The following is a 288,358-nucleotide window of genomic DNA, read 5'->3' as shown; positions in this document are numbered from 1 at the left end:
ATATTTATTCAACACTTACTCTGGGCTATCTAGACAGGGTTGCTTTTATTATTTTTGGTGACATTTGCAATTTGTGAGAATGCACAGTGATGTTTTCCTCTCACATTTGTATTTCTTCAGGATGAATTATGGAGAGAAAAATACTTATTTAAAATTATACTTCTCTGTACAATAACTAAGTAGTTTGGCTGCTGATTTGTCTTGCACTTTAATCATATCTGATTACTTTCCTTACAAATATGTTCTTACGATTGTTGGCTGCAGATTCTAGGACAGATGTGGCCAACTCACTTGTCAACACAATTTTAGACTAAGCTTATATTTCAAATGTTTAATTGCTTATGAGGTTAGAAGGTGCCAAGAGAACACTATTGATTTCCAGATTGCAAATTGGAGGTGATAAATTTGGTGTCTGAAAAAAAAATCTGAGTCTAAATTATGTAAATGGAACAGAGAAGCTGTAACATAAAATCAAGTTTTTAGAAATATCATTATACTCTTCACTATATTTTCAGACCAAATCTAAAGTAAAGCCTTATGAATATATTGTGGTAATATGACCAAATCTTTATTAACTTCAAGGCTTGGGTGCTCATTATGTGTCCTACATTCTTATATTATAAATCAATTTGACAATTACACAACAGACATTAGATGTGATATTATGGCAACAGAAGTCTCTATCTCAACGGCTCCAAGTTTCACTGCACCTGAAAAGTCACTTAGCTTGAGTATTTTTACAAATGTGAATTTTAAAAATAATTTAATTGTCAAATTACATCTGTAGGTATTTCATGTGTAATTTGTAAGTCATACTGCAATAAGATAAATCTATTAGGTTTTGGAGAAATAAAAAGACTTATCTGCAATGTATAAGACTTTTCTTCATTTGCAAATTATATAATACAGTTCACAACTGGTAATTACATATTGACCACTAAATATAACCATAAGGAATGAAATCTCTGAGCAAAAAATTAAACTGATATTTAATGAGCTACTGATCTTTTCTTTATGCTTCAGTGTGGTTTAATCTTCACAACACCTCTATGTGGTTCATATTATCTATGTTACTGATTAAGAAACAGTGGTTCAGAATATAAAGTAAATTTCCCAAGATCACACCCACACAAACACTCACAATTTCTCTTTCTGTCAAAATGACTGGCAAAATAACTTGAAAACTCTCCTACTAAAGATACCTAAGGACGCACCATAAAATATAACAAACAGCTTCTTACAAACATAGATAACCTTGCAGCAGGCTATGAGGAAACCTCAGGAGGCCATGGAGAAACCACCAGGATGTTGTAATCCTTTAAACAAATGCCACAGTGTTCCTAGGAGGGTAATTGGCCATGGAATATCTTCAGTTATCCAGGACCTAAAATTTTCAGGGCTAAGTTGATACAGTGATCCAGGTTTCACTGTGACATACATGATGAGTTAAAATGAGACCTATTTCTCAATCTAGCATCTTACAAGTGTTACCATGTCCCCAAAGAGTGAATTTGAAAAAATCTGCCCACCATCACTGGGAAGTAACAAGGAAGCCAAAGTTAGTTTACGGCAAACTTAGGAATATACATAAACCAAAGACACATATGAGTTTTTACTATCAGCAGTACTAAAAAACAAAACAAAACAAAAAACAACATAATAAATTAATGTAAAATTTTCCTTCAGACATTAAGATATACTAACTAAAATGTTGATTGCATTTTCTTAGTGTATTCTCACCTTCAAAAACAAAGACAAAAACATTTCATCTGCAATATCATTTCTTCAGTCTTCCAGATGCTCACCAGCCTGACTCTCTATTAATGACCTTACTTATTTCATAAGGCAAATAAAACTCCAGGGGAAGAAGCTGACAGATTCTGCACCCCAAACTTCTGACAGTCACACCTTCCCACTCACTTGAACTCACATCCATATATTCTGATTCCCTACGCCAGCCACTAAGGAAGTATTCACTCATAACCAAGGGCAAATTCTCCAGTTACAAACTAAATTCCAGGTGATCATCTATTTTTTTTCTCCCAAAGTTATCACTTTAATAATTCGTTCTCTCTCCTGCATTATCAAGTTCCTCCTTTTTATTGTAACATTTCTAATAGCATACAATATCCTGTAATAGTTTTATATAATCTCAGAAAAAATGTCTCATTCCATTTCATATTCCAGCTATTGCCCACTTTCTCCATTTGTCTTTTCAGGACAATTCCTCTAGAGAATTGTTATTGATGTCTACAATTCATTTCTTATAATTCTTTGTCATTCTGCCAATGTTTTTTTAAGAAACTAATGAGTGCTGAATTACTAAATCAATTAGACAAATCTCAAAATCAACCTTTTTGACTGAAGAAGAAAGGTTGACACATTTGACTTATTTCTGTTTGAAGCATCATCTTCATTAGTGATTCTGTTATTTATTTCTGTTGGGGGAGCTCAAAATGCAGTGACTTAAAGCAAGAAAAAATTATTATTCTTCAAGATTTTATGGTTTAATTCAGTGGTTCTTCTGGTGATCTCACCTGGAATCTCCACGGAACTGAATTAAGCTCATATATTATCTGTGGGATGAACATGGCCAGGACTATGGCTAGGGTGCTTCAAGTCTCTTCCACATGTCCTCTTTAGATAACTTGGATATCCTTACACATTAGTGGTTTCAAAGCAATGGTACAAAATTCAGCATTTAAAGATCATGAAAGTACACTTAAAAATCTTTTAAAACCAAACTTCAAAAGCCAGGCATGATAAATTCAACCAAATTCTATTAGTCAAATCAAGAAACAGATCCAACACAGATATAAGCAGAGGAAAAATAGTATCAACTTTTTGATGAGAAAAGTAGCAAGATTTCATTTAAAAATCACAACTAAGCTTCTAGCACATCACACTCTTCTGGTTTCCCTTATATGTCACTGGCCATGCATTCTGAGACTTTTTTGTTGGTTCCTTCTGAACTCCTTGACTTTTGATGTTGAAATTTCCCAGGAGTGAATCTTTGGAATTTCACTGGATTTTTAATAGGCACATAAAAGTTAGTTCACAGTATGACAAATCAAAATTTATAGGATATGGCTTAGAAAGTATTTAGCAGAAAATTCATAGCATTAAATGCATATATTAAAAAGAATAAACACTGAAAATCAACTATTTAAACATATATAAAAGTTTAAAAAAGAACAATAAATCAAAGCCTAAGAATATAGAAAGAATTACCAAGATGAGAGTAGAAGCTAATAAAATAGAAAAGCAATGTTCAACTGAGAAAATAACAATCAAAAAGTTAATTCACTGAGGTGTGCCTGGGTGGCTCAGTCGGTTAAGCAGCTGCCTTCGGCTCAGGTCATGGTCCCAGGGTCCTGAGATGGGGCCCTGCATCGGGCTCCCAGCTCAGTGGGGAGCCTGCTTCTCCCTCTGCCCCTCCTCCTCACTCATGCTTTCTGTTTCTCACCCTTGCTCACTTTCAAATAAGCAAATAAAATCTTTTAAACAGGTAATTCACTGAAAAGATTAATAAAATGATAAACCCTAAGAAGCCTGAGTGATGAAAAAAAGGAACAAATTATGCTGAAGGAATAAGAAAAGTGATATCACTACAGATCATATAGACATCAAGCAATTAAGAGGATATTGTGAAAATATGTTAGAGCTAATATGTTTAACAATTTAGGTGTGTTTAGGAAGATTACAGAAAATAAATGCAATATAAAAAGTCAGCTGTATTCTTATATACTAAAAATAAACAATAAGGATTTGACTACAATACCATTTATAATAGCACTAGAAAATATTAAGTACGTATACATAAAGCTAACAAAATATGTATGGAAATTTTATGCCGAAAACTACAAAACACTGATGAAAGAAATCAACAAAAATCTAAATAAATGGAGATACATATCATGCTCATGGATTGGAAATCTCAATATTGTTAGGATTTAGATTTTTTTCTAATTTGTTCCATAGATTAAATCCCCATCAAAATCACAGAAAAGTAGATTTAGAGCATTTGATTCTAAAAGGTATATGGAAAAGCAAAGGTAGAATAGCCAAAATATTTTGAAAAGAAAAAACTAAATTAAGAGGAAATTACATTACCTGATTTTATTACTTACTTTAAAGCTAAAAGAATCCAGAATTGGCCACAGATATACACATAGAGCAATGCAATATGATAGAAAGCCCCAAAATAGAAAAGAGACTTATAAGCAACCGAATTTTGATGAAGGTACAAAAGCAATTAAATGATCATCTGGATCTAATAAGAATAACATAAAACAAACCAAGTAAAAAGGCTACTTTGTGGAAACAGGGGCCACTTAAGAGAAAAAAAATGCAGTTTCCATGAAATGGGGACAGTTTGTTTTGAGTAAAGATACAGAGATAACAGGAAAGAAGAATTGGAAATTAAGACTATTTAACAAACATGGAAAATTTAAGAATAACCAGCCTTGACTGAAGCCCATTGAGAAGTTTCCAGTCAGAAGATAAAATTTATAGGACACATCATGGGTTTGAATGAATAGAGAAAGAATTTAAACAATAGGAGGAGAATTTAGAGTAACTATGTCAAAAACTCTGAAACTAAGCCAGTAACAACAATATCAGCAAAAGCCATTACAACTGATAATCATCATAAAATAATGATTAAATGCAAAACTGAATATTGGTGCTAGAGTCCTTCAGTACAAATACCACTCTACCATTTTTTAGCCATGTGACTTTGACCAAATTACTTAGCCTTAGTTTCCTCACCTATAAAGTGGACATAATACTACTTTTTGGTGTTCTTTTGAAAATTAAATATATATATATATATATATTTATCTTGAAAATTAAATATACATATATTTATATATATGATACATATATCTTTATATATATATATATATATATATGTATATATATGAGCTACTAAAAGCTCTTAGGGGAAAACTAATAACTTTTGGAGGGAAAATAGTGAGCAAAATATAGTGTGTTTAATAGACTAATGTGAATACAATATTTTTCTAACAAAAATTGTAACTATTTTAGAAAGACAAAGTGTGTGAGTGTGTGTGTGTGTGTGTGTGAGAGAGAGAGAGAGAGAGATTGAGGATGAGAGTTTGGAGGTGTTAATGGAAAGTTAAATTCTCATCTTCTATACTAGAAAGATAATAGATAAAAGCTGATACTGAAAAATCAATAAGTGGTTATATATACATGTTATTTATCAATATGGAAGTGAACACTAATGGAATCAGCTAAAAGAGTCTTAAGCATTTGCTTCTGTACAGAGTTAAGTGGTTAGGATCTTCTGTTGTTTTCATAATCAGCCTTGTAGAACTAATTGACTCTTTAAACTTCCTGCATTACTTTGATGGAAAGTTAAACCATTTTTAAAAATCAATACTGGTATGAATAAATGCCTGAATTTACATACTTTTTGATATCTCTATGTCTTTGCACATTGTTTTCCTCTACCTGTAATGTCTAGTTTCTTGAACCTTTTTTCTGGCCTTTTTTCATCAGTAAACCTGAGTAAACTCACCTTCTGGCCTAGGAAATCATTACTGAACTACCCATGCAGCTTTGATAGCTCTTTTATTTGCTTCTTGACTGCACTTTGAGCATTCCTCCCTAGTGCACTGCATTGAAATATCAATTATGTGCTTGCTTCCATTTCTAGGCTGGATGCTCATGATAAGGACTGTATCTTAATTGTCTTTGTATTTTAGGCCTCAACACAATATAGCATACCTAATAATTGTTCTTTAAGTGAACTCAAGTAAATAAATCCTATGGATTAAAGTTCTCAGGGATGTATAGTGCCAAATGAATGGAATGTCCGTAATATTTTCTGGTTGGTTTCTCATAAGAAAAGAGGTTAAATCTGAGTTAAGAGTCTGTATGTAATGGCTGAGTTATAGGTATTATTTTGCCTTGCCAGTATGCCAGTATCAGTACTACTAATCATAGAATTTCTGAACACTGCTTCATATTTTCCTGGGAAATAAAACTTTTCTCCTCACCCCTACCTGCCTTTACAGGCACGCACACACAAACACACACTCACAAAATTTACATGGTTACTGTGAATATTAACACATTACCAAGTCATGAGTTAGAATTGAATGATTTATGGTCAAGGCACAATATTGCTGATCAACAGGTTCACAGATGGGAATGTAACTAATTCTGGGACAATCAGTATTGATCCTCTGGAATTTTGGAACTAAAACTGAGGAAGGAAATGAGTCTCTCTAGAAGTGTCTGAAGCTATGTCCTGTAAAATTCAAGAGTTTCTATCAGCTCTGTGTTCCACTACCTGAGCTAAAGAAGTAGAGAAAGTCGATCTTCAGATAGAAAGTAAAGAACAAAGCATATGCATAAAGCAGAAATCCAGAGACCAGAGGGTATAGGGTTTCTGGTTTCCATTTATCCCTAAGGCTTTATTCTTATCACTGGACTTCTTCAAACACCTTGGAAAGATTCCTTTTTAGATATAAATTTGATTTATGTTACTTCTAGCCAAAATACTACAAACTTAAATACATTTTAATTAACTGCCATTTTAATTAATTTTTTAATTAATTAAGTTAATTTTAAAAAGAATTACACGTGGAAGTTGGGGAAGACAACAGCATATAAATTAAACTAGTGATTTAGAGATTTAGGAGCTGGCCTATTAAAATAATTAATTATATGTTGAGTCTGGACATTATTTGTATGCTATTTCTTGGTCTTTTCCATGTTCTGAAATTTTAGTAGAATATTTTTAACATATATAACTTTTTCTAAGTTGTAACAGAAGTAGTTATGGATGGATCAGCTTTAAAATTTGGATTGAGTAGCAAAATTTGGATTGGACTTTCTTTCCCCAAGTCCATATGGGCATTGGCAGTGGTGGTAACTAGTAGAAGAAAACATGATCCATTGTGGAAACACAACCAAGAATATTTCACCAGCATCAGAGGCACAATGTGGTGACCTGATGGGGAACCTGGAGCAGTTAATGCTGAGGGACCTGAGTACTCTGAGGGCCGTTCAAAAATGTCTGAAGGAAAATTTGAGATGAGAAAATTTTTGACCATCTGGTAAATAAATATTGATGAGAAATAATTAGAAATGAAAGGAAAGGAAGGAAGGAAGGAAGGAAGGAAGGAAGGAAGGAAGGAAGGAAGGAAGAAAGAAAGAAAGAAAGAAAGAAAGACAGACAGACAAACCCAGCAGACTTGTTTAGTTTTCTCTTGTTGTGTAGCAGGCTACCACAAAGTTATTGGCATAATAAAATACTAGTTTTTTATCCCACAATTTCTGTGGGTCAAGAGTCCAGGAGCGGTTTAGTTGGGTCCGCTGCTCGGGTCTCTCAAAGGTGGAAACAAAATGTCAGCTGGTTCCCATTTTGAGCTGGGGGTCCTCTTCCAATATCATCCATGTTGTTGGCTGAATGCAATTCCTTCTGGTTGCAAGACTGAGTTTACAGTTGTTGTTTGTTGCTGTTGTTATAATACTAGCTTTCAGCTCCTAGCAGCTTCATACGCAGTTCACAAAATGGTAATATGCTTCTTCCTAAAGAAAGAGCACAAAAGAAGGAGAGAAAGGGAGGGAGAGGGAGAGAGAAAAAAACTATTTAATTCACCAATCATAAAATTCATTCTCCTTCTACCGGGAGAAGTGAGCAAGAGATGGAATGATTATTAGAAATTATTTAGCAGAAGAACACGTATGAAAACTTGAAGAATAAAGAAAAATAGGTTTGTGTTTGGGGAAGGGCAAAAAAGAACTCTGTTTTTGTTATGTTAAGACTGAGATGGCTATGACACATCCAAAAAGAAATGTCAAGTAGATGAGTTTGGAGGGTAGATACAGCATGTGTACAGATAGGAATAGAAATGTCAATGGTGTAGGCATCGTGCTGCAAACATTACGAACTATCCAGGGAGAGAGTTTAGAAAGAAAAATTAATATGCTGCCACAGACAGAATCTTAGGGCCATATAACTTTCAAAGTTGCTGAGAAGATAAGTCTAGAAAAAAAGGGGATTGAGAAGGAGAGGTAAAACTAAAGCCAACACATTATGGTATTATAGAATCCAAAAGAAGATGCCATTAAAGAAAAGAGTTGTAAATGCACAGAATGTTTCTGAGAGCTGACTACTACATTTACAACATACAGGCCCTGGTATCTTTAATGAAGGGATCTCAATAGAGCAATAGAGAAGGAGCATGCTTGTAGGTGGTTGCAGATAACGTTAGAATGAAGATATATAGACAGTCTCTCTGTCTGTCTGTCTCTCTCTCTTTCTTTGTGTGTAGAACTGCAGGATGGGACACCTGGGTGGCTTGGTTGGTTGAGGATAGGGCTCCTGGTTTCAGCTTGGGTTATGATCTCAGGGTTGTGGGATCATGCTCAGCAGGAAATGAGCTTGACGATGCTCTCTTTCTGCCCTCCCCCAACTCATGCTCTTTCTCTTTCTCTCTCTAAAAAAACAAACAAACAAACAAACAAATGAAGGAACGAACAAATAAATCTGTAAAAAAAAGATGTGCAGGGCAATTGGGCTTTAGTTACAGAAGGATATAGATAATAGAGACTCATTTTATTACTAGTTTTTCCTGTGAAAGCTTATTGAATGTAGGGACAATATTGTATTACATCACTCATTAACTGGGTCAATATAAGCAAGTTTTCCTAATGTGCCATGGCCAGTTTATTCAAACATAAGATAGAAGTATTGAACACACCCATCTTGGGTTGTTGTGAGAAATTAACACATATAAAGCATTTAGCATGGTGCCTGAGACAGAGAAAGAACCCATTAATTGTTAACTACTGTTATTTTTTATTACTACATCTTTGCATCCCCATGCTCATCTTAGTACCTTCATGTATAAATATGTCCTATATAAATTATTATGAATTCATAACTCTATGACTTACTGAATACATTTTGCCGCTGGAGTCAGTTTACAAAAGATTAGAGGAACCCACCTAATTAGTATTCAAGGCTGTGGTAATTGTTGTAGAACTCTAAAAACTGACTTAAAAAAATCATTGGACTTAAGATATAAAATGGGGGGACTTATGACGTGTAAAATATACCTCTGTTCAAAATCAGCTTAAATGAACAAGACCTATTTCCTATGCAGATGTACCTTGAATGAGGTACCTACTAAAGTAGGGTGAAGAGTTGTACTCTTGTCCCTATTCCAGGCAACCAATTCTGATGGAAGATGAGTGATAATCTCAATGCACTTACTTTCCTTGCATAGTATTCAGTATCTGTTTATTTGGGGGAGGGGCGCCTGGGTGGCTCAGTCGTTAAGGGTCTGCCTTCAGCTCAGGTCATGATCCCAGGGTCCTGGGATCGAGCCCCGCATCGGGCTCCCTGCTCCGCGGGAAGCCTGCTTCTCCCTCTCCCACTCCCCCTGCTTGTGTTCCCCCTCTGGCTGTATCTCTCTGTCAGATAAATAAAATCTTAAAAAAAAATATTTTGGGGATATTTAAGTAGAATATTTAATGACCAGTAATTTTTACAGATTATAAATTTTTACATTTTAATAAATGGGTTCTATACATTTATGCATTACAAAATATTATTTTAAGATACAACATGATCATCTTCCCTAGATGACTTATTCATAATTTTAAAATAAAATCTAATGGAAAATATTAAAGTTACTTGTAGGAGTTGTAATTGTAGTAATGTGTTTTATAGCCTCCTGTCCTCTTAAGGCAAAATCCTTCATGGCAAACTAGGGAGCTTGGACATACTGAGTTTTCTTTGCATATCAATTTTACTTTACTTATTTTTGGTGGTATTCTTGGGGCTACATATCAAATAATGACTTATTTAGAGCTCATTTGACTCCAAGAAGACTTAAAGTGGTTGTAACTAAACTATTGGATCATAAATTCTGTTTTTGAATGACATACTATTGCACCATTCTCTATGCCATTCTCTGAAGCCATATCAAAATCTTGAAATAATTTCTAAAGCAATGTACTTATTTGACACACTAAATTGTTTTGGCTGTAGTAGACATCCCTAAAGTATTATTTTATTTTTCCGGAAAAAAGGCAAATTTTGATAACCACTTATTCCTCAAGCATTACATCACACATAATATTTCTTCTGCAAAACTAAAAGATGTAGTATTGTATAATAGCAGTATAAACTACAGTTTAGAAACCCGGTTTTGAGATAAGCACAAACTTGTGTTCCCAAGCTCAAGTTCACCATGAATTAGCTCTGTGAGCCTGGACAAGTTATAAAAACTTTTGAGTCTCTTTGTAATATACTGCTTGCAGGAACTATAAACCTTAACTTACAGGATTATCACAATGATTAGTATAAAATATAGAACATAATATACAGTACTTCACATTGTGTAAGGTACAGAATAAGTGCTCAGTTAAGGTTAGCTTTAATAGTGATGACAACAATCAAGAAACAAGCCTAGTCCTCATTTCCAACTTAGTGATATGGGGAAAACTGTATTTAAATGATTAAAGATCCTCCCTCTCTGTATCAGCTTGTAAACAATCTCAATTTCCAAAAAATAATAATCTGAGCATTTGATAACACTCCAAATATTGAAGAAATATGGAAAATCAATTTTATACTCATTAAAGAGATTATTCTGGGGATTCTTCACCAGATGATATTTTTCAACTTTTCAGTTGAAGTTTCTTGTAAGAAGATAAAAAAAGACCAGCAGGGGGCACCTGGCTGGCTTGGTTGGATGGGCGTCAGACTTTTGTTTTTTGCTCAGGCCATGATCTCAGGGTTGTGAGATGGAGCCCCATACAGAGCAGCACATCAGGCTCCATGCTCAGCAGGGAGTCTGCTTGAGTTTCTCTCCCTCTGTCCCTCCTCCCCCTCTTATGCATGCACACTCTTTCTCTCTCCCCCAAATAAATAAATAAGTAAATCTTTAAAAAATAACAAAACAAAAAACAAAAAAGACCAGCAAGGTCACAGCAGTGGTCCAGAACAACATGTGTTCTAAATAAGTTTTTGCCACACTCCGGCAAAAAGAAGGAGGAAATGGAGGCTAATAATGGTGGTAAGGTGGTGCATTACCGTCATAATCTTTCATTCATTCGAATTCATTTAATGTTAATGTATTGCTCACACACTAAGGGAAGGCCAATTTACTCACTGGTGTTATCACAACAACTCAAAATAATCAGATTAATTTTTGCTTTGATTTGAAAATTAATTTTTTCTTAGCATGATTCTCATGACAGTTATAAATAAGTAATTCGTAAGACAAAATTATATTTTCCACGTCATAGCTGAAAACTCACACAAACAGATACACCTATGTCATGCTAATTAGGTAAATTTAGCCAAATGAGGAGAAATTTTAATTTTTTTAGTTTGGATAAGAATGAACTACTCTAACTCTGTTAGGCAATCAAATAAAAACAGAACTGAACTCACACTCCTCTTTAAAGTCATTTTAGGTTTCATTATTTTCCTTCTTCCCTGATTTTGTTACTCAGAGGTGCTATTTTTATTCTAATAACTGACAGAGTAAGATCCCTGATAATATGAGAAGGTGCTAAATTCAAAGAACAAGTGGAGTAGTGTCCATTGAGAGAGGAGAATGCATTGCCCCCACTGATTGATGAGGGAAGAAAATTTAAGTTAAATACAGAAACATTAGTATATTCACTGGTTAAGGATTTCCTATCTGATGATCTCTCTTTACCACTGAAATTGTATTTCATTATCATGAAACCACATAATCACGTATCTAAAGAAAATTGACTTATGTTTTGTTTCAGCTACTCATTCTGCAAATAATTACTGAGTGTGTATAGTGCGTGTCAGGTACCACGCTAATTGCGAGAGAGAAATATAAACTAGGAACTTGCAGCCAGTAGGGCAGACTGACACTAAAGAAATCATCACCTAAATAAATGTGCAATTAAAATTTTGTTTAAGATAGAATGCCAGCAAAAATTCTTTGAGTAAGAGAAACCTCATGTAAAGCATGAAAATTGGGTAGTAATCACCAGTCAAAAAATAGAGAAAAGGGTACTCTGGCCAAAGGAATCATATGTGAAGACTGCAAAGCACGAAAAATCCTGACAAATTCAATGGAAGGAAAAGATGCCAACAGGGAGCATGATAAGTGGAGAAAGGACCTGATTGAGTTCTTGGTGCTTTCAGATCATGCTCGACTCTGAAAGGAATGTCAAAGGCTGGAATTTATCATGCTCGACTCTGAAGGGAATGTCAAAGGCTGGAATTTTTTCTTAAATTTATCCTAATGGGAAATAACTTAGGGATTTATTTGTCTCTATGTAAGTGGAAGTCTTGGACATGGCAACAGCTCAGTAAGGACGTTACAAATCCAGGCTTGTTTGCTCTACATTCAACCACATTGATTATGTAGGCTTTACGTCGTACTTTATGGTTGAGAATGGGTGTTCCACTACAATATTCACATGCTCCACGTGGCGTGCCAGAGGAGGGACAAAATGGTCAACATGATCATGAGGTTTTTCTCTTTTACTTGGGGGAAACTGTCCCCCAGTGATTCTGTTTTCAATTCATTAACCAGAAATAGGGAAGGCTTGGAAATGGGATATTTTATGTCTCCAGCCTTTATGGCAGAAGAAAGAAAGAAGGAGGAGATATAAGAGGCTTTGGGTAGCCAAATCTGCTGCTATCATTCCTTTTATTAATCAATTTCCGTCTTCTTATAATGACACTTTATGTGGAATGCCATCACCTCCACCCTAAGGGGGGCAGCTCTAAAGTTTCCTTTAAAAAAAAAAAATTATTTATTTATTTATTTATTTGAGAGAGAGTATGTGTGAGAGAGAGAGGCAGAGGGAGAAGCAGACTCCCTACTGAGCATGGAACCCGATATAGGGCTCATTCCCAGGACTCTGAGATCATGACCTGAGCCTAAGGCAGACACAACGAACTGAGCCACCCAGGTACACCAGCTCCAAATTTTCATCACAGGTTTGCATTCAGCTAGAAATCCAGAGTCTTTATATTATGGACAGTTCTGAGTCAGGTCATGATCCCACTCCAGAAGGATCCCTTGGTCTTTTGAGACAAACAGGTGAATCAGGTTGTAGGGGCTACGTTGGTTGAGTTGTCCTCAGAATGGTCACCTGTAGAGGGATGGCAAGCGATGCTCTCTTGCAGAGCAACTCTTCTTACATAATGCGGCATCCACCTGTAGCACTGTCCTATCAGTTTGCCTTCTGAAACCAGAAATGATTTTAGAAACATATTTCCATGTCTTTCTTTTCATACCTCCTCCTCCCTATGTAGACAGCTCAAATGACATTCAGTTACTAGCCTTCCATATGTCTGTGATTTAATTATAATTCATACTGTCCGGGAGGGATGCTAAATCACAGAGGTCTGTCAGAGCATGCTGGCCCAGCATGAGAATTTTCAATGTTCATCTTTTCTCTGACTTCAGATTTATATTAATGACCATGATTTCTCAGGAATCTTCCCTAAGTAGTATCGGCCACCAAGAATAAAAGAGAAACAAACTATACATTGCCTCAAACAGGGAATGGCCGCTGTTAAACTGCATGAACACAACCTTAAGATGCTCCATTCAAGCCTTATATGACGAAGACTTTTCTGTCTCATGAACTCATCACATATGTCTCGTCCAACTTATCCTGCGTGTACAGGACAGTTAGCTGTCCTGCCACAAAGATAGAAATTCACAAATAGAACAACTTTGGATGAAACAAACCAGCTAAAAATACATTAATAGGAATGTCACTGAGAACAGACATTTTAAGAGCCTGAATATTTCTTTGAACTGAATTATATGTAACAGAACACGAGAAAAGGCATTTTTAAAGCTAAAATAGAATGAGTAGCACATTTGGAGAGCATACTAAGAGGTTCCACTTACCCGGTTTCTCTTACTTGCCCAGTTCTTGGCTCTGATGGGGCAGATCTGGTCCATAGTCAGGTTTAACATACCTGTTCAGGATTTTATAGAGAATAAGGATTTTCATTAGAAATAAACAAATTCATAGCACATAATGGAGATGATATAGAGATGTCAATCCATCCTCCCATGTACACATGCACAAATGCATTGAATCGTGGCAGTCTCCACAAACTCCAAGGTCACCTGAACAGCCGTGAGGATCTTTGGTCAGTGTGGACACAGCAAAATGCCCAAATGATTCTTTTCTCTCCATGTCCTACTGGCCCTATTGCGTGTCCCACACGATTTCTTCCCTAGAAAATCAACTCCGGGATGTTGTTTTTGTGCTGCCTCCCCTTAAATGTCAGTTTCTACTTGAGAATTTTCTCAAATTTTACCCGACACTACTCTGTTACGAAGGTGTAGTTGCCAGTCACTCTTCATAATCTGGCAGTTGCTGAACAATGTGGCCCTCAGCCTCTGACTGTCTCTCTGTCTCTCTCTGTCTGTCTCTGTCTCTCCTTCCCATCACTGAACATGCTCTCTGCTTCCATGCACTGAGTTTTCTGCTGTGCTGTGATGAAGGAGGGAGAATTTTCATGATTTTAGTGGGAGGAGATAGTCACTTCTAATTGGGATCAGATTTGGCAAGGATTTTTCCATTAAACAGACATGTGGATGTTAGGATTCTGTGAAAACCCATTAAACATCCACATCTATGGTTTTAGAACATTTTCAGGAATGTTTCTTTTTATTTTTAATCATTAAATGTTTCTCAATTTATTCCCATATATCAGGACAAAGATGCATTACACATTGCTCATGAGAAGACACACTAAAAGACTTAACCATATCCCACTCCTAGGGTCTGATGTGGGCCTTGTAAGCATTAAGGTGTTCATTAAAGCCTATTAAGTTGCATTAAGCTAACAAATTTTTTTTAAGATTTTATTTATTCATGTGACAGAGAGAGACACAGCGGGAGAGGGAACACAAGCAGGGGGAGTGGGAGAGGGAGAAGCAGGCTTCCCGCAGAGCAGGGAGCCCGATGCGGGGCTCGATCCCAGGACCCCGGGATCATGACCTGAGCCGAAGGCAGATGCGCAATGACTGAGCCACCCAGGTGTCCCTAAGCTAACAAATTTGATGGACATAAATATGATGTGCATTCAATTTTTCTCTTCTCATGAGAGTTAAATTTTGCGAAGAGAAGGCTGATATTCCAAATATTTGATACATGTCTTAGGTTATATTAGGTTTCTCAATTTAACAACAACAACAACAAACAACAGAGTTTTAAAATATATGTTCCTTCTTTTTTGTTTGTTTTTAAATTCTTGGAGCCTACATTTTTTAAACAACTTTATTGAGATATATTAAACATATAAAATACTATATATTTAAGGTGTACAACATGATGTTTTGATATACATGTACACGGTGAAAAGATAACCACAAACTAACTTATCCATCACCTCTGCTTATTTACCATGATGTGGTGTGTGTGTGTGTGAAAATTTAATTTGAGAACTATCCCCTTAGCAAATTTCAAATATACAATACAATATTGTTAACTATCATCATCAGCCTGTACATTAGATGTTCAGAACTCATTTATCTTGCATAACTAAAACTTTGAATCCTTTGACCAACATCCCCTCATTTCTTCCTACATTCTGCCCCTGGCATCCACCACTCTATTCTCTGCTTACATGAGTTGACTATTTGACATTCCACATGTAAATGAGATCATGCACTATTTCTTTCCCTGTTTCTGGCTTATTTCACTTTTCATAATGCCTTCCAGGTTCATCCATGTTCATTCATAAAATACAGTTTTTATAACTAAAGCTCTTTAATCATTTATTTTTCAAATAGAGAAACAATTAATAATCCCGATTAAAAAGTAAATGTTGAAGATTTTTAAGACTTAATTGATATAGTTCTGAAGTCTTTGGACTTTGTCCTTTAGATAGCACAGAGCCTTTGAAAAACTTCAAGAAGGGACTTCCATGACACTGTTACCCTTTAGACTCATCTCTCAGTAGCAGTATGGAAGATGTACTGAGTATGAGATGGAAAGATAGGTACAGAAACTATTATCATGTTTTAGATGAGGAATTAATAGCATGGTGACAAGGAATAGAATTCAAGACTTTTCAGAATATGGGCACGAAAATCATGTAGGTTTTCTTGAATTATAAGCATGTGCGAGAGAATGAAGTCTATAATGACTGCTAGATTTTGGCTTGGCATATGGTGTAACTATTAAGGAAAATAAGACGCTTTGGGATTGAGGTAGAAAACAAATTCAACCATGCTGTATATACCAGTTTCTATTAAACTCCTAACTGAGTTGTAGACACTCTTGAGTTTACAACAGAGGACTGAGAGTGTGAAAAATATCACTATGTTGATGAACATATCTTTTCTCTTATACTTTTGTTGTAATCATGAGACAACAAAAGATGATAATGACTTAAAGATTAAAAAAAAGATCTTGAGGCTAATCTACTGAAATAAAGCTTAGTCTTCATATCAGACAACTCATACTTCAATCGCGGATCTATTATCTACTATACGACTCTGCAAAAGTTGTTTAACTTAATCAGAATTCAGTTCTCTTGTATGTAAAATCAATACAATTATGGTAACCTCATGACATTGATGTAAGGATGAAATAGGAAAACATAAGTGAAATCATCCAGCCCAGGATTATACACATGTAAGGGAACTTAATAAATGCTAATTTGCCAAAAATAAACATAATAATGGATATATGCTAAGAGATATTCATCTTAGTGTTGCATGAGTGGAAATAAACAGAACAGGTTCTATTTATTGAGCAACTAGTGTAGGCTAATAATTCTAAGAGATTATTGTTCTAAATTAATTTAAATAAGCCTCACAATGGCCCTGTTGAGATAAATATTATTACTCCCATTTTACTAATTCTTCAGATTATGAGTATTCCAGTGCCAAGAAAAAAACCCAGATTTGTCTAACTCTAGACCAAATCTGATAATGATTTCTTGCCTCCAAAATAAGGTTCTACCATGTATATCCTGAATATCAGTGCAGAAAAGGGAAGAAGTAGCAGCATTGTGCAAAACACCCTGGAAATTACAAAAAATTTTAACACCAATGGCCCTATGTTAACTAATATTATTCTGTTTCTGAAATCACTGGCTTATAAATGACATCTAAACACAACCAAACTAAAACCAACCAACCAACAAATCTCTTGGTTTTTTTCCATCGTTATGGAAACGTCTTAAAACTGATGTTATAGCTGGATATCTTTCAGAGTTTTATGAAATGTTGTTCTTTTCCCCATCACCACTATTTCCTATCATTTTCAAAGAAATTTATTGTATGTGCCGATTATGCTTCATCCTTCCCTGTGTTCCCCATTCCACCATGTAATCACTATCAATACCATACAGAAGCCATCAAAAGGAGGCAGAAGAGAAATAATCTCAACTCTACGATGTTTCCAGTGGTGCCATTCTAGGTAGATAACACCAAAGGAATGAACAGACTTCACAGAAACGCACACAGCCTAGGACAGATAAGAAATGTGTGCTTTTAGGTCAAAATGTTTACAGATAACAGCTGTCTCAGTATCAGCAATGTAGGACTGTTAAAAAGATACTGACTTTGGTGCTCAATTTATACTACTGACTAGTTGTGTTACTTTGGATCAGTTGCCATGGCTTTTGAGTGCTAGCTTCCTCATCTGTAAAAATCAAAACAAAACAAAAAACAAACAGTGAAATGAAAAGAGATTTTAGTAACTATCTTATGATTATTGTGACTACTATGTAACATAAATATATATCAGACCTCTGATATGCATAGATGAAGGTTTTTGGGTTTGTTTGTTTTTTTTTTGGCATTGAAAATCAATCCCTTAAAGAAAAAAAAATTACTTCAATGAGTAACATGTTTGTTTCCATAAGGAGATTAAAATATTTAGCGATGGTGGGGTGCCTGGGTGGCTCAGTGGGTCAAGCATCTGCCTTTGGCTCAGGTCATGATCCCAGGACCCTGGGATGGAACCCCACCTTGGGCTCCCTGCTCTGTGGAGAGTGTGCTTCTCCCTTTCGCTCCCCACCCCACCCCTCTCATTCTCTCTCTCTGTCTGTCTCTCTCTCTCACTCTCTCACACTCTCTCTCAAATAAATAAATAAAATCTTTAAAATATTGGACAATGGTGACAAAACTTAAACTCTACTATAGTCTCTTTCTCAGGCTGTGTCCCAAGAAGGCAAAATAAGTGGTTGAAAAGTGATAGATTTCATTCCTCTGATCTATGCAAAAAAGTTTGCCTATTTTGTTTAATTCAACTTGGTGTGGGTTTAGAATCTGTTTCTAGATCAGTATTGATAAACTGTCAATCAGTAGAGTTAATCTTTCCCTCCTCTTGGAAATAAATTGTCCAAGTATATGTACCCAGTTCACCCAGGCTACATTTTTCCAGGTACAAAAGGTGGAAGCCTTCAATGGATACACTAAGGCCAGGTGCTAATGCCTTATAAGGACCAAAGCCCTCTGTAGCCTGGCACCAGTCCGCCTATTCAGCATGATAACCTGAGACCTCCCCTCCAACCACTGTCCTCATATACCCAGTGTTGTTGGCACACTAAAGTACACGGGTTTTTCAAAATGATTCCTTCCTTTCTCCTTCCTCTCCTTGAGGAATCCAGCCCTTGGCCCAAATCCAGTCTGTGATCTTTCAGGACTAATCATAGGCAATTGCAAGGCATTGCCCAGGAGAACTCATGGGGAAAACCTGCCCTCCCTCACCAGACTTGATGCACAGCCAGCCCACAGCAGTCTTTGCATTGAGAATCAGTCAAGGACTCACACTCCCTCTGCAGGCTGGCTCATACACACTCACATGCATAGCTGTATTCCTACCTCCCCTACTGCCACTGGGAGCCATCTGAGGGGTGGGGAGCTCAGCTGAGGCACTTTTTAGGGACCTGTGCTTAAATTTCATTGAGGGGGCCTTGACTAAAACACTCTTCTCAACTCTGACTCAGTACTTCTCCATCCTTAGTCCTTCCCACATCCCCTGGCCCCTCTCCCCAGCCCTGCAGGTCCATGAAAAAGCATTCCTTTTCTTACTTCCAATCGGACTCCTTGTCCTAATTGACACCTAGAGGCTAGCTCCTCACATGCCTAGGAAAGTCTTTTATATGTGACAAGACACAATGAAGTATTCTTTTACTTAAGAGTCTTCTCTCCTCTGACTCAGAGGAAATTCAACCAACCCCTACATTATAAATTTATTTTTGTCCTACATCTACCTCTACATTTATATTGTTATCATTTCTCATATGCCTTTAAAATTACATGCTCTTTGGGTTTTTTTGCCTAAGAGACCATGAGGCTTTGGAGAAAACAAACTGTCATATTTATCTCCCCATATAAACTGTGACAATGTGTGACATGTTAGGCGGATAATACAAATGTTCAATGAGCCAGCCTTATCAAAATCTAGTGAATGTTTTAATGTCTGGTTCTTATAAAAATGTGCATGTCTTGCTTTGCTTTGTATAGTTTTAAAAAAATATGTTTAGGATATGAAAATAACATTATGGAACACCTAACAGTTAACATTAGCACAAAATAAAATGCTTAGAGGAAAATAATTCTCTAAATAACAAAGGCTTGCATCATTAAATGCTATTTCCTTTTAGTTTTAAGCATTTATTCAGGGGATGGCATTCAAATTCTATTGCCTAATTCCTTTTTTTAAATAACTCACTGATATGTATTTAGATAATCATCAGTTTATATTCACATTTACCTCCTCCCATAAATATGACAAAAATGTTCTTTGCAGTTTGAAATATCTCCAGTTTTGAACTGTTCATAAATACTCCAGTTGCTACTTTTGTTACAATGGACCGGTTATAAAAAGTAAAATACAAATTTATGTTATGTAGCTCTGAAATGAAATGGAAATAATTTACTCATAAGAGTTGTATATGCCTGCTATTCAAAAAAACACTCTCTCAAGTATGATGTCATTCCACTTAAATTTTTACAAAATTATCGTTCCTAAAATAAACTGATCAACTGATAAAGAAAGCTAGTCAGTTTAAAAATCTATTAAGAGATACAAAAAAAAAAAATATGGCCCAAAACGTTTTATGTGATTGGATATTCAGTAACATTCTCATCTACTTTGAAATTACTTCTAAAGACTCTTTTCTTCTACTTCTGAGGTGTGGCCAGGTGGGTCATAATCCAGACCCAGAGGAATCATAGCAGGAAAAAAACCGAGGTAAAGGGAAATTCTCATATTAGTGGAAAAGTGGATGGCTGAGAAAGCCCATGATGAGTTATCTTAAGAAAGTGTGTCCGGTCAGCTTTTGGGATGGAGTTCCTCTTCTTACAAGCAATCCCCTTAGCTCTTCTACTAATGAAACCCTCAGATTGGAGGGCAGAAAAAAAGGGCAGGAGAAAGAACCCCTTTGGCACTCTGTACAGTATTAGTCCAGAGGAAAGAAGAGCTCTCCATTCAGATGTAGAGAACACACAGAGAGAGAATATGGCCAACTATACTACTTAAAAAAAACCATCGTGTAATTTGAATGATTTCTTTATTCTTTTTTTTCAAAGATTTTATTTATTTATTTGACAGAGAGAGAGAAAGAGAGATCACAAGTAGGTAGACAGGCAGGCAGAGGGGGAAGGAGAAACAGGCTTCCTGCTGAGCACAGAGCCGGATGTGGGGCTTGATCCCAGGATTCTGGGATCATGATCTGAGCCGAAGGCAGACGCTTAACCTACTGAGCCACCCAGGCACCCCTCTTTATTCTTCTAATGACTGCATCATTCATACATTGTTACCCATCAGTTCATCTTGTTCTGGGCATTTAAGTCTTTCCTAGTTCATTTGCAATCACCTTGCCTCTTTAAAATAGTGTTTACAGATTCTTTTTTTTTTTTTGGAGACTTAATGATTATAATAATTATTAACAATATTCTAATGTAATATAAAAATACCTGGACAAGCAGTTGTTTCTGAGTGAGATATATGAAATACTAGGAAGCCATCGCATCCAATAAATACAGACAGATGAGCAAAAAAGTTAAAAAGAAAAGGATGAATTACATTATCCCGTTGGTTAAAAACATTGAATGGCCATGGTTGCAAAGAAAGCTAAATGAAGTAAAATTCTAGATAGGGAAGAGTACTGCCTCACTGAGCTGAGGTGGTTGGCCATTTTCATCCCATGGGGAACTTTCCTCTGGTTCTGGTGAAGGCCAAGGATCTGGTTCCCTGCCAATAACAGAAGGGTTTTGATAGGGAAAACAGACAACAATGGACCTTGCCTCCAAGCTGCAGGGGCTTGTAATGTTAAGAACAGAAAACTCACGCTTTCTTCTCCCCTGCTATGCTTTGCCAAATGCTAAGGCCATATATGAATGTGGCAGTCTGGAAAAGCAAAATGAAATGCTCTAGTTTTTTGATGCGCAAGAGACAAAATGCCACAAACAACTTGCCCCCACGCAGAATCTGCCAGATTTTTAACCCGAATAGGAAAGCAGGCTTAAAAGAGCTAAACTCAAAATATCTGAAGGGAAAAACTTTCAGGCCAGATGAGAGAAGGACATTACATGTCAGGAAAAAGCCAAATGAAAATTAACAAAAACAAAAACAAAAACAAAAACAGAACGGAGAAAAATCCCAGTGTCTCATAGTATGAGAAACACTATCTTTTTAGTTCTCTGTGTTTCCATTAACTTTGAAACTTTTTCAGTCATTCTTTATTCAAATGTCTTTCTCTGTACCCACCCCCACCAGCTGTAGGATTCCAATTGCAGATGGTGGACATATTCTGTGCCGCATGTCACTGTATCTATTTTATTTTCAGTCTTTTAATGTCTATGTTCAAGTTTGCATAGTTTATATCGTCAGGAAATCAAGCTCATTCTATGTTGTTTTCTGCCGTGTCCAATCAGTTCTTAAGCCGATCCAGGAGATTTTTTTTCATTTCAGTGACTGTACTTTTCAACTCCAGGTGTTCCATTTGATTGGCTACGTATCTTCCATGATGTTGCCTATATATACTTATATGAGTATATTTATGATGCTAATGTTATTGAAACATAGATCTATATCTACGTATAGATTTTTAAGAGAGGGAGAGAAAGGGAGAGCTCATGCACATGGTGTGAGGGGAGAGAGAGAGAGAGAGAGTCTTATGCAGACTCCACGCCCAGTGAGGAGCCCAACACGGGGCTTGATATCACAACCCTGAGCTAATGACCTGAGCTGAAATCAACAGTCAGATGCTTAGGCAACTGAGCCACCCAGGTGCCCCTTAGTGAATATATTTTTGATAGTTATTTTTAAAGCCTTATCTGTTAATTCTGTCATCACTTTTAATTGTAAGCCTACTTCTCTTATCTGATTTTCCCCCACTTGCTTTTGTGTCATAACTTCTTGCTTCTCTATATTTCTAACTTTCGACTGAATGTTTATCATTGTGAATTTTAATCGTTCAGGAGTAGATTTTGTTTTCTTTCTTTGAGTCCTGTCATACTTTGTTCTGGTTAGCAGTTCATTATTTGTACATAGTTTTTTGTTTGTTTGTTTGTTTGTTTTTGCTTTTTTTATTTTATTATGTTATGCTAATCACCATACAGTACATCATTAGTTTTTGATGTAGTGTTCCATGATTCATTGTTTGCGTATAACACCCAGTGCTCCATGCAGAACGTGCCCTCTTTAATACCCATCACCAGGCTAACCCATCCCCCACCCCCCTCCCCTCTAGAACCCTCAGTTTGTTCCTCAGAGTCCATAGTCTCTCATGGTTCGTCTCCTCCTCCAATTTCCCCACCTTCATTTTTCCTTTCCTACTATCTTCTTCTTTTTTTAACATATAATGTATTATTTGTTTCAGAGGTACAGGTCTATGATTCAACAGTCTTGGCAGTTTGATTAGTGCTGCTTTGAAGCGTTTATAGGTCTCTGTTCCTGGGCTCAGTTAGCCCTATTGCTGAAGCACAGTCCTCATAAGAAATCTCCTGAATACCCTGGATGTTTAAGGAGATCTCTTTATTCTTGTTACTCGAAACTCAAATATTTTTCAGCAGGATGCAAGGTCTAAAAACTGTGCCATTTACAGCTCACCAGTACCTCTTCGCTTGGCATTGTGGAATTCCAGCCCTGGTATAAACAGGTTAATATTCTACAGCAGCATCAAGGAACCTGAGTCATATTTCTGGGGTTCTTTCCTATATAGTTCCATCATCTCATGTTTTCTATTCCACAAAATCAAGTCACCTCATCCTCTGCAAAATCCAATCTCTTTTTCCTTAACTCTGGGAGTTGGCTTTGTTCAGCCTGTGACCTATTCTTGTGCTGCATTCCAGAAGTGCACCAAGGCTGGAGGCTGGGTTGGTGACAGAGCTCACCTCTTTATCTGATCCCCAGCATTCTCCGTACTGCCTGCTAACAAAGTCTTGAAACTGTCTTATATGCTACGTCCATTTTATATTTGCGCATAGTATAAGCGCAAACTCAATCCAAGATGAGGCCAGAATTGAAATTCTGATTCCTTTTTAATGTTCCACATCAGCTTCATTAGTAACTCTGTAAAGAACAAGACTAATTTTTTCCTAATCTTGACCATCAGAATTTTAATTTAAGTTGTTAGGATGTGTCAGTTTTTTGTACTCACCGGAATTAACTCTAAGTCTATTTGTGCTCCATGTTTTTATTTCTTAAGTTTTTATTTAAATTCCAGTTAGTTAATAAACAGTGTAATATTAGTTTCAGATGTACAATATAGTGATTCAACACTTGCATACATCACACGGTGCTCATCACAACAAGTGCACTCCTTCATCCCCATCATCTATTTAACCCAACCCCTACCAACTGCCCCTCTGGTAACCATTAACTTGCTCTCTATAGTTAAGAGTCTGTTTTGGGGTGCCTCGGTGGCTCATTTGATTAGCCAACTCTGGCTTTGGCTCGATCATGATCTCAGGGTCTTGAGATTGAGCCCCACATAGTGCCTGCTCTCAGCAGGGAGTCTGCTTGAAGATTCTCTCTCTCCTTCTGCCCTCCCCCTGCTCACATGCTCTCTCTCACTCTCTAAAGTAAATAAGTAGATCTTAAAAAAAAAAAGTCTGTTTTTAGATGTTGGTGAGGATGTGGAGAAAGGGGAACCCTCTCACACTGTTGGTGGAAATGCAAACTGGTGTAGCTACTATGGAAAACAGCATAAAGTTTCCTCAAAAAGTTAAAAAAAGAACTATCCTATGATCTAGCAATTGTACTACTAGGTATTTACCCAAAGAATACAAAAATACTAACTCAGTGTTTATAGCAGCATTATCTACGATAGCCAAACTATGGAAGCAGTCCAAGTGTCCCTTGACTGACGAATGGATAAAGAAGATGTGGTGTGTACACACACACACACACACACACACACACACACACACACACACACACACACACGCATATACAGTGGAATATTACTCAGCCACAGTAAAGAATGAAATCTTGCCATTTGCAATGACATAGATGGAGCCAAAGAGTATTATACTAAGTGAAATAAGCAGTCAGAAAACGGCAAATACCATAGGTTTCTTAATTTAAAGAAGGCATGTTTTTAACCCAACACTGTGCTCTACTAAAATTTGTTTTCATAATACCAAAATAAGTATGTATGCTTTTTAACTGAGTTTACAGCATTTACAATAAAGTCAACTATTTAATCTTTCCAAGGCTAAAATTCTAAAAGTGTTACTTGGATTTCATGAGCCGTTTGAAAAAACAAATTAAACCGTTATTAGATTTAATTATTTATTTTATTTGAAGCATCTAATGACACTAGTATCATTTAACTGTTTATGAAGTCTCTCCTTTGCTAATAGACCCAAAAATAACACTTTTTATTTCTCCTAGGACACTCCAGAATCCAAAATGAACAAAATTAGTTCAGAAATCCTTTCCATTTAAATGCAAAGGCATGCTTCATAGAATAAAATGTAAATGCATCTTCTGCAATTCTACATGTTAAAAAACTCTACATGTACATCTTTTAGAACATCTTGTTAAAGGGTCTACTAATTTGAAGGAGATGCTGATGTTTTTCAGCAGGATTATGTCTGATGGTTTTCGTGTCACCAGTAATAAACACTGTAACTCCACTGTGGAAAGGAAATTCAACTTGTATTTTCTGCAAGCTATAGATTCATTATCTGCTTTCTTGAAGAATGAAAATTCAATTCTTATTTTTTATTAAATATTTACTTTTTTGAACGCTGCTGCTGAAAGCTATATTGCTCTTATTTAAAGCTTTGATTGCAAAACACATAGGCAATTAATAAATAAATAAAACCCACGGCCAAACAAGATCAATCAATCAATATGTCCTTTGACTGCACATTATATGAACTAGGCTACTCTCTCTAGGTCTCTGGATATACTACTCAGCCCCTGCTTGCTGCACATGCTTTCTGTGTTCTTAATCTTGAATTTTCCACATTTCCCGCTGCCTACATTGACATGAAAGCTTAGCTTTGCTGAAAGGATAAGGCATCAGCTATGGCAAAGCTGGCTGGTACATGTGATGTCTGGCAGGCCATAGTATTGAATGCTTCTTCTATTACTGCCCAAAACTGAAAGAATTCTCTGTCCATAATTGTTAAGTGTCCGAGTACTCTACATTTTCTTTTTTACATGGAAGACATCAAGCTGTCTAGAAAGGAAGGTATAAGTTATACTGACTGTGAAAGTTTCATGAAAACAGAGTTGAGTTACTATTGGTAATTTTTCAGATTAAACTGTGTTCCAAAGAGTAAGACATTTTACTGAACATAGATCTGATGAATGAATAGATGGAAAGGAAGTTCTCCAAATCCACCTTAGCTTGCTTTAATGCAACTTTTAATGATAATATTTTATGTTAAAATTAAAAATCTGGAATAAATTATAACAAAGGTGGAATGCCAGTAGGATAGGACTATCAGAACTTTCCTTGGCAAGGGAGGCATATAGTCACCCTGTCTTAGAGAAGCTCCCGCATTCCCACTGAGCAGCTTACTCAATTGTTTGAGTTATTTTCCTGGATTTCTGTTAATTTTTCTATTATGCTTAGGCCACCTTAAATTCTTAGTAAATAGTTACTGAATCAGGGGAAAATACTTACAACAAAACTTACATAGCCTCAAAATGTATGAGAACCATATGAAGTTTTAGAGAGTCATTTGCTTAACAGCATTGATGTGCACTCCAATTTGCATTTCAAATGAATCCCCAAAAAACACATATGCAAATTAAGTAATTCAATAAAGTAGTTTTGATGTACACAGAATTGATTTAGGTGAAATAGAAGAAAATAATAACAAAATAAATAGTCCTGCATAACGGGTTGTATGTGTGAAATGGAATTTGACCAATATACCAGGTGCATAATTAGTGCCATGTATTTGGTAAAGACAAGATTCAGTGTGCACAAAGGACATTGGAGGAGTGTTTATAGAAGGGGCTTGGTCTGGGATTTGAGAAAGAAAAGCCTTTTAAGAGACATTCTATGTGCTAGAGAAAGTGCACAATGTTAGGATGGGACTGTGCCTGACACATGCTGGAGATGTTGGTAGAACAGTTCGGCTGAGGCACAGAAGATGCTTATACAAGAGCAGAACGTGGAAAGTAACCAGAGTCAGGTTGTTAATGACCTTGAAAAACAAGTTTACAAGTGGAGACCTCAAGTTGTTGAAAACCATAGAAATACTATGAAAAAAGAATAAAAGTTCTAAAAGTAGTTTCAAAATAAATTAAAGAAAAGTTTATTAACTTTGAGCTGGGTGAAGGATTCTTTCAATTACAAGTGTCAGAAAACCAGGCTCAAACTGGCTTAAAGAGTAAGTGAATTTATCAGGTTATTGCAAATGGAAAGTCCAGAAGCAGAGCTGTCTTCAGGCATGTTTGGTAAAGGAATTAACTCCAATTTTCTAACATTCTGTGTCCTGTTATGTTGGCTTGACTTTTTATTTGTGTGACTTTGTTCATGGTTACGATACCACTGCCAGTAGTAATTAGAGCTATCAGGTTTCTTGTCTTTATCCAACTATTGAACTTTACATTAACTGGTCTAACCTGAACCGTATCTATGGGCATGAAAATCCCATGTGTTGATTAGCGTAGGACTGGGTTATCATCTATATCTAAAACAATATTTGACAAAAGAAGATTCCACTTATTGGCTTCCAAAATTCAGGGTCCCTTTGCTTTTTTTTAAATTTTATTTATTCATTTGAGAGAGAGAGCATGAGCAGGGGAAGGGGCAGAGGGAGAAGTAGAGGGACAAGCAGACTCCCCACAGAGCATGGACCCCAACTGGCGGCTCAATCCCAGGACCCTGAGATCACGACCTGAAGTCAGACTGAGGTTAAGGCACCCTGTCAAGGTCCCGTTCCAAATAACAAAGCTATACCCTAAAAGTAAACCCAGATACTATTATTAGAAAGGGGCTACAAATAGTGAATATCCACCTCTTCTTTAAGTGGTGGGAACAGAATAAATTCTGATTTTTTTTCTGTACAGTCTTATTGTGATAGTGATTACTGTTTAGCAGTTACATATTTATATTAAATTGTTAAAATTCATAAATATACTGATATCAACCTCTCAGTCTTGAAACTATATGGTTTTATGATAAAGATGACTAAAAATAAACAAAATTATTCTTAAAAGGTTCAGAGCTTTTATGGGTATGAAAAAAATTAGGTATTTTCTGATCCATGACACAAATTGTAATTAAATTCCAATAACATAAAACAGGCTAATGAAATCTTTGGCATATTCGCTAAAACACTAAATTATGACTTCTCCACATGACCAAGGGTACACTATCAGGGCATTGCTTCTTAGTATTAGAAGAATAGGCCTTGTAAAGTTTCTTTCTTCATCTACTTCATGTTTAAATATAAACCCAATTAAAACAGGGAATGAGAAGAAAATGTGTAAATTTGTAAACAGTATATGACAGGCATGCTTCTGTGTGATCACATGTAATTCACCTAACAACCTTACAAGGCAGTGCAAGAGAGAGAGCTATTGCACATAGGGTCTAAATAATTTGCCATATTTCTCATGAATTTGCAAGTGGAGGAGCCAGGGTCTTAAGCCAAATACGATACCTGAGAAGGCAAGTCCTACCCTACTTGTTGTTTTGATTTACCTTCCAGGTTTTCAATGGATACATTCAACATCAGCCCAGTTAATTTCTTAATGAAGAATGTCTAGGTGATTTCCTTTTGGGTCTACTCCTTGGTACATGTCTTCCAATAAGTAGAGCTGACATTTCTTGCTTGCATTCTCTTCACAGCAGCATGACCACATTTCTGCTGTTGATGAAGGAATCTGCTTAGACCTGCTTTTCCCATGGACAGAGCTGGTCTTGTGTGTAATTAACAAAACAGTGTTAGAATTGTTGTATCTATGTGTCAGTATTCCCTTACCTTTTCCTAGCAATCTTTTCATGGATCCCAGAATTCAACTGACTTCTTTATTCTACAACCAGACTAAAGATTAAAAGGCCAACATTTGTTGCTAGGAGTAATAAGAGTCTGGTTTATATTCACAAGAAGGATTAAATGATTGATACATACTATCCTGAATGCATATTTAAACAGGCTAAACCAGGGAGTGATAGTAATTTGGGAAGAAAAAGGAAAGGATAAAGTTTGCTACAGAGGAAGGAAATTCTCAGAGGAGAAAGTCTGAGAATAGTAAGATCTCTCTGGCCTCCAATTGGTCTCTTATGCTGGGGACATAAGTGGGAAAAAATGCCAGAGTTATCTGTCTCTTAAATTTAACTGTCAAAGTCAGACTATAAGAATTATTTTCTTAATTTAGGGTTTGTCTTCCTTTCTGTTATGCATATATTTTCTAGACCTACAAAATCTACCTTTTATACCTCTTTAAAAAAACAAACATTTGTAGAGTGTTGTTTCATAATAATTTCTGTACTGAAATTATTGGGTGTGGCATTTTTAAAGAAATGATGAGAGGTTTAACAAATTAATTTTTTTTTCACTTAAATGCCTCTTCCGAGGAGTGTGGAGCTGTGTGTGTGTCCTTTGTGTTTCTCTATAGAGAATGTAAAGCCCATGGCTGTTTTTGCTTCCAGTTGCTAAGAGGAAACAAGAAGAGTTTCTCTGGCTAACAAGGTCACCTAATCATCTCCAGCAATCAAAGGATTTGTAAATGTCAGTGCACTTGTTCACATACTTCCAGCTGCTAAGACAACTGTGATTACTTTGCTTGAGTGCTAAGTTTTTTTTCTTTTCTCTGACCTCTAAACTCTTAAGTGTTTGAAGACCATTGGAGAACTGAAAGCTGGAATTTCCCCCAAGGAAGTTGCTCAGTCAAACCCATTCACTGTGTTTATATCCATGTTAGTTGAACCACTTGTTGTGTTACCTTTAAAACACATCTTCTCTTAAAGTGCTTTCTTTTCTCTTTAAAGTTGGTTGAGTTCTTGACAATTTGAGTAGAAAATTACAGCTTCTACTTTCTAATTAAATAACAAACCCAGTTTAATGTTCTTCAGCAGATATATATTAAATTCACTCCCTATGTATATCACATTGCCTAACATAATGTGCTCATTCAGGTGTACTGAGTGATCTTTTCGATGTTAATCAGGTTTCTATTGTTTTAAGGACCTTATGAGCCTTCTGGAAGAAACAAGACTGACCAGATCAGCCTGGTATCCTGTGTTCAAGCTGACAATCACGTAGTTTGTATGTAATAGTTACAACCTTCCAAACCAGGGTATTATATGTGCAAATACATCATATCAAGTGGAAAGAGAATTAAAGACATAACTTTGTTTTGTTTCGTGAAAAGGGGTAATTTGCGTGTCTCATTATGTGGTGTCATTAAAATTGACCTTTATCTTTGCTTCTAGAGAACTCATGTTAGTGTCACCCAGTGAACTGGAAAAAAATTTATTAGTTAGAACAATATGCCTAGAGTCACATTGATATGATAATCATAGTATAATAACCATGTAAAGTATCGACCAATTGACAGCATATTTGATATGGAGAGAAGGCAGTGTAAATAATTGCTTTTTGGCAAATAGGCAGAGAACAAGACTTCTCAGATCAAACTAAGAATTTTATCTACCCTAAAATAGGTGAGATTAACAGACAGGAGAAAAAAAAAGTCCCTTCCACGCTAACCATCATCCCCACAGCAGAGGACCCTCAGCAGACCTTCATACTTGAAGGCGACAACTTCAGAACAGACACCTTCATGCAGTAAATAGCGGAAAAGCAACCAGAAAGTCACAGATTGAATGACAGCACCAGCAGAAGAAGGAAGAGGGTACCACACTGTAGGAGAGAAGACTCAGGGTTATTTCCAAGCCATTCTTTTTTTAAAAAAGTTTAAATTCTAATTAGTTAACATACAGCATGATTGTTAGTTTCAAGTGTACAATATAGTGATTCAATGCTTCCATACAACACTCCGTGCCCATCACAACAGGTGCATCTTTAGACATGTTCTATTATTTATATTTGAATTAATGCAGTACCTGGTGTGAAGTCATATTGGGTTCAAAGTGTAGGTTTATCTTACCAGAATATATTGCCTAAATATCCAGAATAACTATTGGAGGGGGGTATGATGAAAGGACTTGTTAGCATGTAGCAGGTGGCTACACTGATTATGGAAAGTAAATGAAGAGTTTTACGAGTTGGTTGACTATTTGAGGGTTAAAATGACCTTTAACCCCCTGCTATTCTACAGGGAGGAGAAGGCTGAGAAAGTTGCTTGGACACCAACAAAGGAATATCCTCCAGCAGCCACTTCAAATGTAACAAGGGGAAATATTGGAGAAGGAGAAGCCTCACAAAGATACAGGACTCTGCTTGACACGGTGACAGGCTAGGGCAATTGACTTCTCTCTCTTTGGAGTAACTAGGAAGTCTGCTTTTATTCAGGGAAGAAAGTGAACAAAGTGTGTTGCAACCAATATTTGGTTTGCCAAATATTTCCAGCTGTCTGTTCTCTGGAGATACAATAGAATTTCACCTCCTGGAACCTATTGTATAGGATGGTGCCATATTAGTAAATGATTAGTAGGCAAATTAATGACATATCACTTATGGGGCATTTTAATTGCATATCCCCATTATAACAGAGCATTTAAGTGCAATGTGAGATTATTCATCCACATGTTTACTTTTTTCTCTCTAGCATATAGCCAGTGTTAACATTCAAAATGGTGGTTGCTGCTCTATTAGGTTCCTAAATGATTGCAACAAGCAGATATCTTCTCCCAACCCCTATGGTTAAGAATTTATAGTGAGAAATGAATCTTTGTTATTTAAAAATATAAGTTGTTTATCTAATATCAGGTATTGGATTGACTGGATTAAGTTTTTGAGGTTGCTGGTTATTTTAGTGAAACATAGCATAGGCTGTGCACTAAGTAAAGATATCCAATTAGTTTTGTTTTCCACATCGGCTATGATGAGTCATCCAGGGGGTTTCTGTTGCTTGTGATATCCTCGATCTCCCATAGTCTTTGCTGAAACTTTGAAAATCTTGCTGGTTTCTGTTCTCCCTCATATGCTGCTGATAACTCTATCATGACCAGCCCCTGGAAATTTCTTCACAATGAGTCTTTCTTATCCTAAAAACAAAGATTCTACTGTTTCAGAGGCTTTTCTTAGCACCTCTATGACAAAATTTCTTCATCTGTAAATAAGGACAATAAAAATTCATATTCTACAGAACAGTTAGAGGGATTACAAAATAGATACTAAGAATTTAGACATTTCTGTTGATGTTCTATCATCACCACTTAACTATCAGCATCTTCATTATCTTCACTTTCCTGTACCATGTTCAGAACTATTGGATCACCTAGGCCTTCTTTGCTTAAGAATTTCCCTCAGATACTGTGATTATTCCATCCTAATTTAACCAATTTTGCATTCTCTCTAGGTTTTATCTTGTAAAGGAAGCAGAAACTTCATATGTTCCAGGATACTTCCAAAGTTATCTATGAATTTCCATTCATACTCTTGCCCATCTCTTTGGATTTGACTAAATGAATTCAAAGCCAGAGGTTATAATTGTCATACTCACTATGTCTAAATTCTACCCAAGATCACCCTGACTCTCACTCTTCCAACACATGCCTGGCAGTTAAACTATTTTTTCCTTGAGGTGGGAAAATGATAGTGTTATCAGGAATTCTTCTCAATTTTATGGTTTGAGAGCCATATAGTCTGAGGCCTTCCGAGTTTCATCTCAATATACCATGTTCTTCTTTTTGAATTAAAAATAAACACACCAAATAAAAAATAACATATCAAAAGCACTACCATTTCTGCCAAGGGCTTAAAAAATACGCATTGAAATTCAAAACTGAGAAGTAATTTCTTTATCAGATTGGATCATCACTTTTCCTGGGGCAATACATGTACTGGCTTAATATGTGAGAGACCATGGAAAAGAGAAAAAAGTGAAAAAGTAACACTTCAGTTTACAATCTTCAGATTATATCTTGCAAAACTAATAATACCTAAAAGGCTGTGGTTTGGGGGGGGTTAGGTTTTCCTGGCTAGGGGAAATATTTAATAATCTATACCAACCCTCTAAATTTGGTGTTACTAATTAGGAAAACTACCTGCTGACAAAAGTGTCTACTACACTCTGTTTCTAATGTATGTATCTAACTTCACTACCTTATATGCTGGTTCCAGGTACAAGCACTTCCAGCCACTCACGGACAACCTTTCTTATGTTTCTTTTCCCTTCCCTGAAAGGGAATGGAAATGGGAGTCCCAAAGCTTCACTGGTTCTTGGCCTTATTGCTCCCTATTTGTTTAATGACTGATTACGTATTTCTTGCCAGAACGGATGCTATATCTCACCCGTTTTGTCTTTTTGCAAAGATGCATGACCATTCCCTTATCTAATTGTTACCTCTATTTTCCAAGTCATCAAGTTATGTATTTTAAATCTCAAAATGGACACAGTAAATAGTTACTTATGGAGCTCTTTGGTTTTGCATCCTTAAATGCAGAGATGATGCCTTGTGTGCTGGCAGCCCAGAAAGTGCCCCAATCCCTACATTAACATTAAAAATGCTCAAATATATTTGCCATCAGAATTTCCCAAGCAACACTAGCAAAAACATTTAGAACATATTATATACTAATAGAAAGCTACCACCAAGAAGAATTTTTCCTTTTATGTTTTTATTTTTTTGCCTAGCAGTATAATATGAATATATTTCAAAAATATATCCAAAACTTTAAAACTTTCATGATCATCCTTTTCATAATTTATGATCCTCCTATTGTGGGTTTTCAAATTTCTGGATTCTTTTCAGCCAGGCTTCCTAGATTAATGGAAGATTTCCATAGATAGGTCCTGTTGCAACTAATGACAGCTATAAAAATTAATCCCAAAACGCCTTCTGTTAGCACATCTATTAAAAGCCTGCATTTTTGATGATAACTCAACTAAGTTTTTCTCCCATAATTGGGAATGTGATGACAAAATGGCTTAGACAACATAACTGCAAATTTTTCCCCTCCAATAACTCTGTATCGTTTTAAGATTATAGGCAAAGGGAAAGGGAAAAGTGAGGATGCCAATGTTTCAGTGGCTTTTTGTTTCATAAAAATGAATTGTGTGTGCTTCAATGTACATTAAAATAATAGCCCAGCTGTTATTTGCACACATTTCATAAAGGTTGGCAGAAAGTTTTAAAAACATGTAATTACCTGAGAGTTAAAAACAATCCTGTGAATTGATGATAACTAGAAAAAGTTTCTGGCAGCACATCTCTGGTTTGCAGCATCTCTTCAGCCAAGATCTGAAGTGCAGAACTATTACAGAAAGAAATACTAGTTGATGAAAGGGGCCTTTTTTTTCCGATATACCAAGCATTGTTTATAGGAAGGGATGATCTAGTTCTTTCTCTTGAGGTAGATATTCCAGAAAAGGAGACTTTCTGTATCCATGAACCATCCCCTTTAATTAGCCTGGTAACAAGAGCTCTTACTCAACAGGTCATGGTGTGGTCTAGAATCCCTCCCTGCTTCTGGAATATATTTTGGTGTCTCCCTGTCTGAACAGGAAGACACCCTTATATAGAATATGAGTAATTTATTTAGAGATCACCATGAACTTTTCAGTTTCACAAACACTGAATTAATTTTTCCTAATCCCTGCCTCTCTTCATCACGGTCTCACAACTCCTAATTTGGGCAAGTGAGTCTGAATAAAGAGTAGGGGTCATATGCCTGTTCTCTATGGAAGGGGATACTGCAAAAACAAGCACAAGGCATTTCATTTCCTATTGACGGAGAGATGTGCTGCCACCGAGTTCCATAACACAGAAAATTTTCTCTACATTGGAAGAAGTTCAGATACTCAGCAACCTCCATCCCCCAAATGACAAGCGTCAGGTAAAGAGGTTTAGAAAATAAGCTCTGAAATTACTCAAACTTGGGTTCAAATTTCAGCTCTTAAGTTCATTACTCTGGGAAAACTATATGCCCTCTCTGACCATCAGTTCTTCAACTAGTAAAATGGGAAACACTCTTCCCTCACCTGTGAAATTACTGGTGCATTTAAAAGAATGTAAATAAAGTGTAAAATGGCATCTGAAAGTTGAGTTGATAAACATTAGAGACAACTGCTTAAAATGATAAAAAGGGCTCTCCTTTTCTCTTGAGATTTGAGGGGGGATGTTGGGGATTGTGACATATGGCAACAGAATCCTTAATGCCTAAGGTGCTGGAAGAAATGGTAATCATTTTGGGAAGTTCCTCCTTAAGCTAGCTCCCTTCCACAAGAATGATATGCAAAATGAAACAAAAAGGCCACTTGGGCAAGGATGCTGGAAAATGGCTTTTAAGCCATCAAGAATAATTTTTTCACTTGCTCAGAGTATCAGTAGCAGCCTTAGAACTGAGAGCGAAACCAACTCCTCTGGCCTTGGGACGGTTTGTATTATACTTCACACAACCTGTTAGTTGCTTGTGTCTAAAAGACTTAGAAGGTAAACAGGTCACACCATGGGTATAAAGGTACGTTTTCAAAATCTAGAATGAGTCTTGACCTTTCATTGATGATCTGACATTTGCTAATTTTTACATTCATTGGCAAATTATTAGAAATTCTTAAAGTTTAAGTCATCCACAGCTTGAGATTTATGAAATGCATTTTGTTACAAAGTGATGTTTCCTTAAATTGTCACTGTTTTAAAGAACTGGGTCTGAAGTTTAAATCAGTTATAGCTAAACTGTGAAACTGGTATGCACAATGCTCAGCCTTTGGCTGCTGTGGTCTCATTAAGAACCACCATCTAAGGGCGCCTGGGTGGCTCAGTCGTTAAGCGTCCGCCTTCAGCTCAGGTCATGATCCCAGAGTCCTGGGATCGAGCCCTGCATCGGGCTCCCCGCTTGGCGAGAAGCCTGCTTCTCCCTCTCCCACTCTCCCTGCTTGTGTTCCCTCTCTTGCTGTGTCTCTCTCTGTCAAATAAATAAATAAAATCTTAAAAAAAAAAAACAATGGTATAAACACAGACAATCATCATTAATATCATCACCATCATTGTCATTAAATGGGGCTTGCACATTGCTCTCCATCTAGGGCTTTGCTACCTTAAATGAAACACATTCTCTCGAATATATTTGTTAAAATTCTTAGTCTGTACTACATACAATACACCAACTTTGTGTGAATCCAGACAAGTTTCTTACCTCTTCATGGCCTTATGTGATCTTTCGTAAAAATTCAGTAATTAAGATTTATGCCTCACATGCTTGTGCAAATAAGATAATTATATCCTACATACACTATTTAGTCCCTTGCTAACTCTTTGCTTGGCAAATAGTTATGTGTTCAATAAATAGAAACAGCAATTTCTAAATTTCATGAATTTGATTTAAGCAGATTCTTCATTCTATCTCTGATCTCTGTATCAAACCTTAATTATATTATCCGCATGGAAACTAGCCTTATAAGAACAGTCTCCTGCCACTGCTTCTACTCAGGCAATACTCAGTCATATTTTGGAGTTCACAAACAATTAAAAACTAGGAACCGTTGGGGTGCCTGGGTGGATCATTTGGTTAAGGGACTGACTCTGGATTTCAGCTCAGGTCATGATCTCAGGATTGTGAGACTGAACCCTGTGTCAGGCTCCCCACTCAGTGTGAAGTCTGCTTAAGATTCTCTCTCTCCCTCTTCCTCTGCTCCTCCTCCCTATGTGTGTTCTCTCTCTCTCTCTCTCTCTCTCTCTCCCTCTCAAAATAAACAAATCTTAAAAAAAAACCTAGGAACTGTTAATATTGTCCATATTTATATTTTTTCAACTAATGTATTTTCCACTTGTGCATATTCAAACTCCCACCTTCATCTCTGATGTTCAAAAAAGAACCAAGGAATAAATGATAGCCAATTTAGTTTATGTCTATAAGAGCAGAAGATCTAGTAGGCACATACAAAATTTTTCATGTGTACAAGTCTCTGCAATAAAACTATCACCTGTATAAATACAATGATGGGTTCAATGCAAAACAAATAATGGATATTCTATCATGGCTACAGTGTGCTCAAACTGCATTGGAAAGAATAACAAATTAGTAGTAGATTTGATGCTGCTGAGATGTCTGCCATAGTCAAATTTCATCTAGGAAAATGACATTGTAACTCACATGATAGCAGTCTTGAGGAGGGAAAAAGCACATATATCTAGCATATTTGCTTTTCATTTTTTTAAACAAATTTAAAAGTTCTAATTAGGAAACCACATAATGGACAGTGGGGAAAGAAGAGAACAGCTAAAATTCTAGTAAGTGAATTATTTTTTTTTTCCTCAATGTGGGTATACTGGGCACTTGAAAAGAAATCAATATAGCTTTCTCAGTAAAGTAACTGAAAATTATCTAAAAACACCCTGACAATCCATTGAGAGCTTTTATTGTTTAAAAAAAGTCAGTTAATGTTGTTAAGATAATATTTTTTTAAAGATTTTATTTATTTATTTGAGAGAGAGAATGAGAGATAGAGAACACGGGAGGGAAGAGGGTCAGAGGGAGAAGCAGATTCCCTGCTGAGCGGCAGGGAGCCCGATGCGGGACTCGATCCCGGACTCCAGGATCATGACCTGAGCCGAAGGCAGTCGCTTAACCAACTGAGCCACCCAGGCACCCTTGTTAAGATAATATTAAAAACACCCATAAAAGATCGAATTCTGGCCTGTCAGCATGAGGTGCTCCGCACATCCACTTTCCAGTGAAACTGGTGAAAATTATTTAAAAAAAGAAAAAAACATTGAAAGCCTCTGGAAATAGCCCTAATGTAATACAGCAAATGAAGCAACAACTACTCAAGGAAATCTACAAAAATACTATAAGAAAAGGAGGAGTCTGATATTTGAGCCAAGACTGCACCTACCCTCCTCCCCACTGGAGCTTCTTTGTCTCTTTATGTTTGTTTACATTTTCCAGGATTTTATACAAATAAAATAATACACAATACACACTTTTGTGACTGGCTTCTTTAACTCAGTAAATTAATTCTGAGGTATATCCATGAAAGAAGTATCATTATCTCACCTGTTTTCATTGTTGCAAAGTATTCTATTGTTTAGATACCTCACATTCTGTTTGTTCTTTCATGGGGACATTTAGCTTGTTTCTAGCTTTCCACTACTGTGAATAAAGCTCCTATTGACACTTGTGTACGAATCTTTATGTGTTTTTGTGTTTTTTTTTTTTCATTTTGCTTAGGTACATTCCTGGGAGTGAAATGACTGAACCGTAAAGTAGATGCAGGTATACGTGCAACCTTAAAAAAAATTTCCTAAAGTTTTCCAAATGGTTTTATTATTTTACATTTGAACAATTAATGATGAGACTTCCAGATCCTTACCAAAACTTTTGTATTATTTTTCAATCTTTTAAAATATTAGTCATTCCAGAGGGTGTATATTTCATTGTGGTATTAATTGGCTTCCCTGATGACTAATTACATGGATTTTGAAGTGCTCATTGACCATTAATATCTCTTTACAAAGAGTCTGCTAAAATACTTTACCCATTTTATAAGTTGGGTTGTTTGTCATCTTATTTTTGAGTTGCAAGAATGCTTCACCTATTTATGATACAAATCCTTTTCAGTATACGTTGTAATATTTTCTTCAAGTGTCCAGCTTGCCTTTTCATTTTTTAATGGTGAATTTCAAAGAACAAATCTTTTTGTTTGTTTGTTTCTTTTATTTTTTATTTATTTGACAGAGAGAGACACAGCGAGAGAGGGAACACAAGCAGGGGGGAGTGGGAGAGGGAGAAGCAGGCTCCCCATGGAGCAGGGAGCCCCATGCGGGGCTCGATCCCAGGACCCTGGGATCATGACCTGAGCCAAAAGCAGACGCTTAATGACTGGGCCACCCAGCACCCCTCAAAGAGCAAATCTTTAAAATATTTTTGATGTTCAATTTTTTCTTTTCTAATTTCAGTTCATACATATTTTTCCTACAAAGATTTTTCAGTGCAGTTGTGATGATTTTCACTCACTTTCTTCTAGAAGACTTTAGTTTTTTTATTTTATATTTGTTAACATGATCATAGGGCTAGTCATTGAATATAAAATAATAATAGTCATTACTATCTCCTAACTGTGTACCAGTTAGCAGGTACTGTACTAAAGTACATAGGTGCTAAAGAGATATTAAGAAAGTTAGAAAAGACACTTGAGTAATCAGATAATCCTTTCCTAGGAGATAATATCTAAGCTGAGCAATTAGGAAATAATGGAATTTAAACAAAGAACAGGCGAAGATTAAGCATTAGACATAGTGAACACCAGTTGCAAATGCCAAGAGATGAGAGTGCCTGACAGTGTTGGAAAGGCAATTTTGGCTTGATTGAATCTTAGCATGTAAGAGAGTGTCAGCTGAGAGACAACTGTAGAATGATTAGGAATGGTTGGTTCATAAAACATCTTACATCCTGTGCCGTGGAATGGAGACTTTACTCTGAGCACAACGAGAAACCATGTTTTTGGGGTTTTGTTGTTGTGGTGGGGTTTTTTGGTTTTTTTTTTGGCTTTCTTAAGTTTTTATTTTAATTCCAGTTAGTTAACATACAGTGTTATACCATTAACATGATTTGAACAGGAAAAGAATCTATTACATTTTAATTTGGGGAAAAACACACTGGCTGGCATGTGCAAATTCATTTGAGACAGAACAATAGTTAAGCGGTTGTTCTAATAAACAAGAGAGGAAAGATAGGAGACTCCAAATGGAGTATTGAGATAATTTTGAGAGATAGTAATGAGACCAAAGTGGCTGAATTTAGTCATTGATTCAATGTGTTCATTAGGCAAAGGGATGAATAAAGGTTGGTGTGCAGGTATCTGGCTTGAGCAAATGTGTGAATATTTCCAATGTCTACCAATATAGAAAACAAAGAACAAGACAAAAACGTGAGAGGGTAACTTCATTGCTTTATCATGTTTGAGATAACAATAACATATCTTAATGGTGTTGATTAAATACTTGATAGCATAAGTCAGGAACATAGAACAATACACATAACTTACATGTAAGTTTAGGAAGTCTTAAACTTATCAGTGGTGTTTCATTCAATAAGAGAACATATGATTATATGGGGGAAGATTATTAGTATCCCTTTTCTTGAGTGTTAGAACACCCTGAGCTTACATATATTATACTAATCTGGTGATAAGTGTTACCGGTCTGTTCACACCTACTCTATTAGACTGTGGCTGAGAGTCAGAACTATGGTTCCTCATCATTATATTCCAAGTCACGAAACATAACAGGTATTTATTATTGTTTATGACACAAATAAACAAATAGTGAGTGAATGAATGAATATGTTAATGAATCCATGAATAAATAAGATGTGAAGATTTCAAAATGCCCTTCTTATGTTCTGGCCTCCAAAGTCCCAGAGCATTCTATCAGTCAAGTCACCAATTATCATACCTACTCATTGTGAGTCCAACAAAATATAGTCCTTATATATTTCGAAAAAGGAAGTGTCACTATCTCGGTGATAAGCATTACCAGGATTGCTGGAAAGTGGTTTTCTGGCCTCCTTGGCAGCTTTTTCTTGGAAGACAAGTATGTTTGGCCATTATTCAGTGGTGCACCTTTCAGTAAGCGATTACTTCAACTAAAATAAATACTACAAGTCACTTTTTAAAATTCACTGTACCTTTTCTCATTGATTTTATGGTGTAAGATAAATACACAATGTGGAAAGGCTTGGGTTAATTATCTTAGAATGAAATGTATATGCTAAAGAAACAGATCGGCAAACATGGAAAGATTGCAGTGTTTTGATCACATGCCCAAGAAAAGAACCTATTACACTGAATATATTATATTAAGAGATGAATAAATACCTATCAATTGATAAATGAAGAATAATTGCAGAATGAAGTAATTTTATATACGAGCGGGGGTATGCCAGACCAGATAGTAGCAATCAAAAGTCCGTACTCCTCCTTTTAATATGTTACACACAAGAAATAAACGGATGCTAATCCTACATGATTTTATCAACTCTTTTCCGTGTGCCCTCCCACTCACTACTAATTATAATAAAATGCCTTTCAGTAAGTAGTTTGTGGTGATTCTTTATCCAGTGTTATTTGCAATAGTCTATAAACTATACCAGCTCTTAAAAGGTTGATTTCCAATCTGTAATGAAATGAATATACAAGTCAGTGTGTTAAGAATTTTTTACAGGAATTTTCATTTTTGGTGATAAACAATGAAGTAATCAGTTCTTTATTTTCATTATAGTTTACAAAATGGTTGGAAAACAAAATTTTGAAATTGGAAATAAAATCTGTTTCTTCACCACAGACGATGTGAAAAGTGATATATCTAGTCAGCAATTTATACATTAAATGCACTCTTGTCTTTTTCTTAGTGGAACTTGTACTTCTTGTTCTGAAACAACTTGTATACTCAACAATTTGCTTTTATGATATTTCAATGTTAGTACAATGTAATTATATTTCTATTCTTATAATTGCTGTGATATATTCCATTGTATAAATATAATATATATACATATATATATACTGCAATTCCTTTACTGAATAAAAATTTAGATTCTTTTTTTTGAATAATGCAATAAAAACCCTTCCACATATATCTTTATATGTGCATGTGGCTGTACTTAGGACAGATTTGTAAAAGCATAATTACCAACTCAATATATGTGCATAATTAAAGTTCAACTGTATAATGACCAGGTTTCTTCCAAAAAGGCTTAGTAAAATGTCTTTCTCTTCTACTTCGGACTATGGCAAATTAGTTTCCAGGAAAGAAAACTTTCCACCAGAAAGAATTAGAAACTAAATAGAATTTAAAAAATCTGACTGAAGGCATTGAAGAGAAATCAAGGCAGCCAGAAAAGTCATGAAATCATTTCATCTCTCTGAGAACACCCAGGATAAACAACTCATTGATGGGATTCCTCACATTCTACGGGCATTTTTCCTCTTGCAATTCTATCTAATTTATCAATGGGAAAAAAAGTATAATATGTATTTTATTTTTTTCCTAGTGGTCATAATTTTGAGTCAAAATGAGAACCAGTGTTCACCCATAACTCATTAGAGAAGAGAATATGGTATGAATCCAGAGTCTGCCACTCATTAGCTCTTGAAGAGTTGGCCAATTTCCTTTCACTCTTGAAATCTCATCTTTCTTTCTTAAAAGAAAAGGTGGATAGTGACATCTAACTCACAAAAGTCTTAGGAACAAATATGAGATTAAAAGTTTTAAAAGTTCTTAGCCCTAAGAATAGTGATCACTCAGAAATTAATGTACTTTCTCATCAATTTTCTAGTCTCCTTTGACTTTGTTCAAAATGGTTTTAGGTCTTTCTCTCTGCAAGGCAGTGAGCTGGACATTATTGCTTTATTATATCGACTGCTAAGGAAGGAATAATAAGATAAAATGCCTGCCAGGCTTAGATGCTTTCTCTACAAGAAGCCTGCTTACTTATTCTTAGTGGGATGTCTGTTCCTTGGGTCAATAATAGATTCAACGGACCCCGGCTTTAGTCACTTGCCACAGGTCTGAGGCAGCTTGGGCCTTGATGCTAGTAGTTCAATGTACTGCCTTCATGCTCTGATTCCAGGTAGAATTCTTATTTTTCACTTTGTAATCTGAGATTGTGGAGTCAGGGAATATATATACATCTGGAGGGTTACACACCATACTTATACTTACCTGTGTGCAGTTGGTAATACATAATTGACTTTTCTCCAGCTCCCACAACCGTGAGGACAGTAGGAAGCTTCAGGGGTCTTTGCAAACCCTCTTAACTATTCCCTACCCAGAAAAGCCTGTTGCCCTTGTCTTGCGAGTCCCCATGTTCTGCTAAAACCTTTAGTTAGACAGTGGTTTCCTACAATCCTGAGGCAGCATGTATTCGTTCTCAGGGAATTAGAGAGCTCACAACCAAGGCCACTAGTCCATCCCTAGGCTAGTTATTGCCTTCTGACTTCCTAGTTCCATTTTGAAGCAACACACACGGCCCTTTGTGTGGACCATATTGCAAGGCACTGGGATGGCTCACTCATGGGTGGAGGCAATGAAATTGGCTCAAGCAGTAAAATCATTTGGTCTGTTTTTAGTTCGTGCACTTCCAATGACTGTCACCTTCTTTAATATACCCCTCACGATATCATTTCTCCCACTCCCAATTCTGCAAGGATAATCGAGTTTCTTCCATTCCTTTGAACGCCAACTTTCAGCCCTATCTTATTCCAGAGAATCACAGTACTTACCATTTTGACCTAAAAAAGCCTCAGTCAACGTTTATATGTGCTATCAGCAAGTTGGAAATAAAAAATTGTTTTCAAGTTGAAATTGGGCACCACACAGTATGTATAATAACAATATTTTGACCTTTGCTGAATTATAGTTGCTGATCTGCTCTAGAGAAAAGAAGGTTATCAAGTGAAGAAGTTGTTCTCTTTTCGGGTCTTTCCCTTTCGACTCTGCAATACTTTATTTTATTTTATTTTATTATGTTATACATACATTACGTCATTAGTTTTTGATGTAGTGTTCCATGATCCATTGTTTGCGCATAACACCCAGTGCTCCATGCGGAACGTGCCCTCTTTAATACCCATCAGCAGGCTAACCCCTCCCCCCACCCCCCTCCCCTCTAGAACCCTCAGTTTGTTTCTCAGAGTCCATCGTCTCTCATGGTTCATCTCCCCCTCAGATTCCACCCCCCTTCATTTTCCCCCTGAAACAAATAATACATTATATGCTAAAAAAAAAAAAAAAATAGAAGAAGAAGAAGATAGTAGGAAGGGAAAAATCGACTCTGTAATACTTTATGTGTTCACTGCCCATTGTTTCCGGCAAGCTGCCATTAAGGATTTCTGTTTGTTTTGAAGTGAGGAGAGCCCTGTAGATGAATGGCTTTATGAAGTCTTATCACAGAGGATGGGAATTTAGACAAAGGAGAAAAATAATCCCCAATATACCCTCTTCTGGACTCTGAGAAATATTTCCCCAAATGAAGATTGGAAATAAAGTACAGAAATCACTTGAAAATATTCTGAGTCTAAATGTAAACAACAGTGTAGTCTGTCGGTTGCAGCATCTAAATGAGTTTAGGTTTTATTGTCATCTGAGACCAGTCAGTTTAATTGTGGGAGGCAGCAGGGACCCGGGATAGGAAGAGACTCTGGAACTGACTGCTTCCCTTGAATTCCAGCACTTCTACTCAGCAGCTGTTTGACAAACACCATCTCCAGCCCTCTAGGACTTGACGTCTGCATTTTTAAAATAAGATTATATGAGTAGCTATACAATATATGGCTATGTTTTATATATAAAATGAGCTAATGCATGTAAGGTACATAAAACAGTACCTGGCACATAGTAAGGGCTCCGTCAATGTTAGATACAACTTAGCAAAAAAAAAAAGGTATTACAGAATTCATTTATGATATAAATATTGTCCAGTTCACTAATATTGGTCATTTAAGTATGATTCACATTGTAAAATATTTGAGTTTTTTTCAAATTGATATAATGTGTGAGAAAGGAAAATGGATATAAGAAGATGCATTAGAGATAATATGCTGTGTTGTTATTTTGTGTGTCTAAAATTCACAACATAGTAGTAGGACTGTTACTGTGACTTGGATGGGCTGCACATTTCTCTCATTTGCCTACATGGCCCTTGTGCATTTGAAAATGTGCACCACACAGGTATGTATATGTATATGGATACAGGTAAACAAGTCTCAGGGCAAAGTGATTTATTTCTGTGGCCCTTTTTTCCTTTAAAAATACCTATGGAAGTTTGCTGGAGTGGAGGGGGGTAGGAAGGATGGGGTGGCTGGGTGACAGACATGGGGGAGGGTATGTGCTATGGTGAGTGCTGTGAATTGTGCAAGATTTTGAATCACAGATCTGTGCCTCTGAAACAAATAATGCAATATATGTTAAGAAAAAAAAAAGAAGATAGCAGGAGGGGAAGAATGAAGGGGGGGAAATCGGAGGGGGAGACGAACCATGAGAGACGATGGACTCTGAAAAACAAACTGAGGGTTCTAGAGGGGAAGGGGTGGGGGGATGGGTTAGCCTGGTGATGGGTATTAAAGAGGGCACGGTCTGCGTGGAGCACTGGGTGTTATGCACAAACAATGAATCATGGAACACTACATCACAAACTAATGATGTAATGTATGGTGATTAACATAATAATAAAAAAATTAAAGAAAAAAATACCTATGGAACTCTACCCTGTCTAGAGATATTCTGCAGGGCTTCAGATTCAAGGACTGTCCTCATATAACCTTTCCACAATATCTGTGCTTCTATAATTTCTTGCAAAATTCACATTTCAGTTGACAATGCCAAAGAAGCTTCACTTACAACCGACAGGCTTGTTATTACACATTTTATTTTATTGTAATCTTCTGATCCTTATTCATTTTTATGATATATTGCTCAGTGACAAATTTTGAATATATGGACTTATGTGTGACTCTCAGCTGTTGATGGCAGTGACTTTTATTAACATCTAGACAATTTGTATTAAGTCAAGGTATAGGGTGGATAATCTTCCCCATATTTCTTAGATTCTAAAAGTCTAAAATATTCTATACTATTTAAATAATTTTAGGCAGTAAGGAGAAGTAATAGTTTTACTCACACAAAAGAATAATAGTAGAAATAGATGTTATATATATGCATGTACACACAAACACACACATATATGTGCATACAAATATGTACCTAAAACATTTATGTACAGATATGTATGTCTATGTGAGTCTATGTATTTATATACAAAACATACTTGATGCATGTGTGTGTCTATGTGTATATATGTATATAATGGTTCAGAAATCATAAGCACAGATAATAAAAAGCTTTTTAAATTTTCACCAAGTGAATATATTTTGTAAAAATCACCCAAGTCAAGCAACAGAACCTTACTATAAGCTGCATGCAAGCCCCTCAAGCTCTCTTCAATTCTCTAACCTCCAAGGATAACTGCAATTCTAGTTTCAAAATCATAGATTAATTTCGTTTTTTCTCAGTAGGTTTATTTTTTTTCTTTCCACTCTGTGAAGCTTCAGAATTTATACCCAACATGCTGGGGCAGGGGACCGTATGCTCAAGACCCGTCAACTCCCCATTTGTGTCGCTCTAGTTCTTGAAGATCACAATAGCTTGGCTGGTTTCTTGATTCCCCAGCAGTACTTCTCTGCTGGGGCTGAAGCTCTGATCTGTAGCTTCCAGCCCTGCACTCAGAATCAGCAAATACCCTCTGAGAAATGCCCCTGCACAATGCCAGGTGACCTCCCCCCGACCCTCCCCTCACATGCATCTTCTCCCTCTCCACTTATTTTTTCCTCACAGTTCTCCAATGTCACCAAAACTTGATAAATTGTGTTTTATTCAGCTTTTTTAGTTGTTCTTGATGGGAGCATTGTTCCCTTATAAGATATTTTATCTTACTCAGAAACAGAAAACTGGAATAAAATATATGTAATATAATTTTGAGACCTACATTATATTTCACAGTATGAACATTTATTTATGGTGGTGGTCAGAACAGCAATAATATGGAAGACAAAACTAACTTAAAGAGGAGGTGATTAATTCAGCCTGGTTTGAAATAATTAACAAATATTAAGCTAGGAAAGGAAAGGTGGCAATAAAATATCGATTGTGCTTGATTCTTAATTAAAGAAAGAGTAAAATTCCCATTCTCTTTATTCCAAGGCAAGGAAACTATAGATCTACCGGATTTTGCTAATGAATGTTTCTGTTCAGGTGTTTTTCTCTACGGTTAAGGCAGATCCTCCCTGAGGATCAGGTGCAGCTATCAGCCATAATTTTAGTCCACACACCTATATCAGAGCTTGAGAGGAATTATATTTAGTTTTAGCATTCAAAATTTTAAATGTGAGATGTCATCTGATACCTGTTAGACTATTACCAAAAAGACAAGAAATAGCGTGTGTTGATGAGGATGCAGAGAAAAGAACACCATTGCATTGTGCACTGTTAGTGGGGATGTAAATGCACCCACTTTGGAAAACAGTACAGAGGTTCCTCCAAAAATTTAAAATAGAACTACCATATGATTCAGCAATTCCACTTCTGGGTATTCATCTGAAGAAAATGAAAACACTAACTCAAAAAGATATCTGCACTCCTATGTTCCTTGCAGCATTATTTATAACAGTCAGGATATGAAAACAACCTCTGTTCGTGGGTGAATGAATGGATAGGGAAAATGTGGTGTGTATACAATGGAATAGTATTTAACCATAAAAAAGATGAAATCATGCCATTTGAGACAACACAGATGGACCTCGCTAAGTGGCGTAAGTCAGACAGCAAAGACGGATACCATATGATCTCACTTAAATACGGAATCTTAAAATAAAATAAAATAAAATAAAAAACCAAGCTCATCAGTACAGACAACAGACTGATGGTTGCCAGATGGGGCAAATGGGTGAAAAAAGTAAAAAGGTACAAAATTCCAACTATAAAATAAATAAGTCATGGAGACATAAAGTACATATGGGGACTATAGTTAATAATACTGTATTGCATATGTGAAAATTGCTAAGCTTAAAAGTTCTCATCACAAGTAAAACAATTCTGTAACTGTGTTTGGTGATGAATGTTCATTAGACTTATTTTGGTGATCATTTCCCAATATATACAAATACCGAATCGCTATGTTGTACACCTGAAACTAATATAATGTTTATGTCAATTATACTTCAATAAAAAATAAAAACAATAATTTTAAAAAGGAAAAGAAAAAGAAAACAAACTAGTAAACTCACATTCCAGGATGCTATTATCAGAACCTGTTAACTCTCAGAGCCATAGACTGGTCTGTGTTGCAGATGAGAAAAGAACATGTGTTATAAGCTGGTTCTGGACTTTCTGACTCTCATGTCCAGTCATACCCCTTTTACTCACTATGTAACAATTGTCTCTTTCACTTGCTATGCTAACAATTTAAGGATTTTTTTTAAAGATTTTTATATAAGAGAGCAAGCATGTTGGGGACAGAGGGAGAGGGAGAAGCTGACTCCCCGTGGAGAAGGAAGCCCGACGTGGGGCTCGATCTCAGGACCCTGGGATCATGACCTGAGCTTAGGCAGAGGCTTAACTGACTGAGCTACCCAGGCGCCCCAAGAATTTCAGGATTTTTTCTTTGCCAGCTGGCTGGGTCTTGAGTTTTGTCCATGGGCAGCGCTGTATTGTCATTGCAGGAGGGTCCGGTTTTGCTTACTGGTTCTGGTTGGTCATTAAGCAGGTTCCGGATGTGCGCATGTGACTCCTTCAGAGCCTGTCTCCTGCAGATGATCAGGGTCTCCAGGCTTCCTTTCCTGCAGCACGTGGTTTCCTCAGGGCCCCAGCGCCTGCAGCATGGGTGACTTCTCCAGCACCAGGTGCTGGCAGTGTGGGTGTTTTCTCCAGCACTTGGCTCCTTCGGTCAGTAGGTGTCAACAGCACCTGGTGGCCATAGCTTTTCCCAGAAACTCAGAGGCTGACCATTCTGGTTTCCTCACGACAGAGGAGATCCATGGGACATGGGACTTTCTCTTTTAAAATTGGGACATTCTCAGACAAACCATGACAAGCTGGTCATCCTCTGGACAAGTCACCTTCCCCAGATGGTTTAGTAGCCTCTGGTGAGACAGCTTCCCATACTCAATGTATACTCAAGCTCTGCCAACCTGGCACTTCACCGACTTCTCTGCCATCCAGAAGACCACAGTCGTGATCTCCAGTAAGGCTTGGATCTCAGACTCGGGGCTTGCAAGTGGAGGTTCTTCCTCAGGGACACCACCTCAGCCCAAGGCACAGTGGTTGTTACTTACATCCACTATTCCTATATTATTTAGCATTCTCTTTACTTCTTATAAACCAATGCTTCATTACTCCAATTTCCTGTGATAGTTAATAATGCTATAAATGAAATCTTCCCCATTCAAATTTCTGTGCTGTGTCTGTTTCATATTTATACCGTGACCGATACATATGGCACATTCAGTTTCTAAACAGCAGTTAAAACATCACCTGGCACATAAAAGGTGCTAAATACATATTTATTTATATATTAACATATATGATATATTGGTATAAAAATTATGCCAGTACCTCTCTCACAGAACTGGATGATAGAAATCCATTAGGAAAAAGTTTTCATGAAAAAAGTAGAACTTTTTCTAATGAGATGATATTAAACTGGACAGAAGAATATAAAAGATTTCTATCCTGTTACATTCTAGAAACACCAGGGTGATGAAATTTGGGTCAAAGTGAAATAATAAAAACTTCCTGCCTGAATATATTGGGGAGTAAAGGCTTTCAATAATCTGCAGTTGTTGATAGTATTCTGGGGGATAAGATGAAGAATAATTTTCCTAATTAATAAAATTTATGACCTTCCTGGAGTAACCCAGGTTCACAAAGCCTAAAATAAGATTTACATTTTCAAAACTGGAGGGGTAAGCTTAGGATTTGGAACATTACCACTCCTATCAGTGGGAGTTAATTACAACATCGCAACATAGAAACCATCACCTTAACAAGTAGTTTTAAGATTAGGATGTTATAAGAGAAACAGGTCATACTGATCAGAGAAATTTAATATTTCCTTTGAATTATTTGCCCCCTCTAGGGTGCACTTAACTCCTTCAACACTCATCATTGAGCTTGCAATTCTTAACAAGAACTACATTGATTTTTTTCTAGCACTACTGAGAGATTGTTCCCTATTGTTACAAATAATACAAAGATCTGCTCTTTGGGAACATCTTGACTTACTACTGTATTCATACTCTCTCTTCTTATGTTTGAGACTATGACTCGACATCATTTACTTCCCATATATCAGAGGTTATTGTCTTTGTGGCCCGATGTTTTGAAAACAATTGTTTTGTAATTTGTTCCATTTTTTTCACTGTATCAGGTTACAGTGTAAATCTGGTTTCTGTTCTCTAATCTTTGGAAGGTACTCAAGATTTTTGACTATTATTATATAACTGGGGGATTGAAAATATGGCTTTAATTTTAAATTACTTTTCAATTCGTACAAACCTAATACCCTTAGATTAAGCCACACACTCAAGTAAATGGAGGAAAGCAACCTAATGCCCCTGACTAGTGATCCAGAGTACAAATCATTTGGAAGGTTTGGTTAGTAAACCTATTTCTCAAGCAAGTTTTTATAAAATGACTGTATGCGAAGCTGAAGCTAGGCATATGTCTAGGTAAATTTTCACTGAAGTTTCTGATACTTACCTCAAGAGGGATCTCCCTGCATTCTCCATTAGAGAGAAGAAAAAATGGGTTCAAGATCCAACCTCAGCTCAGCCATGAGATTTGTGAAGTTCAACATCATATATTTTCAGAACTTACTTGTTTCCTGTGATTCAGACTGTCTTGTCATATCTTACAAATCAAAGAAGGGGGGAAATCTGTTTTTTTTTCCTGTGCTCTTTATTTGTCAAGGTTTGTATGGCCAATTCAATGTTGGTATCAGAAGATAAGTTGTGGTGACAGACAAACTGAAGAGGCAGAAAGCAGCCAGATCCTCAGTGACTTGAAAGACCCAGGAAGGGAGTTTTACTTTAATACTTCCATTGTGAGAACTCACTGATACCATCCGAGGAGAGGAACTGGAATGTCTGGCCTGTTTTGAAAGATGAATTTGCCAACAATCTTTTTAAGTTTATTACTTTCCAAAGACCAAGTGAGATATTTTAAAGTTACTTTTCTTCTGAGAAAGAGATAACTTAAATTATAAGTCTCAGCAAGTCATGCCTGGAAAAAATTAGCTCTCTGATAAATAATTCTGCCAATGTGTGTAGCAAAAAAAAAAAATGTTTTCCACATTAAAGGCATGCATAGTCAAAATACCACAAATGGCATAGGCTATATATTTCAAGTGAGTTTGCTCTTTTAGGCACTGACCATTTCCCAAGTTCACAGCAGTAGTAGGTATTTGATTTACAAGATTTTCAGGTGTACTCTTACAATTGTGGCAAAGTTTCAAGTCACAGCAAGTGTAAGTGAAACAAACAACCATAACAACAACAAATTTTTGAGAATTCAAGTGGTTTTTTTATTTGGTGTCAAAAAATTGAATGGATGGATGGTTATTATTTGTAAATGAGTACTAAGAAATGCATTATGGACTTCTGGGTTAATTCAATTAAAAATATTTAGAAATTACTATTATGAAAATATATCTGCACCCTATGTTTGTTGAAACATTGTTTACAATAGTCAAGATATGGAAATAACCTAAGTGTCCATTAATGGATTAATGGATAAAGAAAATGTGGTATACAAATGAGAGAGTAGAAATAACAACCAACACTACAGAAATACAATTATAAGAGAATATTATGAAACACTATATGCCAACAAATTGGACAACCTAGAGAAACTGGATAAATTCCTAGAAACATATAAGTTACCAAGATAGAAACAGGAAGAAATAGAAAATTTGAACAGACTGATAACCAGCAAAGAAATTGAGTCAGTAAGCAAAAAATTCCCAACAAATAAAAGTCCAGGACCTGATGGCCTCACAGGTAAATGCTACCAAACATTTAAAGAAGAGTTAATATCTATTCTTCTCAAACTATTCCAAAAAATAGAAAAGGAAGGAAAGCTTTCAATTATGAGGCCAGCATTACCCTGATAACAAAACCAGAGAAAGACACCATAAAAAAAAGAGAGAACTACAGGCCAATATCTCTGATGAATAAGATGCAAAAATCCTCAACAAAATATTAGCAAACTTAATCCATTGATACATTAAAAAAAAAACTCACCACAATCAAATGGGATTTATTCCTGAGTTGCAAGTGTGGTTCAATATCTGCAAATCAATCAACATGATACATCAAATTAACCCAAGAAAGAATAAGGACCATATGATCATTTCAATAGATGCAGAAAAAGCATTTGACAAAGTACAATATCCATTCATGATAAAAACCCTCAACAAAGTAGGTTTGGAGGGAACATACCTCAACATAATAAAGGCCATACATGAAAAACCCATAGCTAATATAAAACTAAATAGGGACAAACTGAGAGCTTTTCCTGTATAGTCAGGAACAAAACAAGAATGTCCAAGCTCACCACTTTTATGCAACATAGTACTGGAAGTCGTAGCTGCAGCAATCAGAAAACACAAAGAAAACGCATCCAAATTGCAAGGAAGAAGTAAAACTTTCACTATTTGTAGATGACATGATACTGTATGTAGAAAACCCAAAAGACTCCATCCGAAAATTGCTAGAACTGATGCACAAATTCAGTAAAGTCACAGGATACAAAATCAATGTACAGAAATCTGTTGTATTTCTATACACCAACAATGAAGCAGCAGAAAGAGAAATTAAGGAGTCAATCTCATTTACAGCTGCATCAAAAATAATAAGATACCTAGGAATAAATCTAACCAAAGAGATGAAAGACCTCACTCTTAAAACTATAAAACACTGATGAAAGAAATTGAAGATGACACAAAGAAATGGAAAAGCAGGGGCTCCTGGGTGGCTCAGTTGTTAAGCGTCTGCCTTCGGCTCAGGTCATGATCCCAGTATCCTGGGATCGAGCCCCATGTCGGCCTCCCTGCTCCACGGGAAGCCTACTTCTCCCTCTCCCACTCCCCATTGCTTATGTTCCTGCTCTTGCTATCTCTCTCTCTGTCAAATAAATAAATAAAATCTTAAAAAAAAAAAAAAGAAATGGAAAAGCATTCCATGTTCATGGATTAGAAGAACAAATATTGTTAAAATGTATATACTACCCAAAGCAATCTACACATTTAATGCATTCCCTATCAAAATACCACCAGCATTTTTCAGAGCTAGAACAAACAACCTTAAAACGTGTATGGAACCACAAAAGACTCCCAATAGCCAAAGCAATCTTGAAAAAGAAAAGCATAATAAAAAAAATTGTAAAAAAAATAAATAAATAAAAATAAACTCAACCCTTTAAAAAGAAAGAAAGATAAAGCTGGAGGCATCACATTACTGGACTTCAAGTTACATTACAAACCTGTAGTCATCAAAACAGTAAGGCACTGGTACAAAAAATAGACGCATAGATCAATAGAACAGAATAGAAAACCCAGAATTGAAACCACAATTATATGGTCAATTAATCTTCAACAAATCAGGAAAGAATGTCCAAAGGGGAAAAGACAGTCTCTTCAACAAATGGTGTTGAGAAAACTGGACAGCAACAAGTAAAGGAATGAAACTGGACCACTTTCTTACACCAAACACAAAAATACATTCAAAATGTATTAAAAACCTAAATGTGTGACCTGAAGCCATAAAAATCCTAGAAGAGAATACAGGCAGTAACTTCTTTGACATTGGCTGTAATAGCTTCTTTCTAGATATGTCTCCTGAGGCAAGGGAAACAATAGCAAAAACAAACTATTGGGACTATATCAAAATAAAAAGTTTCTGTACAGTGAAGAAAGCAATCAACAAAACTAAAAGACAACCTATGAAAAGGGAGAAGATATTTGCAAATTACATATCTGATAAAGGGCTAATATCCAAAATATATAAAGAACTTATAAAACTCAACACCAAAAAAATGAATAATCCAATTAAAAAATGGGCAGAAGACATGAACAGACATTTTTCCAAAGAACACATACAGATGATCAACAGACACATGAAAAGATGCTCACCATCACTTATCATCAGGGAAATGCAGATCAAAACTGCAATGAGATATCACCTCACACCTGTCAGAACAGCTAAAATCAACAACACAAGAAACAACAGATGTTGGTGAAGATGTGGAGAAAGGGGAACTCTCTCATACTGTTGGTGGGAATGTAAGCTGGTGCAGCCACTGTGGAAAACAGTATGGAGGTTCCTCAAAAAGTTAAAAATAGAACTACCCTATGATCCAGCAATTGCACTACTAGGTATTTACCCAAAGAATACAAAAATATTAACTCAAAGGAATACATACACCCCAATGTTTATAACAGCATTATCTACAATAGTCAAATTTTGGAAACAGCCTATGTGTGCATTGATTAATGAATGGATAAAGAAGAGGTGATAACATACATATATATAATAGAATATTACTCAGCCATAAAAAAGAATGAAATCTTGCCATTTGCAATAGCATGGATGGAGCTAGAGAGTTAATACTAAGCGAAATATGTCAGAGAAAGACAAATACCATATGATTTCATACATATGTGGAATTTAAGAAACAAAACAAAGGAGCAAATCGACAAAAAGAGAGAGAGGCAAACCAAGAAACAGACTCTTCTTTTTTATTAGTTTTATTTTATTGTTATGTTAGTCACCATACATTACATCATTTGTTTTTGATGTAGTGTTCCATGATTCATTGTTTGCATATAACACCCAGTGCTCCATTCAATACGTGCCCTCTTTAATACCCATCACCAGGCTAACCCATCCCCCCACACCCCCTCCCCTCTAGAACCCTCAGCTTGTTTCTCAGAGTCCATAGTCTCTCATGGTTCATTTCCTCCTCCGATTTCCATCCCTTCATTTTTCCCTACCTCTGAAACAAATAATGCATTATATGTTAAAAAAAAAAAAAAAGGAGAAGAAGAAGAAGATAGTAGGAAGGGAAACAGACTCTTAACTATAGAGAACAAACTGATGGTTACCAGAAGGGAGAGGTGCAGGGGGATGGGTGAAATAGGTGAGAGGGACTAAGGAATGCACATCGTGATGTGCACTGGGTGGTATATGGATGTGTTGAATCACTGTATTGTACAGCTGAAAAGTAATAGTACACTGTATGTTAACTAACTGGAATTTAAATAAAATCTAAACAGAAGAACAAAAGAAACAACAAAAAAGAAAATGTGGTACATACACAATGGCATATTATTTAACCATAAAATCAGAGGAAATCCTGCCATTCACAACAACACAGATGGACCTTGAGGGCATTATGCTAAGTGAAATAAGTTAAATAAGTCACACAAAGGAAGACAAATACTGTATGTTCTCACTGCAGTATGGAATCTAAACAAACAAACCAACCTCAAAGACAAAGAGAACAGATTGGTGGTGGGGGTTGTGGGTGGAAAAAAAACGGTGCAGGGGGTAAGAAGGACAAGCTTCCAGGTATAAGACAAATACGTTCTGGGGATATAATGTACAGCATGGTGACTGTAATTAAGACGATTATTTATTTGAAAGTTGCTAAGATAGTAGATTTTAAATGTTTTCATTACAAGGGAAAAAAGTTGTAACTACCTGAGGTGATGGATGTTAACTAAACTTATTGTGGTAATCATTTCACGACATATAAATATATCAGATCATTATTTTGTACACCTTGGAATAATACAATGTTATATGTCAATATTGTATCAATGAAACTGGAAAATTATATTAAGAGAAAGGACATTTTAAAGAAACTATTCCTATACAAAGAGTGTTGCACCTATCACAAATAATCTGGCTGTCTTTTTGGTTAATAAGCAATCACTAAATGCTTAGTCTACTTGGCACTTGGATGTGTTTACTATTTTCTCATGTTTGGGGAACATTTTGTATTCATTTCATCATATAATACTACATGTGGAATCCCACCTTGGAAGATGGCACTATGACTTTCAGACTTCTATTGTTTATAATTAACTTTGATGTGGAAAGTTTTATTTTTTTGTTTTTGCCTCTTTTTTTATCCCTTTTAGAAAAGATAAAAGGGTACTTACAGGACAGCTTCAAAGCTTTGGCATTGGATTTCTACTCAATGACCTTGGTGAGTCATTTCATATGATTATTGATCTACAAATGAAAATCATAATCCCTATTCATAGTCGTTTTGTGGAGTAAATCCACATTGTAGCGTAACAATTGCCAAGCATAGTGACAGTCTTATAGTAATAGGTTTTAAAATACACTAGCTGGATCAGATGCAATTTGAGCCCTAGGTATAACTAGGTTCAAGAATTGAGTTTTGCAAACTTATATTAACAAACTGATATTCTTGTTCGGTTGTGATGACAAAATATTGGGATTTCAGGGTATTTCTGTCTAGGGTGACAATAGGAGAGAAAACCATACATGTTGCACATAATACCTACCACCTTGCTCTAGGTATACTAAAACTTCACATGTATGATTGTTAAAGAATATAAGAATAATTATAATAACATAATAATAATGATATTGATAACTCATGAATTCAGAGAAGAAGAGCATAATAACATTTTCAATGTCAGTTTTCCAAGGGGAACATATGGGTTGAGTTGTTGGCAAATAATGGCAATAAGGCTTTACATTCTTATAACTTATAACTCCCCGTATCTCCAGAGCTACAAGCACGATGCCATAGAAAGCTCAAGGGATGACATTTGAGGCGAGATTTTTGAAGGAAGAGTGGTTTTTCAATTAGAAAACAGAAGAGCTGTCAAAGGTCAGGGAACACAATAAGGAAAGATAGACATAAAACTTTGAAAACGAATGGCATTTTGGGAAAATGGTAACCCAATTTATTTTTTTTTTTTTTTTTTTTTTTTTTTTTTTTTTTTTAAAGATTTTATTTATTTATTCATGAAAGACAGAGAGAGAGAGCAAGAGAGAGAGAGAGAGGGAGAAGCAGGCTCCCAAGGAGCAGGGAGCCCGATGCGGGACCCGATCCCAGGACCCCGGGATCATGACCTGAGCTGAAGGCAGACGCTTAACCATCTGAGCCACCCAGGCGCCCCAATGGTAACCCAATTTAAAGTGGGTTTATATTCATCCGACAAGCGCTCACTGAATTTCTTCTGTAAGCTAGGCGCTCTAGCAAGAAGAAGCATCAGATGATTTCATAGTCAACATCTGGTTAGGAAAGGCACAGTAAATAAGGTTTCCTCTGAAACAAACTGAAGTGTCTCTATCTATCTACATATTTTAACAATAGTGATGGTTATTATTTCGTTCTCTAGTCATTGCATCCAACGTAAAAATTGCTACTTTGTGGCGCGATGGGTGGCTCAGTCAGTTAAGCATCTGCCTTCAGCTCAGGCATGATCCCAGGGTCCTGGGATCAAGCAGGAGCTGGGCTCCCTGCTCAGCAGGGAGTCTGCTTGTTTCTTCCCCTCTGCCCTTCCCCCTCCCCTTGTGTTTGCTCTCTCTCTTACTCACGCTCTCTGTCTCTTTCTCTCAAATAAATAAATACATAATTTTTTTAAAAAATTGCTACTTTGCTAAAGGATGTTACAATTTTTTTCTTATTAATGAGACTGAGTTAGTTCTCAAAAATGGAAGTAGGATGAACGTTTATTCCACAAGTTCAGTATCATTCAGTTCAAGACACTTTCTGATTCACGTTTCCATTTCTTTGACCAATGGATTGGTTATTCAGAAGTTTGTTGCTTTATTGCTAAGCAATTAGATATTTTCTAGTATCTTTGGACTATTGACTTCTAGTTCATTTTCACTGAAGTTAAGTTAGAAAATATATTTGGTATGATTTCTATCCTTTAAAATATGTTAAGCCTTTTTTGGGGACACCTGGGTGGCTCAGTCGTTAAGCGTCTGCCTTCGGCTCAGGTCACGATCCCAGGGTCCTGGGATCGAGCCCCGCATCGGGCTCCCTGCTAGGCTGGAAGCCTGCTTCTCCCTCTCCCACTCCCCCTGCTTGTGTTCCCTCTCTCGCTGTGTGTCTCTGTCAAATAAATAAAATCTTTAAAAAAAAATAAAATAAAATATGTTAAGCCTTTTTTTGTAACCCAACATATGGTCAATTTTGGCAAATGTTCCATGAACATCTTAAGATAGAGTTATTCTATATTTATTGGGTACAGCATTACAATGTTTAATATGTGCCAGTTAAGATAAGTATGTTAATTTTTATTGTCCAGATATTCTATGACTTAAAAAAATGTAATATATCCAGAAATTTTTTGCATCTATCTTTTGTTCTGGAAGCCTTGGAAGCAACATTGTAACTAATTACCTATATTCCAATGTAAAAAAAAAATACCTAGATTATTTCAATTTTCAGATTAGCCCCTGACTGTTATGACAATAAACTGATAATAGTGAAACATTCTTGTCTGTGTTCAGGAGCAGAGGTAAACTGAATGGATATAGTCAGGACGGAGAGCTCTTCACGCTGAATATTCTTTTTATAATTTTAAGTATATTATTACCTCAAAGATAAAGAAATTAAAATTTTGAATATAGTAAATAAAAATCACAATAGAACACAACTACTACAGCTTATAATTAAAGTAAAATTCCAGTGTAATTAGGTATTATTCGAAACAAAGTACTTTATAAGTTCCTTAATCAGGTATGATTAAAGAAAATATTTCTATTACAGTTAGTGTTGTTTCTCGGATCTAATACTTAATGATACATTGGCAACTGGGTTTCAACCAAAGTATTATTTGGAAAACCCTTCATTTAGGTATACAATAGGTATACTTTTTAAAAAAATACTGTTTTTTATGTTTTCTGTTTTAAGATTTTATTGATTTATTTGACAGAGGGAAACAGCAAGAGAGGGGACACAAGCAGGGGGAGTGGGAGAGGGAGAAACAGACTCCCCACTGAGCAGGGAGCCTGATGTGGGACTCGATCCCAGGACCCTGGGATCATGACCTGAACCGAAGGCAGACCCTTAACCGTCTGAGCCACCCAGGCGCCCCAAAAAACACTGTGTTAAAATGAAGGAAAAAAAGGAAGTAAGGAGAAAGAAGGTTTGGCAATATGAAATATTATTATGGTTTATTATAATTTCTAATAAAATGGCTAACTTTGTTTTAATGAATAAGGTAAGATGGGAGACAAATATCAATAGAAATATTTATGTGTAATAGCATTATGTATAATAACTACACAGACTACTGAAATTGCATAAATGTAACCACCCTTTAAGTCTGTAGTTGAATATTGCACTGTCAGCTGCTACGTTGGAGTTTCCATGTGTTGGTGCACAAACTGGCTGTTTACCTTGTGCCTGGCTGGAGCTTATGCAATGTGGTAGAATCAAAATTCAATATTTAGTTTTCTAATTATTTAATATATTTTTAGGGATCAAATTGTATGATATCTCTATTTTAAGATATTTCAGGGGCACCTGGGTGGCTCAGTTGGTTAAACATCTGACTCTTGATTTCAGCTCAGGTCACGATCTCAGAGTCAGGAGACTGAGCCCCACATCAGGCTCCAAGCAGAGCATGGAGTCTGCTTAAGATTCTCTCTCTCCTTCACCCTCTGCTCCTCCACTCCCCCCTCACACTTTATCTCTATCTCTCAAAGAAAAAAAAAATACATTTTAGCAAACTAAGAATAGCTAAAGCAAATATGAAAATGCTAATTTTACTAATCAGTAAATATAAGTTACAAGTACCTGGGTGTTTGTAAGACTACTCTAGTTGTTTTTTATATGTTTAAAATTTTTCATCAAATAAAGTAAAAAAACACAAAATATAATGTGTTGTGTTCTAAAATACACCCACCACAATTATCACGGATGTTCTCATGCAATTTTACATTTTGTTATAAAGAAAAATTGAAAGTGATTCTGATAACAAATTTTTAAGTGATACAAGAAACTACAATCATTTGTCTTGATATTTTGAAAAAGTAATATAAACAGAATTCTATTGGGATTTGAAGCATCCATACTTTTCTTTGACTATCCTTATTTATCTATCATTGCAAATATTTCCTCCTCATTATTTGGTTTATGTTATCAGAAATGAGAACACGGTTTTCATCAAAAATTTCACTACTTATATAGAATATTGCAAATAATCATATGAGCTAACATTTATTAGTGATTTTTATGTACCAACCACTACTCTTATGTAGACCGCAGGTACTAATTGTTTAATATTTAGATCTAGGTCTTAAGAAAAGAATGTCATTATCTCCACCTTAGATGACAAAACTGAAGACCAGTGAGTTTGAGTAATTTCTTGGACATCATATGCATGGTATCAGCAGAGAACACGTACCTGCTATGCTGTCACTCACAATTAATGAAATATTATTCCAATATGCACATCCTTGCTAATATGTGACAGAAGTGAGAAAAGTCACAATTTCTAAAGCAAATAAAAAATCTTAGTCTAATTTTTATTGTGCTTTGCTATAAGTTTTTGTATTCCAGGACTAAAATATTCATTTATGGCATATTTAAATGAATCGTATTAACTTTTGCTACCAAAATGGTAGTATAATTGTAAATGAAGGGTTTTCCAAATAATACTTTAGTTGAAACCCAGTTGCCAATGTATCATTAAATATTAGATCTGAGAAACAGCACTAACTGTAATAGAAACATTTTCTTTAAACATACTTGATTAAGGAACTTAAAAAGTACATTGTTTTGAATAATAACTAATTACACTGGAATTTTACTTTAATTATAGCTGTGGTAGTAAGTAGATGCCATCTCTATAAAATTTGTTGCAATTGACTATTTAGTAAAATTTTGCGGTCTATTTTGCAATTAGTTTCAATTCTCCACAATGGAAATTTTATTACCTCAAAAGCCTTAAGAGCGAGATGGCGGAGGAGTAAGAGACCTGGATTTCGTCTGGTCTTAGGAACTCAGCTGAATAGGGATCAAACCATTCTGAACACCTACGAACTCAACAGGAGATCGAAGAGGAGAGTAGCAACAACTCTCTGAACAGAGAAGCGACCACTTACTGGAAGGTAGGACATGCGGAGAAGTGAATCCCAGGCGATATTCGGGAGGATAGACGGCGGGGGAGGGGGGCCTCCGTCGGCCGCTTCTGGCAAGTGCTAGAGCCGCGGAGCACAAAATCGGAACTTTTAGAAGTCGGCTCCGCGGAGGGACATCGCTGCAGTGGCTAAGCGGGAGGTGGAACCCTTGCGGGACAATGTGGTCTCAGGATCCTCGGGGTCACAGAAAGACCGGGGGTGCCTGAGTGCGGCAGAGCTCCCAGGTATTGGAGCGGGGAAGCCGGCTGCAGAGACGGAGCCGAGGCGCGGGCTCTCAGCTCGGGGTGGCCATAAAGTGTGATCCGCGGCCCAGTTGGGCCACTGCTCCTCCAGCAGGGACCCAACAAGCGGCAGAGCTGGGGAGACTCCCCTTCCTCCCCCGGGAGGAGCGGCGTGGGAGCGCACCGCAGGGATCTGCTGGGTTTGCAGACTCCACACGGGGTCAGGTGCCAGACATAGAAACGCTCGGTCACAGGCCGGGTGAGCACAGAGTGCGGCCGGAGACCAGGGACACGGGAGTGACTGCTTTTCTCTGGGGGCGCACTGAGGAGCAGGGTCCCGAGTTCTCAGCTCCTCCGGGCGGAGATTGGGAGGCCACCATTTTCACCCTGATCCTCCAAAGTTATACCAAGGGCTTGCAGGGAACAAAAGCTCCTGAGAGCAAACCCAAGCAGCTTGCTTAGCCCGGACCAACAAGGATGGGGCAATTCCGCCTCTGGCGGAGACATTTGGGAACCGCGGCAACAGGCCCCTCCCCCAGAAGGTCAGCACAAACAGCCAGCAAGCCAAGACCAAGTTTACCAGTCAAGGAGAACGGGAGAACTCCAGCACTGGAGGAATACTGCACATAGAATTCATGGCTTTTTTACCATGATTCATTAGTTTTTCAAAGTTAATTTTTTTAACTGTTTTTTTTTTAATTTTTCTTTTTCCCTTTTTCAACCATCTTATCAATCCCTTTTTAAAAAAACATTTTTTATTTTTCATTTTTAGAGTCATATTTTATCCCTTCATAGTAGTTACCCTTATTTTTGGCATATATATAAGTTGTTCTCTCTTTAAAATTTTGAGATACAGTTTCTTCTAACAGATCAAAATATACCCTAAATCACTAGTGTATGGCTTTGTTCTAGTCTCCTGCCTGATCACATTCTCTCCCTTTTTTTTCTTTTCTTTTCTTTTTTTTTTAAATCTTCTTTCTTCTTTCAAACAACTTATCTTATCAATTCCGTTTTTAAAACCTTTTATAATTTTCATCTTTACAATCATCTTCCATCCCTTCATTGTATCAACCCTTATTTTGTACATATATAAGTCTTTCTTCCTTTAAAATTTTAGGAGGTACTTTCTTCTAACAGACCAAAATACGCCCAAAATCTAGTGTGTGACACTGATCTATGCATTAGCCTGATCATATTTGATCATATGCTGTTTTTTTTTTTTTTGCTTTGTTCTGTTTTTGTTTGCTTTTATCTTTTTTTTTTATTTTTCTCTTTCTTTTTCTCTTTTTTCTTTCTTTCCCTTTTCCCCTGGTTTCAGGTCTTTTCTGATTTGTATAGAGTATATTTCCTGGGGATGTTGTTAACCTGTTAGCAATTTGTTCTCTCATTCATCTATTCTCCTCTGGACAAAATGACAAGACAAAAGAAATCACCTCAGCAAAAAGAACAAGAGGTAGTACCGTCTGCCAGGGACCTACTCAATATGGACATTAGTACGATGTCAGACCTCGAGTTCAGAATCATGACTTCAAAGATACTAGCTGGCTTGAAAAAAGTGTGGACGTTAGTAGAGAAACCCTTTCTGGAGAAATAAAAGAACTAAAATCTAAGCAAACTGAAATCAAAAAGGCTATTAATGAGGTGCAATCAAAAATGGGGGCAGTAACTACTAGGATAAATGAGGCAGAAGAGAGAATCAGCGATATAGAAGACCAAATGATGGAAAATAAAGAGGCTGAGAAAAAAAGAGAGAAACAACTACAGGATCACGAGGGCAGAATTCGAGAGATAAGCGATACAATAAGATGAAACAACATTAGAATAATTGGGATCCCAAAGAAGAAAAAGAGAGAGGGGCAGAAGGTATATTGGAGCAAATTATAGCAGAGAACTTCCCTAATGTGGGGAAGGAAACAGGCATCAAAATCCAGGAGGCCAGAGAACCCCCCTCAAAATCAATTAAAAAAGGTCAACACCCCGACATCTAATAGTAAAACTTATGAGTCTCAGAGACAAAGAGAAAATCCTGAAAGCAGTTCGGGAGAAGAGATATGTAACCTACAATGGTAGAAACATTAGATTGGCAACAGACCTATCCACAGAGACCTGGCAGGCCAGAAAGGACTGGCATGATATCTTCAGAGCACTAAAGGAGAAAAATATGCAGCCAAGAATACTATATCCAGCTAGGCTGTCATTGAAAATAGAAGGAGAGATAAAAAGCCTCCAGGACAAACAAAAACCAAATGAATTTACAAACACAAAACCAGCCCTCCAAGAAATATTGAAAGGGGTCCTCTAAGCAAAGAGAGAGCCTAAAAGCAGCATAGATCAGAAAGGAACACAGACAATATACAGTCACAGTCACTTTACAGGCCATATGATGGCACTAAATTCATACCTTTCAATAGTTACCCTGAATGTAAATGGGCTAATGCCCCAATCAAAAGACACAGGCTATCAGATTGGATTAAAAAACAAGACCCATCAATATGCTGTCTGCAAGAGACTCATTTTAGACCCAAAGACACCCGCAGATTGAAAGTGAGGGGGTGGAAAACCATTTACCATGCTAATGGGCACCAAAAGAAAGCTGGGGTGGCAATGCTTATATCAGACAAATTAGATTTTAAAACAAAGACTGTAGTAAGAGATGAAGAAAGACACTATATCTTACTTAAAGGGTCTATTCAACAAGAGGATCTAACAATTGTAAATATCTATGCCCCTAACATGGGAGCAGCCAATTATATAAGGTAATTAATAACAAAAGCGAAGAAACACATTGACAGCAATACAATAATAGTGGGGGACTTTAACACCCCCCTCACTGAAATGGACAGATCATCTAAGCAAAAGATCAACAAGGAAATAAAGACTTTAAACGACACACTGGACCAAATGGACTTCACAGACATATTCAGAACATTTATCCCAAAGCAATGGAATACACATTCTTCCCTAGTGCCCATGGAACATTCTCCAGAATAGATCACATCCTAGGTCACAAATCAGGTCTCAACCAATACCAAAGGATTGGGATGATTCCCTGCATATTTTCAGACCACAGAGCTTTGAAACTAGAACTCAGTCACAAGAGGAAAGTCGGAAAGAACTCAAATACATGGAGGCTAAAGAGCATCCTACTAAAGAATGAATGGGTCAACCAGGAAATTAAAGAAGAATTAAAAAAATTCATGGAAACCAATGAAAATGAAAACACAACCGTTCAAAATCTTTGGGATACAGCAAAGGCAGTCCTGAGAGGAAAGTATATAGCAATACAAGCCTTTCTCAAGAAACAAGAAAGGTCTCAAATACACAACCTAACCCTATACCTAAAGAAGCTGGAGAAAGAACAGCAAAGAAAGCCTAAACCCAGCAGGAGAAGAGAAATAATAAAGATCAGAGCAGAAATCAAATGAACTAGAAACCAAAAGAACAGTAGAACAGATCAATGAAACTAGGAGCTGGTTCTTTGAAAGAATTAACAAGATGGATAAACCCCTGGCCAGACTTATCAAAAAGAAAAGAGGGGTGGCTGGGTGATAGACACTGGGGAGGGTATGTGCTATGGTGAGCGCTGTGAATTGTGCAAGACTATTGAATCACAGATCTGTACCTCTGAAACAATAATGCAATATATGTTAAGAAAAAAAAAAAGAAGAAGATAGCAGGAGGGGAAGAATGAAGGGGAGTAAGTCGGAGGGGAGACGAACCATGAGAGACGATGGACTCTGAAAAACAAACTGAGGGTTCTAGAGGGGAGGGGGGTGGGGGGATGGGTTAGCCTGGTGATGGGTATTAAAGAGGGCATGTTCTGCGTGGAGCACCAGGTGTTATGCACAATGAATCATGGAACACTACATCAAAAACTAATGATGTAATATATGGTAATTAACATAACAATAAAAAATTTTTTAAAAAACCTTGTTAAAGAAACTCATAGATCAGCGATTGCAAATTCATAGCCTAAGGGCAGAATCTGGCCGGCAAGTATGTTTGGCCTGCACAGTTTTAAATTCTGGTTTTGTGTTTTCTTAATGTTTTCATTTAGAAAGATCTATCATAAAAATCCAAATATCTTTACCTCAATAAGGAAAATAAAATCTAAAGATATAATATTTAAATAACATTTAATGGTTAAATAATATTTGATTTGTAAGGACTAGAAGCAAATAGATCACAGATTCCAGTTAAGAATGGGTAAGTGAAAAATACTTTAGTTTCTTGAATTTCAAGGCAGGATATTGATAATGTTGACTAATTTAGGTCTTCTTATTTATATTTTTTTAAATGTAGGTATTATGTAAATATGTGGATATGTTAGAATTTTGGAGTAACCACTAAGATTTTATCAATTTTTAATTTTTTACATAATAGAAAAATATAATAAAACCCTAGAAGATTGAATGTAAAAGGATGATAAAGATATAAAGGCAAGAGCTAAGAAAACACCAAGTTACTCTTGAGTTGAACATGATTATTTTGGGGGAAGTGTAGTAATATTTACTTCATTAAACCCATTTGCTGAGTTTATCAAGTTTGGGAAATTATTGAGGATAGTCCTAGTAGTGCAGAAAATTATTTGTCTTTGAAATTTCATGTCTTAGTTAAATTTTCTCTCTAGCTTGGTAATTATGCATGCACACAATTATTGTTTCAAGTTTGCTCAGGGCAATCTGTCTCTTTTTGTATATTCTAAGCATTTATTACATAATGGAAAATAGATATTCTCTCAGATTTCCTTTTCCATAAAATCTTTACTAAAATATACATGTATTTCATAGAGTTATTTGGCTCTGATTTTCAAATCAGTTTTTCTTCTCTTTTAAATCTCTCTATTTGGGAGAACAGGCACCTTGATACTGTTTACTTTCAGTCTGTATTAACACAAGGTCAAATAAAATGCATAAGACAGCATTTAGCACCTCGAATCCATAGTCACATCTAATAGGAATCCATCACCTAAAGCATAGGAGAATGACAGAATTTATTATCACTCTTTCTCTAACTCCAGCTTTATTTATTTTGTGAGCAGTCTAAAGAAAATAGCACAGTTAATGGGTAATTCAGTGAAGAATCACTTTTCAATTATGTAGGAAACAATTTGTTAGTGTCAGGATGTGGAAGTAGAGGAAGTACAGCCTGTTTTAAACAATCATTTTTAAAAATTAGAGGACATGAGGAATTATTGTGGTTGCTGGTTTAAAAATTTTAGCTTACCATAGCCACAGTGAGGCTGCACTGCTTTAAGGAGTTAGGGTTCTAGTGCCTTGACACATAGTCCTGAGGAAACACGGCGTAGCAGCCGCTTTATTTATCACACTGAGGTAGGTACTAGCCACACATTAGATCACTTTATCTTCATTTCGAAGTGTAGATATACACAAATATGCCCATGTTTATGTACACAGAAACGGGAACCCAGGTCAACTGCCTTTCAGAGTCTGGAATAATTCAAGACTGATGGATCCAGACCTGAGAAGAATTTCACTTGACTTAAACCTCATACCATCGATAGTAAACCAATCTAGGATCATCTTATTTAAAATAGTCCGTAACCTCAGGTACATCTGCAAAGTCCCTTTTGGCATGTAAGAGCATCCATTTGTGTGTTCCAGTGATTAAGGCTGGGCAACACTGTGGCAGGGATGTGAAGTGTTGTTCAGCTATATTTGGCCAAGAGAAAAGAAAGTCAACATTCTGAAGTAACTGAGCACTGAAAGGTATAAGTTCATCTTTGATCAACCTTGGAGAAAATGGTCATGGGATGAATGATGATTTTGGAATCTGGCCAATGGACCCATCACCCTCTTTGTTGTTCACCAACCTTCCTTGAGTTGTAGAAATAATTCATGAGATGGTGGGTGAAAAATACACAGGGGTTCATCTGCTTTATTTTTTTAAAGAATTTTATTTATTTATTTGAGAGAGAGAGCACATGAGAGGGGGAAGGGTCACAGGGAGAAGCAGACTCCCTGCTGAGCAGGGAGCCCGATGCGGGACTCGATTCTGGGACTCCAGGATCATGACCTGAGCCGAAGGCAGTCGCTTAACCAACTGAGCCACCCAGGTGCCTGGGGTTCTTCTGCTTCAATCCCCTTGTTTTAAAAAGAGAAGAGTAGTGAGTTGTCTAAGTTTACACAAACACTAGTTGTCAGGGCAACCACTTAAATGGTTCAGGACATAAGAATAAGTGGAAATAAAATGCAAACACACAGGAAGCCCTGTGAACCTCTGTTTGCTCTCGTGTGTTCTAGGGAGAGGGAGATTGCCATATTCTCCCTCTTTCCCCATTTTCCTGCAGGAGAGCAGGAGCCTCAGGCTCACAGGGGAAAATTACAAGTTCTGTCAAATCTCTTCTCGATCTCCATTTCTCAGAGATTTGAACTTTCTGTGCCTGAGTCCTAATTGCCAACGATCTAATCCAGTACTGCATTACCTTTTACTTGGTCATTTTGTGGGGGCCCTTATGTTTGCCTTTTAAAAATTGTGCACTTCTTCCAAAATGTAATGGCAAACAGTTTCACTGTATAGGGAAGGGTCACTCTATATTTTGTAATCTTTTTCCTTTTCAGAGAAGTAAGTATCTACCAAGCCTTACAAACCGAATTATCTTATTTTCATCAATGGGATTTCTAGCTTATCAAAAGATTTTTATTTTTGAATTTATCATTCAGAATTTTATATTCTACCACTTTTATTTTTCTTATGTCAAGTAGAAATTTATATTTTAATATTGAATATGATTTCCTTAGATTACTCACAAAGTCCCCCTTTGTACTTCTTGCTGCTACTGATATATATTTGGGAATGCTAAGCTACGGACTAGGGGCAGGGATTTGGTTCTTCCTTTGCTCATTTACTAGATTATTGTACCTGGCTTGTTACTTAACATCACCGATCCTCAATTTTCTCATCTGTGAAATGAGAATAATATACTCACCCAACTATATTGCCATGTAGATTAAATAAAATTATGTATGTAATAGCATCTGGCATGAAACACTCATAGTGTTGATTCTCTCTCAATGTTTCCGTTTTAATTGTGTTTTCTAGGAAACTCTGATGCTACATTAAAAAGATAAGGGACAGACCTAGATTCTAAATTCACAGAGAATGTGTTAATAAACATTCACTAATGAAGCTTTGAAGACAATTGTGTAAAGAAAATATTAGGGTAAATTTCAAAACCTTCTTGCAATTCCCCATGTTGTCTTTATAATTAGATCTTTTCTCAGAATGCAGTTATACATTTTGTAAATGACTTGTGAATGTCAGCTAATCTTGTTTTAATTAGAGCAAATAAGACTGATGTGAGGGAAAGTTTCAAACTTTATGTTGAATTCCTTTCAAGTGTAAAGTGCAGTGAAAAAAATTCCTTTTTTAAGCGAGAAAGGAGACAATTATAATGAATCATCAATCTCATGAGAGAAGATGCATTTCTTTTTTGAAGCACAAGAAAAGATAAATATTTTAAAACAGTAAACAAGTTCCCTTTGAGCAAGTGTGTAAAGCCAAATTCTAAACTTAAAAGCTCAGAGCACAAAAAATGATCCTTGTATTCATCACAATGGCTAAAGTGTATTGAGGTTGTTCTATGTTCTAGTTATTGATCAAGATGGCCTCTGTGTACCCCTCAGCTTCAGGAAACTTTAGACTGGATTCTAGGCCCTAACCTCTCTTTTCTTAGAGCACTGAGTTCAGAAAAATTGGGATTGCAAATTCTTTTTCTGTCTCTTTGGGATGTAAATCTTTTTAAAAGCCTCTTGCCGGTTTTACAAACCAAGCCCGGTCTTTCTCAAGCACCTGGGAGCCAACCCTTTGAAATGTAATCATCAAGGAAGACAGCGTTTCTATCTCCTAGTTTTTATGGGAGGTTAGGAGCAGAACTTCAGTGGGCATCTTGCTTCAAGTTGCAAAACCACCACCTGCCACAAAGATATGAGAAAGTCTCCTTTCCTTGGAGTAAGGCCGATTAGCAAACACAGATGGCCTGTCATTGCTTCACTCCAGCTCTCAAGACTCGCCCACACTTTGTTTCAGTAGATTTGCATTCAGACTGGGTTCCGGCACCTCTCCTATTGCGAAGGCCTTGAATAAAGTCTTCCTTACCTGTTTAACTTTGTCCAGTGCAATTTTTACCTAGAAAATATGTGTACTTGGTCATTTGTTCATGGGGCATGTAATACTTCCACCCCTCAGAAATCCAATTCTACTACTAATCAACATACCTGGTTTAGGCGGCATTATATATGGAAGGCAGTTTGTGCAATGATCACCAGAATTGTGGCTTATACAATTAGGTGGTGCTACATATCAATCAGGTTAGTCTTAATAATCTCAGGGGCCCTTAAACTCAGGTTTTCTGATTAAAAAAAAAATGTGCTGACAATGACTGAAACCTCATCTTGTAAAAAATATAAAGACACACATGCATATAAAAGAAAGTTCAAGAACTTGTAGTAATGAAGTTTCACAGTCCATTCCATGGTTCTCTTGAAGTGTCTGGTCAGTTGCTCCCAACCAGGCCAAAGATTTTCTGTGGGTGCCCAGCTGTTCATTTTGTTCAAGCTGTATCCCTATCAGAGGAAGTTCTTAGCCTTGGATTAGGTGACCTCCCAGAGAACAGTCCTGATGTACAATGTTCTATCAGTGTTTTCTGGGTTTCATTTGTCAATGTCCAGATCAGTGTTCAGCATGCACACCAGGCCATGTAGAGCAGCATCCCCACCTCTATGTCCCACCTGGGTGTCATGTGTGTATCTGCACACTTGGTATACGTACATTCTCTGTGAGGATCCTTCACTCTAGAGATCAGGTGAGGAATATTTTTAAAATCCTTTGGTAGGATCATTTCCTGCTTAGTGTAGACTCAGGGAACCACTTATCCCTGTTTGCACAGAGTTATCATGACCTCTCTGGGCAGCAACATGAAACACTCCCTCTGGACTCAAGAGCGGTTCAGGTGTGTTTAAGCCTGAGCTGTCTGCAGCACCACACTCAAGTCACATAACCAATCAGGCAAATGCAATGGCCTCCATTTATAAATGAGGAAACTAATAGAAAGGTGAAGAACATTTTTCAGAGATACATGACTAGTAATTTAACAAACCTGAATTCAAACCCTACATCTCTGAGTCTAAATCAAGCTTTCCTTCCACTTATATTTGCTCTCTTTCATAAAAAACATCAAGTCATCTCATGGCGCATAAATTACAGATGAGGAAATGGAAGATTAAAAAGGTCCAGCGATTTTTGCCTAAGGTCTTTCAGCTCCTGAGTGGTAGAGCTTATAGGGGACACCAGATCTTCCAATTCAAAGTCAATGGTCATATCATAATAAAAGAGGGATTGAAATAGATGAAATTATGTCTCCCTAGTGTTGATGGTGTTGACATTTGGAAGCTAATTGCTTATTTTTCTTAAAATATTTATTTACTTATTTGGGGGGGCAGGAGGAGAGGGAAAGAGAGTCTCAGGCTGATTCGGCGGAGTGCAGAACCAACTTGGGGCTCGATCTCACAACCCTGAGATCACAACCTGAGCCAAAACTAAGAGTTGGACGCCCCACCGACGCGCCACACAGGCGCCCTGCTCATAGCTTCTTTTATAGAGGTAGTTGCTAATAAAAAAAAATTCCCCCATAGTAACCATCAGAACTTCTATTAGTATAAGTTCTGAAGGTCATTTAGTGGTACACATTATTCTTTATATATGGACAAAAGAAAGGCAGCCTAGGAAAAAGAACACTCTATCAATTGAATTTTTTTTTTTTTTAACAAACCAATTCAGTGTTCTACTGGTCCACGTTCTTCAAAGAAAGACAACCAATAGAAAGAGGGGAGGGTAAAAGGGGGAGAGAGACGGAGAAAGTTGATTGATCTTAAGAAATTGACTCAAGCAATCATGAAGGATGGCAAATTGAAAATCTGCAGGATAGGAGAGCAGCCTGGAGATTCAGGACAGTGTTGATATTATAATTTGAGTCTTAAGGTTGTCCACTGTCAGATTTCCCCCTGTAGGAGAATTAGTCTTTGTTCTATTAAGGCCTTCAGCTGATTGGATGATCAACACCACCAATATTATGGAAGGTAATATGCTTTACTTAAAGTCAACTGAATTAAATGTTAGCCTCAAAAAAAAAAAAAAACCATCACAGAAATATCTAGAATAATGTTTAAATATCTGAGTACTGTGGTTTAGCCCAGTTGACACATAAAATTAAGCATCACAAGCATATACCCTGAGTCACTCACTGTGTTAATGTTAAATATTCAAAGATAAAAGAAACAAAACAAAATAGGTTTACATGGTCTAATGGGGAAGGAAACAACCATTCAAATGGTTGCAAAGTCATGAGATACTTATGCTAAAGAAGAGGTCTGCAAGCTGGAACACAGCAAAGAAATGCACTTGATTGTTGCTGAGGGGATAATCAAGGAAGGCTTCAGAAAAGGGTAGGTGGATACTTTCTGCCCAGTATACCACTGGACTATATGGATTTATTATTATTCAAGTTTCAACACTTTAGAACCTTGAGCAGGTCACTTCTCTGGGCTTCAGTTTCCTTACATTTAAAATGGGGATAGATCTCTACCTGGCAGGTTATTGTGGGGGATTAAAAATAATGTATGGGAAGTATTTAGCACAGGGTTTGTGGCATAATACCGATCCTAAAATATCATCTGACTGGGTCAGATCTTTGACAGCCTATGTTTATACCCTCTCCTACTTGACACAATGTCTGCTCTTGAATATTGAATATTTTGCTACTCAGAGTCCAGCCTGACATTATATCTTTCCATACTGATCCTCCTGGTAAGAATATCTATTATCTTTAGTGTGTGGTTGGTTAACTCTTCTTATAATTAAACTCTCAGATGAAATGCTACTTGTTCCGGGAAGACTTACCTGTTACCAGCCCTCCAGGCTTTCTGGAACTGCTTCTTCTCTTTATGAAAGCTATTACCCCTGCATCACTGGAGGTAGTGAGCTTTAGAGCTACATATATTTTATTTCCCTTGAAATTTATGAAGAACATGATGTGTAGTGGATGATAAATGTTTACAATGGAATAAAGAGAACAGTGAGATGAAAAGAGCAAATTCAAAGGTACCAGCACAGGCACCTGTGTGGCTCAGTTGGTTAAGCATCTGATTCTTGGTTTTGGCTCAGGTCAAGATCTCAGGGTCATGAGATCAAACCCTGCATCAGGCTCCATGCTCAGTGTGGAGTGTGCTTGAGATACTCTCCCTCTTCCTCCCCTCTGTCCCTCTTCCTACTTGTGTGCACACGCATTCGCACTCTCTCTCAAATAAATAAATAAATAAATAAATAAATAAATAAATAAATAAATAAAATCTTTAAAGAAATGAACAAAACTACTTCAAATGTACAGGCAATACACCAAGGAACTATTTCCCACAGGAATAGTTTCCATATTGATTTAAATATTCTGTCTTCTTACAAACTTGTTCAGTGAATTCGGGCACGGTATTTCTTGTTTTTGGTACACACTTCCTTGTCTATAGTAAAGACTGAATTAGATTACTGTAGAATAATGCCTGTAGTTCTGAATCTGTGTTTCTTTGAAACAATCTTGAAGTAAAAAGGTAAATATTTTCTTAAGGAAAAAAATGCCTGGTATCTTAATAGAAAACAATTGCATGTTTACTGAAACTAAGTCCAGTGTAGATCACACCCACGTGTGGATGTGCCTCTGGCTGACAATTTTCCAGAACATTTCTTCCTTCAAACTCATCAGCCTGCTGTCTCCACCTCCCATGCACCTGTGTGGGTCACTGCCCGTGTCCCATTCATGCACTCAAAGGCAGCGACAATTTCGCTATCTTCCCTTCACTCTTCTCCTACTCAAAGAAGTGCTTTATATTCTTAGAGGTCAGCAAAGCACTTTACTTTCCAGAGAAAAGAGTGAATTAAAATTCAGGATGTTATTTTCTTTCAAAGTAGGCAAAATCTCTGACTTTTAAGTATACACTTAGATACCATATAAATGCTGAATCTTATGTATTATATTAACCATTCATAGCAGCATATTTAATAATTCCTTATAACAATATCACCTCATATCCCCACCGACCAACCATAATCCCACCATGGCAAGAGCCATCAAGTTTTCTGTTCTGTTTATACTTTATGTACATTAGGCATCATCAATTCATCTGATTGTGATCATTAGCAAAATACCTTTGCATTGGGGCACCTGGGTGGCTCAGTCAGTTAAGCATCTGCGTTCAGCTCAGGTCATGATCCCGGGGTCCTGGGATCAAGCCCCGCATCTGGCTCCCTGCTCAGGGGGGAGTGTGCTTCTCCCTCTTCCCCTCACTCTGCTCATACTCTCTCACTCTTTGTCTCTCTTTCGCAAATAAATGGATAAAATCTTTAAAAAAATACCTTTGAATTGCTTGTTTTCTTAAACTCAAAAATTCATTTTCTCATAGTTTTTCTGAACCATTATTTTAACCTATCACATTAGCATTGTTTCTTAAATTCATTTCTTTTGTACAAAAGCAGAATAGTTGAAATCAGTCAATCTGAATTAGAATTCACGCTGACACAAGTGTGCTGGGTTTCCTTGGACACATTGGTAACAATGCTAAGCTATGGTTTTCTTATAGAATGGAGAAAATTATTCAGAAATCATAGAGCATTTATGGAAACTAATGTGTTACTATATGTGACAAAATCTGGTGTGTTGCCAACACACAGTAAATGCTTGATATATATATTGTTTTCTTCCTTTCTTTTAGAAAGTTAAGATTATTTCTTTCTTTTTGGAAGTACAGAGATAATGTTGCAGATAATGCCTTAGATATAAGGTTACAAACTATTCTTATAGATATGTGCATGGAAAATTGTGCATATGATTTTTTCTGATTTCTCCAGGTACATATATTCCATGTAATTACATGTATTTCTAGATAAATCGATACATACATTTAGGGCAGGAGTTGTCTGATTAATCCCTATACACTTTAGGTCACTGGTCCCCCACTGTAGGCAGGTTTGCCCCCAGAGCACATGCAGCAATGTCAGCAGACTTTTTTGACTGCCATAACTAGAGTGTGGGGTGAAAGGGGCCTCTAGTGGGTGGAACCCATGGATAATGCTAATATCCCACAATGCATAGGACAGCCATGCATAACAGAGAAATCCTTGCTCAAACTCTGTAATGTGGAGGATGAGAAACTCTGCCCTAAATCGATCACAGTGCTTGTTATATCATACATGGTCAACAAATATTTGCTGACTCTATGGGAAAGTCACACCTCCCCACTGAAAGTAAAAAGTTGGGTGCATGAATTCACAATGCTCATTTCCTGTAGTATGCTCATTTTCATATTAAAAGGAAAGAGCAAAGGATGCCAAAACTTATTACTACGTTGAGGGGGTATTCTGAAAACACGTTTATTTTTTTTTAAATAAAGTACAGTTTCTCCAAATAGCACTTTGTTCTCATGAAGGTATTTTTTTTTTTCAGATACAAAATAGATTACCATCCACTCTTGCCTACTTTATCAAAGGCCATAATGCAATTAAAATTAATAGAAAAGAATGATCTCCATTAGAAATGTTGCCAGCTACCTGTCAGATCAATGAGTATTTAGATGGCCTGAGCAAAAGGACACTCTCAGATCAAAAGCCCACTAATGCTGAAGTATACTTCAGATTAAGTTAATTGCAACACAGGGGGAATGATGTTAACCAATGTTATTCCATGAAATCATTATAATTAAAGAAAGCCAGGAAGAATTGAGTCTTTAGGGAGCTCTATCAGGTTACAAACTCATGAGCTCAACACACTTGATGAAGAATAGCTGCACTATCCAAAGAATCATGAGGAATAAAATGAAGGAAGCATCCGTCTTGGTGGAAAGCATGACCTTAAGATCTAAAATTTAAGTCCTGGATTTAAATGTGTTTTTGCTTCATTGAAACTATCAGTTTCTTTATTATCATCATCATTATTGCTATATTATTATGATTTCTTTAAAAATTGTAATAAAAACAGATGAATACAAGAGAAAAGAGTGAAAATAAAGTGAAGACGTCTAAGAAAAACTCTAAAAAAAGAAAATGTATAGGTAAAACTTCCTTACACCAAGTATAGATTGTGTTAAAAATGTTTACATCACCTCACCCTATTCTTGGAACCTGTAACGAGGCATGCATTTTTAGTAGAATTTTAAAAATAAATGAGACTAAGGAACATATAAGTTAAATGGATCAGCCAAGATTATGCAGGTCATCAGTGATGGAGGCAGGATTCAACAGTCCCAACTTTCATGATATTCCTCAGAGCTAGTAAGGAGAATGAGGGGGTTTAATGATAAGTCTCCTGATGCCAAGCCCTTTTATTTATACCCCTATTCATGGAAGACTGGCGTGTACACAATGATAACAAATTCAGAAGCTGCCTAAAAAACTTTAGTGGGAGTCTGATATTAGCACCTGTGATTTTAGCCAAATTTCCTCAAACTAGGAGATAATTCATCATGTGTAGAAAGAGTTCATACGTACCTTTACATAATGGGGATAGTCAGAATTTTGGTGCTTGTGGAAAGAGAGTAAGGAAGATGTAGGGTATCATGCTTTTGGGTAAGAAGCTTTGCTTTTCAGGCTCTGAGAAGCTGTGTAGGCTGCTCCCTGCTCCTTGGTACCAATGGCAGATAGATCTTTAAGATAATGTCTTCACTTTATTAGCTGAAGCAGTCATATAGAAAGAAGAATATTTTCTTTTTATTTACTTAACAGATATTGGTCTGCTAATAACTCTAGGCCAGCTGGTAGCAATAAAGATTACACAATTCAGATTAAGATCCTTGCTCTCATTAAGCTTCCATTCAAGGCAGAGTGACACAAAACAGAGTAGCAATAAGTACCATAACTTATGATAGTGAGAAGTACAATTTGGAGAAGAAAATATGGTGAGAGAGGGAGCAAGCATGTGCGCAAGAGTGGGGGGAGGGGCAAAGGGAGAGCGGAAGAAATTCTCAAGCAGATCCCCTCCCCCACCAGCCAAGGAGGGGCTCCAACTCAGGACCCTGAGATCATGACCTCAGCTGAAATCAAGAGTCAGAGGCTCAACTGACTGAGCCACGCAGGAACCCCACGGGAAATACATTATTAACATTTGCTTTGATATCATGTGTTCAGGAAACTTACCTTCACCTTTGCAAGACAGAACTAACCATCTGACATAATTAAGAACACAAAATTCAGAGGTGGTGGTCACCTGTACCATCACCCAACTTACTAATTGTAATTTGCTGGACAGGAATGGGAAAAGAGTTAATATTTGAGAACATGGAGAACACTTAAGTTTGAATGTAGCAGGCTACTTGGGGGCTGGAGGGCCATGGGTCACTTACACAAATTCTGAGTTTCTACTTCCCTCTTTGTTGAAATGATTGATAATATATTTCAAAGAGTTGTATACAAGAATCTTAGAACAAAGTAGGTGCTAAATAGCCACCATTTCCTTTCCTTTCTACCCCTTTCACATAAGGCAGGATTGACGCCTAAAGAGGACATACAAAGATCCTGAACTCACCTCCTGCCATGAACACATGGAATCTACAGCTGCCTGTGAAACAACTTCCGAAGAAACCGTAAAAAGTAGCTGCGGGACTCCATCTCATGTAAGTAGGAAACACACACACACACACACACACACACACACACACACACACACGGAAGTGGGTAGGAAAGGCTAAGACACAACGTTGCCATAATCCTCACCCCTGCAGGACAATCTGAAGGGACTCCATCTCATGTAAGTAGGAAACACACACACACACACACACACACACACACACACACACACACACACACACACACGGCGGGACTCCATCTCATGTAAGTAGGAAACACACACACACACACACACACACACACACACACACACACACACGGAAGTGGGTAGGAAAGGCTAAGACACAACGTTGCCATAATCCTCACCCCTGCAGGACAATCTGAAGGGAACCCCAAACAACTCTGCGGGAGCTTCTCCCGCGAGCAGGGAAGGGTTGGCTATCCCACAGCGAGCACCCCAACTTTTAGGACCCGCACCTGAGATGAGCCCCAAAACGTCTAGCTTTGAAAAACCCTCAGAGCTGGCGGCCAAGGCAGCCACAGGGCTGGGTGGAACGGAGAAACGCTCTTACAAGGCTGGTGCCTGACTCAGGCTCCCGGTGAGCAAAGCTCCCCTGCTGATCCTAAGGCATCGCCCTGCGAGGCAGGGCCTCTGGGAGGCCCTCCCGCGACGGAGGCTGGCCCGCCCCACCTTCCAGCCCCCGCTCCGCCCTGCTACAACCACACCCCACCGTGCGCAGACGCACTTTTTCTTCCCGCGCGGGGCGTCTTGTTGATGCGCCCCTGGCCTCCCTCCAGCAGGGGGCGACATGTTGGGCTCGGCCTCCACAGTGGGGGCCCCAGCGTCGCAGGAAGGGAGTTTATCGCGCACCCAGTCGACCGTGCAACTCTGATAGGCACCGCAAGCCCTCAACTCGTGGGGGCTGTCTGAAATAAAATAGGCTGCTTGGCCAATCCCAGAGGCAGGCAAGCAGGAGGGGAGGCCGGCTCGAAGGTCAGGTTCCCCTCCTCCCCACTCGCTGCCTCGGTCTGGGAGAGGGCCTGTTGGCTCTGATGCCCCGAAACCAGAGGCTGGAGCACGGGAATATGTGCCAAACGACGGAGTGAGGTGACGCCTTATGAGAAAGGAAGGGACTTGCCCACGACGACACAGCTACTTATTGGGTAAGCTCGAGCGAATATTTATTCCTCATTTTATGCTCTTTCCAGGACTCTCTTTAGCCACTTCTGTGATGCGATGAATTTAATTGGTAATGGGCAAAAGGACATCAAAAGAGGAACTTTTTAAGCGGGTCATGAGTGATCCCAAGATTCTTTGTGAGAGGAGTGGGTTTGAGCCTCAGTGAGGCCTTTGCTGGTTCTCAAAGTATGTTCCTAGGAGCGGCAGCCTGATTACCGCTTGGGCACTAGTTAGAAATGCAAATTCTTGGGTCACGCACGCCTCAGAGCTACTGAATGAGAAACTCTGGGGCAGGCCTGAGCAATCTGTGCTTTAACAAACGCCCTGTCATCCTGGGACACATCAAAGTTTGCAAACCACTGTTTCAGACAAATGGTTAGGAAAAGAAAGGGTATCCGCTAAGGACGTGAAGAGTCATATGCAGGGCGATGTTGTAAGAATGAAATTCTCACCCTAAAGGAGGTTTTGTGAATGGAAAGTTGAATATTGGTAGATGATAGATGATAGATATTCATGGTATCTAGGTCACAAATCACGTTTGCTTTCTACATATATTGCAACTCATTTTACTTTTACTTCCTTTGCTTCTCCTTGCCCTAAAAAGCAGCTTGGCAATATTCTACCTGGTAATTGTAGTTACTAATAATCATACTGTTTTCATTCACTTTCACTTTAACTGCAGAAAAAAAATTTTTTTCCCTGTAGAATAATTTAATGAATGTTGATGGAATGCCCTCAGATTTTGACCACAGCTGTTGTATGTATGATGTCGAGTGAGGTTATCCAAGGTCTGAAGCATCCTTTCTGGGTGGAGCCTTAATCCAGGCTCCCCTATTGTCAATTACCACTTTGTAAACTCTAAAATGCCATTTAAATATTAATCATTGCCTGTAAGAGCATCTGACATGTGCTCAGATAATTTCAGGTGGATTCTTGCATTACACTGATTTTATATTTTACTTGTTCATAACATATACGCCAAATTGGATAGATTTGGTGGAGGGTGTACCCTGGAGATTTAGCATCACCTATCAATGAGAAAAAGAACAAAATCTGTCTCAGGTGGTGGGCATGTCAATGATACAAATCTCTCATTTACTGAGTTCCATGTGTGGATATTGTTGCTGTGGATTTACAGACATTCTATGGATTCCTCATAGCTCGACTTTTAGTCTGGTATTATTCCATATTAAGTTGAAGAAGTTGAAGCTTGACTTTAGATAAAGTGGAAATCTTCAAAACTAGGAAAACTGATTGAAACCCAATTCTGGTTGCTTAAAACTTCTCGCTTTTCTACTCTCTGAAGTCATAACCATGAAAATAGTTTGGTCTCCATTTGTCAAACCCTTGTGCACTTATCATGCTGGGGAGATGCTCTGTAGAGGATGGGGCCGTTTCTTGTTTCCTGTTTCTAGTCTCCCCCTGCCCCCAGCCAGTTTCAGCTCCAGTGTTCTGTTAGAAGCCTTAGGTTAACCATTCTGCACCTCAGTTTTCTCATTTATCAAATAAAGCAAATAATACTATATAATATATAGAGTTGGGGTAAAGATAAAAATGTGTTTAAAGGTATCATTAGTAGAATAATAGGTGATTTTTCAAGGTTCTGTTGTTTCCCAGTGTTCTGTAATGAACATATATTACATAAATATTGGTAAGTACATTTATTTTCTAAGGAGAAGCATTTTCTGCCAGTATTCTGTAAAATGTATTCAATATTTCTTCTTAAAAAAAAAATCCCATTTGCCTCTCTCCTCAACTCGTGTATTGCTGCTCTGTATCAGATTAAATGGAGGTATGAAGCAGCAGAGGAAGTAAAGGGACCATTTCTGGAGTCTTAAAATAATTAAAATTTTAAAGGGAAAAATGAAAGTCATGTAGGAAAAAGGACCTTCCCTACCAACTTTGGAATCCAAATCCTTGGGCAGATTTCCTTGGCAAGTTTTTACAGTACTCTGATCTGAGATCTTATTGATAGCTGCATTGTCAATCCCTATAGAAATATATGGATACATCTATCTGTATGCAAATCCCACCCTTCCTTCAAACTCCAGCCATAAACTCCATTAAGTCTGTCCTGGTTCTTTCCAGCCAGGAACTCTATATACCTTCTCTGTATTCAGTGGGTTCTTTACCTTTATGTCTCCCAGGACACATCCCTAAGGATGTGTTGGCGAGGAGCGGGTTATTATAATGCTAAAAAGAAGTGTGGAGAAGAAAGACAAAAATACCTATTTCTCTTCTAAAGACATTAGCTCTTAGTATTTTGATTTTATTATGTTCGCTATTTTTTCAGCGTTTATTTGGTGTGTATTTTTGTTTACCTAATTAATGTCAACTTGTAAAAATATAACAATATGTAGAAACACTAGATTTTACATTGTGAAGTGATATTATAATATAATTTGTCAGGTCACTAAATTCGTCAGGATACATCAATTTCTAACATGTAGTGTAGGTTGTCATTGATTGTTACCCACCATACAGAGAATCCAAACTGGATGAAACCATAAATTGTATCTGAATTGTGTATTTCCCCCAGGGTCTCCTGATAGTAGATATTTAACAAATAATTGTGTACTGAATGGCTTTCACTTTTATTGCATTTTGGAATCTATGAAATACATTGTGTCATTTAACAATGACAACCCCTTAGGAAAGAGTAGACCTTTTTACTTATTTCATGGGTAATTTAACTTCTGGGAGGGAGTGGTCAAAAACACTTGGCCATCCATCCTGAGCTTTTGTCTCAGGGCTGGTGTTCTTTCTTACAAGACAGGTTGCATTAAATTCAAATGAAGGATTCCAAAGGGCCTTTAACTTGGATTCATACTCTTTATAGAATGGCCAACCAACTCTTCCTGGTGATATTCAGGATATGAATATGCCGAGAAGTCTGAGGTATTTCTAATGAATTGGTCTTAAAATCTTCCAAGCACATAGTGTGCCAAAGTCATTATTTTGATGAATAGGCCCTAAACTCTTAAAAAATGAAGCTGTGATGATAAATACCAAATCTTTTAAACAAAATAAAATTCAGGAGTTCAGTTTAAATCTTGACAAAGTTTCAGGCACATTAAAAGAAAACTAAATGAGTTTTAGGAAGCAGAGCATTCATATTTTACCTTTAAACAACTCTTAAAAACCTCTGCCTTTTCGTTTCCCCACCCCAGAGAAGAAAGGTCCCTTTAACAGCAACCTGTCTGACCTCAGACATATTAATTAAAATAAGTGGAAGAACAAGAAGTTTTTATTTTAAAAGCTTTTTCAGTAGTGAAGAAAGTATATCACCAAGAGTAAGGAATTAGAAATTTATGGTTGCGTTGTTTTGATTTTCATTTTTGTAAATATATAGAATCTTATTTTCAAGGGGAAGTTAAAAGAGTCATAGTATCTGCTATTTTTAAATACCTACTATGTGAGAGATAAAGTTCTAGGCTTTTTAATACATTAAGCTGGCGGCATCACAATTCCAGACTTCAAGCTCTATTACAAAGCTGTCATCGTCAAGACAGTATGGTACTGGCACAAAAACAGACACATAGAGCAATGGAACAGGATAGAGAGCCCAGAAATGGACCCTCAACTCTCTGGTCAACTCATCTTTGACAAAGCAGGAAAGAATGTCCAACGGAAAAAAGACAGTCTCTTCAACAAATGGTGTTGGGAAAATTGGACAGCCACATGCAGAAGAATGAAACTGGACCATTTCCTTACACCACACACAAAAATAGACTCCAAATGATTGACAGACCTAAATGTGAGACAGGAGTCCATCCAAATCCTAAAGGAGAACACAGGCAGCAACCTCTTTGACCTCAGCCACAGCAGCTTCTTCCTAGAAACATCGCCAAAGGCAAGGGAAGCAAGGGCAAAAATGAACTATTGGGACTTCATCAAGATAAAAAGCTTTTGCACAGCAAAAGAAACAGTCTACAAAACCAAAAGACAACTGACAGAATGGGAGAAAATATTTGCAAATGACATATCAGATAAAGGGCTTGTATCCAAAATCTATAAAGAACTTATGCAACTCAACACCCAAAGAACAAATGATCCAATCAAGAAATGGGCAGAAGACATGAACAGACATTTTTCCAAAGAAGACATCCAAATGGCCAAAAGACACATGAAAAAGTGCTCAGCATTGCTCAGCATCAGGGAAATCCAAATCAAAACCTCAGTGAGACACCACCTCACACCCGTCAGAATGGCTAAAATTAACAAGTCAGGAAACGACAGATGTTGGCGGGGATGTGGAGAATCCCACCTACACTGTTGGTGGGAATGCAAGCTGGTGCAGCCACTCTGGAAAACAGTATGGAGGTTCCTCAAAAAGTTGAAAATAGAGCTTCCCTACGACCCAGCAATTGCACTACTGGTTATTTACCTCAAAGATACAGATGTAGTGGTCGAAGGGGTACGTGCACCCCGATGATTATAGCAGCATTGTCCACAATAGCCAAACTATGGAAAGAGCCAAGATGTCCATCGACAGATGAATGGATAAAGAAGATGTGGTGTGTGTGTGTGTGTGTGTGTGTGTGTGTGTGTGTGTGTGTGTGTGTGTGTGTGTGTATGTGTATGTATATATATATACATATATATACAATGGAATATTATGCAGCCATCAAGAGGAATGAGATCTTGCCATTTGCAACGACATGGATGGAACTGGAGGGTATTGTGCTGAGTGAAATAAGTCAGTCAGAGAAAGACATGTATCATATGATCTCACTGATATGAGGAATTCTTAATCTCAGGAAACAAACTGAGGGTTGCTGGAGTGGTGGGGGGTGGGAGGGATGGGCTGGCTGGGTGATAGACATTGGGGAGGGTATGTGCTATTGTGAGCGCTGTGAATTGTGTAAGACTGTCGAATCACAGACCTGTACCTCTGAAACAAATAATACATTATATGTTAAAAAAAGAAAAGAAGATAGTAGGAAGGGAGAAATGAAGGGGGGGAAACCGGAGTGGGAGACGAACCATGAGAGACTATAGACTCTGAGAACAAACTGAGGGTTCTAGAGGGGAGGGGGTGGGGGATGGGTTAGCCTGATGACGGGTATTAAAGAGGGCACGTGCTGCATGGAACACTGGGTGTTGTATGCAAACAATCATGGAACACTACATCAAAAACTAATGATGTATGGTGATTAACATAACAATAAAATATAAAAAAGGTTAATTACAAAATAAGTCACTTTATTGAAACAGAGTTAACAGGGAATTCTAGGCCTTTCTGAAGAGGTGACATTTGAGGTGACATCTGCCTGAGCCCGAGAGTGAAAAAATGGCATGTGGGATCAGAATGGGCAGTCTAGATAAATGGCTTGAGGTGAAAATGGCCTTAAATAAAGCCAGTGTAGCTGGAACAGGGAGAGAAGGAGAGCAGTACAAGATTTGGTTTGAAAAGGAAAGTGAGGGTGCCTGGGTGGCTCAGTTGGTTGAGCGACTGCCTTCGGCTCAGGTCATGATCCTGGAGTCCCGGGATCGAGTCCTACATTGGGCTCCCTGCTCGGCAGGGAATCTGCTTCTCCCTCTGACCGTCTTCCCTCTCGTGCTCTCTATCTCTCATTCTCTCTCTCTCAAATAAATAAATAAATAAAATCTTTAAAAAAAAATGAAAAGGAAGGTGAAATCTGTAAATTATGAAGAATATTAAGCCATCAAGTTAGATTCCTAGGGCTGCTGTAACCAAGTATTAGACTGAGTCACTTAAAACGACAGAAGTTTATTCTTCTTGGAGGCTGGATGTCTGAAATCTGGGTGTCTGTTGGGTTGATTCCGTCTAAGTGTACTGGGGGAATGCCATGCCATGCCATCGTTTTCCCCTAGTTTTTGGTAGTGACCCACAGTACTCAGTCTTCCTTAGCTTGTAGATGCATTTCTACAATCCATTGTCTCTGCACGACTTTTTCTTGTGTGCTTCTGTGTCTTCACATGGCCAACTTTTCACCAGGACACCCGTCATACAGGGTTAGGGGCTCACCCTACTCCAGTTTGATCTCAGTTTAATTATATCTGCAACGACCCTATTTCCAAATGTGGTCATATTCCAAGGTACTGGGAATTAGGACTTTGATATTATCTTTCTTGGGGTGACATATTTCGATATCACAAGATTTTTATTTATTTAAGAACAAGAAGAAATCACTGAAAAAACTCATGCATCCCTCTGATAATTTTTGGAAGAATTTAAAAAGGCAACAGAAGAAAAGAAAGCAAATTAATAAGCTTCTGCAAATACCTTGGGATGGTTAGAGATAATAGTGTCTTAGGCTAAGACTTGCAATCCTAAAGATAGAAATAGACACATTTGATAAGAGCATCATAAGAGGAGAAATAGATTTGAGCATAGCAGCAAATCAATAAATCATAATGGACTTGTTAAGCTTGGCATGCTATGAGACACTAAGGAGAAATGAAAGTAAGATGTTGGCTCTGGAGGAGCATAATTCAAAAGGGAGGCTGACAATACAGCTTTAGGACTCCTAGGCACACACATGGTGCTTCAAGAGATGATATGGTTGTCTCATTAGGAGAGTAGAGGAAGGAGGGTAGGGTTCTGGGCTGAGGCCAGTCCAGGTAGAGGAAGAGGGCATAGTGGCCTCAAAGGCAAAGGGAAAAACAGACAGACAATAACAAGCAAACAAGAGAATAAGGTTGTATAAATTAAGAGACAAAAATGTTTCCAGAAAGGAAAGTTGAGAAGTGCTTACTGCTGCTGAGAATGACCTAGATGAGTGCTGCATTGGCAGAACGGGATCAGAGGGGTGCCATTTTTTTTGCATCTCACAAGGGAATGCCGCCCTTACTGGCATAAATTCACATGTAAGTAGTAACGTAGCACTATATGTATAAGGAAAGCTTGACAATGTAAACCAACAGCTTAGACTGATTTTATTCCTGGTACAAATGTCAGAGGCATAAATCGACAGGGTTAAATTAATAAGGGCCTGAATAAATCCCAATCTCTTTTTTAAAGACTTGGTTGAGTCCTGCAAGTCTCCAAACATATTTGGCAGGAATAATTGAGGGCAGTTACTTGGTGTAGAAATGACTGATAGGTGTTTCTCAATTTTCAGGAATCATCAAGTAATCTTTGAAATAGTCGCAGCTTTAATTTTGTTTATTTAAATATGGCACTATTTCATGGCATCACGGGGACTTTTTGTTACTTTTCCTACCCTTACATTTACCTCTCCTCTTGATCTTAAATAAAAATCTCATGGCTGTTAGGCATCGATTTGTGTCACCCCAAAAAAGATGATATCAAAGTCCTAATCTTACCGAGGGTTTATAGAGTAGTCAAGAAGGCTCAGTGTGAAGGAGTCAGTGGTATGAACTGTGGCCAAGAGTAGAAGATATGCCATGCCTGAAGTCACTTATATTAATTTTCTAAAACAGTTTGGAGGCCTCCCAAACAAAACTAAACAAACAAACAAAAAATAGAACAAACAAAAAACCTTACCGTAGCATCTTGAAGTTTTATGGACTATCTCTATATGCTAAAAGTACATTTTCATAACACTGGGAACATGAAAGTCTTAAGAAGACAAGAAACTTGAATGAGCTTTTGAGCATACCCACAGAGTCCTAATTCTTTCCATGCTTCAATTTATTGGATTCACCCAACAGTACAGTATTTTTCTCTCCTTCCAAAGACTTGTCTACCTGCTGTTAAGAATTGGACAAGATTTACTGATTTGGCTGCCTACTGGTGTGGTGTCTTTAAGTGGTGAATATAAATCTTTAATCATACTGCTTAGGGTGACTTCACTTCCTCCTAGGATTTCATCCATAAATAGGAAGAAAGGCTCCTGAGACCACATTATTGATGTTTGCAATACCGTTTTTTTTTTCCTGTTTAGATTCATTTTCAACAATTTTGGAGAACCAGTTTTGTTTTTGTTTTTTTTTTTCCTATTAGAGTGTAACCAGTGCTTTCTAGAAAAACAAGCTTAGAAGAAAGAAATGATCTACTCTGTAAAATAAAGGCAAATGTGCTGAAAGATGACAAGTTTGAGACGGGGCATCTGACCAGCACATCTCTTTTAATCTCTGATGAATGGACATACTTGAAATAACTGTTACTTGTTTGTTTACTTAACTGTTCAGTTCATGATTATGTCAAATGAGTCCTCATTTGCTATGGCTAAGAATTCTGGGACATTACTGGAAGAACAGAACTGGGCATCCTAAACACTGGCTTGTGGAAATACACCGAACTTTTCACTGCCCCACATTTCTCTCTTCACTCTTCCTACAAACCCACCTACTCCTTTTTCTTATATTGCCTTTCTTTCTTTTTGGATTCACATGATTTATTATAACCACTTAATTTGTGGTTGAACACATACCATCTTTGGCCCTGTTTGAAGTACATATTGTGGAGTTTTCATGTTAATTTTTCAGACTCCCAAGATTTCAGATATACTAAGGAAAAACAACTTCAGTGTCCCTTTTATTAGTGAAGTAATATTAGATCCTACAAGTGGAGTGGAGTGCAAGAGATACATGCGCTTTGGAATAAGAGTTTGGAAATCAAATTCTGTTTGCCCCATTGGCTAGCTTTGTGTTTATGGAGTCAGTAATCAGTTTTCCCAGAATGTCAGTTTACCCATCTATATAAACAAAACAAAACAAACAAAACCCCAAAACAGATTCTGAAAGCTTTAAGAACTCTGTCAAGAATGGTTATAAGAGGGGTGCCTGGGTGGCTCAGTCACTAAGCGTCTGCCTTCGGCTCAGGTCATGATCCCAGGGTCCTGGGATCGAGCCCCGCATCGGGCTCCCTGCTCAGCGGGAAGCCTGCTTCTCCCTCTCCCACTCCCCCTGCTTGTGTTCCCTCTCTTGCTGTGTCTCTCTCTGTCAGATAAATAAAATCTTAAAAAAAAAAAATGGTTATAAGAGGGGCGCCTGGGTGGCTCATTCCTTAAGCATCTGCCTTTGGCTCAGGTCATGATCCCAGGGTCATGGGATCGAGCCCCGCATCGGGCTCCCTGCTCCGCGGGAAGCCTGCTTCTCCCTCTCCCACAACCACTGCTTGTGTTGCCTCTCTCGCTGTGTCTCTCTCTGTCAAATAAATAAGTGAAATCTTAAAAAAACAAAAAAGAATAGTTATAAGAATAATAAGAAAGAATATAGGTGAAAGAGCCTAAAAATTAGAAAGTACTTAATTAAGGTTAACTCTTCCCCTTTTTTTCTAAAGAAAATCTTCAGGAAGACCAGCTGCTATTGTATTTTTAAGCAATAAAAGGCCTTTTAGAGAAGAAATCTTGCTGTTTTTAAAAATATTATGATTATTATATTTTTATTGTGCCCATTGCTAGAGTAACTATTATTCTTGGGACATTTGGAAACTTGCTTTCTAGAAGAATTGTATTAGTTTGAAATGTCATCAGTAAGTAGATTACCAAATAATTTTTACTAAAGTGCTTGCTATTATTCATTGTTATTTTACTATTTTAAGTGTAAGACTTATAACTTTTTTTTAAAACAAAAACAAAACCTTTTTATTCTATAATTGTTTCAGACTTGCTGAAAAATTGCAAAAATATTACAAACAATCTACAATAAAGTTTCACCCACATTTTCCAAAAGTTAACATTTAACCATATTGGCTTAATCACTCATTCTTCCTATAAATTTTTTTTTCTAAAACATTTGAGAGTCAAAGACATGATTTATCTCTTTACCCCCTTACCACTTTGTCTCCCCTAACTTCCATATTTCCCCCAAACTGGGATGTATTTTTTTTTTATTTTTTTATTGTTAGGTTAATCACCATATATTACATCATTAGTTTTTGATGTAGAGTCCATGATTCATTGTTTCTGCATAACAGCCAGTGCTCCACTCAGAATGTGCCCTCTTAAAACCCATCACCAGGCTAACCCATCCCCCTACCCTCCTCCCCTCTAGAACCCTCAGTTTGTTTCTCAGAGTCCATCGTTTCTCATGGTTTGTCTCCCCCTCCAACTTACTCCCCTTCATTCTTCCCCTCCTGCTATCTTCTTCTTTTTCTTTTTTCTTAACATATGTTGCATTATTTGTTTCAGAAGTACAAATCTGTGATTCAACAGTCTTGCACAATTCACAGCGCTCACCATAGCACATACCCTACCCAATGTCTGTCACCCAGCCACCCCATCCCTCCCACCCCCCACCACTCCAGCAACCCTCAGTTTGTTTCCTGAGATTAACAATTCCTCATATCAGTGAGGTCACATGATACACGTCTTTCCCTGATTGACTTATTTCACTGAGCATAACACTCTCCAGTTCCACCCACGTCGTTGCAAATGGCAAGATCTCATTCCTTTTGATGGCTGCATAATATTCCATTGTATATATATACCACATCTTCTTTATCCATTCATCTGTCGATGGACATCTTGGCTCTTGCCACAGTTTGGCTATTGTGGACAATGCTGCTATAAACATTGGGGTGGACGTACCCTTCGGATCCCTACATTTGTATCTTTGGGGTAAATACCCAGTAGTGCAATTGCTGGATCGTATGGTAGCTCTATTTTCAAATGTTTGAGGAACCTCCATACTGTTTTCCAGAGGGGTTGCACCAGCTTGCATTCCCACCAACAGCGTAGGAGGGTTCCCCTTTCTCCACATCCCTGCCAACATCTGTCGTTTCCTGACTTCTTCATTTTAGCCATTCTGACGGGTGTGAGGTGGTGTCTCATTGAGGTTTTGATTTGGATTTCCCTGATGCCGAGCGATGTGGAGCACTTTTTCATGTGTCTGTTGACCATTTGGATGTCTTCTTTGGAAAAATGTTCATGTCTTCTGCCCTTTTCTTGATTGGATTATTTGTTCTTTGGGTGTTCAGTTTGATAAGTTCTTTATAGATTTTGGATACTAGCCCTTTATCTGATATGTCATTTGCAAATATTTTCTCCCATTCTGTCGGTTGTCTTTTGGTTTTGTGGACTGTTTCTTTTGCTGTGCAAAAGCTTTTTATCTTGATGAAATTGCTGTGGCTGAGGTTGAAGAGGTTGCTACCTGTGTTCTCCTTTAGGATTTGGATGGACTCCTGTCTCACGTTTAGGTCTTTCAACCATTTGGAGTCTATTTTTGTGTGTGGTGTAAGGAGATGGTCCAGTTTCATTCTTCTGCATGTGGCTGTCCAATTTTCCCAACACCATTTGTTGAAGAGACTGTCTTTTTTCCATTGGACATTCTTTCCTGCTTTGTCCAAGATGAGTTGACCAGAGAGTTGAGGGTCCATTTCTGGGCTCTCGATTCTGTTCCACTGATCTATGTATCTGTTTTTGTGCCAGTACCATACTGTCCTGATGATGACAGCTTTGTAATAGAGCTGGAAGTCCGGAATTGTGATGCCGCCAGCTTTGCTTTTCTTTTTCAATATTCCTCTGGCAATTCGGGGTCTCTTCGGGTTCCATACAAATTTTAGGATTATTTGTTCCATTTCTTTGAAAAAAGCGGATGGTATTTTGATGGGGATTGCATTGAATGTGTCGATTGCTCTAGGTAGCATTGAAATCTACACAATGTTTGTTCTTCCAATCCATGAGCATGGAACGTTTTTCCATTTCTTTGTGTCTTCCTTTCTTTCATGAGTATTGTATAGTTTTCTGAGTACAGATGCTTTGCCTCTTTGGTTAAATGTATTCCTAGGTATCTTATGGTTTTGGGTGCAATTGTAAATGGGGTCGACTCCGTGATTTGTCTCTCTTCTGTCTTGTTGTTGGTCTATAGGAATGCCACTGATTTCTGTGCATTGATTTTATATCCTGCTACTTTACTGAATTCCTGAATGAGCTCTAGCAGTTTTGGGGTGGAGTCTTTTGGGTTTTCCACATACAGTATCATATCATCTGCAAAGAGTGAGAGTTTGACTTCCTCTTTGCCAATTTGGATGCCTTTGATTTCTTTTTGTTGTCTGATTGCCTTGGCTAGGACTTCTAATACTATGTTGAATAGCAGTGGTGATAGTGGACATCCCTGCCACGTTCCTGACCTTAGGGGAAAAGCTCTCGGCTTTTCCCCATTGAGAATGATATTCGCTGTGGGTTTTCATAGATGGTTTATGATATTGAGGTATGTACCCTCTATCCCTGTACTCTGAAGAGTTTTGATCAAAAAACGATGCTGTACTTTGTCAAATGCTTTTTCTGCATCTATTGAGAGGATCCTATGATTCTTGTTCTTTCTTTTCTTAATGTATTGTATCACGTTGATTGATTTGTGGATGTTGAACCAACCTTGCAACCCAGGGATAAATCCCACTTGGTCGTGGTGAATAATCCTTTCAATGTACTGTTGGATCCTATTAGCTAGTATTTTGGTGAGAATTTTTGCATCCATGTTCATCAAGGATATTGGTCTGTACTTCTCCTTTTTGATGGGGTCTTTGTCTGGTTTTGGGATCAAGGTAATGCTGGCCTCATAAAATGAGTTTGGAAGTTTTCCTTCCATTTCTATTTTTTGGAACCATTTCAGGAGAATAGGTATTAATTCTTCTTTAAATGTCTGATAGAATTCCCCTGGGAAGCCATCTGGCCCTGGGCTTTTGTTTGTCGGGCGATTTTTGATGACTGCTTCCATTTCCTTAGTGCTTATAGGTCTGTTCAGGTTTTCTATTTCTTCCTGGTTCTATTTTGGTAGTTGATACTTCTCTAGGAATGCACCCATTTCTTCCAGGTCATCTAATTTGCTGGCATAGAGTTGCTCATAATATGTTCTTATAATTGTTTGTATTTCTTTGGTGTTGTTTGTGATCTCTCCTCTTTCATTCATGATTTTGTTGATTTGGGTCGTTTCTCTTTTCTTTTTGATCAGTCTGGCCAGGGGCTTATCAATCTTGTTAATTCTTTCAAAGAACCAGCTCCTAGTTTCGTGGATCTGTTCTACTGTTCTTTTGGTTTCTAGTTAATTGACTTCTGCTCTGATCTTTATTATTTCTCTTCTCCTGTTGGGTTTAGGCTTTCTTTGCTGTTCTTTCTCCAGCTCCTTTAGGTGTAGGGTTAGGTTGTGTATTTGGGACCTTTCTTGTTTCTTGAGAAAGGCCTGTATTGCTATATACTTTCCTCTCAGGACTGCCTTTGCTGTATCCCAAAGATTTTGAACGGTTGTGTTTTCATTTTCATTGGTTTCCATGAATTTTTTTAATTCTTCTTTAATTTCCTGGTTGACCCATTCATTCTTTAGTAGGATGCTCTTTAGCCTCCATGTATTTGAGTTCTTTCCGACTTTCCTCTAGTGACTGAGTTCTAGTTTCAAAGCATTGTGGCCTGAAAATATGCAGGGATTAATCCAGTCTTTTGGTACCGGTTGAGTCCTGATTCGTGACCTAGGATGTGATCAATTCTGGAGAATGTTCCATGGGCACTAGAGAAGAATGTGTATTCCGTTGCTTTGGGATAAATGTTCTGAATATGCTTGTGAAGTCCATTTGGTCCAGTGTGTTATTTAAAGTCTTTATTTCCTTGTTGATCTTTTGCTTAGATGATCTGCCATTTCAGTCAGAGGGGTGTTAAATTTCCCCACTATTATTGTATTGTTGTCAATGTGTTTCTTTGCTTTTGTTATTAATTGCCCTATATAATTGGCAATTAATGTTAGGGGCATAGATATTTACAATTGCTAGATCTTGTTGGATAGACCCTTTAAGTAGGATATAGTGTCCTTCTTCATCTCTTTTTACAGTCTTTGTTTAAAATCTAATTTGTCTGATATAGGAATTGCCACCCCAGCTTTTTTTTGGTGTCCATTAGCATGGTAAATGGTTTTCCACCCCCTCACTTTCAATCTGCGGGTGTCTTTGGGTCTAAAATGAGTCTCTTGCAGACAGCATATTGATGGGTCTTGTTTTTTAATCCAATCTGATAGCCTGTGTCTTTTGATTGGGGCATAGCCCATTTACATTCAGGGTAACTATCGAAAGATATGAATTTAGTGCCATCGTATGTCCTGTAAGGTGACTGTGACTGTATATTGTCTGTGTTCCTTTCTGATCTATGCTGCTTTTAGGCTCTCTCTTTGCTTAGAGGACCCCTTTCAATATTTCTTGGAGGGCTGGTTTTGTGTTTGCAAATTCATTTAGTTTTTGTTTGTCCTGGAGGCTTTTTATCTGTTCTTCTATTTTCAATGACAGCCTAGCTGGATATAGTATTCTTGGCTGCATATTTTTCTCGTTTAGTGCTCTGAAGATACCATGCCAGTCCTTTCTGGCCTGCCAGGTCTCTGTGGATAGGTCTGTTGCCAATCTAATGTTTCTACCATTGTAGGTTACGTATCTCTTCTCCCGAGCTGCTTTCAGGATTTTCTCTTTGTCTCTGAGTCTCGTAAGTTTTACTATTAGATTTCGGGGTGTTGGCCTATTATTATTGATTTTGAGAGGGGTTCTCTGTGCCTCCTGGATTTTGATGCCTGTTTCCTTCCTCACATTAAGGAAGTTCTCTGCTATCATTTGCTCCAATATACCTTCTGCCCCTCTCTCTCTTTCTTCTTCTTGGATCCCAATTATTCTGATGTTGTCTCGTCTTATTGTATCGCTTATCTGTCGAATTCTGCCCTCGTGATCCTGTAGTTGTTTATCTCTCTTTTTCTCAGCTTCTTTATTTTCCATCATTTGGTCTTCTATATCGCTGATTCTCTCTTCTGCCTCATTTATTCTAGCAGTTAATGCCCCCATTTTTGATTGCACCTCATTAATAGCCTTTTTGATTTTGACTTGGTTAGATTTTAGTTCTTTTATTTCTCAGAAGGGGTTTCTCTAATAACTTCCAAACTTTTTTCAAGCCCAGCTAGTATCTTTAAAGTCATGATTCTGAACTCTAGGTCCAAGATCGTACTAATGTCCATATTGAGTAGGTCCCTGGCTGACGGTACTGCCTCTTGTTCTTTTTGCTGAGGTGTTTTTTTTCATCTTGTCATTTTGTCCAGAGGAGAATAGATGAATGAGAGAACAAAATGCTAACACGTTAACAACGTCCCCAGCAAATATACTCTATACAAATCAGAAAAGACCTGAAACCAGGGAAAAGAAAGGGAAAGAAACAAAAAAGAAAGAGAAAAAAAAAAAGAAAAAAAAGATAAACACAAAAACAGAACAATACAAAAAAAGCAGAATATGATCAACTATGATCAGGCTAGTGCATAGATCAGTGCCACACACTAGATTTTGGGCGTATTTTGGTCTGTTAGAAAAAAGTGCCTCCCAAAATTTTAAAGGAAGAAAGACATATATGTACAAAATAAGGGTTGATACAATGAAGGGATGGAAGATGACTGTAAAGATGAAAATTATAAAAGATTTTATAAAAGGAATTGATAAGAAGTTGTTTGAAAAAAGAAAGAAGATTAAAAGAAAAAAAAAGGGAGAGAATGTGATCAGGCAGGAGACTCGAACAAAGCCATACACTAGTGATTTAGTGTATATTTTGATCTGTTAGAAGAAGCTGTATCTCAAAATTTTAAAGAGAGAAAAACATATATATATGCCAAAAATAAGGGTAACTACTATGAAGGGATAAAATATGACTCTAAAAATGAAAAGTAAAAAATGTGTTTTTTAAAAAAGGGATTGATAAGATGTTGGTTGAAAAAGGGAATAAGAAAAATTAGAAAAAAAACATTTAAAAAAATTAACTTCGTTGAATTAATGAATCATGGTAAAAAAAAAAGCCATGAATTCTATGTGCAGTATTCCCCTAGCGCTGGAGTTTTGTTCTCGTTTATCGGTAAACTTGGTCTTGGCTTGGTGGCTGTTCGTGCTGATCTTCTGGGGGAGGGGCCTGTTGTCGTGGTTCCCAAATGTCTTTGCCGGAGGTTGAATTGCCCCACCCTTTTAGGTCCTGGCTAAGCAAGCTGCTTGGGTTTGCTCTCAGGAGCTTTTGTCCCCTGCAAGCTCTGGCACAGCTTTGGAGGACCAGGGTGATAATGGTGGCCTCCCAATCTTCGCCCGGAGGAGCTGAGAACTTGGGCCCCCGCTCCCCAGTGCGCCCCTAGAGAAAAGCAGTCACTCCCGACTCCCCGGTTTCCGGCCGCACTCCGTGCTCACCTGGCCTGTGACCAAGCGTTTTTATGTCTGGCACCTGACCCCGTGTGGAGTCTCCAAACCCAGCAGATCCCTGCGGTGCGCTCCTGCGCCACTCCTCCCCGGGGAGGAAGGGGAGTCTCCCCGGCTCTGCTGCTTGTTGGGTCCCTGCTGGAGGAGCAGTGGCCTGACTGGGCCACGGATCACAGTTTATGGCCACCCCGAGCTGAGAGCCCGCGCCTCGGCTCCGTCTCTGCAGCCGGCTTCCCCGCTCCGATCCCTGGGAGCTCTGCCACACTCAGGCACCCCCCTTTCTGTGACCCTAAGGGTCCCGAGACCACACTGTCCCGGGAGGATTCCACCCCCTGCTTAGCCACTGCAGCGACGTCCCTCCGCGGAGCCGACTTCTAAAAGATCCGATTTTGTGCTCCCTGGCTCTAGCACTTGCCAGAAGCGGCCCATGGAGGCCCCCTCCCCCGCCCTCTATCCTCCCGAATATCGCCTGGGATTCACTTCTCTGCACGTCCTACCTTCCAGTAAGTGGTCGCTTTTCTGTTCAGAGAGTTGTTGCTACTCTCTTCTTCGATCTCCTGTTGAGTTCGTAGGTGTTCAGAATGGTTTGATCCCTATTCAGCTGAATTCCTGAGACTGGAGGAAATCCAGGTTTCCTACTCCTCCGCCATTTTGCTCCAAGAGTTATAACTCTTAAGAGAGAAGGACACATGGTGTTATCGGAACACACACTATATTCGGTTACTCCAGTTTTTTCTGCATACATATTCAAAAGGTTATTTTTCCCCATGATCCTCACCTGAAACCTAAGGGAAACTAGGGGGCTTTTTTGGCTATTTTCAAGCAATGAATATCCTGGGTAACTCCTAGTCTTGTTGAATAACTTGAATAGTGTAGTAAAATAGTTGCCTCTTTTCTGTCTTTGGTCTCTAATCAGTTCATCAACTACACTATGAATAGGGTTATGGTTGGCCTGTCCCATCTTTCCTGATCTAGTGTGTTCTATCCCATCTTAATAACTGTTGTTTTTAATATCTCCAGAGTTAGTAGATATAAGAAATGATTTGAGGCAGACAAATCCCAGTGCAGCTACTTCTCATCTGCTCTAACATCAGAGCATCCTGGTTGCCACAAACCCCTGTTCATTTGCTCTCTGAATCTGGAAATAGACATCACTGTTTATTGTCTTCCAAGTGTCAGGGGTGATATATTAAACTCCCTAGGTGGTCCATCTGAGCCTCCTCACTTTCCCTAGGTTGCATCCGTTTTGTAGGAGTTGAGAGTGGGACTCACCACTCAATAATAGCTTTTTCTAAAATACTTCCCTAATCTTGAACTGTTTTTACAACCTCCCTCTTTAATAGGATGGAAGTGAATGATCAAGAAGATGTTAAACTTTTTAAAATATATACTTTAATTTTTAGGTAAGGTTTATATTCACGGTAAAATTGAATGGATAGGACAAAGAATTCCCATATACCCTCTGCCCCCACACATGCACAGCCTGCCCCACTATCAATATTTGAACCAGAGTGGCACATTTCTTACAGTAGTTAAAACATACCATATTCATGAATTGGAAGACTCAACATGGTAGAAAGGTGGCCAAATTAAGTTGAACATAGTTCGTATAAAAAATATTAACAAGGATCTTTGTAGATACTTTGTAGATATAGACATGCATATTCTAAAATATGAGTGGAAAGAAATGACATCTGCAAGAAAAGACCTTAAAAAGCTAAATGAATTTTGAAAAAGATTAATTTTTTTCAATACTAAGGTTTACTAAATATCTCCTGTAATAACACAGTGAGTACTAGACGAGGAGTAGACATGGGTAAATGGAACGGAAATAGATCCACACAAATATGTCCAATTGACTTTCATAATAGTGCAGAAACAATTAAATGGAGGAAAAATGGTCTTTTCAGTTGGACATCTAATGACTAGAAAAAGAAATTGTAGTCTTACACCTCAAAACTTCTACAAAATTTAACCCCAAATGTATCACAAACAAATATAAGTCATAAGGTATAAAACTTTTAGGAAAAAATAAAAGCATTGGAAAAAAATCTTTGGGACCTAGGACTAGGCCACTTAGACTTGACACCAAGAGCACAATCCAGAAAGAAAAATAACTGATAAAGTATGCATATCAGAATTAAATATGTTTGTTCTGTGAACAACTCTGTTAAGAGGGTAAAAAGGTGAGTTACACACTGGGAGGAAATATTCACAAACCATATACCTGACTGAGAACTTGTGTCTAGAATGTATAACAAACTCTCACAATTCAACAGTCTGAAATCCCCAAATGATCCAGTTAGTAAATGGGAAAAAGACAGGAGCAGTCAGTTTACTGTAGAGGATAATTGAAAAGATTTTTGACATCATTAATCATTAAAAAAGTACAAATTAAAACTTTAGTGAGGTATCACCTCACAGCTGTCAGACTGGCAGAAATAAAAATAATAACACCAAATGCTGGCAAACATGTGGAGAAACTGGCTCACTCATATTTTGTTGGCGGTAATTTAAAATGGTAGAAACAATCTGGAAAATAGTTTGTCATTTCCCTTTAAAAGTAAACATATGTTTACCATATGATCCAACAGTCACCCTTTAGGCATTTATCCCAGAGAAATACAAGTTTATATTCCCTCAAAAACCTATAAACAAATGTTTATACAGCCCTATTTGTAATAGACAAAAACTGGAAACCTTAAAATGTCTTTGAACAGGAAAATGATTAAGCAAATTGTGGCACATTTACATTATGGAATATAGGTCCGTAAAAAAAAAAGATCAAACTATTGGTTCACACAAAAACTTGGGTGGGTATCAAGGGAATTATGTTGAGTGAAAGAAGCTAATCTCAAAAGAGTACATACTTTTTGATTCTATTCATAAGCAAACTAAGAGAGGGAGTGTATTAATAGTTGCCAATGGTTAGGAATTTAGGAATTGGTTGGGAGGGGATATGCATGTGGCTATAGATAGGTAGCAACAGAGAACCTTTGGATTGATTGTCATTGCAATTACATGAACCTCCACATATGATAGAATTCTATAGAATTATACACTCACATAAATAAGTGTGCATGAAGATGGTGAAATTCAAATAAATTCTGAGTTGTACCAATGTCAATATCCTGGTTTTAATATTGTATAATTGTTATAAAAGATGTTACTGAGAAGGCTGCTTAAAGGGCACATAGGATCTCCCTGAACATTTTTTTTTTGCATTTTCTGCAAATCTCTTATTATTTCAAAATAATAAACTTAAGAATGTGATTATTACTATCTTATGCATACAGTAACAAAAATAATTTTGATATCATATATAAAAATGATCCTTAGCTGCTTTCCTAATATATTCTTCCCACTTATCTACCTCATTTTATTTGTAAGTATTACATGGCATTATAAGATTAGCTATCATCCCAGAGGTCTAATAGTTTCTCCCAACACACAAAGAGAGTTAGTAGTGGACTCTGATAATACAGTTTTTACAGGTGGAAGTGTTGTGGTACACCTTGATATAGCAAAATTACTAAAGTATTATTTAACGTAGGTTCTTCTGATTTCTATTCTGGTGTTCTATTATGCCTTAAATGGTGGCCTTGATCTTAAGTCTCACAAAGACAATTATGGTCTCTCTCCTAATTTAACTTACGTACTTAATCTTGAGAAACTTTCACCCAAGGAATTTTCTTTTTTCCACCTGGGGGCTTTACTATTGCTTAGCATAACTTCACTGAAGGAAGATTTCTCCCTTCAATTTGCTCTTCAAATGTTCTCAAATTTTCTTTAGAATCCTCTCAGGTTTTTTTTTTTTTTTTCTGTAAGTTTAGAAATTTCTCTTCACTTGATTCCAGAAAATAAATGTGCTTTCAACCTTATTTTTAAATAAACTCTCATCTCTCAACTCAAATTATTCTAACATATGTGAAAAAAATGTTTCTATCTTGCAAGAATAGTGTAGTTGTTGAAAGTACCATGTTATAATATAACGCATTCACTCTGCTTTACTGAACTTGAAAATATTGTATTGTTAAATGACAGAAATGATGAAGGAACATGTAAGGGATCCATGCAGAAAATCATCTTTCCTGATCAAATAAATCTAAAACAAATCTAGCATTCTAAGCAAATGCCCAGCCCAGCTCCAGAAGTGGGCATGACACAGCAGGTTAATTTCAATAACTAGGTGGACAAATGTGGGCCTCGGCTGAATACAAGTCATTCTGTGAAAATCTGTGATTGTATCCCAGGCAGAACCTCCAGAGGACATTTTTGTTTTTTCTTTTTACTCCAGGAAAAAGCTTTTCAAAATCAAGTCTCATAAAGTATTTGATAGGTAGACAAAAATGAGTTTAATGTGAAAAAAAAATGAGAGAAAGTTGATAATTTTACAGTTAAGTTATGGAAGTCAAATACTCAGTTTTAGAGGCAATTTGAACCTGTGTGTCTTAAATATATATAAATAGAATGATAACATGGGTCATTAAAAAAAATATAGATCTTTTTTATCTCAGTGAATCGCCCCATGGTTTATGTAGAGGTTATGTTTAAAATTTCACCTCTTCTGTCTAGTTTTTACTTCTTAGGATTTTGGATTTTCTAAATTGGATTGTATCCAAATAAATAACTTTACTGTACTTTCCAATTTACATAATGCACATTGCATCTATTTTGTCATGTTGCCTTAATCTGGTATAGGTGGTATATGAGTTTGTTGATCTCATCACCATTTCAGAGATGGTCAAAGTTAAGACCCAGCAAAAGAGATGTGTCCTATGTCACTTAGCTAATATAAGGCAGAACTGAAATTCTAATTCCTGGCTATCTAAAACCATAGCCTATGTTTTTTTCTGGGATATTCCACTGTATTAATGAACTCTGTACTCCCTACAATTGAAATACCTTTCAGCACACAGGGGAGAATGTGTTCTCTATCTGGAGTCCTCAAGAGCCATTGAACAATCTTCTCCTTTTCCGATTAATCCAAGTGGTCTAGGAAGAAAGTCAAGTATAAATAGAAGAATTGGAATTTAACTAAATCTTTCAAAATCAAGGCATGAAGCTTGTTGTTCTCCTCTGCCATGGGTCCCTATCTTCATGGTTGTTGCGGTGACATTCTAAGTAGGAGTGGGAATTTCTGTCATGGGTTTTACGTGGCACAGAGTATCATAGCGTTTGGAGGAAGATGGAAGCTTAAGACTCATCTGGTTTGACTTAATTCACAGTCCATAATTTGCTTTGGTAATATTGACTTCCTATGAAGTTCATAGTGTAGAGCTTTTAATTTATTTTATTCTCAAAAATTTTTTTTTTCTTGGAGATATTATTACTTTAAGGTATCCATACTTTAAGATAAGGACCTTAGAACTCACAGAGGTTGAACAACTTAACCAGTGACATTGGCAAGTAGTTAGCAACACTAAGACTTGTGTTCAGATCTGTACGTTCTAAACAATCCAACAAACCAACAAAATAGGCTAAAATGCCCAGTTTCCTTCTTGTTTGGGCCATGAACTTTTTAATTCAAGAAGTTAAGACACAGAGGGCACAGACCCCGTGGGAGGGGCCATCTCCCACTTGGTTCCGGAAAGCAAGGCACAGGGCCAAGGAGTGAGGGTGCTCTAGGTTGAGGAAGTAGGTCTGTCACCCTGGTTTGCCTGGGAGGTAGGGCTCCCACCCTGGTGGGCACAGTCAATAAACCATCCAGCCAAAGTGGATCATTCTCAAGCTTTTTTTTTTTAAAGATTTTATTTATTTATTTGAGAGAGAGAGAATGAGAGATGGAGAGCACGAGAGGGAAGAGGGTCAGAGGGAGAAACAGACTCCCTGCCGAGGAGGGAGCCCAATGTGGGACTCGATCCCGGGACTCCAGGATCATGACCTGAGCCGAAGGCAGTCGCTTAACCAACTGAGCCACCCAGGCACCCCATTCTCAAGCTTTAAAATGCAATAGAATTTGCCCTGCCAGGTTTTGGACTTGCTTGGGAACAGTGACCCCAGGGTATTACAATATTTGAAGGTAGAGTCTTACGAGATATAATTAAAATAAGATCACATAGGTAGACCTTAATCCAATAATATTGGTGATCCTTGTAAGATAAAGAGGGAATTTGGACACAGATACAGAGAGAAAATGTGAAGACAGAGAGGATAGCTGTCTATAAGCCAAGGAGAGAGGCCTGGAACGGAGTTTTCCTTCACAGCCCTCAGAAGGAACCAGCCATGCTGACACCTTGATCTGGACTTCGAGACTCCAGGACTGCGAGAAAATACGTTTCTGCTGTTTAAATCATCCAGTCTGTGAAATTTTGTTATGGCAGCCCTAGCACACAAATACACCACCCAAAATGATGTCTTTTTTTTCCTGCACCTGATTTCAAACAAGGCTTGGGAAGTTAAAAGTAGTCCTAGCACACACATGACCACCCATTTATGAGAGCCTGCATTTATGTAACTGTTCCTTAGTTATGTATTTTTTTTCCTTACAGTGTCTATGCAAGTTTAGCACAGCAATTATAAATGCATGCATGATATGGAATGAGAAAAATAGTATCTGCCATTCAGTCTGCTGAATCAGAGTAATAGGATTTTAGAGCTAGTAAAACATTTGAGAATTTTATTCTAACCTGAGGTTACATAATGCTCTTGGCCCAAGCTTTTATTTAGGTAGCAAGTGGATGCTAATTTTCGCTATTATAAAAATAAAATACTTTTCACCCAAACATGACTGAATCATGAAGTAGCTTTTTTACGTAGAGGCGTAGCCACAAAGAGGTCTTAATTTCAGACTTCATCAAATTTCTTTTCAACTTTAGGAATGTACCAAAACATTTTTAAGGACAGAGCCACTTTATAGGAAAAAGAAATCTCGAAATATTATATTATTTAGTTAGCTTGCATATTATTTATGATAAGCTCAACTGATATATAAGGGGCTTAGGCAAAAAATACAACTTTTCTCCATGAAGAAAGTGTGATAAACATGTTTAGGATAGAAAGGATAAGAGAGGGGCGCCTGGGTGGCTCAGTCGTCAAGAGTCTGCCTTCGGCTCGGGTCATGGTCCTGGGGTCCTGGGATCGAGCCCCGCATCGGGCTCCCTGCTCAGCGGGGAGCCTGCTTCTCCCTCTCCCGCTCCCCCTGCTTGTGTTCCCTCTCTCGCTGTGTCTCTCCCTGTAAAATAAATAAATAAAATCTTTAAAAAAAAAAGAATCATTTCTGAACGGAACAGACTGTGTTTGAAAGCTGTACCTTTGTGCAGCATGTCCTCCAAGCTCACTTCTTCAGGGTGGAGCTTCGTGGGATCCGAAGAATAATTCACTCCACAGCCAGAGTCTCTGGTGAAGTAAACAACCTTCCAGCTGGGGATAGTGGTCCCCTTGCTGTATTGTTTATTTCCAGATTCTTCTGCGTTTTGAGATTTTCCAGATCTGTTTTCCCCAAATCGTACCTCTTGTGTGGGTCTTTTTCCACGCCTGTCTACTTTTACGTTTGCAGTGGTTATCACAGACCTGCTCTCTTTATGATTCTAGTATAGATTTCTCCTTTGGTCTCCATACACATATAATCTGCAACCTATTGGATATTTCTATTCGAGTGTTTAATATATAGGTACCCTAATGCAACTGTGTCAGAACTCAAACTGTGGTCATCTCTCTATACTCCCCACTTCCTTACAGGAAAAAAAATCTGCTTCTTCGGGAATTTGTACACTGGGAACTATGACTGTGGTTTACAAAGTGGTCCATGCTATAAAAATGTACATCTTACCCTCTTCTTTTCCCTTGATCCCAGCGTTCATTAAAAGCACATTTTTTTTCCCAAATTGTTAGAAGAAATATGCTTGTTTTGGTTGGCTTGTTTTTTAAATTTAAAATTTCCCCTCCAAAAAAATAAAAAAATAATAAAATTTCACCTCAGTAGTTCTGGTCATTATCCTCGATTTCTGGAATTACTGTTGTGTTTTTGAAAGTGTGTTCCCAGCTTTCCATCTGGCTTCCTTCAATCTGTTTTCCATATTGGGTCCAGATTGATCTTTCCAAAGAGAAAACCTGCTTTTTAAAGATTTCTTTGCTTTGAGTCCTCAACGCGCCTGTTGTCTTCAGGATGCCTTCCAGGGTTTTCAGTGAACCCGACACAGTCCCTTATGCTTTGTCTCCACCCTTTCTTTCATTTATGCTCCTTCCTGTCTAGTCTAATAAACTCAAGAAATTAGACTCACGATCCACTTGTAGATTTCTGAAGACGTGTTTCTTCCCTCTTTTATCTGAATCATATCTGAACAACCTCTTCACATCCTTTAGGGCTCAGATTTGAAGTGTCATTACAAGGGAAAATTACCCTGATTTTCCAAGACGGAATTTGCTATTCTTGCAAGATGCTTCCCTAAGTACTCTGTCGTGGCTTAAACCACATTTGTGGGATGTGTGCTCTTTTCTGTTTGCCTCTCTAAACTCCTTGTTGGAAAGGAACATTATTTTGCTTAACTTTTAGATCCAGAACCTAACATAGTTCTTAGTGCATAGCAGACCCGCAAAAACTATTTGTTGAAAGTTTGGAAAATAAATGCCTTCCCTCTAGCTTCAGCCCCTTCCAGTTCACTTGGCCTTAATCTAGTCCTCAGACTTAGGTTAATTTTCAATGCTGCTCGTGCTCAAAATTATGGAAACTTTTATTACAGATTTTGACATTATTTAAAAATAATTAGAACCAAGCCTCAATGCCTGAAAAGCTATGGCCTAGGAACTCATATATTTTAATATATGTAGTATATATATATGTTTATTCATTCAAACATGAAATATGGCTGAGAATTTACATGTACAGAACTTAAATTGGGAGTGTATGTACATGGTAACAGATAAATTAGGCTCTGTTCTCAGGGTATATGTAGTAATATCCATCTAGATAGTTAATGTTGATGGCTTCACTAATAAATATTTTTAAGTATTTAGGATATTTGGCTGATTTATATAATATTGCTGATATTTCATAATTTTTTGGCCTAAAACACAACAATTTCGATTGCTACAACCCAATGTTTGCCAATAAATTTGGGACATGTTATAAGATTTGCTTGTTTGGATTATGTTCTATCAATAAATTTCAGCATATATATCCCTAGTGTAGGAGAAGTCAGAAGTCACCATTTTCCCTGAGTTATGATCATGTAATCACATGAATTCAAGTAAATAAACACCACACCGAAATGTACTTGCAGCATGGATAAAATACATGAATATTGCCTGTAGTCTCTAGTGCTTATGTTTATTTCAGTTTGTAGTGGAAAAGATACAAACCCAAACAATGTACTTGGATTCGTATTTTGTTTCATTCACTCATGAACTATACTACTTTGGATAGTAACCTTGAAATCTTATTTCAGTTCCTCAACACAGACATTCTTGGTATTTGTCATTATGTACTCCTTGAATTACATATTCACCCCACTCTTTGCCCCAATATAAGCTAAACTTTGTAACTAGGGAATTGAATATCTTCCTTAGTCTAAATGAATATCAGGAAGATACCTGAGAAAATGATTTTAAAAATGAATTATTCCCCTAAAAATTACATTCTTTCATAAACTCAGTTCTCAGATGCTCATTTGGTGGCAGCACATCTCAGGTGCTTCCTGCCGTCTGACTGTGAAATCCTAGCTGATTCCATCCTGCCCTTCTTTCTTACTAGTTACTGGAAGAACAGTTTTTACATAGGTTTAGATAAGCCAATAATCAATCAGCAGTCTTTCTATCCCGAGGGAACCATAAAATTGGCTCAAACGAAGCCATTGGGGTTGTCACGACTGTAGCTCTGGGTTTTGTCTCCCTATTAGAATACACAGAATCAGCAGGCAGGGCCTCTGATGCCCAGGCCTCAGTCCAAGTGGAAGAAGAGTTTGGTGTGACCCAGCGCTCCACCATGGCTCCACCATGCCTTGGTGATGTAGGAACCTGTCATCTGGTGCATGCAATTGTAAACTTCCTGTTTTCACAGTTGTCATTTAATTAAAAGTACTATTTCTTTTTTTTTAATTTAATTTTTAACTTTTTAAGTAGGTTTCACGCCCCATGTGGGGCTTGAACTCACAACCCGAGATTGAGAGTTGCATGATCTACTCACTGAACTAGCTAGGTGCCCCAAAAGTACTACAGTTTCTTTTGTGGAAGAGGAAGATGGTTTGAATTTTCACTATTGCTTGAACCAAGCTGTTAATGTATAAGGTATAAATTAGTCTGAGGACAAAGAAGGACAGAGATATACCAAGTAGTGAGAATTAGATATAATATCGAAAAAGTGTTGAGCACAATGTCCAGTTAATGGTAGATTGTTTTCCTATGACTATTGGATATAATTTCTTATAAATTAAAAATATGAAAAGGGAGTGGATGAAGAAAGTGATATTCCCCTCCTCTGTCTTGCAAAGCCCATTTTAAGTGGCATTTTTCTCTCAAAAGTCTGTAATCCCTGAGAATTCTGACTCCCATCCCAGATTTCTGTTTTTTTTTTTCACATGTATAAATGTGAGACTGTATTTGCATTAATATTTACATTTAAAGAATTCTAAAGAAACTGCGTGGGCAAGCATATGGTTTGTGAAGATTTGGTATGTTTTGAAAAGGGCCTACAGCTGAGCACATATTGCATGAAACTAGGAGAAAGAGGTGGAACTTGCAAATGGAAATTCAGGGAGAAAGGGAGATTAAATCACGTAATTGAAGGTGGAGGCATTTTGGTGACTTTGGTCCTAGTTAACAGGTTTAAGTTGTCTGCAGTTTTCCCTTGGAGATCTCTACCCTCATCTAAGCATCTGCCCTCTTTCTATAAGGAAATGTCTAACCAGGACTATGGTGTAGTCTGAAACTGGAGAAAGGAAAGTGAAGGCAAGAACTAAAAATTGCCGCTGTGGTCTGACAGGATAAACGGACAGAAGTATGGCTCAGTGAAATACGAGGTACATAAAATGAATCATGTAAAGGACACACGGAAGACTTTTCAGAGCTCAGGGAGGGAACAAGAAGAAAAGATTATTGGATTCTAGTCATTAATCTGCCAGGTTATTTGTCATAGTGTCAGGAACATTATGGTTCCTAGGATAACACCTGATTTCAACCAAATGAGCCTATTTTGCAGGATCTCCTCCCACCCCCGCTGTCCCTGGGTTGAGTAAAAATTAAGGTATTTTGAAAGTATCAGATGTAAAAGGAATTGTATGAATCCAGTATTAACCTACATGGGTGATTTGAGGCACATTTTCCCCTTAAATGTAAACTTTTAAATTTTCTCAGTTGATAAATACGTACTAAACCCAAGAGTTAACAATAGTAGTAAGAGAACCCATTTAAAAGGTGTCGGGACATTGTAGCTTCAAAGCACACACAAATGCTGCAATATTATTGTCTATTATGTACTGGAAAATTGAAAGCTTTTAAAACTATTCAAGTACTTCTGCTAATAGCTGGAGAAAAACATTAGTTTTCCCACATCAGGGAATAAAGGGACCTATATAAGGGTTTTATAATTTGAATTGCAGTAATGACCCTCTAGTTTCACCCTGCAATTTACAATTCAGTTTTGGTTCTAATCACTCCCCAGTAATTTTTTTATTTATTTAATATTTCTCATTTTTATTTAATTTTATATTTTTCACAGATTTTATTGATTTAATTGACACAGAGAGAGAGAGAGAGAGCAAGTGAGCACAAGCAGGGGGAGTAGCGGAGGGAGAGGGAGAAGCAGGCTCCCCGCTGAGCAGGGAGTCTGATGCGGGGCTCCATCCCAGGACCCTGAGATCATGATCTCAGCTGAAGGCAGACGCTTAACCAACTGCACCACCCAGGTGCCCCTTTTAGTTCATTTTTTAAATAAAAGAGAACTGCTGAAATTTGAATACTTGATTTAGCTTTATTTACTTAAGTGAGTGGCCTTGAGTGGCTACTACCAACAGGAAGAAGTAAGGAAGTTTGCAAATCCTCTCCCCCCAAAAAGAAAACTAGACGACACTATCCAAAAAAAGCCATTTCAGTGCTCTGAAAATTGATAGAGGTGTGCAGCAAAATGAGAAGTGTGTTCATGAGAAACTACTGAACTTTTTGTAGGAGGAATGGGAAACGTGTTTTTGCTTGGAGCTAACACCATCCCTTCCACCCTGGTTCTTTCTAGACCTATAGATTATGAAAATGAACATCTCCACGGCTGGAAGGGGCTGAGTGCATTTGGAGCTGGTGGTGGTGGTTGGGGGCATTTTTGAAATCTGTGTGTGTTTTATACTTACAGTCATATCAATTCAGAAGGACCACATTTTAAGTGATAAGTAGCCACACATGGGTAGTGGCTTCCTTCACTCTTTGTTAATTGGCTACCAGTTCCTGTTAATTTGCCAAATTAAATGTTGATATCCTCTGACAGTTCCTCTCCATTCAGATCCAGAGCCCTGCTTGAAGGGAGGACTACCCCAGTCATCAAAGTGCTTTCCTACTGGTTGTTGCTCCCAATCATTCTTCTCAGAGCCATTGAAACACCGTTTTAAAAAAAAGAGAAAATAGAAGAACCCATGGTGTTTACCATGTGCATAATCATTGTGCTGTACATTGCTCTTTATACACACTAAACTGTAATAAAAATTTACATAAACTGTAATAAAAAAAAGGACCATGTCCTTCAATACTTGAGACTCTGCTGTGGCACCTTACAGTGGCATACTATCCCTTTCTCATCCAACACATTTTTACAAACCTTTGACCCAAATAATAATGCCACCACAATTATTGAAATTCAGACTTTGCTCTCACCGCTCAATTCAAGTATACTGTTTTTGTTTTCATATTACCATATATATTACTTTTGCCATTGATATCCTCATTGAACTTAAAGGCTCAGCTTGAACTCTTTTAAGAGTTTAATGGACAGTAATCATTCAGACTGAGGAAGTAATTTTTCCCCCTGAATTTTCCTAGAAATACATATATGCATACATAAAATATTATAATACATACTTTTATTTTTACAGTTTCTCATCACTTTTTTTTGTGGCATACATGTTATTGTGTGTGTGACATTTTTTAGACTGACTCTCACATGGTTTATTAAGTACCCTGAATTAAAGAGACTTTCATACACTGCACTTACTTTAGTATCTTCAAAATATAGGATAGAGGTGAATTATTAGCTCAATACATTTTCCTTAATTTAAAACTATAAGACTGTAATTCAATATCCCAGCTAATTGCTCAACCTGGAGACTAAATTGTTTTAATAAGAATACAGAGGTAAATAAAAATGCAGGTAAGAATTTTTTTGCATTGTAGATTAGGCCACATTCCTGCATTTTCTCTAATTTCACAATGGTCACCTCCAAGCATACCCAGATCAGGGTAAGCCATGGGAGTGTCTTCCACATGAAATACAAATCCTTCTGTAAAGGGATGATGAAAAAGTCGATAAACATTTTATGCCAGAGGGTTACTGACTTCATGAAGTGTAGTTACTTGTGATGTGATTTTTAAAATTGAGGTAAAAGTCATACAATTAACTATTTTAAATTACATACTTGAGTGACATTTAACATATTCACAATATTGTGCAGCCACACTTTGCTCTGGTTTCAGAATGTTTTCGTTACCCCAGAAAAGCAATTTGTATCTAATAAGTAGTTGCTCCCCATTTCCCCATCCCTGATGCCCTGGTAACCAATAATCTATTTTCTGTCTCTGTGTATTTGTTGAAGCTGGATATAGCCTATAAAAGGAAACATAAAATATGTGACCTTTTGGGTCTGGCTTCTTAGACTCAGGATAAGGTTTTTATGGTTCCTCTATACTGTAGTATACATCAGTATTTAATTTATTGCTGAATAGTATTCTATTTCATGTAAATACCACAGTTTGTAATTTCCTTATCAGTCATTTGCCTAGACTTTCTATCCATTATTGAAAATGAAATATTGAAGTCTCCAAATATTATTTTAGAACTATTACTTCCTTTCATTTTGTCAATATTTTATTTATATATTTTGGGACTCTGTTTGATATTTATGGTTATAATTGTTATATCTTTTTTATGAATGGGCCCCTTTATCAGTTTAAAATGTCTTATCTTTCTCTTCTAATAACTTAAAGTCTATTTTTGTTCAATATTAGTGTAAACTCTTCAGCTCTTTTACGGTTACTATTTGTATGTAATATCTTCCACCCTTTCACTTTCATCCCTATTAGTGTCTTAGGTCCAAAATGAGTCTCTTGTAGGTGACACATAACTGGGTTGTGTTGTTTTCATCAATTCTGCCAGTCTGTAATTTATTTGGTGAACTTAAGCCATTTACGTTTAAAATGAACTGATGCTCAAGGACTTTTGACATTGTGGATTGCTTTCCTTTTTTCTTTTTTTTTAAAGATTTATTTATTTGAGAGAGAGAGAGAGAGAGCTCATGTGAGTTGGAGAAGGGGCAGAGGGTGAGGGAGAGAGAAAATCCTAAAGTAGACTCCCTGCAGAGCATGGAGCCTGACTCAGGGCTGGATTGCAGGACCCTGAGATCATGGGCTGAGCTGAAATCAAGAGTTGGCTGCTTAATTGACTGAGCCACCCAGGCCCCCTATGGATTACTTTTCTTTGTCACGAATATTGTCTTCCTCACTTCCTCTAATATTACATCATTTTGTGTTTTCTTAATTTTTTTAATACTGCACCATTTTGATTTCCTCTTCATTACCTTTTCTGTATATTTTTTCAGTTATCTTTGTTGTGGTTACCATGAAGATTATAGTTAATAAATTTATAGCAATCAAGTATATATTGGTAACAAGTTAGCTTCCATAGCATACATGAACTCTGCTCTTATACAGTGTTCCCCACCCTTTATATTGTTATTATGACAAATAGCATATTTATACATTGTGTGCTTATCAACATAGGTTTATAATGATCATTTTATGCATTTATCTTTTAAATCACACAGGAAACTAAATGAAAAAACTTAAAAAATAAGTGTAGTTTAATAGACCAAAACTACAATAATAGTAACATTTATAGTTATCTATATAGTTTCCCTTACCAGTGATCTTTCTTTCTTTGTAGGGCTTTGAGTCACTCTACATTGTCTTTTTTCCATCCCCAAAGACTCCCTTCAATATTTCTTATAGGGCAGGTCTACTCACATATACCCTTTGCATTTGTTTATCTGGGAATTTCTTAGTATCTCCTTTTCTTAAAAGATAACTTTCCAGATAGAGAATTCTTGGTTAACAGGGTTTTTGTTTTCATTGTTGTTTTTTTCTTGGCACTTAAAAATACCTTATCACTGCCTGCTAGTATACATGGCTTCAGATGAGAAATTGGCTGTTAATCTTATTGAGGATTACTTAATGGGGCAAATCTCTTTTCTCTTGCTGCTTTCAAGATTTTCTCTTTGTTTTTGGCTTTTGACAATTTGATTATAATGTATCTTAGTGTGGATATTTTTAGTATATCCTGCTTGGGATTCATTGAGCTTCTAGGATGTGTAGATTCATGTTTTGCATCAAATAATGTTTTGATCATTTTTTATTCAAATATTTTTTCTGCTGTTTCCACTCTCTTCTGAGATTCCACTGATGTTAGTATGCTTGATGATGTCTCTTAGATCGTTTATACTCTCCTCATCCATCTTTCTTTCTTTCTCTTTCTTTCTTTCTCTTTCTTTCTCTTTCTTTCTTTTTCTTTCTTTCTTTCTTTCTTTCTTTCTTTCTTTCTTTCTTTCTTTCTTTCTTTCTTTCTTTCTTTCTTTCTTTCTTTCTTTCTTCCTTCCTTCCTTCCTTCCTTCCTTCCTTCCTTCCTTCCTTTTCCTTTCCTGTCCTTTCCTTTCCTTTCCTTTCCTTTCCTTTCCTTTCCTTTCCTTTCCTTTCCTTTCCTTCCTTCTTTCCTTCTTTCCTTCTTTCCTTCTTTCCTTCCTTCCCACTGTCTGGAAAACTTTTATTTCTCTAATTTCAAACTTGCTGATTTATTTATTTATTTATTTATTTAATTTTGCTTGCTCAAATACTCTGTTGAATCCCTCTATTGATTTTTTTTTTCAGCTACTGTACTTTCAACTTCTGAATTTCTACTTCGTTCATTTTTATAATTTCTGCATTTTTATTGATATTTCCTACTTGCTCAAATACTGTTCCCCTGATTTGCTTTAGTTTTTTATTCATGACTTCCTTTATCTATTTGAACATTTAATTTTTTTAATTTTTAAAAATTTTAATTCCAATACAAATAACATGCAGTATTATATTCGTTTTAAATGTACAATATAGTGGTTCAGCAATTCCACACATTACCCTGTGCTCATCAAGTTCTAATCCTCATCACCTATTTCACCCATCCCCCTCCCCTCTGGTAACTATCCGTTTGTTCTCTATAGTTAAGAGTCTGTTTCTTGGCTTGTGTCTCTGTCTTTGAGCATTTTTATGACAGATAATTTAAGGTCTTTGCCTAGTAGGTCCAATGACTAGGCTTTCTTGGAAATGGCTTCTGTTGTATTGTGTTTGTTTTCCTCTGAATTAACCGTAACTTCCTATTTTTGTATGCTTTGTCATTTTTTGTTGAGAACTATACATTTCAAATACTGTGATGTGGTAACTGGAAATCAGATTTTCTTCTTTCCCTAGGGATTGCTGTTCTTTCTTGAGGAAAGCTGTAATTTTCTATTTAGTGACTTGTCTTAACTGTTTTTTGCAAGGACTGTATTTCTTATCACATATCGTTAATGAAGTTTCTGTTTTATTTTCTCCATAGTCAGCCGGTGACCTGAAAGAGATTTACTTAAATGCCTGATCTAAATAAGGGGGACAAAAAAAGGCACTCTATTTCTTTAAATCCTCTTGATCAACACTGCTAAGGAAGCCAGTTGCACAGGTGAGAGTTGAAACAATGGTCAGCTTCTGTGTCATCCCCTAGTCAACTGTCAGGTACACCAAAACCCACAGCCCCAGTTTTTATAGGATAATGTCCCTATTGTCTAATTTGCCATAAGCCGCTCTGAGAATCTGGGCCACCATCTGTACAGCTACTATTGCCAGGCTGGGGGTTGGGAAATTGTACCCTAAAGTTTACAAGATTTTTCCTGCATGAGGCACTTTTTTGGATGCTGCACGTGTTCAGCTAGACTTCAGAGTTTCAGTAGTTTCAGTAGTTGATTCAGACAATTCTTTAGGTAAATAGTGTGTTTGGTAGAGTCTTGGATTCCTGAAGGTTCTTCCTCCTCTCCATCTTCTGTGAGATCAAAGATGTGAATTTTTTTCTTAGAGATTTTATTTATTTATTTGAGAGAGAGCAAGAGGGAGAGAGAGCAGGAGTCGAGGGGGAGGGCTGGAGGGAGAGGGCACAGCAGACTCCCTGCTGAGCATGGAGCCTGATGTGGGGCTCGATCCCAGGACCCCGAGATCATGATCTGAGCTGAAGGCAGATGCTTTTAAGTGACTGAGCCGACCAGGTGCCCCCAAAGATGTGAATATTTTATGCTGCCTATTTTCATTAGTTCTCTGCTTTATTTGTTTATTTAATTTTTAGTAGACTTTTTTATTTAGAGTAGTTTTAACATCACAGCAAAAGTGAATGGCAAGCAGAAAGAGTTCCCATATATGCTTTCCCCTATATAAGCACAATCACAAGCTATCAGTATCCCATACCACAGTGGTACATGTGTTGCAACCATGATACCTATGTTAGAACATGGTTATCACCCAGAGTTCATAGTATACACTAGGGTTCTCTCAGTATTGTACATTATGTAGTTTGGGACAATGTATAATATGTTTTTACCACTATGTTGTCATACAGAATAATCACACTAACCTAAAAATCCTCTGGGCTCTGCTTGTTCATTCCTTCATTGCCCCTAAACCCTGGCAACCACTGATCTTTTGAGTCTCTCCATATTTTTGCCTTTTCCAGAGTGTTACATAGTCGGAATCTTATAGTATGAAGCCTTTTCAGATTGGCTTCTTTCCCTTAGAAAAATGCATTAAACTGTCCTTCATGTCTTTTCATGGCTTGACAGCTTATTTCTTTTTGACACTGAGTAATATTCCATTGTCTGGTATACCATGGTTTATTTATCCATTCACCTACTGAAGAATATCTTGGTTACTTCCATGTTTTGCAATAACAAAACAAAAATAAAGCTGCTATGAACATAGGAATATTTTTTATGAAAAAATGAATATGATGAAAACTGTGGTAAACATCTGGGTGTATGTTTTAAGGGGCACATAGATTTTTAATTCTATTGGTTAAATACCAAAGAGTGTGATTGCTGGATTGTATGTAAGAGTCTATTTTAGTTTTGTCAGAAGCTACTGAACTGTTTTCCGGAGTGGCTGTCCAGTGTGGCTTTCTTGCCAGCGGTGAATGAGAATCCCTGTTGCTTTAAATCCTCACCAACATTCGGTCTTGTCCATGTTTTGGATTTTGGTCATTCTCATGGGTTGATAGTGGTGTCTCATTGTTTTAATTTGCCTCTCCCTAATGACATATGATGTTGAATATCTTTTCATGGTTCTTTGTCATCTGGATATCTTCTTTGGTCTGGTGTCTGTTAGGTCTTTTGTTTACCTTTCAATTGGATTTTTAATTTTCCTGACATTTGGTTTTAATCATTCATTGTATATTTTAGATAATCGTCCTTTATCATATATTTCTTTTGTAAATATCTTCTTCCGGTTAGTGGCTTGTCTTATTCTCTTGATAGTGTCTTTCACAGAGCACAAGTTTTACATGTTAATGAAGTCCAGCGTATCAACTATTTTATGGCTCACGCCTTTGGTGTATCTGAAAAGTTCTCACCATACATGATGTCAACTAGATACTCTCCTATGTTACCATTTAGGAGCTTTATAGTTTTGTGTTTTACATTAAGGTCTGTGCTTGATTTTGAATTAATTTTTTAAGGGAAATAAGGTCTGTAGCTATATTCATTTTTTTTTTTTTTTGCATGTAGATGTCCAATTTTAGCAACACTTGTTGAAACAACGATCTTTACTCCATTGTATTGCCCTTGCTGCTTCATCAGTGATTAATTTACTGTGTTTATGTGGATCCATTTCTGGGCTTTATTCCATTTATCTCTTTGTCTGTTCTTTTACCCAGACTACAGTCTCTTGTTTATGGTAGCTTTACAGTAAGTCTTGAAGTCAGATGTTGCCAGTCCACCCACTTTGTCCTTTTCCTTCAATATTATGTTAACAACTCTGGGTCTTTTGCCTCTCCATATGAAGTTTGGAGTTAGTTTGTTGATAACCATGAAATAATTTGCTGGAATTTTGATTGATAATATATTGAATTTGTCAATGGAGTTGGGAAGAGTTGACATCTTGACAAAACCAACAGTGGTATTCATTCCATTGCTTAATATGGAATATCCTTTCATTTATTTAGTTCTTCTTTGATTACTTTCTTAAAATGCCATACCCCTCTTTTTGCATTTAAAAAATTATTCTTCTTTGTCCGTGGTTTTACCATCTGAATGAATCTCCGTCTGTGCATCCTGAACCATTTTCTGCAACTGTCCATTAGTAGTATTTAAGGACTGCATTTGATTTGTTTAAAATATATATCATACATTTAGGGGCACCTGGGTGGCTCAGTTGGTTAAGCATCTGCCTTAGACTCAGGTCATGATCCTGGAGTGTTGGGATTGAGCCCTGCATTGGTCTCTCTGCTCAGCAGGGAGTCTGCTTCTCCCTCTGCCCCTCACCCCGCTTGTGCTCTCTCTCTCTCTCTCAAATAAATAGATAAAATCTTTTTAAAAATAAAATATATATCATATGTTTAATTTCACTTTTATATATGACACCTTATATCTTAGAGATTATGACACTATTTTGTGCTGTCTTTTACTTCATCAATCTAGCTATCCCTTTTTTGTATGAAATGACAGATACTTAGTTTTCCTAACTTGTGATGATATTGTTTAAATTATTAAAATAGTATACATTTGTAACGCAATATGGGAGAATTTCAAAAATAAACAAAGGAGAATTAAAAAATATATATTCTCCGTAAATATATATGTATATTTTACTTTTGTATTAATAAACTTCCTAAAGTGTTTTTCTTTCTCGTGTGCTTTCTTATCATATGTACATAAACATTTATGATTTTGTTCCCTATAGAATATAAATCTTTGCTTATTGAATTTTCTCTCATTATATCACGACCATTTAATTGTGTCTTTACACATTATTTCAGAATATATTCTCTTCCTCAGTGATCTCATTCACAATAATGGCTTTTTTGTTTTGTTTTTGTTTCTTTGTTTTTTTATAATTATGGTTTTAAGAATAACCTATGCAGATCATCCAAAAATGCACACCTCCATCCCATAACTCTTTCAGCTTCCATATCTATATATCAAACTGCCTATTCAAAATATCTTGGATTCTCAAAGGTTTACCAAAATCAATAAGTAAACATTCTAATTTACAATCTTCTAAACTTCTATTTTATAATCTTCTACTCCAAATTAAGTTATATTCAAGCTTTCCATGTTTCTATAGTTGATGTGATCATTTGCTCAGTTATAGGAGCCATAAATTTTGAAATAATCTTTACAAATTTTCCCTTATACTAAAATTTATAACATCTAATTACTCTATTTGAACTTAAAACAACACAACAAACATGTAATTGGAATAGGCAAATTCAATGCTTAGCTATTTATATTAGCATAGAGTTTCATATGAAAGTAGATAGAATACCAGCATTTACCCAAACATCCTGACAATAAATAATGACACCATCCCAGGATTATTCAAACTTGTGGTCATACTTTCAGATGTTTGATTTATATTTGGAACTTGTACATTACTATTCTTTTAACTGATGTGATTTTGCTTTATGATCCAAAACAAATTGATACATAGCCATCATTTTTGAGAATATATTTTATTATTTGAAAAGACAGATTAATACCATACTGTTATGTAAATCCTAGTGGGCTTTGATGAGGACCCAATACAAAATGCAGATATATGTGCACAAATATTCGTGAAGGTAAAAAAATGTAACTACCAAATACCCAGTAATAGGAAAATATTTAAGTAATATTTAGGTTAATAAGGTAATTAGGTTAATTAGGTAATAGGTTAGATTTATTGCAACCTTTGTGTGGACAAGAAATAATGGACTGAATTCAAATGGTATAAATTAGAATGGAAAATAATGGTGAAAAGATTATTATAGTGACAATCTGTAACTTTTTAGTAATAAGTTGAATATGTGGATATTTGAATGGGGTAAAGTGGTATTTAAGAAGTGATGACCCCCCCCACACACACACATACACATTTTTAAGTTGGGTAACTCATGTCGAGGGTAATAATCAGTATATAAGTACACACAAACACACATGCACACACGCACACGCATACAAGTTAATAAATATTTAAGGCAAAGTTATAAAGTAAGCTTTGGAAATTCTGAATCTTACAGATTTGTCAGATATCCAGGAAGAAGTATACAATAGGTCATTGTCACTACAGTTTAGTTCTCAAATGAGAGACCATAGTATCTAAAAAATTATAAAGGTGCTCATAAGCATAATGCTTATGAAAATGGTTAATACCTCAAAGACAAAAATCTAAGAGATATGAATGAAGATTAATGAGACAGTGGCAATTTTAATGGGGAGATAACATTATGCCTAAAGTCTTTTGTTTCCCTGATTGTTTCCAGACTTTTCTTAGTATTCAGAGCCTGGGAAGTATGAAAACATTTATGTATATAGAAAAGTCTCACAAATGTGCTTCTGTTGGTTAATGGTAGGACTAAAGTGATCTGATACCTTAGTTTTCTAAATTGTGCTCCTTGGAATCCCAAGACCCACCACAGGGGCAAGCAAGAGCCAGTTTGTCTGATTGAAGTCCCTTTTCTTCACTCCAATCACAATTTTGTCTCAATTTATTCTGCCTACTGGGATCTTGCATACATTCTCTTTTTCTGTATGAATAAAGAGTTGAACTACTCATCATTTCCTGCTCTACCACTGTAACATGATGGATTTTGACCAGCCTATATTCCAGAACTAATGAGTATAAGAATTGCTTATTCAAAGAAAGTACAGAGAATATCAACAAATCATTCTGTTGAGGAATTATATTGCTTAATTGATTGAGAACTTACTGTGTGAACTTACTGGGTGAACTTACTTCCCAATTCAACACATTATGCAATTTTTGCAATAACAACAACAACAAAAAAGAAAACAAGAAAATAGCCACAGCATAAACAAGAGAGTGTTCATTCAGTGAACTCATAATTTGGTGGTAGGGCTAGGATTACTCAGGGAACTCCCACAGACAAAATATTAGTAATAGTAATCACTGTTTTAAAGGGTGTGGTTTATCCTAGATACATTTGGGTAAGGTTAAAGTATTAAGAGGTACCTGCAGCATTTTTTTTAGAAGATTTCAGTTATTTATTTGAGAGAGAGAACGAAAGAGAGAGAGCACAAGAGCGAGGAGGGTCAGAGGGAGAAGCAGACTCCCCGCTGAGCAGGGAGCCCGATGCGGGACTCGATCCCGGGACTCCAGGATCATGACCTGAGCCAAAGGCAGTCGCCCAACCAACTGAGCCACCCAGGCGCCCTACCTGCAGCATTTTAACCTCATACCCTCCCAGACAGATAAGCACCCACACACTTCTGTTTGCCCACCCAGATTGGCCCCATTAGCAATATTTTCAGTAGAAGATTTAGAACCAGGTTTAAATGATGAATTGGAATAGTCCAGGGAATGAAAATAGATTGTGCAGCCAAATATAAAGATAAATTTCTCATTATATGCTGCCCAATGTATATGTGCATGCATTCTTTTAAGTATCTGAGTGGCTTAATAATTTAACATCTATGAACATTTATAAATGCTGTTAGACTATAATGACACATTTCACTCTGAATTATAGCCAATTTATGTATCTGAAATTAAAGAAGCTCCGTTTAAAAAGAAATAATCTCTTGAGCGTTGCAGACTATATAATAGCTTTTCTAAAGAAGTGAAATAAAATAAAGCAGGCACATTCACTACAGAAAAATAAATCAAGACTCTTACATGGAATCCAGAATAAACATTCTATTGCTGTTGATAATTGGAAGGCCTAGAATGTAACCTTTTACAGGACAACATAAATTAACCAATTTGTTTTCCAGAAAAAAATCACTGGCTGTAATCCTCATCTTAAACACTTAATGGTATTGTTTGTTTGTTTGTTTTGTTTTTTGGCTCAGAAAAGATAGCCCTCAGGCCACCAGATGGTATTCCATTAAAATAAATTATTTCTTAGCACTTATCTACATTAATTTCGATTAATATCATTGAGCACATTTCTGAATACTCACCACACCCAAGAGATTCAAAGATGAATTTGAGTGTACTTTTCCCTTGATGATATGCAAGTCTAATGAGGGAGACAAAGATGTAATTAGAAAATTTCAATATAATGTGTCAACTGTCATGATAAATATATGCCTGATGAGTAAACTACAAGGAGGGGTTCCTTCACCAAATTAGGCACTTAGGGAGGAATTGCTGAAGAAGATACTTGGTTAGATCTTGAGAAATGACTAGGGTTTTTCCAAAAAGAGACTGGGAAAGTAGAGCATTTCAGACAAAGGGAACTGAACAAACGAAGGTACTGAAGCATGAATTCCCATAGCATTCAGAGGAACTGCAGAACGTTTTGATTTACTGGAGTATAAAGTTTAAGATGCAGACTCTTGAGGAATGAAACTGGATAGAAAGGAGTAAGCCAGGCCATAGGAGCTTTGCATGCCTTATTATAGCTTGGACTTTATCTGAAGGGCAAAGAGAAGATGTGGAAGAAATCAAGCCCAGAGTATATTAGAAAGATCATGACCCTTGCAACAAGATAGATCTGGGAGGAAGCAGCTTGGGGACAAAGATTAAAAGGAAAATGAGTCTCATTCAGGTACTGTGGTTATAAAATATATTAATTCTATAAATTGACCTATGCCCAAATGAAAAATTATTAAGAACAACTATGGTGGCCATATGGTCTCCTTTGATCTGCTACTTAATGATGAATGTCCCTTGTGTGGCTCCCATTCATAGGGAATGGCATTGTGACTCTACTGGACCCATTTGTTCATCAATAATAGCTAAGATTAAGCATGGATATACCCTATACAAAAAGGTCTGTCATTATATACTCTGCAGGCCAGGATGAGGGGCCTTTATGCTAAAATTTATGGCTGGCTCATATATTTTAAGGAGTTAGTGTGTCTTTCTCAGCCTCATGACAGTCAGATTGTATCTAAGCATCACAGATCCTGGGCAGAAATACAGTTTTCTGAAAAGTTCAGGTTATTCGTGGGCTAGCTGTCTTCTTGCATGGAAAGAAATCATCAGGAAGGTTTTCCTAAATGACAGAGTGTCACAGGTGTTTGAGTATTTTTGTACTTCCTGTTGAAATCTAGAGGCTTAAAATGATCATATTAATTGAGTCATTGTTTCCTCATTTAATCATTCATTCATTAATCCATTTATTCATTTGGCTAACAAAGTCAGAAATTCCTCTGAATTAGACACTTTTATAGGCCTTTAGAGTGCAGATTAGAAAACTCTAAACTTCTTACAAATACCCAATGAACTAATAATAAAATACTGGTATTTCTTTGCCATGTGGATACTAAAGACAGAAAACATTCTTGAAAAATTTCCAAATAAATACCAGGCTTACTCTGATTAAGCAGATCATTAACTCCATAATACCTCACTTATTTTGAGTGATCCTCCCCCCTTTTTTTCTATTCTCTCGACTCTTGTCTTCCAATCTTTCCAGACCTCTACAAATGAGTCACTGTCCTAGGGTCTAGATTTTCACTACTGGATAATTTAAAACATGCATTTCAGTATGTGGGATCTTGTTCTTCATTCATACTGCTGAGATAAGGAGATTGAAAAATAATCTCAAGTGAAAGATAAAAAAATACCTGCTGTATACTCAGTATATTACAAATTATTTTCAACTACAGTATCATAGTTTATACAGCAGTCTTGTGAGTTAGGGATTGATTACCACCCAGTTTGATAGATAAAGGAAATGAAAATTGTTTTAAGATTTATCTAAGACCACTTATGGAAATCCAGAGCTGGGCGTTAAATATGGTTCTCTCTGCTCTGAAAATCTGCCTCCGATATCAGTGACCCTGGTGTTCAGTCAGGTTCTTTCTATTTTATGACTTTGCCGTATACACAAATTCCTGAAGCCTGCCTTCTCATTTTATTAATATTAACCCTGTAAGTGCTGATAATGGACAGTGACCTGAAGATTATGTTCAGCAGTTAACTGGAACCATACAAACATAAGTGGTTTGGACTTGATAGAACCTCTTGTCTAAACAGTCATGACAGAAAATATGAATTTTTAGGCAGCCAGTGGCAGAATTAAGAATGCAAACTCCTTCTTTCATTATATGCACATTTAGGAACGATTGCTATGCAATGAAATCTATACATCTGAGAATACGAACATAGAATTGTATTCTGTGGAAGGTGCTGAACAAATGTATTGGCAATTATATATTTGTTTGGTGTTCCCATCCCTCTCCAATTGTGTTCTCTGTTTAGGATGCCACTGCAATATACATATAATTGTCCATTTTTTATGTTTGCAAAAACTAAGAATTTAGAGAATTTGCCACATGTTACACACCAAAAATATGTAATTGAAGGAAGTCAGATTAGTTTGAGACTAAGTTTCCACACATCCCAGGGAAATATATGGAGTAGAAGGAAGGGCCACTATTGATGATAATGGATTTGGTATGAGAAAGAAACATAAACAAGTGCAGAAGAATATTGTTTTAAAATAGACTAAAGGGCAGAAAGTTACTATCATGTATTTATAACTTTAAATATGGCGTAAATATGAGTCTTTCTCTCCAAAAGCAAGTTTTGAATGTGAATCAAATTCTAAATGCAACAGAAAATCTAGAGTCTACTGTTTTTTATTTTTTTCTTCATTATTTTTTAATTGGCTGTATTTATTTTTTATACTCTCTGTAAGTTTTGGGATAATTCTACATGTAAATGTAGTAGCAATAAATAATACAATGATCCCTTTTACCCTTTACCCAGTTTCCCAAAGATAACAGCTTGCAAAACTAGAGTACAATAGCACGAATAGAATATTGACATTGATATAGTTAAGGTCCTTAACCTTTCCATCACCGAAAGGAACCCTTTTTTTTATCCACACCCATTTCCCTTCAAACCTCCACCAATCCTTCACCCCTGGTAACCACTCATCTCCTTTCCACTTCTATAACTTTGGCATTTCAACAATGTAATGTAAATGCAATTATAGGTATGTAACTGTTTGATTTTTTTTCACAAATTATAATTATCTCAAGATTTATCCAGGCTGTTGTATCAATAGTTTTCCCTTTTTAGTTAGACTCGTATTTCATGGTGTGTATGTACCACAGTTTGTTTTAACTATTCACCTATTGGAGGATACCGAGATTGTTTCCAGATTGGGGCTATTATAAAGCTGCTGTGAACATTAGTGTGTAGATTCTTGTGTTTTCATTTTTATGGGATAATTGCATATGTAGTTATATAGGAAAATCCCAAAGTGGTTTCCAGAAAGTCTGTACAATTTTATATCCCCACCATCAGTGTATGAATGATACAATTTCTCCACATCCTTGCCAGGATTTGGTGGTGTCATCTTTGTTCTATTCTAGCCATTTTTTTCATCTCTTTTTAAAATTTAAATTCAATTAGGCAACATATAGTACATAATTAGTTTTAGATACAGTGTGCAGTGATTCATCAGTTGCGTATAACACCCGGTGCTCATCACGTGCCCTCCTTAATGCCCATCACCCAGTTACCCCATCCCCTCACCCACCTCCCCTTCCAAACCCTCAATTTGTTTTCCAGAGTCAAGGGTCTCTCATGGTTTATCTCCCTCTCTGATTTTTTTCCCAGTAGTTTTCCCTCCCTTCCCTCTGTGCTATTTTTTATATTCCAGTATGAGTGAAACCATGTGATAAATGTTTTTCTCTGATTGCCTTATTTCCCTTAGCATAATACCCTCCAGTTCCATCTGTGTCGATGTAAATGATACATCCTTTCTGATGGTTAGGTAATATTCCATTGTATATATGGACCACATCTTCTTTATCCATTCATCTGTTGAAGGACAGACATCTCAGTTCCTTCCACATTCTGGCTATAGTGGACATTGCTGCTATAAACATTGGGGTGCAGGTGCCCCTTCTTTTCACTACCTTTGTATCTTTGGGGTAAATTCAACTGGTGTTGAATTTTTCTGTACCCATTCTGATTTTCATTCTAGTTGCTCCATCAGTTGTTTGTAGAATTGTTTATTTCTTTTTCAGTTCTGTCAGTTTCTGCCTCAGATATTTTGCAGTTATGTTGTGTTCATGTGTACATATTCACTATTATTGTGTCTCCTTGCTGGATTGACCCTTTCTCATGTAATGTCCATCTCTAGGGTATTTTTCTTTGCTCTAATGTGTACTTTAACTGACATTAATATGCCACTTATGTTTTCCTTTGGTTAAAGTTTGCATAATATACCTTTTGCATTCTTTTACATTTCTATCACCTATATCACTAAATTTAAAGTGAATTTATCGTAGGCAATCTATAGTTTGGTCACACTTTTTCATCCACTTTGCCAATCTCTCTTTTCATTGATGTCTATTGACAAGTTACATTTCATGTCATTATTGATACGTTAGTGTTTCAGTCTACTATTTGATTTTACTATTGTTTTCTGTTCACTTTCTTTTTCTGTTTTTCTCTCATATTTTCTTTTTCCTACCTTCCTGTCGTTTACTTGAACAATTTTTAGAATTCTGTTTTGATTTATGTACAAAGTTTTGGGGTATATCTCCTTTTTATAGCTTTGTCAGTGGTTGTTCTAGGTATGACACTATATACACATAACTTGTCAGAGTCTACCTATGTGATCATTTTACCAGTGTGAGTGGTGTAGAAACTGTGCCTCCTTGTACATTCTCTTCTGTTTATAATTGTTTTTAATCACTTTAATAATTTTTAAGTTATTAATATTAATAATTAAAATTTTTTCTATGTACACTTAGAACCACATCTGACAGTTTTATAATTTTGCTTCAGTTATATATCATAATTTGAAAAACTCGAGAGGAGAAGAAAAGTCTGTTATATTTACTCATACATTTCCTTCCTGTGCTCTTTTTTCCTAATCTTCCAAGGTTCTTCCTTCTATTGTCTTCTTTCTTCTTTGGTAACTTGATTTAGTCATTCTTTTAGGGTAAGTCTCTTGGAGCACCCTGTGTACCTGACCTTAGCTGTTAAGCGTCCAGCCACCTCCTAGAGGTTAAACTGATACAACATGGCCCAGAGACCCAGGTGAATAAAAATAGATATTTGGCATAAAAAAACATTGTTAGCACAAACTATACAGTGTGGCCAAAGTTCCCCCATACATGAAAGCACTTTTATCCAGTAGGGTTCCCTAATCCAAGGGCTCAGAGTTTATCTCCCAGAAACTAGTCAAGGACAAGTCCTTTCTTTGGAATGCATCGGGTTTGGACACTCCACATTTGCTGCATTAAAACTTGACTGCATAAATGACTGCATATTTTGCAGGACCCAGGGCAAAATTAAAATGTGGCATTCCTTAATCAAAAAACAGGAATATAGCGCCATTAAAGGAACTAAATAGAAAGAGTTTTCCTGTCTTCTGTTAACTCTTAGTGAGTCATGGTATTTCTTATTTGCTGTGTAATATCATTCTAATTAAAGAAGAATTAAAATTCTAAACTATTAGGGATAATAATACCAGTTTTAAATGCAAATAGGAGACTTTAACTCATATATTGAATAAGTGGAACTGCAAAATGTGTATTTCTTTGCTCCTAAGAGCATGTGTATGTAGCTTTTAACCAGAACAGTGGAAACCACACGGTAAACTAACTCAGCTATTTATTTCACAGCCTGTTAATGCACACCCTCTACGAACATACTCTGCCTTTGGTTTACAGATGAATACAAAGGGCTGAAAGAGAGAAGCACTGTTTTTGTCTGATTTTTGTTGTCCCATGTTCCTCTTTCCCTTGATGTCCTTTTCAGTGTAAGTTGTTGGCTAACACAATCACGTAGCACAAGGAAAGAAGACCACGGCAGGCTTTCTTGGTTCTCTGTCTTTCTCAGAATGCCAGAGCCTTAATTTGGGGAAGTGTCGCATCTCCACGCTGTCAGTGTCCCTCCTTCTGTGCTTGGGGACTTGCTCTCATGCATCATGGGCCCACTGGGATTCTGTGCCCATGGGGCATTCTAGGCTGAGTGCAAACAAGCTAGCCAGGAGCCATGCAGACACGCCCGCTCTGCAGATTTCCTCTGCTCACTCACATGCTCCATCGTCCCACTGACTTCACGCATAAAATACAAGTTCAAAGATAAAATTATTAACGATTTTGTGAACAGACCGCAGAGCCGGAAACCAAGGCTGAAGCTCTGTTAACCACAAGGCCGTGTTCAGCTGCGAACCTCATGAAATGGGAATGAGCTCTATACTAGTATGTAATATAGTGCATTAACTGGGAGTAGAATAGTAAATATTTTATATTGTTTTTAGTGATCTTGAAATTTATATGAGGGTCTAAGCAGTGAAGCTAACATTAGATTAGAGGATGAAACAGCGATACTGGAAAAGTTTCAGGGTGCTGTGAGTACCCTGAGACAACTAATTTAACTCAGGTTTCAGGAAAGGCTTTTTGAAAGAAGTAGTATTTAAATGATAGCCAATGGTTGAGTAGAAGCTAGCTTTAAAAATGTGGGTGAGAGAAAGAGAATATTTTAGGGAGAAGAAATATCATGGACCATCTCTCTGTATGACTTTTCTCTCATATACAGTGACTGGATGCTTTTTTGAAAAAACAAAAACAAACCCCCCCCAAACCCAAAAATGACTAAAAAAGGGAGACTCTTTTCAGGAGTTTTGAAGATTTTGTATGTTTGTTCATCTAGTAAGAAGGGTCTCATAAGCCCAAGGGAAAGGCAATCACAGTTTGAATTTCAGAGTAAGGGCTGATAGACAAAAGGGTAGCTGCAGTTTCAAAAGAAAACACAGTTTTGAATGGCCCTGCTTAAAACTTCTCAGCTTCATCTGGAAATTTCCCTCCTCATATGTCAGGCAAAAACCTAAGCTGATCTCTGCTATATAAAGTTTTCAAAAGAAAATGGACCATAGAATTACCCAACTTATTTATTTTAGATCTAACACCCACCCACTGCGCTTTCGGGTCTTAGAATAATTGTCAACTTATGCATTACTGTAACTCTCTTCCTCCCATTTTCCAATTATCAATATTAATTCAAGAGATAGCAAACTTTTAAAAGAAATAACACATAAAAAGGAATTTTTATTTCTCTTTACATATTTATGCCTTAGCCTCTAAGAAATAGGTAACAAGGTGGCACAGCTTTCTTAAATGAGCCCTTAATTCACAAATAAAATATTTCCCCTGCCACTTGTTTTCAGCGTAATTGTAGCTGAAAGTAGGAAGTGAAAAATTCCAGGTGTTGGCGTGGAACTAATTAAGTTGAAAGCCTGATGCTTCAATCCTGTCATCTTGGGCCTTTCCACACCCTGAAAGATGTGCTTCATGCAAATACAAGCCTGCTACAGTTTACCTAAGAGCCTGAGATAATAAGATGATCCATTTTGCAGCCTGAGTGAGTTCAAAAGCTTGAGAAGGGAACCTAATAGGTGTCATAACTAGTACACCACGGTGTTTGAAATGCAAAATTGTATAAAGTAGTGGGGCAGTGATGAAATGACAAGAGAAACAGAATCCAGGTGCTGGGGTCTGGGGTGATTAATTAAGTGCCATCACTAGAGGAAAATCAATGGCAGCTGGGTCTTTTGTCTACGCAGGGAATTGTGGAAAGTTGAGGTATGGTAGAAAGAGAGATTATGAGACAATGCATACTTTTAAGTAGTAGATATATAGGCACATAAACACACAGCAAGCATAATGGTGGGGAGGTCCAAAATTAGAATTGTTAATTGTAAGATTCAAAAGAGACACAAGGAATGTGACCAGAGAGAGCATTATATATTTTTACAATGTATTTACCAGCTGACTTACCAGGTTTCCTTACTCTCCATCATCTATGGTTCCCTTCTACTTTTCTTTGTACACTATATTCTCCATTTGAGTTCCTTTCTCTGGATGCTCAGGGACCAGCATTTTGGCAGTTCTAGAGCAATATCACGTTTACCTGACCCATGTACCATCCTCTGGAGGTATCTTTAGAAACTTGAATAGACACAATCTAATGGTGACATTCATTCCTTCAACCAGTCATCCATTTTCAAAATATTTACTAAACATCTTCTATATGCAAGATCTATTTTATTTTATTATTTGTTTATTTTAGAGAGAGAGTAAGAGCGAGAGCGAGGGTGGGTAGGGGGAGGGGCAGAGGGAGGGAGAGTCTTAAGCAGACTCTGCGCAGAGCACGGAGCCCGAAAGGGGTCTCAATTTCATGACCCTGAGATCACCACCTGAGCTGAAACCGAGGGTCAGATGCATAACCAACTATGCTACCCAGGCGCCCCAAGCATTTTAAATAATAGAAGACATGAAGAGATGAAGCAGATTTGGATCCTTGTTTTAATGACTTGACACACATATAAGCAAGTGTCTACAACCCAAAATAAAAGTAATAAATGTCCTAAGCATGGTATGAAAATGTTACAAGAGGAATGTGGAGATATTTTTCAGAAAAGATCATATTTAAATTGGTTCCTGAGGATGTACGTACAAGTTTAATACACAGAGATACGGGCTGCTTTATTTAGGTTGCTGGAAAATGGGAACAAAGATAGAACATTAAGTGTGGATGTTTGGAGAAATAAAGAATAATTTACATGGGGGAAATGTGACATATTAGGTATTTTTATGTAAAGGTTCCTTCTTTTTGGAAAGATTTGGTTCTTAAAACACTGGGAAATTAGAATGTGGAACCAGAATGTCTTGCACTAGAAAGTGAATGGAAGAATTTAGGGAGCTAATACAAATTTGGGAGGGAGTTTGGAGACTCAATTTTTCATCTACATATTTTCTTAAATGAAGGCAATGTTTACATACAATAAAACTTAGCCATGTTAAGTGTGCAGTTTGCTGAATTTAGTAACTGTATACGATCATTTAGAAATCACAGCAATGTCTAGTGCTCCTGTGGGCAGTTTGCAACCAGATTCACGTCTCTTAAAGGGTTCAAACTTGATTTCTATAGTGCAGCCCTTTCTCACTGTACCCACTAAGAAATTAAGGCACACAGCTTTGTAAGGTTGAAAATAAAGCTTGCCTACAAAGAAAAGTAAATGACTTTAGCTTACAGTCACTCATTTGCCTGGATATGACTTAACTATTCTAGGGAATTCTTTCTCGGGAAGATGAGACTGGGAGTAACTTTATTGTTTTTTTCAGAGGCTTCCTTCCCAGAAAAATCAGTTACTGAACTCGGTTTATCAAACAATTGTTCACTTCACAATATTCATTAAAAAAAAAATGCCTCATATGCGCTAATTCTAAACTATTATATTACAAGCATTGCTCAGCCCAGTCCAGCCTCCATATTGAAAGTCCTGTCTTATTCTGGACTCCCAGACCTTTATAAATACTCCACCTTAGACCTCCCTCTTATAAGATAGTGCTTACACTCTGTCAAGGTAGCTGTTTCTATCACTGTAGCCAGTAAGAACCCTGATTTACTTGATCAACAGCTTATTTTCATTTCCTTTCATGGAGTCAACAATAAACATCTCACTCTGCTACTAGATGTCATCCTATGAGGAAGACAGGACAGGCATGTTTTACAGGATGAGAAAACTAAGACCAGTAGGGTGACAGGACTTTTGGTCTTTTGACTTTAATCCAGGGGCATTGCCAATATGAGGAATCTACTTCCTAAACAATAACATCTCAAGTTAAGTGTGAAGAATTTTAGTCATTGAAGACCTGAATTAATTAATATACATCCTAAAGCACTAAGCACATGCCTTACAAATGAATACTCTAAACTTTTTGTCTTTCTAAAATCACTTGCATGATGTTACAGTCATGCTCAAACGTTTATGATCCTGAGTTTCCTGCAGAGTAAATTACACATTCTTATCTTGACATTCAGGACTTCCTACTCTGACCCCAAACTTTGACCTTTTGGAGTATTCTCCATTTCTCTCTCCCATGAGCCAGCCAACCTACCTACCTACCTTCCTTCCTAAAGATGTATTTATTTATTTGAGAGAGAGCAAGCTTGAGTGTGGGGAGGGGAAAAGGGAGAGGGGGAGGGAGAGCGAGAGACCCTGAAGCAGACTCCCCTCTGAGCACGGAGCCTGATGCGGGATTCAATCTCAGGACCCTGAGATCATGACCTGAGCTGAAATCAAGAGTTGGATACTTAATTAACTGAGCCATCCAGGGACCCCTCCCATGAACCTTTCTTCATCAGAGTAATGTTTGCTCATTCCCACCCTTGGTGCCAGGTAATTTTAGTTTCTATGCTTTTGTTCTCTCCTGTTAAACATGACTCTGGAGATTATTTTTGCTTATGCCTCTTCTCCAGCATGTCTATTTCATCTCTAGAACTAAAAAATATCTGGTAATACATAATTGTTCACTTAATGGATTATCAACTGTGTGTTGCTGTTCACTTAGTAGATTATCAACTGTGTGTTGCTTCAGGAGAACAGATCGCCCACCCTAATCCCAGTTGAGGGTAGGGAGAGAGAAAGAAGTGTAATGGTGTAACTGTCTGCCTTAGTGTGTTATTTCAGGGAATTCACACAAGTTAACTCTCACATTCTTCTTGTGAGGAGCACAGTGCTCAAGTCAGGCTTCTGCAACAGTGTAGCAGGAAATTCTGAGGGAGAGAATCTGTGGGAGAATCTAAACAATGGTGTTAGAGAAGACCAAATGGTTTGTACAGAAGGGAAACCAACTCTACTATTACTTTAATTATTCATCCCATTAACTGTGACAGTGTGGTTTTAAAATCTCTTCATTACTCACTGTAATTAAGTGGTGCAGCAAACACCAGGATGTTAGAAATCACATTCCTGAAAACAGGCTGTGAGTGATGGTGTCCTTACCATATATAGACAAAACATTTTAAACAATAATTGCTTTCACATCACTTCCTGGGATGCCTCACCTGCCTTGTTTTATGTTTTTTTTTATTTTAAAGATTTTATTTATTTATTTGAGAGAGAGAATGAGAGAGAGAGAGAGAGCATGAGAGGGAGGAGGGTCAGAGGGAGAAGCAGACTCCCTGCCGAGCAGGGAGCCCGATGCGGGACTCGATCCCGGGATTCCAGGATCATGACCTGAGCCGAAGGCAGTCACTTAACCATCTGAGCCACCCAGGCGCCCCGTTTTATGTTGTTTTAATTTTTTCAGGTGGAATGTATGCAAATGTGCTGCATCAGTTTAGCACTTTCTCCTTTGCAACTCTGTAAGCATCGGCTTTTTGCAAGTTGAGCAGCTAAGAGTGAAGAGGAAGTTCAGAATTCTTTGTGTATAATTGTTGACGGATAACAATTGAAAGTAAAACAAGAGCCATGGAAAGAAAAGGGAAAGAGAAAGGGGGACCATATTCCACAGAAACAAGCTGAGCACTTTTCTAATGGTTCGATCATGGCTTTGAGTCTTTTAATTGTGAAAACGAAGAATGGAATTGGGAAAATGAAAGAGGTAAAGGTGAGCAGATGGAGAAGCAGTAGGTTTTTGTTTGTTTTGTTTTAGTTTTGTAATGTAATCTTGTGAACCATATTGCTTTCGGCTTGGGAGAAGAGGTTGGAGAGATGAGATAAAGCAGATCCTTAAGTAAGATTGTTTTTCTTCTTTATTGAGCGTGATATGATGACGTTATACAGTAGCAGAATACACATTATCCAAACATCTACAGATACGTACCAGGAGAGGTGATACCCTAAGTCATAAAATCTCAACAGATTTTAAAAAATTGAAATTAGACAAAGGGTGTTCCTTTTGTCCCTTTTAAAAAATTGAAATTACACAAAGGGTAAGCTGAGCACAATGGAATCCATTCAGAAATCCATACGTAAAAGATAGCAGGAAGTCTCCAAACACTTAGAACTAAACAACCACTTCTAAAAAACTTATGTGTCTCCGTAAAAGACTTAAGGAAAATTTAAAAAAATGCATTAAATTTACTGAAAATTAAAATACAACATATCAAAAAGTGTGGGACACAGCCAAAGCAGTGCTGCTAGGGGCCCTGTATGGAGGTACATCTAGCAGATGGGGTTCTTCATGTGATGGAATATTTCTGTATCTTGATTGATATGGTGATATTATGAATCTACACACCTTATTAAAAAAGATATAAACACACACACATACATGGTTCTAGTGTTAAATTCCTGGTTTTGACAGTGTGTTGTAATTATGCAAAATGCAAACATTGGAAGAAACTGGGTGAAGGATATGTGAGAACTCATATTATTCTTCTTTTCAAGAATTATCTTAGCAGGTCTTGTCATTTTTCTTCTATATAGTTTAGGTACATGAAATACTCTGTGTTGTCCCCCTTTGGACTTTTGTTACATAGTTATTCCATATGTCATATGTAACTGACATATTTATGAAATGTTAATATTTAACTGAGTAGGTCAAAATAGAATATTTGAAGATAATCTGATTTATTTAGGTCTTCTCCATGCATGCTTCCAAAATGCCTCCCTAAAAACTCGTGTATAACAACTCAACTAATTTTTATATTCAAAGTCTGTTCATATCCCATTTTTTTCTCTCCCCTTCTTCAACCCTCAACCCTCCAAAAGCTTCCCATTGACACAGAATAGTACTTAAAATCTTTATACTGGCTTTATTGTTACTAAGATTTCAGCTTGAATGTCACCTTCCCAGACAAGCCTGTTCTCATAACTCAGCCAAAGGCATATGACTATTCCCTCCCTACCACATGGCTATGTTTGAATTCTTAGCCTAGTTTTGTTACCATTGGTGATTTTCTGTAGTATTTGTTTACTTATTTGCTATTTCTTCTCCATAGTGTGTATGTTCCGTGAAAACAAGTGTCTTTCTTTTTTGTTCACTACTGAACCATTATTAATAATAACAGAAAACACTTTTAAAGTTCTTTATGTTTTTTAGTCACTGTTCTAAATGATATATATGTATATATGTGCCTATTTATACATGTATACATTAACATTGTTATATATTTATATATAACTAAAATCACTTCATATATTTGAGTATATGAATATAGATTCACATAAACACATTCGGAGTGATATTAGTTATGTATAAGCACTAATATGTTGACTAATTGTCATAACAGCAATGTAAGTACATATCATTATTGCTTTCATTACTATTTTATGGTTGAGAAACTGCACAGAGAGATTCAATTCGTCAAGATCACAAAAGGTGGTAAATTGCTGAGAAAGAATTCAAACTCAGTCTGGCTCAAGTCTTTCCTCTTAATTATTAAGTTAGAGCATCTAGAATGGTGTTGAGGCTGATGTGGGTTTTTAATTAGTATTTCTTGATTTGTGAAAGTGTTGAATTGGAAATTCAACTGGAATCTTCCCTGGAAGAGGTGATTATGTTTTGATTTAGCATATTATAGAGTTGGCTATATAAGGCTAAACATTTTATATCTAGAAATAATTTTACTTGTGCACATTTTGGGGGGCAATAGTCTACAAATTAAATCTTTATTATTTACTAATGAATGCTAACTTATTCATTTAAATGAGTCTTATTGGAAATGTATGAAATTATATCCTGAGCATATGAAAAAGAAATTTTTCTAATCAGAGGACAAATTAACTGTTACATCCGTGAGATTTAACAATGCACATCAGTATTCTTTTTTTTAGTATTATAGAACCCAATATAGGGGCGCCTGGGTGGCTCAGTTGGTTAAATGTCTGCCTTCAGCTCAGGTCATGATCTCAGGGTCCTGGGACCAAGCCCAGCATCAGGCTCCTTGCTCAGTGGGAGCCTGTTTCTCCCTCTGCCTCTCCCTCCCTTTTCCCCCACTTGTGCTCTCTGTCTCAAATAAATAAAAAAATAAAATCTTTAAAAAATATATTATAGAACCCAGTATACATGTGATTTGCAAATATATATCTAATATTATAACATAGCTAAAAATGTCTATGGCAATCCACAGCTTTATTAGTTAGAATATTCTTAATAATTTTTATCGTATTTAATGTTGTGTCCAGCTCTCAGGGAAATCCACAGACCTGGCACAACCTTGGCTCTCAGAAGCCTAGAGTGTAGGCTTGCTTTATAGGGCCAGGAGCTCTTAAGGACATATTGCTTTCATTTTTTCTCATATCTTAGATGTTATTAATTTAGATAGAATTCAAAAAATACAGTTGCCTTTTAAGAATAACAACTATTCTTAATGAAAGTGATGTGAGCAAATGAAAAATAGAGTTACTCTTTTATTCAACTGAGTCCTCTGTGTATTTGTATCTGCAAAGTGGGTCTGGACCCTCAATCAGAAATATGAGCTTGAGAAAGATACATTATTCTTTGTTGGTAAGTAGAAAAATTTTGCTATTCCTAGAGTAGAAATGCAAGGAATCAGGATGAATGAGGGGAGTGGGAAAGAATGGAGGACAAATGGAGAGAGCCCCAGAGGATGAGCACTCAGTGGTGGGGTATGCAGTGAAAAGTTAAAACAGCACTTGGAAACAGGTGCTTCATCATCCTATAAGCCCTTAGTATATATTGTTAATGTTGATATGTATTTTTAAAAAGATTATTGATTTGAGAGAGAGAGAAAGCAAGCAGGGGGAGGGGCAGAGGGAGAGAGAGAATCCAAGCAGACTCAATGCTGGGTGTGGAGCCTGGCACAGGGTTTGATCCCAGGATCTTGAGATTATGACCTCAGCTGAAATCAAGAGTCCGCTGCTTAACTGAATGAGCCACCCAGTGCCCCAATGTTGATACATATTAAAAAGGATATCAAGGAGGATATTTTGTTAGCTATTTAGTTAGTTTTGTTTGTATTGTTATCTGTACATCACAAAAAAAGATGCTCTTGAAACAGTATTAATAGTGGTGAAGAAGGCATCAGGCCATATATGAAACTTACGTAGGGTATCTCTAAATCTGAAGAACAATGCTGTTACATCATCCCCATTACTAGTACATAATTGGAGTGAGAATAAGTAATTTGTGCAAGTTTACCCACCTAGTCATTGGCAAAAATGGGAGCCAACATGCAAATTCTTGTACATGGCAAATGTGAATTGAAGTCACCATTGCTTCTAATTCTTCTAATGCTGCACTAGACCCTAATGGATGTGAGCTGCTGTTTCACCTGTATGAGATTTTGTATATACCATTATTGCTGTTGTGAAGACACCTTCCCCATTTCTTTGGCTCAGAAGTTTTTATGTGTGACTTAAAAACAGATTTAAGAAAAAAGAACAGCTTAAGCCTATTTTTTTTTTTTTTTGGTAACTTTGGCTACAAAAAAGTAATCTCTATCTTCTTTATTCCTTGTACAGTATTTCATTATTGTGAATATTTTTGTTGTTGAACATAACACTGATTTTCATCCTGACTTGTCTGTAAGACTTTGCCTACCTCTGGACCATGAGAGCAAGAGGGCCAAAGACTGAGTCATGTGGTATAGCATTGATTAAGTAACTGTCAAGTTAAAATGCAGTTGGAATGAGAAGATGATCCTGCGATTCTATTTTTATTTGCTAATTATGACCAGAACACAGTCTGTCAACAAATGAAATGATACTCTATCTCTAACTCCTTCCTACAAATTCAAGGAAGAGGAAGGACTTTGTGACCAATGAAGGGCTTTGAAGCAGAGAGGGTATAACTTCTTTATGTTTTAATATCATTTTTTTTCAATTTTGGAGATGTTGATTACATACATGCTTCTGTAAGATATCAGTTATTAAGAGTGATAGTTTATTGTTAAGGTCATTGTAAAACTCATTATTGGGAGAAATATTATTGTAAAACTCATTATTGGGAGAAATACTTGTGAGCTTAGTGCCCATGAACATTGTAAGGCAACTTTTTTCGGGCAAAAACAAGTTTTTATGGTATTAAACCATAAAATGATAAGTAAATATAAATACATACATATTTTTATATACATTGAGAGATGCCGAAAATTTGGGAGGTCAGGCGTGTATCAGCTGACTAGTTCAGTTATCAAGAACAGTTTTTCAAATTATTTAATTATAATTTGTTTTTTATTTCAATGTTCTTTTTTTTAAGATTTTTTAAAATTTATTTATTTGACAGAGACCAGACACAGAGCAGGAACACAAGCAGGGGGAGTGGGAGAGGGAGAAGCAGGCTTCCCGCCCAGCAGGGAGCCCGATGTGGGGCTCGATCCCAGGACCCTGGGACCATGACCTGAGCCGAAGGCAGACGCCTAACGACTAAGCCACCCAGGTGCCCCTATTTCAATGTTCTATATAAAATATAATTTTAGCATAAAGGAAGCGTTTGAATTCCCTTGAGTGTTGAAGGTTTTTTTTTTTTTAAGATTTTATTTATTTATTTGAGAGAGAGAGAGAAAGTGAACAGGGAGAGAAGCAGAGGGAAAGGCTCAAGCAGACTCCACTCTGAGCATGGAGCCCCCTGTGGGGCTTGATCTCACAATCCTGAGATCATGACCTGACCTAAAACCAAGAGTTGGATGCTTAACCGACTGAGCCACCCAGGCACCTGGAGTGTTGAAGGTGTGGATGAGTCCAAAGTACTTAGTATCCATGGAAAGGGTTAGAATTGAGATAGTCAAAATACAAATGGACAATGGCTGGATTATATATGACAGTAGAATTCTGACCCAGAACTTCTGCTGCAACCAGTTCAGGAATCCAAGCTACAACCATAGCAATCAGCCCAGAAACATCAAGACTGGTCAGTGACTGCCACATCCCTATATTTTCCACTGGGTTTTTTTTTTTTTTTAATTTTTTTATTGTTATGTTAATCACCATATATTACATCATTAGTTTTTGGTGCAGTGTTCCATGATTCATTGTTTGTTCATAACACACAGTGCTCCGTGCAGAACGTGCCCTCCTCAATGCCCATCACCAGGCTAACCCATCCCCCTACCCCCCTCCCCTCTAGAACCCTTAGTTTGTTTTTCAGAGTCCATCATCTCTCCTGGTTCATCTCCCCCTCTGACATACTCCCCTTTTCTTCCTCTCCTGTTATCTTCTTTTTCTTTTTTCTTAAAATATGTTGCGTTATTTGTTTCAGAAGTACAGAACTGTGATTCAACAGTCTTGCACAATTCACAGCGCTCACCGTAGCACATACCCTCCCCAATGTCTATCACCCAGCCACCCCATCCCTCCCACCCCCAACCACTCCAGCAGCACTCAGTTTCTTTCCTGAGATTAAGAATTCCTCATATCAGTGAGGTCATCTGATACATGTCTTTCTCTGATTGACTTATTTCACTCAGCATAACACCCTCCAGTTCCATCCACGTCGTTGCAAATGGCAAGATCTCATTCCTTTTGATGGCTGCATAATACTCCATTGTGTATATATACCACATCTTCTTTATCCATTCATCTGTCGATGGGCATCTTGGCTCTTTCCACAGTTTGGCTATTGTGGACATGGCTGCTATAAACATTGGGGTACACGTACCCCTTCGGGTCCCTACATTTGTATCTTTGTGGTAAATACCCAGTAGTGCAATTGCTTATTTTCCACTGGTTTTTAAGATGGGGCTAATCATAGAGAGTCAAATATGTTTCTCAGACCAATCACCTAAGATGTCCTGCTCCCCACCTCCAGCCTCTCTATGCCGAGAATGTCTAATCAAAGCACAGCTAAAACCTTCCCCTTTTCTCACTAGAAGGTTGTCCCACTCTCCTGCCTGCCTTTGAGCCTCTGTCAAATGCAAGTGGTGGCTGACTTGCTATTGAAAGCTCTGAATAAATAGCTTCTGTTTGTTTTCATTTGGGTGGTCTTTGTTTATTTTCACAAAGCCAATATGAGTAGAGACTTTGAAATCAAATAAATTAGATCCAAAAAACAGAAGCTAAGTTTAAAATATAATTCAGTGATTTTTATTGCAAGTTATGTGACTGTCCCCACTATATTTAAAAGAGAATTAGATTATTTCTTTATTACAAGAGGAGTTCATATGCACCAAATGAAATTAGTAAAAGAATAAGTTATGCATCTTTTAGGTTTTCTCAAGATGTGGATATCATGAAATGGTGTTTTTCATTAAAAATAAAAGGCTGATTATGTTGGTACTCAACTCACAATCTTCCCATAGCTTTCTAGAAACTTTCTTCGAATTATTTATTTTGGCCAGTCTTTAGTTGGGGATAGATATTTAGTCTTTCAGGGGACTAAAAGGAATTCTGGTAGCACTGGCCTGTTGTATAAAGTAAGAATCAAATTCTTTTAAAATCTTTCTCTAGTCTCATCTCCTCCCACTTCCTACTTCTTGAGGATGAAATTCTCTGTTGAAATGTTCACCATTTTTGAGCACACCCAATTATTTTAAACTCTTGAAAGTCAGTTCAATTCAATTCAGTAAATAAAGCCTGGATGTCTAACAAGCTCATAGGTACTATCTCTGTTCTGGAGTTTACATTCTGCTGGAATGGACATTTTCCATTGGGCTGCTCTAACTAACTGATGAGTCCCTGTCTCTTCTTCATGATCCAGTTCCTCTACTCAGTAAAGCTTTTTCTAAATCACCCAGGCAAGACTAATTGTTTCTGGTTCCAAGGTTCCAGAGCAGTATCTTTACATCTCTTTTATATCCATCACTTTTCTTTACATTGCCTTATGACTGTTTATGATAATTTTTGCAGATACCTTTAAACCATTTCAGTGGACAATACATCATGTTGCACTTTATACTCATGGTCTTTTCTCTGCCTAATCTCTGGAGTAGGCATTCTTAGTATGACCATTCACAGAATAGTAAATTGAGGATTACAGAGATTTATTAATTTTTGCAAAATATGTAGCGAGTGGGTACAGATAGAGAATTCCAACTCCTGGCTATTTGGACTGTTAAAGACTTCAGTGACATGCCTCCAACTCTGACTCTGTTAGACAGTAAATCTTCCAAGGAACAATGTGCACCTTCATTTTGTATTCTTTCCTTCCTTTGCAAAGTAAGGATAATAAGCTATGTAGAGTGTCTACCATACTGACTGGCATGTTGTGTATATAGGTATTGTTTGTGGACTGACCAAGAAGTCATGCTTCTGTCTGCAAATCCCTAACTTTCTTTTGCTTAGAGCATTTAACTTTAGAAAATTTGTGATTGCAAATTCTTTCTCTTCCTTTTTGGTGTGTAAAATCCTGTTAGAAGCTTCTTGCCAGTTTTTATAACCTGGGATTGTCTTTCTCAAGGACCCAGGGGCCATTTCTTTGAAATGTAATCATGGAAGATCTTGCCCTCATCTTCTACTTTCTGTAGGGAGGGGGGAGAGGCTAACTTTGGTGGACACCTTGTTCCCTGCATAAAATTTCCTCCTGTCAAAGTTTACTTTTTCTTCCGGTGAGCCCAATTAGCAAACACAGATGACCTAAGATTCCCCCATCCCAGCTCTTAAAAGCTTACCAGCCATTATTTTTAGTAGAGTTGAGCTTAGACTGAGTTCTGGCCACTCTTCCCTATTGCGTGGCCTCAAAGTCTTTCCTTGCCTGTATCTTCGTGAGGTGCAATTTTTGCTTTGACACACTTTGAGCTTTGGTTTATCTTTCAGTCTCCTTTCTCAGGAGTGACGCTTCTTCTTTTGTTCCTATGAAGTTATTTCCCAATTTCCAATCCCCATATTAATTTTCAGGCTTTGGAAATGACATCAAAATTTCCGGGAATTCTAGCAGATTCTCTAAATCTTATTTAATTCTGAGTTTTTTTTTTTTAACACTTTATTTATGTATTTTAAATGAGTGACCATGAAAATAAACTCTGAATTGGTTATCTATAATAGGGCATTTTTCAGTGGTTTTTCTTCTCTTCTATTCTATTCTTTCTGTTCTACCATACACACACACACACACACACACACACACACACACACATAAACATATATATGTATATATTATACCTATGACTAGTTTGTTAATATTATGAAATGATATCTTGGAAAAAGGTCATATATTCCAGTAACATGTAAAAATAATTTCTACTTGTAATAGAAAACATTAAAGAACGTATTAAAATAGATTCTAAATGAAACCATTAAAAACTGAAAGATAATACAAATATTTAATGTCCAAAAGATATTCCTAAAATGAAATTGTAAATTGTAAAGTTGGATCTTACTGTACCTGTGAAAATTCTTGTAAAGTTCTCAGAGATGAGCTTCTGGGGAAGAAAATTACGGTAAACTTTTTAAAGACAAAGTTCTGCAAATGAATATCTCCCATGTCAGTGGCAATTCAGTGAATAAAGGAGTTTTTTCAGCAAATGTTATTACAATAATTAGATATCTAAATTCAGGAAAAAAATGAACTTTGATCTATACCTTAGATTAACAAATATGTACAAAAATTAACTTGAAACAGATCATAGATACAAATGTAAAACCTAAAATTAAAACTCTTAGAATAAAATATAGGAGAAAATTTTTGTGACCATGAGTTAGGCAAATATTTCTTAAGTATAGCACCAAAAACACAGTTCATAATATATGTTTGGAGTTAGCCTTTGCGACTTCCATTATCCTTCCTAACTTTGTAGTTTCCTAAAAGAAAAGTATGATGAGAAGTTGCTTGAAGAAAAAAACGATAGCCCTCCAGAGCTCTGCATTTATAGTAACATGTTTCTATCTTTATCTGCAGATCAGCGTTTGGCAAATTTGTTGTCTAATGATTTCTTTGCTTTAAAATAGCCAACAGATTCTTGGCACCTGGGTGGCTTAGTTGGTTAAGGGTCCAACTCTTGATTTCCACTCCATGATCTCAGGGTCATGAAATCAAGCCCTGCATCAGGCTCTACACTAGGCTAAAGATTCTCTCTCTCCCTTTTCCTTTGCCCCCGTCCCCTGCTTGTGTACACATGAACACACTCTCATTCCTTTCTCTCTCTCAAAAAAAAAAAAAAGCCAACAGATTCTGCAAGAATATCATAAAATAGCCTAAATAATATGAGCCTACCTAATCAACTGGTAACATGTATTAGCCTTCAGGTCTGCATCTTATAATTTTAGGATAAAAGGGTTAACCTAATACCAGACTTTGAGAAATCTGTATGCAAAATGACCCATTGTGTTTTCCCCCTTACTTTTTGAAATCTCTTGGGCATTATTGAAAAATGATATGTGTTATTTGTGATGGCCATTTTGTGTTCTCATTTTCACATCCAGAACTGAGTAGTTGCCCATTCCGTATCCCATTCAGACCCCGTTACCCATATGATTTCTGAACAGTTAAATTGTGCCAATACAAGATATCATTAGAAGGGATTCATGAATCGCACACATGGCAGAGTCAGTTCAGCGGGGACCAGAAAACTCTCAGATGCCTGTGAATAATAACTGGAATTACATGGTACTGGTTTCTTGTGGAGGTCGTAAGTATGAAATTGGAAGTGCCCATACACCCCACATTTTATACATTGCATGCTATTAAAAATTCAAAGGCTAACTCCAAACATATATTTTGATTATAACAAAACTATCAGAAATGAAAACAATGATCTCAAGGTATTTGAGTTAAACCAGCAAAAGAACACCAGAAAAAAAATAATTATGAAGAAAAAAGAATTAAGAAAATCGTCTAGTGTGTCTTATTCCGTAGTATTGGGCAGAAGCTGTCATTTCTGTAGTTATCTTTTTGGGAACACTATTTGAATCTTAGAGTCATAGGTTTCTAGAGGCTTTTAAATTAATCTTAGTTTGAGGCCACTTGTGTGTGGAATTCCGCTGGTATATAGATTGGTGGCGTGCTATACTATATCTTTAATCTTGACTCTTGTAGCTATGATCAAAAGAATTTGAAATCTTGCCTTCAGGCAAGGATAAAGCATTTGTGCATTACTGTCTCGTCTCGTAGATCCAGTTACCACGTTGGAGATCATGCAGACTTTGGAAGGTATTTCCTTTGGAAAGATCGCTTGTGCTTGCTAGACCTAATTATGTGTATAGATCAAGTAAGTCCTTGATAATATTTAGCTAGATCTATGTGTAACATTGTGAAAAAAACAAGTCAGTTTTTGTCGGGGTTCTCCTAATATTCCGTATTCCATAGGTTGTTTGGTTATGATCTCATAGGGAGAAAGTCAGTTTGCACTCTGAGACTCTTTCATGACCCTTAATGCTAGTGGCAAAATTTTGGGTAGGTAGAGCAAGGATTTCTTCTATTTTTGACACTTTTGACTTGAGCACAATGTTTACTGTTTCTCAATTGCCTAACTCTGGTGATATGAACATGAAATAAAATTTCTGGGTTAAGAGAATAAGCTTGGTAGCTGTTTCTGTGTAGAGAACACAGAGTGTACTTTGCCAGCTCTACTCCTCTATCAGTGAAAATCTATCCAGCCAGAAACTTTGCAAACAGGAACTAGTAGATATTCATAGTTTAAAAGTGGGCAGTTGTATGAGATTAAGTTGCTTCAGAAAACTTTGAGGAGGAAGCTCTGAACCATTTTTTTTACCGTTATATATCCTCAGGATTTTGTGGTTACATGTGAGACTTGTAGAAACTATCTCTTTCATTAAATTGTTAAGGGCGATAAAAGAGTAATTTGACCAGGATCCATTGGATTAATTGTGGCTCTTCTGAGAAGCCATGACAAAATCATTAAAATTCATGAATATGGAGAAAGCATTCCTTTGATAGCCAATATGTTTTTATTTATCAGAGGACTGAGCTGATTGCTTTGAGTTGATCAAAATCTTTCTAAATTTATTAGCACTTAATATACCTGGGCGGTAAAAGCCACTTGTTGACCAAGGAAGTTAGGCAAAGCATTGCCCTTAGCTTCTGGAGTGGTCTCTTATATGGGATCATAGTTAAATTACAGATAGCTCTTTGGGACATTGACAAGTTTCTGAGAAGTCACTGATATTTTTATCATTCTTAATTGTCTTCCCTATTGAGGTCATAATACCATCAAGTCATGCACAACTCCAAAAGCGCATCTATTGTTTGTATAAACTCCTTTAACTTTTTGTTAAAAGTGTTTGTATAACACTCCTTTAACTTTTTCCAGGGTTCCGGCTCAAATCATAGGTGCTCAGTTTAGTTACCTGAGCAGAATAAGCATTAGGAAAGAAACTTCTTCAGTGACCATAAGTTCAGTGATTACACCATATCCCAGGCAGGGAATGCTTTTGCCATTTTTAAGATAAGAGCCAAATCAAAAAACATTAATTCAGGATTAAACAAGAGGGGTCTGTAAAATCAGACCTGAGTATATTTGATTCCTGGATTATAGCCAAATAGTCCTGTATTCTCCTTCATCTAGAAGGAGTAAAATTGCAGGATTAAGATTTGAGTAAAGTTTAATATTGGCAAACAAAGTAGACAATAAAAGGTTTTCATAAGCTTTCACATGATCATATAAGAATTAACCAGAGTTCTTGGCATTGGAGCCCATGGAGTTAGTGGAAAAAACAAGCATCATACCTGCAGAAGCTTCAAGCAGTTTGGCTGCTGCTGGTAACTTCACACAAGCAGGAAAGGCCTGCCTGTGCTCCTGAATGGAGGGTTATGCTAATGGCAGTGGACTCTTGTATGAACCATCTTACTGTGTCCTAACGCCGTCAGCCTTCTCTCTCATAAACAGGAAGATGGATGGTTTTTGTAGTTAGGGATACCCAAAGTTTCAGGTTGCTGCAGACAGGCCTTTAATGAGGAGGCTTGTCAGCGTTTGGATCCATGGGAGATGTAAGGGCTGAGCTATATTAGAACAAATAATAATTATTGTCTACAGGAAACAGTCAATCCTAAAAGCATGCAATCGAGCAAACAAACAAAAAGCCCCAAACCAACCGAACAAAAACCTTGAGTTGTCTTTTAGTTTGGAGACAGATATAATTGGAGAGCTTTTATTTTCACAGAGTACAGAAAACATCCATCTTCTGAGATTGTGACCCAAATATTGCATAGATTCTTTATAGATTTAAAAGTTTTCTCTTGATGCTCTGTGCAACTCTTCAGCTAATTTAAATTATATGGAGTCCTGTGGACTGTTTCAGGAGAGCACGGTGCTAAATATTCTCCATGCCATTTCAGAGTGAATACTCAAGCAAAAATCAAATCTTTAAGTTTATCATTTAGACATTGAGGGAAATATGAGAGAGTTCTTATCCATACCTGAAGCATAACTAACTAGGTATATTGCTGATAGTCCCACCAAAAGAACAAAGGAATACTAACTACCTTTACCTACTGGTATTGAAAGAAGATAGCAAATGAATCTGCCATTGTAAAGTGTTTGTTTAGCAGATAGAACCTCCCTGGAATCTGGGGAGCAGGGCTCTATTGATTGCCCTCAGGGCTTGTAGAGATAAGTAGCCTTTTCCGTTAAGCTTCTTAACTGGCCATGTGGAAGTACTGCAGGGACTGGTACATGGCACAGTGTGTCCCCACTCTAGTGGAAATTCAAAGAGGTATTCCTCCTGAGCTTGCTTTATGTGCCAGACAACGCTGCAGTATAATTCAGGCAGGGGTTTATATAGAATAATTTGAATTTTTATAAAGTCAACTCCATATATTCTGTTCAGGTTAATTGAATCTTTGGCACAAAGAGTAGAGTGTAACTCATCTACTATTTGGTTTGTAGAGGCTAGTAGGTGCACAAAGTTGCACACTCATTTTTTATATCACACATGGAGAACTAACTGATCACTTACATGTTCTACATAAATAAATATGATTTCTGAAAAGTGGATCTCTAGCATGTTCAAGTTAGGTCAAGGGGAGAATTGTGGATTGGTGCTGTTGCCATCTTTTTGGATCCACTGTATGCAGTTGTAAGATGACTAGGTAGAATTTAAGTAAACTCTATGCAAATTAAAGTCATTCTAGTTGTCATATATTTGCATATTGTGGGGTCAGCAAATTATAGCCCTTGAGCTAATCCAGCCTGCTACCCGTTTTCATACAGCCTATAGGCTAGGAATGATTTTTGTATTTTTAAATGGTTGGAAAAAATCAAAAGGAGAATAATATTTTATGACATGAAAATTCTATGACATTCAAATTTCAGTGTCCATAAAGTTTTACTGAAATACAGCTATGTTAATTTGTTTACATATTATCTATGGCTGCTTTCACACTATGACCACAGAGTTGAATAGTTGTAATAGAGATCATATGCACCATAAAGCCTGAAATATTTACACTCTGGCTCTTTAGAGAAAAGTTTGCTAAACCCTGTATTAAAGTGACCCAGGATGCTAATTTTTATATGTGATACTTTTTTCTTAGTTTGACATAACTGATATTTGGGATATAATCTGTATATTAGACAAAGAATAATAAGTATATTGCAACAGAAATGGAGACTCTAAGGTGTAGATTTTCCAGCAATTAGACGCATTGAATAGGGCATGTTATTTGGGATCAGGTTAGTGTCTGCCACCATCCAACTGCGTCTTTGTGCAAATACATTAATGATTTTACACTGCAGCAATCAGTAAATAAATGTTGGCTTGAACCAAATGAGCAGTTCTTAAAGAATTATATTCAGCCAAATTAGGAAAAAGTATAGATTATTATTTTAAAATACATTTTTGTTTGATTTGGCATAACCTTCCTTTTTTATCTGAGAATCTGTTATTCCTAACTGTGGAGATGAATATACTTTTTCTTTGTACGAAGGTACCGTAGTCGTAGGAGGTTTTTTTATTAATTTTTAATTTTCCAAAAGGCAAATTAAAACCATGGCAACCCAATTACATACGTATACACACACATACACAGAAGTATATGCGTATGTAAATAAATATACATACAATACATGTATACATACATTTGTATTTAGGTGTCAAATGTTTGTGTATTTATTTATCTATTTTTAAATGTTTAGGTGTCAAATAATTTTAAATTCTCTAAACCATTTGGCTCGATGAGTTTACTGCCACCTCCGTTCTGAAATACTCCTATACTTGATACATATGAGTCTTTAAGTAAGGATTATAGTATACATAATTTTTGAGAAAATATTCTAATTCTGATAGAATATTAAGTAACATTTAAGTGACTAGTGCCATACTGGCTATTTATTGCTGTGGTGATTACTTAAATGGCATGTCTTTTAAGATGTTGACTTATGTCCTATGAGTAGAATCATTTCTCCTATTTTTTTCCTAAGAAAAAAATTCTACCAAGATTTTAGAATTCATTGTGATTCATAGTTTCTGTGTCTACGGAAGTATTTTGAGCGCATTCTCTTCTCTAACACAAACACCTCATGAATTGATCTGCCATATTACGGGTCAGAGCAAATGGCCTGCTGCTCTCAGAAAATAGGGCAATTCCCATTACAGCCTCTACTCTAAACTTTTTTATCTTCATGGGCATTTGAAAGAATGTGACTTAGGAATTGCATCTATTCTTTTCTGACAGTATAACTCCAGTTACTTAAATATCTAACTTGTATCTATTGATCTCTATTGAAATCCCTTTGTCCTCAAAAACCTTTGAGGAATTCTCTAGAACTGTACAGGTGTTTGTTCTGCAAGTAAAAAAATGGAAACCCTGGGGAGCTTATGTGTACAAGGATGGTTCTGACACAGTCCATTTGCACTGATAAAATCCCATAAATTGGTTTATTTCATGTTCACGATTTTATGTCTTTTACAAGCCTTTTAGTGAAGTTGTTTTTATTTCTGGTGTTGACTGATATATAAAATGATGTATAAAATGAATTATGGACATCACAAAGAAAATTCATATCAGAATCAAGATTTATATATACCTATGGTATTGATATATATAGTGGAACTGCCTGAGATGTTATTGATAGAGACAGTTGCCAAATATTTTTATCAAAGCACAATTAAGGATCTTCAAAGAATAATGAATAATGGGTAAAGTACTAAGACAATGAAGAGAAGGAAATGCTTCTTATTTCTTAAAATATATGAGTAAATGAAATTTTATAAACCTCTAGACTTCGTAGCTTCAAATTGATGTAAGACAAATCTTAAATTATTGAAAGACAGTTTATTAAATTACTTAGGAAAAGAAGAGTGATTTCCAACTAGTAACATTATTTCAATAGTTTAAATTCCTATGAGACAATATTTTTTCTCTCCTTTGATGAGGTCACTGGCTTAGTAAAGCATGGCTGGAGGCAACTTGATTACAGATGATTCACATGGAGCAGACTTCAAATTGTGGGTTAATCAGTATGATTCACTGGTGTGATATGGCTGTCAACAAAAATTTAATGTTATCATAAGTTCATTATGAGAAATAAACTGTCTGGAACAAGTGCAATAATATTCTGCTCTATTCAGAACTGGCAAAGTCACAAGGGGTGTTGTATTCTCTTCTGACTTCCATGTGTTGCAAGTAAAATTAAGGGAAAAGAATGTGTTATTAGCTGAGTGACCAAAGGGGTGAGAGGAACTGAAATTATATCAAACAAAGGGGACAAGGGGTTTTGTAGCTTTCAGGAATGCCCAGTACATCTGTTTGGATGAGGGATGATTGCACTTGGGATTTAGTTTTAACTACACAGAATTAAGTTTATTTTTGCTATCTGCTTAATTTTTTGGATTTTTTTTTTTCTATAGACATAGGAGTTTCCCTACAGTTGTTTGACTGCCTAATCTTTCCCTGTGTGTTTTTAAATGCATTTTAGATTTTAAATTTCTGTATGTGGAGACACCTCCAGCTAGATCATAGCCTATTTCATTCAGTTATTTGTCCACTTCTAAAACATTTTACTAAACTATTTTATTTAATGTGGCCTGATAGTATTTATTGATCTGAAAGGTTGTGCTCATCCTCAGTAATCTTGTTTAAAAAACAAATTTGACTGTTAACATCGGTCAGCATTATCAGTTTCCTACACTTCCCCAGAAATTAAAGAAGTAGACAGTTCTGGTATACAGTGTGGTTAATTGAAGCACAGGCTTGATGGCATTTTATTCTGTTAATTTTAGTTTGTGATCTTTGACTATTCCCTAACCTACTTGAAACTTTTAAAAATGTGAAGAATCATAATAATACCTATTCCATACAGTTACCTGGAGAATTTTAGGATATGCTATATGTAAGGCAGTTTGTATAGTGCATTACACCAGGAATACACTAAACAGATTATTACTATATTATTTTTCCTGGTAAATATTAGAAATAAGCCTTAGAATTTTGGAGTTTTGAAAGCAGTCCTATTAGTTTTCTAGGCTTGCCTTTACAAAAGACCATAGACTGGGTGGCTTAACTGACAGAAATTTATTTTCTCACAGCCCTGGAAGCTGGAAGTCCAAGATAAACGGTGTTGTCAGGGTTGGTTTCTTCTGAGGCCTTTTTACTTGGCTTACAGATGGCCACGTTCTCCCTGTGTCTTCATACGGTCTTCTCACTCTATCTGTGTCCTCATTTCCTCAGGAAACCAGTCATATTGGATTAGAGCCAGCCCCTATGACCTCATGTTAACCTTAATTACCTCTTTAAGGACCGTACCTCCAAATGAAGTCACATTCTGAGGTACGGTGAGGGGGAGGTTAGAACTTCACCATAAATTTTGGAGGGAAATAGTTGAGCTGCTAAGAGTAATTGTGTCAAATTCACTTTAGAAAACTCTGCAATAGTGAATTTTTCCATCAGGAAATATGTACTATCATGTTGATTGCTGTGGCATCCACAGCATCCTACACATGGAAGGGACCTAAATATCCATCGGTGGTTAGGTGGACAAAGAAAATCTGGTATATGCATACAATGGAAAAGCTTAAGCTAAGATTTCAAGAAATTAACAAAACCCTGTCACAGGAAGTGGCTGCTATAAGACTTCAGGTCAAAACAGAAACAGATGCTTTTGAGACTCCATGAAGGTCTATTAAGTCCTTGACTGGTCCCTCAAAGACAGCTTAAATTTAGGGCTGTGAAGGCAGAGAGTGGTGGCCTGGGGAATGATACCACCTATATTCTTGCTTAACTGTGAAATGGGAGAGTGACAAATTTATAATTCCCACAAGAAGGAAGTCAGAAACAATGGTCTAAAGATTTGACTGGGAAGACACTTTTGACGACAGAGATCACTGTCCTTAAATTTTTAATGAAGTAAATATTTTTCTACTTTTTACCCTCAGGAGGTTTTGAAAACTCTTTTATAGATAATCTTCCCAAGATTATTTAAGTGTCGATACATCATAAATGACACAAGTGCTTTCAATTCTTCTGGAGTCAGGGAATCATGTATAGTTTGTTTTGTTTTGTTTTTGGAGCTGTAATCCTTTTTATTTTCTCTGTTTAAAATCAAGCATAAAACAAATATCAGTCGTTATACACTAACATGTTCAAAGTACATCATTTGTGCAAGAGAAGGACTAAAAACAAAAATGTGTTTCCAGAGATCCGAACAAAGTGTCAGGGCCTCACCTTGCACAGCCTTCCAGTGGTGCCACTTCGTAATCGCTGGCTCTAAACAAGGTTGCACAATTCTTTGCCAGGTATTTTAGAAAATCATGAAGATAATTCAGTAATAACATGAGGTTCTTCTCATCCAGAGTTGTGTAGGCCAACGTCGCTCCAGTTCGTAAAAATAATCTCAGTAGATGTGGTGCCCAATACAACTGGTCATGGGTGCATCCAGATGATCTCCGAGGATCTCCGTGTCCTGGGGTCTCTCAGATTTGTAGAGTAGCTGAGTGCCCAAAAGTACTTTGAAGTATTCCTTTATCCCTGCCACAGCCTCATTAACTGCATACTCCTTATTATCTGTGTTTTCCTGAGATTTCTTGTATTGTGCATATAATGGAGTCCACATTCTTCTTGGCAGGAAGACAAAAGACCTGCTGCTGCTGCCTGGTAGTTAAGTTCTAATCCTCAACAAACCACGGTTTTAGTTCTTTAAGAATCTTTACTTTAATTCTCTTCATGAATAACTTCTTCAGTGTCAACAGTAGGATCCACTGGGGCCCTTTACTTGTAAGGAGGCTGAGGTGTCTCCCTGGTCTTCCACCATCTGCATTTCCAGGTGTTTTCTGTTTGTGCTTTTTGGCTTTCACTTCAACATTTTTCTATTGGCAGAACAGACATCTTCTTTTCTGGGGCAGCCCCCCTCATCTTCCTTTCTGCATATTGCTCCTGACTGGCTCTCTGAAGTTCACACTGTTTCTGCAGATTAGTACCCACATATTTGAGTATTCTGCTTTCTAGAACCCATTCAATCCCAATTTTTATTCCAACCACTGTAATGTAAAAAGTATTTCACTTGTTTGTCCTTTATGGCAACCTTTACATAAACGTTGTATAGTTTATTTTGTAAACTGTTTTGCTAGTAACTCTATCATCTGTATTCTTTGCCAGCCACGGTTCTTACTACATTTCCCTTATACCATACACATCAGCCTTACAGAAATGCACTAAAAATCTGAATGGACTCTGCTTTCTCCCAATTGTTTCCATATGCATGTGCTCTTCACTGTAGGAATGCTCTTTACCCATGCACTGGCTGGCTAATTTCTCATCCTGCAAGGTTTGATTCAGTCACAGCGTTCACAAGGGTGCTTCCCCTCATCGTGCACTAATCAGAGTTTGGTTCTTTCCCCATGCAACCATTTCCCATGTTTCCTGCTTTCATAGTGCTTATCCATAATGCTTACCCAATGCTCTAAAATTCTGGTTTATTTGTCTATTAGTATAATAGACTATGAGCTGTTTCAGAATAAGAACCATGGTTTCTAAATGTTTCCGTCTCTTGCAATAATGTAACACCTGGAAGATTATAGCTAATTAATGAAAGCTTGTTAAAAGAATAAAAGAATGAGTAAACATAACATGAACATAACATACACTAATACCCAACTATATACATCAACAGGAAATTGTCCAAAGCCAAGTTCAGAGGAGTATGATCCTAAAACTGCATTGCCTTACTACCCTTCCTTTACTGTCAATGTCATTGGAAATAAATCTGATTCTCAGTGTTGAGTATGAAATGATAAATGATAAAGCAAATCCCTGAACTCTTGCAGTCAGAGGAGATGCTCAATGATACCATACATGAAGGAAAAAACATTTCTATTTGGGCATAGCAAAGGAAACCATTTTCAGCTCAAACATCATCAACAAGAAAGTTAGTTTCATCCAAAGGAGCAAATTATAGTAACATTTTCGCAACAAAAGCATATGGCCGACTGCAAAACACAGAGGCTGACCACAGAATTATGGAGTCAGAGAGCAAAGAGTACTTCAATTGGAAAGAAGCAAGACGGAAAGCTACAGGGCACCCTAGAGGCCAAACACGTGACACTTATTAACACATGAATTAATGGGTGGCCTTTTAAAAAAAAAACATTTAAAGGACAAAGGCCGATTACTTCAAGTGAACCTGAAAAGTATAATAAAAAATTCAGAATTATCTTCATTGAAATTGAGCCAGCGATGGAAATTACTAGGCATACCCAAAAGAGAAAGAGATATGCCCAACAATTCAGTCACTATGAACCAATGTCCCAGCAGGCGGGGCTGTTTTGTGGAGTAGTGAAAAGAATTCTAAAATTCATCTTTGGGGGAAAGTATGAGAATAATCAGAGAATTTTTGCAAAAAAATAAGAATAAGATAAACTGCAAAAGTGAAACAATGCATCGTATATTTTAAAATGATAATATTGATACACAAAGAAAGATTGATGGAATAGAGTAAGATCAATATTTATATAATGTTAATATATTAAAGGAGTGGAATCTTAAGTCAGTAATTACTAATCAAGTGATGGCAGAGTAAAGGCATTCAATTCTGTTCTATTCCCTGAAACTCACTGAAATCAGGGCAGCAATAACACCAACAAAAAAAGTGCATTTCAAATTCAGTAAGAATTTTAGCTATGAAGTAATTGCAACATCAGATCTCTAGTTAAGCCTTCTCAAAGTATTATTATTTTACTAAAATTCTTATCTCATCTTTTTACTTTGGTTTGGGCATAATAGTTAATACAGTTGATGCTCCAGAGTATCTGCTTTCAGCGGCTTTCCCTTGATTTGTCATATCTCTCTGTCTCTTGTTCACTGTCTCTTTCTTTCTTTATCTCTGCCTTTCACACCCACACACACCCACCCCCACACACACCCATACCTCCACCTGCCCCACGCACATTCCCCACCCCCACCCCGCGCACATTCCCCACCCCCACCCCGCGCACATTCCCTACCCCCACCCACGCACCCACACCCACGGAGCCACCCCTTCGTTCAGCTAATACTCCCTAAGTCATTTGCAGGGCGGCACTCCTCTTTAGGAACCATCATGTCTCTCTACAACACCATCTCGGTTCTAAGTGTACGTTTATATCAGACAGTTGTGTTGTTCTCATTGTTTGAGCTGTTGTATGGTTATTCTTTGTTTTATGATCTTACCTGCTCTCCTGTTTACTTCAAGTTAAGTTCAGGGAGTCAATTTTTGTTTCGTCCTTTCTGCCTTTAAGATGCTGATTTTTTGATATTTTCTAGATGAGTAGAAAATAGGCTTATAAGCTGAACTTCTCTGGATTTTTAGTTTTTCAAGGTAATGTGACTAGGAGGAGGGTCTTCTCTACTAGTGGTATTAGAGGTAGCATTTGAGCTTTCAGGGTGGTCCCTCTGTTGGCATGGAGGGAGGGGGAGGCGGTGAGGGAGAGGCAGGGGAGGTGGAGAGGGAGAAGTCAGGGAGTGGGGGAGGGAGAGATTTATTTTAAGGAATTAGTTTATATGATTTTGGGGAAATGATAGATCCAGAATTTACAGGTCAGACAGGCCAGAAACTCAGGGAAGGGTTGATGCCATTGCTGGAATTTGGAAGCATGGTGGAGACAGAACGCTCTCTTGCTTGGGGTCCTTCAGTCTTTTTCTCTATGGCCTTTAAAGGGTTGGATGAGGCCCAGGTACATATGGAGGATAATCAGACTACGTGTTAAGCTCATGTAAAAAATACCTTCACAGCAGCATCTAGACTGGTATTTGACCAAACGTGTGGGTACCATGGGCTAGGACTAGCCAAGTTGACCCATAAAATTTACCGTCGCAGTGATTCGTCAGTCCCCATTTTTCTGTCCCTTTTCTTTCCCCAAACAACGAGCAAATAGTGGCATACAGAAGCACACTCATCCCCAGCCATTATTTATTTGAAAGAATTTGAAATCTTCCTTGTTCAAATTTGTATGCCGTTGCTTTATTTCTAAGAACCTATTAAAATATCTGAAATTCTATTTTTCTCATACCATTATTTAATGATTTTTAGGCTTATTCTTGTATTAACTTTTTAAAAATGTATTTATTTGAGAGAGAGAGAGAGAGAGAGAGAGAGTACGAGCATGCCCCCGTGAGCTAGGGGGAGGGACAGAGAGAGAGGGAAAAGCAGACTTCCCACTGAGCTTGGGGTGCTATGTAGGGCTCCATCTCAGGAGTCTGAGATCATGACCTGAGCCGAAATCAAGAGTTGGACCCGATTGAGCCACCCAGGCCCCCCTTGTATTAACTTTTGTATCTACTAATGATAACATTACTTTGTATATTTTCTATTTTAATGTGAAATGTGCATTTTTGTGGATATTTATATATGGAAATTACTTGAATTATTTGACCTCAGATGAAAATTCCTCCTGAAAAATATTTCTCTTTGCTTCTACAGGTTTCCACAATCACTATAGATCCATGAGTTAGAATTTTCAAGTAAATTAGCATCTTGCAGCTCTTTGGGTTACCCAAGTAGTGTTGGGTGATAAACCTATCTCAGGACTGGGGTGTGTTTGCAAAAATCTCAGGAAAAAAAATCAATTTTTGTTTTTCCGCTCTGCTCAGGGCCTAAGTATCCAAAAGGATTTCTTGCATCAAGGCAATGATATAGTTATTGCTAATTTTCTCTCCAGAGTAATTGCTTTTTTCCCTACTATGTCATGCATGGATGAAAGAAATGTGCTTATTTGTTGATTTTATTTTATTTTTGTAAAGATTTTTTTTTTTTTTATTTATTCATGAGAGACAGAGGAGGAGAGAGAGAGAGGGAGAGAGAGAGAGGGAGAAGCAGAGGGAGAAGCAGGCTCCCAAGGAGCAGGGAGCCCGATGCGGGACTCGATCCCAGGACCCTGGGATCATGACCTGAGCCGAAGGCAGACGCTTAACCATCTGAGCCACCCAGGCGCCCTGTTGATTTTATTTTTTGGTTATTATCAGGGAAGCTGTCAGTGTGGTCAACTGGGTATATTAAGTATATAAGTTATTTGAGTATGATTTTCAATTTATCACATTTTTCCTTATTTTTTAAAAATCACTACTCTATTGGAAATGTCTTGTTTCTATTGAAGTATTGTTAAGTTATGAATTCTCTAGTTTTGAATTTGTACTGTCAGGGGATTTTTCTATTTGATTAAGCATTTCAAAAAAACAGATCTTGGGGCACCTGGGTGGCTCAGTCATTAAGCGTCTGCCTTCGGCTCAGGTCATGGCCCCAGGGTCCTGGGATCGAGCCCCACATCGGGCTCCCTGCTCGGCGGGAAGCCTGCTTTTCCCTCTCCCACTCCCCCTGCTTGTGTTCCTTCTCTCGCTATCTCTCTCTCTGTCAAATAAATAAATGTTTAAAAAAAAAACAAAAACATCTTTTGGGTATTTTGAGTACAGTTGACCTTCAAACAGTGCAAGGGTTAGGGTTAACCGGAACCCTGCAGAGTTGAAAGTCCACATACAATTTTTGATTTCCCCAAAACTTAACCACTAGTAGCATATTGTTGAAAGCCTTACCAAGAATTTGAAATGAGCTCTTCATAAATAAGCATTGAATGTAATTAAATTAATTTGGGATTGGCACTAAAAAATATTAAAATACATATGCGCCTATTTTATTCTGAGAACTTTGATATCTCCTATCAAGTGATTCCAGTATCATGACTCCTTATTGGGATTTCTGACTCCATGAAGTTGCAGTTTAGGGAATTGTTTGGAAACATAGAAAATTATGGCCTCTAGGCTTGACCTTATTCATAAACCCTCTCCTCTTGGAATCTAGGACACAGAGCTCACAACTTGGAAGTCACTTGAAAAGAAATCTGTAGTTTTGGGTGGAGCTCACAAATGCACAGATTTCAGACTAATAATTATCTTGACAAGGAAGATTTGAAGTTTTCCTTGATAACATGGATTCCCACTGGGCAGCACAAGTTGCTTTTCAAGGCTTAACCTGAATCCTTCTTGCTAAAATGCTAACTCACTTCCTCAGTTAACAGAAAAGGCCACTGCTCATTTTGCATAGGCCATATTTCCTCTCCTTGAAGATTAGGTGTCCATTCAACCTTTCTTTCGAGCTATGGTGAACCTTGTTTTTCTCTTTCTCTCCTGGGACAGTTCCCTGACTTTTCATCTCTTGGTTCGTCCCTGTGTGGCCTCTTGCTCATACCCCTGTATCCCTCTGCTTGTCAGGGTGTCTTGAGTATCCAGAAGCTACCCACGGTTTGCCCTATTCTTTTTATCGCGACGTGGCACTGATAGCCATCACCTCTGCAAGAATCTGTATTCTCCCGCAGGTTTCTACGAGGAAGCAAAAGGCCTTTTTCCTCTGACAAGTGAACAGTATAGATTTTATACATTTTATCAAATCCACAACATGTCTGCAGAAGGTCCCTTAGATAAGCAGTGTATCACCTCAGCTGGGCACCTCACGCTGCGGAAAGCACAGTGGCCTCCGGTGACAGTTCTTTTCTGCTTCCTAAAACTGTCGACCTTCTCTAAATATTTCATTTCTTTTTAGGAAAAATGCAGGGATGTTGTTAAACGTAACTCAATTCTTTTAAAAGCTTAGACTCTGTGGCTTGTCAGCAGAACAAATAGACACAGCTCCGGTGGGCCCTGCATACGAAATCACTAGCAGGGTAATCCTACAGGATGCCAACTTCTGTGCTTCAGTGACAAAGCACTTCAGTAATAGTTTGCTACAGAGGTATATTTTACAATCCAATGAGCTAACAAATTCTAACCCACCGAGCTTAAAACAAGGTGAAATAAAATAAAGCATAAAATGTTCTTGTTCTGCAGAACTGGGCATGGCAATTTCTTGTGGCTTTTTTGGAAAAGTACTACATTTCAGATGGCTCTTCTCAGGGAGTTCGGTAAAGATAATTCGTAAGAAAATATTCACTAATAGCTGTGTGTTATTAAAAAGCTGTCCAGGTTCTTTTTTTTCCCCTCATGGTCTGAGAAGATTTTATTTAAAGCCTTAAGCAGGATAAATTAATGTTCTGTTCATCCCTTCTGCTGTCTTCACTTGTTTATTAATTAGCATAATCTTCTGACATTTAGCAAGATAAAGCCTGCTGAACACTGGGGAGATACATTTAGAAAAGAAATACAAAAGCTGGGGAGAATCCTACTTCATAGCCAGGCTTCTCTTTTTATTAATTTTAATCAAAGGAGGTTTGACCATAAACACATCGTCACTTTATATTTGCATGGAATGCTTCCTCATTAGCCGCCAGAGAGAGACTGAGGATATGGGTGATAAATATGCCTGTCCTAAATTTATTGTGGTATCTTCCAGTAAAAGAGAAAGTGGGAACGTTGAAGATGTTTCAGGACAAAATGTAATTCATGGGTCACCACGGCCAGGGGATAGCAGGCTGTGTGACACAGCCCAGGCTCTCCATCTTCTCAGAGTTCCTGCTAAACCTGCCTATTCCATTCACAAATACGTCAGCCGTTATGATATGTCAGTCACTGGACATAAAAGTGACACACACTTTGCCCTCTGGAAGCATTGTGTGGTAAGGGCATACAGACATTAGGTAAATAAACATGCAGTAAATATTTAACTAAACCTATGAGAATCACTTAAAACAATAAAAGCAAGAGCAACACCAAATTTAATCTGGGAAGGTTTTCCTGAGATAACACTTACTTTCAAAGCCTAACAAGGTGAAAACTGGAGAGAATATTTTTGGTTTTGTTTGTTAGTTTGTCTTTTGGTTGAATATTTGGTGATTATATGATAAACAGTTATTTTCAAATAGTGTTCTATATTAAAAAAGAAATTGAGTTTTTAAATCTTTTTCCATAGAAAGCACTTACTGTGGAAGATAACTTTTAAGGGCAATCATTTCTATGAATTGCATCAAGTGTATTAGTAACTTCAAAGTAATGTTTTGATGGTATAGGTTTATAGATTTCAAAACGCTTCCCTTGACAATATAAAGGTTTCCAATAAGAATGTACGTACAGGGGCGCCCTGGTGGCTCAGTCGGTTGAACATCCGACTCTTGATTTTGGCTCAGCTCATGATCTCAGGGTCCTGGGATTGAGCGCTCAGTGGGGAGTCTACTTGAGATTCTCCCTCTCCCTTTCCCTCTGCCCCTCCCCACCGCTCATATATTCTCTCTCTTAAATAAATAAATAAATAAATAAATAAATAAATAAATAAATCTTTAAAAAAGAAGAGTGTAAGTACAGACAACACTCACTTGTCAATGGGAAAATTTCTCTTTAAATGTACATATTGAGGAAAAACACAGGATGAGGCCCAAATGATTATAATAGAGTCATGGGTACTTAATCTGAAATAGATTTAGATGTAAAAACATAACTGTTATTCCAATCTGTACTCAAATGACCCAATGCTGTCTTCTTAATGAGAGATATTAAGTATAATGTTCCTAGACAACAAAATATGTAACATTAATTCTTAATCTGTATTATATTATAGGTTCAAATGCCTTTTCAATTCTTTAGGAAAAGACAAAACTTATTCTCAACAGATTTAATAAATCTCAGATAGTACACTAAGCCTACTTTTGTTAATTTTGAAAATAGCAGGCCAGTTGGGTTTCCGGGGGTCCCTCTGCTGCCCCTGCACCTCCCTCACCTTCTCAGCCCTCTTAATTTGTTCCATTTCTCATTTTCATCACTACTTATTTTCCCTTCTTCCTTCTTTTTCAATTTTGTTCGTATTATATGTCTTTCTCCTTATTAGAAGTGATGTGATTTATCTCCTAAAGATAAATTTCCGAAGGAATTGAGACTAACAAACACAATAATTCCTTGGTGCTAAAGAAATCTATTTCTATTGTTTTGTGTTTTCAAGTGCATTTTTGATATGTTATAGAATTTCCATTCATCTTTCTTTCCTACTTTATTTTGGCCATCAAATGTATTACTACATTTCAGAATTCTAAAGCCCATTTTTTTCCTATTAAAGCACTAGTTCCAGACATATATTTAATGAAATACAGAGTTATAAATCCTTGTAAAATCTTGGATTATAGGCCTGCTCAATTCTTTAAAAATCCAAACGCCTAATAAATTTTGAAAATGAACATAGAAATAAAAAGAAAGGTTTGCTAATACAGCTCAAGGAGTAGTAATTACTCAACAACAGATAACTTTCAACTGCTTTGGAGGTTCAAATGTTGGTTGATACTTTGGCATTAACCCAAAGTAAAAGAGGAATTTCTGGTTCAACAAAATTATATATTCAATGAAATGGATTATTAAATCGAATAAATATGTAAGAGTGACTAATGTTTCAAATGAGAGTTAGGAGAACTTATCTAGAAATCAATTACCTTCTCTAAAATAATTACCCTTTCTAAATGTAAATTTTTGGAATATATTTTATTGGGTTTGGAGCATCAGAGTCAGTACAAGGAATGAAGGAAGGGTGTAGAGTAGTGGAGTTGCATGGAAGATCAAGTCAACAGGGACAGGTGCGATCAGAGAGATCGATTTAAATAAATATAAGTTGGGTAGAAAATACATTTAGAGTCACATTTTTTGGGGGTAGGGTAGGACAGCTGCATCAAGGAGCTTGATGCTCCTTGTTTGGCTGGGTCCTCTCCATTGATGGTTGTTAACTTACCCTACCTTCCTCTCCTTCTCTGAGGAGCTGAGCGGAATTTGTTCACATTCTTTTTATCAGGATCAAAGATCGATTCTGGGTGATGAGGATATGCTGACAGCCCGCTGACAGCCCACCCATGGTTCCTGTACCAGAGCACTACTGATATTGGGAATCCAATAATTCTTTGTTGCAGGAGGCCGTCCTTTGTATTGTGGAATGTATGGCAGATCACTGGCCTGTACCTCCAGATGCCAATTCCATCCACTGCCCCCAGTCACTATATTAAAAACTGTCTCCAGACTGCTTAGTTGTGAACCACCAGCTTAGCATGTGATCACTGGGCTAGAGCAGCCCCAAAAATGTCGGTGAGTGGATCATGCAGTGCTTTATCCCATGTTCCTGGAGGAGAATATGCTGAACTTTAGAAGAGGCATTTTCAAATGAGAGACCCTCATTTAACCTTCAAGGCAAATCTGCTTTTCAATCCATACCTCCTATCTGTCTCTAATATGATATGTTTAATAATTTCAGCACTCTGTTTTACTTATTTGGTTCTATATTCATTGGCGGACCATCAGCATTCTGAATTTAAGGAATACCCCTTTGCGCCTCTCTGTTTTTCCATCACCTCCCAAATCCCTGGCCAGTAGAAGGCCCTTCATTACCATTCGCTGAAATGTTTTTCAGACTGAAGTACTAAATCACAAAACAACTCCACTCATTTATGAGATTGATTAGCAATGGCATAGGTGTTCTCCTAGAAAGGATAGGCTATTCCATGAATTCTATCATAGGTGAAAGTCTGTCCCTCAAAGAATACTGTGAGAGAATGTTTCCCGGGGACAAACTCATCATGTGTAAATATACTGTTTCTCTGCCTTTTCCTGTACTTATAGTCAGTGGCATACAACTTAGAGCAAATTTTAGTGGAGTTTATTTCTATAACTTAGTGATTGGACCACAATGGAGTCATCACCAAATGTGTCCCTCTGTGCATGGTGCAATGTTAGCTACATAACAAATGCTCAGCAAAACCTTGATTTGATTGAAAAATCCTTTAGTATACCATTAAAGTAACTGCAGGCTATATTACACAAAATCATCCTATCATATTTTAGGCAGATTTGAATTAGTCTCTAATAGCTCATGTAGTAATTCAAACTCCCAAGAAACCAAGGACAGATATCGTTATGCCAAAGTTTTACCTGTATTCATTCATCTTTCATTAATTAACAAAGATTATCTTTTACTCAACTCATAGTCTAGTCATTAAGACAGCCATGGGAAAAAAACAGATGCCATAAAGCTATATAGATGCTATGATAAAAATAAATGGAGAGAGAGCTAGGATAGTATAATGAATAAGAACATACTCCAGATATATTGGGTAGCTCTATTTTTAACTTTTTGAGGGACCGCCATACTGTTTTCCACAATGGCTGTATCAGTTTGCATTCCCATGAACAGTGCAAGAGGGTTCCCCTTTCTGCGCATCCTCACCTACACCTGTTGTTTCTTGTGTTGTTGATTTTAGCTGTTCTGACAGGGGTGAGGTAGTATCTCCTTGTAGTTTTGATTTACATTTCCTTGATGATGAGTGATGTTGAGCATCTTCTCATGTGTCTGTTGGCCATCTGGTTGTCTTCTTTGGAAAAATGTCTATTCATGTCTTCTGCCCATTTTTTAATTGGATTATTCATTTTTGGGTGTTGAGTTTTGTAAGTTCTTTATATATTTTGTAAGTTCTTTATATATTTTGTAAGTTCTTTATATATATATCTAAAATATATATATATTTTGGGTTTTAGTTGAAAACATTTTAACTTTTTAAAAAACTTCATTAGATTATGTATCATTTAGGTATGTGATCTTTAATTTACAATATTTAGGGATTTTTCTGCTGTTTTTCTTTTATTGAGTTCTGCTTTAATTTCATTTGATCTGAAGTCACACTTTGTATAATTTCTGTTATTCAGGTTTTTAAAGCTGTGTTTTATGGCCCAGAATAGGGTCTCTCTCGAATGTCCATGTGAGCTTGAAATGGATGTGTATTCTGCCATTGTTCGGTGGTGTATTCCACAAATGTCAGTTCAGTGAAGTTGATTGATAGTGCTAGTCAATTCAGCTATGTCTTTACTGATTTTCTGCCTGCTGGATTACTAACAGAGGGTCGTTAAAGTCTCTGACAATAATAGTGGAGTTATCTATTTATCTTTGATGTTCTCTTAGTTTTTGCCTGATATATGTTGACCTTCTGGTTGTTATCTACATCCGTGTATAAGAATGTTGTATTTTCAGTGGTGCCTGGGTGGCTCAGTCGTTAAGCGTCTGCCTTCGGCTCAGGTCATGGTCCCGGGGTCCTGGGATCGAGCCCCACATCGGGCTCCGTGCTCAGCAGGGAGCCTGCTTCTCCCTCTGCCACTCCCCCAGCTTGTGTTCTCTCTCTCGCTATGTCTCTCTCTGTCAAATAAATAAACAATCTTAAAAAAAAAAAAGAATGTATTTTCTTTGAGAATTGACATCTTTTATCATTGTGTAATGCCCCTCTTTATCCCTGACCATTATCATTTTTTTTGAAAAATGCTTTGTGTGAAGATAATATAGTTACTCCAGCTTTCCTCTGTTAAGTGTTAGCATGGTATATCTTTATTTATTCTTTACTCTTTTTGTTTTTGAAGGTCTAGTGAAAACATTTAGAAAGTCAACCAGAGGGATTTTTATTTTAATGAAAAATAATAAAAAGCCCTCTGTAAGGAGAGCAAATTTGACAGTTATTTAAACGTATATGTGGGCTTTAATGTTTCAAAAGAGGTTTTAGAAAAGTGGGGGGGGGGCACCTGGGTGACTCAGTCAGTTTAGTGGCTGACTCTTGATTTTTGGTTCAGGTCATGGTCTCAGGGTCCTGGGATCAAACCCTGCATTGGGCTCCGCCCTTAGCAGGGAGTCTGCTTGAGATTCCCTCTCCCTTTGCCTCTACCCCCACTCATGCCCTGTCTTTCTCTCTCCCTCTTTCTCTCTAAAATAAATAAATAAATCTTTTTAAAAAATGGGATTTAAGCTAATCAGTGAGTTTGGGCCTGAGTCTCAGGATCACTACCAGATAGTCTTAGAAAGCAAGACTCCTTTGCCATGTAAGAGTTTGGAATAGATTCTATGATGTTTGAGTTGAAAGGGGACTTAGAGATGATGCGATTTTTTCCCCAGAGATACTTATTTTATTGAAGTATAATTAACATACAATGTTATCTTAGTTTCAGTTATATGACATGTTGATTCAACAATTCCATACTTTACTCAGTGCTCACCACAATAAGTATAGTCACCATACAACATTATAATAATATTATTGACTATATTCCCTATGCTGTGCTTTTCATCTTTGTGACTTATTTATTTTAGACCTGGAAATTTGTACCTCTTAATGCCTTCTATCTATTTCACTTCTACCCCCACCCACCTCCCCTCTGGCAACCACCAGTTTGTTCTCTGTATTTAAGAGTCTCTTTTTCTTGTTTTTTTTTGGGGGGGGTGGGTGGGTTGGTTCTTTACTTTTAACCTAAATGTGTCTTTATATGTAAAGTGGGCTTTGTTTAGACAACATATAGTTTATTCTTGATTTTTCATACTTTCTGACAGTCTCCCTTTTATTTGGGGTATTCAGGACCTTCACACTTAAAATGATTATTGCTATAGTTGGATTGGTATTAAGTTACTAATTTTAGTTAGTATTTAATATTTATTGATTTTCTTTCTTTTTTTTTTTTTTTTAGTTTCTTCCCCCCACTTTATTTTTTGCCTTGTCTGGTTTTAGTTAAGCATTTTATATAATTTGATTTTATCTCCTGTATTAGAATATTCATTGTAGTAAGAAAAAAGTGCTTGCCCTAGAATTTGTAATATACATTGTTATCTTATGTAAGTTTACTTTCAAATACCACACCATTTCATATGTAGTATAGGGAATTATAACTATTTCCAATTTCTACCTACAACCCCTTGTGATATTGCTCTCATTAATTTCATTTATCTGAATGCTATAAATGCCTAATATATTTTTAATGTAACCACTTAAAATAATCATTTTTTTTAAATTAAGGATTTAATGTTTCATTTATTTATTCTTAGATACTCTTCTGTTCTTTATGTAGATCTAAATGTATGACCTATATATTTTTTTTCATCTGTCTGAAAAACTTCTTTCAGCATTTCCTGCAGGTTAGATTTAGTGGCAGTGAATTACCACAGTTTTTGATAATTGAGAAAATATTTACTTTTCCTAGATTTTTTTTTCTTTCAACATTTTAAGTATTTACCTACACTCCCTTATTGTTTGCATGGTTTTTAGGAACTTTTCTGTAATTGCTTCTTGTTCCCCTATCGGTAAGGTGTTCCCCACCCCTAATCCCCTGGATTTCAAGACTTTCCCTTTGGTATTCTGCAATTTGAATGTACTATGCTCAGGATTGTTTATTTGTTTTGGTAATCATTCTGTCTGATGTTTCCTGGACATCCTAGAACTGTGGCTTTTTGTATATCATCCATTTTGGAAAATTCACCTGTTATTACCTGAAATATTTCTTCTGCTTAATTCTCTTTTTTTTCCTTCTGACATTTCAATTATACCTATGTTGCATCTATGGAAATTGCCCCACAGTTCTTAGATGTTATTTTTTGTCTTGTTTGTTTAGTTTATCTCTTTTCATTTTATTTTGTGACGTTTATATTGCTTCATTATCAAGCCCATGGATTCTTTTTTTAGCTACGTTGTATGAGCCCATCAAAGGCATTACTCATTTCTGTTGCAATGTTGATTTCTCACATTTCCTTTTGACTCTTGTAGAACTTCCGTCTTTCTGCTTATATTGCCCATTGATTCTTGCATGCTGTCTGCTCTTTTGATTAGAACCCTTAATGTATTAATCATAGTTATTTTAAATTCCCTCTCAGATAATTCCTACACACCCGAGTCCAATTCTGATTATTGCCTTTTCTTTTCATAATCCATATCCTTTCAACTTTTGACATGACTTCTAATTCCCCCTTTTGCCCACTAAAAATCAGATATTTTATACTAAGTGATAAGAACTGAATTAAGTAGGACTTCAGTGTGGGATTTATGTTAATTTGGCTATGAATTAGCCTCTCTTTAATGTTTGTCACAGCTATAGGTTGTCATAGCTCGTGGTGGTTGTAGCCAGAGGCCTCAGATCCCTCTGTGGTCTGTTTTTATCTCCTCTCTTGATTCCGGGCTTCCCGAAGTACTCCTCCTTGGAAAGAATCAGTATCTTGCACATCCTTCAGATGCAGTCCACTGTTATATTGGGTCCCTGTTGGTGTGTTGGTAAGGAGTGAGTGATTGAGGTGTTTTATAATCATTTGATTAAATCTTAGTGTTTTAGTGGGGCCGTATTTCAGGGCTGTGACCTCCACAGTGTTTCTCTGTTGGTATTGTTTTTTTCCGCCCTGTATCTCTATTCCCTCCTCCCACCCCTGTTGTTTCCACCTGGGATGAGACAGTAATACCAGAGCAGGCTGGAGTGAGAGAAAAATCTCTTCTCCGAAACTGGGATAAGAAGGCTCTGGGGAAGCCTGGTCTCCTGGAGAGAAGGCATTTGTTGGGGAGAAGGCTGCTGGTGTATTGCACAGTAATTATGCTGTCTCCTCCTGCCAGACCCACAGGTGAACCTTCCTCACATCTTCACAGTGAGAATCTGGTGGGTTTCCTGGCATTATAACCTTCAAAAGTCTGAGGACCTGTCTAAGGCTGCTGGTCCCAGGAATTTCTTCCCCCCCCTTTTTTTTTTTTTTAAGATTTTATTTATTTGAGAGGGAGAGAGAGAGGTAGAGAACTCGGCAGAGAGAGCATGAGTAGGGGTGGGCAGAGAGGGAGAAGCAGACTCCCTGCTGAACGGGGAGCCTGATGCTGGGATTATGACCTGAGCCTAAGGCAGACACTTAATTGACTAAGCCACCTAGGCATTCCAGGAATTTCTTACTTTTAAGGTAGTCCACAACCTCCACCAATTCATCAAAATTAGCATTTAAGTGTTCCTACCAGACTCTTGATCGAGTGGATTCTCCTGTAAGTATGCAGAGCTAGGCTGTGACTTTTGGGATATGCTTGTCTCTCCAGCTTTTGGTTGTGATTTAATCTGTTTCTTCAGTTTAATGACTTCGAAAAGTTGTGGACTTTCTGTTTGTCTAGCTTTTTCTTGTTGTAGGTATGGGAATGCTGACTTCCAAACTCTTTACACTTCAGGGCTGAAACTGGAAGTTAGGGACAATTTTGAAAGCCAATTTTCTAAGTTTCCTTAAAAAAAAATTATTTGAGAGAGAGAGAGAGCACTTAAAAAAAAGCACACATGAGCAAGTGCATGAGCAGGGGAGGGGCAGAGGGAGACAAATCTCAAGAAGACTCCCTGCTGAATTTGAAATCTGACTTGGGGCTCTATGTGGGGCCCACTCATGACCCATGAGATCATGACCAGAGCCAAAACCAAGAGTCGGATGCTTAATTGACTGAGCCATCCAGGCACCCATTTCCTTCTTAATTCGTTTCCTATAGTAAAGGGAAAAAAATAATCATTTTACTTACTTCTGTCGTATTTCAAGAAATGATACAAAAGCATGTCATAAAAGCAATGAAAAATTTACATCTGTCTGGAATTAAACATAAATCACTGCTACCTGCACTATAGCTTTTACACATATTATTTGAAGAACAGGTTACTTTTCTCCTCACTCAAAATGTGGTAAGTACAATATCTTGTTTTTGTTGATTTGGTGTTGAATAGTACTTTTTTGTTTGTTTGTTTCACCTTTAATAAGAATATATACGTGTGTGTCTTCACTAGGGAGCCCTTTGGAAGCAAATATATTATTTCTTTCAATTTTTGATCTATGTGTCCACAGTGAGTTGGACACCTAATAGAGATTACCAAAATATGTAGAATAAATGAATAATGATTTAGCTTAAAGGACTAAAGATTTGGTTCTTTTCAGTATCCATATGTACAAGGTCAGTCTTGTGAAAATGTGCATGAGTGTATTAAAACCCCATCTAAACTGATTTACCTGTTCACACATAAATACTCTCTTCTGGCTTTTTTTTTTTTTTTAAGATTTATTTATTTGACAGAGAGAGAGAGCGAGAGAGGGAACACAAGCAGGGGGAGCGGGGGAGGGAGAGGCCAGCTTCCCGCGGAGCAGGGAGCCCGACGCGGGCACAGTCCCCAGACTCCAAGATCATGACCTGAGCCGAAAGCAAAAGCTTAAGGACTGAGCCGCCCAGGAGCCCCATTTTGTCTGTTTGTTTTTGTTTTGTTTTGGGGTCATTTTCTTACCTTTATATCCTAGTTAACTGTATGTAAGTTAGATTCTCATTCTTATGTTCTAATAAGTGAGTAAGATATTCTATCTGGATATAGCCCTTTACTTTGTCTCAGTCATAGAATGTCTTTGAAACTAACTTCTATGCCCAGCCCTTAAGAAAATATTTCTTAAATGTGCCTCTTTGCAGGTAGACTACTCACCTTGCCCGAAAAGACATCTTCTTTTGTCAAGTTCCAACACCCCCATGGTACATTTGAAAAAGGAAAAAAGAAAATAAACTCATTAAAAAGTACTTGTGAGAGTGGTAGTAAAATTTTAGAAATCTGAAAGCCTGAAGAGAGTAGATAGACCAGTTATCTGCCTATGCAATGTGGAGACTGTTGTCTCATAGAGTGTATATATTTGTCTATGACCATTCAGACACGTTTTGGAGAAAAGCTTATAAACGTAATTGTCAATATTAGCCAAAAGAATGATTGCATAGTAGAGAGTACCCATGAGACAGATACTCACATTTCTAAACTTTGTAATACCAAGAAATATTCTGGATTAATTCACATTATGTGTAATTTAAGTCTTAGTTTGAGCTAATTACTTTTTAATATGCATAATTGATCTTTGTATATGGACAGGGTGTAAGTTACTATTTAAAAATAATCATAAATATCTCCCGATGATGTTCCTATGCATTTGAGCTTAGTTTGTAATGTGCAGAAATCATGAGCTACTGCTTTAAGGGTACAGTTCCCTTTATTCATGTAAAATGGAATGAAAAAAAATCAGTAAGAACCAGAAATCTTTCTTGTTCTTAATGAATAATAATCACAAATTAAAATCACCATGGTAGAGTGCCATGAACAGCAATGAACAATAAAATTATTTTTCCACTTTCATTGTTTTGTTTGTATTGTATTGAAGCAGGCTTCAGTATATTTGTATATATTTGAATAAACAGTCATACAATTTTAAAAGTATAAAATGTAAAAGTCATGAATATTTCCAGAAGTAAAGTGAGACATTTATCTCTACTGTATGCATTCCAGTTTCATTTTAATTAGCTTAAAAGGTTGCAATTAAGACCATTCATCTTATTAATTCTGTAAAGAATGTGTGCTGCTTTTTGATATCTCTCGCAAGGAAGATTTGGAAATGTCAGAGACTGAGTTATAGGAAAAAGAACATTTCATGGCCTAGTAATTCAGACAATGCATGCCAAGCAATAAGAAGGAGAGAAAGATAATTGAACTAGGTAGGACAGAAGAAAGATTGTGGGATAAACATTATGTATGGAGGCATACTCCCCAGGTAATGAGGTGATAGATCTAATCTTTTGTAAAATGTAAGATACAAACAGCCCTGTTTTCTAGAAACAGACAATACATGCAGCTATAAAAGAACAAGTAATCAAGCATTTATTACTCCCTAGCTCAAACAATAAGCAGAAAATTATAATAGTGAAAGAAACTCTCTTAGATTGAGGAAATTGCTCAGTATAAGCTTTCTCTAACTCCGAGCCCGCTCTCAATTACATGCACTGATGGAAGAGGAGGGATGATGCAGGCTATTTGAAATGGCATCCATAAAAAAATTACATATGATTTAGCAATGGACAAGGCATATTCTGATGTGAGCCCTCTAAACAATGAAGAGCCAACGTTTGCTGACAGTTTTGTTGTGGGGACCCACAAATTAGGTGCACTGTGCAGTGATAGTTAAAAATCTTCTCTTAAGAGGTGTATTGTCTTGGTACCGGATTTGGGATTAGCTAGGCAAGAAACTCTTTTTGTACCTTCAATCATTAGTGTTCCAATCAGTGAAGTTGTCTCAGTATTCACAATACCTACCTTCCATGGTCATCATCAGGATTCAGTAAAATAGGGTATGTGAAAACATTTGGGACCTGTTTAAATTATTTTATTAACATTATCCCATGAGGGCAGAGAATTTGTCTTTTTTAACATTCTCTTTTCTGTATGTGGCCCAGTAATTGGCAGACAGTAAGCACTACAGCAGTATCTCTTAAACAAATAAATAAATGAATGAATGAATTCTCATTAGTATTGTTATATAAACTATAGAATAAAAACATTTCTTATAACTCCTCAAATAAGGGATATTTTTTGCTGTGATAAAAGTAGACGTAATAATTTTTGAGGAACCATGTAGAAGTATAATTGGCAAAATCTAAAGTAAACCCTTCAGAGAATTGCCAGTATTCCACTTGGCTTGAGCAGCAATGTCTTAACATTAAGTAATGAATAATGTAGGGGCGCCTGGGTGGCTCAGTCGTTAGGCGTCTGCCTTCAGCTCAGGTCATGGTCCCAGGGTCCTGGGATCGAGCCCCGCATCGGGCTCCCTGCTCCGCAGGGAGCCTGCTTCTCCCTCTCCCACTCCCCCTGCTTATGTCCCCTCTTTGGCTGTGTCTCTCTGTCAAATAAAATCTTCAAAAAAAAAAAACATAAAAAAAAGTAATGAATAATGTACTGAAAATATTTCTGTATCAGTGGATCATTATTAGAAGCCCCTACTTGGTGGGACCTAATATTCTTTGAATATTTAATGTTTGTATCAAATCATATTTTTCATTTAGAACTCAAAATCTGGTTGTACATAGAGTATTATTATTCTCAATGAAACAGTAAAGAAACTAAGACCGTAAAAGTTTGAAAACTTGTCCAAATATAGAGCTAATTAGGAGTCCAGCTGAGATTTATATTCTGTTATATATGACTCCATGTCTTGCCTTTTTTCTTAACAGCCTTTACATAATGTGAATATGTGATTTTTGGTTAGCCAAAGAACAAAATATAAAACTATAATATTTGTATATGATATAAACTTTTCAACTGGACATGCAACCTTGTTAGGTAGAATTCCTTAGGATATCCTTTTACCTATTCATCCTTTATAAATCCCAGGAGATTCCTCCTTTCTATGGATATCCTTCCTTTGTGAGGTAGAATTATGGGTGAGAATAAGAAATGGGAACTGTTAAAAAAAACAACAACAAAGCAAACAAAAAAAACCCCAACAACAAACAACATTCAACTTTGGTAGTCTGTGATGCTTGGAGTTTTTATTTTTATTGGGAACTAGTCAATATTCAAAATATATTTATAAATTGACTTTAAAGCAATTAGAAAGGAAAGGGGAATTCTTAGACTTTATAAGTCATAGCTAGTCCCTGGGACCGTGAAATGTAAAAGAGTAGAGCCCATGCCTTGTTCATATTCCCTCCCCGCCGACCATATCGTAGTCCCTTATATGAATGTTTGTTCAATACATTTTTTGTTAAATAATTAAGTGAGAAAATGTGGAATATAAGGTTTCAGTGACAAAGCGAAGACCAGATACAGAATAAAATCCCCTTCTCACCAACTTTATGCAATTTAATATATTGTGCAGTTTTTCTATAAGCATATAATGTGAGTCAAATGGAAGATACAAATTGATATAAAATAGAATAAAAAGCTTTACATTATCAGTATGGTATGTGATCCAAACTGCATTTGTAGATATATTTGCTTTTCAACCTCATTTTTTTGGCTTCAGTTTGGAAATAAATTGAACTGGACCAATAATTGTTAAAGCTGAGGCCTTACCTTAATGAATAAAGAAGACTCTGTGTAAGGACCATAACTGAATTAATGGGGAAACAGTGTGACGGTAAGTATCCTGTGGAGGAAAGGAAACTAAATCACTGGGTAAGAGCCTTCTAGGAAGAACCAAAATGATTCAGTGGAAAGCAAATGATGACAGTGATGCAGATGACAACCCTAGATGAAGACAGGATGGTATCACACAGAGAAGGAAGCTACAACTTCTCTTTCCTTTCAATGTTTTCTAAAGTGGATTTGTCGAATTTCCCGGTAGCCAAGGAACAAAGCCCAGGATGCCATACTGGGAATGTGGTGTGGGGGGGGGGGGGGGCGGTGAGGATGGAAGGAGGGGTTAGGAGGTGCTGTGATGAAGGCCTGGCACATCTACCTGGTCATCAGATTCCTGTGCTTTCACAGGCTGGAACTGTAACCTGAGCCCTACATCACTGGACATTCTCCAAGATCTAAATGCTTTATACACGTGATCACATTAAAACTCATAAGAACATTCTTGTTATATACAAACCCCCCAGAAAACTGTACTAAGAAAGCATACATTACTTTTCCTAGGTTTCAGAGCCTGCAGTAGCTAGAGATCCTATACTCAATCATTATGTGATCTGACTCTCATCTACCGAGACACTGTGTTGGAAAAGCCCTCTCCTCTTAGTTACTTTTTGATTCTAATTGTCGCATTCAAATTGTGCAATGGAAGGTACAGACACAGAGCCCATGTTACATTTCAGGTATCCCCTGGAGTGCCATGCGGTAACTGGGCATGGCACTCAAAGGAGGCAGTATTTTCAAATGCTGACCACCTGAAAGATTGAGTCAACCCAGGTGTTGCATATGCATTAGAAAAACAAATACTCATGTTAACCCACTAGGAAAGTTATATATGATCTTCAAGTGCTTATGGGCCAGACACAGTGCAAAATACTTTACATAAATTATTTCATTTAGTCATGGCAACACGCAAAATCATCTTTACCCCTGTTAAGATTGTATTTTCATAATTACCAGAAATATTTTCTTATCTTTAAGTGTTTCTTTAAGTACTAGAAGTTCAAAGAAAACCATGATTATGCTAGTGTTCTGGGCAAAATGAGTGTGGATTATTACCTTTTTCTTGATAATGCTCCCAGACTGTTTTGTATCACTGCTGAACTGTCAACAGATAATTCCTCCTTTCTGTGCAGGAGGCCAAACTGATATGGACAGAGTGCAGAGTAATGAGATTAACCTTCCAGAGTCACTTGTCAGCTCCCTAATTCTTTAAACCTCTTCAGCAGCCAGACGCAATTTTGTGGTATCAATAAAGAAATAAATCATGGTTGAAGATTATTTTCTTGTGTGTCTGTTAAAAAGTGGAACAAAGAGCTACTTACCCTTGCTTACCTCAAGTAATAATAGTTAAGAAGCATTCATTTATCAAAAAGGTAATCTGTGACCTAGAAATCCCATTTAAAGTTTGATCTTACTTTCCTTAAAATCATCTGCATAATAATTAGATGCAGTATTTTTTTACAGATGTACACAGTGATCCTGTAGGTTTTTTAGAGACTCATTATCATGTGGTTTTCCAAAAGCATTCATGGTTTTTGCCATTCCCCTGTACTTAGTGGGATTTGTGGACTTTGAATGGTCACAATTACCAGATGCAGTTCCTGAGGGCCAGATAGTAAGCATGGAGGTCCAGACAAATGCTGTTGTAAGAATTACAAATGAAGTCTACCTCTTTCCAAAAACTGTAAGGTGCATAAGTGAATGTGCATTGGTGGAATGGTTTTGCTATTTTCATTTGGTACCAAAAATTGTATGGTCACATACACCATATTTCAGAACAAGCGGCAAGACATATCAATCAAATAACTAGACCGACAAGATAAGATGTTTTAGCCAATGCTGTTATTCTGTGGGGATAGCGTGTGGAAGCTAATTAAAAACCTTTGGGAGAGCTGAACTAGTGTTCTAGAGAACTAAGTGTTCTCTAAACTTTCTCACACGAATTTTGAGGACAGAGAGTTAGAAATTGGTCATCCAGTCATTGCCAGTATTGAGTTATGGAACAATGCAATGATCAAGAATATGTTGTCAGATGTGTCAGTTTAAAAAAATGGATAGGTTATGACTTGCTAAAGAAGAGAGGGGAGTTATAAGGGGAAGGAAAGGCATGGGGAAAAAAAAGAATACGTTGTTAGTATTGGATCTTTTTTTTTTTAAGATTTTATTTATTTATTTGAGAGAGAGAGAGTGAGAGATAGAGAGCACGAGAGGGAAGAGGGTCAGAGGGAGAAGCACACTCCCTGCTGAGCAGGGAGCCCGATGCGGGACTCGATCCTGGGACTCCAGGATCATGACCTGAGCCGAAGGCAGTTGCTTAACCAGCTGAGCCACCCAGGTGCCCTTAGTATTGGATCTTAAAGACTGGAACTAGGGCACGTGTTGTGAAGATGCATCCCTGTAAGAACCAAGAAATCAAGTGCGACTAAAATCCTTAAATGTCAAAGCCATGAATAAGGACAGGTTTATCTATCTAAGATGAAAATCAGGTAGTGGTAGAACTGAGAGTGTGTGGTTAGCACAAAGGAGGTATTCTTGGGCGCATACCAAGACCCCCCCACCCAGGAAAAATTGCAGTTCTTTGCATACCATTTGGCATGTGATTCCTGACAGGGTTGAACTCACATATCAAGTCAGTTGTAGAGCAAACATCCACTGGTTTCAATGGTGTTTAATTATTTAATTCTCAACAATGTATAATAATTAACTTAAAAGAAGATATTATGAATTAAATCATCTATATGTGGTGTTCATAATTTGATCATTGTAAAATACTTCTTCCACATTCGCCCTTAGGTTACTAGAATGTGTGAATCCCAGCTCTTACAACTGTTACAGAGTATTAAATAGCCAGTATATATCGTTCTAGATAACAGGAAAACAAATTCACAAATTCTTCCATATGTGTTATTACACAATATCTTAATACATGGTTCATTTTTATAAATAATAGTGTAAAATATATTCAGAGTGTTTTGACTTGCTGTTCTCTGAAGATTTCATTGTATGTATCACTGAGCTGAGATGATAGCAGATATTGATTCACATTCTTATTCTTCTCTCACAAGTTGTGTAAATTTAGGCAGTTTAATTAGATTCTTTGAGCCTGGTTTTCCCATTTAAAATGGAAATGATAATGCTTACTTTCCAGGGCTAATTTGAGAATGAATGAGAAAATGTATGCATAAATTATGGCGCAGTGCCTGGCACTTAATAGACGCTTGGTTAATGTTAGTAATTTCTTTCTCCCTTCTTGTTCAAGGGGTTGAACAGATGGATATATTATAATATATGTATAAAAATACCAATTATTTTCAACATAGCAAAAATTCTTATATACCCTATAATATAGTCAGTAGCATGACATCACCTAAAAATCATAGTTTTTGTAATAATGACAAAGACTAAAAGCTACACACTGAAAGGGGAGAATTTTAAATGAAATCAATCATTTGATATAACTACTAAGTCCGTGAATGTACAGACTCAATAGAAGGCCCAGCAAAAGGGAGTTCAGTTCTGGCTACGGATCTACAAGAAGAATATTAACAAATCAATTTAAACTTAAAAGATGGCAAGAGATCTTGAATTGTGATTATGAGAATAGTAGAAGTAATTGGGACTGTCTTGAGCCTGTGGTGCACAGAGGAATCTGAGATCTTGCCATGTTGTATGGGCTATCATGTGGAAGCAGAACAAAGATGGCATCTTTGGCTGCCTAAGGGCTGCATTAGTATGACTCAGAAGAATATAGAATAGAACATTAAAACTAAAGGAAAAATAGCAAAACCAAAACAACAAAAGCAACAAAATGACTGTCCACTGGTGGAATGGGTAAACCAAAGAAAGGCAAGAAACAACCCACCACTGGTAATATCAGAGCAGAGGCAGAGCAGAGACCATAGGTTAAGGAAATTGACAAGGAAATGCTCAATGTTTGGATTAAATACTCAAGCCCAGGATTTCTCTGATCCTTTCCAAATTTAAGATCTCACAGTACAAATAAATAAAATCTTTAAAAAAAAAAAAAAAGGGCGCCTGGGTGGCTCAGTTGGTTAAGCAACTGCCTTCGGCTCAGGTCATGATCCTGGAGTCCCGGGATCGAGTCCCACATCAGGGTCCCTGCTCAGCAGGGAGTCTGCTTCTCCCTCTGACCCTCTTCCCTCTCATGCTCTCTATCTCTCATTCTCTCCCTCAAATAAATAAATAAAATCTTAAAAAAAAAAAAAGGATCTCACAGTACAAATGATGGCTGGATTGTCCAAAAGATGGATTGTGGTAAAAATAAAACAGAAGTCTGTCTTTAGAAATAATTATTTTGTTCAGTCAAAAGCCTTGGCTTTTAGGAATTTCTCAGGGAGGAGTTGCTAAAATTAATTTTGAAAGTATTCTCTGATCTATAATGATTCAAAAAACTGAAGGAAATTCAAAATACTTTCTGAGAAAGCAGTGACTTCCTCAGTTACCTTTATATCCGGAGAATGAGTGTGAGTGGCACCAAAAGATCATAGAAAAAAATTACTGTATCAACCGTTTGGATATTTTTAACACTTCCACATCACCTTGCTCCCTCCCATCCCCTCCCTGAACACACACACAAACACACATGAAAGCGAAATCTAGGTGAGACTGGAGATGTAAGTAAGAGAAAGACTTTGGTAGGGCAAGGAAATTAGGATTCTTCATCTATCTACATTTACATCTGTTTCCGTCTTTTTTTTTTTCAGTAATTCTTTATTTTTAATTCCAGTTTACAGACACTGAAATTCACTCTTTTTGTTGCACAGATCTGTTTCCTTATAATGTCTAGTTTAGGGATTAGAGTAATGGTGCCCTAAAAAATGAGTAGGTGTAAATTGTTCCCTCCTTTTATTTTCTGGCTTGGTTTAGTACAATTGTTATAATTTCTCCTTTATGTTTTTAAAATAAATTACCAATGAAGTTCTCTAGGTATGAGTCTATTTTGGTAGAGGTATTTAAAAATTCAAGTTATTACTAAGTCTGTTGGGCTAATCCACTTTGTCTTCAGTAAACTTCAATAGTTTGAGTCCAGAAATTGCCCATTTTGGCCAAGCGCGGGTCTGTGGAGGGAAGTGACTGGCTGTTTCCATTGTCGGCTTCTCTCTGCAGGAACCATATACTGAAGACAATGTCTGGAAGCTTCTACTTTGTAATTGTGGGCCCCCATGATAATCCAGTTTTTGAAATGGAAGTTTTGCCAGCTGGAAAAGCAGAATCCAAAGATGATCATCGTCATCTGAACCAGTTCATAAGTCATGCTGCCCTCGACCTCATAGATGAGAATATGTGGCTGTCCAACAACATGTACTTGAAAACTGTGGACAAGTTCAATGAATGGTTTGTTTCGGCGTTTGTTACTGCAGGTCATATGAGATTTATTATGCTTCATGACATAAGGCAAGAAGATGGAATAAAGAACTTCTTTACTGATGTCTATGATTTATACATAAAGTTTGCAATGAACCCATTTTATGAACCCCATTCTCCTATTCGGTCAAGCACATTTGACAGAAAAGTTCAGTTTCTTGGGAAGAAACACCTTTTAAGTTGAATGCAGAAAAATTTGGAAATAAACAATGTTACTACAATGGGGTATTCTCAGGAATGTATATATTGTAAGTAACTTGACTAAATAGCCTGGAAAAGTTTTACTTAGAGTCTAAATTTATCTGAACCTGATGAAATTCCTTGTATTATTTCAAAACAGTACATTCAGTTTCTTAACGATTATCAACAGATCAGTATTTGCTTGTGAACAGTGTTATTTATAAACTCTTTATATATAAACTCTTGAAAATATCTTTATTCTAAAAATTAAGAATGAGCTTTTGATTTTACTCAGATAGCTTTATCTTGATGTCACGATTCAGAACTAAATGTCATGGTCAAGATTTTGGTAGACAGATTGAAAACTGGAAGTTTCTGCAGTAGGGAATGAAGTTGATAGCAAGTACATGGGCTTCTGCACATCTATAGATATTGTTATAAAACCATGTAGGCAGTATACACAGCACTCCCCAAGAAGCCGGAGCAAACAGCGTTTGCAGTGCCAAATGCCACAGGCCCGCCTCTGTCAAAGTGATTCTGCTATAAATCCAGAATCCTGGATCCATGTTTGTAAAATGGGAGGCTGGGACCAAAGTGACATTTTATCTTCTTATATTGCCTTTCCCTCCAACAGTAAACCAAAGTAAGTGAGCCTGTTGATAGTTATACTATTACTAAGAAGTTGTAATTCTGGAATCGTAAACAAAGAAAAGTTTATATTACATTAACATTTGCATTCTTAGCTTTTTTGGGTTGTACACCAAGGGGGTGGGGAGTGGTCTGTAATAAGTGGGATCTTACTGTAAACTAGTAAATGTCCATTTAGAAACAAGTACTATAACCAGATATTTTCTGTGCTAATTGTGAGCACTTAATTTTGTTCCATCCTGAATAACTTGAGTAAGTAATTCTGTTTGGTCTCATACCCTTGTGTGAAGTTGCTACCATACTTTTTTACCCCATCTATTTATTTGATCTCATAAATAAACAGGTTCGTCCAAAAAAAATTGCCTATTTTTCCTATATTATGATATATATTGGCATAAAGTTGTAATAACGCTCCTTTCTTAGTCTAATTAATGTCTGTAGACTCTGTAGTAACGTTACCACTTTCATTCCTGATATTGGTGGTTTGTGTGTTCTCTCTTATTTAACTTGATCAGCCTGGCTAGAGATTTATCCAGTTTTATTGACCTATTATTCAATAAACTTCTTTTAGTTACATTGATATTTAAATCTTGTCTGTATTTTTTTTAATTGATGTCTGCTCTTATCTTTACTTCCGTTTGCTTTAGATTTAATTTGTGCCTTTTTTTTTTGCTAATCTTTTTTTTTTTTAATATTGGAAGTATTAAGTACTGGTTTGAGACCTTTCTTGTTTCTTAATATAGACTTTAATTTTATAAAATTCCCACCAATAACTGCTTTGGTTGCATCCCATAAGGTTTGTTATGTTGTGTTTTTCTTTTTACTAAATTTAAAATAGATGTCTATTTCCCTGGCAATTTCTTCCTTGATCTATGGATTACTTAGATTGCTTAGGGTACCTGGGTAGCTCAGTCGTTAAGCCTTTGGCTCAGGTCATGATCACGAGGTCCTGGGATGGAGCCCTGCGTTGGGCTCCCTGCTCAGCAGGGAGTCTGCTTCTCCCTCTCCCACTCCCTCTGCTTGTGTTCCCTCTCTTGCTTTCTCTCTGTCAAATAAATAAATAAAAATCTTTAAAAAAATAGAAATAGTTTGCTTAGTTTCCAAAATCTGAGAGAATTTCTAGAGATCTCTCTGTTAATTGGTTCTAATTTAATTCCATTTTGGTTAGAGAATATACTTTGAATGAATTCAATTGTTTTAAATTTGTTGACTTTTTATTGTTTTAATCAACCAAAATATAAGTGAATATTCCATGTGCACATGAAAAGAAGGTATTTTGCTCTTTTTGTGGTACAGTGTACTATAAACGTCAATTAGGTAACATTGAATATTAGTATTTTAAGTTACAAATTCCCTATATATTCTTACTGATGAAACTGTCTACTTGTTTTGTCAAATACTAAGAGTGATGTAATTTCCAAAAGGAAGTGATTTTTTTTATTACTCCTTTAAGTTCTGTCCTTTATTGATTCATGAATTTTAAAGTTCTGTTGTTGATATATACACATTTCATATTGTGTGAATTAGACCGTTAATATTTCTTTTTGTACAGTATGGTTGTTTTTCAGTCTACCATTGCTATCTGACTTCTGTTGTCTCGTCACTTATTTTTTTTTTAACCACTGAGCCCCCCAGGTGCCCCTCATCACTTATTTTTTATCTTAACTTTCTGCCTTTTTAAAATTAATTGTTATTTGATATGCATTAATTTATCTCTGCTTATTACATATTTAAAAACATTTTACATGTTTATTTTAAAATACAGACTTTAAATTACCATTGCAAACCATCAAATGATATCATGCCACTTCATGTAGAATGTAAGAATCTTAGAATATACTCAATATACTTCATTGCCTCCATCTTATCCTTTATACTATCCTTTTTATTCAACTTGATGGCGCATATGTTGTAAAACATACAATTCATACAATTACCTTCTTTGGTTTAGACAGTCCATTATTCTTTAAAGTAATTAAAAACAAGGAGAATATGTCTTATATGTGCCTGCATTTTGACTGTATATATTTCTTTTTTCTTTATATAGACCCAGATTCACAGCTGATAGCATTTCCTTCTCCCTGAACAAATTCCTTTAACATTTGTTATAATTAGGTCTACTAGCACTGAATCATCTCAGTTTTTGTTAGTCTGAAGAAATTTTTATTTCACCTTCATTTTTGAAGGATATTTTCACTGGATGTAGAATTCTGTAATGGAAGATTATCTTGTTCCTTTCTTTAAACTTTTAAAGATGTCATACTCTTTGTCTTGTCTTTGCTCCTCTGTGTGTATATATATATTTTTTCTTTTCTTCAGATTGCCATTAAAATTTTTCCTTAATGTTTGCTTTTGTGCATTTTGACTGTCATATGCACAGCTTCTTAAAATTATTGGGGCGCCTGGATGGCTTCATCCATTTAGCATCTGTCTTCAGCTTGGGTCATGATCCCAGGGTCCTGGGATTGAGCCCTGTGGCATCCTGCTCTCCGGTCAGCGGGGAGCCTGCTTCTCCCTCTCACTGTGCCTACTTGTGCTCTCTGTCAAATAAATAAAATATTTAAAAACATAAAATTATTACTAATAATGTTTGTTTCTTTGAGCTTCTTAAATCTGTGTTTGGTTGTTTTCTTTCCGCCTTTCATTCTTTTTGAAAATTCTCTCCTGTTGTATTTGGAGATAATTCTTCTGACTTGCCTCTTCTCCTTTATGGGTCTCCAATTATGTAATGAGGTCCAGATGTTTGATAGTGACCTATACCTCTTGGATTCTTTGTTCTGATTTTATTTCTCTTTGCTTCATTTTAGATAATTTCTATTGAACTCTTTTCAAGGTATTTTATTTTTTTATTCTATTTTGCTGATAAACCCACTGAAGGAATATTTTATCTATGATATTTTTATTCCTAGCAGTCTCAAATGACTTTTTTAAAATCATTTTTCATGTGTCTGCTGAGATTCTCCATTCCGTATTCAATTTATGCATGTTAATTATCACTTACACTGTATATTAATGCCCTAGGAATTCTGTAACAAATCACCACAAACTGGGTGGTTTAAAACAACAAATATCACAATTCTGGAGACTGAAAGTTTGAGGTCAAGGTTACAGAAAGGCCATGCTTCCTCAGGAGTCTCTAGAAGAAATCCTTTCTTTTAGCTTCTGTCATTTGCTGGCAATTCTTGGTGTTTCTTGTTTTGTAGATAACATCACTCTAATCTCTGCCTCTGCTTTCATATGGCATTGTCCCTGTGTGTGTTTGTATGTGTGTGTGTGTCTTCTCTTAAACGTTTAAGAATACCTGCCATATTGAATTTAGAGCCCACCCTAATCCATTATGACTTCACTTTAACCTAAATAATGTTTAACAGTGTTAAAACCTTATTTCTGAACAAGGACACATTTACAGGTACCTGGGCTCAGAGCTTCAGTATATCATTTGCAGGACACAATTCAACCTACAGCATACTATAAACTTAGTAGTGATCATAATTTTTTAAGATTTTATTTATTTATTTGACAGAGAGAGACACAGCATGAGAAGGAACACAGCAGGGGGAGTGGGAGAGGGAGAAGCAGGCTTCCCGCTGAGCAGGGAGCCCGATGCGGGGCTCAATCCCAGGACCCTGGGATCATGACCTGAGCTGAAGGCAGACGCTTAACGACTGAGCCACCCAGGCGCCCGATCATAGATATTTTAAAGTCCCTGTAGAATAGTTCCATCATGTGATCATCTCTGAGATCTTTATCTCTTGACAATAGATCATTTTTGTTGCTTTTTTATATATCAGTTATTTTTAATTGAGTACAAAATGTTGTGTATAAATGAAAAGTTGGTACCAAGAAATTTATAACAGGAAGTAGGCAGACATTTTCTTACATCAAGTCATTAGTGTGTAAGACTAGTTGGGTCAGTCTAGTCACTTGGTTGAACTGGATTTGGGCTTTGTTGTTACTATTGTCATTCTTATTTTCCCACACACTTTACATTCCTCTAGTAAGACTTCTGTTGCTTATGATTCCGTGTTGAGCTTGTGGTACAGGCAGGAAAGTTTTCTTAATCCTCCTCTGGTCCAACTTCTACTTTTGGTAAGACGTGTGCTGCTCCTGGGCTCAAGATTAGGCTCTTTGAGCATTCTTCCCCTCCCTTCCTCATTGTAGCCAGTACTTCTTGGCTCTTGTCGTGGATCCTGGGCATGCAGAAATTCCTTGCCTTTCCCTCATGGCAGGTGGCTTTGACTTCTCTCTTCTTCCAAAATACATCATTATCATCATCCACAAGAAGAAAATTCCTGGGTCTTCACTTGGCTTCCTGGGGGAAGAGAGAGTTTTCTAAAGGTAGACGGTTCTGCTTTTACTTCTCCAACAGTGCCTTGAGTACCAGAGACTTTGATGACCTTTCTGTAGTGGCTTAAGCTTTTTTTTAGTTAATATTTACTAATATGAGAGCAGGGTTCTAGGAAGTGTTTGCCCCTAGGGAGCATCAGCAGCTGATCTTCTCCCCTGAGGCCTGTGCCATTGAGGAAGGCTCCTCAGGCCTCTCCCTCTTGCCCCTCATATACTCAGGAGAGACACATGGGAAAGAGCTTTTGAGTAATTGTGAACATTCCCACGTCTAGATCTATTTTAAATTGATATGCCAGCACACATTTGGCCTTTAAAAATTTGTTAAAATTGTAGCTGATTTATTCTTTCCCACTTCTGCAGAGACTGCTTCTTCCTCCCATGCTTGTCAAAGGTGAAACAGTTCATATATCTCTGCTCTCCTTGGAGGCACTTGTTACTCTTTGGAATTCAGTTCCCTTTGCTGCCTTGTGACCTTAGCTCTTTGATGGAGTCAAGAAAAATTATGATTTGTAAATTAGGTGGTTTTTCTCATCCTTAGGATGGACGGTAGCAACATTCTCTTGAATCTTTCTGCACCTTGATCATATGCAGAACTCAGTTACTTCTAGGCCTTAGACTATGTTGCAATTCAAGGCAAACTGAGGATCTCATCTCGAAGGATCTAAGGACTCATTCACTTTGATTTTTTATTTTGCTTGTCTGTTTCTCCCTACTACAATAAAAATGGCTTGAAGGCCAGAGTTTGTGCCAGCTTTATTTATTGCTTATTACACTTAGAACACTGAGAAAGGAGTCTGCCACAAAGTTGCCTCTCAGTAAATGTTATTGGATGAATGGCTATTTAATAACATATAGTTTAATGAGGAATTAAATATGTTTTCATATTTTGTTCTCAAACAACACTTAATATAGATAATATCCTCATATTTGGAAGAGGAAAGTAATTTTCAAAGAGATTTCATAAATTGACCTGCATAACATAGTTTTACTTGGCAGGGAGAGATAGAAAGTAGTGTCCTGGAAAGAACAAGAATATCTGTGTTGGGCATAACTGTTTTTGAATGCTAACTTCTCTTCTGTCGTTGATGGTTTATTCTCTTAGTCAAAGTGAGGCCAATACTTCCCCATTTAAAATGTTATATTAAAGAACTAATGGAATCATTATTTAAAACATTGGACACAAAATAAGCCCTTAATAGCTGTTCTTATGACTCCTATTCTAACATTAGTATTACTTTTGTATTACCTTCTTGTTACGTGGATCTTGAGTCTGGTTTCTCTGATGCTAATTCTTGAGCAGTTTCCTTTGCTGCCTTGTGACCTTAGCTCTTTGATGGAGTCAAGAAAAATTATGATTTGTAGATTAGGTGGTTTTTCTCATCCTTAGGATAGTAGTGACATTCTGTTGAATCTTTCTACACCTTGATCACATGCAGAACTCAGTTACTTCTAGGCCTTATCACTGAATATTGGAAACATGGAGTTTTTTAGGTGAAGAAGAATCTATGGGATGAGAGGTATGGTAGGGTGTGCAGAGCCAGAAATTAGACAGCTTGTAATACACTTAGAATGGCTGTTTTCTCTGGCACAGAAGGCAGAGCTAATTCTTCCTTGTGCCAAATTGAACTAGTAAATATAAGTAACTTGTATAAAACAAAACAAGCAACAATAGATAGGTTTACAGATTTAAACCCTTAGCTAATTTTTTTTAAGATTTTATTTATTTATTTATTTGTTTGTTTGACAGAGAGCAGGAGAGCACAGGCAGGGGGAGGGGCAGAGGGAGAAGGAGAAGCAGGCTCCCCGCTGAGCAGGGAGCCCGATGCGGGACTCGATCCCAGGACCCTGGGATCATGACCTGAGCCGAAGGCAGTTGCTTAACTGACTGAGCCACCCAGGCACCCCACCCTTAGCTAATGTTGAGGAAAAGACACATTTTCTGAAAAGAACCTTTAGTCCATAAAGCATAAATAGCATTGAAGATAGTATCAGAATAATACTGATAAGTCAACAAATATATCGGGAAGGGCTTTCTAGGCTCTCCTTTTTGCGTTCTGTTGTCAAGGTCATAGGAATATGGGAAGGATTAAAAGAGAATAATAGACTTAAACTTATAATAAGACAATAAACTTATCTCCCCCAGCAGAATGGAGTGCTATTAAGCCTGGAGTCATAAAGACTCCATTAAGATTCAGATGTCTTACTGTTTTATGTTGTTTGAGACATGGAGCTTTGTAGGTCTAGGGAGTGACAAGGCAGACAGGAGAGTTGACGGGAACAAAAAGAAACATCAAAGTTGTAATATAAATTGAGTTACTAATGCAATAATGATCACATTGAATAAGAAAGGAAATCCAACTTTCTGTATATTTGTGTAAGTTTTCTGGGTTGCTCCGGTCTGTGGCCCAACATGCATAATTTTTTTTTTCCATTTTGAAAGAGTGATAGATTTTTCTGTGCCATTTAAAAAAAGTACAAATTATTTCCCTCTGAGTTCAAATTTCATGGTGATAAGAAGTTTTGAAAATATCTCAGTGGTGGCAAAATACATTTTTCTTATTTGCAATAGAATTCTGTAGGGATTACTTTGTGTCTTTATGGAAAATAGCCTGAGGCATTATATGTTAACATATTGGTTAACATCCATTTTTGAGAGTCCATTAGCCAAGGAAATTCAGACTGAAAACTGTTTTCTTTTTCTTTTTTGGTATATGTTTAGAAATAAGTGGAACTGTTTTGAGGGCTGGAAAGACATTGTAGCTGAAAATAATCTTGGATATTATCAAGGAAAACTTATTTTATACTTGAGAAATCTAAGACCTAAATTGAGAAACAGTATAACCAGTGCTGCATAATTATGCTCAATGGATACATTTTATCATTAGTGTCCTGAATGCCAATTCAGTGTGCTTTAAACTGTAGCTTATTATATGTAGTGAATCTTGCATAAATTATTGATCGTATAGAAAAATAAATACTTTATTTCACTGGGTAGTTTAAAATCTAAATAACTTTTTCATGTTTTAAGATAACTTAATGACTTATTTGTCATTTAGCTAATGTAAATGTTTGATTTTTAAAAATAACACTGACAACTTTTGTAATTACACAAATTCTACAAAATAATGAGAAATATATAGAGAATAATTTGCATAAAATGCACATTTTAGAAAATAAACACTGTCTAAATGTCACTACTCAGAAGAAAGCAAAAATTCACCCTCTGTAAAAATAACGTTGACGTTCAGTACGACTCAAAATTTAATAACACATGAACCCTTACCTCAAGGAAGTGAGACAGTCACTGAGAAAATGATTACAATGTTTTACTATAATTAGATAATAACAATCAAATAATTGGTTTAGGGGTTAAATAGTACAGAGAAATTGTGCAATTAGAGATTTTTTATTAACAGGCTGTACATCTAATAATATTATTAATAAAGGAAGCCTACTCTCAGTTTAGACACTAATTAGAAAATGACTTCTGGGTCCAAGGGAATGAATATGAGCTTCTCTGTTGAAGAGATAACGTTGATGCAAAATATTTAAAGAATCTTCAAAACTAAGGAGTACAAAACAAGCAACCCTCCACCACCAAAAAAAGAAAAGCGCAAAAGACTTAGACATTTTACAAAATAAAACATATGACAAATTATTGCATGAAAAGGTGCTCAGTGTCATTAGTCATTTGAGAAATGCAGAAGAAAACCTCAGTGGAATACTATTACACACCTCTTAGCATTGCTAAAATAAAATAATCCTTACAAAACCATGTGTGGGTGTGGTTTAGGAGCAACTAAAACTCTCATGCGTCACTGGTGGCAATGCAAAATTACACAGACACTCTGGAAATCTTGTATTAATTATATTATATTCATAATCACCCAAAACTAGGGGCAACCAAAATGTACTTAAGTGGGTGAATGGATAAACAATCTGTGGTACATCCATAAAATGAACTGCTACTATCGGGGCAATAGAAAGGAATTTACCCTTGATAGGTACTCTACAGCAGGAAGGAATCTCAAAGGCTGAGTGAAAGACCCCAGCCACAAATGATTCCTTACTGTACAATAACATTTACATGATGTTCTGGAATAAGCAAAACTATAGGGATGGAGTACAAATCAGTGGTATTAACGTGCTAGAGATGAGAATAGGTTGACTCTAAAAGGCAGCACAGGGGAACATTTTCTGGTGATGGATATGATCTGCATCCCAGTTTTGATGGTGGTCACAAAATTCTATCTGTTTGTGAAACTCATAGAACTGTACACCAAAAAGTCTACTTTACTGTATGTTACACCAAAAAGTCTACTGTATGTAAATTTAATAAAAAGTGACTATATTGGTATCATAATACACAACTAATTCAATGACTGTCTAAAACGTGATCACTATAAATGCTGAAGAGGATGTAGAGAAGTGGAACTCCCATAGTTTCTGATAGAAATATAAAGTGATTCACTTTGGAAAATAGCTTTATATCTATTAAAGCTAAACATAAGCCAACCATGTAACCCAACATTCCTACTCCTAGATATATACCCAAGAGAAATGAGTGTGTATGTCAACCAAAAGGCATATGCAAGAAGTTCATGGTAGCTTTACTCATAAGGTAACCCCCCCAAAAAAAACAGCTTAAGTAAACAGCAAATAAAGAATGTCTAAAATAATATATTTACATAATGGAACACTACACAGAAATAAGAATAAATAAGCTATAGATAACATACAATATTGCTGAACTTCTCAGACATTATATTGAATAGAAAAATACAAACACAAAAGAGAACATTTATATAATTAACTATGTATCTCAAGGACAGGCAAAATGGAAATGAAAGCAGAAGTTACCTCGAATGTATTGAGTGGGCTGGGACATGAGGGGTCATCCTGCAGGGCGGGGAATGGAAATATGCTACATCTCAGTCTGAGCAGCAGTTACATAAACACATACCATAGAACATTTATTGAGTTTTATGTGTAAGATTTGTGTACTTCCCTCAATGTTGCACTTCAATTAAAAAAAAAATACTTTCTAAAAAAGTAAGGAAACAGGAAAAGAAAATAAGGAAAGGAAAGGAAGAGAAAAAAGAAAAACCTTTCAGTCATTTCTTCCTATAGAATTCTCCTTAGGTCACTTCCAATCTAAATGCTGATCCCAGAATGGATAAAATTAATAAGCTTCCTTCTTTGAAAATGTTTTTGTACTGGCTTCTCTGAGTATATTATTTATTCCACACAGATACTTAATTATCCCACAACCTCAGTTATTAGTCATTTGTTAATAAATTCATACTAATATAAATCAGTATGACAATTAAGTGACTTAATATGGAACCTCTTCTTCCTGAGCATTTAGAGTCCTGTACACAGTCCATCAGCTCCCTCTTTTAGTTCTAGCATCTGAAGAGTAATTCAGTGGTTGCTGGTATAACTTTATTGCACAACTCATGGGGACATGTTTATGTCATGGTCTACATAATTTCATTCATACATAAAATAGTAGTTCTGGCTATCTGGTAAGGAAAATATAACGATTTAGAGACTATTTTGCCTAAGTTCTGGCAAAGCCTATGATTATTAATATTCTACCACCAAAAACTCCTTCTAAGATCTCTACTGCATTGTTGAGGAAAAGCCAGGAATAATATAGTCTATCCCTTTTGGTCCCTGTTGTGAGAGAAAAATAAAATGTGATATTTGAAACATAGAAGAGAAGCTGAGGTCACACACAATTGTGTTGAGCAACTTAGGGGCAGTTACCTACTCAGAGGGTTCATGCAGGATGCTGAGCAGCTTCTGGAGGAATCCTTGAGATCTACCAGTCTGGTGCTGAAGAGAGCTTAGGCATTGGCCCCTATGACTTTGCTTCCCTAGACTTTTAAATGGTTGTATAAATCTTGAATTCTATTGCAACCATTCATTCCTTGAATACATAGAATAGCTTCTGTTTTTCTGACAAAATCATATTGAAACATTTTTCCACAGTTGACACTAACTTTCCAGTTTTTGGTTGTTTTTGCACAAATAAATTTAGCATTTCTTTCCCATAGAGTCACAATGTCGTGTTTCTTTCTGGGAAATCAAATTATTTGGCATGTGTTTAGCATGGCGTCTCCTTGGTAATGGACATGTCATAGACCAAGTTATAAGATATCACAGATAATTTATGAGTCTGGAAAAAAAATTATTGGTTTCCAACTTTAGGCACTGTGGTAGTGAAAATTAAACAAGCAGTTTTAATTGTAAAGTGCCGTTATGGGACGTCGAAGTAGAAGACCTCACCCAGGGTAAGAGAAGGCTCCATAGAGGAAGGGACATTTAAACTGACAAATGGAATTGATATTAATTTAGCCAAGTTAGAAACTGGAATATTCCAGGGGTCCTGTGACAAATGTATCTCTTCTTTTTCCAAATAGTACCTGTAGATTCATTTAGGAAAGCCCTCCCAGATATGGGAAACTTTCTGTTGTAGCCTACAAACCTATATGTTTTTAAGATAATGCTTTCATAAGGAAGAGACATATTTAAGACTGGAACCAATATTAGATATGTTTGCCTAATGACCGCATTGCATTGGTTACACATTTATTAGATATGCTCTGTAACAGGTGGTCTACCTTAGGGCCTTTCAATAGGAAAACTTTCAAAATATATTTTGGAAGGTGGTTGTAACTTAGTTATTATTAACCACTGTTGGTTGAGTACCATCTCCTTGCCTGATGCCACGTTTGGCATTCTGTATTTGTAGTTTTATCTTCATTGCAAACCTTTTTTTTTTTTTTAAGATTTTATTTATTTATTTGAGACAGAAAGAGTGAGCAAGAGAGAACATGAATGGGATGGAGCACTAGAGGGAGAGGGAGAAGCAGGCTCCCTGCTGAGCAGGGAGCCCGATGCGGGGCTAGATCCCAGGACCCTGGGATCATGACCTGAGCCGAAGGCAGACACTCAACTGACTGAGCCACCCAGGCGCCTCTCTTCATTGCAGTCCTATAAGCATCTATTTTACTGAGAAATAGAAAACTAAAGTAAAACCATACAACTTGCTAGTTGGCATATATGTAGTAATTAGTAGACGGTGCAGCAGTGGGGGATGGTGGGAATGAGCGTAGTTCTGACTCCAAGGTCTGGACTATTTTGCCCACTGTACAAAGGCCCTAAGACTCGACTACATGTTTCTGGATTGCTGGTAACTGTGTGAAGCACTGTATTTTTCTTCTGAATTCCTGTGGGTTAGACTCCACTTATCATTTCTATAGGAAGTCTCATTTGCTGAGACTATATCATTGTGTTAGCTGTTTTATAAACACTGTATCATTTTATTTTCAAGCCCTCTGAGTAAACATGCTACCCTTTACTGTAAGAAAGGATTCCAAACTGGGCGCCTGGGTGGCTCAGTTGGGCGACTGCCTTCGGCTCAGGTCGTGATCCTGGAGTCCAAGGATCGAGTCCCGCGTCGGGCTCCCTGCTCAGCGGGGAGTCTGCTTCTCCCTCTGACCCTCTTCCCTCTCGTGCTCTCTATCTCTCATTCTCTCTTTCAAATAAATAAATAAAATCTTAAAAAAAAAAAAAAGAAAGAATTCCAAACTCAGGGAATAAAAGTCCACAGAGGTCATAAGAATGGGAGTTCAGTTTTGAACTCTGGCTGATTAGACTTGGACTAAACCCCTTTGCTTTTCAACTGTCCCAAAGCCGTGGTCTCTAACAGAAAAACCTAAGAGAGTTTCAGTATATTCTGTTAACCTAAGTATACTCAGTTAATATATATTCAAGTAGGAGTAAATTTCTCAGTGACAGAAAATTTAATTCAATGTGGTAAAGAAACTGGTAATTCATTCTGGCAAGGTGCTGAAATATTACATCAGATTGGGCTTTTGAAATTTAAATTAACATACACTGAAAATTAAATATAGGTGATAGCTGAGCTAGGAAACTGTATAAAGAAACCCAAGTTCAGAGGATGGATACCAGGTGCACACATGACAATTACCAACTGAAACCTTTTCTTTTCTTTTTTTTTTTAAGATTTATTTTTTATTTTTATTGTTATGTTAATCACCATACATTACATCATTAGTTTTTGATGTAGTGTTCCATGATTCATTGTGCATAACACCCAGTGCTCCATGCAGAATGTGCCCTCTTTATATTTATTTATTTTTAAAGAGAGAGAGAGAGGGGGCACCCACGCAAGGAGGGGAGGGGTAGAGGGAGAGGGAGAAAGAGAATCTACAGCAGATTCTGCACTGAGCGCAGAGCCCGACATGGGGCTCCATCTCACAACCCCAAGATCATGACCTGAGCCAAAACCTAGAGGCAGATGCCTGACTGCAGCACCCAGGGGCCCCACCAGCTGAAACCTTTACAACCAAGCTACTGCAGTGTCTGAAGGCACACTATGTGGCTTTGTGTGACAACAGAATTTTGGAGGAAGTTTATCCTGGTTTCTGGTCCTGAAGAGGGGAGAGGCTATTGTTGAGAGACAAAAAGACTCTTTGTTTTCTAGATAATAAAGAACGTTATAAAAGAAAAGACATCCGTTAGGTGTAGACATTTTTCTAGCTGAAAAGCACCTGCAGAATCATTAAGTTAAACCATCTTACTTTTAAAATGTGCAAATGGAGACCATGAGAAGATGAATAATATTCCCAAGAGCACAGAGCATATTAGGTATAATAACTCAGGTCTCTTCCCTGCCCAGCGATTTCCTGCAGACCCCACATTAGTAGAGTTCGGGTTGAGTCCAGGAGATAAAACCATCAAGAATCTGTTATTAATCTTCTACACGTGGAGGGACGGCAGCTACACAAGAAGTACATTTTTAGCTCAGGCCACAAAAGAAGTGACTCTTCTCACCAGGTAATATTTAAAATTCTGTTCTTATTTCCATAGCCTGAGCAATGTACTGATTCTGACAGAGACAAATGCAGCCCGAAAAGAGAGAACGCGGATGTCCTGAAAAACCTCCTAGTTTAGAAAGGAAGAGATTGATATAAAAATGGAGTCCCACTCTCTTATTCCACAGATCAATTAATGAAATAGAATCCACACTTTCAGAAGATTTTGTGGAGAATTAAAATATATTGTGGGAATCAATTAAGAGCTTTTGGTGTTTCCATTGTAGTTGGGAGTAGCTGAACAATACCAAAATATACTAAATAGAAGCACTCAAGCAAAAAGTCACATCCTCACCCAGATGCTGGAGACTGAACACAAGACAGGAGAAAATTTCTGGGATTTGGAAGAAAAATGAACAAAATCTGTTTAGAAAAAAGTATTTCTTGCACAAATGTAAGGCACATTTATTATTGAGTTAGAAAGGAAAGTGGTATCAAATTCACTTGTCTTAACTTAGGGTCACCAAAAACCCCCTGAATAAAGAACTTGGTTGCAGGTAGTTGTTTGGTGAGGTGATCCCAAGAATAACAGATTGCAGTGAGTGAAGACAGGAAAGGAGGAAAAACCAGTAAAAGGTATATTACAAATATTTCATCTGTAGGCACCACGAGACCTCTGACAATCATAGAGGACACTTTCCAGAATTATCCACCTAAAAGGCTGTAGCCTTTACCAACTGGCTGCAGTACCCATTGATTACAGCCTGCCCCAGGAACGTTAACGCTTAGCATTTCCAGATGGCAGTTGCCACTGGAGAAGACCCTGGAAAAGAATGCTGGCAGCTGATCTGCGGGAATTTGAGGTGAGTCCTTGGTGGGAGGGCCGAATCTGAGCTCTTTAGAGCAGCTCCCTACAGCCATGGCTGCATCCGAGGGGATGTGCCCTAGGTACCAGTGGTGTCTGTTACAGAGCTGCTTTTCCTGTATAAGTTGTTGTAGGCAAATTTCACTTCAGACACTGGGCTCTTTTATACCCAAAATTAATGAAGTCGAAATATCCATCTTGGCTGTAGATACATTATTGGACGAGGCAGCCCCCATTTGTCTTTTGCAGTAAGGTCTAATGGCCAGAGATGCCAAAGGCAGAAAAGGAGCTACCCCTGACATTTACTCCCTTCTTGGTCAGTTTTTTCAGTGCTGATGGATTACATACGTGTTGTGCTTCATGTTGTATTTCTACTACACCATTCCAACTACCTGTTCTCTGTGCTGAGAGGGATGACTTATTCATGAGTCATCATACAATGCTCATCTAATTCTTCATTTAAATCACAACACAATCAAAAACAATTTCAGTGATCATTTGGTTTTAAAAATAAAAATATTCTAGCACATTATTAATGAGGATTCAGATAATGACATCAAAAGAAAGGAATTTGACGACGAAGAAATAATGAGTTAGTTTTTAATTATGCCATTTGTTTAATAGACAGCAGGAAATTCAGTATGCAAGAGTAAAAATATTTCAGAAGCTAGAGATCTAGATTTGGGAATTGTTGGTGTTAGATGAAAAAAAGAGGAACTCCCTGATGGAAAGGGGAAAAATAAAAACAGAAGCTGTCTGTGGATAGAGAGATGGAATTCTTCCATGAGAGTACATAAGGAAGAAAGAAACAGGAAACTGCATCAAGAACTAGAGAATTTGAATTTATGACTTAGGAAGCAGAGAAAAGAAAGCTTTGATTACAATGTTGAATGCTATTGTAAATTTGAAATCAAGGAGTCATAAAGGACTCTACACTTAGTGATTCCCTCTCTCCTTTTTTTTTTCTTTGAAGAGTATTTCCAGTGAACTGATCTCATGAGTTTACTTACTAGAGCAGAGCTGGAAATGGGGTACAGTCTAAGATATATATATATATATATTTTTTTAAAGATTTATTTACTTGAGAGAAAGTGAATGGGGTGGGGCAGAGGGAGATGGAGAGAGACAATCTCAGCAGACTCCCTGCTGAGTGTGGAGCCTCACATGACCCTGAGATCATGACCTGAGCTGAAATCAAGAGTCAGACACTTAACTGACTGAACCACCCAGGTGCCCCAATCTGAGGATATTTTGAAATGTCTGAAATTGAAACCCATCATTTTGAGAGGCTCTCACCTTATCATGTGTTAATATTTAATTCAGTGTAGTTTTCATTTTCATTAGAAACTAGGTGCTCCCTCTATGCATCCCACACACTAGGTACTTTCACATATTAAAATATATATATATATATGGTTTTGGTTATTGTTTGCAAGAAGTTAAGTCAACTGTGAATATACATAGGAAAGGGTCCTCACCCTGAGAAATCATACATGGACCAGGAAATCATCATCTTTAGGTCTTCAGTCTGACACTCTCCCAGCCGAGCTACCTAGGCTCCGCCCAAAATCATCATCTTTAAAGATTAGAGAGAATAAATATACAGTTTAGACATTACATTCCTGGTCTGATCAGTCAAAAAGAATATATTGATATTCATAGTTGCCCTCTTTTAAAATGAAAATTAATGAATGATTCCCAATGAAGTATCATGAAGATATGATTTGCAAAACACATCCAAAGATCTTATGAAAAACATGGAGGAAATAATATGTAGTTTCCATAATTTTCTAAATGAAAAGGTATGTTATAAATTATCCATTCATATTGTGATTTGTAACCATTACCCTAGATGAGATGAGTTTGGCAACTTCCTTCCTCTCAACCTCAATCCAAATACTTTTGAAAGCAGACAATTTGTAAAGACATGCTCTGAGGAAAGTTATATTAAAACACCATGCCTTGCTATTTTTTAAATAAAAAATAACCTTCCATTATTTCACAATAAAGGTAATGAATAAAATAACTATAAGAGAAAGACAGTTTCTAGTAAGACTATAGCTATTGGTAATATAAGAACTTCTAATTGTTGGCAATCCAAATGATTCATAATTCACTATCTTATAAACATATTTTGCTGTATTAGACATGAAATAAATGACTCAGTTTCTGCTTTGCTGAGCTGTTTCTGTTTTCTTCATCTTTGTGGATTTCTTTTTTTTTTTTTACACCTTTTTCCTGAATCATTTTATTCCATCTTCAGAATTGGCCAATACCATCTCTGCTGTGAAGGCTTTTTGTTCCTCCCCATGTGGCACTGATCCCTCCTGCATTTGGCTCTCTCTGCATGTTATAAATGTTGCAGAGTATGTGTATCAGCCAGTGTCTAGTCTGGAAACCATGTGATATGCTACTTTTTTCAAATGGGGAATTTAATAATGGAAATAGCTATAATGTACAGAAGGAGTAGAAGGGCAAGAAAAGACTTAAGTTCCAACTGGAGGCTGACTCGGATTGACTATTAACCAACTGAATGAGGGAAGCCAGCAAAAGAGTATCATGAACCAAGAAAGCATTATTTCAGTAAAGATTGCCCAAAGAAATTACACCAAATTAAAGCAAAAATACAAAATGACTTCACTTTTCAAAGTGAAAGTTGCACTCCAGAGCAGTAGACATACAGTGAACTTGAATCTGCCCCCTTTGATAGTTCCATCCTGGAAGTATTAAAGTATTTAGACAGTGTATGTAAAATAATTAAAAGACGGAGCACGATGGCGGAGGAGTAGGAGACCTAGATTTTGTCTGGTCTCAGGAATTGAGCTGAATAGGGATCAAACCATTCTGAACACCTAAGAACTCAACAGGAGACCGAAGAAGAGAGTAGCAACAACTCTCTGAACAGAGAAGTGACCACTTACTGGAAGGTAGGACATACGGAGAAGTGAATCCCAGGCAATATTCCGGAGGATAGACGGCGGGGGAGGGGGCCTCCGTCGGCCGCTTCTGGCAAGTGCTAGAGCCGCGGAGCACAAAATCGGAACTTTTAGAAGTCGGCTCCCGCGGAGGGACGTCGCTCCAGTGGCTAAGCAGGGGGTGGAACCCTCGCGGGACAGTGTGGTCTAAGGACCCTCGGGGTCACAGAAAGACCGGGGGTGCCTGAGTGCGGCAGAGCTCCCAGGGATCGGAGCGGGGAAGCCGGCTGCAGAGACGGAGCCGAGGCGCGGGCTCTCAGCTTGGGGTGGCCATAAACTGTGATCTGTGGCCCATTCGGGCCATTGCTCCTCCAGCAGGGACCCAACAACCAGCAGAGCCGGGGAGACTCCCCTCCCTCCCCCAGGAGGAGCGGCGCGGGAGCGCATCGCAGGGATCTGCTGGGTTTGCAGACTCCACACGGGATCAGGTGCCAGAGATACAAACGCTCGGTCACAGGCCGGGTGAGCACGGAGTGCGGCCGGAGACCGGGGAGACGGGACTGACTGCTTTTCTCTGGGGGCACACTGAGGAGTGGGGCTCCGAGTTCTCAGCTCCTCCAGGTGGAGATTGGGAGGCCACCATTTTCACCCTGGTCCTCCAAAGCTATACCAGAGCTTGCAGGGAACAAAAGCTCCTGAGAGCAAACCCCAGCAGTTTGCTTAGCCCAGACGGAGAAGGGCGGGGCAATTCTGCCTCCAGCAAAGACATTTGGGAACCACGGCAACAGGCCCCTCCCCCAGAAGATCAGCAGGAACAGCCAGCAAGCCAAGACAAAGTTTACTGATCAAGGAGAAAGGGAGAACTCCAGAGCTAAGGGAATACTGCACATAGAATTCCTGGCCTTTTTTTTACCATGATTCATTAGTTTTTCAAAGTTAATTTTTTTAACTGTTTTTTTTTTTAATTTTTCTTTTTCCCTTTTTCAACCAACATTTTATCAATCCCTTTTTTTAAAAAAACATTTTTATTTTTCATTTTTAGAGTCATATTTTATCCCTTCATAGTAGTTACCCTTATTTTTGGCATATATATATAAGTTGTTCTCTCTTTAAAATTTTGAGATACAGTTTCTTCTAACAGATCAAAATATACCCTAAATCACTAGTGTATGGCTTTGTTCTAGTCTCCTGCCTGATCACATTCTCTCCCTTTTTTTTTTTTAATCTTCTTCTTTCTTTTTTCAAACAACTTCTTATCGTATCAATTCCTTTTATAAAATCTTTTATAATTTTCAACTTTACAGTCATCTTCCGTCCCTTCATTGTATCAACCCTTATTTTGTACATATATAAGTCTTTCTTCCTTTAAAATTTTAGGAGGCACTTTTTTCTAACAGACCAAAATACGCCCAAAATCTAGTGTGTGGCACTGATCTATGCACTAGCCTGATCATATTGGATCGTATTCGTTTTTTTTTGTATTGTTCTGTTTTGTTTTGATCTTTATCTTTTTCTTTCTATCTTTCTTTTCTCTTCCTTTTTTCTTTCTTTCCCTTTCTTTTCCCCTGGTTTCAGGTCTTTTCTCATTTATATAGAGTATATTTGCTGGGGACGTTGTTAACCTGTTAGCATTTTGTTCTCTCATTCATCTGTTCTCCTCTGGACAAAATGACAAGACAAAAAACATCACCTCAGCAAAAAGAACAAGAGATAGTACCGTCAGCCAGGGACCTACTCAATACGGACATTAGTACAATGTCAGACCTAGAATTCAGAATCATGACTTTTAAGATACTAGCAGGGCTTGAAAAAAGCGTGGAAGTTATTAGAGAAACCCTTTCTAGAGAAATAAAAGAACTAAAATCTAAGCAAACTGAAATCAAGAAGGCTATTAATGAGGTGCAATCAAAAATGGGGGCACTAACTGCTAGGATAAATGAGGCAACGACAGGATCACGAGGGCAGAGTTCGAGAGATTAAGCGATATGATAACACGAAACAACATTAGAATAATTGGGATCCTAGAAGAAGAAGAAAGAGAGAGAGGGGCAGAAGGTATATTGGAGCAAATAATAGCAGAGAACTTCCCTAATGTGAGGAAGGAAACAGGCATCAAAATCCAGGAGGCACAGAGAAGCCCTCTCAAAAATCAATAAAAATAGGTCAACACCCCGAAATCTAATAGTAAAACTTACGAGTCTCAGAGACAAAGAGAAAATCCTGAAAGCAGCTCGGAGGAGAGATACGTAACCTACAATGGTAGAAACATTAGATTGGCAATAGACCTATCCACAGAGACCTGGCAGGCCAGAAAGGACTGGCATGGTATCTTCAGAGCACTAAACGAGAAAAATATGCAGCCAAGAATACTATATCCAGCGAGGTTCTCATTGAAAATTGAAGGAGAGATAAAAAGCTTCCAGGACAAACAAAAACTAAAGGAATTAGCAAACACAAAACCAGCCCTCCAAGAAATATTGAAAGGGGTCCTCTAAGCAAAGAGAGAGCCTAAAAGCAGCATAGATCAGAAAGGAACACAGACAATATACAGCCACAGTCACCTTACAAGCAATCAATGGCACTAAATTCATACCTTTCACTGGTTACCCTGAACGTAAATGGGCTAAATGCCCCAATCAAAAGACACAGGCTATCAGATTGGATTAAAAAACAAGACCCATCGAGATGCTGTCTGCAAGAGACTCATTTTAGACCCAAAGACACCCACAGATTGAAAGTGAAGGGGTGGAAAACCATTTACCATGCTAATGGACACGAAAAGAAAGCTGGGGTGGCAATCCTTATATCAGACAAATTAGATTTTAAAACAAAGACTGTAATAAGAGATGAGGAAGGACACTATATCCTACTTAAAGGGTCTATCCAACAAGAAGACCTAACAATTGTAAATATCTATGCCCCTAACATGGGAGCGGCCAATTATATAAGGCAATTAATAACAAAAGCAAAGAAACACATTGACGACAATACAATAATAGTGGGGGACTTTAACACCCCCCTCACTGAAATGGACAGATCATCTAAGCAAAAGATCAACAAGGAAATAAAGACTTTAAATGACACACTGGACCAAATGGACTTCACAGAAATACTGAGAACATTCCATCCCAAAGCAACGGAATACACATTTTCCTCTAGTGCCCATGGAACATTCTCCAGAATTGATCACATCCTAGGTCACAAATCAGGTCTCAACTGGTACCAAAAGATTGGGATTATTCCCTGCATATTTTCAGACCACAATGCTTTGAAACTAGAACTCAATCACAAGAGGAAAGTCGGAAAGAACTCAAATACATGGAGGCTCAACGGCATCCTACTAAAGAATGAATGGGTCAACCAGGCAACTAAACAAGAATTAAAAAAATTCATGGGAACCAATGAAAATGAAAACACAACTGTTCAAAATCTTTGAGATACAGCAAAGGCAGTCCTGAGAGGAAAGTATATAGCAATACAAGCCTTTCTCAAGAAACAAGAAAGGTCTCAAATATAACCTAATCCTACACCTAAAGGAGCTAGAGAAAGAACAGCAAAGAAAGCCTAAACCCAGCAGGAGAAGAGAAATAATAAAGGTCAGAGGAGAAATCAATGAACTAGAAACCAAAAGAATAGTAGAACAGATCAACAAAACTAGGAGCTGGTTCTTTGAAAGAATTAACAAGATGGATAAACCCCTGGCCAGACTGATCAAAAAGAATAGAGAAATGACCCAAATCAACAAAATCATGAATGAACAGGAGACATTACAACCAACACCAAAGAAATACAAAAAATTATAAGAACATATTATGAGCGATTCTATGCCAGCAAATTAGATAACCTGGAAGAAATGGGTGCATTCCTAAAGATGTATCAACTACCAAAATTGAACCAGGAAGAAATAGAAAACCTGAACAGACCTATAAGCACTAAGGAAATTGAAGCAGTCATCAAAAATCTCCCGACAAACAAAAGCCCAGGGCCAGATGGCTTCCCAGGGGAATTCTATCAGACATTTACAGAAGAATTAATACCTATTCTCCTGAAACTGTTCCAAAAAATAGAAATGGAAGGAAAACTTCCAAACTCATTGTATGAGGCCACCATTACCTCGATCCCAAAACCAGACAAAGACCCCATCAAAAAGGAGAATTACAGACCAATATCCTTGATGAACATGGATGCAAAAATTCTCACCAAAATACTAGTCAATAGGCTCCAACAGTACATTAAAAGGATTATTCACCATGACCAAGTGGGATTTATTCGTGGGCTGCAAGGCTGGTTCAACATCCTCAAATCAATCAACGTCATACAATACATTAATAAAAGAAAGAACAAGAATCATAGGATCCTCTCAATAGATGCAGAAAAAGCATTTGACAAAGTACAGCATCCTTTCTTGATCAAAACTCTTCAGAGTATAGGGATAGAGGGTACATACCTCAATATCATAAAAGCCATCTATGAAAAACCCACAGCGAATATCATTCTCAGTGGGGAAAAGCTGAGAGCTTTTCCCCTAAGGTCAGGAATGCGGCAGGGATGTCCACTATCACCACTGTTATTCAACATAGTATTAGAAGTCCTAGCCACAGCAATCAGACAACAAAAAGAAATCAAAGGCATCCAAATTGGCAAAGAGGAAGTCAAACTCTCACTCTTTGCAGATGATATGATACTGTATGTGGAAAACCCAAAAGACTCCACCCCAAAACTGCTAGAACTCATACAGGAATTCAGTAAAGTAGCAGGATATAAAATCAATGCACAGAAATCAGTGGCATTCCTATACACCAACAACAAGACAGAATAGAGACAAATCAAGGAGTCGACCCCGTTTACAATTGCACCCAAAACCATAAGATACCTAGGAATACATTTAACCAAAGAGGCAAAGCATCTGTAGTCAGAAAACTATACAATACTCAGGAAAGAAATTGAAGAAGACACAAAGAAATGGAAAATCGTTCCATGCTCATGGATTGGAAGAATCAACATTGTGAAGATGTCAATGCTACCCAGAGCAATCTACACATTCAATGCAATCCCCATCAAAATACCATCCACTTTTTTCAAAGAAATGGAACAAAGAATCCTAAAATTTGTATGGAACCAGAAGAGACCCCGAATAGCCAGAGGAATATTGAAAAAGAAAAGCAAAGCTGGCGGCATCACAATTCCGGACTTCCAGCTCTATTACAAAGCTGTCATCGTCAGGACAGTATGGTACTGGCACAAAAACAGATACATAGATCAGTGGAACAGAATCGAGAGCCCAGAAATGCACCCTCAACTCTATGGTCAACTCATCTTTGACAAAGCAGGAAAGAATGTCCAGTGGAAAAAAGACAGTCTCTTCAAAAAATGGTCTTGGGAAAATTGGACAGCCATATGCAGAAGAATAAATCTGGACCATTTCCTTACACCACACACAAAAATAGACTCCAATTGGTTGAAAGACCTAAACGTGAGACAGGAGTCCATCAAAATCCTAAAGGAGAACACAGGTAGCAACCTCTTCGACCTCAGCCACAACAACTTCTTCCTAGAAACATCGCCAAAGGCAAGGGAAGCAAGGGCAAAAATGAACTATTGGGATTTCATCAAGAGAAAAAGCTTTTGCACAGCAAAAGAAACAGTCCACAAAACCAAAAGACAACCGACAGAATGGGAGAAAATATTTGCAAGTGACATATCAGATAAAGGGCTAGTATCCAAAATCTATAAAGAACCTATCAAACTCAACACCCAAAGAACAAATCATCCAATCAAGAAATGGGCACAAGACATGAACAGACATTTTTCCAAAGAAGACATCCAAATGGCCAACAGACACATGAAAAAATGCTCAACATCCCTCGGCATCAGGGAAATCCAAGTCAAAACCTCAATGAGATACCACCTCATACCAGTCAGAATGGCTAAAATGAACAAGTCAGGAAACGACAGATGTTGGCGGGGCTGTGGAGAAAGGGGAACCCTCCTATGCTGTTGTTGGGAATGCAAGCTCTTGCAACCCCTCTGGAAAACAGTATGGAGGTTCCTCAAACAGTTGAAAATAGAGCTACCATACGATCCAGGAATTGCACTACTGGGTATTTACCACAAAGATACAAATTTAGGGATCCGAAGGGCTACGTGCACCGCAATGTTTATAGCAGCAATGTCCACAATAGCCAAACTATGGAAAGAGCCAAGATGTCCATCGACAGATGAATGGATGAAGAAGAGGTGGTATATATTCACAATGGAATATTATGCAGCCATCAAAAGGAATGAGATCTTGCCATTTGCAACGATGTGGATGGAACTGGAGGGTGTTATGCTGAGTGAAATAAGTCAATCAGAGAAAGACATGTATCATATGACCTCAATGATATGAGGAATTCTTAATCTCAGGAAACAAACTGAGGGTTGCTGGAGTGGTGGCGGGTGGGAGGGATGGGGTGGCTGGGTGATAGACATTTGGTACCGTATGTGCTATGGTGAGTCCTGTGAATTGTGCAAGACTGTCGATTCACAGATCTGTACTTCTGAAACAAATAATGCAACATATGTTAAGAAAAAAGAAAAAGAAGAAGATAGCAGGAGGGGAAGAATGAGGGGGAGTAAGTCAGGGGGAGACGAACCATGAGAGACGACGGACTCTGAAAAACAAACTGAGGGTTCTAGAGGGGAGGGGGGTGGGGGGATGGGTTAGCCTGGTGATGGGTATTAAAGAGGGCACGTTCCGCGTGGAGCACTGGGGGTTATGCACAAACAATGAATCATGGAACACTAGATCAAGAACTAATGATGTAATGTATGGTGATTAACATAACAATAAAAAAATTTTTTTTAAGTAAAAAAAATAAAAATAAATTAATTTTAAAAAAACCAGAGAGCCATGAGCTATTAAGGAAATTATTCTAAAGCACACACAGGCCTTAATATTAGACATCATGGTTGGATTGTTCCAGTCTTCCAACTCAAAGAAGGGAATACATTTCTGTCTCACAGAACTGCCGTTATAGTTCGAGAAGGTGAGAGTTACAAAGGGATTGTGTGCCCAGTCGCTGAGAGCTATTGTTATTGTTAGTATTTTCTTTTAAAGATTTATTTATTTTAGGGGGAGAGCGAGAGAGAGAGAGAATCTCAAGCAGACTCCACACCCAGTGCGGAGCTCGACAAGGGGCCTGATCTCACGACCCTGAGATCATAACCTGAGCCAAAACCAAGAGGCGGATGCCACCCAGGCACCCCTTATTAACTGTTTTTTATTAAATCTCTCTGTTTCCCTTTAATTGTATCTGAATAAACTCACCTTTAGGATGACTTAGCTTTCTGGAAATGTCAATTCTGAAAAACTATACCCACATATATAACTATTGGCACACAGATTCTATTTTGGTTTCTTCTTATTTGCATTGCCTGCTAACTATAACCAAGACTCTCAACAGTTCTGGATGCATGAAAAAGCCCTGTCTGATGACTGAACCCGGGGCCTGGTGAGTTCACAAGATGAACACACCCTGTTGGTCCTGATCGGGACAAATCTGCCCACTTCTTTTCCCGGGCGGTCCTCATCACCACTTCATTCCAACATGCCACACTGTTGTCTTTTTTATATTCACATTTCACCAGGATCCAAGATTTCTTTGACGTGACTGTGACACTCTTTGTTCCCAGAGTCTATCATATGGTGATTAATATTGGCTTGGAGTAGAGGAAATAGAGCCAGAAATTTTTATTACAAAGAATAAGTAGATTTTTTTAATAGTATAAGAAAATGTATTTCTGTAAGATATTATGTATCATGCAATTCATTTAAAGTAAATACAATATTTCAAAACATCCTGCATTAAATAATCCTGCACAGATTTCATTTACCTAAGAAAAACATTTCTAGATATTAAAAAGTGCTTTTTGTTTAAGAACTTACTACAAACAAAATTTTCAAAACCATGAAGGAAACTCTTAAGTAAATCACTTAATGGCGTATGATACCATAGTTTTATTTATGTAACATCACAGGCAGAGTTTTTGCTGAGAACAAAATGATGAAAAAAATGGAAATTAAACCACAAATTTAAGAAATGGGTGTTCTTAAATTTCTGGTTAATTGAAATTCAACTTTATTAGGACTAGGGGCCTTTGAGAATCAATTTTTTACTTGTAGAAGTAAAAACATCCCCTAACACCTGTAGTATACTTTTTTATTTCACCAAAAATATTTTTCTTTGATAATTTAGAATCTTCCTAATACATCTGTCACGTTTATGAATGACATCTGATTAACTTCTTAAATTTAACTACCAATTTAACCCTTCGAAAATTGCTGACATTGCAGTTTCTTATAACATTTTTTTCCCCCCAATGACCTTAGGTGTTACAATAAGGAACACAGTGAAACCCACTTAGATAAAAATTAGTCTTTTTTTTTTTTAAGATTTTATTTACATGAGAGAGAGAGAGAGAAAGCATGAGTAAGTGGGGAGGGGGCAGAGGCAGAGGGACAAGCAGACTCCCCACTGAGCAGGGATCCTGACATGGGGCTCCATCCCAGCACCCTGGGATCATGACTTGAGCTGAAGGCAGACATTTAACCGACAGAGCCACCCAGGCGCCCCTAGTCTTAAAGACTTTATTCATGAATTACTTCAAGAAGTATAGCTTACTGTATTCCAGTTATGTCTAGATAGAGCAAGACAGATTCCTCCCCTGTCTTCAGAGAGCTCACATTCTAGAAAATAAGTCAAGTACAGTTTTTGAATCACCAAGAGCCTTCATTTAATTTTCCAAGGTTTGTATAAATAATTTCATCCATGAGAGTAAAGAAAGCCCTTTCTTATGCAGGACAGACTTTGGAATTCATAAGCAGAATTTTAAACACTTGACAGGATTTCATGTTGTCAGGCCTATATTCTGATTTAATTCCCTTTTTCCATCTCTGTGACAATGCCAAATGGTTTTCTGGGGTTTTGATTTTTGGTTTTCTCCTCAGTTCTTGCAAAATGGCCTCTGTAGTTTTGCGATCCAGTGGGCTTTGTTCTGTGACACTTTGCTGAAGCTTTGTGTTTTCCTTCATTGTCCTCTGTCGCTTCCTCCTTACCAGAAGGCTGGCCATTGGGAACTCTCCATCTTCCTTTTCCTGGCTTCTTCATCATCTTGGATTAATCTCAACACTTTTTAAAATGTTGGGTTTTCAATAAAGAAAATGAATGTCCTTTACTTTAACTTGAGGTTTGTTGTGACATGCAGATCTTTTTTTTTTTTTTTGCAATAATGCTCTCTTGTAGATGCCATTTGTAACTCCTTCAGAAGATAATGGCTTCTGTTTTAAAGGATGCAATAAAATATATTGATAAAGAAATGCGCACTTCAGCAAAGGATGCTTCTAACATACTGTCAATTCTCATCACTACTGGATTTTGCAAGATCATAATTTAAACTATTTGGCATGAGATGTCAATGTATACACTTAACCAATCAAGATAAAAAATTTTAGCTACTTGCACATTGATAAGAAATTAAAATGTATATGAGTACATGGAATTTAAAACTTTTAGAAAAAAAAACCCTACATGATAAAAAGTTAAGATATTTAAGTATTCATTGGCATATCTATTACCTTCAGTATAAGCTATATATAATTATGAATTCAACTATTTACACATCTTGCAAGTCAGATGTTATCAAACTGCTGTCCACGAGCCACATTTTTAACTCAAAGACAAGTAGTTAAGATTCAGTAATTTTTTATTTTTTTTTATTTTTTTATTTTTTAAAGATTTTATTTATTTATTCATGAGAGACAGAGAGAGAGAGAGAGAGAAGCAGAGGGAGAAGCAGGCTCCCCACTGAGCAGGGAGCCCGATGCGGGACTCAATCTCAGGACTCTGGGATCATGACCTGAGCCGAAGGCAGACGCTTAACCATCTGAGCCACCCAGGCGCCCCAGTAATTTTTTAATAGACTTTATTTTTAGAACAGTTTTAGATTTGGATAGAGTTGTATTTTAAAGTTCTATGCCTTTTGCCAAATGAAAAATATGATATATTCACCATTACAGTATCATACAGAATAGTTTATGTCTCTAAAATTCCCCTGTGCTTCACCTAGTCATCTCTGTACCCTCACTCACTGATCCTTGGTAACCATTGATCTTTTTACTTTCCCTGCAGTTTTGTATTTCAAAGAACATCATATGGTTGGAATCATATAGAATGTAACTATTTCGAATTGGATTCTTTCACTTAGCAATGTGCAACTAAGGTTCCTCCATGTCCTTTATAGAGTGATAGCTCAGTTCTTTTTAGCACTGAGCAATATTCCATTGCAAGGATGTACCACAGTCTGTTTATCCAAGATCCTACAGAATGATGTTTTGGTTTCTTCCACGTTTTGGCAAATATGAATAAACCTGCTACAAGCTTTCACGTGCATGTTTTTTTGTGGGTATAAATTTTCAACTCATTTGGGTAGTGGCTAGGAGGTCTTTTAGTGGTAAGACTGTGTTTAACTTTGTAAGAAACCACCAAATTGTCTTCTAAAGTGGCTGTACCATTCTGCATTCTCACCATCTCAATGGATGAGAGAGTTCATGTTGCTCCGCATCCTTGCTGGAATTTGGTGTTGTCAGTGTTTTGGTTTTGTAGCCATTTGAACAGGGTATGGGTAATGTTATCTCATTTTAAAAGTTTTCTCTAGGGGCACCTGGGAGGCTCAGTTCGTTAAGCGGCTGCCTTTGGCTCAGATCGTGATCCGGGAGTCCTGGGATCGAGCCCCATGTCGGGCTCCCTACTCAGTGGGGAGCCTGCTTCTCCCTCTCCCTCTGCCTGCTTGCGCACTCTCTCTATCTCTCTGTCAAATAAATAAAATACTGGGGCACCTGGGTGGCTCAGTCATTAAGCGTCTGCCTTCAGCTCAGGTCATGATCCCAGGGTTCTGGGATCGAGCCCTGCATCAGGCTCCCTGCTCCGCAGGAAGCCTGCTTCTCCCTCTCCCACTCCTCCTATTTGTGTTCCCTCTCTCGCTGTCTCTCTCTCTGTCAAATAAATAAATTAAAAAAAAAATCTTAAAAAAAATAAAATCTTTAAAAAAAATTTCTCTAATGACCTATGATGTTGAACATTTTATCACATGTTTATTTGCCATCTTACATCTGTGGTAAAATATTTGTTCAGATCTTTTGCCAGTTTTTAAATTGGGGTGCTTGAATTCATGTTATTGAGTTGTATGAATTCTTTGTATATTTTCAATATAAGCCCTTTATCAGATAGGTGTTTCACAAAGCTTTTCTTATAATCTGTGGATTGTCATTTCATCCTCTTAACAGTGTTTCACCTAGGAATATCTTTTTTAGATATATTTATTTATTTTAGAGGGGTTGGGGGCAGGGGCAGGGGGAGAGAGAATCTCAAGCAGGCAGACTCCCTGCTGAGTGCAGAGCTGAGCAGGAAGCCTGACATGGGGCTCGATCCCAGGACCCTGAGATCAGGACCTGAGCTGAGATGAAGAGTCAGCCACTTAACCCCCTGAGCCACCCAGGCGCCCCCACAGGAGTGGTTTCTAATTTTAATGAAGTCTCACCAGTTTTTTTCTTAACTCATTGCCAAAATCAGAGTCACCTAGATATTCTCCTGTCCTACGAATTTTATGGTTTTGTGTTTTCCAGTTGGATATATAATCCATTTTGAGTTAATTTTTGTGAAAGATGTCAGGTCAGTGTCTAGATTCTTTTTCTTTTTTTTTTTTTGCATGTGGACGTCCAGTTGTCCCACCATCATCTGTTGAAAAGCCATGTCTTTACTCCTTTGTCAAAGATCAGTTGACTGTCATTCTGTGGGTCTGTTTGTTGTTCTACGCCCCCAGTCTGTCTGTTCTTTCACCAGTACTGCACTGGCTTTATTATTGTGGCTTTATGCTAAGACTTGAAGTTGGGGAGCACCAGTCTTCCGACTTTGTTCTTCTCCATGATTTTGTCGGCTGTTTGGGTCTTTTGCCTTTTCCTATAAATATGAGAATTTGTTCATCAATACCCACAAAGTAACTTGCTGGAATTTAGATGCAGTAAATTATTATTCCCCAATTACCTTCAAAATAAATTTTCAGATAGACCTTTTCCCCCAGGGAACTAACTACCTGCTCATTGAGAGCTAACAGCGGAAGAGTGAGCATCTTTTGTGTTGGTGGAAGACTCACCGTGTAGCATTCTGTCTTTACATATTCTTCACGTGAATTATAAGAAAGGGTGGAAGAATCATCTTTCACTATTTCATTGAATATTGGCATTTTCGCTGTATTTTATATAGCTTGACTTGCATGTTACAAAACATTTAAAAAACAATAGGGATTCTGAAGGTAATCGCAAATTCCAAAGAACAGATATTAACCACTTCCAACACTATTTCTAGGAATAACTCATGTTTCTGGTGGTCTGTGCAGGATTCATTCATCATTAGGAATCACTGCCTTGTCGCTGCAGAAACTTTAAATTCTGCAGCAGCCAACTCAGTCTGCTGTGAAAGCCGTGCTTTCAGGAAAAGTGAGTACGTTGTGCAGTAGCCGAGGTCCATCATCAGCATGATCTAAAAAGGAAATATGTAATGTGGCAGGGCCAGCCTGGATAGAGACCCTGGGGCAACTCTGAAGAGTGTCTGTATTTCCTCTGTATTTTCCGACGTGTCAGGAATTGCCCCTCACCATTCAGGAGTATCTAGACTTTTTTTGTCAGGAATTGCCCCTCACCATTCAGGAGTATCTAGACTTTTATTTATTTATTTTAATATTTATTTGTCAGAGAGAGAGACAGAGCACAAGCAGGGGGAGTGGCAGGCAGAGGGAGAAGCAGACTCTGCTGAGCAAGGAGCCCGATGCGGGACTCCATCCCAGGACCCTGGGATCAGGACCTGAGCTGAAGGCAGATGCTTAATGACTGAGCCACCCAGGCGTCCCAGGATCTAGACTTAAATATAATTCTTATCTTTCCTATCTGGAAATGAGTATGATAATACTGTATGCCAGAGAGACCTTGCCATCCAAAAAAGCTCAGTCTTACAGCAAGTTATAAGGATACATTTCACTCTAAGAAGGCAACAGGGTATAGAGAAAAAAAAAAGTGGGAGGCGTTAGTTCTCCATACCTCCAATGATTTTGCCCATACTGCTTGAATTCGGCGAACCTCAGTGTCCTCATCTGTAAAACGAAGTTATTGACAGTTGTGTAGGATGTTAGAGATGATTAACTTCAACCATGTATGAAATCACCTGGTATGTGTTAAGTAGTCAGTATACTCTTCTTTCATTTAAAGTATATATGAGGTATTTAATAGTTCTTCCTTTTGCATCTGATTTTATAAATGAGAACACTATAACCTCATCCACCAGACAAGTCCTTGAAGAAGGTTCATCTCCCTTTACCAGTGCAATCTTTACTGTACAACTGGGACTCTCTTTCCTAAATCCTTGTTTTCAACAAGATGCTTTTTCATTTTCTGCCAGTGCCATAGGGTATTCCCATAAAAATTAAAGTGAGAACTTACTCACAACCATAATGAAAAGAGCCCTGTAGGAGTTAAAGGCTGGATATCATATGAATATCTGGTGTGCACAATTACAGGAAGTCTGAGCTATGTAAGAAATGTTGCATGTTTAATAGAACAGTTATGACTGAATGCTGTAGGTCAAGAAGTAAAATGCAACTTATAAATTTATTATTAGTTTACGGAATGCTGCTTATGAAAAACAAAAAGGAAGAATGTAGGCTGGGACACATTCCACTTTCCTACTAATTACGATATTCATACATTACATGAATGGAATTGTAAAATATGTGACCTTTTCAGTATTGGGTTTTTTTTTATTCAGCATAATTTTCTTTTGATCCATTTAAGTCATTAGGTATCACACTAGTTTCTTAATTTTTGTTTTCTTTTTTAAATTTTTTAAAAGATTTTGTTTATTTATTTGAGAGAGAGAGAGAGCATGAGTGCAGGGGAGGGGCAGAGGGAGAAGCAGGCTTCCTGCTGAGCAGGGAGCCAGATGTGGGGCTTGATCCCAGGACCCCAGGATCATGACCTGAGCCCTGAGCCGAAGGCAGATGCTTAACGGACTGAGCCACCCAGGTGCCCTTTAATTTTTGTTTTCTTACTATATAGTATTTCATGATATAAATCTACTGAAGTTTTTTCCCCAGGTTTTGCATAGTACAGATAAAGCTTCCATGAACACTCTTGTATTGAATTATATGAGGACATGAGTATTTCTTTTCTCTGGGGAAATGTCCAGGGTGTGATTGCTGCATCATATGATATGTGTATATTTACATTAAAAAAACCACACACACAAAGCTATTTTTAGTTTGATTATACTATTTTACATTGCCATCAGCAATGTATGTGTGTAATACAGTTTCTCCACATTTTTGCCAACATTTGGGTATTATCAGTGTTTTTGTTTGTTTTTATGTTTTTAGCAGTTCTAACAGATAGTGACATCTTATCATGGTCTTACTCTCCGTTACCATGAGTAGTGAAAGCTAAATATGTTCTCATGCTCTTATTTGCCATCTGAATATCCCCTTCATTGAAATATATATTCATGTCTTTTACCCATTTTTCCTTCTTTCTTTTTCTTTCTTTCTTTCTTTCTTTCTTTCTTTCTTTCTTTCTTTCTTTCTTCTTTCTTTCTTTCTTTTTCTTTCTTTTCTTTTTTCTTTTCTTCCTTCCTTCCTTTCTTTCTTTCTTTTTCTTTTTTTGTTTTTTTTGTTAAAGGTGAAAGATTATTCACTCTGAAGAGAAACCAGAGTATTTTTACCCATTTTCTAATTGGATAGATTTGGCTCTTATTTTATATATTTATTTCTTTATTTTTTACTGCTGAGTTTTGAGAGATCATCATGTATTCCTGATATGAGTCCTTTTCCAGATATGTGGTTTTCAAATACCTTCTCACAGTCCATGGCTTGTCTTTTCATTCTTTTAGCATGGTTTTCACAAAACAAATGTTTTTAATTTTCACAAAGTATAATTTAAAATGTTTTTTATAAATTTTATTTTATGGATCATGATTTTGATGTGAGGCCAAAAGCTGTTTATCACGCCCAAGGTTTGCAAGATTTTATCCTGTTTTTTTCCCCAAATACTCTGTAGTTTCATTTTACACTTAAACCTAAGATCAATTTTTCAAAAAATATTCATTTATTTATTTGAAAGAGAGTGTGAGCTGGGAGAGGAGCAGAGGGATAATCTCAAGCAGACTCCATGCTGAATGCGGAACCCACATGGGGCTCAATCTCATGACCAAGAGATCATGACCTGAGCTGAAACCAAGAACCAGATGCTTAACCTACTGAGCCACCAAGGTGCCCCATCAATTTTGAATTAATTTTTGTATGACATGAAAGATTAGATCAGTGTTTCTTTGTTTTGCTTACCGATAGCTAATTGCTATGGAACATGCCAGGAGAAGTCATCAAGAAACTGTGACCGTCAGTTGACCTTTGAACTAGATCCAGGCAATCGGAGTCTCCTCACCCCCTCTTAAGGGGGTGCTCTGGGATATACATTCTGCCCACCATTCCCACAGTGGGAGCCATTTTCAAGGATGCAGCCTTGAGAGAGAAAGGTGTTGTTGAGACCATCTGGATGGTGTATTGTGACTGTGCTCAGAACCACTGTATAAACTTTTTTAAGACTCCAGCAGGCAGATGTGGAGATCTACTCATCTTGCAGCCATGCAAGACAAGCCTCATGTGTAAATTCCCTTGCTTATCAAAACTACCACCTACCAGTCTGGCATGGCCTGCCTTTTTATTCAGTCTCTCCTTGCCCTCCTCTATGGGGGCCAGTTTCAGATTTGACCTGGGGAAATTCCTAAGGATGCAAACCAACAGGACTATTTGCTGAAAAAACTGTTCCTCTTCTACTGAATTGCTCTTATGACTTTGTCCAAAAATAGTGGGCCCGACTTGCACAGGGCTATTTTGCGGTGCTCTTCTGTTCAATTGATCTGTGTGTCTTTTCCCCACTAATAGCACACAGTCCTGATTACTATAGGTAAATAGTGAGTCCTGAAATCAGGAAACATGAGTCCTTCCACTATATTCTTTGTAATGTTTGTTTTTGATACTCTGGTATGTTTTTTTTTTCCATAAACATTTTAGAAAAGGCTTGTCTGTGTCTCTAAAAAAAAAAAAACTTGCTGAGATTTGTCTAAGAATTATATTAAATCTGTATATGAAGTTGGGAATGTTTTTAATTTTCAGTTTATTTTCTCTCTTTTGTTCAGTTTGGATAATTTCTGTTTTATCATCTTCAATTTCAGTGATTATTTTCCTGTCCCTTCATTCTTGTGTTGAAAGATTTTTTTACATATTGCATTTCCAAGTTCTACAACTTCCATTTGGTGTGTCTTTATATCTTTCACTTCTTTTCTGAGACTTTCTATTTCTTTGTGAAGGCTTTGTTTTTTCTTTTTTTTCAAGTATGTTCATAAAGCTCATTGAAGCATTTGTATGATGGCTGCCTTAAAATCCTCACAGGTAATATATTAGCTCTGTTATCTTGGTATGAGCATCTATTGATTATTTTCCTCCTTCAAGTTGAGATTCTCCAAATTTTTTTATGACAAGTGATTTTTGATAGAAGCCATGATGTTTTACATGTCATGCTGATGACTCTCTCAATCTCATTTAAGACTTCTGTTTTAGCTTGCCTTCTATGACACTGCCCCATCAGGGCAAAGTAGGGCACTGATTCCTTACTGACCTAGAAGGTAGAAGATCATGTTCCCATTCAGCATCTATTGAAACTTGGGGAAAAGTTCTTTGTTACTGCTTGGTTGAGGAAGAGGGTACAGCTGTTTACTAGATGTCTACTATACTATCCTATTTGGAAGGTCGAATGCCTTATTACTATTTCCCATATGGTTTCCATTGACATGGAAGGGGGTCTGGCCTTGTTATATCTGGGTGCTGTTGAAAGTCCTGACTCTCCACTCGCCACGAAGCCTCTACTCACACCACTCCAACTAGAAGATGGATGGATATCTATCACCAGGTGGAGGCAGAAGTTGAGGATCTCGTGTGTTCTCCATTGATTCATTGAAGATGTGGCCACTCATTACTGTGCAGCAGGAATGAAAATCTTTACTTCCTTTTTAGCTCTAGGTTTTGCTAACATAAGTTTTAATAAATTCCAAAATGCTGAAATCTTAAACTTCATAGATTAAATTTCATATTTGAATTAATCTATTAAAATCTGCTCCTCAATATTGGGGTTTATTTGTACATTTCAAGCTAGAGCAACTACTCCTGTTGTTCTGAATTCAGTTATGAAGTTCTGGCTTTGACCTTTAACAAGCTTCTAGAGATGTATAAAAACATGAAAACATTAATAAGTTATTAGCCTTGCCTGCATCTGCCAGTGAGAAATGTCATTTTGTTTCAACATGCTTTCCTGTTATCATGCCTTGAATAGTTACAAAGACTGTTTTATATTCCCTTGTGCTTCTGAGTTTTTTTTATCTCACATCTGCTGCCTTAGATTAGCCACTCATCAGCTTTAATTTCACCTTCTGGTCTCTAGGTTTCTCACAACAGCCGAAAGGACCCAAAGGTTAATTACTACTGGACTACTTTGAATGGCACGTGTACCCTCTGTTGTCATCTCTTCTCCTGTTGTCCTTTTCTTCACAAGCTCCCCGGGCTCAAATACTTCCTTCCTTCTGGTGTATCTATTCTATTATTAAATAGACGTTTTCGGGTATTTTTGGAATCTCAGGCAGTGAGTGTTTACAATATACTGTCTTCTTGCTTGGGATCCACGACTATCCTAAGTTAAACTTCTTGCAGCCCTTGATAAATCATAGAAGCTCCACCTTCTGAGAAATTTGCCATAACACCATCCCACATACTTCCTAAATTAAGTCCACTATTAACTGTTAACACATAAATCTTGAACTCTTTGCTATTTTTCTTTTTTAAAATAAACTGTAATTAGGACAGTTTTTGATATATAAAAAATATGAATATATTACAGAGTTTCCACATACTCACACCCAGTTTCCTGTATGATTAACATTTTAAACTAGAATAGTTGAATAGTTATCGTTCCTGGTACATTATTATTTACTAAAGTCCATATTTTATTCAAATATCCTTTTTTTTTACCCACTATTTCTGTTCCAGGATTATATCCAGGATAGTACATTACATTTCATTGTCATGTCTTCTTAGGCATCTCTTGGCTTTGACAGTTTCTTAGACATTTCTTGTTTTCAGTGATCTTGAGAATTTTGAGGAATACTGGATATTTTGTAGAATGTTCCTCAGTTTAGATTTATCTGATTTTTCTCTCATGATTAGAATGGGACATGATGTTTTAGAGGAGAATATTACAGAGGTAAAAGGCCGTTCTCATCACCTCATGTCAAGGGTGCATGCTCTCAGTATGACTTAATACTCTTGATTTGACCTGTAGCACTTGACAAGGGTTCGTCAGGTTTCTTCACTAAAACTTAACTGTTTTTTCCCCATTTCCGTACTGTACACTTTGGAAGGGAGTCTCTGTCCGCAGCTCACACTTAAGGAATAAGGAGTCAGACATCATTTCCCTGAAAGTGACGTATCTACACCAATCATTTGGAATCCTGCATGGGAAGTCTGTCTCTTCTCCATGTATTTCTTTAGTCATTAATTAACTTGTATTATTGTGAACTCATGAATATTTTGTATATATAATGCTCCTTTATTTCATTGCTGAAATTGTTCCAGCTTTGGCCACTGGGAGCTCTTTGAGTTGGCTCCTTTTGCATGAGTTGTGTGTTTGGCATGAGAACAAGAAATAATTTATTTCCCCAAATTCCTAGGACAATATTGTTCTACATGTGACACATTTCTGACACTAATATCTGCTGTGTGTTTGTGTATGTGGTTGTGTGGGTGGTATAGTTTATATATAATGAGAGACAAAATGGTGTGCAAGGAAAAAAAATGATTCAGGATTCAGTTTCCAAGATGTCCATGATGGAGCTTGTGATCTTTAAGAAAACTTCACTTAATCTCATGTTCCACGTCTCAGGAAGTGGTACCATCTTTGTTCACGTTAAAAACTTGGAACATTCTTCTGCCGTATCCTCTCAATCACCTTGTGCAACAGTCTTGCCACTTAATTACCATTCAATAATTGTGATTTTCCCTTTTATTGCTGCCACCATCTCTTCCCATCTGTTTTTACCTCTGACAACTCCAATTGCCTTCAAAGGCAAATTAAATTTGAATATATATAGATTAATGTCATAATTAATAAAGTTTTTAAGAGCAAAACATTTCCATTCGGGGTTATATACATACATAGTAAAATTACATAAAGACATGCAATAATCCCCTGCATAATAAATACGCTCTGGAATGCTCTTATTTTCTCCTTGTACTTGCTTCTGGCTCTTTCTTATCTTTTATTTACATAGCACATCCTCAGAGTTGCCATCTTTGATCCAAAATTTAGGTTAGAATTTTCAGTTATGGACTCCTGAATTTTGTAGATCCTAGAACACAAAACCAGCTTATATCTTCATAGAAATTATTATAACCATAATTTTTCATAATACTGAGGGTCTTTTCCCCCAACTACATTGTAAGTTAGCCCTAAAATGCATGTAAGAATATACTAACTGCTGAGTAATCATTTTAATTTTTAAGTTTCTCATACGTTAATAGAGAAACTATTATTACAAGATTTTTTGTGGGTATCAAATTAAGTATTTTCAAATCTGTGAGGCATGCTACGACATGAAGGATGATAATACTTACTAGAGCATAATGCTGCCCATAATTGTGTTCATAGTGCTTTTCTCATCAAACCTCAATAAATACACTTATCTGCATGTTACTGAAAAGGTCTGACTTTATTGACCCACAAAAGCGTTTGAATCGAGATTCTGCTGCTTATTAACTTCATGAACTGGGGGAAGCTCCAGCTGTAAGCCTGGGTTTTCCTGAAATAGGGATAATGATACCTGACTTATAGTGCGAAGATAAAGGATGGTGTAGACTTTATTTAATTAGATGAGGTATCCCTACAACATTGTCTGTATCTAGATAATGAGTTTTTAAATTTGCTGTTTGATACTACGTCATCAAAACAATTTTATATTTAATGTCATTCTGTTTAATTTCATGTTAATGAATCATCTTATATATTAAAAAAAGCAAAATATGAGATTTCATATACCCATCACTGATAGATCAGATTTATCTGATTTTTCTCTCATGATTAGAATGGGACATGATGTTTTAGAGGAGACTATTACAGAGGTAAAAGGCTGTTCTCATCACCTCATGTCAGTGGTGCATGCTCAGTATGACTTAATACTCTTGATTTGACCTGTAGCACTTGACAAAATAGAAATATAAAATTTAAAATTTTTACAAATGTACTAGAAATATGAAATATAAAATATAATTTTTTATATAAAATATAAAATAAAGGATAAAATATAAAATTTTTACAAATGTACTAGAAATGCCTTGAGTTCTATCTTCTTTTTTTTTTTAAAGATTTTTTATTTATTTATTTGACAGAGAGAGAGACAGTGAGAGAGGGAACACAAGCAGGAGGAGTGGGAGAGGGAGAAGCAGGCTTCCTGCTGAGCAGGGAGCCCGATGCAGGACTCGATCCCAGGACCCTGGGATCATGACCTGAGCTGAAGGCAGACATTTAACGACTGAGCCACCCAAGTGCCCCTTGAGTTCTATCTTCTATTACCTTCCCTCTTTGTTAGAAGATGGCCAATATTCTGAAATTTGAATATTCCATTTCATGTATCTTTTTGCTTACCTATTATTTTATATATTTCAACTCAGTGATACATACCAATTTAATTTAAAAGAAACCTTATATAAATGCTATTAAAAATGCATATATGTATACATATTTACATATATATCTGTGCAAATCTAAACTTACTTTTCATTCAACGTTATGTTTCTAAGATTTGTACTTATTGGCACATGTGTCTCTGATATTTTTCAATTTCACCATATAAATATATCAGAGTTGAGAACTGATTTATCTATTTAATTACCCATAGTAATTTAGATCAGCAATGTCCAATAGCATTTTCTGCAATGATGTAAATGCACATATGATTATTGAGCGCTTTAAATGTAGTTGGTGCAACACAGTAACTGATCTTATTCTATTTTAATTTAGTGAATTAAAATTTAAAACAATTTAAAGATTTTATTTATTTATTTGAGAGAGATAGAGAGAGCGGTGGGGAGGAGTAGAGGGAGAGGGGCAGGCAGGTTGCACTGAGCACAGAACCTGGCATGGAGCTTGATCTCACAACCCCGAAATCAAGTCTGATGCTTAACCGACTGAAGCACCCAGGGACCCCTAAAATTTAAATTTGAATAGCCACATGTGGTCAGTAACTACTGTACTGGGCAGCACAGATTCATATTTTTTTCAGGTTTTTTTACATCTGCTAATGCTTGTACATGATTTCTACGGAAATGTAAGAGTTTCTCTTAGATGCATATCAAATACTAGCATTGATGGGCCACAGGTCAGGCATATCCCAAAACTGTAATAGAATTGCCATGTTGTTCTCTAAGATTATTGTAACAATTTATACTCCTACTGTCAGTATATGGGAGTTCCTGTGTTCTTACTTACTAGGTAACTCTTGACATTGTCAAGCTATAAAAATATCAATATTATGAGTCTTGTGCTTTTAATTTTTATTTACTTAATTACAAAAGTGGTTGAGTACCTTTCATGTTAGTTATTGGCCATTTGGAGTTCCATTTCTCTTAAACAGCTGGTCATAAAATGTATCCATTTATTTTATTGGCAAAAAAATTAAATGTAGAGCAACCTTCAGTTATGTATTAACATACTCGTATTCAAGAAGAATCTGATACAAAGAGAAACAGAAAATTGTGTAATGTCACAGTCATGTCAGTGATTAAGGTTCCCCCCCCCCATAATTGTCTCTTTCCTTTGGACTTGAAGATTTTGATGATATTCTTATTCAGAGAAACTAGGAAAGGATCAAACATCATGGTCCTGGTTGCCTTATCTGTGACTTAACTGGGTTTTAAAAACAGTGGATGTAGCTTGACTGTTGAGTGTTCTGTGGTCCACAGGAGCACAGTATTGATGAGTATTATTAAGACGACCCAGCCTGGTGAAGTTCTCTGTGGGAAAGCATCAGTCCTTCATTTTTCTGGACCTGCCCAGCATGGTGCTTTTCTATTGCCTGAGGTTCCTTTAGATTTGAAATCACTTTTGGGTTTCCTAACTTTAAACTGGCCCCTGTAATTCTCAAATCATCTCATCCCTCCCTGGTGGACAGCACACTTGGAACCTGTGTTTTGGTATTATCAGCAATGAATTTAGAAGGTACACAATTTGATGTATATTTCTCCCTCCCTCCATGATGGGCTCTGTCCTTCCATCAGGATATGAGTATGTCTATACACATACCTATAAATACTCCTGCGTGTGCCATCTATATCTGTATTTAATTCAACAAGAGTTCGTATTCATGTCCACCTCTAATCTATTACCATAGAGATCATTCTGTCTTCTTCTGCTTGGTTTCCTGTTTCTACTTGTTTATTCTTCTCCAACAGTGAGAAAGTCTGTCCCTCAATTCACTATCCAATTACAGTTATAACCACTGTTGTTCAATTCAAGTACTCATGTAGATGTTTCCAAAATTGATAACCCATATCTCTGTGAGATACAATTTTGTCAAAGTATAATGCTTTGTACAGTACTTTTTGCTTTTAGTCTTAGAGATTTCACTCATTTCTAAAGTTACTTAAGTCAGCATCTTCCCCCCCCTCCACCTCCATCAGTAAAACTGTTTCATACATGGGTAAAACAGGTTATTTTGTCACACTCTGCAGTCCATCCTGGGACCCTCTGATCTCCAAAATGACTCTTGTCTGCACTGTATACATCAAAGTCCAATAGTGAACTATAGAGTTCTATAAGTTTTGACAAATGCATAGTGTCATGTATCCACTATTCCAGTATCATACATAAGAGTTCACTACCCTAAAAATTTCCACTGCCCTATGTATTCAGTACTCTCACTAAAAACCTCCCACCTCATCCCCTGACAACCACTAAACTATTATCTTATGAGTTTGCTTTTCCAGAACAGCACGTAGTTGGATGTAATCTTTTCAGCTTGGCTTCTTTCACTCGCCAATATGCAGTTAAGATTTATTCACGTCTTCTCATGGCTTGAGAGCCAATTCCTTGTTACTCGGAATAACATTCCATTGTATGGATATAACACAGTTCGTCTGTTTACCTATTGAAGGATCTTAGTTGATTCCAGTTTTGGACCATTATAAATAAATCTGCTGTAAACTTTCAGGTGCAGTGTTTTTGTGTTTTCTTGTGTGTGACTCTAACTTTTCAAATTAATTGTTTAAATATTTAGGAAAGTGACTTCTAGGTGATACGGTAAGATGACATTTAGCTCTTTAAGAAACTACCTAACTATTCTGAAGGGGCTATACCATTTTGCAATCCCACCAGTAGTGAGGAGAGTTACTGTTGTTTTACATCCTGGTCAGCAGTTAGTAGTGTGATTTTTTTTTTTTTTTTTTTGAATTTGCCATTTCTGTGTGTGTGTTGTATTGTGGTACCACATTGTTGTTTTAATTTCAATTCCCTTAGGATAAATGATTTTGAGCATCTTTGCATATGCTTCTTTGTTACTTGTATGTCTTTGATGAGGTGTCTGTCAGGTGTTTCACCCATTTTTCAGGTAGTTTTTTTTTAAGATTTTATTTATTTGACACAGAGAGAGAGAGGGAGAGAGCAAGCACAAGCAGAGGGAGAAGCAGGCTTCCCGCTGAGCAAGGAGTCTGATGTGGGGCTCAATCCCAGGACCCCGGGATCATGACCTGAGCCAAAGGCAGCCACGTAAGCACCTGAGCCACCCAGGTGCCCCTCATTGTTGAATTTTAGGTGTTTTTTGTATATTTTGGATACAAGTCCTGGATAAGATATGTGTTTAGCAAATATTTTCTCCCAGTTTGTGGTTTGTCTTTACATCCCCACCCGCTCCCCAGATCCACAATGGAAACTTCAGGAGGGCACATGATGTGATGAGCACTGGGTGTTATACACAACTGATAAAATTATTGAACACTACATCTGAAACTAGCGATATACTATATGTTGGCTAATTGAATTTAAATTAAAAAAAAAGAAAAGAAACTTCAGGATCTTCACGGTGAGAACGTGGTAAGGTTCCTGGAAGTAAAGCCCATGAAAGTGTGGGCACCTTCAAGACTGAGATCCCAGGGGTTTTTCATTGTCACAACAACTGATCAAGAGTTCCATGAGATTGTTCCTACTAGTTTATGGTTTCCCAGCTATGACTCTCTGGATGCACCTGTCTGTCCAGGTTTCCAGGAAGCAGTTTGTTCTGTAGCTTCTATTCTCTTATTTGTTCTAGAAAAGCCATTGACTTTCAGTTTGTCTAGTCTTCCTTATTATAAGAATGAATGAGAGCGATAACTTCCAGGATTTGTACATGTTGGAATTGAAATCAGAAGTCTAATGTATTTTTTATAAGTAGAATATGGCTTTTATTGTTGTTGTTTTACTTTATATTTGAATTTATGTTAATTATATCCTTTTTTGCATTTTTATTCTTTTTTTCCTGGTTTGGTCAAATTACTATTGATTCTATATTTCCTATTGCCAACTTGGACAATTTAGTGTGCTTCTCCATTCCATTAATTTTTGACTTTCTTAACCTGGAACTCATGCATTTATTCAGTGAATATTTATTGATTACCTACTGTTTATCGTTTCTTCCTGGCATGGGAATAAAACATTACAAAATAGATAAGACCCTGCCATAGTAGAGTCTATATTCTAGTTATTTTAGTAAGGAAAAGAGCAAATAAATATACAATAAAATATCAAGTAATAAGTGCCATGAAGACAAAAATAAATCAGGTAATAGATTGGATATTGGTAAGACTGTTTCATTAGTCATGATACTTGGGAAAATTCTGAGAAGGGTCTATATTTCTGACAATAAAACACATGTTTTTCTTGTTTAATTAAAAATCAAAACTCTAATTTTCCCCCACAAGTATGCTCTACTATCACTTCCCATTATTCCCAGAATGAGATCTTCAAAATGCTTCTATTGGGCGCCTGGGTGGCTCAGTCGGTTAAGCGTCTGCCTTCGGCTCAGGTCATGATCCCAGGGTCCTGGGATCGAGTTCCGTATCGGGCTCCCTGCTCCTTGGGAGCCTGCTTCTCCCTCTGCCTCTCTCTGTCTCTCATGAATAAATAAATAAAATCTTTAAAAAAAAAGCTTCTATTTTCTTTTTTTTCCTTTTTCCCCTTCATTATCAATATCTATATTTACTTATATAGATCATATTTTATCTATTGTACAGATGAAATAAAAAATTAAATTAAATTAAAAATTAAAAATATAAAATTAAATAAAAAATAAATATAAAAATAAAAAATTCCCTTATAATGCTTAATCTATATTTTATTAAATTATATTATATTGCCAGTATTATTTATATTTGCTTATATGTATATTCATGTATATTTATGTAAATTAAGTATTGCTAAATATTTCACATCTTTCATTACTCATCACTTTCTTCTTTTCAAAAATTTTCCTCATTGTAGAGATTTAAAGAAAAATGTTGGTTAGAGTCCTTATTCAAATATCTCCTTTAAATGAGATTCATGGGTGAGAAACTCTTCAATACCTACAAATATCCTTCTTTTGCCCTAGTAAGATATTGACAGCTCTGTTGGGTGTAACATCTTTGTATCACACTATTTTCTTTTCTTTTTTTTTTTTTTTCACATTATTTTCTTTGGGTGGTTTTTCTACCACCTTTTAGCTTCTGGAGTTCCACATGAAAAATCTAATACTGCCCTGATCTTTTCCTTTTTAAGAAAATGTTTCCCCATCCTGGGTTTATAAGACTTTTCCCTTCATTTTTTATTAATGTGTGACTTTGAAACTCCTGTTTGTGGTATTATTTCTCTTCCTCAGCTCACTGGAGCCCAAGTCTTGTTGGAATGCCTTGAATGATGGTGGTTCTATAAATGGTGCAGGTAACGATGGTTGGTAGCCTGTCATCAGGTTAGGGCACATTCTCATCCAGGTGTTAATGCTCTTGTTTTTCCCAGGCTCACAAGTCGAAGGACACAAACACTTTTTGGTACTTGGAGATCAGGCAGATCAGGCAGATCAGGCAAATTCACACAGGATCAATGTGGTTCTTACACTTCTGTCGGCCAGGCTCTTTCTAGGAGATAAAGATACAGATAGAGACAGAGATATATAGACATTATGTGTTTTTCTTTATATTCTCTTAAAGCGGCCTCTAGTCCCCGTCCCTGCACTGGCCACAAGAGCCTTGCACTACTTTTGTTCTATTGGCTTCCCCTGAGAGCCAAAGTCCTCCTTCCTACCCAGTTATCCACAGGGCCCAGAAACTGGCTGAGTGATAGCTGGAAGTGGAAGGGAAGAAAAATGCTTGTGAGTCACCATTTCCTGGAGTCTATTCCAGAAATTGCCTCTATAGTTATATATTGATATTGGGGTGTTATAAGGTACCACCTGGACCCTTAGAAAAATGCTTAGACTATTGGATGAAATCAACCTTAGAAAATATAGTCAGAATGATTCATTCTGTATGTTTTGGAAAAATACCTAAGGGTTCCATAATAAGCTTCTTTTTTTTTTTTTAACAGAGCAAACAGATTTTCATTTTGTTCATATTTTGTCAAGATTTGATGAGATTTCTTATTTGGTAGAATAAGTTTAGTAATATCAAAAGAAGGATTTTAGCTACAGTCTTATATTCTAATGAGAGTTTTACCTTTGTGTATGTGAGAATATTTCAGTTTTAACTAAAGAGATTCTATTTAAAGAAATTCTAGTTATCATTGAAGTAATTGTCAAGCCTCAACAAAATAATATACACCTTCTCCTAAATTACTTGTTTTGTTAGTATTTGCTTAATATTATAATGTTACTAGTTGTTTGACTATCAATCTAAATATTTTTCTTCATGAACACTTGGGCTGTGTATAATGTATTTCTAAGTATAATCTTTAGCACATGTGGGTGTTTAATGCTCACTCGATTGTAATAGTCAATCAGATGGAGATATTCAGTTATATATTAGGGAGAACTCAAAGATCAGTTTTGTTAAGAGTTTTTAACAGAGACTACTGGTCAAAACGGTTATTGCTTAATAAGGATATTAAATTTGATTTTTGCTCATTATTGAAATGAAGTCTAGTGTGTAACAAAATTCCAGAATAAATGAAATATGCTAAAATGTAGACTTTTTTCCTTAATTTTTATTTTTGAGGGAGAGAGAGCACACAAGTGGTGGGGGGAGGAGGAGAGAGAGAGAGAGAGAGAGAGAATCTTATGTAGGCTTCACACCCAGCGTGCCGCACAACACAGGGCTCGATCTCAAGACCCTAAGATTATAACCTGAGTCGAAATCAAGAGTCAGAGGCTTCACTGACTGAGACACCCAGGTGCCCTAGACTTTTTCTAATAACTGGAACCCTATTCTCAGTTGTAATTAGCCTAGAAAACTGTTCTCAGATTTCTTTTGTTACATTCTCTTGTTACATGGTTATCACAAATCTACTCAATAGGAATTTAAAATGAATTTTCAAATGAATTTTCGAAGCTGAAATGAATTACATGTTAATTTGCCTTAGAATTTACTGTAGGGACGCCTGGGTGGCTCAGATGGTTGGGCGTCTGCCTCCAGCTCAGGTCATCGAGCCCCATGTTGGGCTCCCTGCTCGGTGGGAAACCTGCTTCTCCCTCTCCCTCTGCCTGCTTCTACATGCTCTCTCTCTGTCAAAAATAAATTAAAATATCTTTAAAAAAAAGAATTTACTGTAAAGTGGAATTCCCACTATTATAAATCACTGGAGCATTTTCTGAGATACGTAAACTTTTAATAAGGAAATGACGTTTCTTGTGTAAGTCTAGATAGGAAGCATTTTAGAAGGATAATGAAAGATGAACTAAATATGTCCCAAAGTGGAAGCTAAGCTGGTGTATAGAGTAGAGAACACATTGACACTGGGACAGTTTCAACAGTGGCAGGGTCTCCATCTGTTAGGATCAAAACACAAGTTTTTGCAGCCTTGAGCATGACTTTGGACCAGATAGGTTTTTTTTTTTTTTTTTTTAAGATTTTATTTATTTATTTGACAGAGAGAGACACAGTGATAGAGGAAACACCAGCAGGGGGAGTGGGGGAGGGAGAAGCAGGCTTCCCACTGAGCAGGGAGCCTGATGCGGGGCTCCATCCCAGGACCCTGGGACCATGACCTGAGCCGATGGCAGATGCCCAATGACTGAGCCACCCAGGCGCCCCAGTGGACCAGACAGTTTTTATTATTCATTCCAATGTTAAGATTCAATGAGTATAGAATTCTAAAAACTACTTGCCTGTATAAAAGTGAGGAAAATAATTTGTTCTAAAGAAGTATGACTATAATTGTTTTTAAATCAAATAACATTTGCATAGCACATACAGGCGGCGATATGATTCAGGTCGGGTATGCTGAGGTTCTGAATTGCTACCGAGTTTACCCCAATGGACAAAATACCATCTGCTACCTGTTAAGTTAGTTATTTTTATGATTGTTGAACTCATTTGTCTCTTCAAGTGGGTGGATGGATGATGTTAGCCTTCCCTTATAGAAGTAAAGAACATGATATTTATTAGTGGATATCTCTTGATATTTAGAACTGTCCTTAAGTCATAGTTACTTTAGGCTTCAAATATGCAGGCTCTAAAAGTCATTGCATTTTTTTTTTTAATTCTAAATCAAAAGCAAGATGTTGAATGTGGAGCAAAGATTTCTACTGCACTCTACAGACATTTAATAATGATTTCATTTCCAATGTTGTCTGCCCAAACTGAGACAGTACCTTACTAATGTCAAGTGGCCCAGTTATAAAGTCTACAGATCCTGGCTTTGGAGTGATTAAACTGCCACCGAAGACCAGAGGTACCATTGCCACATGCTCTTCTAATTATCCGAGGCATCTATAGGGCAGTAGGCATGTGAGCCGGACTGTGCGCAGCCTTGAAGTTTTGTAAGGAAGGAGATGAGGAGCTTGGATATCCAGCACTCACAGACATGATGCAGTGGCTCAGGAAACTCCCAGTTACCAGCATCTACTAGGCTAGACCACCTATGTGGTAGCAGCCCCACACGGTATCCCTACAAGAGCACTTTCAGTAGCCTGCCACTCAGGGATTGCCCCAAGTGCGCCCCAGGGAGGGGCAGAGGGGACTGCAGCCCCTGCTATACCAGAGTATACCTGCCATGTGGCCATCTCAGTCAACAAGAGGCTTTGCATAAGGAGCCGTAGAAGGCAGTCCAACCCCACAGCCTGATGACATGGCCTGTGTACTGACCTCTGGGCTGAGGTCTCAGCTGGCAATACTGAAGACTATTTCTGCCAAGTGTCAAGTAGCAGTACCCTGCTAGGGCAGGGCACTAAGGGTTAGGATCATTGAAAATGTCCCAGGGTTGGGCGCCTGGGTGGCTCAGTTGGTTAAGCAACTGCCTTCGGCTCAGGTCATGATCCTGGAGTCCCGGGATCGAGTCCTGCATCGGGCTCCCTGCTCAGTGGGGAGTCTGCTTCGCCCTCTGACCCTCTTCCCTCTCGTGCTCTCTATCTCTCATTCTCTCTCTCTCAAATAAATAAATAAAATCTTAAAAAAAAAAAAAAAAGAAAATGTCCCAGGGTTGTTGGAAGCTAGCCTTCCTCTTGGCAATTGGGACTCTCCCTGAACTTTATTTTTAAACTATGTCTGGCATTAGCACCAGATTAAGAACCGGTCATCCTTTAAAACCAGTGCTTTGTCCATGACTAATATTAGCAAGCCAATCGGGGGAGAGCCACCAAACTACAAAGGGTCCTTATAAGGGTGGCCTGGATTACGATAGAGGAAAAGATTTGGATTCCATGGTTCATATCATATTTTTTTGTGAACTGATAGGAACCCATGGGTAACACCTACAATAGTTAACATGCAGTATTAGAGGAAACACCAAGTCTTCCATTTTCCATAAGGCACAAATCAGCTCCTACAACTTCGAATAAAATATATTCTGGGCCTTGTGTTAGGTTTTTTTTTTTTTTTTTAATAATATGTTTTATCTCATCCTTGTACCAAGTAGGTGAGATAAGTGTAATTGTTAAAATTTTAGAGAATGGGACTAAGGATTAAATTTTTTAAAAAGTTACCCACTTTGAATATTATGCAGCCATCAAAAAGAATGAAATCTTGCCATTTGCAACAACATGGGTGGCACTGGAGGGTATTACGCTGAGCGAAATAAGTCAATCAAATAAGTCAAAGAGAAAGACATGTATCATAGGACCTCACTGATATGAGGAATTCTTAATCTCAGGAAACAAACTGAGGGTTGCTGGAGTGGTGGGGGGTGGGAGGGAGGGGGTGGCTGGGTGATAGACATTGGGGAGGGTATGTGCTATGGTGAGTGCTGTGAATTGTGCAAGACTGCTGAATCACAGATCTGTACCTCTGAAGCAAATAATACATTATATGTTAAAAAAAAAAAGAAGAAGAAGAAGAAAAAGAAGATAGCAGGAGGGGAAGAATGAAAGGGGGGAAATTGGAGGGGGAGATGAACCGTGAGAGACGATGGACTCTGAAAAACAAACTGAGGGTTCTAGAGGGGAGGAGGGTGGGGGGATGGGTTAGCCTGGTGATGGGTATTAAAGAGGGCACGTTCTGCGTGGAGCACTGGGTGTTATATGCAAACAGTGAATCATGGAACACTACATAAAAACTAATGATGTAATGTATGGTGATTAACATCACATAATAAAAAAAAGTTACCCACTTTTACAAAAGCAAGAAATGATTTTTCTTTTTCTATGATGACTCAGTATTAAATCTCTTGGTTTAAGACTTTTCCGGAGTATTTTTGCATTTTCCTAAGTAGCTGAAAATAAACCCTCAATTTATACAACATGAGTACCTATTTTATCTCAGGATTGAAAAAATAGAAATAAAACACATTTTTCTGTGCTTTATTTAATAAATTCTCATAATCTGGAGAGAGTAAAATTCAACAGATAGGTGAATCAAATCAAATAATTAAAATATTTAACTGAAATACAGTGTGAGAGAGGTAAATACATATTTACATTGAAACATAGAGGGGTAACATCCAGCATCTTAAATTATGTCAGATGAAAAATAACTTTATAACTGTATTAGGCTCAAATTTTTTTATAATCATATTCCTGAGTATGTTTCATAAAAAGTGAAATAAATTATCTTTGCTTCCAGTAACATTACTGTTAGGTTTTGGAAACAGCTGAGTAAGAACTATTATTTATAGGCCTATAAATAATTGCATGAAATTGAAATGGAAAAATATCAGCCTTTCTTTTTCTTTTTTCAAAGTACCAAGTATACCTACAGAATATTTTTATTTAGTTTAAATTGATGTATGGATTTGAATATTATAAGAAACCATTTCACGTTCTCCAACCAGATTTCTGTTTATGATACTACGATAATGTGCTTTTGAAATTCCCCTATGAAAGCGTTTCAGTTTTATCTCACTGGAGGTTTCTGTAATTAAAAGAATTTTAATAAGTTAGTCAAATATAGATATATTTTAAATTTAAGGAAAGAATGGTTGGATGGGGAATAATCAGCCTTGGGCTGAAAAGTGACGTCAATGGCACCCATCAAAACCAGTCTGGAGTTGTGGCCCTATATGGAAATTTGCTCCATGTCACAATCCTCTTCTAATAGATGGTCCTGATGGAGTGTTTACTGATATTGATGCAAATAATACCTTTTCCTCAATAATATTATTACTCTGTTCAAAAGCACCATAGGGTGCATAAAAGCAGCTCTTCTTGATATTAAAGCAAATTCTTCAAATTATTTTAAGTCATTATGTACATATGATAAAATTGAACCTTTTAAGTGAACAATTCAAAGACTTTTGACAAATAGATACAGAACAGTGAGTACTAAACTCAGCACATAGATCATTTCCATCACATCAAAAAGTTCCCTTAACTCCTTACCTCTAGCCTGTGCCCACAACAACCTATGACCTATATTTTTATCTCAGTAATTTTGCCTCTTTGAGAATATCATGTAATGGAATTGTATAATATGAAGCCTTTGTGTCTGCTTCTCACCCTTCACACTTTGGAATTCATCCTGTTGCTGCAATCTTAGTAATTTTTTTTTCTTTTTATTGTGGAGTCTAGTCCCTTGAATGAATATGCCAAAATTTGACCGTTCACCATGTGAAGAACAACTGGGTTGTTTCCAGTTTGGGGCTATAAACATAAAAACAAAAAATACTGTGGATATTCACCTGCAAGTCTTGGTGGTGAACCTATGTTTTCACTATAAGTAAATAACTGGAAGTAGAATGGCTGAGGTGAATGGCAAATGTGTTTTTAGGTTTATGAACAACTGTCGAACATATTCCAGTGTGGCTGGAAACATTTTGCATTCATGCCATCAATGTGTGTAAGTTCTAGTTGGTCCACATCCTCATTAGCATCTCTTATTTTCATTCTTTGATTTTCTCTGTTTTTCCAGTATAATTGGGTTGAAGTGGTAACTACTGTGCTCTTAATTTATGTTTCCCTAAAGACTAATGGATTTGAGCATTTTCCCATATGTTGTTGCAGTTTGTATGTCTTCTTTGGGAAAATCTATTTAGATCTTTTTTTTTTCTCTCTCTCTATTGGATCATTTTTCTCTTAATTATTAGATTATTGAATTACATGAATTCTTTATATATTCAGAATATAAACCCTCATATCAATATTTATTTTAAAAATATTTTCTGCCAGTTGGTTGCTTTGCCTTTCATTTTATTAAAGGGATCTTATGAAGTGCAAAACTTCTTATTTATTTTGGGGAAGTAAAATTTATCATTTTTTTTCTTTTATAAAAGGTTTTTACTTTTTTGAGTTTTTAGCAAAGGAAACTTTGCATAAGTGAAGGTCAGAAAGGTTTTCTTGGATAGTTTCAACCGGATAGTTCAGTTTTCATTTTTATATTTGATTTTGTGATAAATATTTAGTAAACTTTTGAATTGGGTGCAAGATTGAGATCACAGTACACATTTTTTGCATGTGTATTTCCACAATTTCCAGAATTATTTGTTGAAAATGCTACCTTTTCTCCCTTAAATTACTTTTGTATTTGAACATCTGTCAAAAATGAATTGATCATATAAAGTGGGTAGCTATCTGGACACTCCATTAATCTATATGACTGTTTTTGAGCCAATATTACACTGTCTTAATAATTTCAGTTCTTAGTAAGTTGTGAAACTAGGTGGTCTGAGTCCTCCAGCTTTATTCTTTTTTTCCATCTTTTTGACTTTTCTACATATCTTATTTTTCCATAAAAATATTTTACAATCATTGGGTCCATTTCTACCAAAATTCCATTGGAATTTTCTATTGAGATTTCATTGAATATATATGTATATATATTTGGGAGGAATATTGAAATCTTGAAATATTGAGATCTTACTATTATTGAATCTTCCAAATCATGGACATCATATACTTCTCTATCTATTTAGATCCTCTTCAGTTTCCTCGGAAATACTTTGTAGTGTACAATGTACAGGTCTTAAATATATTTTATGACATTTTTTCCTAAACCTTTCATATTTTTCATGCTATTATAAATTTTTTCAATTCTATCAATTGTACTTTATATATTTTTAAGCTCTTTTTTTGGAGGGGTATATTCTTCTCTGTTTAGGATTGTTATGTCTTCTTGATGAATTGACTCTTACATACAAAACCCTTCTTTAACCTTGGTAGTATTCCTTGTGGTAAAGTCTACTTAGCCTGATATTTATGTAGCCAATCAGGAGCTTGTGGATTTGTGTTTGCATGGCTTAATATATTTTATAAATTCATCATTAATTTATCTTTGTTTTATATATTTAGAGTGGATATTTTTAAACATGGCATATATGTGAATCTTGCTTTTTTTTAATCCAACTTAGCAATTTCTATTAACTGATGTATTTCAAAGATGTATTTAATGTAATTATCAATATATTTACTTTTAAATATACTACTTTGCTATTTATTTTCTATTTTGCTTTGCTCCTCTTTTTTCTTTTTGGCCTTTATTTAGAAATGTAATATTTTTTATTCCATTTTGTCTGCACTACTGATTTTTGGCTCATGATTCTATGTTTTGCTTTTTTAGTAATTGTTCTAGGATTACAAAATATATTTCATCACAACTTACCTTCATGTAGTACTATGTATTACACAGTATAAGAATCTTATCACAATAATCTCCCATTTCCTCACTTTCCTCCTTTGTACTTCATTATCTAATCTTTTACTTTGATGTTTAGTATAAAACTCACAATACACTTTTAGTTTTTTGTTTTGTTAATATTATCATTTTTCTTTAAAGAGATTAAATATATGGGAAATATTTTTTGAAAAATATTTTGTTTATTTATTTATTTGACAGAGAGAGAGTGAGAGAGAGAGAGAAAACGCATAAGCAGGGGCAGTGGGAGAGGGAGAAGCAGGTACCCCACTGAGAAGGGAGCCCAACTCAGGGCTCCATGCCGTGGGATCATGACCTTTGCCAAAGGCAGATGCTTAACCAATTGAGCCACCCAGGCGCCTCTTAAAGATTTTATTTTTAAGTTATCTCTACACCCAATGTGGGGCTTGAACTTATAACCCCAAGATCAGTCACATGTTCTATTGACTGAGCCAGCATTGTGTCCTGGAAAATACTTCTTCTATTTACTCTAATTTTACCACTTCTGATGCCCTTCATTTCTTTTTGTGGATCCAAATTTCCATCTGGTGTCATGTTTATTCTATCTGTAAGGCAGGTCTGCTTTCAGTAAATCCTGCAGGTTTTGTTTGTTTTCCCATCAATTGAAAAGTCTGATATTTTTCTTATATTTTACCCTTCATATTTATTATTTTTCACCCCTTCTGGCTGCCTTCAATATTTTCTCTTATCTTCGTTTACCCACACTTTGGCTATAACATGTTATTATGCATTTTCTTTGTATTTATCCTGTTTATGGTTCTCTGAGCATCATGGGTCTACTGTACTGGTTTTCATTAATTTAAGAAAACACTTGCCACTCTCATTCAACTATTCCTCTGATCCTTTCTTATCCTTTATATGTTTTTTGTTTTTCTATTCAGACTTCAATTACATGTATGTTCAACATTTTGATATATAAGCTCTTAACTCTTAAAGCTCTGTTTTAAATTTTAAAAATTATCTTTATGCTTTATTTTGGATAATTTCTATTGAACTGTCTTAAAATACACTAATTACTTCTTTTTCTCTGCTCAGTATACTATTAAGCTTTTTGAATGATTTCTGTATCTCAGATATCACATTCTGCATTTCTGTTAGTTTTTCTTAGATTACCATCTTGCTACTAAAATTTCCCATCTACTTATGCATTCTGTGTATCTTTTCCACTATATCCTTTAACTGATTAATTGCAGTTACTTCAAAATCCCTACTTGAGATTTCCAACAACAGGCCCATTTCTAAGTTTGATTCTGGTGACTGGTTTTCCCCTTTAAAATGAGTAATTTTATTCTTGCCCCCCCTTCAGTGTATATCATATATTTGATAGCATTTCAGTTAACTATGCATAAAAGATGAGTAAAGACTAAGCAAAATTTTATTCTTGCTTGGAAATGGACATGGCTCAGGGGTGCCTGGGGGGCTTAGTCAGTTAAGTATCTGACTCTTGATCTCAACTGAGGTCTTGATCTCAGGGTCATGAGTTCAAGCCCCACACTGGGCTTGATGCTGGGTATGGAGCCTAGTTAAAAAAAAAAAAAAGAATGGAAGGAAGGAAGGAAGGAAGGAAGGAAGAAAAAGAAAGAGAGAGACATGACTCTTCTTTTCTCACTGTGTTAATGGAGAGAGGTGAATTAATCTAGTCATAAATTAGGTGGGCTTAGCTTTTATTGTTGCTAAAATCACCTCCAGTGAACCATAGACTTCAAATTACTCTGGCTATCTTATTCACTCTGGAGTGACAGGTTTTCTCAGTGTTGCTGCTTTAGTCAGGCTATAACAGGACTTGTACAGCTGAGACATGGAGGGGCTCTCTTTTCTTCCTCTATTCTTCCAATGGTAGGTTGTTGTTGCTTTTACTTAATACAAGACCCTGGGTGGGCAGTACGGAATGAAGGGAGGTGTCCTTGGTTCTCCTTTAGCCTTAGTCTTAGGGTCTGTGTTTTTGTGCCTCCCACATAGTCCGCTCCCCCCCTTTTGCTCCTGCTTGATAGCAGTCAGCCAAATACTGCCTTGCAACACCGAGGTATCTTTAGGAAGAATGATTTTCCTGCTCTTATCCTGATTTATTTCAGTGCACAGTCCTTGATGAGAGTGCATGTCCTTACCCTGTCCTAGGAACAGATGGCTTTGGTTTCTTTGTTTCTGCTAGAAGTGACCAACCACTCCCCTGAACCAGTGGGGATGGGTGGGTGGGGTTCTAGTTTCTCTTTTACATAGACAGTTTTTGTTTCATATGATATGAGGGTCTGGGTTCTGTACCACTCCCCTCGTGACAGCTTATCACTCCACATATCTCTGTGTCATTGCAAGCCCTCCTCCAATCTAGAGCCTTCCGTAGCCTCTCTTGTGAGCACCCAATGAAGCTTGTTTGTAGGACATCCAGGTAGTTAAATGGTCACATTCACCTGTACTTAGCCTTTAAGAATTCATTACAATTTCTTTTGTTTTCTTTTATTTTCAAAGTATGATTTTGCTAGATCTATAACTCTAGATTAGTGTTTTCTATCTTTAATCACTTTAAATATTTCATGCCACTGTCTTCTTTCTTGCATGATTTCTGACAAAAAGCCTGCTGTAGTTTTTAATCCTTGTTCCTCTATAGGTTTGGTGTTTTGCTGTCATTTTTGTTGTTGTTGTTATTCTACTATATCTTTTTTGAAAATTTTGTATTTATCTTTGATTTTCTACAGTTTCAATATAATATGCCTAATAATTTTTGTTTGTTTTCTATATTTATGCTGCTTTGTGTTCCCTGAGCTTCCTGATTTTATGGTTTGGTGTTATTATTATTATTATTACTATTATTATTTTCATTCTCTGCCATTATTTCTTCAAATGTTTCTTTCAGTTTCATTCTCTCATTCTTTTCTTTTTGATACTCTGATTACATGCATGTTATACCTTTTGAAATTTTTACAGTTCTTATATATCCTGAGTTTTTTCCTTTTCATTTTTTTCCCCTTTGTATTTCATTATGGGAAGTTTTTACTGACATACTTACAAGCTTACCAATTCTTTCCTCAGCCATGTGCATTTTGTTAATGGGCTTTGCAAAGATACTCATTTTTCTTACATTGTTTTTAATTTCTAGCATTTTCATCTCCATATTTACATTACTCACCTGTTTTTGCCTGTTGTCAAATTTTCAATTAAAGCACTTAACATTTTAATCATATTTATTTTACATTCATCATCCAAGGGATGCCTGGATAGCTCAGTCTGTTAAGCGTCTGCTTTCAGCTCAGGTCATTAACCCAAGGTCCTGGGATCAAGTCCTGCATTGGGCTCCCTGCTGTGCAGGGAGGCTGCTTCTCCCTCTCCCTCTGCCTGCCGCTCCCCCTGCTTGTGCTCTCTCTCTCTCTCTGACAAATATAAATAAAATCTTTTAAAAAAATAAATTCATCATCCAAGAATTCCAAATTTGTACCAGAGATGAATCTTGTTCTAATGTTTGCTTAGTCTCTTCAAATTGTATTCTATTTTTTCCCTGCCTTTCAGAATGCTCTGTGATTTTTTGTTGAAACCTGAACATAATCTATCAGGTAATAGTCCCTTAGACTGAGATTTTATTTTAATCTGGCTTTGAATTGGGCTACATTTATGTTTGTCTGTAATGATAGATGTTAGAGGTTTCAAAATTCCCAGTATCTTTGCTTTACTCTCCCCTGTTTCCTCTGGATTATCCTAACAACTCCTTCTTAAACTGAGTGAGTCTTGCTGGCTCATTCAGCTGTAATTATCACTGTTATTATTCTGAAGCCCTGTTGATGTGTGGGAAAGGGGAGTGGGAAAGGGGAAAGATTTCATAATCTTAGGATTAAATCTCTCTTTTCATGTACTATAACTTCCAGAGTGTTTCAAATTGCTTTTATTTTTCCCCATCCCCTCTTCAGGTGACAGGATTGGTAGAAGGAGTTAGGTAATTGGAGTTGGATAATTACCCTTAATCCTATGCAAGATAGGCTCTGGCAAAGCCTTTTGCTCTGGAGACTAGGTGTTTGTTTGGAGAACACACTGGCGTATTTTACATGGTTATTTCTTCACTCCCCCTGCCAAAAACACAGGGTGATATTCTTGTCCTTCACTAAAAAAAAATAAGGGGGTCCTGGATGTAAAACCCATGAAAGCAGAGGGGCTTCCCTGAGACTGAATGCCCTCAGGACTTTCTCACTCTCAAGCTAGTCCGCTGTCATCAAATTACCATTTCAATGTTCCTGCCAGTTTATGGCTCCAGCAGCTTCTGCTCTAGTTAATATGATCTCTGCTGGGATTCTCTGTATTGGCTTGTCTTTCCAGATTTTAGTGTGCCAGCTTGCCTTGCAACCTGAATTCTCTGTTGGGTCCCGGAAAAGTCACTGATTTTCAGTTTATTCAGCCTTTTTTTTTTTTTTTTTTTTTTTTTGCAGTAAGCACGAAGGGATGGCCTACAGCTCTTGGAGCTAGATGGCAGATTTTCTTAATTGGCAGTATCTAAAACTTTCTGGTCTGTTCCCTCTATAATCATCATGAGGTAGTGGATAGTTATTATTTTTTTTAAATTTATTAATTTACTGAATTCTTTAAAACTATTTAGGCTAAAAGCATTCCTAGGGGAATGCTTTCATTGGATGTATGTCAGCAAAGATTTAAATTCAAGCTCAATATCATTCCCATTAATGCTAGCTTCAGGAGTTTCAGAGAAATCATTAATTTTAATAAACAGGGAGGGAAACAGCATTAGGGAACTTATCAATTGACATCATGAACATATTATTTAGTCACAGTGAGTAGTGGAAGAACTTTGATGTGTCCTTCCTGGGGATGGTAGAGGATATCTCCTTCGTCCAGAGGTATGATTGGGTGATTGTGGAGGAAATATTTGCTGTAGGTAATAGGGCCTCTCAAATTGTATCTTGCCGGTTTTCATTTTAATTTGTATGCACATAAATTCAGTTCTTCATTTTGAGATACACACACACACATGCCTACACATTCATACCCTGGGATATAACTGTTATAATAATGACACTTAAAATCAATCAAGAAAAGTGGATTTGTACCTACATTATCAGAAAACCACTATTGCTGCTCTTCCCCCTCTTTTTATGCCTTGTCTACATATCTCATTTAGATGGGTTGCCCATTAGGAAAAGGTGACCACTTAGAAGATATTTAATAATTGGAAAAAAAGCAAAATGAAACCTGCCAGCAATTGAGTGAAATTATCCTCATTATATAGTAGATTTTATATATATATATATTTTATTTTTAAAGGCAAATATGCATATATTTGTTTCCATGAAATAAACTAGTGTCTTTGCTGGAACCAGTGGTTCACACCCAGAGACAATGACCTCAACAAAGGGGATATTGGCAATGTCTAGGGACAATTTTGGTTGTCATATTTGGAAGGTTGTTACTGGCAATTAATGCATAGAGGTTCAACGTGCAGCTAAACCTCCCACAGTGCATGGAACAGTCACACAAAACAGAGTCTTCTGATCCAATATGTTAATAGGGCCCCATGTAGAATCCCTGACCTGGTTTAATGTATTATCTCTGCCAAGAGGCCTTTCCCACTCCTCTTTCCTGTCTCCGTTCTCCTTAAGAGAAATAACTCCCTATTGAGTCTCTTAGTGTATAGACACTCTGATGTTTATCAGCTTAGAACGTCATCTTTTCTTTCTTTTTTTTTAAAGATTTTATTTATTTTATTTATTTATTTGACAGAGAGAGAGAGCACAAGCAGGGGGAACTGCAGGGGCAGAGGGAGAAACAGACTCCCTGCTGACCGGGGAGCCCTCTGTGGGGCTTGGTCCCAGGCCCCTGAGATGATGACCTGAGCCTAAGGCAGGAGCTTAACTGACTGAGCCGCTCAAGTGCCCCAGAATGTCATCTTTTCTAACATGATTTTTATTTCCAAGGATTTCTTTGAAGATAGAGAGCCAAATGAATACATTTGATAGAATTCATATATTCTGAGTCTTGGCTTATGGTAGAGGGTATCTCCTTTGTCCATAGGTATGAATGGGTGATTGTGGAAGAAGTATTTGTAGTAGTTCATAGGGCCTCTCAAATTGCACCTTGCTGTTTTTCATTTTAATTTGTGTGGACATAAATTCAGGTCTTCATTTGAGCTCTACAAGCCCTAATGAAAATATTCAATGACTTGTGTAGTGGTGAGCACTGAACATTTCAGTTTCCTTTAGATTTCGGTAGTTTTAATCTGTATCAATATGGACTGATGGGGTTGATTTATTTGAATGGTGACAAAAACATGACTTCAGTCCTTTCATTCTATTTATACACGTTACAGATGTCATTTGGTGCACAGAATTCTAGTTGAAGGAAAGCAAACTTTGTTTCCTAAACCTCTAAAACCTGCCTACGGTGACTGGTGAGAAATCCATTATCTCTTCTTGAGGATCCTTTTCCATCTATGATATAAAAAAATATAATCTTTTTGTGTAAATGGAAATAAAAATGGGACCAGATCCTTAAGTAAATGGTCTGTCATATAGCATTTATTCCCAGAAGCTATCAAAATAGCACTTACTAGATAATCTACAAATGTTTTAGAATGGATGGATAAATAAATGCATGAGTGATTTGTGGAAAATATATAGAAATAGCATAGAAATATTTTATTCTCTGCCAAATCATTCCTCCAATATTTTGCCAGTATTTTCTTGAGAATATGAATTATTTTTCTATGATATTAAAGGACTGTTCAGATGGTGCTTCTAAAAGGAACTTCCACAAGGAATATATATTTCCATAAGCAATACATAAAGCTATTAATAATTTTTCAGGTTAGCCAAGAAAAAAAGAAGAAGATACAAATTATCAATATCTGAAATGAAAGAGGACCCATAACTATTTATCCCCTGGATGTTAAAAGGGTAATAAAAGAATACTATGAGCTTCTATGTACACAGATTTGATAACTTATATGAAATGGACCAGTTCCCTGTAAGATATAAACTATCAGAACTCCCAAAAGGAAAATTAAATAATCTTGCTAGCCTTCTATTCATAAAAAGCAAAATAAAAACCCAAACCAGAAAAACATGTTGAATCAATTACTAATAACCTTTCAACAAAGAAAGCCCCCAAACCATACAACTTTACTGGTGAATTCTACTCCACAGGCAAGGAAGAAATGATACTAATTCTCTACAGTCTTCCAGAAAATAGAAGCAGTAGAAATACTTCAAAACTTATTTTATGATTTTGTCATTACTCAAACAACACAGCCAGATTATTACATTACAAGAAAGGAAAACACAACAGTATCTGTTATAAATATAATCCTTAACAAAATATTAGCAAGTCAAATTAAAAAAAAAAAAAAAGAATTACACACCATGACCAAGTAGGACTTATGACAGGTATGCAAGGTGCTGGTTCAACATTCAAAAATCAATTAATGTAATCCGTCACATCAGCAGAATAAAAAAGAAAAATCTTATCATCATATCAGTAGATACAGAAAAGTCATTTGACAAAATGTAATACCATTGGTAAAAGAAATAGAGGGGGGCTTCCTGAACTTGATAATGACTCTCTACACAAGTGAACAAGGGTCAATAGATGGGAAGCCTTTTATAGATGTGTGGGTGGGTGTCTGCCATCGCTTTTAAATACTTGAAGTAGGTACCATATGGTCTTAGGCTTTTAAATTATTTATTGAATATAGCATCAGAAAGTGCCACTGAACTGTGTTCAGTATTTAATTAATAAAACTTAACACCACTGTTCACAGGCATCATCATAAAAGGATACATTTCTTTAGATCTAGGGTATCATACTTGGAAACGAGTGGCTTGTATAGAGTGGAGGGCAGGCTTGTTGGAGGAAGGAAGTGGTTTAAGCTGCCAAGAGGCCAGAGTTGTGGAAGTATCATTAAACATATATATTTAAAATCAATAACTAAGACATGAGTTGTTTTGTTTGGAGTGACAGTTAACCAGTAAATAATAAAAGTGTGGAGAAACGGAGTAAATTATCACAGGAGTTGGTGGACACCAGCAGAGATGAAGGGCAGAGGGTGACAAGTCTGCTGATAACAGATTTCTAGCTGGTAGATTGGAGGGGGAGGGAGGAGTCTTCAAGCAGCCACGTGGCACAAGAAGACACTTTGCAGGATGAGAGGTGGTAGGGATGAAGAAGAAGGAAACAGCCATCACTTGAGAGCCTGGCAATTGGTATCCCTGGAAAAACTTTCTTTGAGAGCAAAAACTAAGGACTTTTCTTAAAATAGATTAAAGATAGAGATGACTTTTTATCATAAAATTACATTCATAAGCAAGCAAACAAAAACATACAAGAGGTGAGGAAAGGATATAGCCCAAAGACACCAGAAGCCTTACAGGGACTAGAATGTGGGATGCATGGTGATCTGGGGCTCGGGATGCTGTTTTGGTGACTGAACAGGGTAAAAATGGCAGAATGAGAAGGACCTGACAGATTTGGGGTGGAGAGTTGGTGTGGAGCTGTAATTGCTGAGGGTAGGGAGGGGCACTTTCTCTATCTTGGTCTTGATCCCTGATGAATATAAATTGTGACTGCCAACTACTCTTCTCAGGTCAATCTTCCAAAAGGACTCTGCTTTATTCTCAGAGTAAGGTTCACATTGGTACTAAAGTGAAATATATGGCATGTGCCACATTCTTATAAACAATCTCATCAAAAATGGTGCCAGGTTCCTAGATAATGCTTTCAAAGAACAGAGGAGGTTCTGCCCTGTGCCCACACATGCATGAGGTGTAAGGTGTCACAGAGTATAGTATCACATGCCATCTAAACCGAAATGTGGAAATTGCAGTTAAGTCACAAACAATTTTAAAATGCTAATTTTTCAAGTACTTAAAACTAAATATGTTTCGGTATTAGATTGTGCCCAATTTTCCATTCTATACAGAGCATGTGATTTAATTATGTGGTTAGGTGCTTAGGTCTGTAATAAAAAGATATCCACATTTTACATTTTAAAATCAAGTAACAATTAAGCTATGAATTTCATGCTACTATTACCTCTAGTATAATTGCCAGACAATTTTCAGGCCATAAATAACCCTACAATTACTTAATGCTTTTTTATGGTCTATAGTCTACATGGCAACACTTACATTATTACAGAATAATTACATGAATTACTTTATTTGTAATTACCATAAAAAGACATTATTCCGGCACTTTATTGAAAGCACAAAGACTAAATACAATATGTGTGATGCTGAGAATTTGATCCACTGTTAGGAAATTACATGATATTAAACCTGCATGTTTTATCATATATTTGAAGAAACATATATGTGAGTCTCAAACATTGTTCTTTTAGTGCTTTAAAATATACTTAGTTAAATAGGAAAAATAAAATTTCTTGATCCATTTCATCATAACTTTCCTTTGTGTGCCCCTTTGCAAGGCTCTATGAATATGGTTTTAGGAACAGAATAATTAGAGACTTTGTGTTACAATGAATAGGCTCCAAACAGTACATTTAAATGCTAAACATAATTGCATTTATAGAACTATTCAATAAGCTAGTTTTATTGGAAACTAAGGATGCTTGAATGAAGCTAAATATTATGATTTGGGGATTAAATTTAACCAGACCAGGAGTTTAAATTAATTTTCATGATTTTTAGAAATCAGTTGCCTCACTTAAATTGGGCATATAATCAAATAATTAAGGCACAACCGGAAGTGCTGCCATTTTTGTCTTCCTTGAGCAGGTGTCCTTAACAAGAGAATTGTTCGGTCAAAATGTTCATTTACCAATCCAGTTTGGGTATCTCTATGAAATGTTGTGGTCAACAAGGAAATAAAATGCGATTCATGCCTGCGTTATTTATTTTTATTCAAGGAGAAGCCACAACTTCATAAATTATTAAAAGACTACAACTTACTTGAGACTCCGAAAAAATCCACATTTCCAGATGACTATGTCATTCATTCCTTCCTGGCGTTTACAGTTACAATGCTGTGGCTCTTCAGAGCCCCGACGGCCAGCCTTCTTACACATTCTCTTGCTTCATAACCAGTTCCATTCCTTACCTTCATCCCCTTCTCATCCACCCCTTCCTTTTCCTTCTCCTCCCGTACCATTAGAGTGAGGTTTGCTTGGAATGTTTGCAACAACTTCATCTGAAATTTGATTTTCTCAGTAGCTGCTACCTGATGTTGGATTCTGCAAAAGCTACCTACATATCTGAAGCCGGGAACCTGCAGATACACGGTTTTGTGAAAACAGAGAGGATTTTCTTAGATTCCCAGGCAGTGACTCTGATGACCTTTGGGTATAGACTCTTATGCTTCTTTTTGTTTTGTTTTGTTTCTTTCCCACTCTGATTCTGTTTGGCTTTACTGATTAGGTCTTCACTGAGTTCAGTAGCTAGTGCTAAGCTGGGCTACATGTGCAGTTAGCTGTGTGGAACCTGTTCCTAAAGCTCTGGTACTGATTCATTACTCTCAAATTCTGTTGCCAACTCTACTTTAATTGGTGGCTGTGGAAATTCTTCTTCTGTCCGAGGGAGGGTTCTATGGCTACATCTGATGGTAGAATGGAGAATGCAGAATCGTACTGTTGGCAGAAAGCAGTGGATCATTCTTTATAGAGAAAGACTGCAAGTCAGTTCCTTATTAGATTATGGAATTTCTTCTGAGATTTGGGGGAATTTTTACTTTAAGACAGATTAAAAATACACATATATATTATAGTAGAGAGGGCAAATTTTACAGTGATGTTTAGTACAGAGCATAAACTGTCAAAGACCTTTTTTTTTTCTTGTTGCAGGCCACCATGATGTATGTCTCTAGGTCTTAACAATAGCATTTATTGTTTTCAATCTGTGGGAATATTTCGAAAGTGATAGAGATAACAAGAATTTCTTAGGTGTGAGGATGCTTTGTTGTGTCTTAAACATGCATTGTTACATTGAGAATACCATACCCCCTCTCTGGTCAGGTCCTGCACCTGTGAAATTGTTGGGGGAGGTCATCAAGAGAATATGATCCTTGGGTTTTTTTTGTTTGTTTATTTGTTTAAAGATTTTATTTATTTATTTGACAGAGAGAGACACAGCGAGAGAGGAAACACAAGCGGGGGGAGTGGGAGAGGGAGAAGCAGGCTTCTTGCCTGAGCAGGGAGCCAGATGCGGGGCTCGATCCCAGGACCCTGGGATTATGACCTGAGCCAAAGGCAGACGCTTAATGACTGAGCTACCCACGCGCCCCAAGAATATGATCCTTGGTTAACCCACAAGCTGGCCCTGTGCAATTGGAGGTCCCTAACCCCATCCTTGTCCTTAGAATGTACACTCTGATAGCCTCTAGCTGTTCTTAGGGTACAGTGGTGACATGGGACAGAAGGGCTCACCAGAGCAAAAAAATGGGTCTTGGGAAAAAAAAAAAAAATGGGTCTTGGCCCATCTGGTATAAGACAGCTTCTGACTATCTGGTGAGTAGGTAATGAGTAGGTGATGCTTAATTTTATATGGCAACTTGACTGGACCATGGTGCCCAGACATTTGGTCAAATGTTATTTTGGACATTTCTTTTTGAGTGTTTTTGGATGAGATTTACATTTAAATCAGTGGACTCTGGATAAAGCAGATAATTTTCCAAAATGTGAATGGGTCTTTCATCCAGTCCGTTGACAACCTGAGTAGAACAAAGTGCTAACCTCTCCCGACAAGAGAGATTTCTGCAAGCAGATGGCCTTCAGACTTCATTTGCAAAATTGATCTGGCCAGCCTCCTTCATCAGATTTTGGACTCAGCAAACCTTCACAATCATATGAACTAATTCCTTAAAACACACACACAAACACCCTATCAGTCTTTGGAGAATCCTGACTAGTACAATAAACCAGTTTCAGTTCTCAGTCAGGGTTGAGACCATGTGAAAGTTGTTCACTAAGCAAGGCTAAAAAAAAGACAGCAATCTCATGTGGATTGAGTGGGTGTCTTGGGAGAAATGGTGAGGGTCAAAGTCTAGAGAAGTCTAGAAGAGCCAAGTGTCAATGAGTATGTGAGTCTTGGGCTTCGTGTGTCCTAATCAGATCGTAGAGCCTTTGCATAAGATCCAGCCTTGCCTTAACCATGGCCAGCCCTGACCAAGGCAAGACACTCCTGCAGAGGTAACCTAACCTGGAGGAAACATCAAATTAAATTGAACGACATTCTATAAAATAACTGGCATGTAATCTTTGAAAGTATCTAGGTCAAGAAAAGCAAGGAAAAACTGAAAAAGGAGTCCAAAGAAACATAACATAAATAAGTGAAATGCAATATATGGTTTGAAATTGATTTCTTACAAAGTATATTATCAGAACAACTGGCAAAACTTGAACAAGGTCTGAGGATTCAAAGGGTAATAATGATTCATTGTTAAGTTCCTAATTTTGAGAGCTAAATAGAGGTGATCTAGGAAAAAGTTCTTGTTTGTAGGAAACTACTTTAAAGTGTTTGGTTTTAATGAGACATCATGCAGGCAGCCTATTATCGGATGATTCAGAAAAAACTTTTTACAGTACTTGTAACTTTTCAGTAAGTTTATAATCGTTTAACAAAATAATTTTATCCAAAAAAAATGTATTTATGATACTATGAAACTAAAAGAAAACAAACAAATAAAACCCTTTTTAACACTCTGAGATGGACAAATACTGCCCAACATCATACAATTCCAATTTTACTTTTTTTAAAATTTTTTTAAAAGATTTTATTTATTTATTTGACAGAGAGAGAGACAGCAAGAACACAAGCAGGGGGAGCAGGAGAGGGAGAAGCAGGCTTCCCGTGGAGCAGGGAGCCTGATGCGGGACTCAATCCCAGGACCCTGGAATCATGACCTGAGCCGAAGGCAGACGCTTAACGACTGAGCCACCCAGGCGCCCCCCAATTTTACTTTAAATGAGTAGCTGAGTTCTCTTGGCTCAAACTCTTGGCCTATGCATTGCAACTTGCTATAAAGAGAAAATATTTCTTCGTGAAGAATTTATGAACTTCCCTCTGTCTGAATCCAATCATAGAGATATATTTCAGAATGTAATTTCTACCTGATTATTCGGTTATTTTTGATGATCTCTCTTTTGGCTAGTGAGACTCTGAATCACAGAGTTTAAGCTTTGGCCCTGAGCCCGGCATCCTTGTCCAGCACATCTTCATGGAAGAGACAGGAAATGGCACCAAGCCCAGTTTATGTAACAATTCAGTATATATATATATATTTTTAAGTGAGCATATAACAGTGTGGTTGTAGAACAGTAAGAGTCCCTTCCCTGTAGTACCCCAACTCTGTGTTAGAGATAGGCAAGCAGGAAAGTGCAGATCAGAGTGAAAAGTACCGGGATGAAGATAGGTAGGACATGCTAGGCCAGCTGCAAGTCAAAACCGAAAACCCACCTGATGAAAGACATCAAAAGGAGCGGCTATTGGAGCTAGGTATTGAAAAGGGTTAGACTGTGGGTCTTAGACACCTGAGCTCAGACTTCACTTCTGTGTTTATCACTTGTGTCACCTGAGAAAGAGAACTTTATCTCACTGAAGCTCAGTCTAATTACCTGTAACACAACGTTAAAGACTGATCAGAACGGTTTTGAAGATTTTCCTAAATCAAGCCAATGAAGAAGTTTCCAGATGAAAGGTAGTCACCAAATAAATTCTGTCTTAATCTGAGGTGCCTGTGGGGAAAAATAAATGAAGCTTTTGCAATGTGTGAAGCTTGGAAAGGATATTTGTAAAGCAAAAGACTTTTATGTGGCTGTCCTTAATCTAATATGAATACAAATGTGTCTGTTGCTGTTGGCGCATATCTGCAGTCTCCACAATGGCCACATTACTAGACACTATGATTTCTTCCACATGGCTCTGAACTGTAAAAATATCCCACAGGTAATTCTGATGTATAGTGATAATAATAGGTACATTTTTGAAAATCTACTTTATGCCAGAGGCTTTGCATGCATGCAGCATTAATAATTCTACACCTATCCTGTAAGATAGGCATACTTATCTTTATTTAAAATAAGAAAAATACAGGGTCTCCAGGAGGTCAGACATTTGTCTTTGGTCAGACAGATATTGAGAAGTTGGGGTTTCATTCTAGATCTGTGTAACCACAAAGACTGTGCCAATTTTAATTCCACCTAACACTCTCTAGTGATTAAATTGAACACATAATCCACAGAGAGGATTATAAAGTGAACCAGAATGGGAAACAGAAAATAAATACTGACATTTCAGTGAATACAAAATATTGATTATTAAAGATCTCATTCTGTACTTTCAAATGAGCTGTTCTTTATGCCAACAGTTGTTTTCTCTTTACAAACCACATCAAAGAGACTGAAGATAATATATGATAATTTCTCTAGTTTCTTGTCTCACAGTTCCTGAAGGTGGAACTGTTAGTAGAACCCAGCATACATTTATTTTTAGGTATATGATTTAAGACAATATATTCTAATTAAGATATTTATGTAATAAAAAGGAGTCATACCTTATATGTTTTAGAAATTGTTTAAATTTTTGTCAATGTTCTGAAAACTATATGCTTGTATTTTTGGTCGAACCTGATAATCATGTGTGTTATGATTAATGTTTATACAAAATCTATGGTATTTATTTTTCTGATGATTTCTCATTATGGATATATAATTGAGGTTCCAAATAGAATTTAAGAAATATTAACAGTTTAAAATCATATTCTACAATAAGCTTGTATTAACTTTTTATATTTTAAGAAGTTATCAATTTTCTAAATTTCTGTAGTGTCCTGTATTCTTTGTTATAAACAAAAATAGCTATACAGATGTACCAGCACTCACTAGCTTAACAGTACCACCCCCCTTTGAGAACCATCACCTCAGAGGTAGACAGGTAAGGGTCTCTGTTATCTTCCCTGCCTCAAGGGAACCCCAGGTCTTGTATCCCCACACCTTATAACTTTGAAAACTATTTTAGGTCTAAAGATAAAAATTCACCCTCAATGTAGTCAAGATGGTACCCACTGACTTCCTTACTATTTAGTTTTCTTTCATATTTTGGGAGCTTGGATACTTCTATTCTCTTCTTAAAAACTCTGCCATGCATCAAAATGAATGTTCTGTAAAAAAAAAAAAAAAAAGAATGTTTTATAGTTTAAAGCTTATCCAGCTTTTTAGATGTATTGCTGTGGATGTGTTTGGATGTGTTTGGACCACACACTAACTGGTCTGTCACCATGTTACCATGGAAGTAACCCTCTCAGAGTGGATCTTACATATATATATATATATATATATATATATATATACACACTTTCTCTCATAGCCATGCTCTGTGTTTCACAATGGACTATAACCTCTAGCCCAGCAGTGTCTGCAACACAGACATTCATTTATTCCTTCTTTATTTTATGTGATGTTTTTCGAAGTATGGATCTGAAGCACATGTTTGTATGGAGGCAATGTAGCATAAAACAAAGAATGTGTATTTTCTAGTTGGAAGAAAAAGTGTTCAGGTTCTACATAAGCGGGTATGATCTTGGGCAAGTTATTAGCACACTTGCGGGCTTATTTGGAAACTGGAAATGATGTACTGAAAGGGCGCAGGATCAACTTACTCCCTAGTTTGTCTGGAACAGATCTAGTTTTTGCTGATGTCTTGGTATAATTTTAACTATACCCCCGTTCCACTTTAAGTGTGTTCCAGGTGGGTGATAAGCTATGACTACTAATTTATTATAAGACTATCAATAAAATATATCTTTTATTATAATTGCATTTGTTGGATTTAATCAACATAGTTTCTCAGAAAAAAAAATATTTTTAAGGACCTTGGTGGTTCCATTGCTCTCAACTAGTAGCACCATGGCCTCAAGATTGGCTTTTTTTGATGCTCATCTCACCAGACCAAATGACTGAAATTTCAGTGTATGAATTAGGTAATTAATAATTAGGCTAGAAATTATTGTGACAAAATGTAATCAATTATACTTTCAGGCTTTGTAATAAAGCTCCATGTTTTAAAAATTCATGAGCAAATTTTTAGCAAAATACACATTGGTCTGTTTTTATAAACCAATTATTTACAGATTCTCTATCTTTGATTGCATAGTTAAAGAGCAGGAATAAGTCTGTACTCTGCAGAAAGTACAGAACAGCAGGGAGGATCTGGGCTCTTGAGTAGATGGTGAGATGCAACTAAAAAAAATCCACTGGAAAAAAGGTGGAGCAAGGCCATGATCAGGTCTTTTGAAACTCTGATGCTTGTATTTCTAAAAATGAGATATCAAAGTCAATAAAGAAAAGACATGTTGTTTCCCTAGCATTAAACAGGAAATAATTCATCCAATACATCATATTGACATAGGACATCTCAGGTCAGGAGTAGTATGTCTCCTGGAGAGAAATTGGGGGATAAATGTGTTTTATGCACAGATGACCTTATTTGATGATGACTTTATTTTATTCTTCAGTCATCCTAGAATTATGATACACTGAATTTGGAATACTAATATTTCATTTCATTAGTCAGTTTAGGAGCAGTGATGTGCTAGAAACCAAAGCTGTATCAAGTAAGAAACTATGCCCTTCAGGTATATGGAAATGATCTAATGCTTTCACTATCTTTATTAAGAAGCACTGACCTTCCATCACCTTCAGGTGAAGTGGCATCTTTAAGGGTACTAACTACTTGATATAAATCTATCTTACACATTTTATGAACCTTCTATTAGAGCCTGTTGGACAGAAAAGTATCGCTACCCTATTATAGATGAAGGGATTTGTCTGAGACATATAAAATAATTTTTCTCTGTTTACATACTGTTTGAGGCAAAGCTGAATTTTAAATCCCAATTAATAAAAACTGTATGTCCATTAATTTATATTCTTGAAATATCTCTGGTCAGGAAGGAAAAGTAATTTATAATCCCACAAGGAAATTAAAAACAAAGTACCTCAGGGTGAAAGTGTATCTGATCTGTGTTGGAACTGAATTATTACCTGAAGAGTTGGGTCTGGAATGAGAGCATGACAGACTCCAGTCTAACTGGATAGGATCATAATGATGAAGGGGCTTTTGGAACATCTGAAAGATTGTAAAGATTTGTGTTTTGTTGTGTTTTGTATTGTTTTAGTACCCACAAAACTCATATAGTGGTTTCTGGACTGGATTAATCTACTGTTTTACAGCTGAGAAAACAGAGGTACAGAAGCTAATTGATTTCTTCAGAGAGAAGAAATAGTTGTTAAAGTTAGAATTTGAATGCCCAACTCTCTTACACAGAAGTCCTTGGATCATCACCATTTATAAATGCAAAAATTATATTCTGAGCACTTAATCCATGCCCATAATTATATAGACAATACAACGTGGCATTTAGATAAGAACCCCTGCCCTTGAGGCACCTGGGTGGCTCAGTTGGTTAAGCATCTGCCTTAGGCTCAGGTCTTGATCCCAGGTTCTTGGGATGGAGCCCATATCAGGCTTCCTGCTCAGCGGGGAGTCTGCTTCTCCTTCTCCCAGTGCCCCTCCTCCCTTCTCATCTGTTCTCTCTCAAATAAATAAATGAAATCTTAAAAAAAAAAAAAAAGAAAAGAAAAGAAAGAACCCCTGCCCTCATATGGTTCCATCCCTCTGGGGGAAGTAGAAAACATAAATAAATAAAGTAGACAGTGACAAGATCTGACTTATGTCTTGAGAGGCATGGTAGAAGTTATGCTGAAGTGAGGGAAAGGCAAATAAATAAGATCAGTTAACAAGTTATTCTGATAATTCTACTGAGAGATAATAATGGCCAGGAGCAAGGTGATGACACTATGTGACCATAAGAATGCACCTCCCAGATCTCTGACCACTGGGAACACTCTTGAAATCCATCAGTGGGTTCCAACAGGGCCACGTTTCCCATGGGTTGCCTAGCCAGTGACTGAGTGTGGCAGAGATTCTAAGACAAGCTCATTTCTGGGCAATGCAGAAATCCCCTCACGGGTGACTTTGGCTTAAAGACCCTCCAATGGCCTTGCTAAACTCTCCTTAGAATTGTCTTGGGGGTGCCTGGGTGGCTCAGCCAGTGAAGCATCTGACTTCGGCTCAGGTCATGATCTCAGGGTCCTGGGATCGAGCCCCAGGCGTTGGGCTCCCTGCTCATTGGGGAGTTTGCTTCTCCTCTGCCCTTCCCCACCGCTTGTGCACTCTCTCTCTCTTTCTCTCAAATAAATAAATAAAATCATTAAAAAAAATTGTTTTGCATTCAAACCACTTAGACCTGATTTCTTGTCGTCTCTTACTCCTTCAACTTGGAGTCAGACCTACATTTCATTCTGTCTCTCCAGCCTCCATTCTCATTTTATCTCAAGGACTTTTTCCTTAATAATAATAATAATTTGCATGTTAATCCTATCTTGGTATCTGATTCTCAGAGGACCCAAACTAACACATAATGAATATGAGAAGTAGTGGAATATTGGATGTATTTTAAATATGCCGACTGTATATGGACTGTCAGAGAAAGGAAGAGTCAGGGATGAATCCGATTTTTTTTTTTGACTTGAGTATCTGGAAAGATGGAGTTGACATCAACAAGGATGATTAAGAGTGAGGAAGGAAGGCATGATTAGAATGAAAAGAAGCATATGTTTGAAATGACTACTAAAAAGTCAAGTGGGCATACTAGTTAAGGCAGCTGGAGATACAGTCTGGGTTTGAGTTTGGAGAATGGGTCCATGTTGGAGATATAAATACCAGAGTCAACATGTATGGATGGTATTCAATGATATACTACTAGATGGGATTACAGAGGAGTTGCGTCAAACAGTGTAGAATTTTAAGGAAGAGAGAGAGAGATGGAGAGAGAGGGAGATGAGTTTCCAAAAGAATAAGCACTGGGACAGTCCAAAACTTAGCAATCAAGAATGTAAAGAAGAACTATCAAAGGAAATTAAAAAGAATGGCAGTGAAGTAGGAAGAAAACAAGAGTATATGGGGACCTAGAAGCTTTAAGTTTATTTCCTTAATCCAACATGCTGGGCTCTAAAAATGTAAAGATTTAGAATATTCTTCATAGCCATTCCAGGCTTTAAAATATGTATGTATCTAACTTTGCTTGCATGCAAACAGTTTCCTTCCCAGTAAGGAAAAGTTCAAATCATAATGATGACTTCATACAAGCGACTTAATCTCTCTGGGACACAGTCTCTTCGTCCATATGATAGTTATAAATAATCACTACTGATTTGAAGAAGTTGAGGAAAAAGTGAGGTTGTGACTATATAGTTGAATAACTTTTTGAGTAATTTGACAAGAACATAATTTAAAAGATGGCAGATTTGGATTAAACCCAATGTCAGTGGCCCATTCATTGATGAACCTATTCAATCTATATTCATATATTATTGAGCAGCTGTTCTATGCCTTAAGATACCTGCTGGGAAATGTTCTTTGTGCTGGGTTTAGCCTCTAGCTGATTTCCAGCATGGTTCAAGGGAGCCTATAGTCTGAGACTCCCTGGTGTTGATGTGTACTTATCAGTTATGGCTCTTGCTATTTTCAGATTTGAGCATACAAACCGTTAGGGGGCACCTGGGTGGCTCAGTCGTTAAGCGTCTGCCTTCAGCTCAGGTCATGATCCCAGGGTCCTGGGATCAAGAGCCTGCTTCTCCCTCTCCCTCTGCCCCTGCTTGTGTTCCCTGTCTCGCTGTGTGTCTCTCTGTCAAATAAATAAATAAAATCTTTAAAAAAAAAAGATCAATTAAATATTATTTGAGAAATATTTGGCAAAAGGCTGTATATGTGCTTTCTGAATGGGGATCAATAACAAATGTCTAACATTTTAATAGTAAGTTAAGTAAGAATCAAACATGAAATTCTAAGAAACCATCTTGAAAAATGTTTTTGATTAAAAAAAAACGATAGATAAATAAGGAGCAATTCCTGCAAAAGAGAATGGCAAAAAATAATAACATGCATTTATCCAACATGCATGCTTGTACCGACATGCTCATCTCATATTGGCCTCTGGCAAATTACATACACAAAAGTGATCATTCTCTTTTAAGTCAGGAAGTCTATAGGCACGCTAATCTGGATTTTCCTTTGCCTTTTCGAAAAATTCTCTAAATAAAATATTATAGACCTCCTGGTCATTATTCTCCATGGTTCTTGGACTGTCCTCTAGGCTCTTGGTTCTGCATTCTGCCTCATTCTTTTTACTATAAGAAAAGACAAAGGGCGCCTGGGTGGCTCAGTTGGTTAAGCGACTGCCTTCGTCTCAGGTCATGATCCTGGAGTCCCTGGATCAAGTCCTACATTGGGCTCCCCCTGCTCAGCGGGAAGCCTGCTTCTCCCTCTCCCTCTGCCTGCCACTCTCCCTGCTTGTGCTCTCTCTCTCTCTCTCTCTCTGTCAAATAAACAAACAAATAAACAAACAAATAAATAAATAAATAATAAAAAGAAGAAAGGAAAAGACGTGGATTGGAATTTATTAGCTTTCTCAGTTTCCTGCCTGTAGAGAGTTTAAGGTCCAAACACCTCTGTTCATACTTCGCTTTCTCTGTCCTTTTCATCTTATGCTGTTAGGGCTTTCACAAGTACAATTATAATTACAAACTTTGTGGTGATTTTTATGAATCTTATTGGAATTTACTCCATCAGACAAAAAGTCACAGTGACAAATCTTTTTGAGAGATCTTCTTCCTATCTTGGGTTCCCTTTAGATTCTTACAACTTATTTATTTATTTTTTTTAAGTAAATTCTACCCGCAACATGGGGCTTGAACTCATGACCATGAGATCAAGAGTTGCATGCTCCACCAACTGAGCCAGCCAGATGTCCCAATTCCTACCATCTATTTTAACAGAGATAGTCTATGAGGAACATAGAGGGTGTAGTGTGAACATAAAGTAGCACAGTCATTTTGGAAAACAATTTAGCATTTTCTACTAAATTTGAACATTTGAATATCTCATGATGTATCAACTGTGGTTCAACAGAAATGCAGACACAGTGTACCAAGAGAGCTTTTAAAAAATATATTGAAGTTTTTAAAATGTTGTTTTTATGTCTGGAAAAAACCCTCATATGAGCATTAAGAATTGAATGAATAAAAAATATGGTCTTTAATATAATATAATGAAAAAGAAGATGGACAAGTTATAACAACTTTCAGCAAAGTGGATGGATCCCCCAAACATAATATTGAGTGCAAGAATAGAGACAAAAAATATTAAAGGCTAAGCTATAATTTTGTAAGTTAGAAATTGGCTATCTTGAGATAGAAGGGGACATTTTGGGGGCCTTTTACTCATGGACATACTGTTGTTAATTTACAATAATTCTTTGAGCTGTATTTTTTTGTGTTTTGAGGCATTTATTGATATTTTGTAAGAAGCATTTAAAGACAAAAACAAAAACAAAAAAACACCTCAGCATAAGCAGGGTAATGGCCTCTTTCCTAGCTCTCTTTATGGAGTGCTATTTTTTCTTTCTTTCTTTTTTTTTTTTTTAAGCAGCTTTCTTCAGATGAACCAGATATACAGATATACCCCAAAAAACTGTACATATTTAATGTATGCATTTTGACAAGTTTGGACATACACATATACCAGTGAAGCCATACCATAATCCATGTACCATGAGCACATCCTCAGCACCATGTTCATCCTACCCCTCAGTGCTCGGACCTGCCCTGGACTTTCACTTCCTAAGAAACCCCATGCTTCCATCTACCACTGGTATTTGCACATGCTGCTGACTTTGCTGATCACTCTTATTCCTTGGATTTGAGTTCAGCTTTCCTGTTTCAGGAAAAGTTTACATGAGCTCCACTTCTTGGCCAAGCCCATTTTTAACCAAGTGTGAAAACTTTTGAAAGTTTTCATAGGATCCTAATTCTCTTGTGTGTGTTTTATTTTTAAATTGACTGTTATCATTATCATTACCTGATTAATGTTTTATAATGTTTTGCTATGAATGAAAGAAGTCAAAACATCAAAGAAGCTAGAATGGCCTTTGACCTAAGGTAGGTTCTCAATAAACATTAAATTACGGTCATTAATTAGCATCATCTTAGAGAAGAGGTTTTTCCTGAAGTGATTTGCCCAAAGTAACTAGTTATAAGTATCAGACTCAAATAGTTCTTCTTTCTTCAAAGTGTATATTTTTTCTTCAAATTGTATATTTTTGAAATATGGAATTTTGTAAATTAGAATAGGTAGAAAAAAGTGTACTTGGACATGCTAGGTATAATCCATAGATATGATTTAACAACACTGTTACTTATTCAATGTTCAGTGTCTTTTTTGGAGAATATCAGTCCTGTCTTTTCGTGGATGCATGGCAAGGATGTGAAAACAGACGTTAACTAAACTTAACTATCTTAATTATGTCCTAGGTTCAGTTCAGTTGAACTGGCTGTCTTTTTCAAAAACACACACACAAATATATACACACAGTTGGATATATAATTCTAAATTGGCTATCATTTATTTGGGATACATTTTCTTCCAAGCATTCTATTGAACATTTAAAAAATGTGTTATTTAGGGGTGCCTGGCTGACTCAGTCGTTAAGCGTCTGCCTTCGCCTCAGGTCATGGTCCCAGGGTCCGGGGATCGAGCCCCGCATCGGGCTCCCTGCTCCGTGGGAAGCCTGCTTCTCCCTCTCCCACTCCCGCTGCTTGTGTTCCCTCTCTCGCTGTGTCTCTCTCTGTCAAATGAATAAATAAAATCTTTAAAAAAAAGTGTTATTTATATCCTCACAAAAACCTTTATTTGATAAATAATGTTATATTTATTATATGGAGAGAAATCATCATCTGAGAAGTCAAGTGGCTTGCTGAAGGCCCAGCATGAACAAATGGCTAAACCCAAATTGAAACCTGGTTTTTGTCTACCTCTAAAGCTCGTGTTCACTCTGCCTCTCAAATAATTGCACTGTTGAGTTTCAGTATAAATGTATGTGATATACAGATGGATATACTAAAATGCTAAGTTGGGCCAATCAAAGAATGGGAGTACCTATACGTATAGGTACTGTATAACATGATGTTTGTTGTATGAAAAGAAAATTGGATAGGATGTTCACAGGAGTAAAGTGCTGAGAGCAGAACTGTTGATTTGTGACTGTTATAGAAAGGTTATTTGTGATATTTTAACTGATGTCCCTGCTCTTGGATCATTCTTGGCAGCTTAATACAGTTTAAGTTTGCCTCCATCATGTGTGTGTACATTTGTAATTTTAACTGTGTGAAGCATTTTAAATCCAAATGACAAGGATGATTACAATTCACCTTACATCATTTGAATGCTTGTTCAAAAGGCTCTTAAGAGACATTATCTTAGTAACTCCCCACTGAGAGGTGTGAAAGTGATATTGTTGTTAGTTAACTATATCTCAAGAATTATAATAAAAAAGAGTAGCATTGCTCTCATCAGCTCTCATCATGGAAAATTGCACTCTCTATTTTATAGAGGGATCTAGGGAGGGATGGAATCTGCTTCCTGGAAGTCTGTTTCAGTGAGAGACAAAGGGATATCCTAAGCAAAAGCACATCTTAAATAAGCATCAGTGTGTAAAAATTTGGTTGAAAAACCTTATGCCAGCATTAAGAATAACTATCTGCCAGTTTCTACTATGTCCTGAAAGCTGTTCTCACAAGACTTTTGATCAATATGATATCTTCTGCAAAAAAATGTTCCATCATTCCTTTCTTGTTAACCTAATTCTCATTGACCTTTCTGATATGAGATTAGTTATCACCTTATCAGAGAAATTTCCTGAACTTCAATAGTGCTTTTGATTTTGAAGGAGGAATGAGAGTGTAGCAACTTTTGCAGCATTTAACAAAAAGGTCTTTACACATTTTGTGTGAAATAATTGGATTGCTGCTTGCCTCACTCACAAGAAGATAAGCTCCATGGAGTCAGGAACGATATCCTTTATCCTTCGGCATCCACCATAAAATAGACACTTAAATATTTATTGAATCAATTTATAACTTTTTTTTACTCAGATTGTTACCTTCCCAAGTTAGAATCCCTGGACTAAAAGATATGTCCTTAAAAAAAAAGCTATTGCTATAAAATTAATGAAACTTAAAGACTTTTAAATTTCTTTATGATCTATAGAACACTAATTGTGTAAGTTACCAATAGCTCTAGGATTGATGGGAATGGGTTTCACAGTTGGGGGCACCCACTCTGGTTGTGTGTGACAGACACTGAAGGTGTGTTTGATGTTTGGAACTTTAGATAACTTCATCAAGCCATGGATACAAAGAAAACACCAACACTGAAAATCATGAGCAAGCCATAATCTGTAGGTACTATATAACATGATGCTTGTTGTATGAAAAAAAAAAATTGGTTAGGATGTCCACAGGAGTAAAGTGCTGAGAGCAGAACTGTTGATTTGTGGCTGTTATAGAAAGGTTATCCTTGCTACCCAGGAGGTGTGCCTACAAAATATATGGAAACTGAAGCCTCTATAAATATTGTATTAGTTTCCTGGGGTTTCCATAAAAAGAAGTACCACAAACTGACTGGCATAAACAATAGAAATGTATTGTCTCATGGTTCTGGATGCTAGGAATCAGAGATCCGAGTTGGCAGGGCTCTTCTCTAAAGACTACAGGGAAGAATCTATTCCGGGCCTCTCTCCTTACTTCAGGAAGTTTCTTGGCTTGTGTAAGTATAACTTAACATTTTCTCCCTGTGTGTGTGTCTCCAAATTTCTCCTTTTTGCAAGACAGTAGCCATACTGGATTAAGATCCCATCCTACCCAAGTGTGACCTCATCTTAACTGATTACATCTGCAATGACCCAATTTACAAATAAGGTCAAATTCTAAGGTACTGGGAATAAAGACTTAAGCATACAATTTTTGGGCAAAGGATGAGTGGAGGGGGCATGCCACAATTCAACTCATCACAGGTAAGAAAGTAAACATTTATTTAGAATGAAAAAAGATAATAGTTAAAGTGAAAGTATTTTAAAATCCATAAAATAATTTTTAGTAAGTAACTACTTGACATACATCTATAGTTTTCCTACTTTTTTACTGCAAAATTTTTTTTTTTTTTTTAAAGATTTTATTTATTTATTTGAGAGAGAGAGCATGAGAGAGAGCATGAGAGGGAAGAGGGTCAGAGGGAGAAGCAGACTCCCTGCCGAGCAGGGAGCCTGATGCGGGACTCGATCCTGGGACTCCAGGATCATGACCTGAGCCGAAGGCAGTTGCTTAACCAACTGAGCCACCCAGGCGCCCATGCAAAATTTTTGCCTAATATTATTACAAGGAAAATTTTTTTTAAATATTTTATTTATTTATTTATTTATTTATTTATTTATTTATTTATTTATCAGAGAGGGAGAGAGAGAGAGAGCAAGCACAAGCAGGGGGAGCAGCAGGCAGAGGGAGAAGCAGACTCCCTGCTGAGCAGGGAGCCCGAAGGATTATCTTGAGGCTGATTATTTTTCAGAAATGCAGACACAGGAGAAGCTTTGACAACCCAGTAGAAGTTACCCTTTTGTAAAAGAAATTTACGCTTATGAGGGAAATTTTCATTTGTAAGGGTGTCCCCTCTGTAGCAGGAGAGAAAGGATGACTAAATCTCTAGAAACTCTTATCAGTGAAGAAGACAATGACTTAGATCTGCAAAACAACCACACCTTGTTACTTGTGACTGTGCGTTTTTGGCAGTCTCCCACCCCTTACCTGTCCTTTTGCTATTAGGTGAAGATGATGTTTAAATGAGAAGGCTTGGGACCTTTAAGAAGTTACTCAGTTTTCCTGGGTCTCTCCCATGTAAACAGGAGGTATCTATGTTATTAAACTTCTGTTTGGTTTTCTTCTGTTACTTTGTCATTTATTATAGGGGGGTCTAAGCCAAGAACCCAGAGGGGAGAGGAAAAGTTATTTTTCCTCTCCTACACCTATATGTATATAATTTTATATGTTTTGTTACTGATACTCTTAAACCCTCACAAACAAAACAAAACACCTTTTATTTTTGGCTAGATTTCAAATAAAATTGAATTCTGTCGTTTATAATTTTACATGTCTTGTAATTGGACAGTTTTCTGCAGAATAGCTTCTGGCTCCATATGTTTCCAGTGGTTTCTCTTCCACTGTCCACAGCACAGTTGTGGTGCCAGGCACTGCAAGTGATGCTCATATTGTAAGACCTCTGGTCCTGACCCCTTTTGTCAAGTGCTGGGAGGGTGGACACAATCCATTGCCAATGGAGTATTCTATTCTTCTTTTTTTTAATATTTTATTTTATTTTAGAGAGAGAGAGAGAGTGCACAAGCTGGGGGAGGGACGGTGGGGGGAAGCGGAAGCAGACTCCCCACTGAGTGCAGAGCCCAACTCAAGGCTTGATCTCATGAACCTGAGATCATGAGCTGAGCTGAAACCAAGAGTCAGGTACTTAAGTGACAGAGCCACCTAGGAGCCCTGGAGTATTCTAGTCTTATACCCAGGCTAATTGCAACAAGTTAACTATGCATGGAAGTAATGATAAAACCACATTCATCAATTCTACTAAATCCAAAGTAATTATTTCCCCAACTCATCAGTTTCTTAGAGTGGATCCCCAAAAGATCAACAGCCATTCACACGCCTCCAGCATAGAGAGAAATGTGAAGGGAGATCATTCAGAGTCTTCTTAACCAGTTGTGGTCAAAATATATCACTTTCAAAGTTTGACAGTATCTGAACAATCATGTGAACACGTTGCCAGGGTCCTCCCAGGGAGGAGACCCATTCTAGTAAAAGGTTCTGAGGCTTAAATTTCATGATCCTTATGATTAAACCAGTTCTGCTCCCAACTAGGAAATATGGGTGGTTTACAAAATGCACCTTTGGTAAATACACAGCCAACATTTATAAGGGCAGTTGGTGAGAAGTCTGGATTCTGTGGTCTTTTGATCCCACCAACGTATTTATTTCTACCCGTACTGCCCTACTCATAATTTTGGAACTGGGTTTTAGGAGGGAAGTTAGCCTCATTCACCCAGAAGATTGCCAGACAGAACTGTTGAAACATTTGGCTAGTTGTGTACAGATCTATGGAGATCAGACCATAACCACTTTGGTTATGTCCTTAAGTTGGTGACTCTTGGGTATATGAAGTTGGGACAGGTTACAGAACCTGAACCTTCAAAGCAAATAAGGAGAATTCTATCTATTTCCCAGGAAAATGAGCATACACATAACATTTACATGTAGGTTTTTAAAGATTTTATTTATTTATTTGAGAGAGAGCGGGCGCACATGAGTGGGGGGAGGAGCAAAGGGAGAGGGGCAAGCCGACTCTGTGCTGAATGCAGAACCTGACATAGGGCTCTGTCTCAAGACCCTGAGATCTGGGGCTCAATCTCATGACCCTGAGATCGTGACCTGAGCTGAAACCAAGAGTCAGACACTCAACTGACTGAGCCACCCAGGTGCCCCAAAATTTACATATAATTTTGAGGTATTTTTGAGCTCTAGTGAAACCCATTGATTAAAACAGTGTTCAAGGACCTTTGATTAAGAACTTCTGTTTTAATGTTGAAGGTGGGAAAAAAAGCAAGAGATAAGGTATTGCACTGGACTGATTCTTCCCCATCGCTAATTCGTTGTCAGAGTTAGGAAGTAGGTTCTCAGATGGATATATTTTTATCAAAAGATTACAGCTCTAGCCAGGAAAATTAAAGGAAGTATAATTACTCATAATTTCCTAAATTACTATTTGCGAAATTCTTTCCCCTGTAATCCCTATCAACACATATCAGATGAACATTTTATAAATAATTTTCAGTATTGGTCTTCTCACTTTGTTTTAACAGTTCTCTTCTTGCTTTTATGGGTTTTGTAACTGTCCATCTTTACCTTACTGTATGTTTTTTTAAGGAAACCTTAAAGCACCTATTAGAAATCTAAAGATAGTGGTCTTACTATTCCTTAACTTTTCCCCCTAAATATAAGCAAACTCTAAGTTCCTAAACTATAAAAGTTATGAAAAATCACATTATGATCTCATCTTCCTAAAGTATTGGCTGGTTTCATTTTAAGACTTTATCATGACCAGAGTAAATTGGAATTGACCTAAATTATCATAGGGTTCCATTCCCTTTGTCAGTGAATGATGTGGAAAAGGTATTTTGTTTGGTTTGGTGTCGATATGAGCCACACAGAAGAAATCATCTTTTTTTTTTTTTTGCTTTTATTCTGCTGAGTGTTGTGTCTTCATTTGATAACCTAGAAGCGCTATAGGCTTCTTTCTATTATAAGGTGAATTACCTTGAGAGAGAACAGAGCCCAGCAGAAGAAGAAGAACCCAAGGTTTGATAAGATTTGAGGATTTCACTGACCCACCCAATTAACCAGTCCTGGTATTGCTCTACCTCTGAAATTGTCCAAATGAGACACATTAAGTCATCATTTCAATTTAGGCCATTTTGGGCTTGCATTTTCTTTTATTTGCTGCCAAGAGCTTCATGGCTAATGTCTCCACAGTGCTTCCTGAGAAAAGCAAAAAGTTCTTAGGGATGACAAATGGAACTTTACTGATTCAATAATAGCTAATGGTTGCTCTTTCTCAGCGGTTTATATACTTGGCTCAGTAGATTCCTTGCTCAATAGGAGAGAAGATGAAATGACTTTTCTTGAAGCCAAAAAATAATATCAAAGATATTATCACCTGTGATGACATTTTTTGTGGCCTTCATTTTTCTCAGCAGCAAATGGTGAAAAATCTTTTCTGAAGGAGATAATCGTGGTCAGAATGGATTGCAGTTCCAATGTCTGAATTGTCCAGTGATTTGTACAAAAAGCTGCAGTCAAGTGATCCCTCTTCTTTGTAGTGTAAGGAGGACTAAGTTTCAAATAGCTCCATTATGATGGGTTTAATACATATTTGATTCAAGGCTCCAATGGGTAAAGGAATGTTTCAGGTCAAAAGTTCATATTGAGCCCCACAGAAGTGCAGGATGCCCAAAACGTGTTCTGCATAATAGATATTTTAGGATCACTGGCTTCTAGTCTAGATTCCCCTACTTCATAGAAAGTGATTATCGTTTTGAATCTCAATACTTGCTTATTTAATATGAGGACTTTTCTGATTCATCTCAAAGTCCTTCATGCCTTTCCAAAAGCATTTTATTATTTGACATTTTCTACTGTAATACTTTGTAATAAAGTGTGCCAGCTAAATGGATTTTTAAAGATAACTACATCTTATCAAATAATGCTGTGTACATTATATTAATATTTTTTTGAAATCTCCAAAAAAAAATATATTTCCCTGGCATCGTAAAGTCTTCACAGGCATAATTATTTGAAAATTTCATTTTTATGCTATTTTGTAGCATGACAATTAGGTTGGTATGGGAGGGAATATATATATATATCCTCTTAAGATACAGTTTCCTTTATTCTCTCTCTTCTTCTTTACTGTGGCCCCTAGCCACTGCCAATTATCTCTTACTGCCATTATAATCCATCAGTATGTTTCTCATCTGTTTTTAATTTTTATGGAATTAGAAAACAAATAATGTGGCTGGTTAAGATCATGTAAAATTATGCAAAAACAGGCATTTTTTATTTATTTTTTTTTTAAAGAATTTATTTATTTGGCAGACAGCGAGAGCGAGAGCAGGAACACAAGCAGGGGGAGTGGGAGAGGGAGAAGCAGGCTTCCTGATGAGCAGGGAGCCCGATGCAGGGCTCGATCCCAGGACTCTGGGATCATGACCTGAGCCAAAGGCAGACGCTTAACGACTGAGCCACCCAGGCGCCCAAAACAGGCTAAAGTGCAACAGAGGCTTTCCAGGAGCATTTCTGGTACACTGCCTGCTTTTCACCATATGGCCAGGTATGTGACCTCTGGGTCAGTGTCTGCAGCTTTCTTCTAGAAATCATGAAGCTTGGTAGCACTTCCTTTTAGTATTTACTTTAAAAACAAAATGTACTCTTTTCAAAAACGACTTTGATGCTATAGGATTTTTTAAGTTAAAATGTTACCAAGTAATCTAACAACATGAATTATTGTTATTTACCTCTGAGCAAGAGCATTGCTATTTTCTCTGTGTTTGTGATGATTCTTAGCCTCTCTGTTTCACGCAGATTTCATTTGCTATAACTTCCTACAGTTTCCATTGTCAGCCTGATTGAATTTGTGTATCTCGCAGCTTGTCAGATGTTCTGTGGTCGAATTGTTTGGTATCAACTACTTCTCCTACTACCATTTAAAGACTGAAAGGAGTTGGTGGTCTCTAGTTGCTCTTGTCTGAATTCACGCCTGCATGCTATATTTTAAAGGGTGGTTGGAGTTACTTATATCTAGAAAGGCTGGTCATCTTTCTGATTTATGTATGGGTTAAATGGGAGCACTGTTAACTCTGCATTTACATCTGTCAATACTATGTAAGTTTATAAAAGAGCTAGAAAAAAATGCTTGGAGGTCTAGCCATACACATACTGGCTTATTTCCTTGCAGTGATTAATAATACAACTTAATGAAAAAAAAAAAAATCCAAAACTTCAGAACAAATCCTGAATTGGATGGGGCTCCAGGAAAAGCAACATACATTTTAACTTATTTAGTCCAAGCAGACTTACAACCACCTACTCTAGGAGCCTGTCCTGGAGGGGAAGGGGAGAATAGAAAAGTAGAGATTTCATGCTTCTTGTGATCAAAAGAAACCCAGAGCCAACTCAGGGGTATGTGAGCAAAGCATGACATTTTCTTTGATCACACTCACTAATATGGAAGTTACTCTTCCTCACCCGGGAGCCCTGAATAAGGTGCGTTAGAGAGCCCTGGAGTATCATTCTAATGGAAAACATCCACATGGAAACATGAGTCATGGAATACAGTCCTTCCTCCCCATTCTATCTTGTTTGAAAAGCTTAGCAACCTTGTTTATATCGCTTGAGAATTACAGTGGTAGAACAGTTTCCCATGTACCCATAAATGAAAGATGAATTATCTGTTAAGATCACATGAAAGTGTGGATGTGTTTTTGTTATAGATACATGTATTCTGTATGGCTCATATATTTTTATGTCATGAGGAAGTTGGCCTCTAAAGAGGGGTCTGGTGTTTATCCCAGCTCTTGGGAGGTAACCTCTATATCTTTGGAACTTCCCAAGTGATGGGATATCTTTGTTATCCATGTGGGTCCCTCAACCACACCCGATAGACTTACTGTGAGGGGACTGGCCATATCAGAAAGACCAACAATGTGGTTAGAAGTTTGGGGGTCTTTAAGCATGTGATACCAGCTCACCCTCCAGGCAGGGTGTTGCTAGAGATCGAAGCCAACTATGTAAGAAATATTTCAATTAACTGTGTCTAATAATGAAGCCTCGATACAATCTCAAGTCACTTATAGCTGGAGTGAGCTTCTCTGGTTGGCAGTAAACTGTGGATATTGTCACACAGTGTGGTCAGGAGGAGGTAATGTTGTTCATGATTTGACAGGGAGCAAATGAGCAGAAGCTCAACTTCAGACCCCTACCAATCCTGCCTTATGCCTCTCTTCTCTTGGATGGTTTTAATATGTATCTTCTGCCTAGAATAAATTTTTCTGTGTCATAACTGTAATAACTCATATCTGTGAGTCTTTCTGGTGAATTACCAAATCTGAAGGTGGCTTGGGGAAATCTCTGAACTTGTAGTTGATGTCACTCAGTCTTCTGGTAGACCGTGCCCTTGACCTCAGTTCAGCTAATTCTGGGTAATACACAATGTATAAAATTATATGTTTGCATCTCATACCATACCTATCCATATAATTGATAGACTGTAATGAACACTAGGCAGGAGTTACTCATACATAATACATGTATCCAGGGTCTTGGTGTATAATTTACCCAAGACTTGGCAAAAGACTATTTCTCTGGCCTCAATTTTCTCCTAAGTAAAATGATGGTGGTGTTGGTGTTGCTAGATCTCTGAGGCTTCCTCCAAATGTAACATTCTATGGTCAAATAAAAATAAGTGAAAAGCATATCAAGTATAGCAGTTGGTTTTACAAGAGTGATAGAGTCATAAAATTTTATGAGCTTTTACTGCATTCATAAACATATCAGAAGACCATATTCCTATTAGTCGTATATGTTGAGGACTATTATTTCCTTAAAACATATTTTTGGTAAATTGATAAATTGATTAAGACCTGGTTCCTCAGCAAAGTGTTCCATTTGCAAATTGGCTTTTCTGATATTGGCCTAGTTCCTTAGGGTTCTGTCTAGCTGTTACTAAAATAGTGTGGAATGATGGTGTCTAATATGGCTTAGAGGAGGGATGGGGAAGTCCCAGATGGACCTGATGAAAACTATCCTGGGTCTTGAACAACATGAAAATATTTACAAGGCACCATATATATTTGAAAGGGAATGTTAAAGCCCACATAAGAGCAAAGTTGGGGCAGATGTGGTACATACAGGGAGCTATCAGAAATGAGTGATACCTAAGCGTCCTGTGCAGAATAGGAAGGAATTCTCAGGAAAGAAAACAAAAAGTCCAATATTTGGAGAGCTATATATTCCATACTATGGTGTTTGGATTTAATCTTGCAAGAAATGGGAAACTATAGCTCCTTGTAAAATTAATTTCAATTTCTTATTATCAACTACGTAGAGAGGCTGTCTTCTAGTGTGTGTGTGTGTGTATGTGTGTGTGCACACACGTGTGCACGTGCATGTCTGTGTGCGTGTGTGTGTACATGCCATTAAGCCTGAGGAATAGTGTGGGGGGAATTAAAACAAGAATCACAAGGACTCAGAAGTCTAGGTGTGCAAAGCCTAGCCAAGCAGCAAGCACGTTGACATTCAAACCGTTGGTAACAGAAAGAATGCAGGTTATGACCCCCATTACATTCATCTCTTAAAAGATGCTCTGCCTCATTGTTGAACAAGGAACTCTGTTCTTTACAATACAGTAGGCCCCCACATTATGTAGTTTTAGAAGCCTGGGAGGCAGAAAAGAGAGAGAGAGAGAAGCTTCTTTGGCTTTTTATCAGACTCCCATTATTAGTTCCTCCTGAGAAGTAAGCCTAAATGCCACAGTGCTTTTAATCATTACCAACTCCATAAGGGATATCATTAAGTTGTTTTTCCATTTCTTCTTGCAGCCCAGAGGGAAATAATTTATTCTCTTCAGAACAGGTGGGAAAAGTATATATAATCACACATATTTTATCCAATTTGACTGAAAAAAATTGAGTACAAGATAGTATTAAATTTTGGTATCACAACACTTCTGTGTGGTATAGTGGAAAGATAATGTGCTTGAAAGATAATGTGTCAGAGAAGCCTGGGTATAAAACCCAGCTGGGCTCCTCACTAGCCATGTCACCCACACAGGTCACAGGTCCGCATATCTGTGAAAATTTTTTGCCATGAATGTTGTTGAAAAGTACGCTTGTGATGTGTAGTCAGGATGATATTGGGCATATAAGACGTGCTCAATAAATTCAAGCTCTCATTGTATCCTAAAGAATATGGACTCTCCATATTTGCTAAGTTTTCTGTTTTCCCATCAAAATGATTCACATCCATTTTTCTTGAGTATTGCCTTTAAGGTTAGATACCAATTATTTACATATTAAGATATAAATCAAAAGTTATATGCTAACAGTGATCATCACAGTCCTACTTATAGTAGTGATAGACTGGAAATAACATTAAAACAAAATGTTAGGAGGAAGTTGGCCTAAACTATGTTGTATCTATGGGTTGGAAATTAAAGCATGATTTGAATGCTAGTATTGAAGAGTATATATTATTCTAATAAAGATATAGCCTTGTATATATAATCTGATTGTGGCTATGCAAAATGGGCATGGAACAAAATATTGACTGTAGTTTTTATTTTAGGTTGATGATTTTCCCCTCTACCCTTTGCTAGTATACTTACAAAATTCCAAAATCCCACTTCTCCCATTTTTCCCCAAAATCAAAAAAGTTGATTTCCAAAATCAACTTTTGTCTCAGTTGATACCTATTTAGAGAAACCCTTCTGTACTTTTCTCCTATAAATAATTACTTCTCTCTCTGTGATAATCTGATAGATTTTACCTATTTCCATTGCTTTACCAAATGCATGGTATTTAGATTGTTTCTATATGTTGCCTTGGTTAAAATATGAGACTGTTTTGCCGCATGAGAAAGAAACACACAAACTTAGTGGCAAAGAAAAATATGCATTCTTGTGCCTGAGTTTAGGAGTTCAAATGTGGATTTCGCGTATACTCTGAGCCTCTCTTCTTCAAGCTGAGAATCCCACTGGTCTGGGCTCCGTGCTCTGGGTTGAACTTATGTTGACTTCACATGTGTTCATTCTGGGTCCAAAATGAAAAGGGTCACAGTTATCTGTGTAATGTTCTTCTCATGACATATCACTAGAGTCCATGAAGGCAAGCCCAACACTACAAACCAGTTTCAAGCCTCTGCTTTCATCATATGCACTCTGACATCGCATTGGCCCAAATGAGTCACCCAATCAAAGTCAATGTCAAGGGGATGGAAAGTATACTTTCCCACAAAGAGGCCAAGCAAGCATGTGAATTCTTATCCTATGTCAAGGGAACAAGGAGTTGTGACAAATAATCAACCACAGAGATCCTGTACGGCGTATATTTATTTTTGTTGTATTATTGCTCTATATAAATCACATGTTATTGGTTATGAAGTCATTACAGAGTAATCCACCGGAGACTTCAGAGAACACTGAGGATGCAATTCTATCTGCTTCTCTAAACAACAGGAATCCATTTCTATTACCTTCATTAAACTCAAATGCTCGATCCTATCCAAAAGAAGTCTGAAACCTATCCAACGTTTGTCATTGACAGTGCTTGTTACTGTGTAAGTATTTGAGAGTTTTGTTATTGAAGTGATTAAAAAAAAATGCCTTTACCTAGAAAACATTTACATAGTTATAAGTGATAGAAATAATCTGTTTTCTTGTTTCAGATCAGTGAGGGTTATTTTAACATTTATATAAGCACCTCCTTGTTTTTTCAAAATGCATGCCAGTGTTTTTCCTTTGAATATTTTTTCTTGGTGTTTTGGTAAAAATGAACATAATCCAGAAATTCGTTCAGCAAGGACTGACAGAGGTTTCCTTAAAAGGATGAAGGAGGACAGAATCCAACCTAGAAGAAGAAAGCCTTGTTTCCCCTTTTCATTTTAGCTCTAGTCCCAAAATAATAAATAAGAGCAATGTTGAAAGAAATTTTAAAATTTCATAATGCATTCACTCTAGGAGAAGTTAATGACTGGTTCTAAGTGACACCTGGAAGAATAAGATTGGATAAGGAATAAATAATGCATGATATGTAAAATTCTTTGTGTGCCCCATAGTACATTGAATGACATTTCCTTCTTCTTTTCCTCCTCCTTAGAATAAGTATTATTATGATGATCATTACTACTACTAGTACTATTTACATTTCAGGAAACATAATAGCAATAAGTATCAGACAAGATTTACTATGCTGAACAAATGATAGTCCCCAGCCCTCACCATGTAGCTGAAAACGCGGAGGCTAGACTGCTCAAATACTTCGACCAAGGTCAGGGTGAGTTAGTGGCGGCTCTGTGAATTGAAACTGAGCTCTTTTCTAGTCCCTAGGATAAAACAGTATTCCTATAATTGATGGTATTTAGAATTAAAAAGGAAGGAAGGCAAGGAAAATGATAGGGAATGAAGGATGTTTTGGGAAGCAGTTGGAGGAAGAGATAAAAAATACAAAAAGAAGGTCTATAATCCTGTTTGTTAGGGAACAGTTTGTTCAAATACTGATGAGGAAGATGTAGCTAAATTAGAGTAGCTTTCTCTGCTCCCTAGGGAATGTGGATTTCAGGTGGATCTAAAAACTTAATCTCTATGTATTTGAAAAGAGATGGAAAAGATACATAATGCCCATGGAGAAATCCTTTTTTTTGCAACAGCAAGTAAACATCATTGACACATTTTAGCCAGAGCTGTTCCTACACTCAGCAGCCACATTACTCAGGCTCTTTAGTACAATCCGCTTCTCAGGAGGCAGAGATAATATAAAAAGATGACTTCCGGTAAAAGCATACAAAAACTGAATTCTTAGGTTTAACTTGCAATATTTATTTTATGACCTTATGTTCGTAGCGACTGGTTTTGATCTCTGGTGTTTTCTGTTTTCTTTTGTTTTTAACATTTTTTTGCTAATAGACTATTTTTTAGGGTTGTTTTAGTTTTGCAGGCCTTTGAGCCAAAAGTACAGAATACCTGTCTTGCTCCCTTTACTGGCAGCATAGCTCTCTCTATCATTATTTTTATCTTGTTCGTACGTTTGTTAAAATTAATAAATGAATACTCATATATTGTTATTAAATGGAGACTATAGTTTACATTAAGGTTCACTCTTTGTGTTTTTTTAAAGATTTTATTTATTTATTTATTTATTTGAGAGAGAGAGAGCAAGAGTAAGGGGAGGGGCAGAGGGAGAGGGAGAGTGATAAGCAGACTCGCCACTGAGCAGGGTGCCTGGTGGGTGGGGCTTGATCCCAGGACCCTGAGCTGAAGTCAGAACCTTACTTAACCAACAGCCCCTTCACTCTGTATTTTTAAAAATTTTGTGGGTCCTGACAAGTGCATAATTTGTATATCCATCATTACACCATCATACAAAATAGTTCCATTGCTCTAAAAATCCACCTATTCATCCACCCTTCTCTTACACCAAAGCTGCTGACAACCACTGAACTTTTATAGTCTCTAGCTTTCCCTTTACCAGATTGTCACATAGATGGAATCATCAGGTGTGTACCTTGTTTAGCTGTTTCAGGTTGGCTCCTTTCATGGGTTCCCCATGCCTTTTATGGCTTGATAGTTCATTTCTTTCTATCACCGAATAAAATTCCATTACATAGAGGTACCGCAATTTGTTTATCCTTTCACTTACTGGAGAATGCCTTGGTAGCTTCCAGTTTTTGGCAATTATGAATAAAGCTCCCATAAACTTTTGTGTTTGGGTTTTTATAGGGACACTTATATAGGTAAAACCTAGGCGTGTGATTGCTGAATCAGATGGCAAGAATTCGTTTAGCTTTGTAAGAAGTTGTAAAACCCTTTTCCGAAGTGGTGTTATATTGGCATTCCTGCCAACAAGTAATAACAGTTTCTGTTGTTCCATATCTTGCCAGCATTTGGTGGTGTCAGGATTTTAACCATTCTAATAGATATGCAGTGGTCATTTATTGCTGTTTTAATTTACAATACCCTACTGACATATGATGGTAAGCATCTTTTCCTATGCTTGTTTTCCCTATGTATATCTTCTTTGGTGAGGTGTCCAGATCATTTCGCCACTTTGGAATTACACTGTTTCATTTCTTACTTTTGGATTTTAAGACTTCTTGTGAATTTTGGATCTAAGTCCTTCACCACATGTAGTGTTTGTAAATATTTTATCCTATCTTGTGACTTGTCTTGTGTCTTGTTTTTCCATTCTCTTAACAATGTCTTTTTCTGCCCAGAAGAAATTTAGCGAAGTCCCACTTAACATTTTTTCCACTCATGGATTGTTTTTTTGGTGTTGTGCCTAAAACGTCAACTTCAAACCCAGAGTCACCTAGATTTTCATCTATCTTATCTTCAAAAATTTATATGGTTTTACATTTTACATTTAGATCCAAGACCCGCTTTCGTTAATTTTTGTGAAAGGTATAAGGTCTATATCTGTACCTTTTTTTTTTTTTTTTTTTTTGCTGTGTGGATATCCAGTTTCCTGTTGTTCTAGCACAGTTTGTTGAAAAGACTGTCCTTTCTCCATTGAACTGCACTTGTGCCTTTGTCAAGATCAATGACTATTTTTACCCCAAAAGAATACTAACACTGGAAAAATGGTTTTACAAGAAATGCATTCTCAACTGCCTGAGAGTGATCTCAATGTCTTGTCTTCACTATTCTGTGACTATAATATAAGGTTCTACATTCTTCAGTACACATAGTACTGTGATTTGAAACCTTCATCTGTTGAATTAGAGTCTTAATTTTTTTAAATACACCAATTTTACTTTAATTTGTCTAGGAATAATTCCTTGTTACTCAAGTAGGGCCACTTGATGAAGAACAGAAACAGGATACCTTGAGACAAGTTCTGCCTCTATGAATTTTTTTTACCTTGTAGCACCACCATGTGCTGTGGCCTATAGTGAGGTACAGAATTCCCAGCCGTCCTGGCCTAGAAAATTGGATTATATCCCTGCTAGCACCCCTGCATGTTTCCTCTCCACATTTCCAGAATTCACCTCAGTGGGTCCTTCTGTACCTCTAGGGCCCTTACATTTGTGAGGAATAACAATCTTCAGTGTTATATTGGCTCATGAGTCACCCACAGAAACTGCCTGACCCCAGTGTCGCACCGTAGTTCAGTTATAGATGGCCATTGCCCTTAGAGTGGATCTTGAGATGCAGAGTGACTGAGTCATGAGAAGTAAAATCATCAGCAGGATATATGCCCACAATTATTGTTCTACTCCAGCTACCCAAGCATGGATGTGAGCTCAAGTCTTTAGTCTAGAAATCAACTTTTCTTATGGTAGCATCTTTCAAGCAAGTATAGTTTATTCCTACCATTTGACCTCATGCTGAACCATGACACATCATCAAACCATATTTTCATATATTTTAGTATTGCTAAGATACTCTTTCCCCATTAAAAAAAAATCATAAGAGGCTTCTTTGATCCAGTTAAGTGCCAAGGAGCACTGTATTGGTTAATTTTATGTATCAACTTGGCTGGGACACAGGGCTTCCAAATATTTGGTGAAACATTATTTCTGTGTGTCTGTCAGGATGTTTCTGGATGAGATTGGCATTTGAATCTTTAGACTGAGTAAAGATGATTGCCTTCTCCAGTGTGGGTGGGCATCATCCATTCTGTTGAAAGGCTGAATACAACAAATGGCTGAGTACAGGAGAACTCACTCTCTCTCTGCCTTACTCCTGAGCTGGGACATCAGTGTTCTCTTGCACTTATACTAAGGATTACATCATCAGTTCTCTTGGGTCTCAGGCCTTCAAACTCAGCTTCTGTGACTACAATATAAGGTTCTACATTTTTCAGTACACATAGTACTGTGATTTGGACCCAGCAATCCCGGGTCTCTGGCTTGCCAGCTGCAGGTCACGGGACTTCTCATCCTCTATAATCGTGCGAGCCAATTCCTTATGAGAACTCTCTCTCTCTCTCCTTCTCTCTCCCTCCCTCTGAAGAACTGCAACGAATATAGGCATTCCAATTGTCTGCATTTCCTGTCATGCTGGAAACTTGAGAATATATTTCCCTAAGCATTTTTTAGACCCATGGATTTTGAGCTGGAGGAGCTATGAAAGCTGCTTTAAATGTAAGTGAATCAGATGCAGGGATGTTTAGAGGCTTGCCCAGTCACATGAATGCTAGCGGTAGACCTAAAACGCAAAGTCAAGTTTCTACACTCAGCTTTGTGCTGTATATTTGATCCTTTTTACTACCAGAAGCAGTGCCATAAATACTCTTGTTAATTTGCAAATTGAAAGGGCAGGACCTACCTATGTCCCCCAACTCTTCCAAATTGTTAAAGTAGTTCCATTGCTGAGCCTTCTATGTGATTTATTAGTTCTTTATGTTGTTCAGTGGTCCCCAATGTTATTATCAAGTACATCACAGAGGCTTTGGGAGAATTTATGACTGTTGCATTGGTCCTTTTCCTTATAATGGTATATATCAAGTAATGGAATTACTTACTTGAGATGATCCTGGGTTTATCAATCCACTGTTCATAGCTACACTGTATCCTGAGCTTGTCTTAAAGATTTTTCATTTTCCATGATACTAAAATAAAGCTATCACCTGGACTTAAAGGTTGCACTCTCATTTGCCCACATCCTCAAAATGAAACAAAACATGTATCAACAGATGTTAAAATATAGGAAACAGTTGGATATGCTTATTTGTTTAGTTGTCAGCTTCCTTAAATTAGAAATAGACATTCTTGACAGAAATAAGCCTAAGGTCTAAGAAAAGAGCTGATTTGGGAATGCTGCCTGCCAACAAAAAGCCTATAGCATAGAAAAAAAAAAATGAATTCATGTCTTTAACTCTAAGCTCCATATTAATTACGAATCATAAGATATAAAAGTTATCACCTGTTTCCTTTGTAAAATTGCTCAATACAGTTGTATAACTGGACTGGAAGTCATTGATTTTCTATTCTATGCCACTAGTTTTCCTCTAGGATTCTACTTTCTTGTTGATAGGAAAAATAACCACCCTGGGAAAAGTGGAGTAACAGTTGGCTTGAATTGTGGCTAGCTAGTAGCTGTGGTCTTAGGGACTACCGTTCACGGACACTGGGAGTATTGTCTGTATGAAGATTGTACAAATCACCTTATGATGTAAAGCCTGGCCTTTGGCTGATGAGCTGTATGGGTTCCTTTTCCTACCAGAATATTTGGGTCAGTCCGTGCTCTTTCTCCTTGACTTGGAATCAGATGCTGATACAGAGGCACAGACAGCCTAGTTTCCTTTGAATTTACTCCACTTGCCAAACAGCGAGAATTCAGCTTGAGCTACTGCATCTGGAAAAAGCGTCAGAGGTCAATCTGGTAGGCATGCTCGAGACCCCTGTTAACTCATACTGTCTGGTTCTCAGGGTTTGCTTTGCTTTTTAGCCATTCATGTGACTTTGCCATTTAGGCATTTACTAAACCTCAGCTGTCAAGACCCTCCTTCCAAAAGACTTGCCAAAGATTTCTCGATGGCATTTACATTTTCCTGTCATTTTCTTATGACTAGGGTCCCCATATCCATCTTTTCAGAGGATTATTGGATAGTTGCCACAGCCCTTGCATGTCCGGGAGTTCCAGAAAAATAGGTCTGTCATTCTTCTGATGCAAAGTGGTATTTTGGGAGTCGTTAGTTAGCAATAAATGGTTTTTCCATATTGATACAAGAGCACAGTGGGAAGGGTTTTTATTTGAAAAGAGCTTAGGCTTTGCAGTGAGATAAACCTGCCACTAGTTAGTCATTAATTAACCTCTGAGACATTAGTTGTGTCCTATGTAAGCTGTGCTATTTCTTAGTTTATGATGTAAGAATACTGGAAGACGTGTAATGAACAAATGGATATAAATAAGTGAATGTGAATGTCTTTTACCAATATTTGAAAGTTCTGGGAATAAATACAATTGTTTTTCATTTTTATGTCTTCTATCTTTCAGTAAGAGGTACTATGATACTAATAGAATGTCCATGCACAATAGTGAGTGAACTTTGTGCCCCTCTCCAATGCCTACAGTAGCCCTGCAAGGTAGATCTTCCTGCCATCACTTTACAGCTGAGGAAACTGAGCCTGGAGTCTCAGGGTCAAAGTGCTGCTAAGCCCTAAATTTCTGAATGAAGTCCAGGTTTCTTTGACATCAAAGCTCATTTTCTTTTTATTATCTTCTCGTCATTCCGTCATGAAGCTTCCATTAATTCTCCTTTACGTCCTCTGACTGTGGGCATTAGACACGCCAGTGGGGCTGGTAGTACTGTAATGACTTGCACATACATTTCCACTTAACCCTCTTGTCAGCCATACGGAGTCAATTCTATTCCCATTTTTTATAAAGGGAAACTGAGGCTCACAGAGTTTAAATGATATTCTAAGACTGTGCAGCTAGTAAGTGGCAGGGGTAGGGTAGAAATGCATTATGTGTGGTCTAAAAACACACCCATTAAGTCATTTCTCATTTATCTCTGCTTCTATCTGCTTCTGGTTGTTTTTGTTGTTGTTGTTGTTTTTGTTTTTTTTCTGTCAATATCCGTTCAGGGAGCCTGGGTGGCTCACTCAGTTAAGCGTCTGCCTTCAACTCAGGTCATGACCTCAGGGTCCTGGGATTGAGCCCCAACCTCTGGCTCCCTACTCAGCGGGGAGTCTGCTTCTCCCTCTCCACTTCCCCCCTGCTTGTGATCTCTCTCTCTCTCTCTCAGCCTCTCACTCTCTCTCTCTCTCAAATAAATAAATAAAATCTTTAAAAAAATCCATTCATAATTTCCTTCCTTTGCTCTTTATTATCCAGTTGCAATTTTATTTTTCTTGGAGTTCCACTTTCCCTTCAGTGATTTCTCCCAACATCTTCCCTTCCCTTTGGGACGATAAGAGCAAAATGGTCCAGTGCTGAGCAGGAACAGATTGCAATGGCTGGCAGGCAGCTGCGGAGCATGGGATCCCCCCTGATGTCTGTCAGCCGGCTCTCAGCAGGCCCCACTTCAGTCTGCTGCCACATCCATTAAGTGCAGCTTGTTGTTTACATTCTTTCCACTCTTTGGAAGTGAGGGGGCTGTTTCACGCACTGTTTAAAGATGTAGTATCCAAAGGCTGAACATACCATGAACACTCTTTTGCTTGAGTGTCAGATCTTCTTTTAGGAATGAAAGATAAAAGATGGATGGTTGGCATGGTGGGCACTTGATGATGACAAGATAGATTCCTGGATACCTCTGATAGTATGTCAGTTCTGTGAAAACAAAAGAGTTCCTGGAGCCCTGTTTCTGTCTGGAGGACACATTTTTTTAAGTATCCACTTGTACCATAACCTCTATACATTATTATGCTGTTTTAATTATATTATCACATTTCATCCCCCCAACAACCCTGAGGTTTGTTATAGTTCTCATTTTGCCGACGGAGACGTTGGGAATGAGATTTCTTGTCTTATCTTGTAAGTGATACTTTTCTGCATTCTAAAAACTCCAGACTTCCCTGCCATGAAGGAATGATAGCATCGGATGTAAGGAGGTGAAAGCCCCAACGGGTTCTTCTGAAGTCTGTTCTTTCCTAACTAAACTTTATCTATCAAAAGTTTAATACTATAAAACATTTCAACAGTTTGTGGATTGGGTTACACTCTGAGCAAAATACCGTGACAGGGATCTTTTGGGGTAGCATCTGTCTCATTGTTACTGGAATGAAAACAAGATGTCTTTTGAGTCTACCTCTTCTAAGATTGTATTCGTCACTCAGATGTTTTCCTCATAGCTCCATGTTATCGGAAAAGACAATAAGCTAATAGCGTATGGAGAGTAATTTTCCTTTACAAATGTGCCTTTGCTGTCATCCTAACACATGAATATTGAAATGAGATTTGAGGATGATAATTTTCCAGCTCAAATTCCAGAATGAATGGAGAAACAGATACTGATGTCAAACAGGTAACGTTGTTGTTGATAAAGCTGGGTAAAAGAATGTTTGTATGCACTTGAAGCCAACATCAGGGCTTGATTATTTTCCCTCTGAAGTGGGCTGGGCATTTATAGGGCAAAGAAACGTAGATCCAGTGGGTTTAAGTGGTGAAAAATCATGTATGTTCTGTAGGCAGGCCGTATCTGAAAGAGCATGCTAAGGAAGTCTGTCTCATTTCCATTAAGCGGCATTACTCTGATTCTGTGTGCTGACTGCATGTTTTGGAATAATAGATGAGACAGCATTCCTTCCCAGAAAAGAGGCTTGCAAGAACTAGACCAAGCATGGCCAGTATCCCCTTTTGTAATCTCCCTGTGGCCTAGGGGAGTTTAGTCGTGTAAATAAATACTAGGAACACAGGTAGAATTTATATGACTAATACTTTTGGGACCATAAATGTGTTTTGGTAATGTATGTTTGTGGGCTGACAGGAGCAAGGGATGAGCAAATAAGCACAATCCAATCCTGGTTCTGTCCTCAGAATTATATGGAAATTTTATGGAAACTCTAACTACTCTGAATCAATTTAGAACTTTATAAGGGCATCAGAGGACTATCTCTCTATGATGTCCAAAAGTTGGGACAGCTGAATTGTTCACTCCGTAACCACTTGGATGGAATTTGGAATCCATAGAATATTCATTTAATGATGGGCCTGGTGGCAAAGAGTCAAGGTGAACACGTGTAACAGGAAAGAACACTATTCGTATGAGAGTGTGAGGGAGAGCCGACTTCCTATAATAAGAAAACTCACACAGATATCCTTCTTCTCAGCTGACGGGCACCTGGCGCATTCCTTTTCCTTTGTCTTTCTTTCTTTTTCTTCTCCCCAACCCCCTCACGGGACTGGCATGTGATTGACACACCATGTGATCCAGTGGTTTTCCTTCTCCCGTGTGACTCAACTGCAAATACGTGACTCAGCCTCTGTGGCATCATCGGACCAGCGTGGAGTCACTGTGAGCCTGTGAGATTTGGAACAAGTTAACCTAGAGTTTAAAGTCAGTTGACAGATCTGATTTCCTTATTCCCTACTACTCAGATATTAGAAAGGACATTCGAAATTCTTATTTTATGCAATTGAAATGACTATCAAATTCACTGAAATAACACATTTATTATTTTTTATCAGGTTTATTCACTCCTGTAATCAAAATGTGGAGCATTCCTCCTCACTCCCCCAAATTCCCTCCTGTCATTTTCTTGTTGACGCCTCCCTCACCTCTTGTGATGTTTCTGGCAACCACAGAGATGCTTTCTGTTTTTCTATTGCTGCCTTACCCAGAATGTCATATAATGGGTTTGTACAGTCGTATGTACCCTTTTGAGTCCAGCTTCTGTAATTTAGCATAATGCATTTGAGACTTACATATATCACTAGTCTTTTGTTATAAAACTAGCTGTTTTATTTCTGAGAACTCTTCCTTCCATTGGTGATGCACTGCATTTTGTTTATTAAATTATCAGTTGAGAAACATGTGGTTTATTTCCAGCTTGGAGCAATTACAAATAAAGTCACACTATAAAATTTCGTGTCAAGAGTTTGTGTGACTATGTTTTCATTTCTTTTTTTCTTTTTAAGATTTTATTTATTTATTTGATCGAGAGAGGGAACACAAGCAGTGAGAGTGGGAGAGGGGGAAGCAGGCTCCCCGCTGAGCAGGGAGCCTGATGTGGGGCTTGATCCCAGGACCCTGGGATCATGACCCAAGCCGAAGGTAGATGCTTAACGACTGAGCCACCCAGGTGCCCCGGTTTTCATTTCTTTTAAATAAATGCTGAGGAGAGGGATTGCTGGTACAAACGGTAGCTATATGTTTAACATCATTACAAATTGTCAAATTGTTTTCTGAAGTAGATTACCATTTTTCATTTTCACCTACAATGTATAGAGTGACCCAGTTTCTCTCCATCATCTCCAGTACCGGATTATTTCATTTCTTAAAAAAAAAAATGTATTTTAACCAATTGTAGTGAGTTGAATTGGGGCTTCCCCAAAGATATGTGTTCCTAGAACTAAAATGAGACCTTATTGAGCATAAGGGTCTTTGCAGTTGTAAATAAGGTAAGAATCTGAAGATGAAATAAATCATCTTGGATTAGAATAGGCTCTAAATGCTAAGAAGTCCTTATAAACAAAAACAAGTGGTAACAAACAGAGACACATAGGGAGAATGGCCATGTGAGGATGGAGGCAGGGACAGAGGCAAAAACGCACCTACCAGCCGAGAGATGCCATGAATTGCCTGCAGCCAGAAGTCAGGAAAGAGGTATGGTGGAATGGACTCTCCTTTAAAGCCTATGGAAGAAAAAAAAAATAAAAAAAAATAAAGCCTATGGAAGAAACCAACACTGCTGGCACCTTGATTTTGGACTTTTGGCCTCCAGGACTAGGAGATAATACATTCCTGGTGTTTTAGATCACCCAATTTGTACTAACTTATTAAGGCAGCCCTAAGAAAACTGGTAACACCATTCAAATTCAAATTGGTAGGTAGTGTCTCATTGTGATCCTAAGTTACATTTCATTAATGACTGAAATTGAGTGCTTCCGTGGGCCTCTGTGTACAATAGGCGGTCTGTTCAAAATTTTGCCCACTTAAATTTTTTTTTAATTATTGAGTTTGAATGTTGTTTATGCTTTATGCATAGAAGACTTTTAGTGATTGTGTTTTTCAAATATTCTCTTCCAGTGTGTTGTCTTTTTATTTAAAGATTGTATTTATTTATTTGAGAGAGTGAGAGAGAGCTCATGCACAGAGGGAGAGGGAGAAGCTCTCTGCTGAGCAGAGAGCCCAACAGAGGGCTTGATCCCAGGACCCTGAGATCATGACCTGAGCCAAAGGCAGACACTTAACCCACTGAGCCAACCAGGCGCCCCTCCTTTTTATTTATTTATTTTTTTTAAAGATTTTATTTATTTATTTGACAGAGACACAGCGAGAGAGAGAACACAAGTAGTGGGGGTGGGAGAGGGAGAAGCAGGCTTCCCGCGGAGCAGGGAGCCCGATGCGGGGCTCGATCCCAGGACCCTGAGATCATGACCTGAGCCGAAGGCAGACGCTTAACGACTGAGCCACCCAGGCGCCCTCCTTTTTATTTTCTTAACACTGAATTTTCGATAGCAGACGTTGAAGTCAAATTTGCCAGTTTGTTCTGTGTGTGTGTATGTGTGTTTGTATGCATACGTGTATTGTGTGCGTGTGTGTGTGCCATTTCTGAAAATTTTTTATCTAAACCAAAGGCACAAAATATATTTTAGGTATTATTCTAGAAATTTTATATGTTTACATTTTACATTTAGGCTTATAGGCAGTTTAAGTTAATTTCTTTTATATTATGGGTGTGGTTGAAGTTCATGTTTGGATATGATTAAATTAAATTAAAAGATTATTCATTTAATAGTATTTTTGGACTAAAATCTATCATATTGCCTGTTTTCACTTGTTCCAGATTTTCTTTGATCAGTTTGTCCTCTTTATCTGCCTACATTTGAATTAATTCTTTAAATTTTTAGGATTCCATTTTATCTTCTTTCTTGGGTTTTTACTTATACTTTTTTATGGTTGTTTTTTATTCTGTTTAGTTTTGTGATCGCTCTAAGATTTATAATATGGCTTTCTCATTAATCACGGTCAACTTTTTTGAACAACAATGTACATCTTAGTAAAGTTGAAATGATAATTAGCACTAAGTTCAACTATTATTTTTAAAATTTTTCTTCCTTGTGTACTGCCCATTGTAAGGGTCAAGCTTCTAAAGAGCAATTAGGTGAAGAGTTTTCAGTATGTTTATTACTGTACTAGGCCCTGTGGGAGACACTACCATTTGAGGGAGAGCTTATATATTATCAATTCATTTTTATGTATCCAATATGTAGCATGCATTAGGTATCAGATAAATATGTTTTTTATTTTCTGCATTTTAGCAATGAATAATTGATGTGTAATAAAGTGCAAATATTTAAGGGTAAAATTTGATGAGTTTTGACATATGTATACCCCAAAACTCATAACTAAAATTATGATAATGAGTACACATCATCCTTGAAAGTTTCTTCATGTCTCTTTACAAACTATCCATCCCTTAGCCCATCACCCTCCTCATTCCCAGGAAACCCCCAGTCTGTTTTCTCTCAATACAGATTTGTTTGCATTTTCTAGAGTTTTATATAAAAATCATATATTACATATTAATTATTTTGGTATGCTTTCTTTCTAATCACAATTATTTTGATTTTCATCCTTTATATTGTTCTTGTAAGTAGGTATTATCTTTTTATTGCTGAGTAGCATGCATATGCCACATTGCTATAGGATATTTGGACTATTTCCAACTTCAGCTCTTACAAAGAAGCTACTGTGAACATTCATGAAAAATTTCATGTGGACATAAGATTTCAGTTTTCTTTGTTTGGGTACTAGAGTAGGGATATATTTAAATTTCTATTGACTTATACTCCATTCATCACCCACTGTGTTGACCAATTTTGAAACACTCTTGTTTTTTACTTAGTGTTAAAGAACATATCTTATCTTTGAATCTTTTATTTTGCTGTTGCCCTGTCAGCATCTTCATCATAAGCCTTGCTAGCACTTTAAAAATAAGTGGGCAATCCTTACAAGTGTTCATGCTATCCTCTGGGAGAAAATGAATTCTGGATTTATTTGGCGTTGGAGTAATTAATGACAAAGGATTTACATAATAATTTCACTGTTAATTGATTTGCTATGTCAGTATGTCTTTCTTAACTACCTAGTAACTACCAATGATGATTAAACAATGAATTCCATATTTACCTGCAGCATTTGTCTACTATGATATATTTTAAAGAAATATAATTTGCAGGGTTTAGCACAATAGGACAAGTAACATTGTTCTAAAATAGTATTTCTTAACTGCTATGATACATCTATGTGTCATCAAACTCCCCTCCCTCCCTTTCTCTTTCTCTCTTCTTTTGGCCTTATGCCACAGCTGGAGGCATACCCTCGTTTCCCTTATTGATGCATCTTGAGTGTAGAAAATGTAGATTGAAACAATAAAATTAAGGTAGACGTCTTTGTACAGATTGACTTTTCTTTACTTTTCAATTAGATTGCCTTTCCCAAGAAAGACATTGGCAAAGCAATTGATTAAAATGAAGGACAAGTAGATATATTCTCATATGGACCTAACTGTGTAGTGGTTTTATTGAGAAAGTGAGGTGGGAAAAGCGGTGGGGATGTTGAGGTCTATGTCCTAGCTTGGCTATTAGTTCCTTATTTATCTCAACAGGTTCACTTCTCCCTGACCTATACTTTTTTTTATTCTGTAAATAAATGAGTTGGAGCAGCAAGGCAGTTTTCCCCAGAATTCAACAGAGGTACTTCTCTGGGGCTACAAATTATGACTTGAGTTTCATTTCTAAATTACGTTTAACTATTAAAAAAGAAAAACCCACAAACACTGGAAAATTGCCTGTTTAAATGTGTTACAATACATTTTTTATACTTTGTGGCCATTGTGGAACAAATACTGGGTGACTCCTCTTTGAGTGTAACAGAGTAAAATCTGTTCTTCATTTTTGCTTAATTAAACACTGAACTTTGGACTGGATTGTGTCCCACCAAAAGTCATATTGAAACAGTAATGCCCAATGTGATGGGATTTGAAGATGGGACTTTCGGGAGATGAAGTCATGAGGGTGGGGCCTTTTGATGGGATTAGTGCCCTTATAAGAAGAGACATCAGGGAGCCTGCTCTCTCTCTCTTCCCCCCCTCCCCCTCTCTCCCTCTCTCTCTCTCTCCCTCTCTCTCCCTCTCTCTCCCTCTCTCTCCCTGCCATGTTAAGGACACAGCAAAAAGGCACCATCTGTGAGCCAGGAAGAGTGTTCACCAGAAACCAATCATGCCTGCACCTTGAATTTGAACTTCTAGCCTCCAAAATTGTGACAACATAAGTTTCTGTTGTTTAAGCCTCCCAGTCTAGGTATTTTGTTATGGTAGTCCAAACGGACTAAGACACTCTTTTTTTGAGTCTAACAAAATAAGGTTTCTTCTGCATTCTTTACTTAATTAAACATTGCCACTGTGTACAGTTATTTATTAAATGTGCAAATCAGAGTTTTATTGCTACTGGGCAACCAAAACAAAACCAAGAAATAATCAGTATGTCACAGGCTTTATAATACTCTAACACTCATAAATACCCTCCCCAATTCAAAATTACATATTCACTAAAATGACCTTATTTTTCTATATACTTTCTTACTAAAGAAGTGTCATTTTACATGGCATTACATATAATATTTTAATTTTAATTATGAATAAATCCTCTTGTCTGTTATGCACGTTTATGTATAAAATGTGTAAAACTACATATAAGTAGCCTTTAACAAAAATATTCTGGTGGCTCAGATGGTTGGGCGTCTGCCTTCGGCTCGGGTCATGGTCCCGGAGTCCTGGGATCGAGTCCCGTGTCAGGCTCCCTGCTCCTTGGGAGCCTGCTTCTCACTCTGCCTCTCTCTCTCTCTGTCTCTCTGTCTCTCATGAATAAATAAATAAAATCTTTAAAAAAAATATTCTACAATAAGAATGTGAAATCCATAGAGATAGTTGGTCTCTAGGATATTTTGTATTTTAATCTTGATTGATTTCCATTTCAGGGGTAGAAAAGTTTTTAACTCTATACAAAGGTGATACATTCTCAGGGCTGAGTTACTAGTACGTTTCTTCTCGAATGAGGTCAGTGTCTCCCTGAGCTGTTGGAAGTTCATGCTGGAGGATGTAGAATGCGGTGATTTTGTTCAGGAAGCTGAACAAAAGCTTAAAAGGAGTAGGCAAGAACCCATGCTTAGCAGAGAATTTATGATGAAGCTGAACATTTTCAATGTAAAATATTAAAGTTTAAAAATACATACCGAACCAGTCCAGTCAGAACTGGTGCTTATGTCAGGTCCTGAGTAAGCAGGGTCAGGGGCCCTTGATCCAGAAAAGTATCGTCATAACACACACATTGAACATCATAGAAGAGTAATGTCCAGATAATGAAGGTCAGGAAGCTGGACTTTCCCAAGTGTCTACTCCGTGCCTGAGACTTTATAAGGTTTAGGCACATAAGTGATCATGTAAGATTTTGGACCCTTCTCCCCTAAAATACTTCCTGTGTCTACAAAAATTTCCTAACCTCTGAACAACTGAAGCTCTGCAGATGAGTGAGTATTGAAAGGTACAGCTTCGCCTCACTTATTTAGCCATAATTAGGACTCTTTTAGGCAAAAGGCTATTGGTTACCTACCCCCTGAAAAATGTTAGTTGCATCCATTTTTGCTTTATTTGTGTAACTGAAGAGTCATTGTGGCAATTTTAGCAAAACAAAGGAAATATTTCCTAATTATTTTCACTGAAAAGTACTGTAAGCCCATAAAAGGCAAAACTAATAGTGAATAAACTTGACAATCAATCAAAATAAATTGCCATTTCTTTAGTAATTCTGCTACAGATAAGTTCTTATTTCCCTCTCTCAGTGCTTCCTAGCTTGAGTTTGAACAGAAAGTCTTAAACATTCATTTAACTTGATTTAGGTGAAGTTAAGTTGTAATGCAATCTACTGATAAAAATTGATTACTTGGTTTTCTGGAAAATGAAGCTATTTGTTAAAACAGATAATTTTCAGAATTACATATATTGAGATGAAGCATAAGCCTCATGATAAAAATGTAATTAAAATCACTTCATAATTATTTATTTTATAAAATATATTTCTGTTCTGTTCTAACTTTTCAACTTTCTTAGCACAATTGCCAGAGCCTTGGAGAAAGAATATAAATATATGCAGTACATTTTATAATGAAAGTAATTTAATTGATGTTATTAATTACTTCTTTTCACTTTTCAGGGTGGTTTGAGGTGGATTCTCTAAACTCCAGACCATGGTTTTCATTAAGCATTGCAAACTGACTCTGGGCACAGAAAAGGATCTCATATATGTTACAAAATCCTCTTCTTAAATCTGTCTGTGTAACCTTTGAAAAGTCAAATCAAATCTATGGGATTTATCATCTACCTCTGGAAAAATAAGGAGTTAAGCTAGATTATCACTAAAGTTCTTCCCAGTTCTAATATTCTGCAAAACTGAGTTAGAGGAACATTTCCTCTTAACTTAAGAAGATATAGCTGACCTTTCTAGAGCTGCAAGTTTGTGCAGAGTATGCTGGGCATTTTGCATTCACTTTTTCACTTAATTTCTCTCTGAATGCTGCAAATGTTTCTACAGATGATGAAACTGAAGCTCAGAGAGCTTAACTAGCTAGCAATATACTCCAAAGCCCATGTTTTTCCTACTACATTGGAAATAACATATTTTCTCCCAATGACATGCAGATCAGGGTGCATAATAGAGCCGTGAACGACACGGAATGTGTCAAAATTATTATAATTAGTTGCATTTATACATGAAATGTTAAAAACAATCTTTACTTGGAAAATTCCTGTCATAAGCAATATCCAATTTGATCTTTATGCAGTCATTGTGGATAGCAAAACTAAAGTAGAAAGAGTTCAAGGCTTGGCCTAAGAAAACCCTGGCTTAAAACTCTGCACCTGCTGTTCTCCAGTTCTGTAATTTGGTCAAACTGTTGTTTCCTTTTTTTTTTTTTAATTTTATTTATTTATTTGAGAGAGAGAGAATGAGAGAGAGAGAGCACGAGAGGGAAGAGGGTCAGAGTGAGAAGCAGACTCCCTGCTGAGCAGGGAGCCCGATGTGGGACTCGATCCGGGGACTCCAGGACCATGACCTGAGCCGAAGGCAGTCGCTTAACCAACTGAGCCACCCAGGCGCCCCAAACTGTTGTTTCCTTAAGCAAATCTGACCTTACAGTGTTTGCATGGAACTTTATCTGTAATGCTATCCTGATGATCATGATTTGATTTGTCTGGTGCTCGGTGGTATATGTGAGGGTCTTCTCAACCAACATATTTTGAACATTTAGAGTACAAAAAATATTGCGTCACTGACAAATAAAAACTTAATGTAATTTGTTAAGCTATGTTGGGATTCTCTACATGAGGGATTCTGAGACTAATAATACCCAGAGAGAGGGGTGGCTGTAGTTAGTCACACAGAGCGTCAGAGTCAGACGTGGAACACAATTATTCCTTTGGTAATAAAGGAGAGATTTCACTGCCTCTTCCATGAAACCACATATACTTTTTACATAGTGTTAGTTAGCTTTGTTGTTTTTGCACACTAGGCATTCGGGAGAGGTATGGTTCCCAAGCTGCCATTTGTGATAATCTAAGAATCCTTAATAATTATGCTGGTCACTTCTATGTGCACAAGAGTGAACAGCAATCACCTTGAAGCAGAGTTTCATGACTATGGGAAGCATCATTTAAAGGTTTTCTTTCATTTTCATTATGCAAATAGGAGTTGAGTAGATAAACAGGTGCTTAGGTGGAGGGATGTAACGGATTTGTGATGGCTTGGAGAATTCTGCCTGCCTTTCCTGAGAGCCTTCAAGTAGAGACTGTGCGGTGGAAGTGGACAATTTCCACTGGAGGACAGGGACTTCCAGGAAGGAAGGGAACATGGTCTCAGTCCTTATATCCTCAGAATCTAAGATGCAGAAACTGTTTATCTGAACCGAGTGACCCTATTATTGATCTGTTGGGGGCGGGGGGGTGATATCAGGGGTCTGAAAAAAGAACTCCCTAAGAGAGAAATATGGACTAGGATCTGTGCTAAACAAAAAGGCCCGGTGAAGGATGGCTGGTTAGATCCTTGCTAAAGGTAAATGTTGGAATGGTGTTGGAGAAGGTGTCTGAGCAAATCACACTGAAAAGTGCGGCAAGCTTGAAGTCTGACAAGAGGCAGCATGACTCTGCCAGGAGGAATTTTACTTGCAAATTATTTTTGAAGCAAAGAACACTATTAAACTGTGTAGAGCCAGTCCTCTAAATGGCACCTACAGCAACAGCCAAAGCAGTTATGCCAAGAAGGAAGACTCCCTCCTAATCAGGGAAAACGGGTGCTGGAATGTCATTTGTAAAAATGACATTTGTAAATGTAGGAGATGTGAAAGCATGTGTGTTCTTATACTTGGTGTTAGTTACCCCCAGGGCAGGCAGTACAGGGACGCGGGTGCTTTTGGGATCACAGAAAGCTTGTTACTATCGTTTTAAAATGGAGACCTCCTCTTCTCAGCTAGGTTGGGTGAAGGTTACTCTGAGGTTTTTCCTTCACGCCAGGTGTAATGACACCACTCACCTCCACACGTGGCATGCACAAAAGCACACTTCTGGCGTGGGGGGACCCAGCCTCTGCCTTCAAGAGCCTTGCCTCTCCGCGGCAAAGCCTTGCCCATAGAGAGCCATGATTAGTGGTCTAAAGAAGCTGTTTGGAATAATCACTAGGAAAAACTATGGAATTTTGAAGGACAGATCCCATCCTGTGAGTATGTTGGAAGGCTTCAACAGAGGGAATCGTGACCGAGAAAGCCCATGAAGGAAGCATGAAGGTCTGACGGTGAAAGAAAGCAAGACTCCTGTTCTTTTCTCTATTCTTCCTCTTGGGGACCAAAGAGGATACAGCAGTTTTACTATTTACTTTTCAAAGGTGTGTTTATATGTAGAAAACAAATGTTTATGTGGCAAAAGAAATATGCAGCATATCTATTAATTCCTGTATTGAGAAACATCCTTATTCTGCAGAAACTAAGGCACATTTTCTTTGCATATAGCAATTATTTTCCCTTGAAAAGCAAACTACTTTACAAAAATGAGGCAGTAAGTTTTAATGGCATCTTAAGTCAAATGTTATAGCTTTAAAAATGTCTTGGAATAAAAATCAAGGCTGTGGTATTCAGTTAGCTTTTAATTTCACTTCACCAAAACCAGTTTTCCTTATTATGGTGGCATTGAAAGGAGACCCCCAGAAAGTGCTGAATGATATTTTTCCCGTTGGTAAGAGAGCACCGTCCCAGTGCCTTGCTGCTTATTTATCTTGTGAATATTTGGGCTCTCCTCCTGTCGAATATTTATTCCTCTGATGGATTTTATTTTTTATTCAGAGTGTCAAGAATAACGCTATTTAAAAGTAGCTCAGCATCAAGAATAGAAGTCTTTCCTGTGCATGTTTTATCCCTTTACTGACACTGTAAAAGTAGAGTGATTGCAATTGTTTATTTTCTCTGAACCAGTTTGGTACTCAGGCTGTGCTTTTCACAGCACTGCTAGATGCCAACGTAATAAACCACACAGATGAATGCCTCGGTCTTCATGTTATACTTTAAGTATCCTGCACAACTGCTTTACATTGTTAACATTTTTTAATACATGTTTAATAAATACTTTACTAATCTGAACCTCAATAGGATGTGTTGTGAAATTCCAGTTCTCCGATTCAGCTGTAGGATGTCAGAGCATTTTCGAACCACACATTCCAAGAAAATCTTTAAGTCAGAGTCAGTAGTCGTAATCACTCAAGCGGTTTGTCCACTCAGCAGATGGCAAAGTCCCAAGTCTTAGGCATCAATTACATATCAAAGACAGAGGAATATTTGGAGTGTATTTTATCATTCTTTCTGCCCACCCCCCTCCAGAAAATATTTCTCATTTGTACTATCATTTGCTTGTTTCTCACAATTCTGAAAACAAATAATCGAATATAGTTAGGACCTGAGATAATCCACATATCTCAGTCAGCTTGCGATTCCTGGTAGGTAAATAAAAAAAGTTAAATATAGGTAAATGGTAATAATGGATATTATGTGATTCCATTGGACTTTATTTTAAAATAGGGTCACACATCAAGACATTGTAGAATACCTTAAGGCTGCAATAGAGGAAACCCTGCATACAAAAATTATAGCAAAATTCCAAATTTTGCTTCTTCAGAAAACTAAGAGCATTCTTCAACTGTGAATAAAAAAGAATAATTTTATTTATTTTTTTAAAGATTTTATTTATTTATTTGAGAGAGAGAGACAAAGACAGTGACAGTGAGAGAGGGAACACAAGCAGGAGGAGTGGCAGAGGGAGAAGCGGACTCCCCGCTGAGCAGGGAGCCCAGTGCAGGACTCGATCCCAGGACCCTGGGAGTCAAAGGCAGATGCTTAATGACTGAGCCACCCAGGCGCCCTAAAAAAGAATTTTACTAGTGACCCATGTGCTCCTTTTCAATTTGTATCTTAGACTAGTCGGAGCAAAAATTTAACATCTATAGTAACTATGCAGATCCGAGGGGGAAGTCCATGTGAGTGAGCTAATGCAAATCAGTTTTCAGGGTGGCGAGTGTGGGGAGAATAGTAGTGATTTTATCTAAATTAATTACATTAATCCTCAGAGCAATACAAAGACAACAGAGTTCAAAATATTGTAACTGAGAGATGAAAAGCCCAACTCTTAAAAAACTTAAATAATTTCCTATTGTCACTTTGTTTTAGCGATTCAACCCAGATCTCTAAATAGTAAATCAGTGCTCTTCCACCGGCTATCTGAACAGCCTTGGGGCAATAAGAAGGACAATAAAATAAATGCACAAACCCAAATGCTCACCAGAATAGTGTCCAAAAATATGTGTCATAATTATCTTCTCTATTAATTCGTATTAGTGTTTCATAATGGCCTTTTTCTAGAGACAACTGGATAACGTTTTACTATATCGAATAAACTCCGTTTGACACGAAAAGAGACAGGAGAGGAAGAAAAGCAGTGGAAAAAGTGATCAAAGTTAGGGGAGGGGAATGAGCATAAGAGGGCAAATGATGGCAAATGCCCAATCTCAGCCCAAGGTGGGCTGAGTCGAGTGCCAGGCTTGGGAGGAAGCGTTTGCCCCAGATGCAAGGAATAATTTGTTTCCCGAAATGCCTCCAGCTTTCTCCATGGAAATCTGCCTCTTGGGAAATCTTCCTTCCTTTCTCCCTTACTTTATTACTGCAGTCTCTAGCTGTGGTCCTGGCCAACCAGGCCACCTGATGCCTGAAGCCCAGAAAGTTTATAATGCCAGAAAGGGAGCACTCTTACCTCATTGGTCGTCTCAGAAACTAATTACCATGCAAAATGGTCATTTTCCCCAGAATTTACCCTGTTTTCACTATATTTGGAATGACTAAAACAACTGAAGGGGGTGAACTCAGTTCGGCTTCCCTTTTTCCTTTGATACCCACAGATAAGATGTATGAACATCTATTTCCCCAAGGTCATTTTAGCTAGCCAGCAGGCGTAATAGAGGGCAGTTCATTTATGTGAACCTAAGCAGTAAAGGCTGGCAAAATTAACAAAGTTTCCATAACTTGGCATAAAAATAAAATATTCCTCTAACACTGGCTCAGAATAGCCATGGAATTGAGGTCCTATTGATTCAGGGGTACAGAAGGTACTTGATTAATGCTGAAAGAAAACATTTGTGTATTGAAAATGTTGCATTAAAAATCCAGATTTCTGGGCGCCTGGGTAGCTCAGTTGGTTAAGCGACTGCCTTCGGCTCAGGTCATGATCCTGGAGTCCTGGGATGGAGTCCCACATCGGGCTCCCTGCTCAGCGGGGAGTCTGCTTCTCCCTCTGACCCTCCCCTCTCTCATGCTTTCTCTCTCTCTCATTCTCTCTCTCAAATAAATAAATAAATAAAATCTTAAAAAAAAAAACTTAAAAAAAAAATCCAGATTTCTAACTTTTCTTTAAAAACTGGAAGATCTGACAAAACTATGCCTGCCTTTCAACATGACGTCTTTCCACTTGAACTTGGACTTAACACTGGAGATCTCTTCGGATTGGGCATGAGCTGTCCAGTTCTTTAGTTTCTACCAAAGGTACAATATAATCATACCAACTTAAATTTTGTTTTATTCTCTTAGCTCTGTTAATTATCACCTCCTGTGGTTACTGGATTTTGCTAATCTTGCCTGAAGGAAAATGTCAAAAGTGGATTAAAACATTAGTGTTGAAATGTTAAGTGGTACAGTGTAATGGATTTTGAACAGGAAGGATAATCTAACTTTTCTTCTCTCTTCTTTTCTTTCTTTTCCTCTGAACAACTTCTGTGGGGTAGTCATTGTACTAGACAATATAAATGCATCCTCTCATTTAATTTTCGTACAAACACCTCAAAATCTCTATTATGCACATTTTATGATGGCGCTCTAAGACCTGAGAAAGTAAATAGGATCACAGGGTCAGGTGATGATTGAGCTCAGTCACAGGTGAGTCTGGTGGCTGTGACGTAGCCTGAAGACCTGAACTGGAAGCAAAGCTCAGCATTTACTGGGAGGAAACATACCCTTTACAGAGAATGTTATGGGATTCTGAGTGCAAGATGCTGTGTCCCCCGAGTACTATGAGTTACCCTCCCCCTGAGACTCCTGTTTCCTCAACTATACCTTCCCAGAGCAATACTCCACCTTTATCTCTTCTCCTCTCCAAACTTTGACATACCTAGCTCTGCGTTCTCTCCTAAAAACATCCTAAAAGTTTATGACTCTTTACGTATGCTCATACTTTTCTTTCATCCTGGCCAGACTTTTTCCTCGTTGGTTTCATTAACCCTCCTCTCTGAGCTGTATAGATGGAAAGAACTGTTCTTTGTCTTTAGTACCATGATTGATCTGCTGTAACATTCATCACATTTTATTACAGCTAGTTGTTTATGTTTGATGAATTTACTAAATTTTAAAATACTGACAATAAGCATTTTATACTACTTTGAATTCCCGGGAACTATAGCAGCATATGGCAATTAAGAGAATTTTAATTAAATTGATAGACTGAATAAAGGAACATATCAATGAAATAATATATGCAGTTCTATATTAATCTTGAGATAGTTAGTAGTCAGTTATTTTTATAACCAATTCCTTGGTTTTTCTTAGATATTTTTGTAGCTGAGTGCCATAAAAACAGATAGCTGAGTAATCTGAAATAATCAGATTTTTAGGTTATTTAATAAGACAAAGGTTAATCAGGTTAAGATGGATGTATATTAGTGCTGATACTCTGAAAGCTATTCTTTAATTTAGGAGGGGAGAGGCAGAGGGAGAAGGAGATGGAGCGAGAGAATCTCAAGCAGGTTCCACACACAGTGCAGAGCCCTATATGGGGCTCGATCTCGCAACCCTGAGATCATGACCTGAGCCAAAACCAAGAATCTGATGCTTAACCAACTGAGCCACCCAGGTGTCCCTCGGAAAGCTATTCTAATGAAATATGAGTATGTGGTATCAAGAGGCAAGAAGACTACTGGTTTTTCTATCAAACTAGTGAACAAATTAAATTTTGTATTTTGTATCATGTGACTATAAGAATTATTTTTTCAAAGGTATCATGAGGTAAAAAAAAAAAAAAGACCTGAATTTTTAGGAATGTCTATCTGAACTTTTTAATAAGTTAAGGAGAAATTTATTGAGCACATACAGTGCCCCCTGTCAAGACTAGGAATTGAAAGACCTTGATCCCTGAACAGGCATGATTTTTGTTATTCAATAATCAGTTGGTGAGTCCGTAGAATATTGTAATAGAATATCAAAAGTGATATAATAGTGATTACTCCGTTCACTAGCTCTGTGTTCTTTAGCAAGCCTAATCCTGTAATCTACTCATTCCAACGGTTTCATCTAATTAAATTAGATACAATTTAGGGCTTTTAGCTCTGGTTTTTACCAACACTTTATGGAAGGATCTTCTAATGTCTTTAAGCATGCCTCCAAAAGAGCTGAATAGATATTAGCTTTCTGAATATTTCTAGATATGTTGTATAAATCCATAATTCCAAAACTTCATGTTGAGGCATCCTGGAGAACCATACAGAGGACTCTGAAGGACAGTTTAAATTTTTTTGAGAAAAAGGGAGAGTATTCATCATCTGTTAGTAACTATCACAGACACTAGCTTGATATATTTCAGTTTCAACATTAGATCCCATTACATATCTCTTGATGATGTCATTGTGAAGCTGGGTTTTTGTTGGTTGCCGTAATAATGCAAGTACCAATATAAAGCAAGAGAATCAGTGCAAACTAGGAAATGAAGATGGTGGTTGGTGTCCAGTCTGACCCCAAGGTTTGAGAGGTGGTAGAGCCCAAAAATCAGTTTTAGTATCAGTAAATGGGATAATGTAAGAGTAAAATGAAATTATTTTTATTTCATTTTACATAAATTATTTGTTCAAAACTCTATTAAGTTATTAAGATAATAAGTACTTACTAAGTTGAAACATTTTAATGAATAAATGGGATTGTTAGAGACTTCTTTGACCTAAGGTGTTCCATAAAAAAAAAAAAAAGATTAGTGAGATGTTAAATGAACCATTTACTAAGCAAGTTTAAAAACAACCAGTGTAAGTCATTCCAAAAAGATTTCTCAGTTATCTATATAAAGTGTATTGGAGTCAAGCTTTTATTCAACAGATAAAAATATTTATATTGAGAAAAGATATATTTTTCCCCTAGATTTAGGTAGCTAGTTAATGGCAGGTTGTTTCATCTGTCTACAGTGTCTATACTCATGGTAAAAAGATAGACTACTTATTATTCTCCAATTCTTTTACAAAATACATATTTCTATAGAAAGGTTAAAAAGAAAAGAAAAGCAGCTGCTAAACAATTTCCATAATTATGGAAATTAGGTGTGATCACACTCTTGGTGGATTGCCAGTGTGTCCAGCTGGTAGAAACAATTGGTCAGCTAGGCATGGAGAGGGGCATGTTGATTTTTACAAGACTTAGAAAGGAAGCTTTCATGTATTTAAGGCATTTTTCCATGTGTGTATTTCTATTGTCCAATTTTTTTTTATTATGAAAATATCCACCCATTGCAGTAGAGTTAGAGAATACACAAATGAGAAGAGACTGGAAGTGATTTATAGTTTTATCACTCCAATACCTTGTTAACATCTTGGAGTGTACGTTCAATTCTTATTGTTTTCTAATTAATGAGTATTTTAAAATATTATTGGAGTCATATTAATGTAAACTAGATTATTATCATTTCCTCATCATAAGCATTTTCCATAAAAGTATATGGTCTTTATAAAAATTATTTTAATTGTGGTATGTCGTTTTAATTAGCTACCTTACCATAAACTACTAAGCCATAAAAAAAATATTGAACATTAAGATTTTTTTTTTTAAACTTCACTCTGGTAACATTATAATACTGATACCCAGTTAAAGAAGATGGATACATAGATGTATTTTGTTGGCTCTCCAGAATCTACACTAAACTGGCAATAAAAGAATAAAAAAGGCATAACCTCAAAATAAAAGAAGAGAGAATGGGATAGGAGATAACATGATACAGAAGATGGCAAGAAAATTTTGGAAATTGTACAATGAATCGATGGCTTGTTTTGCTTATGAAGCTGGAGAAAGCAGCGTTCTAAACCTTCAGGCAGGGACGACTTATTGCAGAGGAAATGTGGAAATGGACTTTCTCAATATTCTGAATAAGAGCAGCTTTGGATGCAGCGATAAGAAGCAACACCGAAGGCAGTGGGAATGTGCCAAACTATGTATGGAGAATCCAGAATTTGAGTTACTGATATCAACAATTCCACTCTCAGTAATCGATACAATAAGACTGGACTGTTAACCAATTTGACCGTCTTACATTCTGCAGAAAACTCCACTACCAACAGCGGAATGAATTTGACTTTCAAATCAAAGTGAAACAGTCATCAATATAACACTGGGGCACAAAAGGGTTCTTGATAAATTGAAAATGATTGAAAACATACTTAGTTTGTTTTAATACCACAGAATAATTAAACTAGAAATCAGTAACAAAATAATATCTGTAAAATCTCCAAATATTTGGAAAATTACACATAAATAACTGAAAGTCAAAGAAATCAAAAGGAAAATTAAAGAAAAATATTTTGAACGGAGTGAACAATTGTAAGATGCAGCTAAAAAAGTGATTAAGGGGAAATTTAGTGCTTTCAGGTATTGTATTAAGAGAGGAAAGATCTGAAACCGGTGACCTAAGCTTCTGCCTTTAGAAGCTATAAAAAGAAAAGCAAAGGAAACAGAGGAGAAAAAAGAGAGCAGAAGGAAATGAAAGAGAAAAATGCACAAACAGCAGAAAAATTCCAATGAAAACAAAAGGTGGTTGTTTACTAATTTCACCTATATTTATAGACCTCTAGCTGGGCTGATCAAGAAAATCCAAGAGGAAACACAAATTACTGATCTATGCAATGAAAGAGGCTCCATCACAGGCTCCACTTCTGGAATTGTGGCTGAGAAGGACAGCATACTCCCAACAAAATAAGCATTTAACTAGAGAAGGTCATCAAAAATGATCATTTGACATGTATGGAAATTTTTCTAAAGAGGTACAGCAAATGTAAAAACATCCCTTTAAGTTTCCTGATTATTCTCAGTAAGAACAGCAAAAGACATTGGTGTTTGAGCTACAACTCCCTCTCTCTCCACACTGAAGGTCCATCTTACAGAATCAACGTTGGGGCTCTAATGCCAAGAGGGAGTAACCAAGAAAATGGCCAGACATGGCTGGAGACGGGGTCTGCCTCCTTCAAGCTCCCAGGACCAGAGCTGTCTCTGTGGGAGAACGGGCCTCTAGAATTTATCCTCTCTCACAGCCCCATGTTGCAAAGGCTCTTTTCCTAGCTGGTACCTCTTAGAGGACTGACACACAGCTCCTCTCCCCCACCTATCCCCTGGTTGTTGGCTGGAGATTCTACTTCAGGCTGAGAATACTGAATCTCTGTCACCCCTGCTCCAGCTCACTTAGAAAGTAGAGCTTCCATGTCTAAATGGAAAAGCCAAGGCGAGCAAGGACTACCACCCCCACTGCCCCCAAGTACCCACTCAAACAGCAATGGTGACCCTCTGGAAGTAATAGGCCACTGCTGTTGAACTCTGCCCAGATGCAGTGTTACAGAGGTTCTGCTGGGAGGTACTCTCAGGCCAGAGGCTGTCAAGCTTTGCCTGAGGGTACAAACCTTATTTGGACCAAAGCATGGAGAATTCCATGCCAAAGGGTGTTTAAAAAACAAACAAACAAAAAAAAAAAACCTTGAGATCCTTTGGAGAGCGCTGAGAAGGACCTTCATGGCTCCATAATGCTAGTGGCAACAAGTGAAAGGACAGAGGAACCCCAAGTTTAACAGATAGTTAGAGAAAGAAGAAAGCCAAGAAGAGCCTTCCTGGAATTACAGTCAGCCCTAGAGGTCAACGAGGTTATGTACCATGTACCAGGCTGCATCAGTCAAACAGGGCTTGGGACAAACTTGGGAACATTCCGTAAACCACACATAGCTCCTCACTGGGACTAGGGACTTAGGCACCGAGTCTGACCAAACATTGGCTGAACAATAAGCTACTCCTAACTGGGGACAGCAACTCCTAGGAAGCCAGATGCATCACTGACTGTCTGCAGGAGATTGTGCTAGCCCAAGGATGCACCCATTCTATAAAATGTGTATGCTGCATGATTCAGTGTGCCTGTTTCAGCATGATGCTGGATGAAGAAAATAAAGATCGAAAACAAAGAGCACGACTCGAGAACAAAACTCGTTTACAATGGAAAAAAAATCAGAATATTGATTTCCATTAGAAGTCAAGGCCAAAAAGAACGTTGGAAAGATTTTAATGTTTTAATTCTTTACAGGGAATGGTCCACCCAATATAAGCATTTTTCAGAATGCAGTAAGAGTACATTTACATTTGTGCATTTAATTGTATTTAAAATTCACCTCAAAATAAAAATATATAAATGCTGAATTCTGTTTAATGATTTGAATGTTGAAGTATTCAGCAAGGGTGTACCTGTGTCTGCAATGAACTTTGAAATGCACCAAAAATAAGTTGGATTAATGCATATGTAGGAGGATTTGTGAGAAAAAAATATTTAATGGTACAATCTAGGTGGTATAATACAGATGTTCATAGCACATTTTTCAACTTTGTGTTATACTTGATTTTTTTCTTAATTATGAGAGGATAAAAGTGACAACATTTTTTGGACAATATATAGCAACTGGCATGCATATTGACACAGTGGAAAAGTTACAGTGGAGTGTAAGATGACTGACAGTTTGAAACCAGTTTGTCAATTCAGTTAGCATAGTTAACACATACTTACCAAACGCATCATTCCATTCATTTCTATGAACTTATCCAAGAGAATTGAGAACACATGTTCAAAGGCTAGCGTCAATCAGCTTTCCTTGTGATAACAACAGAAATGTATTTCTCACAGTTCTGGAAGCTAGAAGTCCAATATCAGGATGCTAATGTGGCCCTGTTCTTCTGAGACCCCTATTCCTGGCTTGCAGATGGCCACTTTCCTACTATTCTCACAGGGCAGACAGAGTGAGAGTGGTGTCTCATCTTGTAAGACCACTGATCTCATCATGAGGGCCCTACCCTCCTGACTTCGTCTAAACCTGATTACTTCGCCAAATCCCTATTTCCAAATACCCTCATACTGAGGATTAGGATTTTAACATAAGAATGGGGGCACAATTCAGTGCATAGCAGCCAATGTGAAAATATTTATTGCAACTTTATCCATAAAAGCCTATGAAAACAACCCAATGTCCATCAACAGGTGAATGGATAAAGAAATTGTGATATATACATACCACTGAGTAGTAAAGAAGGCTGAATTATTGGTGTTTGCAACAACACAGATGAATCTTAAAACCCTGTTATTCTAAAGAAGCCAGACGACAAGACTATATGCTGTATCATTCCATTTATGTGAAAGTCTCGAAAATATATAGTGACAATATAGATCATTGGCTGCCTGGGGCCTCAGTTGGGAGAAATTGAGAAGAGGCAAAGGGAATTTTGGGGGTGATGATAATGTTCTATAGCTTGATTATGGTGTTGGTTACGTAAGTTTACACGTTTGTCTAAATTTACTGAATGTACATTTATGTGAGTTATTTTAGCTAAATTGAATTTTATTTTATTAATAAAAAAATAATGCAGGCAATAAGAATTTCTGGAGTTTTCTGATAATTTTAACTCGAACTAGAACTGTAGAGGGAGGGTAGTTTAGGTGCTCCAAGACATTCGCTTGATCACGGTGAGCTAGTTTGTGTGGTGACCCTCTGGAAGTAATAGGCCACTGCTGTTGCCACAAACCTTCAATTTATAAAAAGCACAATTATCTGAAAAACACAGTAAAAGTACAATAAAAT

At 37.2% G+C, this 288,358-nt stretch overlaps 1 protein-coding gene and 1 pseudogene across 1 annotated transcript; one reads left to right on the top strand and one right to left on the bottom strand.

Annotated features, from left to right (window-relative positions):
• Positions 1–76,692: 76,692 nt before the first annotated feature.
• Positions 76,693–152,156, bottom strand: LOC113937518 (annotated as a pseudogene).
• LOC113937895 (trafficking protein particle complex subunit 2-like) lies at positions 76,996–173,086 on the top strand. Its single transcript, XM_027622822.1, has 2 exons — positions 76,996–77,288; positions 171,520–173,086. The coding sequence occupies exon 2, from the start codon at positions 171,539–171,541 to the stop codon at positions 171,959–171,961; it is 423 nt and encodes a 140-aa protein (XP_027478623.1). The 5' UTR covers positions 76,996–77,288; positions 171,520–171,538; the 3' UTR covers positions 171,962–173,086.
• The last annotated feature ends 115,272 nt before the right edge of the window (positions 173,087–288,358 follow it).

The sequence above is a fragment of the Zalophus californianus genome, chromosome 8, assembly GCF_009762305.2.
Source record: "Zalophus californianus isolate mZalCal1 chromosome 8, mZalCal1.pri.v2, whole genome shotgun sequence".
Lineage (NCBI taxonomy): Eukaryota > Metazoa > Chordata > Mammalia > Carnivora > Otariidae > Zalophus > Zalophus californianus.
This window is presented reverse-complemented; position numbering and strand designations above follow the sequence as displayed.

Bases quoted from the DNA above. Each gene is read 5' to 3' on its own strand.
- LOC113937895 (XM_027622822.1), top strand. From the start codon at position 171,539: ATGTCTGGAAGCTTCTACTTTGTAATTGTGGGCCCCCATGATAATCCA.